Source organism: Pimephales promelas, chromosome 8 (assembly GCF_988280905.1).
Source record: "Pimephales promelas chromosome 8, fPimPro1.hap1.1, whole genome shotgun sequence".
Lineage (NCBI taxonomy): Eukaryota > Metazoa > Chordata > Actinopteri > Cypriniformes > Leuciscidae > Pimephales > Pimephales promelas.
The window spans coordinates 32,137,664-32,426,021 of record NC_142776.1 but is presented as its reverse complement, the minus strand read 5'-3'; the positions used below and the strand labels follow the sequence as shown (position 1 = coordinate 32,426,021).

At 36.7% G+C, this 288,358-nt stretch overlaps 15 protein-coding genes and 2 long non-coding RNA genes across 31 annotated transcripts; 6 read left to right on the top strand and 11 right to left on the bottom strand.

Moving 5' to 3' along the window:
* Positions 1–79: 79 nt before the first annotated feature.
* On the bottom strand, positions 80–11,641 carry stau1 (staufen double-stranded RNA binding protein 1). Of its 2 annotated transcripts, none has more exons than XM_039647296.2 (15): positions 11,462–11,641; positions 9,075–9,418; positions 8,815–8,936; positions 8,550–8,730; positions 7,279–7,429; positions 6,983–7,154; positions 6,033–6,128; positions 5,672–5,884; positions 4,693–4,836; positions 4,207–4,353; positions 3,375–3,450; positions 2,919–3,244; positions 2,709–2,831; positions 1,094–1,173; positions 80–981 (listed from the first exon to the last, which is right to left on the bottom strand). In XM_039647296.2, exons 2-15 carry the CDS (start codon positions 9,262–9,264, stop codon positions 894–896), a joined length of 2,109 nt encoding a protein of 702 aa, XP_039503230.2. In that variant the 5' UTR covers positions 9,265–9,418; positions 11,462–11,641; the 3' UTR covers positions 80–893. The 2 variants fall into 2 exon arrangements, with proteins under 2 accessions (XP_039503230.2, XP_039503232.2); XM_039647298.2 differs by having other exon boundaries at positions 2,919–3,241.
* Positions 11,642–11,906: 265 nt separating this feature from the next.
* Positions 11,907–27,625, bottom strand: pbrm1l (polybromo 1, like). 5 transcript variants are annotated; one of them, XM_039647295.2, is made up of 30 exons: positions 27,480–27,625; positions 26,648–26,793; positions 26,441–26,538; positions 25,237–25,384; positions 24,899–25,051; positions 24,699–24,815; positions 24,500–24,568; positions 23,811–23,909; positions 23,635–23,720; positions 23,462–23,553; positions 23,111–23,318; positions 22,884–23,025; positions 22,711–22,793; positions 22,326–22,605; positions 21,537–21,642; positions 20,780–21,443; positions 19,392–19,603; positions 19,058–19,252; positions 18,762–18,919; positions 18,137–18,379; positions 17,911–18,056; positions 17,655–17,812; positions 17,263–17,446; positions 16,891–17,098; positions 16,352–16,550; positions 15,711–15,881; positions 14,885–15,049; positions 14,262–14,329; positions 13,348–13,549; positions 11,907–12,683 (listed from the first exon to the last, which is right to left on the bottom strand). In XM_039647295.2, exons 2-30 carry the CDS (start codon positions 26,780–26,782, stop codon positions 12,520–12,522), a joined length of 4,953 nt encoding a protein of 1,650 aa, XP_039503229.2. In that variant the 5' UTR covers positions 26,783–26,793; positions 27,480–27,625; the 3' UTR covers positions 11,907–12,519. The 5 variants fall into 5 exon arrangements, with proteins under 5 accessions (XP_039503229.2, XP_088990522.1, XP_088990521.1 ...); XM_089134396.1 differs by having other exon boundaries at positions 15,795–15,881; XM_089134395.1 differs by having other exon boundaries at positions 27,275–27,595.
* A 769-nt stretch (positions 27,626–28,394) lies between these two features.
* Positions 28,395–53,587, top strand: camk1a (calcium/calmodulin dependent protein kinase Ia). 2 transcript variants are annotated; one of them, XM_039647217.2, is made up of 12 exons: positions 28,395–28,696; positions 30,793–30,903; positions 41,029–41,160; positions 43,347–43,421; positions 43,565–43,703; positions 45,245–45,371; positions 45,577–45,652; positions 46,148–46,260; positions 46,526–46,604; positions 46,712–46,799; positions 47,620–47,788; positions 49,486–53,587. In XM_039647217.2, exons 2-12 carry the CDS (start codon positions 30,818–30,820, stop codon positions 49,575–49,577), a joined length of 1,176 nt encoding a protein of 391 aa, XP_039503151.1. In that variant the 5' UTR covers positions 28,395–28,696; positions 30,793–30,817; the 3' UTR covers positions 49,578–53,587. The 2 variants fall into 2 exon arrangements, with proteins under 2 accessions (XP_039503151.1, XP_039503152.1); XM_039647218.2 differs by lacking the exon at positions 28,395–28,696 and adding an exon at positions 28,743–29,080.
* LOC120459783 (actin-associated protein FAM107A) lies at positions 39,104–62,299 on the bottom strand. Of its 2 annotated transcripts, XR_005617826.2 has the most exons (6): positions 62,127–62,298; positions 60,780–60,846; positions 60,283–60,487; positions 58,733–58,880; positions 56,988–57,157; positions 39,104–41,110 (listed from the first exon to the last, which is right to left on the bottom strand). XR_005617826.2 is itself a non-coding variant. In XM_039647221.2 (5 exons), the coding sequence occupies exons 1-5, from the start codon at positions 62,148–62,150 to the stop codon at positions 57,041–57,043; spliced, it is 552 nt and encodes a 183-aa protein (XP_039503155.1). In that variant the 5' UTR covers positions 62,151–62,299; the 3' UTR covers positions 53,633–57,040. The 2 variants fall into 2 exon arrangements, 1 of the variants encoding a protein (XP_039503155.1); XM_039647221.2 differs by lacking the exon at positions 39,104–41,110 and having other exon boundaries at positions 53,633–57,157; positions 60,789–60,846; positions 62,127–62,299.
* Positions 62,300–62,447: 148 nt separating this feature from the next.
* LOC120459782 (protein FAM3D) lies at positions 62,448–66,462 on the bottom strand. The gene is made up of 9 exons (XM_039647219.2): positions 66,253–66,462; positions 66,070–66,162; positions 65,923–65,961; positions 65,713–65,836; positions 64,905–64,963; positions 64,645–64,695; positions 64,466–64,550; positions 64,248–64,374; positions 62,448–62,815 (listed from the first exon to the last, which is right to left on the bottom strand). Exons 1-9 carry the CDS (start codon positions 66,314–66,316, stop codon positions 62,720–62,722), a joined length of 738 nt encoding a protein of 245 aa, XP_039503153.2. The 5' UTR covers positions 66,317–66,462; the 3' UTR covers positions 62,448–62,719.
* A 737-nt stretch (positions 66,463–67,199) lies between these two features.
* Positions 67,200–68,474, bottom strand: LOC148978121 (uncharacterized). The gene is made up of 4 exons (XM_089134400.1): positions 68,248–68,474; positions 68,059–68,162; positions 67,609–67,690; positions 67,200–67,523 (listed from the first exon to the last, which is right to left on the bottom strand). The coding sequence occupies exons 1-4, from the start codon at positions 68,410–68,412 to the stop codon at positions 67,509–67,511; spliced, it is 366 nt and encodes a 121-aa protein (XP_088990526.1). The 5' UTR covers positions 68,413–68,474; the 3' UTR covers positions 67,200–67,508.
* A 61-nt stretch (positions 68,475–68,535) lies between these two features.
* Positions 68,536–89,388, bottom strand: cfap20dc (CFAP20 domain containing). The gene is made up of 17 exons (XM_039647312.2): positions 89,046–89,388; positions 88,877–88,966; positions 88,222–88,315; positions 87,671–87,743; positions 87,271–87,385; positions 86,953–87,106; positions 84,262–84,405; positions 82,979–83,158; positions 82,702–82,815; positions 81,990–82,112; positions 78,520–78,833; positions 75,468–75,797; positions 73,566–73,748; positions 72,967–73,038; positions 71,301–71,362; positions 69,524–69,612; positions 68,536–69,025 (listed from the first exon to the last, which is right to left on the bottom strand). The coding sequence occupies exons 1-17, from the start codon at positions 89,064–89,066 to the stop codon at positions 68,913–68,915; spliced, it is 2,271 nt and encodes a 756-aa protein (XP_039503246.2). The 5' UTR covers positions 89,067–89,388; the 3' UTR covers positions 68,536–68,912.
* Positions 89,389–125,968: 36,580 nt separating this feature from the next.
* On the top strand, positions 125,969–225,760 carry ca16b (carbonic anhydrase XVI b). 2 transcript variants are annotated; one of them, XM_039647284.2, is made up of 30 exons: positions 125,969–126,562; positions 149,930–150,016; positions 176,940–177,119; positions 181,087–181,235; positions 187,868–187,963; positions 194,506–194,572; positions 195,701–195,858; positions 196,690–196,885; positions 202,731–202,915; positions 205,765–205,873; positions 206,647–206,696; positions 206,788–207,547; positions 208,918–209,056; positions 211,572–211,610; positions 212,523–212,614; positions 215,485–215,576; positions 216,513–216,609; positions 216,800–216,882; positions 216,964–217,098; positions 218,392–218,526; positions 218,608–218,768; positions 218,961–219,096; positions 219,995–220,141; positions 220,263–220,356; positions 221,363–221,439; positions 221,608–221,736; positions 222,186–222,332; positions 223,441–223,583; positions 224,673–224,808; positions 224,986–225,760. In XM_039647284.2, the coding sequence occupies exons 1-30, from the start codon at positions 126,475–126,477 to the stop codon at positions 225,124–225,126; spliced, it is 4,248 nt and encodes a 1,415-aa protein (XP_039503218.2). In that variant the 5' UTR covers positions 125,969–126,474; the 3' UTR covers positions 225,127–225,760. The 2 variants fall into 2 exon arrangements, with proteins under 2 accessions (XP_039503218.2, XP_039503219.2); XM_039647285.2 differs by lacking the exon at positions 211,572–211,610.
* LOC148978120 (uncharacterized) lies at positions 133,451–137,238 on the bottom strand. Its single transcript, XR_016169550.1, has 5 exons — positions 136,804–137,238; positions 135,561–135,630; positions 135,266–135,446; positions 134,756–134,922; positions 133,451–134,578 (listed from the first exon to the last, which is right to left on the bottom strand). It is a non-coding gene; the product is annotated as an uncharacterized LOC148978120 (long non-coding RNA).
* Positions 225,761–227,207: 1,447 nt separating the features above from the next.
* Positions 227,208–234,202, top strand: tardbpb (TAR DNA binding protein b). Of its 3 annotated transcripts, none has more exons than XR_005617831.2 (7): positions 227,208–227,479; positions 228,162–228,417; positions 229,516–229,694; positions 229,853–229,993; positions 231,073–231,243; positions 231,906–233,005; positions 233,789–234,202. XR_005617831.2 is itself a non-coding variant. In XM_039647301.2 (6 exons), exons 2-6 carry the CDS (start codon positions 228,123–228,125, stop codon positions 232,398–232,400), a joined length of 1,281 nt encoding a protein of 426 aa, XP_039503235.1. In that variant the 5' UTR covers positions 227,208–227,479; positions 227,962–228,122; the 3' UTR covers positions 232,401–233,710. The 3 variants fall into 3 exon arrangements, 1 of the variants encoding a protein (XP_039503235.1); XR_005617830.2 differs by having other exon boundaries at positions 227,962–228,417; XM_039647301.2 differs by lacking the exon at positions 233,789–234,202 and having other exon boundaries at positions 227,962–228,417; positions 231,906–233,710.
* cenps (centromere protein S) lies at positions 232,634–235,903 on the bottom strand. Its single transcript, XM_089134394.1, has 5 exons — positions 235,736–235,903; positions 235,531–235,654; positions 235,417–235,450; positions 235,262–235,328; positions 232,634–234,476 (listed from the first exon to the last, which is right to left on the bottom strand). The coding sequence occupies exons 1-5, from the start codon at positions 235,766–235,768 to the stop codon at positions 234,342–234,344; spliced, it is 393 nt and encodes a 130-aa protein (XP_088990520.1). The 5' UTR covers positions 235,769–235,903; the 3' UTR covers positions 232,634–234,341.
* A 1,597-nt stretch (positions 235,904–237,500) lies between these two features.
* Positions 237,501–238,560, bottom strand: rbp7b (retinol binding protein 7b, cellular). Its single transcript, XM_039647303.2, has 4 exons — positions 238,424–238,560; positions 238,111–238,289; positions 237,725–237,826; positions 237,501–237,624 (listed from the first exon to the last, which is right to left on the bottom strand). Exons 1-4 carry the CDS (start codon positions 238,494–238,496, stop codon positions 237,571–237,573), a joined length of 408 nt encoding a protein of 135 aa, XP_039503237.2. The 5' UTR covers positions 238,497–238,560; the 3' UTR covers positions 237,501–237,570.
* Positions 238,561–238,724: 164 nt separating this feature from the next.
* LOC120459760 (uncharacterized) lies at positions 238,725–241,734 on the top strand. 4 transcript variants are annotated; one of them, XM_089134391.1, is made up of 7 exons: positions 238,725–239,925; positions 240,067–240,180; positions 240,520–240,582; positions 240,736–240,815; positions 240,902–241,032; positions 241,112–241,178; positions 241,319–241,734. In XM_089134391.1, exons 2-7 carry the CDS (start codon positions 240,107–240,109, stop codon positions 241,399–241,401), a joined length of 498 nt encoding a protein of 165 aa, XP_088990517.1. In that variant the 5' UTR covers positions 238,725–239,925; positions 240,067–240,106; the 3' UTR covers positions 241,402–241,734. The 4 variants fall into 4 exon arrangements, with proteins under 4 accessions (XP_088990517.1, XP_088990518.1, XP_088990516.1 ...); XM_089134392.1 differs by having other exon boundaries at positions 238,725–240,180; positions 240,902–240,951; XM_089134390.1 differs by having other exon boundaries at positions 238,725–240,180.
* h6pd (hexose-6-phosphate dehydrogenase (glucose 1-dehydrogenase)) lies at positions 241,634–248,427 on the bottom strand. The gene is made up of 5 exons (XM_039647300.2): positions 248,313–248,427; positions 245,282–245,948; positions 244,923–245,040; positions 244,559–244,828; positions 241,634–244,298 (listed from the first exon to the last, which is right to left on the bottom strand). Exons 2-5 carry the CDS (start codon positions 245,927–245,929, stop codon positions 242,959–242,961), a joined length of 2,376 nt encoding a protein of 791 aa, XP_039503234.2. The 5' UTR covers positions 245,930–245,948; positions 248,313–248,427; the 3' UTR covers positions 241,634–242,958.
* Positions 248,428–255,646: 7,219 nt separating this feature from the next.
* epha2a (eph receptor A2 a) lies at positions 255,647–272,867 on the top strand. 2 transcript variants are annotated; one of them, XM_089134389.1, is made up of 17 exons: positions 255,647–255,827; positions 256,148–256,215; positions 260,894–261,557; positions 267,278–267,433; positions 268,221–268,553; positions 268,838–268,965; positions 269,198–269,375; positions 269,514–269,613; positions 269,826–269,881; positions 270,019–270,144; positions 270,381–270,566; positions 270,673–270,734; positions 270,813–271,022; positions 271,128–271,277; positions 271,547–271,740; positions 271,846–272,001; positions 272,107–272,867. In XM_089134389.1, the coding sequence occupies exons 1-17, from the start codon at positions 255,662–255,664 to the stop codon at positions 272,213–272,215; spliced, it is 3,042 nt and encodes a 1,013-aa protein (XP_088990515.1). In that variant the 5' UTR covers positions 255,647–255,661; the 3' UTR covers positions 272,216–272,867. The 2 variants fall into 2 exon arrangements, with proteins under 2 accessions (XP_088990515.1, XP_039503239.2); XM_039647305.2 differs by having other exon boundaries at positions 269,511–269,613.
* LOC120460899 (uncharacterized) lies at positions 256,925–258,871 on the bottom strand. The gene is made up of 4 exons (XR_016169549.1): positions 258,294–258,871; positions 258,057–258,128; positions 257,640–257,850; positions 256,925–257,446 (listed from the first exon to the last, which is right to left on the bottom strand). It is a non-coding gene; the product is annotated as an uncharacterized LOC120460899 (long non-coding RNA).
* Positions 272,868–274,132: 1,265 nt separating the features above from the next.
* Positions 274,133–287,893, top strand: rbm19 (RNA binding motif protein 19). Its single transcript, XM_039647313.2, has 24 exons — positions 274,133–274,274; positions 274,822–275,004; positions 275,139–275,273; positions 275,446–275,484; positions 275,585–275,840; positions 276,415–276,632; positions 277,102–277,161; positions 278,145–278,223; positions 278,310–278,381; positions 278,514–278,717; positions 278,797–278,927; positions 279,001–279,125; positions 279,220–279,316; positions 279,396–279,506; positions 280,360–280,560; positions 280,730–280,802; positions 282,778–282,935; positions 283,157–283,217; positions 283,299–283,378; positions 283,471–283,526; positions 284,398–284,517; positions 285,033–285,135; positions 285,286–285,406; positions 287,214–287,893. Exons 1-24 carry the CDS (start codon positions 274,239–274,241, stop codon positions 287,294–287,296), a joined length of 2,802 nt encoding a protein of 933 aa, XP_039503247.2. The 5' UTR covers positions 274,133–274,238; the 3' UTR covers positions 287,297–287,893.
* The last annotated feature ends 465 nt before the right edge of the window (positions 287,894–288,358 follow it).

Sequence of the window (288,358 nt, the reverse complement as noted above, 5' to 3'; positions counted from 1 at the left end):
TTTTTTAGGCCTTTAAACCTACATTTAAAAATTCCATGACCATGAGATCCCCAATTGTAGCATTAACAGAACACACACAGGTTTTTTGTGCAAGAGGCACATCATTTTTACTCATATTTGATGAGGAAAACAGGATGCAACTGGCAGAGAGTGGGTGGGGTCAACACTGATAGGAGAATGCATCAGCTTAACTGACATGACTGAACAATATCGTGCTTTATACATACATTCACTCATTCACACACACACAAAACAAAAAAACACCACCACACGCTCTACACTGAAGTCACAATAACATTTTCCCAGACCTACATGAAAATGTAGATGATTTTTTTTTAAAGTGTTATGGTCTTCATTGTAACTCAAAGCACTGAAGAAAAAACCGCCACAGCAGAAAACTGTTTGAAAGCTTCATCATATCCTTCGACGGGGTTTTAGACTGCACTTCACAACAGCGCTAATACAACCCAACTCCATGGGTTTCTATAATACAACGTTAAAAAAAAAAATAATAGAAAAATAAAAGCGAGAAAATAAAATTATGACACTAAATACATGACTTCCTTGGAACAATGAAGAAAAGCCAATCTAATGGTCAAACTTCACAATAACCATTTTACAATTTAACAACAAAAACAAAACCACCACTTCACTGGATATGATGAGGCGACTTTTCCAAAGCCTTAGCGTTTAAAAATGTATCACCGCATGTGCACATTAAACATCAACATCTCTCAATCTTATTCAACTGCAAGTTTTGAATACTTTAAATTAATTTAAATCCAAGATAAATGCTGAATTACTCAAAGGCTTTTTTGAACAGCCAATCAAAACTCTGCTTCTGACTTTTCTCTAGTGTTTCGCAAATAAAACGACTAATCAAATAGCCAATTCTACACTGTGCCATCCAGAGTCTTTCCGATGGTGCTTGAGTTAGCCGGTTTTAATAATGCACTGCCCTCTAGGTCCTGTTTGTTGCACCTGTGGAGGCGTAGATAGGTGAGAAAAGTTCAAATCACTCTGGAAGAGTGGAAGCATGCCAATATTAATACAACTAGTTCATGCAAAATGAATAAGACCATACAATACTGACCCTGACATTGGTCCATTAGCTGTGCGCTCATTGGACTGCTGGTCGAGTTCTGACAGGAGCTTCAGGATGTTCAAAGCAGCCTGTCCGGAGAGAAAGAGGCATTGCAGTAAGTAATGGACAAGTAGAGATAGATCTTCCACGGTAATCGTTAAAGTACAATACCATCATAAAAAGACTTGGAAAGAAGGATTTGATGCTAACCAAGGCTGCATTTATTTAATCAAAAATACGGTAAAAAATAGCAATATTGTGAAATATTACTGCGATTTTAAATGAATCCAGTTAAATTTAAATCCAGTTTTCAATGTCACATGATCCGTTAGAAGTAAATTTAATATGATAATTTGGTGCCAAAGTAGTATTTCTTATTATTATCAAAGTTAAAAACAGTTGTGCTGCTTAAAGGGATAGTTCACTTTGAAATTCATTTTTGATATGTTTTAGCTTACCTCATGGGCATCCAAGATGTAGGTGTCTTTGTTTCCACAGTATTTTCAATTTCGATATTTTTAGGTCAAACCGTTCTTGTCTGTCAGTCATATAATGGAGGTCTATGGTCACCACCTCAAAGAGCATGCGCAGAGAAGTCCAAATTAAACATGATTTAATGACTAATAAATGTAAGTACACATTGATGGCCTAAGACATGAAACGAGCGGTTTGTGTGAGAAAATGAACAGTATTTATATCGTTTTTACCTCTTGTAACCACAGTCACTTCCATTATGTGCCGGAAAGCCCAGGAAGTGATCTCTCGTGCGTGTATGTCACTCATTGTTTACACAGAGATTTCAGAAGTGTTATCCTTCACTGTGAAGATCTAAACATATTTAGATATACAGGAAATCGCAATGGAAGACGATTTCGATATTTAGATCGTGAGAGATCACTTCTGCCCTCGCCCTCAGATCACTTGGACGCAACTATGATTACAAGAGGTAAAAACGATATAAATACTGTTCGTTTTCTCACACAACCCGCTCGTTTCGTGTCTTAGGCCATCAATGTGTACTTACATTTACGAGTCATTAAATCATGTTTAATTTGGTCTTTGAGGTGGTGACCATAGACCTCCATTATATGACTGACAGACAAGAACGGTTTGACCAAAAAATATCAAAATTGAAAATACTGTGGAAACAAAGACAACTACATCTTGGATGCCCTTGAGGTAAGTTAAAACATACCAAAAATTCATTTTAAAGTGAACTATCCCTTTGTGGAAATCGTAATACACTTTTTTTGTTTCAGGACTCTTCAATGATTAGAAAGTACAAATTGTAAATAGAAATCTTTTTTTTTTTTTGCCATTTTTTTTACCATTTTATTTTATTTAAGATAAAATTAGCAGTGAAAAGGCGTGGACAGTTATTTTTGCGGCTGACCTTGTAGGAGTTTTTTACTTTCAGATGCAAAATTTATGGGAGCAGATTTAAATGAACCATGCAGCATGATTTATTAATGTTTGCTGCAGTAGTCAATTTACTTGTAATTGTGCAATTATTGAAAGCCCCTTGACCCATTTTAGGCTAACGTACCCTTAACTTACACTTTTGATCAGTGTAATGTCTTCTTGCTGAATGCATTAATAAAAGAAAAATTAAAAAATGCTTTACCATGTCATGGCAGGACTCCACATCCTTGCCAATGCCGTGGCTGATGAGAGGGGGCTGAGAGGAGCAGTTGATCAGAGACACAAACTCATTCTTGTTATTTTTGGGAAAGTCTTTATATTCAACCTGTGACAAAAAAAAAAATAAATTAAACATTGATTGGTTGAGCGACATCAATGGGGAGGATAAGTGTGTTATCATTATATTCAATACCTGTAATCCCTGTACAGTGGCCAGGTAGCTGAGCTGTTCGGATGGTCTAGTAAGGGGTCCGTGGGGTCTGTGCGCCAAGCTGTTTTTAGTCTTTAGTATACCCTCTGCGGTCGGGGACGTGCCAGCGTACAGCAGCTCGTTGGCAATCATGGCCGTTACCGTGGCCATGGCTGGGTTGGGGGCAGCTGTACGACTGTAGTCTTTTGCATGGGGTCCCTGGTTGGCACCCACCGCCTGTGCCACCTCAGGCACCATGGGTAAAATGCCAGCAGGAAGCTGCTGATGGCTGAGAAAAGGAATTCGGAAATCTTCTTCCTTGTTGACTGCTTTGAGAAATGCAAGTGTTAATCGCAAGCAATAATATTCACTAAAATGAACATTGATACAAGGACCATGTACAGTACATATGACCACATCTATATTGATGATAGCAGCTGAATATGACAAATGACATACCAAGACCAGCCTTGTCCACAGATCCCGGTTCAAAGAAGGTCACTTTTCGTCCATCTCCAGGTTTCTTAGCAGGTGCCTTTATAAAGATAAATGAAAAAAAAAAGTACTCTAACTTTTTACACTAACACTTTTAGTTGACACTCGTATGTTTCTCTTCATGCTCCATGGTGGAAAGAAAGCTATGGAGGGTTGGAACAAGATAAAAATGAGTAAATAATCATTTTCTGAATAAATTCAGGGGTTGTCAAACTTTTTGATGCCAAGGATCCCTAAATAGGATGATGACCCCTTTCCATATAGCAGCAATATTTTCCCTGTGTTCAAAAGTTTCAGCTGGGAGATAAAATTATTAGGCGTCATATTATAAAGGCAAACGTAAATTATTATTTTCCAAATTAAATACTTGGCTTTTATATTGTTGTTTAAATAAATATTTTTGTTCTTTTTTTATTCCAGAAAATGTATTATCTGGCAAATTTTTACCTTTTAGTTACTAATTTTTACACAAAATTAAATGCAGATTTTTCTTTTATTTACCCACCGTTAAGAACTACTTATGTGAATAAAATTTAAAAAGTAATGATTTCTGACCAGTATTTACAAAAAATGAAAAAACAACAACAACAACATTACATTAAATATGTTGCATTAATACACAAGTAGATATCTTAACTTTGAAAGCCTTAAAATTATATATCTATATTTTTTTTTACCCTCTCAAACTCTCCTTTCAGTCCCTTCCGGCACAGGACCACAGTTTGAAAACCCCTGAAACTACTTTCACCATGTTTTTGATGCAAAGTAAATGCTACTAATAAGCAGACACACTCACTTTCTCATCTGTTTTCAATGCCGGTTTGGGTGGTTGTGGCTGAGGCACTTTGAAGCCCAGAAGCTCCAGCATCTTCTCGGCTGCATTTCGTTTGGCCACTTTTTTACTAGGACCCATTCCCTCTGCATTCTGACCCGCAATTGACACCTGAGCAAGAGAAAAAAAAAAGTAAGTAATAACAAGGTTAGATCTGGAGCGACTTTATCAGCTCACAAGGTGCATGAAAGCAGACAACATAAATAGTACAAAAATGGAATCCAGCAACACTAGTGGTAAGGGGAACTTTAATAAACTCTCTAATAAACCAGGGTTTACAATGTATGGAGATGGTTTCCTAAAATGTTCATGCAGAATAACTCTGTATGAGAGAAAAAGCAGAAAGCGATACATGGGAACACCACTTTTCCGGGAACATTTCTGATAAGAGGCACTTTTGCAAATGTGTACTGAACTATTATAAAAATGCAGAGTCAGAGAACAGAATACCTGCATGACAAACTCCCGGCGTCGAGGCAGGCCTCTCTCCGTCACCAACGCGTACTCTGGCTCTTTTTCTTTCTTCGCTTGCTGGATTTGAGCCAGTCTGCTGATGGGGTTCATGCCCTGACCATACTCTGGACTGGTCTGCAGCTGAAAGCGGGAGCAAGATTCATTAAGAAAGAGATACAAATTGACACACTTGATCAATACATTTAGATTAATGAGAATATGATGAAAGGGTAATAATTTAATTTAAAAAAACAGCCAGTGTCTGCATTGGTATCGTCACTCGTTTCCTGATGAGAAAATATCAGTTAGGTTAGGGATATTTTCAAATTTTACCAAAATGGTATTTACTGGTAATTAAATAATCCTTTTCATAATCACAATTTGTACAAAAATATTAAGCAGCATAACTGTTTTCCACTTTGATATTAAGAAAAAATGTTATTGAGCACCAAATCAGCATATTAGAATGATTTCTTAAGGATCATTAGACACTGAAGACTGGAGTAATGATGCTGAAAGGAATAAATTACAAATATAATTTCTTTTAAATTGTAATATTTCAAAATATCCATCGAAATACACTTTTACTGTATATTTAAATGAACGTAGCCTTGGTGAGCATAAGAGACTTCTTTCAAAAACATTTTAAAAATCTTACCGACCCCAAACTTTTCAACAGTAGCATTAAAGAATATTTGTATGCAAATATTTATCCATTATGGCAGTTATTGGCCAAATAAATACTCTCTGAATTAAATATAATCGATAAAAAAGATTGTTAAGTTCCTAGGCTGATGTACTGGTCTATAACTAGAAAGAACACTCTAACTTGGTACTTTATTAATTACATTAATGTTCAACACTTCAATAGGCTAAACTATTACAAATCAATAACTTTAATATTCATTAGCAACGTTTTTTTAGTTTTTGAACAGAAAAGCACTCTAGCCATCAAATGAACCCAGTCCTCATCTACCTTAATAATTGACTTGCTTTTCTTTTTAATACGTAGTGGTATTTTGTCTGTGACAGGCAGTTGAGGCAGTCCACGAAGCTCCTCCAGCACAGCGATGGCAGCTAGCTTCTTGGCGATCTTCTTGCTTTTGCCATCCCCCTCCCCTGAATACTCGCCCACAGTAACCCTCACCATGAAGCTCTTCATGTGAGGAGGACCAGCCTCTTTTAGCACCTGTATACAGTGAGGAGAATTAAAGAAAAGTGAACAATCTGTGGTTTGGACATCAGAGAAATGCATAAGATTTTGCTCAATTATAATTTGCATGAAAGTATTTTTTGTACATTTGTAGCCTACGCTTATTATTAGGATCATGACATACCTCAAAATTCACAGGCAAGTTGCGCTTCAGTGCAATCTCGAACACTTGGCTGATCTCGGATTTGTTAAGGTTTTCTTGCACTGGTTCTTCTTTCATCTGCATGAGAGGGATTGTTATTTACAATAGATCAAATAGATCACAAAATTGTTGGATTGCACTACACAACTGTCTGGAATACCATTTAGTTGCTGGGGGTCACGTGCTACACAACATTTCAATAGGAAGAATGGCGACAGCTCTGTCTAGTCTACAAACTATGTTCCGCTACCAAACAAATGCCAGAAGCGATACAGGAAATACATGTAAGATCAAGCATGAGACAGGATTTCTTCTTGTTAAAATGATGCATGCAAGAAGCATGTGACCCAAGATGTCTGTGCACCAATTTACAATGAAAAAAAAGAAGAATATGAAGGAGAGAAGCCATGTATGCTGATGGTTTATGGCTCCTTGAATCTTGTTGCAGACAAGTCCAGACATTTAGCATGCTAAATATCCAACGCGTTCTCATCCTAGGGCGTCATATAGTGACACTTTTGAGAAATCTCGTCTAAATCCAATGCACATGGCGTCAATATAATATTGGTTATGGGTAGATTTAGTTCAGGGGTAGGTTTAGGGTTAGACCACTAGGAGGCGCCTTCTGGCCCATATATATATATATACGCTAAAGGGTCCAAGTGCGTTGGACGTAGACGAAATGTCAAAAGCGTCAGTCTATGACGCCTTGGCATGAGAACGAGCTGAAATATCTCACAGGCATCAGCGACGCGTCTTTTCCTCTTTGATCATACAAACTATATGACTGTCAAGATTTGCCTCTGATTTTGGGCATGTACGTCAGCGATTTCCACAAAACTGTCGGTGAGTGAATATCAGGGCTAAAAACCATGTAGTGTATACCCGGGATTACTGACAGCCAATTCATCATGTTATACAGATCAACTCACCTCAGACAGTTGCTGCATTATTGGCTCTTTCTGTAGGTATTTGATAGCTTTGGCCGCAGCATCATGTTTGGCTGCTTGACGCGTACGGCCCTTGCCATGGAACTGTTGTCCACCGATAGACAGCTCCATATGATACAGTACTGGCCCCACAGGAGGAAATGGGTAGTAATAACTGATCAAGAGAAGAAAAGGAAAATAGTATAATATTATGTTTTTCAGCCAGAACTATCTTAGCCAACTTTTCTATTTTACATCATTCACTAAGCAAAAGCAGAAGATTCAAATAGAGTGCATACTGCTGCATGGAGCGTGCATAAGGGCCCGGTGCTCTGATGTTGTAGTTGAATGCTGGTCTCATCCCATGGTAGGCATCTATAGGCTTATAGATGGGCTTCTTGCCCAACTTCATACAAAGTGCATTAAGCTCCACAGTGTGGGTTACGTTATCTGCATGAGAGAGATGCATATCAAACAGCTGCTTGCACTGCTAACATTCATGGGGTTCAACCTACATGGGGTTTAATCTATTACTATGAAAGCAACAATATTGTGAAATATTTTTACAATTTTAAAATGTCATTTCTGCTCTGATGGCAAGGCTGAATTACATTACATTAAAGGGGTGGTATAATGCCCTTTTCACAATATGTAAAATAAATCTCTGATGTCCCCAGTGTGTGCCAACTTTTAGCTCAAAATACCCCACAGATATTTAAAGTTGTCACTTTAAGAGAGTGAGCAAAAACGCACCGTTTTACGCGCTGGCCCTTTAAATGCAAATGAGCTGCAGCTCCCGACACAGTAGGCGGAGCTTCAAGAGAGTGTGTGTTTGAAGCTCCCATTACCTCACGCAGACGTATGCTAAAATGTCAGAAACTGTTCTGCCTTTTATGTTTTCACCGGAGTCAAAGATGGAGTGACAACATGTAGAATGCAACAGCACATCTCCGAATGGTTAGTTGATGAATTTATGCTGCTGATGTGGAGTTAACTATCTTCAATTAGCATATTCTGTTAGGATAATCTGTAAATCGCTCCTATAGGAACTGTTGTGAGATGCACACAGAGTGACTTTCTACTGTATGTGAAAAGATGGATGCTACAGTTTGATCTGACTCACAAATGTGCTCGACTTCAACGGCTCTTCCTCTTCTAAACATGGAGCGTGTTCCCAGGGGTGGGGTTTATGTAAATTTTAGGGTTAGTGATGTCACTAACCCAGGAGGAAGTTTGCGTAGTCCCTACCAGCCATTTGTCGTAGTCCTTAACCTTCAAATGGTCTTCGTTTCCTGTTTACACTTCTGAGCTTCGGGGTCTATACGACCACAACAATTGATTGAGTAATTGTACAAAAAAATATACATTTTTAATCATAAAAATTATATATCATTTTTTTTGTTTACTTCTCATCTATTCATTAATGATAGAATTTTTATATATATTGTGCACACAACTTAAACGAGTGAACGAGTTCTTAATTTGTGGCCGCTATATCTCCGACTGCATGTCATGTGCAGGGCTACATACTAGCCCTTTTGAGAAGATATAGAAGAAATATTGGACGTACAATCTAAGCCCTTGTAGATCCCATCTGGGTTCTTGCCAGGGTGGCGGGGGCTTCTGTGACTGGGTTTGGGGAGAGTAGTTTCGGCAAGGGCACATGACGCTGCTGAGTGCTGGGCTTTTTTGATACTGGTCCCCTCTGCATCCCAGTGCTGATCCCCCAGAGATAACCGCACTGAGAAAATCTGACCAACAGACACCATCAGAAAGTTCAGACAGGTGGGAAGAGATAGTTTTATGTGTGTATATAGTAAAGTGGCAAGTCTTACCTTGGAGTGGGCTGGTCCTTGTTCACTGAGAAGCTTGTATTCAGGTTGGATCTTATTGTAACGGGCTAACTCGTTTATCAAGCACATTGGGGTCTTCTCTTTAGGGTTTGCCATGTTAGATACTAAATCAATAAATCAAAAACATAACATTTTAAAACTCAACCAATCCAAGAAAATAATATTGTTATCAGGGCAAAACCTCATGGGGACTTTAACGATGCCTTTTGTTTAAAAAACGCACAAAGCACTTTCTCACCAACCTGTGGGGTTGCAGAAGGGTGTGGCGGATGCAGAAGGCAGGGCGGAGTTTCGTAACGGGTGACTGGCACTCTCTGAGGGTAAGGGAGCAGTGGCACACGGAATGCTGAACCCAGGTTGGGGCGGGGCTAGCTGTAAAGGGGCGGCACTGGGTGCAGTGTTGACAGGCGTCTGGAACTGAAGCTGTGACATTCTGATTGGCTGGTAGGAAGATGGGTTGATTGATTGACCAGGTATAGACTTTGCAGTCCGGTAGGAAGAGAACTTTATTTAGGAAGGGTTGTGTGTGAAAGAGAGAGACGAGATGAGTGGGTTTGTAGAAAGAAGGAAGACTGCAAAGCTCTACCTGCAGAGTGGAAAAATGAAAAATTAGTTACAGTATCATAGATATGTTATGCGTAATCAACCAAAAGATCAATCTACATTTGTATTTCTGAATAAATGAAATATTAGAACTAAAGCAAAAAAAGTAATGTTAATGACGTATTTGATAAGCTTAGATTTTAGGATTTGACAAAGTAAATGAAAAGCTGCATTTTTACGTACACACATCACAGCACAATACTGTCTTGGCAATGTACATCTATAGTAGTCGTGAAAAATCAGTGAACAAATCAGTGTTTTTAAACAATTTGTTAAGTGAATTAATCGTTCTTGTTCACTTCTAAGCAATGGCACTTCTGATGTAATACTGTTTTGTTTAAAAGTAATAAAAGACTCATTTTAATATTCCAGTGAGGCCATAACTGTTGTCAAGATTTTGAATGAATGGCGATTGGTAGGGCTGGGAAAAAAATCTATTTGATTTAAAAATCGAGTTGGTAGGTCAAATCGATTCATATTTTCAAAAAAATCGATTTTTTTTTCTCCCCAATATACATAATTTGTTGCAATCTTTGTTGCACACTGCACAGTGACTTTTCAGTTAGTGAATTTTGTTAATGTTGATGTACTTCAATTAAATACAATAAATATTTGCAGTGATTTTGTTTTAAATTAAGAAAAATCGAATCGAGACGAAAACGATTAAAAAAAAAAAATCACCCAGCTCTAGCGATTGGTGTTCCAACAGTGTAAACAGATTTAAACAGAGCAACACTATTTAAATAATCTACAAAAGTTTTAAAAGAGTCCAAATTGAGTTATTTAAGATGAATTATTATCAGAATTTTTTAAAGGATTTAAGGTTTTTTTAAGTTTATTGAACCTTTAGACAAAAAAAAAATATTTCAAAAAGTTTGCATGCATTTTATGTTTTATATCATATTTAATACATTAAGTCTTTATGGCTCATATAGTGAGAATATGAAACTCATAATCAGGGAGAAAACACCACAGAATTGTTTAGAGGAGCAAAAATATGACCAAAGAGTAAAATGAAACTCTAAGAGCCTATAGTTTAAATGCATTTTTATTGCAGAGATTTTTTTACAACAAAACTACTTACATAAAATGCATGTCACTCTATATCTTCCAATACCATGTCTTATTAAGAAAACATTTAGCCTAAACCCTTAGATTTTGGTGGGGAACCCTATAAAGCCAGGCAATACAATGATGATTCTCTGAAAAGCCTGTTATATCTTATTTGGTACTTACATTTTAACATGAAGTTGCTTTAAAAGTTATTCTGACATTTACTCCGTAAAAATCATTAAAGAACTGTCCACGTACTACGACATGAGTGTGGGCATGTTTAGACTTATACTAACAGCTTTTTACGTAATAAAATGATAAAACTTAAAAAGGCAAAATGCATGTGGTAAACTAGGCCTATAGAACAGTTTTTTTTTTCAGCAAAGTTTTGAGCATTGCATTTTACAGTAACTTCACGAGCTCTTATTGGCTGACAATTCCTGGAAGTCTACTCAATAACACGAACATAATACATCACCCATGCAAAAAATTGACATAAACAGTAACTTAGGGGTTAAAACATCCATTAACACTGTACAGTCAGGCAGTCACTGCTATTTCAAAAAAATAAAATTAGCACATCTTAAATATAATTAGAATGTACAATGTACTCTCCTGCTACGCTTCAGTATGCAAAGTCTACTGAATTTTAACATATTTGATTTTTTTTTATTTTTTTTTTTGTAAACTACCGCATTAAACTGGTGAAAATAAATATCAGCTGTCAAGACTCCTCCTACCCCTGCAAAGCAAATCGAAGCCAGCGATATCATATACACAAACAGCCACTACACACATTTATACCAAGCATGACATAGCCGAATCAGCCTTGTTTACATAACATTATATGTGGCTTTCAGTGAAAAGCAGCAATGACAATATGCGAGAAGATACATTGATATGTAATGCATGGCTCGAGCTAACACACTAGCAGCTCGCGCATCTCAACAGGCTCCTGCTGAAAAAAGCTCACCTCAGTTTATTTCTCCCCGGTTGTGATTTACTCCATGAGTTACGACGTTAAAGCGTAGTGTCAGTTCGGTTTCGTCTTATTTTAAGGGGTTCTGGACTGGTTTAGTATGAAAAAACGGGGAAGAGGTAGAGAGGGTGAGTGTAGACAGGGCAAACACTAAAGAGAATAGCCCGATATTTTCCGCCCCTGCCAGGAAATGACATCACGCCAGTTATTTGTGGGGTTAAAAATGAGTTGTTGTTTTTTTGAATAAATACTAATAAAAAAAAATTCTAATTTGAATTACCATTTGGCTATTTAATTCCTTGTATTTAAACATAATCTGTGTCTGTCGAGTTTTTGTGGTTTAGTGAGGCGGGCCTTATGTTATATGTGTTGGGTGGAGGGGCTGTAACTCAATCTTCTCACAAACATGTTTTGGACATGCTTGAAGTACATGTTATCCTTTTAAAATGCTGTTTATTGGTGAAATGTATCCACTTTTTTCATTTTTAATGCAACAGTGTTGAATTCGCATGGCAGAACAAAGCATTTCTCACAGGCTTTTTTTCATATATACACAATGAAAAAATAACAAATTACATTATCAGTAAAATAAAGAGGAACACAGCTTATTTTGCCTCAGTATAAAAAGAAAATATATTTATAAAATGCTACTGTGACCTTTCACAACTTTCGCCCATTTGAAGCCATTGTATAGTGGTCATAGCCAGAGAACTTTGAGAATTGGTGATGCAATTGTTTGAGGTGATGTATTCAGCAATATAAAAACACCATAAACTCAACCAGAATTCATCTAAAGTAACAGTCAAATCCATTTCAGTAGTTCTAAATGGTTTCATGATTGACTTCATTCCAGTGCATCATACGTACCGAAAGGTGGCTAAAAGCTTTATTTTTTCACACATATGCACACAACTAGGAGAGATACTTATTGCTGAAACATTTCTGACAGTACATCATACTTTATCACATCTTGAGCTATGATAGGAAAGATTTGGTAGGAGAATAGTCTTGCATAAATTAGAGTCCTGAGATTTAGGGTAGAACATAAATGTTTAAAGGTTGTATGCCTGCCGGATGTTGAGCGTGTCTTTCATCATCAGGTCTCGGAGTCTCCACAACGCGTCTGCCATTGTAGTGTGAGCACCCTTGCTTTTCAGCCAGTGAGTAGGGAGACGGCTCTCCTGCTCTCTGGTGAGCCGACAGTCTTTTCTTTGTGCTGAAGGAATGATGAAGTCATTTACAAAAGAGTTACAGACAATTTAAGTCTAACAGTCCAAGAAAAATATAATTTAAATGACCTAATTATGAATGGTTTTGGTGCAAGACACCAACATTATATGAGGAAAATACTACAAAAGTATGGCATAGGGAAAAGGGGAAAAAATTAAACCATTCATAAATAAATTTCTTTAACAATTCTTTTGCAAGGCACAATACATAATTTCCATTTTAACTTAATATACAATGCCAAAAAATTTAGTAGAACAAAAATGGAAAATATATTTTAATTTCAAATAACGATTGAAATGTAATTTATTCCTGTGATGGCAACGCTGAATTCTCAGCATCATTACTCCACTCTTCAGTGTTACATGATCCTTCAGAAATAATTTTAATATGCTGATTTGCTGCTCAAGAAATGCTTATTATTAATGCTGAAAACAGTTGTGCTGTTTAATATTTTCATGTAAACTTTTTCAGGATGATCTAGATGAATAAAACGTTCAAACAGCATTTTTGAAATAGGAAACCTTTATAACATTATGCATATTTATTATAATGTAATTACAATTATAATACATTTAATGCATCCTGGCTGAATAAAACTATTATTTAAAAACATAAAACAACTCTTGAATTTCTACACCAAGGATTTTTACCTTTAAGGCTCTGGTCCCACTTGCTAATGGTGGAGGATTCAGCACTGAGGCCCTCGATGTACTTCAGATAAGCCTCTGAATGCAGAAGACGCTGGGGTTTTGGAGGTGGGGCGACAAACATAGGTGGGGTTGGATGCTGGCCTGGTTGACCTTGACCTGGATATGGTGGTGGAGCTTGTTGCCCTGGCCCATATCCACCCATCTGAAAGGACAAAGAAAAAAAAAAAGACATAAGTCTAATTCGGATGGGACTACTTTTTCCAGGAGGTGGGTAGAGAAATGTTTCACAGACGTACTTAATGAATTTAATCCCTTCCGAATCTGCCAAGTCTATGTAGAAACTCAACGGTTCTCTGAGAAATATAATCCCGTTCAAAATGTCTGTGATTGCTGATGTTATATTACCCAATGTTTTTTTACCTTCCTGAGCAACATTTGCACAACAATCTTCAGCATGCTTTAATTTAGTTTCAATATTGATGGTATTCGACGAAAAAATAACATATACAATTAATCGTGGAAAATGCGAAGACTGCCCATTTTAATATCACTATCAAGTAAAAGCCTACCGGTACTTGTCCAGATTTCTCAGCTCATTTATTTATTATAAACAGCCACTGCTATAAACTCGATAAGTTTTTATAATTAAAATCATATAAAAAAATTAATTAAAAATACATGCGCAAAAAGATGCAGAGAAAAAAAACAAACACACACTTGCGCTTCTGTAATAAAAAAATAAGAATGGAGATGTTAGTCTCGCCTCAATCCGACGTTGAGTGATAACTTGTAACAATTAATAAATTGTAATTCAAACGTTGTTTAGAAAACTAGTCCCGTCCTAATATGGCTGGAGATTGCAAACTGATCTGCTTTAGTGTCACTAGTGAAAGCTGCATGAATATGTTCTTTACCTGCATGCCATAATGGTTTCCAGGACCAGGACTTCCAGCCATACCGTTCATTCCTGGGCCCATCACTCCTGAAAAGGAAACAGTCTTTAATATATAAACGCTGTATGACTGCACGTAACTTTACATTTTAACCTTGATGAATAAGGTTGTTTATAATTATTTATATTATATAATAAATAAAATAACACTGATTTCATTAGTTACATTTTCCCCAAACAAACGATGTTTCTAAAAAACAAAGATTCAGAGGGAAATGGAGGTGACAAATCTTGTGTAAAGAAAACGTGAGACATTGAGGAAGAAAAAAACATTAGCATGTTAGTGCTGTTGTGTGAATATTCTCACCCTATGAATTGGATAAAACTAAAATTAGATCATGCAGAAATACAGATATTATCTAGTAATACAAAGCATTTCTTCATTCACTGAAACAATGTATAAAAATGGGCTTCATTTCAAAACAAACAAGTTGCCTTGCTGTCTAGGTAGGCAGCTCACTAGTTTTTGAAACAAAGCCATGAGTTCAAACCAAGATAAACCCAGATTTCCTATTTTTCAATTTGGATTGGAGCTGGTCAGAAGATCTTCAGGTGGGATTTCTGACTAATCGGGGTGCTTCTTACCCGGATGGGGCATACCAGGGTACCCGGCCATGCCTGGAAGAAGGAAGTGCTGGGAAGGCAGCTGGGGCACCCCCATGGGATGAGGTGGTGTGCCACCCATGCCCATCATGCCGTCAGAAGGACCTTGCATAGGCATGTAGGGTGGGCCATAATTTCCCATCATGCCTTGGGTGAAGAGATAGCACAAAAAAAATCCATGCATTGATGACATGCAGCCGACTAAAACGTCATGCAACTACGAACCAAGTAACGTCAATGTCAAAGAAAGAAAGTGTCAATATTCAACCTCCGGTTTCACAGACAAGGCTTATAGTCCAGACTAAAATGCATGTTTGGGCCTTTTTACTGAAAGCAGCTTGCTCTGACACATCTTAACATATGTCAGTGCCATTGTTTTGTCTCAAGAAACACACTAGTAATGTTTTTTTATAAAGCATGTTTATAAAAGGTACTTAAATATTCTAATTGAACTATGGTCTAATACCGGCTTAATCTAAGCCCCGTTTGTGAAACCAGGCCTGAATTGTGGTTAATTCGGGCTTGTAAAAAAAGAGAGCTATATATGTTTACTGGTTAATAAAAAAAAGGTTGTCATGCAAAAGGAGAAAAGAACATTGCAAAACTCAAAAACAAACAAACAAGACATGACAAAAACAATGCAAGTTTGCATAATCAGAACTAATAGGGCACGTCGCTGGTATGGAGAAGATAGTGACATGATTGATGAGTTGTGGTAATAGATGGTTTAAATGGACGAGAATTGTTGGAGGGTGCCCGGACGCTGCATCTGTCTCTTTCAGCAAGGGTGGGGGAGATTTGGCGTTACCTGGCACAGGTGACATGGCCTGGTTTAGCATTCCCATAGCGCTTGGGGGAGGCACCACTCCCATCATTGTGCCGACTGGGGTACCTGCTCTTGGAGAAGACTGCTGCTGCTGATGTTGCTGCTGAAGGACCCTCTCCCGTTCCTGCTGCTCTACCAGTTTAGCTGCCCGTTCTGGAAAAACATTCATAACTGAATTACAGATTCTTCGGTATGTGTAATGTTGTGCATAAGATAAACGGTTGCCAAATATACATATAATCAGCAAAGCTGATTATATGTACTGTATATGGCATGTACATATAATGTACATGCATTTTGCATGGTTTAGCATAGCCGAAAACAAAAACACCCCAAGTTACCATAGCTAGAAACTCATTCATTATTTGAGGGAAAATTAAATATATAATAGCTATTTTTAAGAAAGAAAAATAATCGTATCATTTCAAATCTGAAAAGAAATGTCAGACATGGAAACAATCAAAAATCAAAGGCATCTCTTATATTACGATAGAATTGGTTGCATTCATTCCAATGTCTAGTTGTAAAAATTGCTAAGTATGACTGGATATTTACCTTAATAAAAATGAGTAACTATGGTAACAACGGACTAGTGCAACCTCTCAAAAAGTGTATTACTGTACCTTCATATTCCACCTTCTTAGTAGCTTCCAGGTTCCTCCATTCTGTGCCCACCAGTCGACTCAGCTCTCCAAAGGAGAAATCAGGGTGACGAGCCTTTATAATAGACCTAACTTCACTGCTAAACAAGATGTAGCCACTCATGTTGATCTTGCGCTTGGCTCCTTCCTTCTTGGACATACCCTTTATCTTTGGCGTGGACTGTGTATAGTAAACAGGGGTGTAAAGAAAATGACAGTTACTGTTATGGGGAAGTTACACAAAATGGGGAATAAAAGTTGAGCCTGATCGGCTGAAAAATGTCAATAAGGGATAAGAGTCAATAAATGACTACCAGCCAGGAAGAAGAAAAAAAAAAAACAGGCAGCAATCACAATATCTACAATATAAATGAGCACCGATTCAGGTTTAATTATTAACATGTTTAACTTGGTAAAGGCAATTTTGTAAAAAACATTTATATGATGCATCCATGATTGGAAATTGGTTAATATCATCAAACTGGTGTGCAAAGACTGATTTCTAGGGAGTATAAAACTACCTGTGGGGGTGTATAAGGCATATCCATGTCACTTGTTGCGGATGCCTGACTGGGTGGCATTGAGGGCGTCACTGCTGCTTCATCATCATCTTCATCCAGGTCGTCCATGTCTTCATCCAGATCCTCCATGTCTGCAAACTTAGCTTCTAGCTCCTCAATCTTTTTATCCAGCAGGGGAGATGGCACTTTCTGAGGCACGATGGGTTTCCTGAAAATGTATTTAAAGCAACCGTTAGTACATAAACAATGATTCAATCAATGATTTTTACTGAAAGCAATAAAGAACTCTTAAATAACCTATTCACATTCTATAAACACACTCTGGATGTGTGATACTTCCCACTGAAACAAAGGTAGGAAGGTAAAATGTACCTAAAGTAGAAGATCTCATCATCAACCACTTTGGCTGAGATGGAGAAACGTTTAAGTGCTTTAAACTTCTTCATCTGCTTTTCACTCTCAATGTAGCGACTCTCAAACAGGAGCACGTCTTCCTCTGGACACTCAGTTGGCCTGCAGGACAGGAAGTCCTTAAAAGAAGAGACCATACATTTCCCTGTGAAAAAAGACAAGTATTAAAAACTTGCGACAAGAATGGTTGGCGACAGCATGCGACAAGAATGGTTGGCGACATTTCTTTATCACAGCTTGAACACCCACAGTTTGGTGGGCTATGGGTTGTGGATGGACAACAATCTGATATATCTATATAAAACTAGGATTTCATTACAATTACAATACATTCATTCACTTGGTGCCCATACCCAAGATGCAGGTCATAGGACAGGACTCCTCCAGATTGCTGAGGAACACCTCACGTTTGTAGAACATCTTTGTTGGCTCATGTTCTGTTTCCTCAGGGTGGATGAAGATGGGTCCAAAGAAGAATGCTGCTCCATCCCTCAGCCACATCTTTTCAATCCTGTCCATGCCAACCATAACAATTCAGACTATTGCTGTAGACTTGCAGCTTTCTGGTTAAATGAGAACTTAGGGTAAAATAAGCATGATTTTGCCCACCTGCCAACTCTTGCTCGCACCAGTCCATGGGAACGTATGTAGACACAGTCGCCCAATTTAAGCCACATGTCATTGTAGTGGAGCTGTTCAAAGTACTGGCAACCCGGCTCCCCATTGGCCACTTCAACTGGAACATCTTCTCGCTCCTGTGGAGATTACGTTAAAAAAAATGTTACATGCTAAATCAATTTAAATAAAAACTGTACTCAAAATCAATCCTTCATACCTTCTCGATGAAGCCACCACTCTCTCCGTCAGGAAGAGCAGCCACTTTGTCTTTTGCACTGACAAACATGGACGCAACTCTGACTACAGGTAAAGGAACCTCCCGAGAGACTAGTTTGACAGAGTTTGACGGCATTGACCAGATCTTGATCTTCTTAAAGGTTTTGGTCCTGGCGGTGTAGCGGGATTCACAGACATAGACGTCTTCAGGTTTAAAGCCTTCTGGTTGCAACTTGAAATACTCCTAAAACAAAATCCATATTCAAGAGACTTAAACACACAATTCTTTAAGAGCCTGTGAGCCTCTTGTGGCTGTATTTTGTGAACCTCTTGGTCATATAGGCCTGGTTTCAAAGACATGGCTTAGATTAAGCAAGGATTTGGCCTTAGTTCAATTAGGACAAGTAACTTTTATATATCTATGCCTTACAAAAAAAAAACCCACATTACTTGTGTGTATCTTGAGAAGACAAAAGCACTGACATATTTTAAGAAATTTCAGCACAAGTTGCTTTCAGTTAAAATGCATTTTAGTCTGGGACTAGGCTTAATTCTTGTCAGTGAAACCGTGGGATAAAACGTATTAATCGATCCAAAACACATTTTGAATGTGGCTCGTTACTCACCTTTACAAATAACACAACGCATTTCCCCAAGATCTTGCTGAAAGGCACACGGCTGTAATAGTCGCTCTTAAATACCTCCTTTTCCAGGAACTTACGAGTAGCCAGGTGAAAAGTTTCTCCTGGACGATAAAACCAACAACCATACATCCACTGCTCACCTGCAGAAAACAAACACATCCAAATGTTAGTTTTGACATAATTTCACAGCAAATGGAGGCAATTCATCAGTAAAAAAAAAAAAGAAATAGAGAATTAGCAAGTAGCAGCAATTAAAGAAAAAGTGAGGATGTGCACACCAGCTTCATCCTTCCAGAGTTTCTCAATGCAGACAATGTGGGGCTGCAAATTTGCTTCTGAAGGCTGAACATAAACACAGTCTCCCACGCTGTAGGTGTTGTTCTCAAAACTGCAATCCTGACTGTATGAGCTTTGAGGACCTGACGGCCACTGGCTTCCTGCAGGACCCTCTACTTTGCCCTCTTCTGGAAGAGCTAAAAATCATAAAAGCAAAGTACACATTAGTACACTTCTATATTGGGAAGTCATTTTAGCAGCAAGACTTTAAAAGGTATCCTGGGGTGTTAGTGTTACATGCATAACTTTTAAAATGCTAGAAGCAATTTTGGAAACCTTTTTTGTCTTCCTCCTGTTTCAGCCGGTCTTCCTCAATTTCTTGGGGCAGTTTCTCTCGCTTCTCTTGATCTATGTCAGAATGCAGATGTTTGGATGTGTAGCTCAGTGCTGGGGTAAGCAAGAGTTCTCCATTCTTGCATAGCTCGTCCCGGATCTTCACAAAGAAATAATGCAACTCCACAGAATCCTCAAAGATCTCAGAATCGGTCCTGATAATAACACACAATAGCTGTAATGAATTCTCTGATTACCATTGTTCTATGTTCAATTCATGTTGACTCTACCATCAAACTTCACACTGTTAGACCAAAATGGAGCTTAAAGCAATTATTCGTGAAAATTTCTCATGTACTCATTCTCATGTCACTCCAAACACATGTTTTTTCCATGGAACATGGACAGAGAAATTTAACAGAATGTCCAGGCAACAGTTTTCCACATAATGAACTTTTCAAAAATTAAACAGCTCATAAAGATGGTCCAATATGACTTGTTGCTGAATTAAGGAGTAATGTTTGAGAAACATACGACGGAAGGGAAGATTTTCACCAAACACAAAGCTAGCTATCACATGGCTTTAAAAACTATTGGAAATTATTTTAGGCTGAATAGGCTGATTTTACCACTCCCTCTGAGTTAAACAGTTTTACCGTTTTTGAATGTATTCAGCCGATTTTTTGATATTTAGAAGGATATCAGTAACCAGACAGTTTCTGGTCTCATTGACTTCCATAGTATATATATTTTTTCTTACCATGTAAGTCAATGAGACCAGAAACTGTCTGGTTTGGTTACTGATATTCTTCTAAATATCAGAAAATCGTCTGAATACATTCGAAAATGGTAAAACCCAACTTTTTAACTCTGAGGGAGTAGTAAAATGAGCCTATTTCCAAAAAAAGTGGAGTATCCCTTTAAAGTCTAACCCCATTCCCTTTCAGTTTATAAAAAACAGCATACTTCCATAATTTTTACAGTTTTACCATTTTCGAATGCATTTAGCCGATTTTTTGATATTTAGAAGAATATCAGTAACCAGACAGTTTCTGGTCTCATTGACTTCCATAGCATATCTTTTTTCCTACTATGGAAGTCAATGAGAGCAGAAACTGTCTGGTTCCTGATATTCTTCTAAATATCAGAAAATCGTCTGAATACATCCGAAAATGGTAAAACCCAACTTTTTAACTCTGAGGAAGTTGTAAAATGAGCCTATTTCCAAAAAAAAAAGTGGAGTATCCCTTTAAAGTCCAACCCCATTCCCTTTCAGTTTATAAAAAACAGCATACTTCCATAATTCCACAGAAAGAAAGATATTCATACAATTTAAGTGTTTTTTTTAATGATGACAAGAAAATCTGATCTTCACACTCTTCACTGCTTACCTGTTGAGACGTCTTGCTTTCTCCAGTACCTCAAACACATGCTCCTGGAACACGTCCAATCTCCTGTAGCGGCCGCGATCCACATTATTACGAATAATCTCTAGACTGAGAGGTGGGTCCTCCGGGTTAGCGGGGTCAATGGCGGGAACTTCCGCCAAAGAGTCACTATAGCAGCGGCCCTCGTCATCCTGGTGCCCCATCATTGAAACGAAGAGGTTTCGGATGAGCTCACGCACAAGAGAAGCAACTGACAAACCACCCAGACCACCTTCATCTCCATCCTCTTCATCCTCAATTCGTCGACGGGCTTCCAGAAAGGCTCGATGGAGCAGCAGAGCATCACGGTATATTAGAGATTCAGGCTCATTGTAGGTGCAGGCGTTGTTGAACATAAGGATGAAATCTTCTGCCAGTGAGTCGATGTCTTGGTAGCGCCCCTGTACCATGTAGCTTCGTATACGCTCCATGTCAATGGGACGCTTAATGGCGGCATAATAGTCAGGAAGCTCAGAACGTGATGGCAGACGCAGGAAAACGGCGCTGAGACGACGACCGCGATTGTCTGTGAAATTGCGCACGGCTTCGTAGAGATCAGAAAGCTTCTGCTGGAGTGGTGTTGTCTGTGTACGAGCCTTTTTAGGGGAGGCTGCAACTCCACTACGGCCTAAAAAGAGAGAGGCATTTGTTAAATCTAAAATTTGTCACTCTATTAGTGTATTCGCATTTAAGTGTATTTTTGCCACAAAAAAAAACATACGAAGCTTGAGTTTGGGAGAGCCAACGTCATCTTCCTCCGGGGGAGGGCCAAGCTCTTTCTGTTTATCCTTAACAATCTTCTCCAAGATATTTGCATCATTATAAACCTGTGGGTAAAAAAACAAAAGTTTAAAAACTTCACATTATTTGGTCTATTACATTTTAGGACTTTATATGGGTTTGAACCCGCATGAATTAAGGACACAATATAATTTTTTGGATTAACTCTCCCTTTAACACCTCCGTAAGTCTGATTCTTATCACAGATGTACTTGCAAAAAATAAGAATGAACCCTTAATGCTGTTATGCCATACAAAAGTCTGAAGTAGTTATGATTTTTTTTTTTTTAAGTTTTAGAAAGAAGTCAAAAAGAAGGTACTGCTCATCTATTTCAAGGCTGCATTTATTTGATACAGTAAAAACGCAAAATTCTGAAATATTATAAGAATTTCAAACAATTTTCCTATATTTTAAAATATAATTTATACCAGTTACGGCAAAGCTGAATTTTCAGCTACATTACTATAGTCTTCAGGGTCACATAATCCTTCAGAAATCATTCTAATATGCGGATTTGGTAGTTAAGAAACATTTATTATCATCTGTGTTGAAAGCGGTTGATAGACAGCACTTATTTGAAATAGCTTTTTGGTAAGATTAAAAATGTCTTTACTGTCACTTTTGATCAATTTAATGCATTCTTGTTGTATAAAAGTATTAATTTTCCATTGTTTGTGTATTTTAACTTTGAAGTTGATTTAATGAAGTTTGAGTAGTCATAATGCCCACCTGAGATCCCTCCTCATTATAGTGGCGGGCATTTCGAAACATAAGCTTCATGTCATCCATAAGTGCATCCTCATTGTTATAACGCTCAGTGCGGATATTGTTCTCGATGGTGCGCATGTCCATTGGATCTTGGATGATCTGGTAGTAGTCTGGGTAGTCCTTCTTAGAGGGCTTCACCATGAAGAGGTCACAGAGGCGCCGTCCAGTGCCTGCCTCGCGTGCTTCGGTCACTGCAGAATACAGTGTCTTCATTCGGTTTTTCTTGGTGTTCTTCTTATGGCTGTTAGGATAAGATTATGGCAGCAAACAAAGAATTTTTCGTTAGTGATTGTGAGTCACATTGATGAAAATAAAGCAAGTGATGTCAACAACAAAAGAAATTCACCTTTTCCTTTTGCCACTTCCTACGTCAGAATTTGTAGTAGAGACATCTCCTTCATCATCATCTCGATGCTCTCTTTTCTTTTGCTACAACACAAATTCAAACCAAACTTTTAACCAATTCCACTTTTAGCTCATTAGGCTATGGAACAGAACTGTGCATCAAAGCAGACTGACCTGAATTATTTGCTGTAACCTCTGAGCACGTTTATATATGGTGGAGTTGGGCATGTTGTAGCGTTTAGCATTCTCAAGCATGAGTGTAAGGTCAGCCTCAATCTGCTCGACTCCATCATAATCTCCATTCTTCATTTTATCCCTTTACGGAATGTAAAACACGGAAAGAGTGTGTAAAGTAAACTTTATGATTAAAATACTCAGATATTCATGCGTGTTATCCACACCTGATCTGTTGTAGGGAGATGGGGTTTTTGATCTGATGGTAGTAGTCTGGGTATTCCCTTCTCACAGGCAGCTGGAGGAACGGTTCAGCGAGAAGCTTCCCCTGAACGCTTCGTGCTCCTCGCACTGACTGGTACAACTGGAGGATTGGGTCACCTGCACTCAGACCACAATCAGCCTCCGTTTCTCCAGTGTCAAAACGCACAGTGCCTGAGATATAAGGACAGACAAAGGTACTTCAAAGAACAATCATTCAAAAGCGGACCATGCCAATGTATTTTTGCATAAGCAGAGTTGGCAGGCTCTCTAAAATAGATTGCTATGGAGCAATCTAGGGGAACTATGGATGTAACCTGTGAGAATGGAGTCTTCATCACTTTCAGATCCAGCCTGAAGAGCCATAGTGATGGCAGACAGGCGGTCACCCTGAGCAGACCTCCGGTTTCTAGCAAAACACATACAAAACGTGTTACTAAAGCTAAAACATGCCTCTTCACGACAACAAGCTTACGCAAACGGGACACACCTGATACGGAGGCTGGATTTAGTGGGTTCAGCCTGTTCAATCTCAATCTTTCTCTGGGAAAATACCTTCTTAATTGTGTTTGCATCCTTTAGAAAGATAAAAATGAGTTCGTTATATAAAAATGAGCTCAATGTATGTGATGGATAGACAGCAAGGGTAGACACAAGAACACAAACCTTGAAAACTTGAGACCCTGGCTCATTGTAGGTTTTGGCATTTTTCGTCAAAAGATCAACATCCTTGGCCATGGCACTGATGGATTTATAATGTCCTGCCTACAACAGAACAAAACATTACTATTATAAAGATGCCAAGAGGTTATAATAATTATTAAACAAAGACTTTAAAATTTACATCATATTACACATTATTATTACATAGAGGGTCAGTCACTGACGCATCAACAACTAACGTCTCGAGACACGAGAGGAGGAGAACAAACCTGATAAATATGAAGTTGCAAAGGCAAGAACGTCTCGGATCAGGAGGTGAGGTGAACTAACAAAATCAGACTGCAATAGCCTGAACTTGAGACCCAACAACTAATCAATTACATATACAATATTTCAGTCGCTTATAATTTGGCTAATCAAGATTTTCGTAAGTACTAGATGTGTTGGGATATTTAACATGACATTTTAATTATATGAAATGAAATGACACAAAAAAAAAAGATTTGTTCATTTTGCTGAATGAGAATCAAAGATCCGATTCAGTAAAATGATCCGAACTTCCCGCCACTACTATTATATATTACATCAACAGCCTCTGACAGTAATGCCATGGTTGAAATGATTATACCAGCTCCAGATGTACACATTCCCATTGCTATTGTGAGAAAGAATGCTTTGAAAGCCTCAGATACCTGTATCCTCTGAGCCACAGTGCGTAGATCTATTGGATCTTTTATTACAGCATAGTAGTCTGGATAATGCTGGAATGGAAGTAATGTGCAAAAGAAGAAATGAATCAATGAAAGCAAACTACATGCAACACCAAAGATTTGATTAAAGTTATAAACTAGATTATCCTTATTAAGTTAATTATCCAAAGTTGGGTCTCACCAATTTGGAGGGAAGTTTTTGGAAGAGTTCACTAACAAGCCTCCCTGAGGAATCAGTGCATGACACAATGGCCTCCAAGAGCTGCTCCAGTATGGCTTTAAGATAGCTTGGTGGTCTCTGTTGAGGGGAAAGAGATGATATCAGTCTGGATGCGCACAGAAATAAAACTATAGCCATCCACAAACAGGAAACATCTTCACCTCCTCCTCCATGGAAACACTTGGGTTCTCCACATCATCCCCTTCCTCATCATCATCGCCCTCCTCTCCTTCCCCTCCTTGTAGCAGTTCATTCTTGGTGGACAGGAAGACATTCAAAAGCCTAGTGGAAGCTCTATACTCAGCACTGTCAGCCTGTTGTAAGAGACCCACAGGTATATTAGCATTTCTGAGTTGACGGTGGCTGTGATGCTGAAGAGTTTTGCTCGTGGAATGCATCCATGGCTAATCAGCAGTCTAAAATACTGGACAAACTGTGCTGATTCATGTGTCAGAAACGTCAATATTAAACACACTTAAATATCTAAATGCAAACCCACCGGATAGTACGCTTTGGCATTATTAATAAGCAGATGAAAGTCAGCTGAGAACTGCTCTACATCCTGGTATTCTTCTGCCCTGAGCTTCTGCTGGATCTTCATCATGTCTATGGGCTGACTCACCACTTCATAATAGTCAGGCTGATTCCTAAAATAAGAAAAATAGGAAGAGGTGCACGTTAGTGTCTATTGCATGCATTAAATCAGTATGATTTATTTCATCACATTGTAAAATTAATTTTTTTAAAGAATTAAACAGAATAAAGAAGTGTGATTACAATGTCAGCTTCTATGGTTATTTCATGGTGAGAGCCAGTTTAGTTGTTCAAAAAAAAATAAAAAAAAATAATGTTTAAGATTAAAAAACTAAATGAAATAAAAAACCTTAAGAATTAATTTGGATTTACTTGGTTAAAAATATTTTTAAAAGTACGAACAGAATAAAGCAAGTTCCTCGCAGGGGTAAAAATATTACAGTCCAGAAAAATATGTTTAATGAACACTTTCACCCTAAAAGTTTAATTGTTTTATTTTAATTTTCATTATATTAATTTTCCTGTTTAATTTTCACCCTAAAAGTACTATTTTGTGAAATGGATTGGGCCGGAGTTATTTTAATTTTAGTATCAATGACTTTATGATTTTTGCAATATCAATGATATTGCAAAAAACTGAAAAACTTTCAGTACTGTAACAAGATGCTGCATTCTTCAGAAAACGGTGGAAATATACATGGGAGCCCATTATTTGTTTAAAAAAGCTATTTTTTGGGCTTTTGACCACAAACTTAACATTCTACGGCATACCAATTTAAGAAATTAATTCATTCATTTTTAAAAAAATACCACTAACTCAATATTATATAAATGTGAAAATGCAAGATGAAAAAAAAAATATATTATTGCTTTTATTAACATTTCAAAATGAGTTATTTTTTGTTTTAATTATAAAGTTTTGGTAACTTTGTTATGTGGTTTTTGTAATTTGTTTTTAATAGGTCTGAGAAATGCTGCTTTGGCAACTAACTGAAAAAAATAAATAAATACTTATTTTACTTCAGTAACGAAAATGTCTGTTCTGATTTACGTTGTCTATAATAACCCTGAGTGGGATAAGATTCAGAACTAAAAAAAAATATAAAAATGAGGTGTGTCCAAACCTTTGACTGTCAGAGTACGCTCAAAGGCAAGGAATATACGTGTACCTCCTCTTTGGTGCACGAACAAAGAGCTCGCAGATCTGTCTGCCTTGGTCGTCTTTGTAATCTCTGACAGTGTTGTACAATTCATGGCACACAGCAATCTAAAGATGGGATACATTCAAAGTCACATAAAAAGACAAGATGCATAAGTGTGATTTAAAATGTGTGCCAAAGCAAGCAGCGTGAATACACTAAACCCCATGTTCTCACTTGATCGACAGAAGGAGCAGTGGAAGCTCTCCTCCTCTTCCATCCACCGACTGGGGTGGATGAGGTGGCATCATCGAAGTCTCCTCCGCTGGCACTGCTGGAGGGAGAGGTGGCTCGTCTTCTCTTGGAGCCCATTGAAACAGTACCTGTTTATAAACATGACTAATTAATATGCATTCCTGATGGAGACCTTCAAAACAAAAAATATATTTTGTGGAGAAGATTTCCATGTGTGCCAGGTAGTAGGCACCAATCGTTAGTATCTATCTATACAGTAAGACCAAAAACGTCCTGACATTTGAATGTCAGGATCTCTTTGCTCAAAGAGAATGGGAAATATTTTCATGATTTTTAAGATGGTATTATAAGCCACAACATAACTAACTGTAATTTTGTACCTCACCATGTACTGTTTTGCAATACAAGATGTTGTTTACAACGTCTATAGGAGCTACTAGTCATAAACAAACTACAGTTCGGCTTGCTTGAGGAAGGACAAAGAAAGGTTTGGGTATAAATTCATCACCCATATATGCATTCTTTCATACCAGCTTTGAAGCCAGCTTATAAAGGAAGCTATTATGCTCTAAACTATATGTATGCACAGTGTTGTGTGGAATAGCATACTTAGCCACGTGCTAATCTTCCGGTAAACAATCCCTAAACGCCAACAGCCAATCGACACTTCGTGTTTCAGTTAAACAAAAGAGCGGTCGCGAGGTGTGCTCTCGTACTCACTCACTTCTAAGCGCACTTCGGTTTCTTATATTTATCTCGCTGAAGTTAATAAATGTATTCGGCAATAAAAGGTTTTAGAAATACGCTGACCTACCCGTATTAAAATCGCTACTTTATTGGCGCAGTTAGGAATTATCCTTCAGTAGCAGTAGAGTAGCAACTGTTAGCTAGCAAGTAGGACAGCTAACAAAGTCCAGCCTCCTTCGTCATAAGAAACCGGAAGTGCTTTCAAGGAGCCCCTCCCCACTTCCTAAAAGATATTTTAAATATTGAATATTCTTTTTTACTCACTAAAAATGAAAACAAACGGCATGAGAGTCAAGACGAGCATTTCAGCAGATGTATAATGTTTTATTATATATTATTCTTTTATCCAGAATGTATTCTTTTTTTTTTTTTTTTACTTATTTATTTTTTTCCCAAAATTAAAAAAAGGCAAACTTAGCCAGGGCTTATCTATTTTAGAGACGACAAAGTTTGCACTGAATTGTGCAAAAGGATGAATAAAAATAATTATGGAGCTTAAAAAAGAAAAACCTTTTAAGAATAACTGATCTATATGAATTATAATAATGAAAGATAATAATTTTACAGTATAAAATATATTACTATTAAAAAAGACAAAAAAAGAAAAACAAAAAAAGGTTTATTGATATAATTTAAAAGTGTCATTTTTAATTGATTAATTACTTTCGATTAATCTGTAGAAATACTGTAACAAGATGTTGCATTCTTTGAAAAAAAAAAACGGTGGAAATACATGGGAACCCATTATTTGTTTGAAAACGTTATTTTTCGGGGTTTTGGCCACAAACCTAACATTCTACGGCACGCCAATTTTTTTTTTTTAATTAATTAATTCATTTAAAAAAGTCAATATTCTATTATTACACTCAACATTATATAAATGTGAAAATGCAAGATGAAAAAAAAATACAAGTAAAAATAAAAAGTGGAAAAATATAACACGTACATACATTGTATGTATGTGTATGTACATAGGCTACTTTGAACGATTTTGGGGGGAATATTTATTTATTTATTTATTTACTTAATGCATTGGCTGTAATTTCTTAATGTTAAGTCATTTACCATTGTGGTCCAACAATTTATAGGGTTCTGCGAATGGCACTCGGGAATAGTATCATGATGTCCGGATTGTATCATTATATTGAATCATTCAAATAAAATACGCCTCCTCCAGTCGCTATTTGACGTCAGGGTAGATCCCGCAACTATTGCATCGAAAGAGAATTGCGGATAGATAAAGAGGCAGAAGAGGACAATCCTTCCATAGGAGCAGTCGATCAGGTACTGCGTTTATTTTAAGTTTTCCTCGAAGTCAGCGGTTGATGTGCCTGAACTGATTTAAATGTAGAAGCATAGGCTAATCTTCTGCAATGCCACAAGCTTTAATGCATGATGTGGACAATGCAGATAGTGTTGCATTAGGTGTCTGTCTAAGATAACGTCGATTTAAAACAGAAAACGGATCTTTTTTTTTCTCATTCAATTCATGTATAGTTTCCTTGTCTGTTCATAGAAGATTATTAGTGCAGGTGGCATCAGACTCCTGCATGCGCATATGCGCAGTGTCTGAATACACACACATACACATACACGAACAATATGCATCCATTGGCACAGTGCATTGCTTGTTCAATGACTCGAGATGCGGAGCACTTTGAGACATTGGTAAGGGTTTTTGTGAATTATATGTTTTCAATTTATCTGTGGAACAGCGGTTTTTCTATGATCATAGTTGTTTTTTAGCCATATTTTGTTGTAGCTTATGTGTGTTCCTTTGCTTAAAGTAAGGTACTGATGTTTATATAATAGCATGCAATTACTATGATACGTTCAATCATCATGGGATTACGCTTAAGATGTTGAAACCATAAAAGTTATGCTATATGCACATTTGAGAGTTATGGGTTGCCAGATCTGCTCAGTTGTTTGTTATTTTGTCTGGTTTGCTTCTCTGACCTGGCAATTTCTATGAACAGGGTACGAAATAAAGGGGATATTATTTGATTTACTTTCTGTGAAAGAAGGTGTGTAACCTTCTTAGGCTTGAGACAACACCTTTACAACACCTTTATCTTTTTTAAGCTTATACGCCTTTTTTCTCAAAATTATTCAATGCCCCGAAATAGAATCCCTCACAATAGCACAAATCTGCTAAACAGGTGTTGTCTTAAGCACACCCGATGCAGCTAATCAAGGGCTTCATTAGTTGCACTAGGTGTGCTTGAGCTTGAACACGTGAAATATTTGAACTGGCTAGGTTTGTTGAGTGTCACATTTGACTGCATGTTATAAATATGGCTATAAGTCAAAAGAATGGTCCAAAAAGTTAAGAGGTATCATCGGCCTTCACAAACAAGGAACAGGATACAAAAAAAAAAAAAAAAAAAAATGCACTAATGGTGCTTTTCCACTACACAGTACCAGCTCAACCTGACTTGGCTCAGCTTGGCTCAGCTCGCCTTTGTTTGGTTTTCCACTGTGTAAAAGTTGTACCTGTTCCTGCTTTCAGGTACTTATTTTGTACCACCTCCGGCGAGGTTCTGAGCGAGCTAAGGCGATACTAAAATGTCACGTGAAAACAATACCTACTGCTGATTGGTCACCATTCACTGCGTCATCAAAACATACAATTAATATCATACATAGATATTTAAAATAATATAAATATCATTTAAAAGTGTAACTTTTAATAAATTATTTACTTTCAAAGACTCGGGGATACATTTAGCAACTGTAAGGCTGAGTGAGAGACGGTTGCCTTCAGTCAGTGTTCACAGTCACACACACACACACACACACACACTCCTGTATTCTGTAGCATAATTCGACTTAGCTTGCTAGAAATGTCAATAAGTGTGTGTCAGTAGTGGCTCCTCAGAGGAGCATTAATACTGTTGAATCACATTGATCCATTTCGACCCATCAATAGTTTCATGTAAAGGAAGTTCTTGAGGACTAAAAATAGGACTTGTGCAATTAGAATAGTTTAAAAGTTTCGATGAATATTTGAATATGGATTAATTTATATCAGTTATATTTTAATCATCTTTGGTTACAGAGTCACTATTTTCATCCTCTAAAATAATCTAAAAATAGCCAAATTGGTTATTAGCTTAAAGATGACAATGTGATCAAGCAGTCACTGCAAACACTTAATAAAATACCTTATTATGCAAGCACAAACTATTGGTTTGGCCCATCTTCCCCTGCATTGAGACAAGTAACAGGTACCATGTGACGACGCCAATCGCACATGATGCAGGCGTCAGTGATTTTGTTTTCTCTGTTCTGTGTGCCTGTGTCTTATACTGAACTTCTACATTTTCTTTTTCATTGACTTATTAATTGACCTCTACTTCTGTATTTTTTTTTTTTAGTTCCTGAGTGGAAATCTACTATACAATGCCTTTAGGAGAGGATGAAAATGGATGGAAAAAGAAGACAACTGATATCAAGGAGAATTACGATTTCAAGGAGGTCTTGGGGACGTGAGTGTTTAATAAATGAATTGCTCGATTTACCATGAAAGTGCCCAGAGCTTTGTTTGATTAATGCTTTATGCAATTGGCTTTTGCATTTGGCAGTTGAGTCAGTGTTATCTTGGCATTTTTAATACGCTATTATCGTTTTTATTCATATGTTGAGTTAGCTTTTTGTAGTAGTTTTGTTGATATTTTTATTTAGTTTTTTTTATTATTCATTTTTGGGTTTAGTTCAGTTTTAGTTTTTACTCATTTCCAGTTAGTAATTTTAGTCTTTAACTTATACATATTTTCAGTTAGTTGCCAAGGTAGCCTACGTAGCCCCTAAAAGGGAAAAAATATTTGTCAATACACTGTAAAAAAATATTTTCAAGATTTGTTATCACAACATTTTTTCTTTTGTCAAATCAACTTAAATAATTTATTTAGTTCAGATAACTTATTATTTTGAGTTTCTGATGATTAAATAAATCTCCTTCATTATATTAACTCAGTTTTTCCAGTTCAATCAACTTAAAGTTTTAAGGCAACCAGGTTACTTAATTTTTTAAGTTAAACCAAAAATTTTATATTTTTTATTTATAGATTTTATAACTACCTTATTATATCTATTATAAGGACATCATGATTACAGGAATATCACATCTTTAGTGTTTTATCACTATAGACCCATTTTGTGCCGACGTCACAGTTACGTCACGGCGCTAGCTGGAGGCTAAACAAACCAACACAGATTCGGCTACATAATAAGGAGCTTAAATTATTGTTACTATTATTAAATGTCATCTTGTTGTGTTGTTTGGTGCAAGAATTGATGAAAAATGAATATGCTGTATCTGGAATTTTTATTTCTAGAAAATATTCACATCTTTAAAATCGTGCCGTAATGTCACTCTTTACATTGTCGTCGTCTCTGCGCTGGCTCGGCAGAACTGCGGATCACACGAGTTTTGTACAGGACCATATAGGCATCTAAAGATTTATATACCCTCAGTTTGTCTTTACAATCGGTTTCTCTATAAGGTAGGTGTAGAAGTCAGGCCACTCAACCGAAGTAACTTAACGTTAATCCTGTCAGATCGTCCATGCATTGAGTGAGCGTGTAGGCGGCTACGGGTCGGCCACCTGGTTCCGTCCATTAAAAATAACTTTTGGAAATAACAATTGCGGTCTAAAATCGGATTTTCTCCAGTCATTGTTAAAAGACAAGCTAACAATACTTACTAACTAGTGTTAGTGAAGCGACCAGAGGGATCATTCTGCCTCCACTGTAGCTCCGCCCACAAAGAAACGTCACCGTGTTTACCATCTGAAAAGGGGTCTATCGGAGTCATTTCACCATTGTTGAATCACACCTGTAACTATGGTTTCAACAAGTATTCCTATATATCTAATCTTCTTCTGTAGCTCTTCCTCTGTAGATCTCTTCATTTGTTTTAGTCTGTTAAGAATAGCAATATGTCATGTTGGCATTACGAAAACAATATTCAGAATATATTGGCACTGAGTGTCATCAGAAACCATTTTCAGTTGGAGCAGTTGCCTCTTTTTCTCACTTTGCCGGTTGTGATTAATGACACCTCAGTGTGGCACTCAGCAGGGCTTTCATTTGCCGTCAATATTGGGAATTTGCGAAATTTATATTAATCCTGCAAAAAGCAACTACACAAATTTCAGTTTGTTTTGAAGTCATGTAGTGAGAGACCTTAAAACGCTTCTATTATTCATCTGAAGCCAGTTGTAGTAGAGCGTTCGTCGACCCTAAGTGCACTAACCCTTTTATGTCACAGTTATATTTAAACCTCAGAGTGCGTGGGTGTAGTGTGTACATTCACTGTCACGTTCGGTGCATCTCGGGCGACGTGGCTGAGGACGAGAGCCAGAGAGAGGGATAAACAGATGGACAGACTGATCTGGCATGCCGGATCTTAGTGACATTCGCAAAGCATGGACGGCGAATACTGGGTGGGAAGCACATCGCCAACCTCCAAGGCACTGCTGAGGGGAAAGTCACTAGTGTAGAGCTGTGATGAATTCCCAGACACATACACAAGCATATAATATTCATCAGGGGGTTGTTATGAGTGTCTCTCCCCTCCTGCGGCCAGAATGACTGCTATTTCAGATGGCATAACATAATCATTTGGGCATGCTTACTTCAGCTTGAGTTCACATGGCCAGCCTCATGTTAAATCCCCTTCTTTGGAGCTGTGCATGCTACACAATCACCAGAGATGAATTCTTAGCATCACTGTGTGGAGCAATTGTTAAGCTTGACCTGTTGTACCAATACCTCAGTCCTTAAAGTCAACATGAAATTCGTATTTGTTATGGAATATTGCAGTATTCACTATCCGTGCACACCATCATTGAATTTTTTTGGTAATTTCAGGTGCCCTCGTAATCTTTAATCAAAATCACTTCCCCTCCCTCTTGCAGCGAAAACTGAGACGAGCGATTTATGTATTTTTTGTCTGGAAAAAATCCTCTGATGACGCAAAAATCATCATTTTGTGTCATCAGAGGATTTTTTGGCTAGAGGCTAAAGACTACAGTCAGAAAGAGCTGTTCCGCATGTTTTCAAACCTTCCATAGAGGGTGGGATCTCACTCACAGAATGTATACATAAAGTCAGCCATCTTTTTTTGGAAGCTAAGCTAGCAGGCTCTTGTTCTGTGGAGAAAGCTGAGTAGTAACGGTTACTATCCTATTTTTCCCGGACATGTCCGGTCGTCGATGTCCGGGATTTAGCTTTTGCTTTCTGCAGTCGCCATTCGTTGTTTGCATGCACACCTTTTGTTTCAATCTACCTGAATTGATTCCGATTGGTGAATCTGAATGTAGTGTTTGCATGAACGCTAAACAAGTGATCGGTTGATCGATTTAAACATTGCTAAGAAAATTCCCGCTCCTCCGTTGAGAGATATGAGACCGGTAACTTACGTCTAACAGGTGTCGCTCATTTGTAATCACCCACCGGCCTCGCGCCGTTCTCCCGCGGCCCTCACTCATCCTTCGCCACAGTAAACATAATGAATGGCGACTGTTGAACGCAAAAGCCGAAACGCGGACATTTTGGGCGATCTCGAAACACATTTTCGGGCAGACTCATCACAGAGACTCACTAGACTAACCTAGACTTCCTGTTCTCTGTTACCGGTAGGCGTGGCCTCCATGGGCAGTGAAGCAGGTGCATTCTGGGAGTTGTTGTCTTTCATCCACATAAGCCAAAAATTCATTTTCTGGATTTTCTCAGTCTCGAAAGCTCCAAATCCAAAAATAATTTCACATTTCTTCTACATAAATGACCCATTTTAAATATACATTCATCTTTCCAGAGGTGAAGTATCCCTTTAAGAATGAAATGGCTAGAATTTCGCTTCCATGGTGCTGTTAAGTACGACTTGCAATCTGTGAGGTAAACTAAACACTATTGGCTATTTTAAAGGGGGTGGAGCCATTCAATATGTCCCACCTTAGCTTCCTGTTTGAGTGAAAATTAGCGAAAACACATTATACAAAGCTGCACGTTCCAAGGCACTTCAGTGGACCTTAAAGCGCATCCAGCCACAGCGAGTGTTTCGCACTGCGGGGAGGAGAAAAGTATCGAAAACTCATATAAGACTAATATTAACAATCTCGGGCAGCCAAAGAACAAGGTGTACAGTTGTAGAAACTTCAAATATGAGAGGAGAATCAGTCTGTGTTAGTCTCTCATTGAAATTTTAATGCTTTATTTAACACCACAACTCACATAATACATAGAATACTCTCCACTGGTGAAGTCACCACTGGTGAATAACCTGTATTTTATAAACCTTGTTTACTTGCATTGCCAGGTTATTACTTTGTATGTAAACCATTAAATCAGGTTATTTCAATAGTTATCAGCATTTTGGTGTGCATGTAAACGTGCTCAATGTCAATGAGCAATTTGAATTTTGTGCTGAGAGCCACAGGCCATGATGTTTTCTTTTGTCGGCAAACAACAAATTCTACAGAGAGCTGAATGAACTAAAGCGGACTGTGTAGTAGGCAAAATTGCTGCAGCTGGGACCTGTCTGCCCCGTCAGCAGAAATAAACAGAGAGAGAGAGATATATCATGGGAAAGTCCAAAAACTTAAGGAGATCTTTCTTGATGTATGTGACCAATAGAAATGCTGAAGCTGAATTTGTAAATGCTGTGGGAAATGTGCAGGCTAATCTGTAGAAAGGTCGCTCAAAAGGTTTCTGTCATTCTGTACTCTTAGACCACACACTGTACGGTCATTAATCAAAAGGTGTTCTTTTGTCTTTTCTGCGCTATTAATCTCGCATTAATGCAAGTATAGACTGCATTGCAAAATGCAACGGTTTCTCTACATAAGCAAACCTGTAACCCAGCTTTGTTTTCAAAGCGTGATGCGGTTTTGACTAGTTTGCCAGTAAGGCGTTGTTCAGAGGATTTAACCATAAATGTTGACAGAAAGCCTCTTTTCTAAAGTAGATTATGGAATTGGTTTATCCGTGAATTCTTTGAGTGGAGTCAATTGATTTATTCTGGGGAAATTGTATCTGCTTTGGCTTATCTAGCTGCTGACCTTGTATTTTAATAGAGGATGATTAAAAACATGGTGAACACTTTACAAATCGATACAAATGTAAATGTTAAACAGCGTTTGTTTAATTTGAACCAAACTGTAACCTATAGAATTTGCTACATTATAATAAGATACTTGAGAGTTAAGAAGAGTTGTGTTAAGAGTTATATCCAGTCTGCTTGTTTTCCATATTGTAATTTATACTGTTTATACAAATGTACATGACTGTTAACAACATAATGAAGAACGGGTGCTACTTTGGAGACTTTGTTATGACATGGTATGAATAAGTACGACATTGCGCTAACTAATATATCCAAATAACAGTTTGTTTATATTGTTTCTGTAAGAAGAAGGTATGTTTGTAAGACAAGAGGTTAGTATTTCAGGTTTGTGATTTTGTCTTTAGTTGTTGGTTTTTGAAAATATGGATATTTAGGAAACGGTTTATCTTTGTGCTCTTTTAAAGCTTACAGAATTGAAACATTTGACTTTGCTGTTTTGTTCTCAGCTGCTCACAGTGCTCATCTTATTTACAAAGTGGGCACATGAGGTCAAAGGGGACTGGTTGCTATGGTGACAGGATGAGATATTTTATTTTTAGATGAAAGTTTATGTCACAGAAGGAGGATGAATGGAAGCTGTTTTTGTCTGGAAGGTCCTTTTGTTGATGCCCAACCTTCCTAAACAAAATGAAGCTGATGTCTGGAAAGGATAATTTGTATTGACTATGCTTAGTTTATCAGGAAGCCAGTTTTATTTAGCATGTTTCATCAGGTTGGTATGATGTCAGATTTTTTTTTTTTTAAGTCAGTAGTTATAGACAAATCAAGGGAATCTAAAATGACAAAAAGCTCCCCAAACAAGCAAGTCTTTATAGGACATCCATAAAAAAATAGTTTAATTATTAATAAAGCAAGTTTTTCTTTTTTTAAAAAAATAAAATAAATTATCAATATTTGCTGAAGAAAAAAAAAATGAATTTAAGATAATTTGAAGGGTATTCAATAAATTTACTTAAACAAATTAAATTGAGAATTTACTGTGGAAGACCAAAGCATAATAGACACAAAATTGAGTTGTTTATGGGGTTTGAATAATAATGAGAGACATTAAACCTGTGTTCTGGCACTAAATCTTTGAATGATTGTATTATGGCTTTACAGATTATTTCCCAGGGGTGCGTTTCCCAAAAGCATCATTAGCCAACTATAGTCACAAGTTTCGTCATTATCAGTAGAGTTCAGTGAGTAAGTCTTTCCCAAAACCATAGTTGCAATGAACATAATAGAATTTTTTTCCCCAATGTCTTGGGATGGGTAGCTATTTTAGATCCCGGACGAGCCCCCATAAAGGTTATGAAACCAGGGATGGACTGGGGTGCAAGGGTATAACATTTAAATGTAGCCTATATTGGAAACCACGGCACTAGGACATAACAATAATGAAGCAGCAAAATTATTTAAAAATGTTATGTTTTAATTAGGATGTTTGTGTTTACATAATATATGTGGGTGCACTGTGTATAATTATTTTGTATATATATAAATACACACAAATGTATGTATATTTAAGAAAAAAATATTATGTATTATATACAATATTTATATTTATATATAATATACATTATATATAAATCTCTATATATGAAAATATATTTTTAAATATATACATGCATGTGTATCTATTTTTACATATAAAATAATTATACACAGCGCACCCACATATATTATGAAAACACAAACTTTTATTTTGGATGCGATTAATCGCGATTAATCGTTTGACAGCCCTAGTTTTAATAGTATGATTATCAAATACACGTAATGCAAAATGACTGTGCCCACACATTTCAGACAAATTTTATTCTCAAAATGCCCTTGCATTCTTTTTCTTCATTATACATGTTTCATACATACATATTACGAAAGTTTTAACAAACATATTAAGTAAAATGTATTATCTTTGGCTAATCTAATAATTGCCAATAAGAGCATTGTTGTACCATAATTAAACATTTGATAACGTAAACACTATGAATTGTGAATTATGAATATTCATGTATTATGAATACGAATGTTTATCATTTTCCTTTCAGTGTAGATGTTTTCTCAAAAGAAAGACTTTACACCCTGGGCATTTTTTTCAATCTATTTTAGCTGCTGTTGGGGAAATTATTGGCCTCATAACATATGTAAGGCATTCCATCAGCTACATCTCTCTGCGAAACAATTTTCTTATTTACAGACCCAAACACCCACACAGGCTGTCTTGTATCATTTCCTAATCTCCATTCTCTCTCCCATCTTCCTCCTCCTTTACCCACAGGAAGCCATGGGAGGCCTTAATTACACCATGTCTCACGGCAACAGCACAGCTCTCGCTCTCTTCATTTCCTCTCGCTCTCGCTTTCTTTTCTTCTTTCTTTCCTCCCGACCTCCTTTTGGGTCCCCCCCCCACGCACACACTCTCCCCTCACTCCACTTAAGGCACTTTGATAACTCTGTGATACGAGTCCAGTAGAAAGTTTGTTGACAGCTGCAGTGCTCTCTCTCAATAAACATCCCTGCTGTGACCATGACTCACTAGTGTGGCTTCCAGGTCATTGGAGTCCTCCATTTTATTTGTATTATCTCAACAACAACATATCATAAGGTCCTTTTAATTGAAATCCTCCTCAGGGTTATGCAATAAGACAGTCACGCATTTCAAAATATTTTTTCAAATACTGAAAATTGCACACGATGCATAATGACTGAGCCCACACATTCAGACAAATTTTACTGTCATTCTCAAAATGCATATTATTTTATTTTTTCCTGTTTGTTTTACACATATTTTAAGAGTTGTAAATTAATATTTGCTAATATTTTGGTAATTTTGGCTAATGCTTTCAAGTCAAGTCTCTCAGCACTAGGGTTGGGTATCGTTTGAATTTGAACGATTCTGATTCCGATTCCTTATTTCGATTCAGGTTCCTAACGATTCTCGATTCCGATTCTTTTAAGAGGCAGGGTCAAAAAAATTTAGCTAACCTTGCTAACCAACGGCCTTTCTGAAGGAAATACTCCTTCTGTAAAAATACTCCTTTTGTCACAAATTTTGTATTTTGCCGAGATTTCGTTATTTTTAGAAAAGTGAAGCCACACTTTGGATCGCCGACGTAAGGTACTCATGTTCGACTCGCGTGGTTATGCCAACACTTCCGGTAGACGCTTCTTCGTTGGTGTTGTTCAGCGGTTTCTTCTTCCGCTCGGCGGACTGTGAATATCAAAACTAGGAATCGAAATTTTAACTTTTGAACGATTCCGGGAAAAACGAAAAGTTAGTCTCGGTTCCAATCGATACTCGATTCTCGATACCCAACCCTACTCAGCACCATTGTAGCATTTTTAAACATTTTATGTAATGCAAACAGTGTATTTTAATGTAAACATTAATGTGTAAAACCATCCTTAGTTGCCAGGGCATCATTATGCGGTTGCTATCATGTTATAGGTGGTTTTCCAGGGTGTTCGATTTAGTTTTAGTTCATTATTATACTATTTAAGTATACTATTAGGCCTGGTTGAGTTAGTAGTGTGTTGAAACTACTTGCAGTTATGGTAAGGAGTGTGACATTTCTGTATCATGCATGAAGTGGTTGACCAATCATAACACACTAGTCCAGAAAAACAATCAGAGCGCATTGTGCTTTTCAGAAGGAGGAACTGGGAGACAGGAACTAAACAGAGTGTTACTGACAGCCTAGAAAGAGAGGTGCAGGAACAATGTAAAATATATGAAAAATAATGTGTTTTTTGAACAATCAAGCATGAAAACTTATTCTAGTTTACCCCAAAAACTAAATCAAGACTTAGAAAAAGTGGATAATATGGTCTTTTTAAGATCATGGTGCTGCAAAACTTAACTGCTAATCGTACTTATTTGTATTCATATTTAGGAGATGGTAATTTTGAACAGTTTGATGCATATCTAATAAAAATATAAATCAAATGTTTGAAATCACGATTAACATTTAACAGCTATATGAAATGTATCCTTGGAAGGGAGGAAGTGTAAGCTTCCTCTACTGTCATTTATTCTCGGACTTGTTTATTTCTCTTTTCCTTAGTGGCAAATTGTGTTTAATTGCTCCCTCTGTGATTAAGAAGGCAGTTTAGGGAGTGTGTGTTTGGGGCAGCTAGATTATACATGACAGTGCTTGTTTTACACACACAGGCTTTGTGTTTAAGGAAGAGTATGTGTTTCATCTGCATATAAGGCTAAAAACCTGAAAGGTTGCTTGAATAAGACAAAAACATACACAGATGCCTAAACACATGGAAACATTCCTTGGATGATTAAACAGCTTGTGCTGTTTGTCTTTTTCTGGCACAATCTGTGTCCCGGAGAGTGCAGACTTACAGCACACTGTTTTCATCTCTCTCTACCTGACGAGTATGACCTGATAAAGTATCAGCTATTCACAATATTTCTGTCGCACAAACAACACACAAAGAAAAAAATACATTCGGAAAAAGGTGTTAGCACTGTTTATGTCCCTTTTGTACAACAGCCAGGGTTGAGTTACCGCTGAAGTGTAAAAATGAACATCAATGATTTAGAAAGACATATGTGCATTAACTTTTAGAGCTGTTCAGAGTTACACTAGGCATACTGTTCAGAGTCAGTTCATTTTTTCCTATTCATTTTTTTTAGAGGAAGTGATCAAAAGTGACAGTAAAGGTTTATAAAGTTACAAAAAAAAATGTCTTTTTAAATACATTTCATCAAAGAATCATAAAATGTTTATCACTGATAAATATAAGAAATTTTTCTTGAGCTCCAAATCAGCATATAAGAATGATTTCTGAAGGATCATGTGACACTGAAGACTGGAGTAATGATGCTGAAAATTCAGCTTTGCCATCACAGGAATGAATAAATAATCTTGAAAATATATTAAAATAGAAAATAGTTATTTTAAATTGTCATAATATAAATGTTTTTACAGTTTTTTATCAGAAGAGACTTCCTTCACAAATATTTTTTAAAAATCGTAATGAACCAAAATTTTTTGAATGGGAGCGTATGCATTTTTTGCCATTTATTTTTAGTTTTTAATCCTAACTTTACAAAAAATTGTGGTTCTGGCAAAGATTTATATCATATATTGGTGGCAAACTAACTTAGAACACATTTTATCATTTACCATTTACAATATATATGTATATAATGAATATAGTTGATATACATGATACAATTACGATTATTATAAATATATAAATTTTTTAATTCTTAAATTTGATTATTATTGACTGATGTCGATCATCTTGAAATGGCCAAATATTGTCCGATTAGTCAGCCTGAGCTGCGTTCATCAAAAGCATTGGCAACCTAAGGAGATCATAGAGACCATTGGTGGATTTACTTTTGAGAAATGCAGCCCTGGCTGATATATTGGGTTACCGTTACTCTCTGTACTCTCAAGTCAATGTATAAAAAACACAAGGTTCCAATGGGGAAAGTTAAATGTCCAACAGCACTAACTCCATCTTTGCTTTTCTCCAGGGGGGCGTTCTCTGAGGTGTTCCTGGCTGAGGAGAAGAAGACCCAGCGACTCGTGGCCATTAAATGCATCCCTAAGAAAGCACTGGAAGGAAAGGAGAACAGCATTGAGAATGAGATTGCTGTGTTACACAGGTCAGAACTGACTCTCTCATGAAGTATTGCATAAAAAAAAGTCTAAATTGGTTTGTTTGGCAGGATGAGCAACTGGTATGCCAAACATCTAAACCAGCTGAAGACCAGATCATTTTTTCATAAGGGATGGCCAGGATTCGATCCGATTCGCAAATAAAATCTCTCAAACGATGCTGTAAACCAGTTGGTTACAATTCGTAGGTTACTTACATTTAAAATACACACAATAAAAACGTTATAATAATATTTTTTCATTGACAATTATGTTTCTACTCGTTTTTTTTTTACATAAATATTCAAATGATTGCATATTTTCAATTCAAAATAGCGAAATTACATTTAAAAAGTTGAGTAGTTTGCATCACTGTATGGGTCGTTAAAGATTTCCTTCGTAAAAAAAAGTTGACAAATATGAAATGTTTTACTATCTCATTCACCGTAAAAAAACTAAAAGTGTTGTGTTGAAATTCACACTCATCTTCAGTGAACATTAAGCCCTGATTGGCCTTCACTTGTCTCCACTTAAGAGATGTATGTCTATCCCTCAAAGCCTTGCTTTCATTCCTATAAAAAAATCAAAGATGGCGCTGCTGTGAATAATGTCTATAGCCAGGACAGATGCTGCCGAGATCTTGACTCTTTGTGAGGTAGCGTTAGAGATAAGTGGCAGTCAAGATGCTGAAAGGTCTCTTCCTTTTCCCCTTAAGAGCCAGATTGCTCTTTGAGAGAAGAAAAGCTCTTGTAAATGCTATATGTCCCATAAAAAATGTGCTATAGTTTGAGAAATCGTAGAAGTGTGCACCGGAAATGTCAAGAGTACTGGAGATAGTCCTATTTTTAGTGTCTCTGTTGCCAGGGCAACAGCACACACAGAAGCTGAGATGGTATGGAGGTTCCCTGCAGCAGTATGTGAAGTAGAGGGACCAAAGAGGAGGAATACGAATAGAAATCAGAGAGAGAGAGAGTCAAAAGAGTGGAAGTCAAATGGAGATGGAGCAGAATATTATACATGCCTGATTATAGTATGGCTAGTGTAGCTTTATCAAAAACACTGAGAAAATGATTTAAAAATAGGGGAGATGGAAGGAAAGCCATCATAGAGCATAAACAGATATTTATAGCATTAAACAATTTTTGTGTCTTTAGTCGTTTTACTGTCTGTCCGACGAATATGATAAGTCTAAATGCCAATTTTCTGCTCTTATTAGAGTTGTCAAAAAGAACCAACTTCGCTACCAATTCGGTACAGAAATTGTAAAATTGCTTTGAGCAGAATTGGAACACCTCTGATTGGCCATTTTGTTCACGCGTTCATTGGATATGTCTGTGATTGGCTTTAATGATCAACTCACAGGAGTATTTCATCATTTTAGAGCATACGGAAGTGTTTAAAAGTGTTTGTAAAAACTGGAGCGTTTGAAAGACGGCTGCTTTTAAACGCTTTCGTGTTTATTTAAAGGGATAGTTCACTTTGAAATGAATTTTTGATATGTTTTAGCTTACCTCAAGGGCATCCAAGATGTAGGTGTCTTTGTTTCCACAGTGTTTTCAATTTTGATATTTTTAGGTCAAACCGTTGTCGGTCAGTCATATAATGCAGGTATATGGTCACCACCTCTATAGAAGTCAAAATTAAACAAGATGTAATGACTCGTAAATGTAAGTACACATTGATGGTCTAAGACACAAAACGAGCGGTTTGTGTGAGAAAACGAACAGTATTTATATGGTTTTTATTACGAGTCATTAAATTGTGTTTAATTTGGACTTCTCTGTGCATGCTCTTTGATGTGGTGACCATAAACCTCCATTATGAACGGTTTGACCTAAAAATATCAAAATTGAAAATACTGCGGAAACAAAGACACCTACTTCTTGGATGCCCTTGAGGTAAGCTAAAACATATCAAAAATGAATTTCAAAGTGAACTATCCCTTTAAGAACTCGGCGAAGAGCCTCATTGGTGTATATTAAAGCATAATGTTAAAGATTTTAAAGCGCTGATCATTGTAGCCAATCACAGACATAGCCGATGAGTGCGTGAACACAATGGCCAATCAGAGGTGTTTACGATTCCGCTCAACACACAGCTCAGCATCACATTTTTAAAATTTTGGTTCCGACTTGGTAGTCCTTTTTGACAACTCTAGTTCTAATCATTGTTGTCTTTTCTTCTTTCTTTTCAGAATAAAACATGAGAATATTGTTTCACTGGAAGACATCTTCGAAAGTCAGTCACATTTGTATCTGGTTATGCAGCTGTGAGTCTAAAATCTCCCCACTCAAGCTCACACCAACCATAGTGACATTACTAAGATGTTGTCTGTTTAATTTGCAGTGTCTTGCAGCGTATGTCATTATAGCGGAGGTGCTAATTGTAGTTTGTTTGCGTGGGTCTTCCCAGTGTATCAGGGGGAGAGCTCTTTGACAGGATTGTTGAAAAGGGCTTCTACACTGAGAGAGATGCCAGCAAACTCATACGTCAGATTTTAGATGCAGTGAAGTATCTGCATGATATGGGCATTGTGCACAGAGACCTGAAGGTAATGCTTACATATTCTTTCCTTATAATCCACACTCTGCCTTTCTAAGCAGGCGCAATATGACAAATTATTCAGCATGCAATGTGTTTTCTGTTCTCTGTGAAAGCCAAATGCTGCCACAGAGGGACAAAATCACTGCCAATTAGAAAGTATTTAATGTTTAATATTCAGCTGTGTGGAGCAGAAGTTCAGAGCAATGAGATTTTAACAGTAGGCGATGCGTAGCAATATGACAGAAACAGGCTTTGTTCAGAATGGTATACTAGTGTATTGCTTACCACATTTTGTTTACTATGGTATATTAAACAGAGTACACATTATGCCAAAATAAAAGTTTTAAACTGTAATACGCCACATTTTTGTGTTCTGTTTACAGCTCTTAAATTATTTATTATTTTGTATTTTAAAAATAGATTTCTTAAACTTTTGGCAGTCAAGAAGATATGACAATATGTACACTACCATTACAAAGTTTGGGGTCGGTAAGATTTTTAAGGCAGCTCACCATGGCTGCATTTTTAAAGGAGTGGTTCACTTAAAAAAAAAAAACTTTTGCTGATAATTTACTCACCCACATGTCATCCAAGATGTCCATGTCATTCTTTCTTCAGTCGAAAAGAAATGAAGGTTTTTGATGAAAATATTCCAGGATTTTTCTCCATATAATGGACTTCAATGGGAACCAAATGGTTCAAGGTCCAAAAGACAGTTTCAATGCAAACTATTCAAAGGGCTTTAAACGATTTCATACGATGAATAAGGGTCTTATCAAGCGAAATGATTGCTAATTTAAAAAAATAAAAAAGTTTAAGTTTTATAAGCTCAAATGGGCGCCTTGCTCTGTTAGGGTTAGGTTTAGGGTGTGATGCGCGTTCGTGACTCTCCTATTCGAACTTGTTCATCAAAATGAACGAATCTTTTCCCGAGTCAACTCATTCATCTCGTTCGTTGAATGAACCAAATGACACGAAAAAAGATTAGTTCATTTTGATGAACAGGAGAGTCACGAACGCGCATCACAGAACAAAGCAAGGTGACCATTTGAGCTTAAAAAACGTAAACTTTGTTATTTTTTTTAAATGAGCGATCGTTTCGCTTGATAAGACCCTTATTCATCGTCTGGAATCATTTAAAGCCCTTTGAACATTTTGCAGTTTGCACTGAAACTGTCTTTTTGACCTTGAACCATTTGGTTCCCATTGAAGTCCATTAAATGGAGAAAAATCCTGGAATGTTTTCATCAAAAACCTTCATTTCTTTTCGACTGAAGAAAGAATGACATGGACATCTTGGATGACATGGGGGTGAGTAAATTATCAGCAAAAGTGAACTACTCCTTTAACGGACTTATAAAGGAATTATGCTTAGGGCACCTAAATGGCTAGCAGCGGCACTGTTTATATAGCACATTTAACATGGAATATGATTTATCACTTGTCTCATCTGATTAGGACACAGTGTTATGCATATGAAAATGGCTGTGCATTAAATGTAGTAAGATATGACTTGATTTAATGTGAATTTATTCTCTTTCTGTCCAGCCAGAGAATCTGTTGTACTACAGTATAGAGGAGGACTCCAATATTATGATCAGTGACTTTGGCCTGTCTAAGATCGAGGACTCTGGAAGTGTGATGTCAACTGCCTGTGGGACACCTGGATACGTAGGTATGAATGAGGGCTATATTTTCTGCCCTTACTGTCTCTAGTAAGGTAATGAGTCTGTTTTTAGAGGCTCTCAGTCATTTGAAATGCTGCACAATGTCAAGTGTTTTCATTTTTTAACTGCCTCTTTGATGCTGCCCTCATTCTGTACAGCGCTCAAAAGGAAAGTGAACCTCTCTCGCTCTTTCTCACTCACTTTTTCATTCAGCTCCAGAGGTCTTGGCACAAAAACCATACAGTAAAGCTGTAGACTGTTGGTCCATAGGAGTGATTTCTTATATTCTGTAAGCATTTCTTTATGTTTGTATTTTTTGAGTGTTTGTTTATTGTAAATTTTATAATTATTTATTGAATATGAATTGTTTGTATGGATGGTCAGTCATTTATTCACTGTTTGATTGATTGATTTACTTATTTGTTTATAGGTATTTATTTATGGTACATTCTTTAATTACAAACATATTTATTAATTTTAATTATTTGAATTTATTGTCAGTGCTCATTTATTCCATTTCAAAGACAGATATTTGTAATGAATCAACAAATTTGTTTGTTTATGGTCCATTTTTTAAATTTTTACAAATATGTTTATTTAATTTAATTTATTGAATTATTAGTATTGATTGTCAGTCTTTGTCATTTATTTATGTATTCATTCATACCATTTTGTTGTTCGATATGTTTAAAGAATCAACATAAATTAATATTTCAATCTAAATCAATATTTCATATTTATAGCCAAATCATAAGCTGGTCTTACAAAGCATTGTCTCTTGCAGCTTATGTGGCTACCCTCCATTTTACGATGAAAACGACGCCAAGCTGTTCGAGCAGATTCTCAAAGCAGAGTATGAGTTTGACTCTCCGTACTGGGACGACATCTCTGACTCAGGTAGTTCTATGTAATTGTAATCATAATCCACGATCATTACCTTGAGATGCGTTGATGTGAAAGAAAAGCTTAGATCCTGCACCTATAAAGCTCAACAGAAGGTTTTCAGAAATAGAAATACAATTTGTGATGCTACAATGTTGAGATACAGAGTCTACCAATAAGACAGACTTTCTTGAAACTGCTGTTGAGCTCTATTCTGCCCATTTATATTTTCTTAATGCTTGAATTTTGTTCTTACCACATATTTTCGATCAAATTCCAGCCAAGGATTTCATCAGTCACTTGATGGAGAAAGATTCATCTCAGAGATACACATGTGATCAGGCTTTACAGCATCCATGGTAGGATTACCTAAAAACAAGTGTTCTGCGTATTTTGACTATAATATCGGTATATCTTTTCACAAAAAATTGCTTTAGTAATCCATCCCCCATCTCTACTTTTGAAGGATTTCCGGAGACACAGCTCTTGATAGGAACATTCATGAGTCTGTCAGCGCCCAGATCAAGAAGAACTTTGCCAAGAGTAAATGGAAGGTGAGAATCCCACAACGTCATTCTTTTAAATTCTTCAATATTTTCAATTCCATCCCAACAGATCTGCCCATAGATCCATAGCCCATAGCTCAGTAGTTAGCTAGAAAAATTAACTCTAGGGAGGAGCATTTTGCTAAATATATGCAGTATATTACATTGCATTGCATATAATTATATTTTTACTTAAAGGGATACTCCACTTTTTTTTTGGAAATAGGCTCATTTTACAACTCCCCCAGAGTTAAAAAGTTGAGTTTTACCATTTTCGAATCCATTCAGACGATTTTCTGATTTTTAGAAGAATATCAGTAACCAGACAGTTTCTGGTCTCATTGACTTCCATATTTTTTCCTAGAAGTCAATGGGACCAGAAACTGTCTAGTTACTGATATTCTTCTAAATATCAGAAAATAGTCTGAATGGATTTGAAAACGGTAAAACCCAACTATTTAACTCTGGGGGAGTTGTAAAATGAGCCTATTTCAAAAAAAAAAAGTGGAGTATCCCTTTAAGTAAAAATATAATTATATGTATTGTAATATAATGCATATATTTAGCAAAATGCTCCTCCCTAGAGTTAATTTTTCTAGCTAACTACCAAGCTGACTAGCTAACTAACTAAATTTAATGTTACGTTAGTCACGTGACATTGCTTACAAACTGTTTAAGTAATGTCTTTTTGCGATTGAAACACTGATTACATAAGACATGATTCATTTCATGGGCTGCTACAAATCATGTTTAGTGAAGTTTTGTCCTCATTAATCTAATGAGGAAACATATTTTAGAGGCACATTATTGTTTGTTGTTGTCTCTGTAGCAAGCATTCAACGCGACAGCAGTGGTTCGACACATGCGGAGACTGCAGCTGAGCACCAGCCTAGAGGGGCCGAGCCAAATCACCAGCACCAGCCCTTACCACAGACACCTGCTCCTCCCCGCTAAAGAGCTCGACCAGGAGGAGGAGGAGGAGGAGGAAGAGGAGGGCAGTAAGTTTGAGATCAATGAAAGTGGCATACAATCCATCCCAAACAGGATGCAAGAATTAATGTGGCCCAATTTTAGTTCCCGCAGGGCATTAAAAAGTCTGAAAATCAGAGACTCCTGATTTTAAGTCTATAAAAAGTTTTTAATATTTATATTTTTTCTGCAAGGCATTCAATTTTAATACATGGTCTTAGATCTGCCGCAAGACGTTTATATGAGGTACTATGGGAATTAATTCATTCGGTTTTTAGCTACTTTTCCATCAGCCAGTTAAAATTTATGAGCTTTGGTGTGCTTTTTTCCGTTTTTAACTTTAAAACCGTGGGAAAATCAAAGCCATAAATCTAATATCTAATGTTGATATCTCAAAACATTAGCTTTCGGTAAGATTTTGTTTGGGCGCAGTAGCAAACGTTTCCACTAGTCCCCATTCATACATGGGACATTCGTACAAGCGTGGCTATTTTTAGACCATTTAACATTTTCTAATAATTTCCATGATTTATTTATGTGTGTGTGTTCACATAGCAAGTGCCGTGTTTGTGTGAGTGTGTGTGTGTGTTCACATAGCAAGTGCCTAAACCTTTATCAAGTTTTGTACCATTCCGATGAAGTAAAAAAAAATAATAATAAAAAAAAAAAAAACGTAACATTTTCCCTCAAAAATGACCAGACAGCACCAGAGGGTTTGTTAAATGTAAGTGTAAATGCAAATGTAGTGGACTCACACACATTTTTCGTTTCGAGCACACAGGCTTTTCGTCTGATTGTATTTTTAGGCATACTTAAACTTTTTTTTTTGTTTAATTTAATTTAGAAATGACATTTTCAGGTCTATGCTCAAAAAGTGGTTAACAGGTATAATTTAGTACCAAAAAATCCCCTAAAAATACAAAATATTAAATAAAAAAATGATTGAAGTAAAATGTAGTTAAAGTAGTTCAAATAGTTCAAATAAATAAAGCTAATAAAGCGAGCAGCACTAGAGGGTTAATAGTTTTAAAGTGGTGATGAACTGAGAAATCAAATTTTCTTTGAGCTTTTGACATCTAAGAGGTCATCATCATATTATAAGAATATCCTGTAAGTTTCAGAACTGAAAACGTCCTTGTTAGTCCAATAAAAGCTTTTATTGACACCAGGCTCAGCAAACGACTCGTTTTTAAAAGTGGGGAACTATGACGTCAAAGAGGATAAAACACCACCCCCACGGAAGAAGATCAACGCCTACTTCAACACGGCCGGTTTAGCCCCGCCCACCGATTCGCGCATTACACGCATAGCTAAATAACTTAAGTCTACCATTTACAACATTGGACGTTTTCAAAACAATTTCCCCCACGTGCACCGACCGGAACCGACGAGTGAGTTGAAACTCATTATAATATGCAAAACTGTTATCCACTCGCAGCAGTGGGCGTTTACTTCCAAGTCTTCAGTGCGAGACGCTCATAAAAACCAAGCGTTTTTCAGCTAGGCTCAAAACTAGGGTAGAAAATAGCCTATTAGTTATTCATTTTAATGTTTTTGAATGCAAAAACCAAGCGAACGTCATAAGTTGACTTCAGACAACAATATAATAAAATTTAAAAAGCCAGTTCATGACCCCTTTAATAGTTTACAATAACAACACTGGGCTAAATGCTATATACTATTATGATCCTACTGCTATTCATTTTCACATAACGTTTGTGTTTAGGTTCCCCCAGTGCAGATGGCCGTCGAGGCAGCGCCGACAGGGATAGTCTCAGAAGCTGTGCTTACTGCTGCCGGCCGACCAGCAGGATCTGAACTCTGAGCCCAGAGGAACACACACATGCACGTCTACGGCCCCAGTCTGACCCGGAACACTGAGCTTTCCTGGTAACATGCACTAGTGCTGCTGGTGGGACATGACATGAGGAGAGCGTGATTGTTCCAGACATTCACACTTGGGTGTTTCATTGACGGATATATGTAATTCTATTTTAACCATTATTTAATTTTATCTAATATTTCTGTACCCCAACCAAAGACAAAAATGTGTTTGAGTTGTATATTTTATGTAAGGTTTAATTATTTTATTTGATTTTTTTTTAAAGAAAACATTCAGGTCTGTACCCTGTAGCAATTTGGACTTTCTTGGAAAGCCTCTAGTTATACAATGTCTTAATAATTATTAATGTCTTAATAAGCCCCGCTTGCTCAGGCGATAAATTCACTAGGAAACAAGATTTAAGTCACTGAAGTCAAGATAAAGTCATCATTAGTACATTTTCATATGGAAGCTTGTTTCCACCAGAGAAAAAAATATACATAATGGTAATTGTGACGTTTTATCTCACAATTCAGACTGTCAATTCTGACATTTTTCATATCACAATAGTCGCAATTGAGAAACAAAGGTTAGAATTGTGCACTCTACAAAATGCTGTGTTGTTTTAACCCAACTTTGGGTCAAATATAGACAAACCCAGCCATTGGGTTAATTTTTTTTATTACATTTTTAACCCAACGTTTGGGTTTGTCCATATTTGACCCAAAGTTGGGTTAAAACATTTTTAGGGTGCGAGTTATAAAATCCAATTCTGAGAAAAAAAAGTCAACTCACAATTCTCACAGTTTTTCTTGGAATTCAGACTTTATAACTCTCAATTATCTTTTTTTTTTTTTAATTTTTATTCAGTGGTGGAAACAAGCTTCTAAACTTTCACGGCATAATCTATCGTGGTTTTGTTTTATGAAGTCTGTTGGGTAGATGTCCATGTTGTTGAATTTGTGATCTGGTTCAGACTTTAATGCAAATTGGTGGTAAAAAAACTGCATATTGGACAGTGGTTAATCGGGATGGGGTTAAGAGATTTGATCCACAGTAAAGCTTTTTTTTTTTACACCCAGATTAAATGCAGTATCAAACCTGGATAATCTACGTTTTCAATTAAGATTTCATTTCCAGTTTTCGACTTTAGGGGGCAAAAGTATTCTGTAGCTCCATTTCAAAACCTAGTGAGGATGCGTTAGATAAACACTCCTGGTCCAAACTTATGCTGCCTTTTAAGACACCTTATTTTGGACAAGAATCTTTGCGGAGAAGGCAATCTCATAATGCAGTGCAACAAGTTCAGTAAAATTATTTGATTAAATACCAAAAAGTATCAATAAAAATACCCATCAAACAGGCCAATAGGACATTCTGGCTAGATAACTTAAAGTTGTGATGAATTCTTCCAGTAACGTTGATAGAATATTTATTTGAAGTTAACTGGTCTTCAATAACATTATCAAAACATCAGCACAAAATTGTTATTTCATACGTCATTCATGGAACATTTTTAGTCTGTTTACTAAAAGTTACTATTTACAAATTTTTTTCAGATGGTTCAGAGAACATTCAAAAATAGTCCCATAATGTTCCCTGAACATTTTGAGAACATTCAAAATAAAGTTTTCATAACTTAATAGGTATATTAGCAAACCGTTCTTATATTTTGGTAGAGGGTAATCACTATTTAACCCAATATTTGGAAAAGCAATCTAGATTCAAGGCCTGTTCACACCACGGCCGATAACTAGCGATGAAGATATAGTTCTAAAAATCTTTTTAAATATAATAGCGATAATATGCTGTTATCGCTATGACGATAACGGCACATGGAGACAATATCGTTTGAAACACTTTCAGAATGATTTTGTCCAGCTGATGAATGATAAAAATCATAGGGCTGTCAAATGATTAATCGCATCCAAAATAAAAGTTTGTGTTTGCATAATATATGTGGGTGCACTGTGTATAATTATTTTGTATATATATATATATATATATACATACATAAACACACATGCATATTTAAGAAAAAAAATATTTTTATATAAAATATTTAAATTTAATATAAATTATATATAAATCTATATACAGTATATACATGAAAATATTTCTTAAATATATACAAGCATGTGTGAGTATTTATTTATATAAAATAATTATACAATATTTATATTTAATATAAATTATATATAAATCTATATACAGTATATACATGAAAATATTTCTTAAATATATACATGCATGTGTGTGTATTTATATATATAAAATAATTATACACAGTGATATACATAAATGGTGTAAACACAAACTTTTATTTTGGATGCAATTAATCACGAATCCCTAAAAAATAGCCAATCAGAATCCATCCTGCTTCAAAAATCTGCAGCTGATATAGTTATCTTTAGGACTTAATGCTATTTTAAAAGTTAGCTTAGCAACATGCTGGCGTCAAACTTCAATTAATCGTGAGTTGGTATTTTGTATGCGCTTCACATGAGAGACTCTGTTGCTTTGAATCAGTATGAGATTATATTTAAATTAGGATGCTGCCTTGGAAGGTTTTGGAACAGCTGTTGATTACTCTTTGTTGTGACACTGATTACGTTTGCAACCAAAATGATTTATCTGTCTATGGTTATCAGTTTTTCCAGTGCATGTTGTGTGAGCTGATCTTTTGTTCGGGTCGCTGGCCATAATCTGCACTGTTCTCGTGTGCAGAAGACGTCTAATGTTTGCATGACCTCGTAAAAATATGTTTACAAGAGCAATGATCAAAATATTATACATATTCGTATCTTTTCCACTATGCTAATTGCAAAATGAGACCGACTATTTGCGGTCATGTCATTTTGAAATCGGAGGGAACAAGATATTGTCACTTGACTAGATCTGTTTTTTTCTTTGTAATGTTTATGTCATGTTTAAAAACAAAAAATTTGATTTAACGTTATATTAAGAACTCAATACTTTCAAACTGGATTGAACAATGCAAGAACATTCACACCATGTTCATCAGTATACAGCATAATGCCAATTTGAGCATGAAGCCAACAATAGTAAAAAATAATAATAGAAAAATCAATCCCACTTTACGTGTCTTTAACTGCTGTGTATTAACATTTAAAAGAATGATTTTATACAATGCACTTATTGTGCACATACATGTTTTTACATTGTATTTTTTTTAAATGCCTGCATGTAATTACAGCTATAATTAATTTCTATAGATTTCTATCTATAATTAAACCTACCCATACCACCCAAACATACGCGTATCCCACCTCAATAGCGGGTTTTGCAATACAATATGAACACCATAAGTACATTGTACTTTTTTTTTGATGTAGGTACATAGTAATTAAAGACACCTAATGTAAAGTGGGACCAAACAAGGTATTTATTTAGCTAATCCCTGATATTACATATTATTTTCCTCTTAAACCTGCGAACAGAACTGCTAAAAACCCAAGTGCTATAAGTGATTTAATAAGTATAAAAATGCATCAGTCTAATGAGCAGTTCAGCAATCAGTTATAGTAATTATGGTAATTATGCAAACTGCCTCAGAAGGGCTGATTAAATATCATTTAGAAGTCGTCTATGAATTACTTTGGCTTTGAAAAGCACTAAAGAAAGCTACACCCTGAGTTTTTAGTGGATAATTCCTCCCTCCCTTGATCAATTATGACCTTTTTCTCCCATTATGTTTTCACATGAAAGTTCAGGAAGTGTAGAGTAGACACAAATACAGTATGTGTATTATACAGGAAGAAGATGTATACATATATTGTATATCTTTTTTGTAAAAGCTACAAATGTATGGATGCAATGCATCATGTGTTATCGATGGAGTTACGAAGAGCCAATGATTTGTACCCTCAACGATATACAGGTAGTAGCACGTTATGAATAAACACTCCTTGTCTATGCATTGTGTGTGTTCGGTAAAATCTTTGTGTACAATGCAAATAAAGTTCACATCAAAGTGCTATGCAAAGGCGGACTGTGGTTGGTACTTTCAGAAAATACACGCACACTGTAATATGCGTCAAAAATCTATTTATTTAAAGACTAAGAAAATGTACAAAACATATTTACAAAAAACTATGTTGTGTTGTTAGCCAAAACATAGGTTCAATATCACAAGCTATATGATGTCAGCATCATATGAGAGGAAAAGCAAACCCTCATGTTTTGTACTGGTCGTTTTAACACAGAGAGGATTATCTTTTTCCTGAAAATACCAGTTAAATCTAGGGTAGGCAGTGTTTTTCATGAACACTTGTTGTTGAAACTATGGAAGTAAAATAGTGCCAAATGTTTTTGAAATGAAAAAGCCTGCTGAATTGCATTACTTGGAAAAAAGTATGCACTGCATTACCCATGAGAAAGCTGATAACATGTAGGCACAGAGGGAAAGTAACAAGGAAAGTTATTCAAATAAACATAAACATAGCTTTTTGTGTCTTTATCATCTATTCCGCACATATACTGACCCGGATAATCATAACAAAAACTTAATGCATGCTCAATTGCTGTAAAATGAGTTTTTATGAATGAATGGCTTGCACTAACTGTTGCTGTCAACAACACGCGCTTGCACCTCCTGCTGGTGAGGAGGACTAACAAAAAATGGAGATTATGCCTAAGTAATAGGCCTATGTCACAAAAAAATTGAAGACCGGAAGTATGTCTTTTAGTAGGGATACGGCTCTTCCAGTTAGCTTTTTACAATGGTGGAGTCCGATCGATACCGCTGGACCAAATCTCTCCGCAACCTGCCTGAAGTCACATATGACGATGTGTTTGGATGGTAAATGAAAACTCTTAAGTGGGAAAGCGTGAAAGCTGAGGTATGGCTGTCTACGTCCTGATGCAGAGCAACCCGGTACACTACAACAACAGCCGCGGGTAGCTCTAGCCGTTCGCCAGTAAGGTAATAATTTCTATGGTAACAGCGAGTTGGACCAATCAGCAGACGTTGCTACTACGCTTAGGATTGTGAGTAGTGTATTTTTTTCATAGGATCGTGGATAAAACATGCTTTTCTTTAAATAAGGTTGATTTCATACTTATAGCTTCAACAGGAGCAAAAACCTTCGTGTCCTTCGTGTACCTCAGATGGTAGACATTAGGGCTGATAATCTAAATCATTATCGAGAAATACTGTTGACCGGAAGTTCTGTATCCCTACTCCGCGTTCCGGAAGCAGGAAGCGTGACATAGGCCTATCTACTGCTTTTTCTGCAGTTCCTAGATGTCAATGTTGACTTTACTGTGGAATTTGAACCACTAAAATGGTGGAAGCGAATTTGCAAAGTGAAATAAAATGAACAGAAAATTGCCTTTTGAATTTTATAGGTTGTATTTTTAAACAGTATTTTTGGAAGTGAAATATGAACGGTGAATATGGATTATTGAATTTTTAATCATGAAAATGTGTTTTAAATGTTTTAAATTACAGCTATTAATAATAGAAGCGGTCTAATAATTGGAAGTCTCAGGACCAAAAAATGTCCATCCAATCATTGCATTCGGTCCAAATCCAAATTCGGTGAAAATTTCCTGTTGAATTTTATAGGTTGTATTTTTATACAGTATTTTTGAAAGTGAAATATGAAATATGAAAGGTGAATATGGATTATTGAATTTTTAATCATGAAACTGTGTTTTAAATGTTTTGCATTGAAACATTCACAGCTTAATTTTCAACCATGCTGAATTTCAGCCCATAAAAATGCAAGCCCTAAAAATACAAGCATGGTCAATGCAACGCATAATTTTTTTCAAGTAGTGCAATTCAACAGGCTTTTTTGTTTCAGAAACTTTTGCCATCATTTTACTTCCATATGAAACTCTCTTCGCATCCTGACAGCTATCAATAACAGAAGCGGTCTTAATATTGGAAGTCTCAGGACCAAAAAATGTTCATCCAATCATTGCATTCGGTCCAAATGCAATGATACGATGTCCTACCTGACTATCAGAGTATGTATTTGCATATCTCCACACAACCTGCTCCATGCAGACTTGTGGACAGACCGCAAACAGCAGCCATCTTTTACAGTTCCTCCTGAACCAAAACAACGAGTTTATGCTGCGTTCACGTCATGCCATAACCGTAATTACAAAATGGCAACCCGTGACGTTACACAGTCCTTATTGCGTCCTTAGATTCGGATTTATGCGTTTATGATAGGAAGGTTGGGATCTTATGCTTTCAAAGCTAGCTTGCTATTGCTAGCGTCTATTTATATATATTTCCTACCCTAGATTTAATGTTATAGCATTGGACTAAAACTTATTTACTTTAATCACTTTATTCACAGAACTTTAAGAACTTTATTCACACAGGGTATACCATATTATATAACAATTTTTTTATATATATTTTTCGTACTTTTTCCCCAGCTTGTTCCCAGTCAAAAATGACTGGCTGAAAAAAAATTGCTTATAAATCTTTTGTTATGCTGTTATTGCCAAATATTGGATTCGATCTTTTTATCAATTGTTTTCACTTTCACTTTGCAAGGGTTTCTTTTTGGAACTGCTCAGATCAATGAGGCCTACAATCAATCAGTTTCAAAAAGAAATACAATACCTGTGCAAATTGAAAGAAAACAAGTAGACAAAAAGATTCAATACAATATTTGTTGAAAATATTACATTATGAGAGGTAAGCAATTTTAGAGGCCGGTCATTTTTGATCTGTAAATTAAATAAAAGACGTTCAAAACAGTAAAAAAGTCACTTGTACAAAAGGTATAAACAAATTTGCATTATACCATAAGAAAATAGTTTTTTCTTTTTCTTTTTTTGCAATTGAATCAAATTTTGTGTAACCTTTTCTTGTTTCATCAAATAGTAAGTCAAGAAAAAGAGATAATTCGTCATACTAGAAATGGAAAATCAAGTCTAACGCATTGTATTATGGGATACAGTGTCCTATATGCTCCGGTTGTATACTGCACATTTTGTTAAACTTAGTAGGAGATCCATGTGGAAAAAGTGGACGTGACTGCTGTCTGTTCACATACACATTGCATAGTGTTGGTAGGATTACATGATCCAAGGTTTGTTAGAAAAAGCATAAAAGTGTATCATCTATAAATATGGCAGACCAATAATTTCTACACACAAACACTAGATACAGTTCCAGTTGGAATTATTCTTTTCTTGTGTGTGCAAACGACAGCCGCTTAATCAGCAATTAATGTGCAATACATGAAATCCTATAGACCATTATAAGTAGTACCTAACATTTTGTAACACTGACAAATCATTAGCCATCAACAACAAAATCAACATTTTCAACTGTCTTGTCCTCAATATTGTTCTTTCACATTCTTTGATTTCATTCAAGCTTTCTAAACAGTGAAGAATTGTCAAATCATCACCTGGAGGTGCATCAACTCTCGTGTAGATCTATGATGTTGACGGTGATGTGTGATTACAGCTCTTTCTCCTCAGCACTTGCGATCGCTGTCCTCTTCAGACTCTCCTTGACCCTAATGAACTCAGGTGCGCCCTTTGACCTTTCCCTCTGCTCACCGGCCTCTCTCTCAAGCTTAAAAGAATGAAATCATCTCTATATGAGGTATTGGTATACAGTAATAGCCAAAAGTGATGTCCTGCCTTGGAAAATCTACGTACTTTATAAGGGACAATTTGCCCCAAAATGACAATTCTGTCATTAATTACTCATCCTCATGTCGTTCCAATCCAGTAAGACTTTATTTCATCTTCAGAACGCAAATGAAGATCTTTTTGATGAAATCTGAGAGCTTTCTGTCCCTCCATTGACATGTTGATGCTTCAAAAAGTTCATAAAGAGATTGTAAAACTAATCTATATGAATTTAGCAGTTTAGTCCAAATTTTTTGAAGAGACATGATTGCTTTATATGATTGAATAGAAGCATGTTGGCTTGACAAGCGAGAACCAATGAGGTTTATTCTCGTGTTACGCGGCATGATTGAGCTTCAGCAAGAACCAATGAGGTTTGTTCTCGCCCGTCAAGCCGGTTCAGTTCAGTTCAGCTTCTGTTTATGTTCACTGATCAATGTTTATATATGAATGAAATCCAAAATGAACTCTGTTAACTCTGTCTCGATTAGTTTTACAATCTCTTTATGATCTTTTTGAAGCTTCAAAATGGTAGTTGCGTAGCTGTCAATGGAGGGACAGAAAGATTTCAACAAAAAGATCTTCATTTGTGTTTCGAAGATGAAGGAAAGTCTTGCGGGTTTGGATCGACATGATGGTAAGTCATTAATGACAGAATTTTCATGTTTTGGGTGAACTAACCCTTTAGAATGTGTTAAAGAAGCATATTAAGTAAAAAAAACACATTTTATTTTTTTGGATGATAACACAATGAAACATGCCAAATTGTGTGGACATAATTTTTGGCCAGGCTGTCTCACAAAAACAATTATGAACACAAAAGAGAGAACCAACGAAATATTAATAACAACTCGGTGTATACTTTTTGCTGTGAGCTTTTTTGTTTCTCTATGCATTTGCATAGTAAAATAAAACATGTAGCTGTAGTTTGCCTATTTTGTTAGATAAATACCTTAACCAAGTTTAGTGTTTTGCTCTTACATAATATTTTAAAAATATATATTTTCCTCATATTTTGTTGGTTTAATTGAACAAGTCATTAAACACAAATATTCTCTTCAGACACTTTGGACACTTCTGTCTACAGGAGCAAGTTAAATGGTTATATCCATTATGATCTATAATACAACTTTTGCACCAAAGATCAGTCGCTGTGATTTTGCTTTGATCAACATTCCTGTCCAAAAACATCTTAACCCTTTCCCTACCCTTAATATATCCCTAAAATCAGAGAAAAATGATGGGTGAATAGGAATGGTGTGGAAGCCCCTTACCATTGTCGGAAGCCTAAACTTGATATTAACTTAAAAAAAAAAAAACTATCCTTCAAATCTGATTTGATCCGGTTGATTGAAAATGTTCTACTTGGTGAAATCACGTTAAGCCCAAAGATCAATATTTTCTGGACAAAATCAAGGCACTTTCTGTGTCATTTGAATAGCTTTCTAGCATTATATAATACTGTATATGAATACTCATATCAGTTTAGTTTGATGGGTGTTATTTCAGGGTTTACCTTCTCTAACCTCATCTGCCTCTTCAGTAATTCCTGCTCCAGGGGTGATTTTTCTTCTTCCTGTTTTCTCTCTTGTTTCAGAGCTTGAGCTCTATTCCTTTGTTCAAGAACTCTCTGTAACTCTGGCTTCTCCTCCATCACTGCTCCTCTGATAGATAGGATAAGCGTTACTAAATCTCATATATTACGGTTTTGTTATAGTGTTTTTATATATATATATATATATATATATATATTTCTTTATAATAATAGTTTATTCATTGTTATTGGCTGGAAAAGGGAATGATCAGGATGTTCAGGCTGAAGATCAAGTTCATCCTTAAAGTCACCATGAAGTCAAATTAGACAATTCTCGTTTTTAATGGAATATGGTGGTATTTATTTTAAGTGGTTTATCCATGCACATAACTTCTTTTTTTTAATTCATGTGCCCTGTAAAACTTTCATCTAAATAACTTTCCTTCCCTCTTGCAGTGACATCTCTTCTTTTCACTGACTGACTTGATCAGATCAGATAATCTGTCACTCACATGACATCACAGCAAAATCAAGTCCCGTCCAACATTTTTTCTCGTTCAAGAAGCAGTTTAACTCAGATATACGTCACAATAGGGAACAAAAGACCATCTCAATTTATAAAGGTTCAAATACAATAGCCTAATAATAATAATACTGCTTTTGCGCCATGTCGTAATTGCCTTGATTATATGACGACAACCCATGGTGTTAAACTCGGAGTCATTCAAGTCCTTAGACCAGGAATTATGTGTTTCTATGGCAACACTATCAAGGGTAAAACGATCTACAGTGGTCATGCGGTAACAGTTGGAGCTCTCAGAAGATAATTCTATGAGGAAAACACTGTTTACAATCTTGTAATTCTGGTAATTCTGGTCTTGAATGCATCTCAACTGATTAGCTATTGGTTAACATAGTCCACACAGCCTTAGTGACGTCATTCAAAAGGAAACCTTTTCAGAGATAAAGCCAGTTATGGCATCTTGATGCATCGTAATGAAATGTACTGATGAACCGTTGCTATAAGCAGTATGTTTTAAGGAATTAAATCATCAGTTGTTTTCACTTCAAATAGCCTACACACCAAATGTAGCGATCATTTTTCAGAAAATGAATAAGGAATTTTTATAAGTATCCATGCCATAGAGCCTCTACACAAACTACTTTAAAGTAAGCATTAAACAGAAGTTGAGATAGTCTTTCTTCCCTGAAGTATATCTGAGTGAACGTCTTCTTGAGACTTGATTTTGTCAATCGCGAACTGATTGAACGGTTATGGTTTGTTACTGCTGTGACAGGTTGCCCCGCCTTTGTCAATTTTGATTTCATGGTGACTTTAACTGCAAGCACAACTTTGACTTTACTGGCATCTATTGGACAGAACATTTACATGTGGGGACATAAGCTGCGGGCACATGTTTGAAGTGAGATTAGAAATTGGGTCAGGTGATAATTTAAGGCTGAAACTAAGCTTTTGTTCATGCCTCAAAATGTGAACATGCTTCCTGCTCAAAATCTGGGTCAGTTTGCACCTTTTGTGTGTAATGATCAGCTCTCGCTGGAGCTCCCGATGGCACTTGGACGCTTTGATGGGATTGTGGAGCTTTTTGGGCCTGATGAGCTCCTCATAGTAACCGCTGTCCGTTTGCTCAGGAAGCAACTTGCTCTGGTCTAAATCCTCTTCTCTGGCCCACGTCTGATCAGGATCTATCACTGATCCAAGATCAGAGACTAAATCTAATGGAGGGAGAGAATTAAAAGAGAGCCTTCTATTACAGAACAGCCAATATCATCCACCAGGTGAAAATCTTAAGCAGTGTAAAGAAAATCCACATAATTCAATGTTATTCAGTTGCTTACTTAATTTATCGAATTGGCTGTACAAGTCATTTCAACTCCTTTTTTGAAGGTTTCCTTTACTTAAAAGTTAAACTTGTTTAAATTGTTTTTATGAGTTAATATAAAAAACATGTTGACATGTAATCCATGTAATTGCAAAAAAATAATATTTAAAAAGAAAATAGAAAACCTGATTCACCAGGTCCAATAAGTGGCTGAGCACACGCAGAATTATGACTCTGATGATTATGATCTGCCTGTGGGAGGATATGGATATTATATTTAGTCATAATATTTAACCACAACACAAATTATAGAAGACAAATTTTTCATTTATTTTGCAGTTTATCTCTGCTATTCACAGTGATGAGCTGTATAGTGATCATTATACCATCTATACCATTTTACTGCGTGATTAACATATTTATATAGCGTGGTATTTCAAATAATACCATGGTATTACAATCATAGCAGTATCCAAAAACCATGCTATCACTATTACTATGTTAATAAGTCTATATTGCACTGTCTCATCCTTATTTATCCATCCAAACGATCGAAAATAATCACTAAAGCTGTTGATGAAGAGGACAATAGCCCTGTGTGTTGAAAGAAACTTGCACTAACACAAGGGAGGCATTGTGGGTATGAGTGTGTGTGTGTGAGTGTGAACACCATGCTGGGTTGATCATATTGGACTAAAATGGTTTTGGGACCAGCTGGCATTTAGCCACCTCATTACTGGGCCTGCCAAACAAACTCTCCATTTTCCCTTCATAATCTGCTGTCTAGAATGTGATCGTGTCAGGAAAGTCACGAGGAGTCCTTGGACTAAATAACCAAAGAAAAATACATCAGTTATTGTTAAAGTTACTTCAACCAAATATATGCCTGTTTTACACTGAAAAGTCACATGTAAGCTATGCAGATTAAGATGTCTGGAGCCGAGAAGAATGCAGGTTTAGTTGCTGTTACGGCTTACTAAAAGCCGTTTTAGTTCACTGACATGAATCTGAAAAAAAAAAAAAGATTTTTTATTTTGAAAAACTTTTCTTGGCAGTTAACTTACTGAAATAAGTTAAAATTACTAATTGGAAATAAATAAGAACTAAAACTGAACTAAAAGTTCAATTGAAATAAAAATAAATTGTAATATTAAAACTTTTATTTTCAGTTTTTTGAATTAAAAACATTAATACAACTATTACTATGAAACTATATTAATAATAATAAAACAACACTACCGTACATGCCTCGATTTCACAAATATTCTTAAGAACTGAAACTGAACTTATATACATGTATTGTAGTTTGGATTAAATGCCTCATGCTCAAACTTTGTGACTAGAAGCCACAAAAATAGGAAAAAAAATAACAAAACGGAACAAAACTAACATTCTCAACTTATACATTTCACAAATTTAAGTCTTAAACGTTGTCTATTGTCCATTTACAATCAACACATATAAGAGTTCTTTATCTTTCTTACACGCATTGCAATAGACCGGTTCTTCAAAATGGAATAAAATATCCTTACTTTCTTTCCATGGGTCACTCCCATGATTCCAAAGGTGCAGAGCACTCACTGCCTCAGGACTGTTCCAGAAACAACTTCTTTGGGATTCCACCTGCTATCTTCATGCAGAGCCGGAGGAGAGGCAGGAGAGAAATTACATCCCTCCAAGCAAACCCCTCTCTCTCTCACACACACACACACTTTAGCAATCCCAGACTGCATACAGTGCCCTAACTGGTACTGCAATCCAGCAGAGGGAGGGGGAGAGAAAAAGAGGGATTGTGTTAAAACTGATGTCACTTTCACGTTTTCCACTCATTGTTAATATCAACAGCAACAGTGTTACCTTCATATAAAAGAACCAATGTGAAGGAATCAGTATGAGAGAAGAATTAACTCTGTTCTTATCGCTCACATTTTTATTTGCTTTATAATATGATCATCATGACAGAATTTTGCTCTTGTTTGGAAAAGAGCAATGTGAACATCTGCAAAAGTTCTCCTTGTGCGTTTAATGGAAGGAGTAAACTATTCCTTGAGTTTTATTTGCTAAGGGAGGGAAGATGGCAAAACGAGTTGTTAATGTCCCAGTAAGGTTGGCTAAAGTGGCAGACTCATTCAGTCTCAGTTATTCTGGGTAAGCAGCCAATGACCTCCCCGGACTCAGGCCAGTCTCCGTACGCGTTCCTCCCCACATCATTTTGAATCAACTAAACGTAACAGAGAAAACAACGTTAAATGTTTTGCACAATAGCAGTGGATATTATTAACAATAAAACTAAAAATATAAAAAAAAACAAAAAACATTTTAATTTATGGAACACACACACACTGAATGGTAACTACTGTAATGGTATAACATAATACTATAGACGCTAAAGGAATTCTATGGAAATGAACAGTTCAGCCATGAATCTTTACTGGTATTCTGATTTGTTGTTTCATTGTAACTTCCGCAGCCAATCAGTTTCACGCATCCATTACTGTATAAGGTGACCACCTGGTTATTGCTCTGTTGCAGGACAGTATGCGATTTTGCGAGACAATGCAGGACACGTGTGTGAGGGATAAATTTACTACTATTATACTATGTAAATAGTTGGGAAGCCTATTTGCCATCACGTTTTCCTTTATTAGACTATTCAAACAATAAGTGCGTTTTCCCAGATTTAGTGCATCTCAAACTTGTATGTTTTTGTTGTCCTGGATGGTGTAGCTATATTTAATGACTTTTGATGAGGTCCACATGGTTCCTTTGCTTCATCCACGCAGTTGTCATCAGCAGAAAATTCCCTCTCTACAAATGCGTTGGTTGGTTATTTCCCTCTCTATCTACTGTACAACATGAAGACTGTGCAAATGGATTTTTAAAGGGATACTCCATTTTTTTTTGGGGAAATAGGCTCATTTTACAACTCCCCCAGACTTAGTTAACAGTTCGGTAACAGTTGGGTTTTATCGTTTTCTTTAATAGTATATATTTTTTCCTACTATGGAAATCAATGAGACTAGAAACTGTCTGGTTACTGATATTCGTCTAAATATCAGAAAATCGGCTGAATGGATTCGAAAATGGCAAAACCCAACTGTTTAACTCTGGGGGAGTTGTAAAATGAGCCTATTTCCAAAAAAAAAGTGGAGAATCCCTTTAAATGTCAATCGCATGTTTAGTACTATATTTCTTATTGTGGCATTGAAGGGAAGAAATAAAATAACACAGACAAAATTGAAATGTGGGACACTAATTATGTCTTGCGGGATGTGGGAAGAAGCTTACAATTTGGGGATTATGTTCACTCCATTACTATTTCCTTTTAAAACCACGGCGCATGCAAACAAATGGACTAACTCTTCTTATTATAGCCCTCCACCTCCCCAGCACCACCTGTCTAGATCTGTCCAGATATGGAGGGTCTCCCTCTCTCTAGCTGCAGCAGCATGTTTACATTTATTTTATTTACAGTATTTAACAGAAGCAAGCCGTACTTGATCTGCAGCTGAAGCAAATCTTGTCAGCCAAGGCCAAAAAACCTATGTATATTCCATTTACATTAATAAAATGTTTTCCTGAGACTATCCCGAGAGTTATCATGACAGAAATTAATAGCTCATTGCTCAGAAAAAATAACAAGACGTTCCAACCTTTTCAAAAGGTCTAGCTTCCTTTATTCCAAAGGTGCCGGCGAATACCCAGCTATCCCTGGGCTTCAGGGATGTGACCATGGTGCTGCCCAGTGCAGTGAATATCTCTCTAATTTCATCAGTCAGCCTGGAAGAGAGAAGTCAGACATGTATGAATTATTCAACTCAAAACCCAAGTTAATCATGTTGATGGTGTCTGAAGGCTGTCAGATTTTTACTGTGGTGTAGGGTCGATGTGTGAGGCCACAAGCACTATATTTCCTGGCTTTAGTGTCTTTAGATAGGCATGTAATTCCTCTGGATCTTGAAGGAAAAAAGAAGTGTTTCCGTATGTCAAGATATCTTTATTTGTTCAATTAAATTTAGATTTAATAGATTAAATCTATTAAAATCCTACCTTTAGATTTCACATTGAAGTAATCATTTCTTAAAACCTCACCGGATCCACCTAAGAAAAAAAAAAAAAAAGAGTCAATTATTCAAATTTAATTTTATGTCCATAATTATTATTAATTGTTTGTAAACATGTATAAAACATACATATAAAAATAGTAACGTATTTTTAAATATGAAACTTATTTCCATGTCATAATTCAAATGTTTTGAAATAAACAAGAAATCAATCAAATCCTGCATAATTATTTGTAGTAAACGAACCATTTGCTATCACAATGTTCAGTCCTGGTCCTGCATTATCCCTGATGCCACCCATAATGCTGCAGAGAAGAACATTTGTGCTATTTTAGCATCTATTAGCATTACAAAAATGAAAAATTGTGTCATTTACTCACTCTCAATGCATCTTAATGTAATGCATATTTGTCAGTAATGCATAAATTAAACAAGTAATGAACATTTCTTAATAGTACTTCTAAACTGAATGTGCTTTAAATACTCAATAGCTACTTTTATATAATGTACAATCAATAAATCCAATTTGCTATAATCTCATACATTTGTACTCTGGATCTTGCTTCTTAATTAGCTAGCCACAACCGTTTTATACTTTTTAAATGATTAAATTGACCTGTTTTCACAATGAACTAAGCAATTGATGAATTAGCATATTCACCAAACATATTTTAATATGAAAGCTGTACCACTGTAAGCTTTCAAACAAATGATGGACAAACAGCATGAACATTATTTAAAATATACCTACTGTTATACTTTTAGTCATATGGATGAGTAGGCTAAATGATGACAGAATTTTCAGTTTTGGGAGAACTATTATTTTAACTTTCTTTAAAGGGATATTTCACCCAAAAATGTACATTTTGTCATTAATTACTCACCCTCATGTTGCACCAAACATGTATGATTTTCTTCTGTTGGACACAAAAGAAGATACTTGAAGAATGTCTGGCTTACCAACATTCTTTAAAATATCTTCTGTTGAACTCATACATGTTTGGAACAACATGAGATAAACTATGAACATTGAACTATCTCTCACGGTACTTACACTGTATTGTTAAAGCAGATTTTTGCAGCCACTACATCGGCTACACCGCTGTAAAGGTGGAATGGGAAGTAGTTGACAGGGCAGTGTTTAAGTGGACAGCAATTTAAATGAGCCTTAAACAGACCTGCACAGAGAAATAAACAAGTTGTATGAAAAAATACAGTCAACAATGCAGCTGTCATCCACAAAAAACATACAAATGAATTTTACCTGGATTATCACAGTCTGTCACAAAACCATTCATTTCATCTGAAATATAAAGACCCTCATTTTAGACAAATTCAAATATAACAGAGTAATACAATTGAAATTGATTAACATGCAGGACACAAGCTGTCACCATATACAGTACATTACATGATCGTTTGGCAGCTTCTTGTTGTTTTGACCATTTGACGGTGAAGCACCATAGTAAGATGATCAGCATTGTTATGAGAACATAAACACAACCTGTAAACGAATATATCACAATTATACTCACAAATATACTCACAAACGATCACACAAATTAATCAGAAATGCCAAAAACGTTTTCTTTACCTTTAAGTCTCATTTTTTGGTAGCAGAGAATACTCTTGGGCTTCTCAAGGGCCCGATGCAACATTAAAATGATTTCAAACCACAAGAAATGTGTTATCTCTCTCTCTTATACTTCGGAGTTGTTCCCTGTTCGAAAGTTGACAGGGCTATAGATAGTCTAAATAAACCTGATTTGGGATGTACCGGGCGTGGTACATTTAAAAAAATCTAATTTCTCACCTAACCAGCTGTCAACTAGGCAGACGAGAAGTGTCATTGCATGCACTGATTTTACAATTGAGTACTGCTCTCTTGTGGACAAAACAGTAAATGCATACTCTTCAAACACACATGGAATATTAATGTATATAATTTTATTCCTGCTCAGTTAAAAAAAAAAAACATATTAATGGGGAGTCTCAGGTGAAAACATATAGATAAGATAAAGGATTCAATCATCAAAAATAATTCAAAATCAAGAACTGAGAAACACAGTTATGGAGCTCTGGGCCCAACATAATTTTGCTTTATCAACACTATCACCTTAACATACAGGTAAAGTCAAACACTGCCATTAGGAAATATCAATAATACCAGTATAGGAAAGCAGACTATTGTTCATTTGTTTAACACAGTTAAATTACACAGTAAGGCACTGGAGTGCAAACTCTACAGCAACATTATAGTTGATAAGACAGTTTACAGTTTACCACTTATTAAGATGTGCTTTGGTATTAGTGGCACTGTTCATAGTATCCAGTGGGAAGAACCCTGAGATTAAAGTGAGAAGGTGTTTTAACATCAAGCAAAGATCAGGCACACACACACACAATAAATAAAGCGTAACAACCATTGTAACAGACTTTGGTACAACGTCCCTCATTCACTGAGAAATTCAAGAAAATACTAAATACATGTTTCAAGGAGTGCATTTAAAAAGTACTACTGACCAATTTTTAAGCGATGGGCACCATGACCGTCAACTGCCACAGCTCTTTTCAGAAGTTATTTGCCTGAAATTAAATCACAGTAACTTTCATCTCTAATGTGCATCTTAACCTTTCCCCAGTTCTTTACTGTAGGGGATCTTGGCCTATTAATCCTTCCAAATGTAACCAGCTAAATTTAACTGGTTGGTGGACATATGCGTGCTGAAAAATGGTGAAAATATTTCAGGAACTCCTGGTGGTTTTTAAATGACCCATGTGATGCTTTTGGCCATAAGTCACAGTATTAAAATGGAAGAGAAACTTGAAGGATAGATTGTGTTATATGATTCAGTCCAACAGGTCCTGTGGAAAGAAAAGCTAGAGTAAGAATAACAAGTGATCAAGTATACATAGTTTTGAAAGCCATTATAAACTACTGTTAACTAACCTCATCTGAATCATCGTCCGCTTCTCTGGCTGCATTTTGCTCTTCTATTTCTCGCAGTTCTGAGTATCTATATGTTGCATTGCTAAAGAAAAACATATATATCAAAATATTATAAATGTGCATATAATATACTATATATACTCATATTTACAATATTTTGAGATATGTATGTACACACACACACACACACACACACACACACACATATATATATATATATATATATATATATATACATACACACACACACTTACATAGATAGATAGACAGACAGACTATATGTGTGTACAGAAGCCATATAAACCAGGTTCCACAAAATAAAGTTATAAGCTAATAAGTTTATTATTAACTTTTGTGTAAATTATTGAAAACTATTTTTTGGGTGAAAGGATTGAAAGGTTAGGTTGCACTGTCACAAAGCACACAGTGTTACATATCATTTCTCTATACCTCTTCAGACAGCAGTATTTTCGTATGATGAAGACAGCAGCTGCTATTGCAGCAACAGTAACGACCACAACAGACGCGATTACCCCTGAATGGAGTCTTATAACCTGAAAAATAAGACATCAGGGAGAGTAAATATGTGCTATGCGAACGGACAGGGAAGTGACTAGCGCAAGAAGGTCGATAACGAACCTGTTGAACATTTGGTGCTGCTGAGGTGGGTTTCTCCGAACTTTCTGCCAGTCTGGATTCGCGATATGACGGAAAAGCGAAGGCGAGCTCCCAAAAAACACTATATAAAATCAAATTTTGTAACATATTTGAGTAGTGTCTTAACTTTAAACACTTTCTCGCCATTATAACGTTAGATGTTTACTTCCTACTGATTCTACCTGTCAAATGACGTAAAGGAGCAACGGCCGTGTGATTGGTCGATCGTGAACGCGATCTACTTCCGTCAACATTAAAGGTTGCAGAACTTGTTGCAGACAGATATTGTCTTATTATTGTAGTGGCTTTGCTTCTATGTTAATTTTAATTAAACATTTAGATTAATTTAAAACCTTTGGATTAAATTAGAAAACAATGAATCTTCAATTTAAGTTAGTGTCGTCTAAAAATTCTATACATTTGAATAAAAAGTTGGAACTAACCTCTGAAATGGATTCAATCATATGGTTTATTAACTTTTCAGTTATGAGCTCAAACAAGCTTGAATATGAATTGATTACTAAAAATCTATATTACATTAGAAACAGGTACAAGAAATATACACTCATTAAATAAATTGTTGAGCAGTGCTTGAATTAAAACCATACAAAGTGGCAGTATTGATCAACATGTTGCTCATCTCGGGATCAGAGCAGTTCGTAATATTTCCCTGATTGTGGATCAAAGTAACAGTTGAGGCAGGAATCATACATTAAATTGAGAAACTCCTCCTCTCCACTGTTGTCGTGTAACATAGACCCTGTGGATAGCATGGAGAAAAAAGTTACGAATAGAAAGATAAGAAAATAAAGTCAGTGAAAGTTTGGAACTTGTTACAAAGGTTTGAGTCAAAAGTTCAATTACACAAAATAAAATAGATACTTATCTCTATATGTGTTTTCATATTTTTTATGTATGTTACCCTTTCCATTTCTCCATTTATTTTCAAAATTGTTTTACTTTTTACAGCCATTCAATGATTTCTCATAGGCAATTCAATAGCAGGTTCGCATTGTGACAATTTACCCCATATAGTGTATAAACTAGATGAAATCTCTTCTTCCTGAGCAGTAACGATTGCAATTTAATACCCTGCTGTTTTAGTATTGTTGAAGATATATCACTGTGGGTTTTAGATGAAGGAAATATCAATCATGAGCGTGAGCACAAATCTTCTGTGCAAGTGAAATTTAGATCATGATATATTTTAAGCAACAAAGCATATGCACCCAGGATGTGGACTTTTCTGGTGTCTTACCTCTGGTTGAGCCCTTGTGATCTCCTTTTTCATCGGCCATCTGTTGATTTGGATGAACTATCGGAGGGCTAAGGACATCCATCCATTCTCTATAAGAGGGTTAACCATATAACCATTCAAATATTAAAATAAAACAGCTCTTTAATGGGGCATGAGCATGTGTCCTAATATTAAAACTAAATTATATTATATGTACACACTATGATATATGATATATAGTTTTATTATATATTGAAGCTTTTGGAATCATTGTATGAAACTGTACCAAAGCCCATGTTTGAAACTCTTGCTCTGCCGCTAACAAGTTACATCTTATTGTGAATGAAAGACCCCCCTTCTGCATGTCTCTCGCTTTCATATTCTCTCATTTACATGACACTTTTTCAAGGCACCATGTGGTGTTGATGGACAGGCTCCCTGGTGGGACGGGAGGGAGGTGGATGATGACCTCCCAGTGAGCTCTGCAACAGCGGTGACAGCTAGGTGACACATGCAAGCCTCTGAGCACATGCATAACTCCTGGTAATTCATTGTCCCTGACAACCATGCTTAATTAATCACCGAGGCGTGGCAGTGTGGGCAGCATCCCTTGACAGGAAAAGTTTTGCGTCGGAAACTAGCCATAGTTATGCTGTGGGATTGTACAAAATATGTACATAAATAATAATATGACCTCCAATGTTTTTTTTTATAATCAGTTAATTTACATTTAAAGGTCCTACATTGAATTAGTTTCCTCATAAACCATGTTTTAATTATTACAGAATAGGTTTTCTTTGTTGATTTTTATCTTTAAAAATGTATTTATTAATATACTTATGACTTGTAAAAAAAAAAATTGTAGGTTTAACTTAAAAAATTGAAGTAACCTGGTTGCCTTAAAATTTTAAGTTCATTGAAATGGAAAAATTGAGTTAATACAATGAAAGAGATTGATTTAATCATCAGAAACTCAAAATAATATGTTATCTGTACCAGATAAATTATTTAAGTTGATTTGACAAAATATCAAATCATGAATTTTTTTTACAGTGTCTAATAATAATAATAATAATAATGTTTGTTATTATTTATAATAATTTTGTTTGTGAACTTCATGAAATATTATTAATGATAAAATATAAAATAAATATAATAATAACAATATTAATATTATTTTATAATTGTATTATAATAATAAAATTATTAATTAGTTATCCTAATCTATGTTTTCATTATTAAATAGGTCCTTTATTCTTTGATTTTTATCTGATATATCTTTATAGGTTTTAATAGTTAATAATGTATTATTATTATTATTGTTATTATTAAAATTTCTCAAGTGAGGAGTGAGGAGAATGAGGAGAATTTTGAGAAAAGTTGCAATGCTCTGTAATGTAGACACTCTGACAGTTTCATCATATACTGAATGGCAGCCAAATCGTTTGAAGACTGGCATCAAATTTTGTGGAGCACAACACATGCTTTCTTTTTTATGCTTTGATGTTCAAAAGTTATTTTAGTACCCTGGAACCACTGGATAAAATTGTCAATAAAAACATCAAAATGTTCAGTACCCAAAAGCTACCCTATTCCGATCACATTTCGTTAACACTTTTTAGAAGTCTGAATTGTTGAAAGTGCATGAGCCTGAGGGCTGACAAAAGTTCTCTTATGAATTTGCATGATAAAGTTCCTGAAATGACTCATTCACGACTGAGCTTCAACACTTAAGAGCTTAGAGTTAAACAGAAATTTACAGACGCAGTGAAACTAAAACCCCGTATTTTTCTCTTACCTGGGATTAGAGTGAAGAAGAGGGTTCATTTCTTTCTGATAGTGCTGGCCTTGATCCACTGGCTGTAAACCACAGAGAAAATAAGTAGTCTGGTTCAGGGGTAATTTCTTCCCACTATTAGCTCCAGTCTAGTTGGAAAATATAATATGTTCTGGATAACTGTATACCTTGCTGTAAAATAATGAATTAAGCCTCTATAGTTTGGTTCTCAACTGGTGGCTCCTAAATCAAAATCGGGTTGCAGGTCTGTTACTAATGTCGTTCCATGTGTTAGGCTGGAGAATTAATTTTTGATATGTTTTATCTTACCTCAAGGGCATCCAAGAAGTAGGTGTCTTTGTTTCCACAGTAATTTCAATTTGGATATTTTTAGGTCAAACCGTTCTTGTCTGTCAGTCATATAATGGAGGTTTATGGGGTCCACCTTGGGTTCACTTTGGGTTGCTTGTGCAGATAGAAGCGCCCTCACCCTCAGATCACTTAAACGTGACTGTGATTACAAGAGGTAAAAACGATATAAATACTGTTCGTTTTCTTACACAAACCGCTCGTTTCGTGTCTTAGGCCATCAATGTGTACTTACATTTACGAGTCATAAAATCCTGTTTAATTTGGACTTCTCTGTGCATGCTCTTTGAGGTGGTGACCATAGACCTCCATTATATGACTGACAGACAAGAACGGTTTGACCTAAAAATTTAAATTACTGTGGAAACAAAGACACCTACATCTTGGATGTCCTTGAGGTAAGCTAAAACATACCAAAAAATAATTTCAAAGTGAACTATCCCTTTAAATTGTCAGTTGTCCAATTCAGCATGTGTCACTTTAATAATGTTGCATATTGGTGGGTCTATGCAGAACTGATACATTTTGGTGTTTGGTTTTAAGAACATTTTCATTTACTTCTTCTGCCAGATAAATTATGTTACAATGTAAAATCTGGGTCCTGCAGCAAAATCAGTTGAGAAGCACTTGAGTATTGTGCAAGTTGTTCTAACCTGATGGTGGCAGTATTGCTATGTTTTCACAATCTCAAGGACTTTGCAGTTTCTCAATACCAGGCACACTAGGCATGATTAGCAGTTGCTGCATATCTTTCTAATCAACAGACGACAACCACATCAACAACTGATGGATAGGGTCTGATATTGCAATGCCATGAGAGTTTATTTCACTCTAATTAGTGGGTTTTTTTTTATATAAACTGTTTGATTGCCCTTCTTTATAGGAAACCAGTTTTTAATATTCACTCTGTTATTTGCCCGCCAGCTACAGTTCATCCATACAAATTACTCGGGATAACTGAGAGGCCTAATGATGAAGGAGGAATTTAGACCTTCCCAATCTGTCCTCTCTGTGTGTGTGTATTTGTGTGTACATGTTTTTCTATCCCAGAGGGGACTTAAACCTGAATGCACACAGACTCAAGGGGACTCGTGTCACTATGGGGACCTAAATTGAGGTCCCCATGGGTGCACATGCTTATAAATCATACAGATTTTATTTATTTTTTGCAAATGTAAAAATGCAGAATGTTTCCTGTAATGGGTAGGTTTAGGGGTAGGGTTAGTGTAAGGCGATAAAAAATACAATTTGTACAGTATAAAAAAACATTATATGGAGAGTTCTCACAAAGATAGTGTGTGTGTGTTTGTTAGCCCACCAATGGAATACACTGAGTCCAGGTTGAGGTGTCATCGCTGCTTCCACTCAGACTTATGTTGCAGTGGTGAACCTAAAAGAATAAAAGTGTTTATTTACTGGTATTGTGTTTTTAATATATGATTGAATCGCACAAGACCTGGAAATATGTTGTGTCATATCAGTCAAGTTAGAAGTATTGCAAACAGAAAGTATTTTTAGTATAATCAAGACTCCCGGTTGCCCATTTTATATATTTATACACACAACTGCAGAAAAATATGGAATTTGGGTCTTTTTTCCTCACCAAGAATGCATTTATTTGATCAAAAATAAAGTAAAACTCTTCAGTCTTTATTGTCACATGATTTTTCAGAAATCATTCTAAAATGCTGCTCAAGAAATGTTTCTTATTATCATCTATGTTGAAAATAGTTGTGCTGCTCAATATTTTTGATATATTTTTTCAGCATTCTTTGATGAACAGAAATTAGAATAGCTTGTATATTAAATTAAACATTTCTGGTAATATTTAAAATATTTACATTAAAATAAAAATAAAAATAGATAAAATAATTATATTGATAATATTGATTTTAGGTTGATATATGAATTTCCTACCTGTGATGCACTAAGGCCTGGGCTCCCCATGTCTCCATCTCCTTCTTCCTCCTGCTCTCTCTTCAAAATTGCCAATATCCGTAGCTCATCTTCCTCATCCTCATCCTCATCCTCTTGACCTTGACCTCTCCTCAGATCACACCTGCTAGAGCCCAAAGGTTGAACTCTCCAATCGACACTAACCTGTAAAGCCCAAAAATCTCATTACTTCATCAGTGCCACTTTGCAGTGAGACAAATCGTTACTGGGTATAGCTAATTAGCAAGCAATCAATCATAGCTCACAAGCTAATTGGCACCCCCATTAAGGCCAAGACATCAGCAGGGTGGCTGCCTGCTGCTTAGAAATCTACTTATATGAAGTCCTACCTGGATTTAGGAGCGACCTTCCAGAAACTTCAGCAGCATCAGTTATGTCCCATGTTTAAATGGGGGAAAGTAGTGTTATTGGGCAACGTAATGATCCTCAGTCATTCCCACATCAAACTCTATTTAAACCATTTAGTTAATCACCAATTTCAGACCTGCGGGGAGAGTCTGGTAGTTGTGCTCAATGCTTGAACCAGTTTTAGTTTCTGTTTAACAAACATGTTCCAACATCTAAGAGAGGAAAGAACACTAATGAGTTCTCTTTGATTTCCTAGATGTTTCTCCAAGCCTTCAATGAGATGAAATGGAGAGAAAATATAGATTTTGCTGAAATCTACACTCTAAAAAATGCTGGGTTGTTTTAACCCAACTTTGGGTCAAATATGGACTAACCCAGCCGTTGGGTTAATTTTTTACATTACATTTTTAACCCAACATTTCGGGTTTGTCCATATTTGACCCAAAATTGGGTTAAAACAACCCAGCATTTTTTAGAGTGTACTGCTTTTCGGGATTATCGAAAAAATCAGTTATTTTAATATTCTGATATTTTAAACACAACATTTTTGTCTATATAGCAGAAGTCAAAATGAACATTACACCTCATTGTATGGAATTTGGAAAAAATAGATTTTTAAAAAATAATATCTTCTTTTTTTAGTATTTGGTCCGCATACATCAAACAATAGAGGGGAGTAGATTATTCCTGCAAGTGTTTCAAAATGTGTGAGTAAATACAAAATATTCATTTTTGATTAGTTCCTTTACCTATATATATCTATAGGATCACATTAGTACATCAATATTGGTGAAGTCCCACTGATTAAGACTCCAAAGTTTTGACTCATGACTCCATTGTCTCATTTGTGTCTATTTCTATATAGGTCAAATGTCCGAGGCAAAGTATTTTTGTTGTAACATAACCCCTGAGCTAAGAAAGAGCGACCTCTGAGCAAAAACATTCCTCTGGGAGTTCAAAACCCTTAAAAAAATGCTAAAAAAAAAATCACAAAGACAAAAGAATATTATGTCCAATCCATTTGCATTACAAGGACACAACCCACTCCCCTCAATCTGAATGGATTGAAATGGATTCAAATTTCCAGTCACTGGGGAGGATAAGAACCACACCAGTTCTGAAATTACAATAAGAAACAGAGACCCTCATAAACAAGCCACTCTGCTGGAGTGCACTAATTCAGCTGAAGTATGTGCTTGATTTGATCCCCTCTAACCCTGAATGCTTGCTACGTTTAAGAAACATTTCATCCACATGAACACAGCCAATGTGATTTGTGTGGGTTCACTCCACAAAACCCAATTATTCTTGCAACTTTTTTCTGCAGAACACAAAATTAGATATTTTAAAGAATGTTAAGTCTAAACAACATTGGACGCCATTGACTTTTTCGACATTTTTCGAAATGTTTTTTTTGTGTACATAATGCTGATTTGATTTTATTAGACCACGCTGATTTTTTTTTGGAATGAAAAAAAAAACCCAAAAACAGTCAAGACAAGTAAACAGGCTCACCTTTGGGAGCCCAGAATTGTTCAGTGAGATCTCTCGCACAGACGCTCTGTTGATAGATATTCTGGTATCTCCATCAGGCAGTGGTCTGCCAGCCTCGGACCGATCCACTCTACTGGAGGTACTCGGTGAGAGACAGCGGGTTGGTGCTATTCGCATGGGTTCATGCTTCTTTGGTCCTTTAGAGACATGCCGGACTGTGGAGGTCTGAGTCTTAATTGGCTCATAAGAGAACTCTGGTAGGACTGTGTGTTTTTGTATTGAAGGAGGTGGTGGGGGAGCAGTAATGGAATGGACTGCACATCTATGGAGGAACTCTGCCTGCATTTCATCCTGTGAAAAGAAAAAAAGATTTGATTCTTATTATAATAAAGTATTATGAGTATAAAGAGTTATGCACTGAAGTTTGATACTTAAGGCTTAATTTAAAATAAAAATAAATTCCCTTAGCAATCATCACTAGTTATGAAATATCGAGATGACTAACGGGCACTCCGTTCAGTTATCTTCTTTCAGCCTCGAATATTAACATATGGAAGGAAAGGCATTAATAAATCAAATTTCTCAAACTACAAATATCAATTTTAACAACAAACTTGTGATGGAGTCATAAAGAGAATGATGAAATCTCGTGCAAGGATCTCAGAGCTACGAACGAACGCCAACGCTGTCACAGATGAAACGCATTAATAGCCACAACGCGAGACAGTCTGGCGCGGGCGGGGTAACATCACAGTTACCTGTAATTAATCAGGACGACACTGTACCCGGAAAGTTGTCTGTCTCTGCTCTGTTTTGGAACAGATAAGGTCTTTAAACTAGTGAGGCTTTGATCTACACTAATGGTCTTAAACAGCTAGCTTCACACTAATGATGACAACCTCACTAAAAGGGCACGGCCGGCCGAGCCATCAGATCAGCCTGAGTTTTTGTCTTCTTTCTTTACATCTTCATATCCCCTGGAGGGACCAGTTTAATATTTTAGCATTTATTAGGATAAAAAACTAAAAGTGTCATCTCCTCTCACCATGAGTAGTGCTGTAAACACGCATCAGTCTGGTGCGGCCCTATATCTATTTGCAGTGAATTTATTTAAAGCTAGGCAGGTTATACAAGAAAGTGAATGTTCTCAGGGTGTTTAGAGGTTATTAAGATGTGTTACAGATGAATTTCAATATGTTATTCCTTCATCTATCTTCTTTTGACAACTCTGTGGCATTAATGGAAGTCATTAGGCGAATATAATCACCTCTGCTTCCAGTGGAAATGATTTAATATCACACAGGTGCAAGTTATAGAGGTATAACATAAACATAATGTTCAGAATGTTCAAACAAGTCATTATTTATTTATTTTTTAAACTCCCATTAGTTATAAGTAGACAAATGCAGACACCTGCTTTTTGGAAGATGAAAAAAAGAAAAGAAATCAAGGGCGGGAACGGAAGGGGAAATAAACAACAAATAAATCTGTCAGTGATATCAATCAAAAATCTCTAATTAAGTGCTGCAGAACATATGTATGGCAAAGATGAGAATGATTTCCCAAGAGGAGACGAAACAGACTGCAGATAAATGAATGATGATCCTCTCACTGGACGCAGAACCCAGGAGCACCTTGGAGCTCAATGCTGTCTCGTCAGAAATTAACTGAACTGAAAGAAACTGATGGTTTTCTTTATTGACTTAACAGAGTGGCAAGGACCCTGGGGGGAACAATCAAGTTGTGTGTGTATCATTAACAGCTGATTCCACTAGATTGTGCGTCCTTGAGAGGAAACTTGGAAAGGAAAGAATGCAGACAACATTGTTGAGGAGTTGAGGAATTGTTTCTGATGTTGTGGTTGCATATGTCTACAGTACATGCATCCGTGGCATCTATCTACTGTATCTATCTCTGTCTGTCAGTCTATTTTGTATAATAATGAATTAAATGACATATCTCAACTTAATTTCAAATTTCAAGTGGTAATTTGACTCAACCAATCCGACAGAAACTATGCGGGTTTTTTTTCTTAGTGATTTCATAAGCCGAGTAGGACAAGACCAAAAGCTTACTTAACTTTTTAAATGTATTTTGTACACAATAAAGCTCTAATTATCAGTTGTGGAGCTCTGCTAGCCGCTCTTGTTAACCCAGTAGATTAAATACTCAAAATACTTGAGCAACTTTCTTAATGTTTTGAAATCTGTTAAAGGGTTGGTTCACCCAAAAATGAAAATTCTGTCAGTATTTACTCACCCTCATGTTGTTCCAACCCCGTAAGACCTTCGTTCATCTTCGGAACACAAATTAAGATATTTAAGATATTAAGATCGCTCCTGCATAGGCTTCTTGAGGGAATGACAATTGATGGCCACGAAAAGTCATTAAAGACATCGTTAAAATAGTCCAAGTGGCTCAATCTTAAGTTTATCAAACGACGACAACACTTTTTGTGCGCAAAAAACAACAAAAATAACGACTTTATTTCAACTATTCGTTTATTTTTCTCTCTCTGCCTTGAGTCAGGTTACTAGTTTAATAGCGTAAGCTTCTGTTATTGTACGTCACACGCATCACACACATGACCAGCGTCGGCCAATAGTGAGCCTTCGTGTGACGTAGCTCTGCGCTATCACACTACGTTAACTGACAACAGGCCCATAGAGAAGGAAGTAAATATTTGAAATAAGGCGTTATTTTTGTTTGTTTTGGTGCACAAATAGTATTCTCGTCGTTTGATAAACTTAAGATTGAGCCACTGTAGTCACTTGGACTATTTTAACGATGACTTTAATGACTTTTAGATGCCAGCAAGTGTTATTCCCTCAAGAAGCCTATGGACTAGTATGCAGGAGCGATCTTAATATCTTAAATATCTTCATTTGTGTTCCGAAGATGAACGAAGGTCTTACGGGGTTGGAACAACATGAGGGTGAGTAAATACTGACAGAATTTTCATTTTTGGGTGAACTAACCCTTTAATTGCATGTTGTTAAATCAATTATTTCCAAAGCCATAAATGTATTGCTGTCTCTGCATTTTAAATTGTGTGAGTTGTCTGTGTTCATACCTCTTCACTTTCACTACACACGAAATCATCCTCCAGACGTGCATCTTTGCGCTCTCCTTCAGTTACCAGCTTGTGACCTTTAAGGCCAAAGGTCGAATCCTCAACAGGGTTGCTGCTAGCCTGATTCCGTCTGGCTGAGTGAGGGCATGAAGAGAAAGTGAAGACTTCCTCTTCGTATTCCTCGTCACAGAGAGAGAGCTCGGTTTCTGTGTCACAAATGTCAGCGTCATCTGTAGTCAGCACACGGTCTGGAGGTGAAGCAGCACATGGAGGCTTGAAGGCTGACCCAGATGTATCCGCACTAGAAGCACAGTCTGCAGAAATATGAATTTACAGGTAACCACCATTTGTTGCAATTTTAAATGTGCTGTACTTGATATATGTGTTAGTATTTTGGTCCGAAATTCTGTCTGGCTTAGTCCGCCAGAATGGGCTTATAGCTTATAGTCGATAAAAACCTGGGAGACAGCCTCCATGCCCCGCTTATATACGCTAAGCCACGCCCATTCTGGCAGGCTAAGACGCTAAATTTTCTTAATTATTTAAGTAGAACTTATCTGTAAAAAAGCCAATTGAAAACAATGGTAATAACGTTGAGAAAACAATTACTACTTCCTCTTTTTTCCATTGACTTACTGTCTCTATAAAGATCAACAATGAAGATCTAATTACTAAACATAATGTTTCGTCTTTCATTTTTTATACTGGCACTCATGTTCCTCGCCTTGCGTTCATTTTAATGAGCATATGCAAATAAGAGCAGAACCAGAAACCTTGAAGATTGAGATTGAGATTCGCTTGCCAACTGTGTGTGAGTAGGAATTTATAGGATACGTCCAACCTCTTTCATTTGTGCTGTATTTTATAACTGCAGCATTATGCTTTAATGGTACCTTAAAATATACATAAATGGGGGAGATGCATTAAAATAATATTTGAAAGATGTGGATGGCAGGAATATACATGTGCGGTCCCAAGAGAATAAAGGGAAAATAGTATTAACTTTGCCAGTGTGTGTGTGTGGGTTCGGGAGAAGGGGAGAGGTTGGGGGTGGGATTTCTGGCTTTCCCACTGACACAAAAACAGCATCATTAGTAGATAGGGAGCAATGGTACAGTAAGATCATAATTCAGACGGGCGATGTGTGCCTGTGGGGTCTGCATGCCCTCATACTAAAGAGAAGACACCCAGAGAGCAGGGAGCAAAAGACACCGCAGAGACCAAGTGATGAATTTGCTGTGTGAGTCTACAGAGCTTTGATCTACTTCAGCAAAATGCACAGCAGCAAAAAGTCTGACTAAACCGCTGTGAAGTTGTGTGAACTGTGAACCTGAGTTGTACTTTCTCGTACCTAGAGACAAGGACAAATAAAGGGCATCGGAAAGCAGAACAAATTGTTCAGCGCTTTAAATTACTCAGGTTGATGACTATCATCATCCACGACAAATGCACAGGCCATACAGATGACACTACATTTCTCATAATTTTTTGTGAACTATTAGATGAAAACAATGTCATATTACAGCAAATAACTGTTTTTATTGCTCAGTGGTTGCTCTTTTGTAGCTGTTTCATTTAAAGAGGACCTATCATGCTTGATTTTCAAAGTCTTCATTTTGTCTACTAGAACAGGTTTTCATGCTTGATTTTTCAAAAAATATTATTTTTTACATATTTTACATTGTTGCAGCACCTCTCTTCTTAGTCTGGCAGTAATGCTCTGTTCAGTTCCGGTCTATGAAGCCACTCCTTCCAAAAAGATAGTGTTCTCTGATTGGTCAGCTGGAACATTGTGTTGCGGTTTGTCAACAACTTCGAGACTACAATCACCTCGTTCAGAAACAGTGTTACTGATATAGAAAATTACACCCTTTGGAGTGAATTTGTGCTTTGTAACTTTACAGACCTTTTTCATATTCAAACAGCAACATTACACGCTAAAAAGTAAAAAACTTATTTTTCCTAAGATTCCTAATGAGATATAGAAACAATTTGTTTCTGTATCTCATAAGGTATACAATTAATATAAAAATATAAAATTGTATAAAAATCACGTTTATATTGAAATCCGACTTCACCTGATATCTTTGCAAAGATTCTGAGCACAGTTTGAGACTATTGAGACACTTTTGAAGGTCTAGCAGAGACTTATGACTTATCACTAAGGTCTTTGATATTTCATCCATCTCCATCTTTGTCTCCATTTATTTTCATTGCTGTCTAAGAGAAACAATTTTGATACTGAGATTCAGCTCTAATGGGCTGTTTTGATTGGCCTGCGTTTTGTTCTGTTTGTTTTGCTCACATGCATGGATCATAATGACGTTGTCAGCTAAACGAGATGAAATACGAAAACGGCGACATAATGGCCATGTCAGATAAAGTGATGTAAAGGCTCTATTAAGCTCTTCACAGAGTATCATTTCATCTAATTAAAGCATGCACGCTCACAGAGCACCTCTCAAGAGTTGCCTTCGCTCTTACCATTCCAAGGGGTTTTGCATATTTCGATTCCTGGCACGTTTTTGAACAAGCTTATATTGTAATCACCTTTTCTAATTGCCCACGGTGCAAGCTTGCCTGAACCCCAGAGACTTCTTTCTGACCTACACAGTGTACTTAATGTCCCATTACCACTAATGAACTCTCTTTCCTCTGCTAAAGGGAAGTTAGAGTTAGGCCTACTCCGCAGGAAAGGATTGTTAATGTGGAACAACTGCTTGTGTTCTTAGTTCTGGCATCAAGGCGGCTTCCAGAATCACTAATTTGGTATGTTTAGTTTGCTAGGCCTTTGGTACTTCAAGACAAGTAGAGCTGAACTCTGAGAGATCAGGGTGGATGTACAAATCTAGTTTTAGAAACATTTTGTAGTTTCATTTACATTTAGATCTTAATTGTTCACAAACTATTCTAAAATTGGAGTTGTTTTCAAACTACATTTGTACATTATCTGTGCTTTAAAGCTAAGGTAGGCAATGTTTTTGATAAACACTTTTTGTTATACTGGTTGTAACTCTCTTCAAATCCTGATAGCAATTAAAAATAGAAGTGGTCACATCTGTTTTGAAGAAGGGCACTCAGGAGAGAGGGTCGGATCTATGCTTTCGAAGCTAGCTTGCTATTGCTAGCCTCTCTGAAATTGCCAACCCTACCTTTAGAAAATGTGAATGATGCCTTCCTGTGCACAAATTGCCATTAAAATGGGTGGGTGTCTGGGCATAACTATGAGTTATTAAGGGTGTTCTGGGTAGTTGTCAGGGTGTCACTAGTAAATTGCTATGGTTTTCTGGGTGGTGCTATGAGGATGTTTACAGGATTACAAGTCATTTCATCACCCATCAGGTGAAAATCATGTTAGATCACATAATAGTAGAGGACCTCTCCTAAACAAGCCACACAAATGAGGTATTATTTATGTTATGAGTTACTTCCGTTTAATTATCAGCACTATAATGAACATAATGACTCACCTTGTAGAATTGGATCGGTTAATTCATCTTCTACTGTTAGATCAGAGCCAAATGAGGATAATGCAATTTTTCCTTGAAGCTCAGGTCCCTTCGGCTTCAGGCTAATTTTGCCACCTTCTTTATCTTAGGGAGTACATATGAGATTAAAATAAAATCCAATGATTTTGTAGTAGCAGCAAACTTCAAAAGTCAACAAGGAATTATATTTAAGAGAACATATAGCATGAATCTTTGGGGGGAATCTGTCTGATTAACATTTTTAAAAATAAAAAAAAGTGCTCATTTTGATTGCCAAATGCAAAACATCAATGCTGAAAAACATTAAAAGTGCTCTTATAAAAAAAGAATCTTTAAAGTCCACAAAAACATATGAACTAAAGCTGAGTGACCTAACATCTTACAAAAAAAAAAAAAGAAAAAAGTTTGAGGTGAGTTTTTCAATTCACATTATTTTGATCAAATGTGGCATACTTATGTAAAACAGAAAGTAGTGTTACTGTAAATTTATTTTACAGTACTTTACTTTAAATTTCTAATAATATTTCACAGTATTACAGTTTTTACTGTATATTTGATCAAATAAATGCAGCCTGTAAGCATAAGAGACACATTTCAAACACATAAATAAATTAAAAAAATCGTCCCAACCCCAACTATTTGAATGGTGGTAGCTCCAACAGGCTCGGTATATAATATATGTTAATGAAATCACCTGTCTTGGATTTTTCTCTCCTTGCATTTTGGATTCTCTGTGGTATCCTAGATCCCATTCTCTCAACAGATGGCCTTTCAAGTGGAGGTCGTGGCTGTACATTTTCAATTCGGCCTATATTTGGAAACATAATATAATAGTACAAAAATGATTGCTTTCCCCAGACTACATCAGCTCATGTATCATTACTAGAATCTAATCTATGAACTAAAATATTCATTACTCCCACTTGGTCCTAGATGTTATGTGTCAAGAAAATAAATAAATATGTATTTGCCTGATGGTATGTTGAGGCTCAATTCAGACTTGGATCTTTCTTCTTTTCGATTCGCAGATGTGCTGCTCTTCCTGGCGGTGAGCGGAGGAGGTCCGATAACCTTTGAACCAAAAGCAATATGGGAGAAGTCCTGGGTTGTAGGACACCTTGTGATGGATGCCTTGATGCCACCTGTCTCTTCTAGTAAACAGACATGCACAAAACGCTTATCCTAGATGATATATATATATATAGCCCAGGCAAATTTCTAAGGCCTCTAAATACTTTATCCCTTTTTTTATCTTATAAAAATCAACCATAAAATCTGAATAATGGTTCTTGTCTATATCTATTTCTATTCAAAGGTGGATTGATTCAACCCAAGTCAACCCCTGAGTATTCTAACATCTGCCATTCAAGCAAAGTGATGATGTATTAAAATAGTTAATGTAATTCTGTTTGTATTTACTCTAACAATTTCTATATGACAATACGACTGCTTTCATATTCATAATCCTTGTAATTGTGAGGCCCTTGCCATCTGTTGGTTTGGAATTGGCATATTTTCAATTGTTATTTAGCGCAACGCTGCAAAAAAAAAAAAAAAAAAAAAGAAGAAGCAGTGTTAAGGTCATGGCAACCTGGCAGCAAAACACAGAATACTGCCATTTGTCATTTCAGCATAACAGCCAGCTCATGATCCAAAGCTGTAAGCCACAACTACACGGTTTCTTACACGGCCCACGGTGTTTTGATACATTGTTGCTTGTTCATAAAAGAGGGAAAAAATAATTAATGTAAAACTAGAGATTGCAGTCTTTTGTTGCAATATTTGTATATGTAGAAACAATTATATGATCTCATTACAGTCCAACACCTCTTGCCATGCGACCGCTTGTTATATTGTTATCTTGCTAGGGCATTATTTGATTATTTTTCTAGAATCTAAAGGTGATATGACAGCAGTCTGGCAGTGTGATGTGAGGCCAACAGATGTCTGGATAAATAAAAGCCCTAAGAACAGCAATGAAGGTCTCACTGGGCCGGCAGAGTGGACAGGTATGTGACTAAAGAGAGATGATTAGAGCTCTCTTGGCAAGAGGTGTCTCTTGTCAGCAAACTAACAGACAGCAAATAGCAGGAGAGTTCTGCAGAGGGGACTGACCTTCTGTTTAGCAAAGAACGGGAGAAAAGCACATCACTTTATGACTCAGTTGAGTTAAACGCTCAAAAAGAAATTGATAGAAACTAAGCTAAGAAGGGAAATCGCATTGAAAGATGAAGTATTTGCACTTGGAACTGACCAGTATCTGAATTCGTAGGTCCTCCCTTTAAATCAGTCTGTCCCAGTGTCTTCATGTTCACCAACTGGACAACGTGCTGAACTTCACTAGGAAACTGACAGTTCCTGGGAATCTCATCTTTTGGACCATTTCCTATTTCTAAACCTAAAGTTAGAGTGAAATACAAAAAGTAAATGCTTTTAGGCAATGAGAGAGATGTTTAATGTAAAAAATAAGGCTCATCATTTGGCACTTTCCATGAATTTTTTTTAAATCTTTTTCAAGGGACAGTGAAAAGGTGCTCAACTTTAAGACTTTCAACCATGGCAAACAATACATTATTTAAGCCATTTGAGGTATTTTCTGTGAGGTTTGCCGTTTTTGCAACACTGTTGTCAGTGAATATGAGTACATTTTTTTTATGAAAAATTAGTATAAATTAATATTTTTACATTATTAACATTGACTGTATAATTAATATTAAGCATTAATATAACATATAATAAATATAATTATTTAAATTATACAAAATGTATTTATTTATTTATAGCCTACTTTAGGTTATTATTTACTAGTGACTAATTAGTTTGCTTTTTTATTGCTAAACGTATTTCTCATAAATTCAAGAAAAAAATGCTTGTCAAATTTTTTTTAATTAACTTAATTAATGTTTTCCCTTTCTATAACTACAGGTTTGAATGGGTGTGCTCAACAAATGCAGTCAATAATGCAATCTTTGAGAAAATGGAATTATATATATATATATATATTTTATTTGCCATGCTGCAGAAACTGATCTTATTTTAAGTATCTTAAAATCTTTATGAAGTTTATGGATTTTTTTTATAGGAGGAAAGTCATGCAGCAACAGGTTTGCAAAAAAAATAAAAAAAATAAAATAGGACACAGCTAAACATTACATTTAACATTAGATTATGTGCTCTTTGTGCTCTAATCAAAGTAATGGATCACTTTCCCATTGAAACCCTCCCATTGAAAACAATTGAAAACCCTCCCATTGAAAACAATTGGAAAAATACACTAGGAATGGGGAAAAAATGCTTTGCTGGAGACACAGACCAAGACTGGTTGCCCACTGAAGCTAAGCAAGGTTGAGCCTGGTCAGTACCTGGATGGGAGACCTCCTGGGAAAGGCAGGTTTCTGCTGGAAGAGGTGTTAGTGAGGCCAACAGGGGGTGCTTACCCTGTGGTCTGTGTGGGTCCTAACCACTGATCTATAGATCAGTAGTCCTGACACCCCAGCATAGTGATGGGGACACTGTACTGTAACAAGCATGGTCCTTTGGATGCAACGTTAAACTAAGGTTCTGAGTCTCTGTGGTCATAAAAAAAATTGAAATAGAATAGGAGTTGAACCCCAGCATCCTGGCCAAACATTTGCCCATTGGCCTCTGTACATCATCATGGCCTTCTTATCATCCACACATACTGATTGGCTTCATCACTCTGTCTGCTCTCCACCAATAAGCGGTGGCTATTTATAAGCTGTACCTATTTATTCCTATAGGACCTATAGTATAGGTAGATGTGGATCATCTAAGAGTCTGCTGATGCATTAATGATTTCCTGTCTCTATGAAGCCCCTTCTTCCGAAAAGTGCAATGTGCACCAATTGGTTGGCTGTGCCAGTGTGTTATGATTGGTCAAACGCTTTGAGCATGTTTCGGAAATTTCACGTCCCTTACCATAACCGTGAGTTTCAACACACCACTAACTAACTCAACCAGGCCTCTGCACTTTTTTTGGATATGTCTTGGGCGGGAATTATTTGAATGAGGAATATTGTGATATGTACGTTTCCAGACGAAAACTGAAGACTACAATCAAGGTGTTTCAGGAAGTTCAGAAACAGTGCTTACTTCTGTTGTGAACTTTTTTTTCTTGTGTGGTGTGGGAAAGACCAGGAGACTCGGGTGTATCTTTTAAGCAGGATTCTGTAGCATTGCTAAAGGTATACAGGTTTTGGAACCTGCTCAGCATGAGACACGAGAACAGGACGGTGTAGGACTTCTTGTTCTGAGACAAGAACTCCAAGACAACTGGTCTCAGTAATAAAATAGCAGGTGTTCAAACTTGTTCAGCATGAGTCTTCACCCGGTGAGACACGAGAACAGGAAAGGCATGGTGTTCTCGTACTGAGACGGGACAGTCAGGAATATCCTGCTGGGAACCCCTACCGTTTGCAGAGATTTCCTGGTCTCAGCCTTTATAAACTTTCTCAATATAAAATACTATTGTATTGGAAATCTTAATTAAACATTTAAATTTACATATATTCATTTAGCTGACCCTTTTATCCAAAGCGACTTACAATTGCTATATATATCAGAGGTCGCACGCCTCTGGAGCAACTAGGGGTTAAGTGTCTTGCTCAGGGACACATTGTTGTCTCACAGTGGATTCAAACGCGGGTCTCTCACACCAAAGGCATGCGTCTTATCCACTGCGCCATCACCATCCCCTAAATAAATATTCTTAATGTAAGTGTAGGATTACAAAGTAAATTTGTAATCCTACACTTACGTTAAGAATCTCTCCCTTTGGAGTGATTTTGTGCTTTGTAACCTTTCCATGCACACACAGCGACATTACACATCAAAGAAAGTCGAAAATGTAAAATAAAAAGCATAATACGAACACTTTAAAAAGAGGGCTACAAAATGGTATCCATCAAGAAAAGCTTTCCCCAACCTCCATCTACGCAGTCTGCTGGTTCATTCTTCATCGTGAAGATGCGGCGAATCTTACAGCAGGCGGAGATGATGATGCCATCCAGAGACAGGAAGCGCTTCCCTTTGAATATCTCAGTGGTGAGGGAGTCCAGATCGATACACAGATTACACCACTGCACACAGACAGTAGTACCTTATCACACTAGCTCCAGAACAGGTCATTTTTTGGTCATGTTACAAAGTATCTCACTGCCTGAGCTAAGACAAAATGATCTGACTGCTCATTTGCAGACATTCGTGGAGAATGTAGCAGCGCATAATGATCATCAGGACTTACAGTATTTCGTTTGAGCCACGTTAAAGGTATTCTCGCATGCAACGGGGTTGCTGAGACCTCTTTATGAACGGTCGACAAGTAGAGTCTCCTCTTTAGGTGCTCTTCATCAGTCACTCTAGAAGACAGCATTGCAAAGTTAACTAAATAGCTTGCTCTGTGAAGCAGATGGAAAGTTCTTTAATCATTTTCTTGTGTGTGTTTGAATGAGAATGTGTAGGAGTTGTATCTGCATGCATGCGTGAAAGTGTGAATTATTTCAATCTCCATGGTTATAAACCCTGAATTTCAACTATATCACAGCAACATCAAGATTGTTTTCAGGAGCTTGAAGATAGATGTCGGATGAACCTGTTAACAATGACACTGAATTTTAAAATCATTTTTAAAAAGAAACACTTACAGAAACTCAGTGGAAAAGTCTTTTCCCAAAGGAATGTTGACCTGTAGAATCAGAAACTTCTGAATCAAACCAACTATATAGGAACAAGAAACAAGAGATTTTAAGATATGAAAGAGACATATAATTGGTGATTCAACAATAATCAATGACAATACGATAACACTAAATATTTTTGTTGCATTGAGAAAGCAATGTTGTGAAGAGGCTTAAGTACAGTAAAAAATCTAGGTTCAAATGTCACAAATAGAATTTGGCACTTTCAACAAAGGCTCAGTGAAAGAAAGTGCTTAACTTTCAAACTTTCAACCAAAATCAACCAATATATTATGTAAGCTTTTTGTATTTTCTGTGAGGTTTTTTTTTTTTTACGAATGTTTGAATACAGTTTTAATTTTAAAGATAAAACTAGCTTTTTAGACCTAAAAAATGATAGGCCTTACTAGAACACTTAAGTAACATTTAAAATTAATCTAGCCATTCGTAACAATAAATATAAAATGTGAAATGTAAGTGCACTGAATCTGATTTCTTCTGATTTTGACAGCACTTACGAGCCATCTTGCTATCCTTAGGTAACTGCATCTTGTGTGTTTGACTGCTGCCTTCAAGACTGTATACAAAGCCCTTCACTTCTTTATCAAACACCTGTTAACAAAGAGAAGATAAACTAATAAGACAGGTGCTTCAAATAATCCTCCTCAGTAGTATCACTGTATGTACCCATGATATCTCAACATATACAGTATAAAAACATAAAAGCAATGCATGGACTATTAAAGTTACAAGCGTTTGTGCAGGTTTCTCTGGAATGGTATTAGTTTAGTTCTTCTTTTTGCTGCTACTTGTGGTATTTTTCAGGTAGATGAGATTGTAAAATAATAGCCATCATCCAATTCAAGAGACTGTAAAGGGCAGATTCTGCAATGCAAACTGTGTCTCTATGAATGTGAGTCCCTCTTTACTCCACTGAATAAGGTTTTTATCTTTTTTTCCCAAGGTTTTTCTTTTTGTTTTATGTTTATTTTTGAAGGCCAGTTTCTTTATATGGACATGCCTTAGAGTCTTGGCTACATATAATTGCCTAGAGGGAAAAAAAGATACAGATCATTGAACACATGCCGACTTTGTGACAACATGCCATGAGGATCATCCCATTTTCTTCTTTTCATTATGGCAAAATCTGTCATTACTGAAAAACATACATACTTTAGTTATAGGAGGTTTCCTGCCATATAGTTTCCATTTTGCCACAGGATCTTTTCCTTGCGCACTGAAGATGTCAACCGTGAGACCACCCTACACACACACACACACAATGAAAAGCATTGAAAGGAATTGCAGAATAGAATTACAGTTCAGTGCCCACTCACAGTACCTGATAATCGTTTCTAAACATGCTGCCAAAAGATTGAATTGTGAAGGTTGCTTTATTATGTCCTCTTCGAGACAAACAAAAGATGACTCATAACCACTGCAGCACAATGACGACGGTTCTATAGAACTAATATCAGCTAACGTTAGCATTCGCCTTAATAGCCTAATGGTAACTATCAGACTAGCGCCCAAAACATTTAACCACATTCACCCAGCAGAACGAAAAACTCTGTTAAAAATTCTCGGTTCGTTCAGTCATTTAGGCTGTTAGAGCGCTTTAATAATAAAACACTTAAGCTAGTTAGCTGATTAGCTAATTCACAGGCAAGAGCAGGGGCAGGTCGTTTCCATGGCAACGGGACGCTATCACCGTGGCACTCTGAAATAGATAAACTAAGCATTTTATATTCCGATTCCTTATGCAAAACTGTAATGTGACTTAAATATTACCGAAATAGAATTGAAATAGAATTAAATAAATATAATTGCTAAGTGTAATAGTAATAATATAAATGTCATTGTTTTAGTATGAATTGTCCAGATTATTTATATTAGTTCATTACATGTTTAGCCCTTTTCTCGGCACTCAAAGTGCTTTACATAGAAGGGGTAAATCTAAATTATAGGCTATTAATTATCTTGATTCTACCTGAACAGCCAATGCCTCTCTTTATTCATGGAGAATGTATTGTAGACACAGAAAGTTGACTAGTGAAGTTTGAATGACAGTGCAATTGCATGTGTTAGAAATAACATCTTCCCCAAAGTCTTGCAACACCTTAGACCTACTGCTTTAAGTGCATTGTGAATCATTCATCATTGTTGAATGGTGAATGTCAAATGCATGCGTTTTTTGTAAGACAGAGATTAAACTTTCAGTATTTCACCCTGTGTGACTATGGAGACTGGCACCACAGAGAATTAGTATTCATTGTGCAATGTGCTAAAGAACGAAAGAAAGAAATATTATCTGTTAGGTTCCTATCCATGATAATTTAGAGAGAGAAGCGTTTGTGTGTGTGACAAAGGTTTAACTTTGAGCAGATGGTGGGTCTTTACATGCATTTCAATACTAATGATGCAGCAACTGCAAACTGCTCTCCAAATTGGATTTTGGACAGTTTTTAATAAGTCTATTACTAAGCAATGCAAATTAAGGCCATTGTCACTGAAGGTCAAATATGTAATTTGATGGCAGCTTGAAACATACCTGAATAGACACCCTACAATCAATAGGCTAACAACACTATTCAAAACCACAAATAGTGCCACTTCATTGTGAATGTAGCCTACAATCTGTTTGATTACCCAATTTTTTGTAATTCCCTGTGATAGATGGCCATTGAGCTGTCATTTCCTTTAAGAATAGCCTTATTTAGGTCTATGGATGAAAACATACATTTACATAATTTTTCTGGCTTAGTACATTTGCAGAGTTCCTAAGGTTATTTATGGAGTCCCTTTAAACTATGCACTTATAATTAATGTTGTTCCTGATGTAGTTCAGCATGTAAATGCGACATTGCTCACTGACTGTCAAAATTATGTAGCTGTTGTTGAGTGCGTTGAGTTGCGTATTCTGTTGTGCGTTTTGCATATTGATTAGAAAGCAATTTTTTTAATAATAATAAAAAAATCTCATAACTTAACTCCATAAAAATAACTTAGCCCTCTTGACAAATTCATGCCTTTAGCATTTAATTAAGCTATTTATAATAAGCAGTTACAAGAAAAACTGCTACTATGCAGAAATCGTTCATTATTATCATTGCTAATATCGGAATGTAAAGGCCAACGCCAACCCCCCGAGAGCACTGAAGCTTACATTTACTCAGTGTAAGGTTGATTTTAATACTCGGATAAAGCTGGAATGTTTCTATGGTTATCTGAAGGCCAAAATGTAACTTAAAAAAAAAATTATGGGTTGTAATCTAATATATTATTTTCAGTACAAAATGACCTTTTAAAAAATGAAGTATATTTGATTGAGTTAGCCTAGCACATTACTGATGAAAAATTGAGAATGTTCAAGTGGATAAGTGTTTAGTCTATAATGAAATTTTAAAATTCTACAATTTTGGATTAAGTGTTTCTCTCAAGGTTAAGGTTGCTGAATACCTAAATATACCTTTATTTTGACTAATATATTGTCTTTGCAGTGGAGAATGGCCTAAGCAATTAACTTATAAACCATATACTTGTAACCATTAATTCACTGTCATGGATATATGAAGATATCTTTGTGTGGAAAACAAAACAGCTTGACAACTTTTCCGTGTAACAGCTTTTTTTCCAAGTAAACCAATTATAGAGAAAATAATTGTGCTGTGAAATTATTTTAGAATGGCCGTCCCTTGGTGATATGCAGAAACTAAGTTTTTTCTTGGTGTTAAAAAAGTAAGGTTTTTTTTCACTCTCTGCAATACACATGTAAACAAGCTGCTAATAAACTGCAAATTATTCACAGACAGTAAGGCAATAGGAGAGTGGCTCAATGGGGAATCAAGTCCCTTTGAACAATTAATCACTCTCATTTTTCTGATTGAGGTGTAAATGTTCAATCTAATTAAATGATGAAAAAATACTTCTGGCAACTGTTCCTGATGACTTATACATGGAAATCTATAAATTTGAATATCTAAATCGAACCTATACAAATCTAAAATTGTATTCAGAGTTACTTGCTTTCCAATGGGCTATATGCATGGTCATGCACGTATAAATTCCGCATTTGACACAATTTGTTCTACAGTTTCCGGTTTGGGAGATTAACGCGGAGGAAAACCCGAAGAAAACGGGATTATGGCAGATCTTCAAAATTTACTGTCCTCCCGTCTTTGAAACGAAACTTTCATACGTTTAGATGTAATTTTATATATAGTTATGTTTATTTAATATAATTTTAAATAGAAGCATAGCCTAGCTATACACAACGAGGGGTGTCAGTTTTATCTGTTTTTGTGACTAACGTTTCTTTAGTATAACCATGGAGTATAAAATTCAATATTTATTCTCGGTATGGGCTCAATGCACGGCGGTATTTCCGGTGAAGGTGCAAGGATGCTCGATAACTTCCGCTCAAACCTTCACCGGAAATACCGCCGTGCATAGAGCCCATTTGCACTGTATGAACACATGAACATAGTTACGCCAGAAGGTGGCAGCAAATGACTGCGTTTTTGAGTGAATCATTATCCATTCTTTGGGTTGAAAAGGTAGGCAATAGTCTCGCCATTATTTTGTCCTCAGACTGCAACTCCTATCGCTTTCACCGGAAAAGTGTTTACTTCCGGTCTTGGCGGCCGTTTTTAGGAAACAGGCCTAATGCTGCATCCCAATTCGCCTAATTATACGACGCCCTTAAAGTATGTAAAAAGTAGCCTACTTTTGAGTGTGTCCAGTTAAAATCCTCCATTCAATCTAATACAATTTCTTACCATTTCGGAGAGAAATGTTGTTGCATGTTCATCTGTCAGTTATGGTTCTTTCCTGCCGAGCTTCTCCTCATGTGTTTGGAATTTGATAATGGATTTAAAAGTTAATGGCTAAACGTATCTTTGCCAAAGTTCACAATGTTTCTGCTGCAGATTCAATGTGGACAACATTGAATAAATAAATTTTTGTGCAGGTTACTAATCGCTCAAACCCCTTTAACCTTGGCCAGGTGGTATTTTAGCTGATATATAGGCTATTTATTTATTAGCATAGGGAGCATGACGCTTTAGATTCTAGAGAAGATGTGATGAGAAGCAGAAGTTACGTCATTAAAATCCATGATCCATTTTAGCCGAAGTGACAGGCTGTTTTGAATGTTTATATCTCCTAAATGCAAATTTTGTCGTTGTTTGGAACACACCTGCTTAATAATAACCTTAAGCATAACATATTCATACTAAAAGCTAAAATAAATAATTTTGATTTCAGGGGGCATTTAAAAACGACCAAATGCGTTTCTTGTTGAAATCCAATTGCGTTTTTTACGCATCTGTGTCCAATTGAGAAGATATAACGTAGGCCTATACTGTATACAGTTTTTACTTAGTATTAAACATAGTACTACGTACATAATTCATAGTGTGCTGACTGCATGTGTAGGCCTAAGTAGATAATCATTTGGGATGTAACTTTATATTGTTCATCCATGCATATCTAATAATAAAACCACCACATGTAAGGCATGGTCAAATTAGAGATTCTTGGGCAAAATTTCACTGGCTAAGTTGTCGACAATGCAGGGATGCATGACACCATACTCAGTGATCGCTTCCAAACCAAACAGCCTTATATAGTAAGCCTGGCGACTTTGTATGTTAGAAGATCAAAAAACTTGAATACAATGTATAGTCAGTAAGGGGTAATAATATTCGTGTTAGGTGTACCTTTACAGAGGTAAAGGTGAATGGCTGTGGCTTTATTGTGTTTCTACGAGTTCAGTTTGAAACTATGATATAAAAAAGTCAAGACTCCAGTAGTGCTAAACTAGTATTAATGAGACGTTCTTCTACATCACATCTCTTCTGATTCCTCAAGCATACATTGTTCTTCTTTATCAAAAATGACCTAGATATGTCTGGACGTGTTAAAATGGAAAAGATAATTAGGATAATCTTTAATATGTCATGTGATTTGCTCATATTGATTTTGCTTTGTTCTGATTTCAGATTAAAAGCAGAAGATAAAAAGCTCTAATATTAAGGCAGAAAATGCATTGTGGAATTCCATTAATTAGTAATATCATTATTCATGGTCCTCTTTATTAAATAAATATGAGCATGCGTGTTGGTAGGTCTACTGGTAAGGGAGCTGAGCGGATCTACTTTTCTGCAGATGTCAAGGGTTCAGTCGATGGAGTGAAACTCAGAGGCCAAAATACATTAGAAAGCAATCTGCCTTGACATGGAATGTTAGTGGCCCTGCCATGAATTGTGACGCATGTCATGGACATTGTTGCTCACTGAGTGAGTGTGTGATATTTCTTTGTTATGACAATACCATTCCAGCATGTCCAAAAGCATGAGCTGTGGAGAGGTCTTTTACACAGCCCAAGTTACTATATTGAATAGTATGAATAAATCCAAGCTAGCAAATTGGAACATGGCATTAATTTGACAGGGCATTTATGCAATTACTAAGGTGTTCGGAGCGGCTTTGTTTCTATGTGGTTTTGATAGGGTATTCTGGTTGCTAGGGCATTGCTAGTGGTTTCTAGGGTGTTTTGCAGAAAATGAAAGGAGATATAATGAATGTGTAATTTGTACACATTTAAAACTTCTTAAAATCTACTAAAATTAAACTAAAATTGCAGTTGAGTGTTTTACCTGGAAGTTATCGAGTGAATTTGCAGTGCTTCAACCAACCAGAGTTCGCTGAATTGCCTTTGTTAGCATGGTCTGGCAAGCACAGAAAATCAATAAACCGCTTCCACTTCAGTTTACAGTCATTTAGTATAGACATTATGTTTGTTTCTGTTCATTAGATGCATTCAAATCTCTTTAGGTTTGTGATGTTAACATAGCTGTGGGTGATAATGGTCTTGGTGCGTTTTACGCAAATATTGGAGAACTTAATGCACCTATTATCTTCCATTTTGTTTTAGATTCCCCCTTATTTATAAATTTTTTACAGGTCTGTCATTTAATTTTAAGTATTTTGTTTGGAACATTTCTATATTTGATGTTTCTATCATTATTTACGGCTGTAGCAGTTTGTTTATGCAGATTTATATCTAGATTTCTGTGGTTTGAGAAGGAGTGTAGATGAAAGCTGCCTGACAGATGTCAGAGTAATCCTGTATAGAAGATTATTTTTATACAAGCATACAATTCAGAATGATAAAGAAATTATTTGGAAGGAAAACACAGAAGGGAACTGTTTGGAACTGAGATTTCTCCTCATAGTAGCGTCCTAAAATAGCTTGCATCCTTCCGAATGGAAAACCAGAACTACAAGAATGTTTCTCCATTTCAGAGGAATTTGATGTATTATTGAACATGGTACATGAAATCCACAGTAGGCGCTACAAGACTGTTTGATTTGCTCACGCAACAGTTCTTGGAAACACAGAAACCGTGGCATTATTTTTGGGAGCGATTTATACATACGGGAAGCTAAGCGGCTTTTTAAGTTATTTCTAATTTCAGAATTGCAATAACAAACTTTTGCCATATGCCCAACTCCCACTCTAGACCAGTTTGGTTTGAACAACCTTTTTACGGTATTGAGAATCATGAGAACAATAACGAGATGATGTAATGATCTAAATAATTTTTTTTAACTCACAAACTTTTGACTGTTATCATTCATCTGTCAGGGAGAAAAATGCAAACACGTTGTTGCACAGAAAATGCAAATTTATTTTCCATTTTTAAGCGCCAGTCATGAGCATGAGTAAGTTTACCAATGCATATAAATGTTGCAAATTATTGTTCTCTACTAATAGCCGACTAAATATAGGATTCATTTTGTAAGTTCCTGAAATAGGACAGGAAAGGTCGCCGAAAAAACCAATACAGGGAAGAGGACATTAATCACAGATTTCTTAAGGAGAATTAAACTGACCTTTAGGCAGGCCAGGAACACACTGAAACTCTTGCTCACTCGCATGAAATATGCCGCAGTAACAAACACATCTCTCACTGTTCTCTCAGATGGGGCATAAATGGTTGAAATTACTCAAGGATGTTGTTATACAGTGTTTTAACAATATGATTGACCTTGAATTGCCAATGCATGTGGGAATAAACTAGAGAATCATAACCTTTTTTCACTGTTTCTTTTTTTGTTGTTTTTTTTTTTCGTTTTGCGGTGTTTTCATTAGCAAGAGACTATGGCTTAGCAGTCAGAACAGTGTTATTTCAGTACTAAACTAAATGTATTTATTACTGCTTTAGCTTTTATTTTTATATTTTCCATGTTAATTTTAGTCTTAGTATTTTGTTGTGCTATTGATTTGATTTACCTTTATTTCAGTTTTAGTATAGTTATTTCAATTAGTTGCCAAAGTAACATTTCAAGGTAAGTTTGTCATATAATATTTCTATATTGTTTTTTTTGTTGTTGCTGTATTTGCAGAATAGATCTGCTGTTGTTGCTGCTCCAGAGCAAGTATGGGACGTGCTACTGCCAACGCATACAGTACACAACACGCCGCTGTGAGCAAGTAAGACATGATTCTGCTGTACAATATAGTGTATTGCCCATCGCAGATCTATACAGGTGGAGCTATAGGGAAGGTGAAGGGTTTCTGAAAGCATGCTGCAACCGCTACAGAAAATGCTAACCAGTATTTGAAGGTTGAGTAGCGAGCTCATTGGCTACTGAATATGATACAGCAAGAACCAATCAGCTTTGCCCCATAGAGAATGATGTGATTGCAAGCAGATTGAGTCCCATCAGACCAATCAGCCTGCGCCATCTACAATTTCATGACAGAACTTTGCATTTTTATCCCATCTATATGGTCTGTGATGTCAGCCAAAATGGAAATTAGTTTCAGAATTGTACTATATATATTACTATATATTTTTTTGAAAGGTTTTTGTTTGTTTGTAAACTTTATTGTCCTTTTTTCAGGAAATTTGTCTTGTGCTAAAAGCTACATTAATACACCACATATATACAGCAAATGGACTCGGGACACAATACACATATAACAAATGCACACACAACAACTAAGACCTGCATTAATTTACTGCATCTTGCTATTTAGCATAGAGGAATAAAGGATTTTTTATAACGGTTACTCACAATGGTACTCTATACCATCTCCCTGATGGCATTATAGCTCCATTATACTCCAACTTCCATTATACATTGGAAATAAAACATGGCTGGTATCACCTACTATTGCTCTCAATGCAATAGTAGGTGAAAACAAACATTTTTGTTGAACCGATAATTAACCCTGATTAAATGTGCACAGTGTGAGCAGGAATATTTATTAAGACAGTACATTATTAAAGAAGAATTTTTATTTTAAAAGAAGAAAAGGTACCTATAACACAGATTTTTTTTCCTTCTTTAAAAAAAAAAAAAACCTAAGTGAAAGAAAAAGTGAACGAAATGTTTTGCAAGTTCTGTGAAATGGGATTTTCAGTTTGCTGGAGGCTTGTATCATATCTCTGCACTCGTCCACCTTAATTAAGCAGGCCGGCAAGCCCATCACTCTAATTCTCTTCCATTCTCTGCCTCGCTCTAACTCCTAGCTCCTAGTCCCCTCGCTCATCTGAAACAAGCTGCCGAATCTGTCTCTCTCACTCGCTTTCGCTCTTATATAGCGATGACTAATCCTTCTGTCTGGAGCCTCAGGCTTTGCGACTGCTCCCGCTCACATACTGACCTTTCGCCGTTCCCGTGGATTACTGTACACTTTTAGATTACTGTAAACAGAGGAGTAAGAGAGTGCCTATACTGCTCAAGGACCTTTGGCTTCGCAGTTAATGAGTTCCATTTGTGTTTCGCCAGTAAGTCGGTGATGGAATATGAAGAAGCAAACAAAACATTTGTGAGATGCAAAAACTTCTTTGGAGTTTAGAGTAGAGGTGTGTTTAATTATTTATCCCCCCCAAAAATAATGGGAAAGAGTACCCTGCGATTAACTCCACTTTTAGACTCGTAAACTTTCCCTCGGGGGAATCCCCGCCGCCATTTTGAAGTGCCTTCAGCTTCGTCAAGTGGACGAGGGAAGTATTTTGGACAGACCCTCAATTTTAACTGAGGGAGCAAGTCTACTCATAGATACTTCTTGCAGCTCCATAGACCACAATGCAACACAATTTTGACGTCACAACAGAAACTCTCAGTTCTCGCACTTCATTTACCCACAAGTGATCAAGGGTTTAATGCATTCCATTTAAACCCATTGCAAGGTACGCCATACGAGTGAACGAGATTAAGGGAAGGGCATAAAAAAGTGGACTTCTTTATGAGTGAGTCATTAAATGATTGTTTTTTAAATTTAATGCTTTGTTTTGATAGGGACAGATACAATAAACATAGATACAACTGGGACAACAGCCATCCAATGCATGCTAAAACTAATTTGCAACACTTCTCCCTTTAGGGCTTTTAGAAATACAATAACAACAACAGTAAACAAACAACAAAAAAAGGAGAATAGAGAGAGAAAAAAACATGTACAACTTTGTTCCTGAATTAACCAAGACTTAGTAGCTTTAAAAAAAAAAGAAATTAAAATATATATATATATATATATATATATATATATATATATATATATATATATATATATATATATATTGATCAGGTAATCAGCCAGTCTGAGCAAAATATGTTTTACAATTTTATTTATTTATTTGTTTATTTTACAATTTCCATAGAAGCTGCTCTGGTGAATCTGCTGCGCCCCTGCAATCTCTCAAAAAATGAAATGAGGGGCGGGCTGAGGGGCAAGACCCCTTTTAGGTGCAGACATTCTGATTAATTACTGACTGATTTGTCTGAGACCAAATAGCTAACCCGTATGACGTGTGATAATATCATTGAGTTTAAAAACACAATTTCTTATTATTTTGAAGCTAGATTTGCCTTTATCGTTTTACGTATATCTTTTTCACGTGACTTTAAAATTTAACTGAGTGTCATGGTATTTTGTCATGGTGTCAGGTGTTTTTTTAATGAAAAACATATAGACTTTTTAGTATTTATTGTTAAACAAGAGGCATCAAGCCAAGCTGACACTGTTTGTAGGTTTCTTGTAAACTTTTCCTCACCCTCCACGAAGGGTGGAGAAAGAGAAATGCACAAACATTCTATCAAAACATTTAATGTAATAAGATCTCTATAGATTTAAATTAATCCTTAATGAAAAGTAACACACCACCAACTCTACCTTTAACTCTATCTTTTCTGAAACTCATAAATCCCATATAAACTCATATGTTCATTTTTTTTTAAAAAACTTTAGCTGATAATTTACTCACCCCCATGTCATCCAAGATGTCCACGTCTTTCTTTCTTCAGTTGAAAAGAAATTTTTGATGAAAACGTTCCAGGATTTTCTCCATATAATGCACTCCATTGGGAACCAAATGGTTCAAGGTCCAAATGAGAGTTTCAGTGCAGCTTCAAAGGGCTTTAAACGACACCCGACGATGAATAAGGGTCTTATCTAGAACCCTTCAAGTCATGACTCGGAAAAAACTCGCATCACAGAACAGAGCAAGGCGAGCATTTGTGCTTATAAAACTTAAACTTTTTTATTTATTTTTTAAATGACCGCTCGTTTCACTAGGTAAGACCCATATTCATCGTCAGGTGTCGTTTAAAGCCCTATGAAGCTGCACTGAAACTCTCATTTGGACCTTGAACCGTTTGGTTCCCAATGAAGTCCATTATATGGAGAAAATCCTGTATTGTTTTCATCAAAAACCTTAATTTCTTTTCGACTGAACTGAAGAAAGAATGATGTGGACATCCTGGATGACATGTGGGTGAGTAAATTATCAGCAAAAATTTTTCTTTTTTTAAAGTGAACTACTCCTTTAAGCATAACAAATCAAGGTTAGACTCAGTTAACACAGTTCAAATTCCTTCACATTTCGGGATAAGACTTTTAATATTTAAATGTCCTCCCAAAATTCCTCTATAGGTTTTACTGTAGGATCCCATACAACTTTTGCATGAATGACAGTTTGAAAGAACACGTTTGACGTTGTTTAGAGAAAACACGTGCTTGATGTATGATTCATTCAACCGGTTTGTTCAGAAACACTTATTCGTACCAGGCATTTCCGAAGTAAGAAAGGGGAGAACTCGCGTTAAAAGCAGCCATTAGAGCGCGCCTCTCTCGTAGATCGTTTATCTGAGGCGCACGCATGATGGATACACAGTTCTCTTAGCCATGATGCATGTTTCTGACCTCTAAAGGATTACATTATCAATAAGACTTGGGCTATCTGCTGCTCGTTCAGCTGAAACACAAGCTGTGTGAAGTCCTAAATACATCTGTGCTGTACAGTAGGCTACACCTCTGTGTGTTTTCCAAACAGCCATGATTAGTCATGTGTGCTTTTGCCTTTCAGACAGAAAATATAAGATGAGCAAATGAATAGCAAAAGGAGTGCAAACATCATTTTGTCTCTGTGTGCTACTCTGACTAATGTTAAAACTCACTAATGAATACATCTCTTTATTCAGTATTCTCTTTCGTTCGGTTACAGTTATTATTTATCTATTATTTATTTATTTACTTGGATTGGTATTGAATCTTCGCCTACGCTGTTGTTTGAAGAAGTGGTGAGGTGTAATTACTGTTTATACACGAAGTAAATAAAAGCCAGCTTTAAATGCCATTTGAAGGCCACAGTTGATTGTTCGTGCAATTGCTGCAAAATTGAGCTGAAGCAAAACATTTAGGCAGAGAAAATGTGCTGATAGCTATTATGTGTTGTTCATTAATTGACAATGTGTTATGAGAATAACCAAAAGCCATTTATTTATATTCAATGCACTGCTGAAGCAAAAATGTTCTGTATTACAGACAGATGCGAAACAGTCATATTGGTTAGGGAATACACCATCAACAAAACAAAAACAAAAAAACAGCTTTTTAACAAAAAGTTTTTGCAAATGAACTTTTCACTTTATAGCATTTAAATGTCACGTTATTTTCTGAATGAGAATTGAAATATTAGATTGCACATGCTTACATTTACAGTTCAGGCACAACACACAGTGGGTGTCAAACGATTAAGCACGATTAATCACATCCAAAATAAAAGTTTGTGTTAACATAATATATGTGGGTCCACTGTGTATAATTATTTTATATATGTAAATACACACACATCCTTGTATATATTTAAGAAATATTTTCATGTATATACTGTATATAGATTTATATATAATTTATATTATATATAAATATTTTATGTAATATTTATTTAATATTTTTTTTCTTAAATATATATATATATATATATACAAAATAATTATACACAGTGCACCCACATACAGTATATTATGTAAACACAAACTTTTATTTTGGATGTGATTAATCGTTTGACACCCCTAATATATATAGATATAGATATAGATAGATAGGCTATATATAAATATATAGATGTAGATATATATAGATATATAAATATAGATAGCAGTATTTACTAATATTAATTATTATACTTTTTTTGTATATTTGTTATTTCTAAATAACCTTTACAAGAAGAACAAAGCATGTAATTTTATTTCAATGAAAGCCTATGAAGATTTTTTTGGAAGAATATTTTGTGAAGCAAACTGTGAGAATCGGCCACGGTGAGATCCTCGTGCCGTGTCGCTCTCTCATTGAGTTGTCTCATACACAGACATGCTCCTCTGTCTCCTCATATCTTGGCATGGTTGATATTTGTTCATCAGCATGCATAATTACCCATCACAATCTGTCATGCCAGATTTTGTGTGAAGGAGACTAATTAAGTGCAGATTGATAACGAGCCTTTGGTTTTTATTTAGCAGCCCAGTAAGAGGTGTAGGGTCAGCCGGGAATGTTCCCCAACCCGGAGTGGCACAACATCGTGATTTGTTGGATAAAAATATACCGAGATGTTTTTATTATGATAATGGTTTTTAAAATGTCCAGTTAGTGTGGTTGGTTACCAAAAATTATATTTTAATGTGATAAAAATTGGAATCACTTCCTCTGAGTCTGACGTACGTATTCTGCAATAATAACAAAACAAATAATTGTGATTCATTTGATTGAATGAATCTGCATATCATGTAATTTCATCAATAATTATCTATAATGAAAACTAAAAACAGAAAGGCCACAGCAGTGGAAATATCCTATTATGCATCGCTTTTGTTTTTCTGCTATTTTGATTTCAAATAATAGGCCTCATGATGGCTGTAATTGTGACCATTACAGATAATGACGGCCACATCCTCATTAATTTCTTTTATTTCAATAGAGGTACTCATATGTAGCACTACAACTTTGCAGCGTTTCTGCAATTCAAATAAATCATTAAGCTGAGACGACAGCGTCTGTCAAAAACCTGAATGCGTAAGAGCTCTCTCTGGGGCCAGACATGTTTTAATCATTGTGTGCTTTTTGTCCAGTTCTACCTTTAGATCAGACCATCAAACCTGCTTTCCCAATAACACTATAGGCTAATTAAAGCCCTCACTTGAAGTAGGCTTCTGACTTACAGCCTTGTGCCTTGATGGGCTTAGAGTTTACTGGAACATTGCAACAGCTTGTACCTCTCTTGTGAATTTGCCATTTGCATTCAGTGTGTTTATGATATGTGCATTGCTGTAACAGGAAAGAAACTGAGAATAATTTTCAGTAGTTTCCATTAATTAAGTGTGTCCTTCATGTTGGAGTGGTGGAGTCTGTTCTTAAAGGAACAGTTTACCCGAAAAAGAAAAATCTGCCATCATTTACTCACCCTCAGTGCTGGGTATAACTGATTGCAATCAGTTTCCAAAAATGAAGCACTTGTAATTAGATTGTATTACATTTTTTAAAAACTCAAATCATTCATAATGTATTGATTTTTCTTTTGTGTTTTAAAAGTTCCTTTCTTAAAAAAGCATATTGCTTACAGTATATTCAGAAATTGCTCACATAGAACAGTCTGTCAGTTTCTTTCAAACATTGTATACATTTACACATTATATAAAATAATTATAATGTCTTTATATATATATATATATATATATTATATATTTTTTTAATTATTTATTTTAATACAAAAATATATGATTTATTTAATTATGAGCCTTTCATTAAACTCTTCAGTTCCTTCAAGAACCTCAGACATAATGTAAAGTTTAACGTACATGTTGCTGATAACAATGGAATATATTTTCATTTTCTTTGTATTTTTGCATTAATATGGTACAATATTATCCTATTCAATTCAATGTGATAATCAAATAATCAAAAAGTAGTCAGATTATATTACCTAAAATGCTTAATGTAATGGATTTTTGTCATATATATCCCAATTTTTGAGATCAGTAATGGGCTAATTTATAAGTAGTACTCAGCATTTCCCTCATGTAATTTCAAAACCAATATCTTTTGTGCGTTTTTCAAGCATGATGTTTTATTTATTTATTTTAAGCCAATTTGGTTGATATTATGTGAAGAAAAGTCCAATATTTAGGCAATTATTCACTGCTTTTGTTATTTTGTATATGGGAAAAAACATTCTGCTAAACATTTTGTTTTCTGTTCCATTGAAGAAAGAAATTTATATACGAGTTTTTGGGTGGACTGTTCCTTAAACTTGTTTGTAATGAGGACACAGGGAATATTGATATGGAACGATTTGAATAATTGACAATTATATAGCAGAAAATATACTGTATTTGGTTGCTCATTGTTTCACACATTTTATCTAACTAAGGCTTTGTAGAAATTGTCTAGGACATATTAAAACTGTTTTTAGACTAACACCTTCATCAGTAAGTGGAATCAACCTGTTGACTGTTGTCTCACATTTTAATAGTTCCTCCTTTGTGTATTGTTAGTTCTGCGGGTTCAGAATAAACAATAAGCAAACTACATTATACACATATTAATTTTACAGTGATGTGACAGGCAAACTATAATGAACCTGAAAACCAATTTTATCCATGTGCCTGTGGATTCTGTTTTTTTTTCCCTCCGCTGTAAAAGCAGCAAATCAAATGCATACAAGGAAAGTATTATTCAAATATATTTAAATTAAGTCAGTGTATTCAAATGGCAACTACGGTGGGTAACACTGACTGCATTATGTTCCGAGGTATAGCTTACTATTCTTGTTCAAGTGAATGCTGAAAAAAATGAATACACATATTCAGCCATCCAACATGTTGTCTAGGAATGTTTTACATTCGATAGTGTTTGATTCCAGGAAATAACTGTTCGCTTTAGAATACAATGTGTAATCATGTAAATATCAGCTTTCAGTCAGTTTTATTTCATAGAACTGCAAAACACTGTCCTATCAGCGCAGCAGGGTTCTTTTAACCTTGTAAAGCATGACATTTAAAATAATTGTCAGAATTTCTTGTTTTAATGAAACAATGTATTGAGCCTTTGGACAAAATATTTGTAAAAAAAAAAATCTTAAAAGGTTTGTTGGGTATTATATGTTATACATCAGGCTTTTATGGCTATTTAGTATGATATAGGAGAATATGGAGCTCATTGAGGAGGAAAAAACACCTCAGTCTTATTCAGGGTCCCAAAAATTTGATGCAACTGCTGATATTTTTATGGAAAAAGAATTGCCATAAAATCTGATGACTTGTAACATAAATCAATGGCAGACTTGCATTATTCCATATGTTTCCAAAAATATGTATATCTCAACAAAATATATAACATTGTTCTAGTGGTTTTGGATATTTTAATCCCAAAATCTTACATATTGTGCCTTTAATACAAGAGTGTCGGGTGTGCTATTTTACCACTTGAAAATAAATTATATCAAAGCAACACTAAGTAATTTTTTTTTACCTTAAAATAAATCGTTTCAGTGCGCACTCAGAAAAAAAGGTGCAAAAGCTGTCACTGTGGTGGTACCTTTGCAGTCCTATATCTGCTATACCCACTCTATGTAAGATTTCCAGGCTTGCGTTTCCCGTACAACTACGTAGTTCGCTGATTCACTACCATAGTACGATGCATCGTTGGAGAAATCAACTAGCTAGTCACGACTGTTTCCCGAAACCCAAGTATCGTTCAACCACGATGGTTTCGCAAGTGGTGGAGTAAAAACTACTTTTAATGAAACTGTTTGAGATCCAATTAATGGTTAATATTATTTTTTTACGTATAAATTACAGACAGATTACGTATAAATTACAGATGTCATCTGGGGACTATTTCCAATTGTTCTCGGTTATTTTGCAATGTTACCACACTCAATATTTGGCTCGTTCTTACATAGTAGAGCATGTTCGCACATGCGAACGTTTATATGGTTTTATGAAAACCTTTATATGGTTTTATGTCTGTTTAAAAATATTACTTTCAGTCATATTTTATCAGTTCAGTCATATTTCCTAGCTTCATTAAAAAAACCTATAACATAAAAAAAGCCACAACGTGCAGCGGTGTTAGAATCTTGTATTTATTTTTATCAACAGCATAAAAATAAAATGCATATTAGTTTGAACCCTTAGTTATCCATGATTGACGAAAATTATCATGCGCTACAGTTGGCCCCAGTTTTTCCCGTACTATAGCCTATCTTTTGAGTGATACAAAGATCACAGACAACAAGGAACCCATTAGAACTGAAGGACAGTAGCGTAACCCTCTATTGCATGTCCTACATCGGTCACAGTCACCATCTGCATAAATCATTGATTACACTGATCCATGGATCGCTGGGACCTCTGGGAATTGAGCGTCAGTGGTACCGGGAAGGGAGTGAAAAAAAAAGGAAGAATGGAACAAACAAGATTAATAATAGCTTGATGCAAGAAAGTCCTTTGGGAGCAGACTGCTAAGTGTTGTTGACAAAATGCAGAGTTATAAGGCACAGATGAATAGTCTTCAGAAGCTGACACCATGGGGGAGTGCTACATTATTGTAGTAATAGAATAGCAGCTTGTGGAGTACCTGTCTTTTGAGTCCGGCTGAGGGTGGCCCGCACATGCAAATCGCATCCCACGAAGCCTCTGAAATATACACTCACCTAAGGTCATCGCAGTGCAGGGAGCCAATCAGTATGCAGCTTAAAAAGCGTATAGTTGCTAGAAGCGAGGCAGCTAATTTGAATATGTTGATTCTAAGGCAACAGGTGAACATTTGGATATACAACAAAAAACAAATGTAGATCAAGTCTCCTTGCTGTTGGGATTGGCAGGAATTTTTTGCTTGGCTTTTAAATTAACTCTTGCATTTTTGCCCTTGGGTGTGATTGAACCAACTGCACCATTTCCATTAAACACAACAGAAGTCTTGTCTCACCACCTGCAGACATTTATTCGAGAAAAACGCACATTAAGAATGAAGCGTGTCCACCACTCCCCCGGCCCGCCTCCTTAAGGCATGGCCTTAATTGGATTTCATGTACTATCCCTTCAGGCTCTAAAATGTCCCATCAGTCCATTTAAGATAGTGCACAATGTGTAGAATTCAGCAAAAGCACATTCAACTGGGCCGATTACATCAGTCAACAGCCAATAATAAATTTCTACACCCCAGTGAGGGGGGCTGTTCTAATTAAATCTGAATATGCAAGGGCGTAGAATTTAGTAGGGACGCTAGGGACATGTTCCTATCAATAATCCAGTGACTATAGTCTTAGAAGAAACGGTTCTATACACAGTAGTTGTTTCAAACATGTATGATTTTTTTTCTTCTGCTGAACACAAAGGAAGATATTTTGAAGAATATCTGTAACCAGACAGTTGATGTACCCCATTTACGTCCATTGTAGGAAAAACAATACTATGAACTGACATTCTTCAAAATATCTCACCCTGGAGTTGTTCTAATGCCGTATGCCCTTCTTTCTTTTGTAGAACAAAAAAAATGCCCCGCTCACGCTCGTCCATATAATAGCAGTTAATAGCGACCAGTGGGGGTGTAACAATATATCGTGCCACAATATCGCAATCAAAAATGCAACAATATGTATCGTGGATAGTGACAATATGTATCGTGGATAGTTCCTCCAAAATAAAAATAACTGTGTGAGAAAAAATTCAAGTTTTCAGAGTTTTAGTGTCAGTACTACATTAAACTACTTGTGGTGGATGTTGGTGAGCCCATAGATATCTATATAAAGGCTAGATGTCTTAAGGCAGAGTTTCTATCGTCATCACCGGCGGCCATCTTGTCACGGGTAAGCTGATGTAAAATGAGTGGTCAGCACGAACACAAATACTCTTATCTTGTTGAAATCTTGACGGATTTACAAACGGTTTGGTTTCTTACAAACGTTATTAACGTGGCTGTAATTATCTGGATGATTATTTATTTATACACTTATTATTCATAAGTATGCTGTGTCATAACTACATCTCTGACATTTATAACAAACCAAACCGTATGAAAATCGGTAGAAAATTGAGCAAGTTATGGTTATTTAAATAGTACATGTACCATTAACACAATGTTACGAGTGAGAGAGCTGCCTGTGACAAGATGGCCGCCAGGTGTAGACGTCGACCTCCATTGGCCAGCAGCATGGACGAGATATGGATATATATATATGGAGATATTGGAATATCGCAATAATATCGTATCGTGATATGTATCGAATCGTGACACAAGGGTATTGTTACACCCCTAGTGAACAGGATCAAGCTTTTTAAAAAAGACGCAAATGTATCACAGAATGATCCCATGCGACACGTGCCGTATATAAGTTTTCTGGGGTTATGACGATAGAGAAAAACAATATGAATTGAATGAAATTGTGTGAATGCGTGTGCATTCGTGTGACTCTAGTGCTGCAGTTCACTCTCGCCCAGAAAAGGCACACAAGTTGTGAGAAATCAAGATTAACAAAAACATAACATGGATAATGCAATACAAACAATTTAATAATACTAAACTACTCCATTGTGGATATGGATGATGCAACTGACCCCATGCATTCTGGGACTGTATGTCCATTGCCTGTTTTCAAACCCTTCATCTCTATGGCTTTCTGTGTTGATGTTGCTTGAAAGTGCTTTGTGACTTTGTTTAAGCAGAAACACAAGAACAGAATGTTTTTGACCTTCTGTTCCGGCTAGTTTCTTCACAACACCACAGCCAACACGGCAACATTTCTGTCCATTTGACCTCTGGCCTCCTCAGGCGCCCATTAGAGGAAATTGGTTCCTTAATGATTTCTGTACATCCTTTGCAGACAATGCTCAGTATAACCTTACATTTGGTGCCATGTATATTTGAAAATCAAAAGTCCAAATGGCCTTTTCTCCTATAAGGCAAGAGAAAAAAGTTCTTACTCGTCAAAACTCTCCAGAAGCCAGTGAAAGAGTAATACAAATAATAATCCAAATAAAACCATACATTCCTTACATCTATGCGAATATAGACCTGATATTTTTTTACTTGCATTGTCTTGTTCAAACCTGAAGTCAGATGGAAGACGGTAAGATGAACCGATCTCAACCTATAAACGGGTGAATTTAAGCTAATAGAGAAACATATCAGGAGTTAAACATGAGAAATAATAAAGAAATATTCTTAAATATCAGTTTAGCATTACCTCAAAATAAACAACCAAGAAGCGAAGAAAGAATCATGTATAGCCTATTTTTCTGTAAATGTGGTCTTGTTGCCAATGTCTTATTGCAGCCTTGCTGCTGCTGAGGTGTGATCGTTTTTATAAAGTGACATTTTGAACTGCAAATTCAGTCTCATGGGGTTCCAGGTTCTCATGAGAAGTGTTTGGTCTGTTATTTCCGTCTCTGTCTTATCACTTTTCAATATGTGATAAACAGGTCAGTGTGTTTACTGCTGCCAGATATAGCCTGGCTATATATGTCACTCATTCGCTTTATTTTGAGTGGTATGTGGCTCTCACTTGACCTATGATTTATATTCACAAAGTTTTGTCTTGTGAAACATTTAAATATCTCCTCACAATTTGTATGCACCTAAGGAGATAATGCTCTTAAATTCCAGGCCTAACACTCTTTGCCAGACTTGCATAAGATTATGATTAATTTCAGAAAATAACTGAGACTGGAATATGGAAGCAGACTGAACAAGATTAACAGACAATTGACAGTACATTCGGCTGGGTATAAAGCGTTTTGAAAGAACTAAAGTACTTGAACAAAGACGTAACTGCAGCTCAGTGTATGTGGAATTGCTTTATTTGAGAATAATCTTTAGATGACTGGCAGCTAGAGTGGTTTGAGAGTAGCTTGTGCCACGTATGACCGCTTCTTTCTGAGGATTAATGCAAAATCTGTGCCAAAAGATGTCCTTGCAGTTGTATCCAGGAAAGATAAGCACTGTATGCGGTGTGCGGTGTACTTTTAGTCACTTTAAATTTGTAAATCAGTAGAGTTAGAGTTGTTCATCTCAAAATGTTAATTCTGTTTCATCTCAAAATGGTGTTACTTTTTCCAAAACCATATGACTTTCCGCTCGACACACTAAAGGAGGAATACTGAAGTCTTTGCATGCCGGTCTTTTGCATACAATTACAATGAACGGAAATTGAAGCTTGCAAGCTTTAAAAGTACTACAAGTACCAACCAGACTGATGTAAATGCACACAATCAAAACTTTTAAATCAAACTGGCAAAGTACTACTAGGTTAACTTTGCTTATCAACACTGATAGTGACACTCCAACCGCATAAATAAGTAGCATGACTAACCCTTTCAGAGCAATATAGATTTTTCAGTAACAAGCAACGTTTTTCCAACTATTAGCAGTGTAGCGAACCAAACAGTGGACCGCGTTCACAGTAATGTTGTGTTTCCACAGTTTTTCATATTTTTATTTTCAAATATTACATTTATAATTATATTACCTTTTGAAAATAACTAATTAAACCTGCAGCGAGTGTTTTTCTAAGAAAGTGAAGGCAAATTTCAGATAATTTCTACTGTCTGTCACATCATTTCTACCATCATTTCTCATTACCATCTGTTTCTCACATTGAATGAAATGTATGAAGTTATATGAAACTTGTATTACTTTTACAGTGCTCCCTTTTTGAAGCTTGAAGCTTGAAGCTTGAAGCTTAGTCCTCAATCATTGTCATTGTGTGGGAAAACTCTTTTGTGTTTCACCGAAGAAAGTAAGTCATACAGTTTGGAAACAACATTAGAGTGAGTAAATTATGACCAAATTTTCATTTTTCAGTGCACTTCTTTACTTTTGTCCGTGTTACAATTTTGGGACAATTTAATTGACTACAACTAAGTTTTCAATATCTAGTTTTTTGCAATCTGATATATGAAAGCAGGTCATTAAATTCTAGTTTACAAAAAATATGTTATTTCTGGATTTCTATCAACAATACTGTAACTTGACGTTCCTTTCATGAGAACACGCTCATGAAAGACCTTGGTTTGGGAATGCAGCTCTCCGAGAACAAGATCAAGAGTCCTTATTTGTTTTCAGGGACTGTTTCACACTCTAATTACTTTGCTGATGACCCATATACTGCCTTTGGATTTCTTCACCAAAGCATTTGATCGGCTTTAACACAAAGCTCACACAGCTCATGGTCATTCTGGTAATGAGAGTGCTTTTTTTGTTTTTTTGCCAGATTTTTTCCCCAGCTGTACACGAGCAAAAATACATGTTAAATACTTTTATTGAAAACAGCCTTAAATAGAAAAGCATTTATTTTATTTTTTAAAGAAATCAATACTGTCCTGGCAGCATTTTTGTCAACCTGACCTTTCTTTTTAGATTATTCAGTTGAAACGGTTTTACAATGATAACAATATTTTCTGGTTTTCATTGACTCCAGTATATATGTATATGTGTTCAAAGATGTGTTTCCACAATTAGTAATGCAGCCTCATACAGTGTATACCCCATTTTGTATGATTTATGTATGATCTTTGATCTACTGTATGAGCACATAATTTCATAGCCTTTTCTAGTATATGACCTTCAAAGGTAATCTATAAAAAAGTACATCATTTTTGATAGACTTAATCCATCATTGGCTATCTTGGCACTGTGAAAAAAAGAAGGAAAAAAACACCCTCCTTTCAACTTAATGTAAGCGAATTGAGACTGGGGCTGTCAAGCTCGCAAGTGACAACAAAGGAACTATATAAGTATCATACAAAGCTATTGTATGGCTTTAGAAGATGCGGATTTTTTCACACAATGTGTATGGACTGTTTTATGGTATTTTTATTGCATTATTTGTCATTTTTGGAGCTTGACAGCCACAGCCCCCTTTTACTTGCATTACACAACCAGGAAATTCTTCAAGATGGAAGATGTGTAGATTTGCTGTGGCATGAACAAGCATCATTACTTTACAAAAGTAATGGTAAAATGTAAATAAAAAACTATAAGAACGAAGCATCATTTGCTGCTATAATGAGAATTAACTGCACTGTTCTAATTCAGTTATTTTTGAGAAAAGACCACACAACAGTGGATTTGTCATAACCATAACAGGATTAATAATAGGTAAAGATTTGCCAATGTTTGCACACTAATAATTTTTTCTGCAATTCTTGCAAAACTCTGCATGCATAGTGGTCAATTTCTCATTACTAAATGTAAAATAACTAACCTCTCATATTACCTTTGCCTTTGCGCTTTAATGGTATTTTTGGGAATAAACCAAAGTTGGTAAAAGGTGCTTTACTGCTTTTGCATTACTTTGCTTAATGTGCTGGATAAACGGCATAACTGTAATTTATCAGCACACCTGTTTTAATGAGCTCCCCATCCTGAACAGTTATTTTTACATCAAACAAAATGTTCTTTAACCCATTTCAAAATGGTAGTTATTTGTGAAGATTGGTAAAGTAATGTATACTCTGTGTGTTAATATGGCCACTGGGAAGCACAGCCTTTCATTAGACAATCCCAATTACAATTTCAGAATTAACAGATCTAGACATTATGTCATAACATTCTGCCTTCATGCATTTTACAGACCATTAAGAGCTGAGACATATGGTCTGAACTCCGTCATCATATATTAGCATCCAATGTGAAGAAAAGTGCACAACTAAAAAAGAAAAAGGCACAATGAGGCATTAAATAACAATATCGCAATGACATTTCCACTTGGTTGACATAAATGTGACAGAAGCGCTGGAAAACAATCTTTCAGTGCGGCTCCATATCTACGAAAGTTTCTTCTCATTCCGCCTTCAGTTTTTCTGTGTGACAATCTCATAATTGCCACACTGACTTAAGGCAGAGCAAACATCTCATCACTAAGTGCTCACTGTGAAAATCTGAATGGACAACAGAGCAAATACTCCCACATAAGCTGTCTTGCTGATGCTGAGGCTGAAGACAACAAGATGATGGACTTTCTCTTTGTTATTTTAAGAACTGTCTAATTACACGCTTAGATACTCATGCCATTTCTTTCTCTTTATCTTATTTTATTATTATAATGTACTCTAGGAGAGCTATCTGGCTTGCTTTTGCCCTGAATCCATGCGGTTGTTGTTTTTTTAATCTAACAATTCATGACTTGTTTGCAGATAGAGGGTTTTGTTTCTTCTGGATCAAAAACAGATATGTCACATTCATACGTCCTCAATTAACTTTGGTCTCAAGATAATCCATGCAATTAATTCCGCCTCGTGTAAGGGATGCCTCCGAGTCAAACTGTCGATAAAGCATAGAAATGTACCTGTACATTTGTAAGATGGTCTCATTTATTACACTTCCTTGGCCGTGTCTTATGTCCTCAAGCTCAGCTTTGGTCGTTCACAAGCTTAGCTGTGAAAACAAGACAGCAATTATGTTTTACCGCCTTTCTTATTCATATCCTTGAAAATTGGTTCTTTCTAATCCTAGAATGACCATTAAAATCCATCACTTAGAGCAGGATTATACTGTAGCTCCGTGGATATGTCTTACGGAATTTGAAATTTCAAGTATTATGGTTTCATACATAATGCTCATAAATTTCAAACAGGCAGGACTATTGATCACCTTTGTCCATGTGCAGTCCATTATCAGCGCTCAAACCCACATCCCTTGCTAACTTTTTTTTTATTTTGTTTTCTCAGAGTTGCCCTCTCTTCCAGTTCTTCCAGTTTTTCCAGTTTTACACTGTCAATGGAGGGACAGAAAGCTCTCAGATTTCATCAAAAATATCTTCAGTTGTGTACCAAAGATGAACTAAAGTCTTAAAGGATAACATAATTTTTTTTTTGGGTGAACTATCACTTTAATAACAAAATACAACAAAAAAACGGGGGGTGATAAAACCGCAGTTATGAAAGCATCTGATTCTGATCAATCCTGTCAAGCTAAGTCATATTCATTTATATAGCACTTTATACAATACATTGCATATTAAACATTAAAGAGAAAGTGTCAGAATCACTTTTTTGATTAGAATTACAACTTCACTCTCAACTATAAAGCAACTCTCCAATGTGCCAATGTTTTTACTCAAGTCTGACATTGACGGACTAAATAGAAGAAATGAACCACAGAAGATTTCAATGTCAAAGAAGGCTGAGGCTTTTGAAATTATTTCACAAAAAAATGCTTAAAGTGTATTGGTGCCTTTAGTGCAATTAATAGCAAAGTTTAAAGGTTGTTATGCAACAAAAGATCACTAGATTTGCCATAAAGCTTTTGCAGAACCCAGTTTAACTCTTACATTTCAGGTATGTGGTTTAAAAAGTGATTTATAAGGCAAACTGTACTTCGAGAGGGTTTTAGAAGTTCTGCTGACCTACACTTTCGGCAGCAATCAGTCTTGTCCACTTAAGGGAATTAGTTTTCAATTAACTCTTGCCACCTCACATGAACGACTCTGTGTAATTAAGAATGATGATGTAATCTTGGAAACCAATTTTACTCGCAAATAACTTTGAATGCCATCAATCAGTATCAGAACTGGAGAAGATGCCCAACGTTTCGACCATGGTAATAAACACGAATGGGGCTTTAGTTAGAAAAGTTCAAGTTAAAAGTTATGGTGAGAAATATAGACCAAATGACGATTTTATAATGATATCATAAATCTGATGAATTTTAGTGACTAAAAAGTGAACAGATCCATTGCCCATCAATCTATCATGTTTAAGACAAACCATAAACGTGTCCTGCCTCAGTCTCCTGTTCATGCAAAGAACTCTCTTATGTCTTACATCTTTCTTAAGCCTAAAGGTTAGTTGTTTCAAAATACAATGTATAAGATCATCCATAAATATTGATTTTATGCTAGTTAACGAATGCAAACGCAACAGTTTTCATGTCAAGTAAAAACTTTTTCTTTACCACAGTGATTACATTTTTGATAGCCTATTTCACAAGTCATTTAATATAGTGTATTTACATGTACATTATATGCAGCTTTTAACAATTCAATCAAATGTCTCAGACAACTTATACATGTTTTGGTGATTAAAATGTGCTTATGCAAGCAGAATTTCTGGCGCATTCAGAGTAAGCAAAGGTTCCAATTAAGGGATGTTCATAAATCATTACCAGCAAGCCATGTCAGCATATCACAAACTTCAGTGAAGACATCGAGCTTGTAGAATTAGATTAGCATGAGCTGGTGACTGCAGAGCAAGGACATGTAAAAAAGCTTTGAGGAGAGATTACAGAGGTCTATGGACCAGTATCCAGCTGACTTGCTCAGCTCCAGTAAAGCTTCCCATGAGTGCAGGCTTTCTTATAAAGAATTCAGGTCTAATGTGACACTTTTACCTCACACAAACAGGATTTTGAAAAGTGGGTCCCCATAAGAAATTACACCTGTGAGTACTGTAACGAAAGTATATGTAATTAGTTACTTTCCACCTCTGCATTTATTGCAATACAGACACAAATGCATTAGCAAGTCGCTCTGTAGGCATTATACACCAGTTCCCGAATCCCAACCAAGCCATTTATAAGTTATCATGACAGAATATGCTAATCAATTGAGTCCCTCCATCTTTGTCCGACTCCAGTTTCAACATAAAAGCCAGAACAGATTCTGACATTTTAGTGCGTGCCTGCAATCTGCTAAGGAGGTACAGGAGCTCTTGAAGCTCCACCCTCTGTGCCGGGAGCACCAGCTCATTTGCATTTAAAGGGGCACACACAAAACAACATGTTTTTGCTCACCCTCAAATCTGTGGGGTATTTTGAGCTAAAAATTCACATACACACTCTGGGGACATCAGAGACGTATTTTTTCACTTTTCACTTATTGCTTTTAGTGGTATGCTATTATACTCCATATAACTCCAAGTAAAAGCCAGAAACTAAGCTTTTTTTTTTTTTTTTTTTTTTGCACAGGCCTGTCTAAAGGGTTAATGGTTCCACCTGATTATCAACCTCTTCCCAACAGGGAAAACCACCAACAATCAAAAATGCATGATTATATGGTGTCATGGCTTTGCAATCAAAAAAATTTGGTTATAATGGAAGTCAATGGGGCAAAAAGACATAAATGAGGGAGAAAAAGTTAAAGTATGATGCTGCACAAAAACTAACAATGCATCAAAACCAATGTTGTTACTAATCTTTGACATGACCAAGACTGTGATAAAAGGTAAAATAAAAATCCAGTCCACAATCATATTTTATATTGAAAATAAGTCATTTTGTGTGTGTTTTTTCCCCAAATAAGTGACATCATTTACGAATTTGGCAATTAAAGAGTTAAAATCCAGAATTTTTTAAAGACATTTAGTAGTTTTGATCAGGACTGAGGTTGATTAATAGATTTATGCCACAAAAGTGAAAAAAATATTTATCTGATACATTTTTACAGCGGTTTAAAGTAGTGGCTGTTTTCAGCCACGAACATAGCAAAAGAGTAGTGAGTTTGCCCAGAGTGTACTGTTGAGTTTTTGAAAAAATTCACAGAATTTTCCCAAAATATGTGTCAAAATACGATTTGTCACCTAAAATCAAAAGTCATGGCCAAATTAAGACTCATAAATACCCCATAGTGGCAGAAAACAGCCACAACAGCACATAAGGGTTAAATGCTCATATTGCTTTTAGTGGTGTGATGGACACCTGTGCAAAAGAAGTAAAAGAAGCAGCCAGAAAAATTCAGTTTAACAATCCATTTAAATATTGAAATAGCTTTCTTGATTGTGTAGACCTCCCTCTTGATTTTGTTCAACTGGTTGGACATGAATAGAAGAAAGATGTGATTAACAAACCATGACATACAAAGATAAAGTGGCCCTCGTTCAAACAGAAAGCCAACTGTCACATGTAATTGAGAGTCTGGCAGAAATTAGATGATTAAAAGATGGGGGTTGAGAAGAAGTGCTCTTCTGTCATTATAAAACGAGAAGGAAATATATAGGGTTTCTTTTCTTTCTCACCCAGGTGCATCATTCTTCATATAAGTGGCTAAATTTTAGCATCTGCTTTACAACAAAAGTAAAATGTCAGAAATTGAACGGTGTACTTGCATTGCATCAGAAGAAAAGATCCTAAATTGCATCTTCTTAATGACAGGATAATGTTACAGTATGGTGTCCTAACAGCAATATTAAAACGCTAGATATAATAATAGTCAGCACTGATATTAAATCGCTGAATTTTTTCTGTTAAGCACTGGCTAGGTTTTGCAGCCGAGGAAATATGGCGTCAAAACCTGAAATGTGATCTTGTTTCAGTGATTTATCATCTGCCACACTCCTGCGTTAATACAATACACCACAATTCACTAATCAATTGATTCAGAACAGACAAACACCATCTATTATAATTATAAGCTTATTGAAGAACTGCCACGGCTAATGTTCAGAGATGAACAGTTTGTCTTAGAATGTGTTGGCCCACAAAAAATCCTATCAGAGCAGGTGGTGCTTTTTCTCAAAGTAAACACTCATAGAGTTTTATAATTAATAAAGTGAATGGTGGTAGAAAATGTGTGTTGCTGAGTGCCATAATGAGGCCAAAAGCTCAGTTCTGCTAATCAACTAAATGTTTAAAGTCCATCCATTTTCCAAACTGCTTGTCTTATACGGTATTGATGCTGATTTATGTTAGAAAGTAAGAAAAATCAAACAATAAAGAGCAAAGTTCTTCAATTCTGGCCATTTACAAATGCTGAATAATGTATATATTCCTCCAAGTGGCCAGAATTTGTATATATGGGGAATTATGTTAGTATAGTATTAGTTATTTTAGCCTGCAGGAATAAATCACATTGAATTTTCATAAACACAGTGTGGCAACTGTTAGACTGGAAAATAGGGAGGGAAATGGTTGTTAAGATGTGTTGCCCATCCTTAACCATAAAATTGTGTTGTTAGATGTTTTGGAAACATGGATGCTGATCACATGCTATAGTTAGAATAAAGAAATATATCAGCTATAGTGAAGAAGTATTTATAAAAATCAACGATGACTGTCCCTCAGGCTATTTTATTCTCATCTCTACTTGAGGTGCTAATTGTTTTTAGAGCCGTTTATTTTCATTTGGGAATACAAGTACAACATCCATTATTCATTTCCTCCAAGTGCAGTCATAAACAAATATAGATTGCACATTAACAATGCATAATGTCCTAGATTCGAAAAAATCATAAACATGGCTTCCCACAACTTTTTTTAGTTATCTTTGGAGGGAAAAGAACTGATGGTTTCATCTGACCTTGTTGGCAGGGTCATGGTGACAATGGCAACCTCCAAGCAGGTGTTTCAATCAGGTCTGCTTAATGCTGGCTGGGTAAAATAGAATGGTTTTGCAGATGCAATATCCAATTCGCTAAGGTACATCACATCATTGCAGACATCCAGTTCAGTTAATGAAAAGTGAATTATTCATTATTCATTTTTTTTACATTAATTATGTTATGCATCTGGTCAAGATACGACACATGGGGGTTTGACATTAACAAGTAATGCCTGTCATGATTTATATATAGATATTTAAACTAAAGACTACCACAATAGAGTCTTTTTTTGTAACATTTTGGCCTCATTTCAGTTGTAATTTCACTGAATCATTTTTCTCATTTCAGAATGCAAAAATGTACGCGTCATGGTGCGGTTCTACAGATCCAGAAAACTGAACCCATTGTGGACAGGGAAGAGTTGTGGCTAAGGTCCTGTAGTCATATATCAAAGGTTTGGTCATTCAGTCACATGCTATTAAACTGATTTATATTGGAGTTGTATCAAATGCTCTGAATCTTTTAAATGGGCCGTTTTTCATCAGAAAGTATGAGCCGCAGCTTTCAAAATGTGCAAATGTAAATGTTTTTTTAAAATACATTTATTCATGGCTCCATTTACATGCGTATTGATTTATTAATATGTGTATCACAGCATTTCGAGTTTATGAAATGAAATCAGCACAGCATTTTTGATTGCGCATTCGACAGACATTTCCTTTGATGATTCCGATGTTGTCTCAAACTGTATATCAGCCCCAGCGGGTCCATTTGGCACAGCTAACATATTGAAATCTCAATGCTGAGTGTCCGTTCAGAGGACAGTAAAGGGACTTTTCTGGAAGCTAACAACCTTCCGGCTTTTAGCTGCCTGCCGCCATCAGCATAATTAGGTTGAGCGGCAACGTTTGACCCCCCCTATTCGCATGTCCTTGGGAGAACTGATGGTTACAGATATTGACAAACAGAGAGATTGCTTTAGGGGTGGCGAAGGGTGAGAAAAGAGAGGAAAGGGTGTTCGGAAGAGATGACACTAACGGAGCTTATAGATTCTTTGATGTTCCACCATTCATGAAACCTCTGACCTTTTAAAGCCGGCGTGAGCAAAGCATTCAAGTCCATATAGTCCTAATTTTAGTTTCTCGCTTTATCACATTTGGATGCTGTGTACATTTATTGTACATTTATGCATGTGGCTTCAGTGATGTGATCTGCTGTAGCCTACCATGTAAATTTTTTAAATCGTGTATCTTTTTATTGATTAAGTAGCAGGATAGTGTTATGAAAAGCTTCAACGTTTAAGCAACGAAGCACAATATTTAAGCAATGAAGATGGACATAAAGCATTCTCTGTTGGGTGTCTAGTATCAAAATTTGTATTGATTCTTTTAGTCAAGTCATCTTTATTTTTATAGCACTTATTACAATAGAGGTTTACAGTGATGAACATTATACAAAGATCAATGATGCAAACCTTATCAAATTTGAGACATTCAAATCAGCTCTAAAAAAGACAGTTCAGTGTTTAATCATTTCAGTTCATTTTAGTAGCTATGTACAGTTCATCAGTTATGAAATGAGAGTGATTAAGCTATAAGCAGCTCCAATTATGAAATCAAGTGGAATCCGCTATAAAGCAGTGACTCAATTGAACTAGTCTGAATCATTGACATAAAGGTTTTCAGGTAATGTCACACTCTTAGAAAAAAGGTACAAAAGCTGTCACTGGGGCTGTACCTTTTCAATGGTACATATTAGCATCTAAAATGTACATATCAACACTTAAAATGTACATATTAGTACCTAAAATGTAAATATTAGCACCTAAAATGTACATATCAACACTTAAAATGTACATATTATCACCTAAAATGTACATATTAGCATCTGAAATGTACATATTAACACCTACAATGTACATATTAGCACCTAAAATGTACATATTGGTACCTAAAATGTACATATCAACACTTAAAATGTACATATTAGCACCTGAAATGTACATATTATCATCTGAAATGTACATATTAACACCAAAAATGTACATATTAACACCAAAAATGTACATATTAGTACCTAAAATGTACATATTAGCACCTAAAATGTACATATTAACACCAAAAATGTACATAACAACACTTAAAATGTACATAGTAGCACCTAAAATGTACATAATAGTACCTAAAATGTACATATTAGCACCTAAAATGTACATACCCTGAAATGTACATATTAGCATCTGAAATGTACATATTGACACCTAAAATGTACATATTAGAACCTAAAATGTACAAAAGTTTACCTTTTGAAAAGGTACAGCCCCAGTGACAGCTTTCATACCTTTTTTTCTGAGAGTGCAGCGTAAATGACTCACTTGTTCAATTGAATCGGGAAGGCGGTTCTCCATTCACATCTTGTGCGCAGGAACCATTATAATTTAAATTAATTGTTCTCCCAACATTTTGAGGATAAATTATTATAAATTAAGAAGTTTATTTTGCATCTGTAAGCTGGGTATTTGAGCAGTGGGCGGGACTATGGCACAACTTTTAATCCCATTCAAATCATTTCATTGGTCAACTCAATTATCCAGTCACCTGGCAACAAAAGTTCAGACTTCAGAAAAAGCATGAATGGATATAGAATCTATAAGAATGTGCTACTAGCACTATACTAAGGTTATGGTTAGGCTTTAGGGTATAATTTGTTGTGTGGACTGTGAATGACCTGACCAATAAATTATCTGTAAATGGTATGTGAACACATTCAATCAGGCTTTTTGTAAGATCACACACACAAAATAATAGCACGATACAAGTGAAATTTTCAGCCTAGAGTAATTTATAGCTTAGCCATTGTCATTTTTTTGAGTAGCTTGCCCAGCCCGGTTTGGTTGATGCTTTTATTCAAAGTGACATGCAGTGCATTTAAGGTAGACATTGTATTAGTTCATCCAATCACTGGAATTCAAGCCCATGACCTTGGAATTGCTAAAGCTATGTTGCATTGTCTGGATGACAAATGCTTTTTTTAGGTTAAAAAATAAATAAGTAATACCATGCCAACACAGCTTCTAAACTGACACAGTATATTACTGTTCGTTTTGCAAGCCATATTTCTTGGCCCTCATCCTTCCTTCCTTGGGTTAACCTCTCTCTATATCATATCACGACGAAGTCCGGGAGTCAGTACCTTCTAAATGTTTAACTCACAGTGCCTAGGGCTATTGGCACATTGAAGCAGAAATGTAAAACAGTCTTGGAACAGCAGTGGCACAGCAGATTTTTGCTGAAATTCAAATTCCCTAATCCCAAAATGGCCTAATTATGGGCTATGGCTTGTGAAAGCAGAGGAAAAGCTCCTATTCTTATCTCCTACTTATTTTGACAAGCCTCCTCAGGTTAGTGTCTGCGGTTGTGGATGCTGTTTTGATAAGTAGATTTTCCTGCGGATTGAATGCACTGGTGTGATGATGCAATATGTTAAATTGCATATATATGCAAATGGAGCATTTTCCGTTTAAGCTGTTATGTGTGCATGTCTCAGACCGGAAGAAATGCATATCTTGGCCGTGATACCTTAGGCTTCACAAATAGGCTGCGTTATTATGCAGCCGTCCAGAAGCAATAGACATTTTCATCCGCAACCGCGCTCTTTATGAAGTTCACAAATAATGTATGACAAACCGTGGTGACAAAGCATCCAATTTGCATAAATATCCCTCTCGGAGTTGAGGCAGTCTGATTGCCAAGATACATTCAGATAAGTCCTTAATAAGGGTTTCACGTTTGTTTTTGATTAGTATCAGCACTAAGGGAAAGGCAAGATAATAATTCATGGACAGAAAAAAAAAACAAAAAAAAAAAAACGAGCCGCCCCCCTTTTGGTTTCAGAATCATCCGAACATCATTAAGAATTTTCTAACATGCCTTTCTGTTAGGTTGACTTGAGCCATTCTCAATTGCATAATGACCTTAGTGTTGAATCGCTGTGCTGATCCTCATCGAATGCTCGTCTTCAAAGTCTTTTTTAAAGCTTTTTTCATATTTTAATTGCAAGCCACATTGATGTCAAGGTGAACAGACAATCACTTTTTCTCTTTTTATGGCCAAGCTCTCTTTGCTCTCTTTCTCGAAGCCATTTCCGCCGTGACGCAAAGAAATGTGGCTACAAGAAGTTTGCCATTAAATAAAATGCATGATGGGATGAAGTATCATTGGATTCAAATGGGCCCTTGATTTTTTTTTTTTACCACTTCCTTTTTGACTTGAGTCTTTAAAATTTTACGAATGCCACCAAATCCAGTCATGCACTTTCTGTATCCTTTTATATGTTTTTTACCCTCTGTGCCATAAACTATGTGCGCACGACCCCTTTGGGAAGAATTATTTGGCGTACATAACAGTGAGTTATGACTATGTCTGAGATTTACTATGTGCAGGGTTGCACTGATTCAATGAATTCCACATACTGTATAGTTGTTGCCTGAATAAATGCGACATAATTGATGCGCTCCACCATATATTATGCAGCAACTGTCAACATGTGAAATCAACTGAAAAAAATAATAAAGAGTTGCTATATATAAAGGGTCGGGGGTGAGTGTGCGTGAGCGAGAGAGCTGAGAAGTGAAAGAGAAAATGATTTCTTCCTCTTTTTTGCAGGGGTCACCAGAGAGCGCTCCAGAAGTACAGGCAGATGGCTCACACCCTACACGCTCAAAACACTGTGACAATCCCCAACAGCTCCTCTGAGAGAAGGGTAATTAAATACCGAATTTAATCAGATTCCTCAAATTAAAGTCCAGCTGGGCAGATCTCCCAAACTCCCCTGCTGTTCCCTGTCCCGTAGCCGTTTTTGTGGCTGGCTTAGGAGAAAACCAGAGTCTCACAAAAACACATGGGCTTTGAGCACTGCATGGTGAGAAAACCTCGGAGTGATAATTAGCGATAAAGTATTCGACTCACAGCTCTGACAGGGTGATGGAGAACCATTGGCCCATGAGAGCTTTCTCAGAACTCATCACAACAAGGATGACAAAATGAATTCATTCTCATGTGAAATGTTATGTATTACGGGATTAAAAAAAAAAATACATGGTAACACTTTAGAGTAAGGTTTCATCAGTGAACTACATTAGTTAAATTAATCTAAGAATGAACAATACATCTACAGCATTTATTTATTTAATAACATTTACTAATACAGACTGTCAGTTCATGTAAGTTAATACTTGAACTAATGTTAAAGAAGTAGTTCTCTTTTAAAAAAAACTTCCATCCACTTCGTCATCCAAGATGTCCATGTCTTTCTTTCTTCAGTCGAAAAGTAATTGAGGTTTTTGATGAAAACATTCCAGGATTTTTCTCCATATAATGCACTTTAATGGGAACCAAACGGTTCAAGTGCAAACTGCAAACTGTTCAAAGGGCTTTAAACGATTCAGACGATGAAAAAGGGTCTTATCAAGCGAAACGATCGCTCATTTAAAAATATATATATATTTTAAAAGTTTTATAAGCTAAAATGCTCACCTTCTCTGTTCAACGAACGCAACGAACGAATTGACTCGGAAAAAGATTTGTTCATTTTGATGAACGAGTTCGAACAGGAGAACAGGAGTTCATCACAGAACAGAGCAAGGATTCTGAACTGCTGAGTGAGTCATAAGCAATTCCATTCTCACTTCGTGTTACACACTTATTTAGCCTAACAAGTTTGTATAAATGCCAACCAAGGCAGTCTTCATTAACTGCCTGTACAATGACATCTACTTTGACCTGGCCTCAAACTTAGTTGTAGCTGAGGCCTGGAGTTTGGTTCGTGTGGTCCACATGTCGAGAAGACGCTGTTTTTTGCCCCGCGAATCCACTTTACATGCACTTTAAACGGACAAGGAAACTGATACGGTAAAACTGAGGAAGCCTTCAGAGCTGAAATTTAGTTATGGTAATAGCGTTTCGGTTCCAACAAGTGCTGTAAGCGGTAGATCAGTCGCAACAGATTGGGCCGTCTGACCAATCAGAGCAGCAGAGTAAGCTCTCGATTAGGAGGGGTTTAGAGAGACTGAATCTTCGAACAAACCACAGAAACCGAAAATTCTCGCACCAGCAAATTTTACCATTCGTATTTTTACATGTAATAATATTGTAGTGTTTATATAAATGATTTATCTGTGCACTTCATTATTTTTTTTAAATTCATGTACTCTTATAATCTTTAAAAAATATTACTAGAGGGCATGGCTATGAGTGCCACGTCAAAGTGATGACGTCACTTTGTAGGACAACTCGGAAGCTAGCGGCGCATGGGTTCCCTCGATCGAAAAGCTATGCATTTTTCCCATAGACTTTTGTAAAATCGCAAAAAATGAGATCTGTGTTCAACAAAGAGTTGTGTTTTGTCAATCAAGATAATCTTTACAAGTTAATCCAAAATGTATACATTTTGAAGCCTATATAAAGTTTAAAAAAACCACAAGCAGGTTATAACTGGTGTGTTTTATGTCACAGATCAACACGTGAAAATATTTAGTAGCTTTCACAGACCTTATCTCAAAAACCCATTCAAAAAACCCATAGACTTTAGGGCGAGGGAACCGCAAGTGCTAAAATGCTAACTCACTTCCGCATTTTGGCCTACAAAGTGACGTCATAACTTCGGCACTTTATTGGTCTCTGTCTCATTTCTGGCCCGCCTCTCAGAAACCTATCAGTGTCACTGCTATGCTGATAGCCAACAAATATGGTGTTTAGGCGTATTTTTGGTTGCGCTCCTCACGTTCTCTTTCCTATTCCTAAACAACCTCGTCTGCATGCCCACCGGCTCGAATTCCTGCATTTCGAAGGAGGAATGATGACTATTTCGCATCTGTGCAGTGCATGGGTGAACTTGACTATCAGCTGCCTCATCTTGGTTCATAAATATGGAGTGATTCCTTCCGGAAAATTTGGCTCGTTCTCATCGTCGGGTTCCTTAATTAAAAATTCTTCATGGGATGGCAGCGGTGGTGGTGAGTCCGGTGGAGAGAAATCCTCCACAACTGACTGTAAACTGGCATTCAAGTCTGCCTCCATTTTGTTAGCAACGCCCAACCTCCAACGATCCAATCAATTCCGGAAGGATGAAATCAAGCCACGCCCTATATTTTTTTCTAATTTCAGAAGCCATTTCACTAGGATACACGTCGCAATAAGGACAAAAGGACAATCTCAACTTCCGTTTCATGACAACTTTAACCGTTCTATTTCATCAGAAACGATCTTAAAACAGGGCTTTAAGTGTAAAATACCGAACTTGTCCTTTAAAGTAACCTTTCAATGTGTCTCCTGTGGTAACATATGAATAAATTGTTTTTATTTAGTCGAAATAATAAACATTAGGATATAGCAGTGCAAGAAAGGCCAGCTCGAGTAAAAATATCTTTGTAAGGTAACAACTGCACAGTGATTTATAAAAGATGATACATACAGTTTCTGTCATGAAAGGGGAGTCGCCAGCATCATGGATAATGCATGACAGCTTGGCTAACTTTCAGCACCTTGGAGAGCGGCCGTGTCTGAGGCCAGACTGTGAAGCAGGGATAGAAGAAGCTATGGCTTTTCTGACAGGATTACTGAATACAGCTGTACAATGTTTTAACTGAACTGTCGGACAGCAAGTGGGACAATTGAGGACCGGTGAAATCTGAGAAGCACTGAATATGCCATGTAAAGCTCCTGTCTACATTGCAGAGCAATTTCGACTCTCCCGTCTCCCAGTGAAGAGTGCATGGCTGAATGACAATGCAATGTCTATTGAGTTCGGCTGACTGTGATATAAAGCTATGACTCGAAATCCTTTGGTTCATGAAATTAGATGGAAATAAATATTGATATGTCAGTATGCAAATAAAGAGAAGCGGACAATTAAGCAATATCTCACAGTGCTGTTGCACTGAAATGGGATATGCCGGCCGTTGTTATTAACAACACACAGACTGAAAGCCGGTCTGGAACAGTAGATAGGAGTGGAGTGGAGCAACAAAGATTTCCCACTCAAAGGATCCTATAATCACTGCTCCAGCTCCAGTCTGAAATTTTCATTTTCAAAATGACTAACCAGAGAATATGAAACTCTTATAGATCTTCATACTTTTTTTGTACCCTTTTGTAACATTTTAAAGAAATACTCTGTTTGAATGACTAAACATATGAAGTGGTGTAACTAGCATAATGAACAATGGCAAAAATAAATAAATAAATAAATAAATAAATAAATAAATAAATAAATAAATAAATAAATAAATAAATAAATAAATAAATAAATAAATAAATAAATAAAATATCATGACTTTTGAGTAAAGGCATTTAGCAAGACGTTTTTAATTACTCAATTTGACCTGAAAAAAAGACCTTTTCATAAAAAGATCAACATATTTGATTACGATTTATTTATATATATATATATATATATATATATATACAGATTTTGCTTAACATTTACATTAAGCTCAGCAAAATCATTGAATCATTAATTCAGACAAAAAAGAAAAAGAAAAAAAAAGCGTCACGCCATCGACCCTACTAAATATGCATGCTTGGAACGCCGCTTTGACCAATCAGATTACAGGACCGGAACTAACTGTTTTAGAAAGACACACCGAGAAGAAGAACAGTCTTCTGCTTCAGCTTCCAGTAACCAATCCTCGTCTTTCTTCGGGAGTCGTACAGCACCACGTTAGGCGGTTAGGATCTAGAGGGCAGGGCTTTGATTTCTCAACTAATTCCTCTGGCAAAACACGAAACGCTCTTATGCACAACTTCCTGGATAGAGAAGCGGACCGCGCTGAATGTGATTGAAGCGAGTGACTTTGTAGATGCGCGCGCGAGAGAGAGAGCCGCCGTACAGCAAAGGAACTGAACGAGCACGAGCGTCTGAAAGTGCCTCCGGTTGGGATTAACTTGAGAATGTAAAGAGAATGTAAAGGACGCCACAGAGAGCAGAAGTGTGCGCGGATTGTGGGCTGTCCGAAATGTCCCACGAAACAGGCACAAGATTCGTCGCCGGTCATTAAAATCGCCTTGGTCACTCGTAATTATTTTGGTTTGTCAAGTTAGTGTGTTTCCTTCCTTGACGCTCAATTTGATCCGCCATTCCGTGTTGCTCTAATTGCGCATTTGGACATGTGGAGACTGCGAGGAACGTGCCGTTTAGGGATGTTGTGTTTGACTTTATCAGCGCTTCTCATCCAACCCATCAGCTGTCATCCCGGTAAGAGAGGCCTTTGTGTTTCTGCTTAATATTTCATAATCGGAACGGTGATTGTGGGAGATTTCTCTGCAAAAAGTTATGTTCAATGGGCAGGTGCATTCGTATCGATCACGCCAGAGATCATAAGGCATTAAGTGTGATTGTGTATGTGTAGGGCAAATATGTGCAGTGCAAAGCAAAAGGATCATAACTGTAGCTGCTATAATTCAGTTTTTAAAAGGTGCACATGTGATTGAAGGGCAGTGCTTTGTGACAGAAGTAACGTTAAAGGCTTTAAGTAATAGCCTATAGCTCGTCTGGTCTCACGGGCTTGATTGTTCCCAAGGTGATGTCATCCAGGCTATGATGAATGGTATCCAGAAACTCATAGAATTGACTTCTATCAATGAAATGTTTCATTTCCTTTTTTATTTTATTTTTAAATCATGCAATTTGTTTGCATTCTTTTTTTATTTAACTATTTTATTTTATTTATTCCATTATTTAGATTATTTGAATTAATTTAATCTTACATTATATTTTATTTCTGTCTTTTTATATCAGTAGCCTAATTCGCGTGCATGTCTTGTATTCTTGTGCATATGAAATTAATCTGATTTGTAGAAAAATGCATTAAAGTTTTTAGTAAGTTCATCCAGTTTGTGAACAGATGCATTGCAGATGTTTTTATTTTTACAACAGCATCTTTGTTTTTTATCAATTCATCATCACCTGCAAATCCTCTCATTTTATATTTAGTACCACTTAGATTGTTCGACTTGTTTGATGCCTTATATTAAGTCTTCTATTTGAGTCAGTTGAATATAAGCACAAGTTTGTAATCTTAGATGGTTTAAGCTGGTCTCTTAACCAGGCTAAGTTGTTTTTTTTAGCTGCCAGTCTGACCATGTGAAAAATACCAGCCAATAGACCATCCTGACCAGATGGGAAGACCAGCTTAGGCTGGTTTAAGCATGTAAATAATTGTTGCATTCAAACATATTTAGTGTAAACCTTTAGTTACAATGTTGTATCAATTGGTTTTCCTAACCAGGGCTGTAACCATCAAAGACATTGAAAGGGACTAATGAATATTTAGATTAGTACGTTGACCAATATTACATTTATTTGATGCCCATGAATATGTGCTTTCATTATATTCCATAGTTATCTCTGGATATATGATGTGAGAACATGATTTTAATTGCATTATCACCATATTACCATTGTACTGAATCATAATGAATCATGTCACCAATTACAGCAAAGAGATACGTTCTAAAGGCAATTCTTTTTGAAGTTCACAGATGCCAAATTTCCCTTTTAATCTGTTGCTCTTTGACACTTTTGACATCATGTGAGCTTAATGAGCATACTAGCAAAAGGCATCCTGAGCAATAAGTCTGACTGGGAATGTAACCTAACAAATTGAACAAACAGACCTTTTCACCATTGCCGTAACAGCACTGAAATATAAGCATGGAAATGTGTTGATTCTTTATTACTCTTATATAATAGCCTGTGTGGGTGAGCATATGAACGGAACATGGAGGACATCACAACTCAGTGTTTCTTTTTCCTGTTCCAGCCCTCATTAGCTTTTGTTATACAGAACCTCGCCTTTATACGCTGACAGATCCTGTCCTTGTACTTCTATTAGTGGTCTCATATCCTAATAGAAATTGAGATGGTCTGGTTAACTTGCACGTTTAGATAACGTCTAATGGTAACAGCCTGTTACATCAGTTTGCGTAATGTTTTATGAGAAGTTACATTTGACATCAAAATCAGAACAGATGTTTTATTCTCATTGAAGACAGGCTGGCCACTGGGTATCACAGCATTCAACGTTCAAACTTTCTGACCCGAGGCCGTTCCCCATTGTCTTCACCCAAGCTTCTCAGAAATGAAAGGGCACTTCATTATTTGTTTCAGGAAGGGTTGGGGCTTCCGATAAAATTATTTTTGTTTCTGAATTTGTGTGGCTCTGGTTTTGCTTGCATTGTGGAAACCAAACATGTATAGTAGCTTAAAACATACTATATAATGTCTTGATGAAAATGTAAAAAAAAAAGCAGAATATCATTAAAGGTTGTGTAGTAACTGATTATATTTAATCTGGATTAGGTTTTCAGGTTCCAAAAATTACTTAAAGATGTACTTAAAGGAGAACTTCGGTCAATTTTAACATTGAGCTCATTTTTTGTACATTTGGAGTGCTGTCAGTACAGACAAAAACGACAAAAATCGGTGTTGCCTACATCGTGTTATCGTCTTTTTAAAATTTGCACCCTGTTGACTTCAATGGGGCATGTTCTAAACCTGCTTTTTAGCCTCTTAACATCCTTGATTTGTCATTACGAGTGCACAGCCATGTGAGTCGCGTTATTAAGAGTGACCACGGTCAATCTGACTGCAATAGATGTGAAAGATATGAATAATAATGATGTTAATTCAGCCAGCTCACATACCTCTATTTACTTCCTGTTTTCGGTCGAAGCCCACAGTAGTCGATTGTCGATGTCACGCGCGTGATCATTAGTGAATATCATCTCATCTGATGATAACATGGTCTAGGCAACACTGATTTTTGTCATTTTTGTCTGTATTGACAGCACTCCAAATGGACAAAAAAATTAACTCAATGTTAAAATTGACTGGAGTTCTCATTTAATTTTATTATAATATGTTGTATAATGCTTACTTTTTTATTAAATGATTTCATATTTGTACAAAATCAGTAAATTATTAATAATTCTCCACAACTCTTCTTTTCTAAAAAAGCCTGCTTATATACAGGGTTTGGCCAATGAAAACTGAAACACTGGCCAATATAGTGTTGGAGGATTCATGCCTATATATGCATGGCCTGTTGGCCGATCTTCACTGATTTTACATTCCATCAGTAAGACCAGAGTGTGAAGGTTGAATTAGCAGAGAAATAGCACAGCTGTTCATAAAATATTGCAATCCACACAGCATAATAATGGGTGGTATATCAGAGCTCAAAAGAGGATAAATTGTTGGTGCACGTCTCACTGGCTCATCATCTGTGACCAGGACAGCAAGTCTCTGTGGTGTATCAAGAGCTATGGGTAAAATCGGCATATACCATGTAGGATGAACTTCATCCAACATGAGTTACTGTTGATGCAAGAGGAAGCTGTCTGTCCAGGTACTAAGCAATGTTGTATTCAAAAAACACCAAACTCGCTACAGAACTAAACACACTCTTCGACTCTCTGGTTTCCACCATAACGGTTCGTCGTCGGGAGCTGTTTGTGGTCGGGCTGCTTAAGTAAAACCTTTGGCCACTTGTGCCAATGCCAAATTGTTCAATGGTGCCAACTGTGCAAATCTTGGGCTGTGGACAATGTGAAACATGTATTGTTCTCTGATGAGTCAGCCTTGACTATCTTTTTCACATCCCATGGGAGTTACGGTGTGGAGAAGCCCCAAAAGAGGCTTAACACCCGACTGTTGCTGTCCAGAGTGAAGCACGGGGTGGATCAGTGATGGTTTGGGCTGCTATATCATGGCATTTCTCTACTGTGGTTGATTGGCGCATCCCTGTCAAGGAGGACCATGTGCACCTAATGGCCAAACATAGCCTTAAAGGATTAGTTCATTTAAAAAAAAACTTTTGCTGATAATTTATTCACCCCCATGTCATCCAAGATGTCCATGTCTTTCTTTCTTCAGTCGAAAAGAAATTAAGGTTTTTGATTAAAACATTCCAGGATTTTTGCATAAAATGGACTTCAGTGGGAACCAAACGGTTCAAGGTCCAAATGAGAGTTTCAGTGCAGTTTCAAAGGGCTTTAAACGACACCAGACGATGAATAAGGGTCTTATCTAACGAAACGATCGGTCATTTAAAAAATAAATAAAAAAGTTTACGTTTTATAAGCACAAATGCTCGCCTTGCTCTGTTCTGTGATGAGCGTTCATGACTCTCCTGTTCAAACTCGTTCATCAAAATGAACAAATCTCTTTTCGAGTCATGACTCAAAGGGTCCTAGATAAGACCCTTATTCATCGTCTGGTGTCGTTTAAAGCCCGTTGAAGCTGCACTGAAACTCTCATTTGGACCTTGAACCGTTTGGTTCCCAATGAAATCCATTATATGGAGAAAATCCTGGAATGTTTTAATCAAAAACCTTAATTTCTTTTCGACTGAAGAAAGAATGACATGGACATCTTGGATGACATGGGGGTGAATAAATTATCAGCAAAAGTGTTTTTTTAAAAGCGAACTACTCCTTTAAGGGGGTGCAGTGTATCAGCATGATAATGCACCAATACACATAAAAAAACTTGTAATAGAATGGTTTGATGGTTATGATGGAAGTTGAACAACACTCATGACCTGCACAGTCATCAAATTTAAATATTTTTGAGTCACTTTTGGGTGTTTTGGAGAAACAAGCCAGGAAACATTTTTCTCCACCAGCATCACATAGTGACCTGGCCACTGTTCTTCAAGAGGAATGGATCAATATCCTTCTGGCCTTCTGGCCATGACTGAAGAACTTGTATCTGTCATTCCCAAGATGAATTGCCCCCAAAAAGGAGGCCCTACACCATACATTATTGTGGTCTAAAACCAGGTGTTTCATTCTCCAACCCCTGTATGTTTGGGAATTCTTTAAGATTTGTGGAATTGTACATGCATACCAGCCACTATAGTCAAGTAACTGTAATTACATTGAAAATGAAGATGATTTGACCAATTATCATCATGATTTGATTCAATTTACAGAAATCACCATCTCTGTAGGCAGCCTAGGCTCTGAGATCTGCACACAAAAACATAGTTGAATGTTCTGGTGTGATTTTGTGAAAGATTCAATAGACACTAGTAAATCATTGTCATTTAAGAATGAGATCATGTGGGTATTTGAATTCGAGATTGTTATTTTATTTAATTTTTTTGCGATTAATCATGCAGCTCTAAATTCTTTTTGTATTTTTAAATGGATATGGTTTTACAAGATAAGGTAGTTCAAAATTAATTTAAAAAGTAGTCATTATATTATCTCAGATATGCACTGTAATAGATTATATTACTAACTAAAATTTTTGTCATGTAATTTTGCAGTTAATAACCTACTACAATTTGTCAGTATCTACCCAATTTTGAAGACATAGGTGTGTGTGTGTTGTTTATGCACAGTCAGTCGCATGTCGACAGTTCACGTCTGAGCAGGTTTCGTGTAAAATTGAATGCAAGCCTTGAGCTACATGCTCCTGGGCATTTGTTGATGTGTTAAACCTATATCAGATGTGAAGTGGTAACTTTGCGATCGTGTGCACCAGTGGGCACGTGCAAAAGGTCAAAGATCCCCGACCCCTGTGGGTAGTGTCTATCATCTCTTCTGGCTGACACCACAGGAAGCTTCTGCTCGACACCAGTATCCATCAAGGGCCTCTTGTCAAAAGACACTGGATTTGTAATGCTCTACCTTGCCCTTCAGTCTTTGTTGCTACACTCTCACTCTCTCTAATGAGGAGTCCTTTCCTATGTGATTGAAAGGCAGTCAGCGGAATAAAATCAGAAAAGAAGCCCTCTACTCCTCTGCCGTTCTTATCCACCCATCACCAAATCCCTGACCTGCATACAAAGAGTCTGTAAAGCATTTAATTGAAAGCAGAGAGAAAAAAATCAATACGCAGGAAGCATTAAAAATAATGGGAAGCAGTGATCCAGATCCATATTTCATATCCATAGATGGGTGTGACTTTTACATATGTCACTGGCTCACTTTAGCGTGCATTTTACAGTCTTTTTAAACTGGATTGGAGTTTTGAGTGTTTTAAAGTTTCAACAGATCACTTTTGTTGTAACACGCTTTTTAGACCCAGATATGGCTAATAAAACACTGGCGTCTCTCCCCACAGTTTAATTACTTTCCGTGGTTTGAATTCAATTATAAAGCCGTGATGATTTTACTAGACACCTTGAGATATGGATATGGTATGAGTCTGCATCTGTTGTCTTTTATTCTAGAATTCTGCGGTGTGTGTGCATCGTCAGCAGGGGAAAGATTCAGCAGGGACGTCTCCCCTCCTCCCATCTTAGTCCATTTTGCATAGTCATTTTTGACATTCATGTCTACACTGTAAAAAATTGTGCTGTAAAATAACAGTAAAGAGCTGGCAGCAGAGACGCCAGCAGTATACCGTTTTTTTTACGGTATTCATATGTAAAATGACTTTACGGTAGTAGTCTGTAAACCAGAAAAACTGTATGTTTCTGTATTTCTATAATTTACAGTAAAGAGCTGGCAGCAAAGATGCCAGCAGTATACAGATATTTTACAGTAGTAGTCTGTAAACCAGAAATACAGTATATTTCAGTAGTCACACTGTTAAATGATTTCTAATACAGTAAAAAAAAAATGCTGCACATTTCTGTGATTATTTGGAACTTACAATAATATTGTTTAGGTTATTACTTTAACTTCTAAACAGTTACTGTATACAGGCACAATAGATAATACAATAACTAAATGTATTTATTTATTCAATATTGATTGCCATGAACTTCATTATTCTCTATAGACAGATTCTTAAGATATGCATTATTGTGAATATTATGCAAAATAAGCAATACAAACATCAAAATCAAATACCTTTATTTCAAAGAGCAATGTCAATATTAACATGAATACAAAAAATGGGAAAAAAAATAAAATAAACCCTGTTGGACGACACCTGAGATGTCTAGTAGCAACAGAAACAGCCTACTGTCTGCTTTAGACTATTGGAATAAACTTAAAGACTATGGAACATTAAAGGAACACTCCACTTTTTTTGGAAACAGGCTCATTTTCCAACTCCCCCAGAGTTAAACAGTTGAGTTTTACCATTTTCTAATCCATTCAGTCTATCTCTGGGTCTGGCGGTTGCACTTTTTGCATAGCTTAGCATAGATCATTGAATCTGATTAGACTGTTAGCATCTCTCTATTAAAAAAAATGTCCAAAGAGTTTCAACAAATTTAAAAAGTGACTTTTCTGTAGTTACATTGTGCACTGAGAATTCTATGAATTCTCTAGGGCGATATGGCTATGAACTATAAACTCTTTCCAGCATAATAATCAAGGTGCTTTGCTGCCGCACCATGGGTTCAGTTGGCGCAATGATATTACGCAGCACCTGAAAATTGTCCCCAGCTGCCAACGTGACAGTAATATCATTGCGCCTGCTGCACCTATGGTATGCCAGCAAAGCCCCTTGATTATTACGCAGGAAAGAGAGTATTGTTCCTAGCCATGTCAGCCTAGAAAATCTAAACTTTTCATTTTCTGTCGGTCTTAGTACACGATGTAATTACAGAAGAGTTTGTTTTTTTTTTTTTTGAGAGAGAGATGCTAACGGTCTAATCAGATTAAATTATCTATGCTAAATTAAACTAAAAGTGCAACCGCCAGACCCAGAGATCGATGGATTCAAAAATGGTAGAACTCAACTTTTTAATTCTGGGGGAGTTGGAAAATGAGCCTATTTCCAAAAAAAAGTGGAGTGTTCCTTTAAGACCTTTTTGATTACATTAGTAAAACCATTCATCATGAAAGCATCTTTGACACATTTTTTCCCTCTTAAAATAGTACTGTGAGTTAAATTCAATTTTCCTCAAAAGTCAACTTAAAAGATTTACATATGTAATCTGCAATGTCTTATCTGCTGTCTGTAAACAGTATAACATTTTGAACATATGCAGAATATTGCAACATTTCTAAAACAATCTTAAGGACATTTTGAAATTGTAGATTAAGGCCATTTTGAAACTATTATAGTACAATAGAACATTTTGACAATATGCATCAAATGCATACATAAAAACATTTAGGGATGAAACTGTAAACTGTAGGTAGGCACCTGTGCCACTGTAAGCTAGACTTGCAGGTTACCTCTTCAAATAGTCCTGTGAGGTAGGCTTGTTTATACATCTTAGTACTTGTGGATCCAGGAGAGATGACCATCACTTTGGTAGCTGCTGATCCTCTCTGCAGCATTGCTCCAGTGTTGCCACTGTCAAACAACAACAAACAATCATTATCATAATAATACATAAACTATACAATCATGAATGTACAGTTCATATACACTCCAAGCTAATGTTTATAAAGTCATAATACCAGTTCTCTTGTGGCTTAATGTGGCAATGCCAGACTGTCAAAACAAAGAGAGTGGGATGAAAGAGCTCACCGATCTATATGAAGTTCCAATCAAAATCAAGAAGATTCTTCAGTAGCATGGTGACATGTGTATTGACTGCAGAAGACTTCTTCTGGACGATCACACCTTTCTTCTTAGAGACAACCTTGCCCCTTTTGGCCTTTGTCCCTCTCTCTGGATTTATACCAATGAAGCGCCTGAAATCAAAGTAGTCTAAGATCAGAGTGGGGTTGCAACAACATACTGTTTTGTGTACATTCAATGAAATATTTTGTCTTTCTTCATTGCACAAATAGAGTGGACTTGAATGACATATAGGAGTGACATCAAATGGAATTATGATAAAGCACATAGCACAACAAAATACCCTTTGTGTGTGTGTGTGTGTGTGTGTGTGTGTGTGTGTGTGGGTGTGTGTGAGAGCATGCGTGTTGTGGCGTGAAACGTACAGTACTAATACCATTTTATGCAAACAATACAAACACATTCATTTAATTGTATATATCCAAATAATAATGACAAGGAATGAAGGGGTTTTACCTCTGAATGAATTCCAGAGTACAAGCTGCCTCATCCTGATATTGAGGGTTGAATATATAGTAGATTGCAAACACAGCAGCAAGTCCCGTTGCGAATGTTGGTGTTATGCCCTCACAGATTACACGGCCCTCAAAGGTGATCATCCAACCTTTAATTGTGACTTGCCCTGTTGCACCTGAAACTTCAAGTCATAGCAACATGAGAATGCATGTTACCTTATATGTACATTTGTAAACTCAAGATGATTGACCACAATGATAATGTGTCTATCAATAAATCTAAATGAAATGCATACCAGGCAGTATCAGGCGAGGACTTGCAGGAAGACTGAGAGTTGTCTCAACGTCAGCTGCAGTGGCAGACATCTTTAGGGAACAAATACATTATGTTTACCATATTAAGATTTTTTAAGAAAAATTATGAAAAGGTCAATAATTAGTAAACACTAGGTGAAAATAACCTATAGGCAAATGAGATAGGCTTCTGAAGTGCCTACAGTCAAACTGCTAAATAGATGTGGTATTCAAAATTTAAAGGGTAACAATTTTAATTTTACAGGTCTGAGGGAGTTCTACTGTAAATGTCTAAATAGTATGAACCCTTTTGTGGTTCCAAAGGAAACTGCACATAATCTGATAACTTGCCTCAAGTGATGTCACTCAGTGTTCGAGTTGCATTGTGGATAATGTAGGCACTAGCTTTTGAAAAGGAAGAAGAATATTTGGAATAAATATATATATATTTCTGTTTCTGCTGTATTGATTTGATAATTTGCTTTTAAAACGTTCAACAGTGTCATAGTAGGGCACTATTGTGGCACAGTTATGGCAACAAATCTGACAGGGGAACATATTGTTACTGCTCGATTAACATTAGTCTTGATTACGGCTGACTGCTTTTTAGTGAACCTTTATCAGTCTTCACGGAGAAATGTTTAATCTTAACCGAGTTACAATGTTTAGATTGTGAAATAAAAGCCATTGATGCAAAACGGTTTGGCGAAGTAGGCTGTGTAAAACGCGCGCGACAGATAAATAAACAAAACGCATTCATTCCAGAAAGGCATTTTTTTTTTCACACCAATATTCCGTTTTAACAGAAAAATGCAAAGCCTTGAGGATTCAAGTGTTCAACCGAGGCTTCAACCGAACCGTTTGTAAAACACACTGCATTAAAAGTCGACACAAACAAAATAGAACTCACCGAAACCATTTCAAAGACGATGTTCCGGTTCGGTTAAAATAAATCCTTAATCGCCGGGCATCAATGCTAATTATTCCAGTATTCTAATGATATTTTCCTGCTGCCTCCTACTCCCTCCATCTGCCGATTGCCTCTCTTACCAGATAACAAGCGTTGCGTTCCTCGATCGGATGCAAACTTTCGGCTAATGTTACCAAAATGAAACACAAAACCACCAAAAAGTACAATTGTTTTTGACATTCAAATCTAACCCTCGCTGACAAATTACATGTTCAACTCCCTATCAGCATCAGTTTGATATTAAACATTGGCAATATGAATAAGATTTTAATTACCGTTTAATTTGTAGATGCAAGACCCGATGGATGTTGTTGATGAAGAACATTCGATGATGTGTTGCATCCACGTCATCTAAATTGTGCGTCCTCTTCTGGAAAAAATCCTATCCAAATGATGGTTCCTGAAGTCCCTCCAGGAGTTGATGGCAAATTATTTATGTATTTTATAAAGAAAATTCACCAAAACAAAATTAGTAGCCTCAATGTTGTAACAAACTTCTGACCGTGCTACAAATTCCCCATGTCACGCAGTTTCTAAAAAATACTGTAGTCTCCTGTAATTTAAAACATTAGCATACTGTTTAGGGCCTCTGTCCTGTTGCTCCAAATTATGCAGCCCACAATGCATTGCAAACTACAGTACTGAACTGTTTAACATGAAAACAGTAACTTAATGTTGAAAATTGGCTGTAAATATACAGCAATTGCTTACAGTGTATTTTATCACGACATGTAAACAACTCTTAAAGCTCTACATGATACAATTAACATATTTGTAGCAGATTATGCACAATAATCAAAGTAGATAATTAGTGTTATCATGTTATAGCGGCTTAGTTTGGGTTAAGTACGTTTTCATTTCTTTTTAAAGAAATGAATACATATTCTGAAAGGAAGCATTAAATTGATCAAAAGTGAGAGTAAAGCCATTTATAAATATAATGTTGTACATCTAATTCCAGTTAAAATAGATGCTGCTGTTTATAAATATCAAAAAATATCACTGTTTCCACAAAAATATTTAGCAGCTGTTTTTCAAAATTGATGATGATAATAATAATAAGCAGATAATAATTAACAAAACAGCATATTAGAATGCGTTATGAATGATTACGTGAAATTGAAGACTGGAGTAATGATGCTGAAAATTCAGCTTTGATTAAATGACATTTTAAAATATATTTCAATAGACAATAGTTATTTTAAATAGTAAGAGTAATACATAATATTATTGTTTTTACTGTATTTCTGATCAATTAAATGTATGCTTGGTGAGACTTCTTAGTTTTTATCCTGAGACTTCAAAAAACAAAAATAATTGCTTATTAAAGAACATTTAAAAATTACTTGGTGTGATTATTTGTTTTATATAACTCATAAATATTATAAAATCCATTTGGCTTTGAAGGAGGGTAACTAGTAACCAGAATGTCATACACTTGACTCTTAGAAGAAATGGTTCTATTTAGAACCAGAAATGGTTCCATCCCCCGCTTCATATATGGAACTCCAAAATGGTATATAGAACCATTTTTCTTTGGTAAAATGTTCTATTGGCCAAGTATGGAACCCCAGGGTTCTATATAGAACCCAGAGGAACCCTTTTTTTAAGAGTGTATAGAACCTTTTAGGGGTTCCAAAAACGTAGTGCTGAAAGAACCTTTTAAGGTTCTATATAGAACCTTTTCTTCTTAGAGTGTAGAGACTTTTACTCTGGCTAATAAGCGACCACCTAGAACCACCCATAACACACAAGTTGTGGTTACTTAATTTTTTGCAAAGCAATGGGTTTCCTTAAAATACGTAAGTAGACAGAACTCAGAAAAACGAGTTTGTTTTAAGTTAAGGAGACTGACATTAAGTAATTGCAATTTTAATTAAATTAAGTTAGTTCAACTTTAAATAAAGTGATTACAACACATTTTTTAATAACTTTAGCTTGTCAGAGTCACAATTCCAATTTTTTCAATTACACATGCAAGTTTATTTATTTAATAATTTAAAGGCTTAAAGGGTTTCCTCACTTTTTTAAGTTAACTCAACTGATCACTTTTTTTACAGTGTTATGGCAATCATAGGTTCCGCACTCACATTTTCTAATAATCAGAAACTTCCAGTGCATGAATCTAAGTGCGGTGATCTTTGTCTTGAAGATATTTCTTCTTAATGAGTGCAGTGGTTTTTGAAGATGTACTGGGTTTTCTCGTAAAGTGTCTTCCGTTTTCTGTTCTCCACCAAAATCTATTGTAATTAGTGCTTTAAAAGACAAGGAAATGTGCATTTGTGTAACCTGCTCCCTATTTGAGACCTAGTTTTCTTGACTTCTTCTCCAGCCGAGCGAGTAGACGCCCAGAGCAGATGAGATATTTACATTTTTATTGAGGTGCTGCACACAACTGGAGGCCAGGGCTCGGGTCAGAGATTCTTTAGCCACGAGCTCTCTGTGAGTCTTTTATCATATGTTTCCAATTGCCACATGCTGCGCTTTGGATCTCCTGTGTGTTTGATGAAGGGCTTTGACCCGCCGCATCCTTTTATCGATTCCCAGCCCGACTGTCCAATCACCCGCACCAATGACACCACGAACCATGTTAAAAAGGCTTAGGAATGAAAGACTGTGATTTGGTTCTGCTGGTCCATAGGCGCTTTTGATGATACTGTTGCGCATGAGCGGGCTACTTAGCTGGAAGGCGGTCTCAAATGTATCATTTTGTGTGAGTGGTACTTGTATAGAATCTAATTGCATGTACTGTATATTCAGCTCTGTGCAAACATGATAGAACTCGCCGCTATGCGTAATAGCTGTGTTTTGTAAGGACTGTGATTTTCAGAGATAACAATCTGATGGCAGTAATTGGATGTCAGTCCATGTAGCCTCTCGCCAATGATTCGGTTAATTACGCGTTATTTTAAGAGAGAGGTTATATTATTTTAATGTGATGATTGATTAGTGGCCTTAATAGCCTGACAGCTTCTGAAGCCTTGGAGTGGATCTTTTTCTCACTCTCTGTCACACATTCACTTTGTCCTTCTTTTTCCTTCTCGCTCACTCTCTTTCCTCCTGACCGTAATACTTTTAAGATATAAAAGTATGAGAGATTTATCTCGCCCCTCGACTTGTTGGAAGCCCAGCCAAAGTGCTCCGAGAAGTGGTAATTTCCTTTTCTCAGATGTATTACAGATAGTGCTGAGGTGGATGGACATGTGCACAAAACACTCACTTTGTTCCCAGTGTCCTCTCTGTTCGCATCCAAAAGAAAATCCCTTTTGTAGTTTATTTTCAAAGCCATGAAGTGTAAAAACTGATTGTGATTACATGATTGTGAGCCCATGAAGTCACAGTATGAAGTGGAGACATTATCAGGGCTCAACAATAAGGAACCGTGTATATATATTTCTGTGTTTGTGATATCGTAACATCATCTTAAGCCTGCTAATCAGAGATTGTTTGCCTGCCCTTTACAGTTAGTGCTTTACAGCAGGCAATCATGTGATTTAAGGGCTGCTTTTTTTGAATAGTCTTTAAATTTGATTAAGAGTCTTTAGAAAACATTATAAGATTACAGCTTCTCTAAGGGGAGTCTCAAGTAACATCACATCACATTGACATTTTGTTTGTCAAAACACAACCAACCACAATGAATAAGTTTAAAACAATAAAATAAACAGAATACTTCAACTTTTTTCTCAGAACAATATAAGTTTGGTGAATTTATTTTTCTTCATTTTTGTGTTTTAGAGAAAATTTTGCTATGGCTCAATGTTTTAGGATATGTAGCCACTAGACTTTTGTTTTGGTCATTGTAATAATGTGAAATTAGTCAACCCGGTCTCATCCCAAGACGTCATAAAACTGACGTTTTGGGACGTCTTTTGACCATAGGTCAATATTCGCCTTTTTAGGGCCCCCTTAAACGTCGGTAGATGAGGTTATGGGATCCTAACTCTACCCCATACCTAAACCTAACCCTAAACCTAACCCGTCACCTAACTGACGTTAAAGGTAAAGCGTCAGTTGTATGACGGCCCGGGATCGCCATCTACCGACGTTTAAGGGGGCCCTAAAAAGGCTGATATTGACGTATGGTCAAAATACGTCCCAAAACGTCAGTTATATGACTTTTTGGGATGAGACTGTGTTAAATTAGTCAAGAAAAACAAGTGTTTTAATGAATTAAAAACAAGTATATGTCTTTGCCCTGCCCTGTTTCACTGCAGTAAACCTACAATAATTTTTTTTATTTTTGAGTTAGGCCGTATTTAGTGAAAAATTTTTAGGTTTACGACATAATTTTGTCCTTGCATGTTTATGACATATATCTGTAAGTAACTTTTATGTGCGAGATGCGAGTTCTGCAGTGCAAGGTCTAAATAAGTCGTTCAGAGACATTTTTGGCTTTAAGGCCCCCGATTCTCAAAGATTAAAATGTGTTAAAAGTGTTAAAATAATTAAACTAAATAATTATAAATTAATTACAAGTTCATATTTTCCAGATGTTCCAATAGCTTTATGTTTTTTTGGTGTTTATGGTTTTTATTGCTGTATTATATTATTCATGTATAATAACTATAGAAATTTTATTAATTTCCAAAAAAATTTCACCCCTCCAATCCCCTCCAATATGCCTATTCCTTCGTTTGAGGTTACATTAAAACATTTGAGATATTCATAGAAAAACACTGACTTGCATATGTAAAAATTAAAAAAAAAAAAAAATTATTACTAAAGAAACAACACTTAAGACCAGTTTTTTTTTCAAGCAGGGGGTCAAATTTCCAAGAGGGCCACAAAGTAGCTTAAAATGATTTAAATAACATAAAACATAGGATAAATCGACTAAAACTTAAGGTGTAAGCTGGCTTTGTTTCTTATTTATTTATTTTTTTTCTAAATCAACTGTCTTATATTTATTAACACATAAAAGACAGTCAGTTTTTCTCACTGTCTTGGAAAACCTGGATTTAGTTTCGGTTAGAAACCTAGATGAAAATCAGTGGATGGAACCATTATGGTCCTGTGATTATGTGTGCCCTTGTAAAGGTTGTTACACTCTCACTCAATTGCTTGATAATTAATGGCGAAAATGTGTTTGCCCTTTCCTCAAACCTATAACATATGATTAATCCACCTAATGGATTTGCCCAAGCTTTTGATAGACTCAGTCAGCGGAGCGTTTAGCTACTATAGCTGGTAAGTCCTCAGTGTTAGCTTTGGCAGCTTTAGTGATGGCTACCGGTCTGAGAGACTTCGTCTATAGGGATCTTAATTACACCATAATTATCTTTCACACCGGGCAGATGTTAAGGCATTCTCTGCTCTTTATAGGCTCAATGGAATTTTACATTATGCAGTCTACTTTTCCATTTTCATTTTATTTATGAAGGATCACGTAAATCTCAAGTGGAACCCAACGGAGAAGTCTGTAAATCGGCGCTTTGTGGTGTCTGTTTAAACGTTGGCTTTTCTACACAGGAAGTCATACTGTATTGCTGTTTAAAATAGGTCAGTCTTCTACTAAACAATGAAACAATAGGCCATCACTTGTTCCATAAATACAGGATAAAGCCAGGATGTTGGTGGTTTGCGAACACAATGTGGGCTGGCTTGCTTTGACTCCAGACTTTCGTGGTGCTGGGTCCACCTTGTCCCCTGCCTTTTGCTTTAATACTATAGATAGGATCTTTTCTTCCTTTTGGGTATTGATTTATCCTCGATTGAGTGAATAAGGAAGGATAAAGGTTTAGTACTTATATCTGAGATTTTAAAGATTAAGTTACAATAGGCCATCTCTTTGAATGGTGAGGTAAAGGAAGCCATTCCCACCTTCTCAATTTTTTATTTTTTTTTTTTTACAATTTTCATCAACAGTCCCATAGACTTATAGCTAAAAATAACTGGAAGCGAATGACATCGGAAGCCAGACAAATTTACAAATGACTACACTTACACTTTTAGAGGAAACCACCAATTTTTGAAAACCTTAGCAGCAACCTAGCAACACTCCAATTGCATAGCAACTCGCTAGAAACCACATCTTTGTATTCTGGATTTTTTTTTTTGTGGAACACCCCATATTTCATCGGTTCCCAACAGGGGGATTGCGGCCCACAAGGAGGCCTCAATGAGCTCTGTGAGGGTTGCGTCATATTTTGAAAGCAATATTTTGAGCTATGAGCATTAAATATAAGTCCTTACCTTTTGTTCAGTTCAAAATTTACAAAATGTATATAAGAGCGATTTAACGGCAAAGTTCTTTTTAGTTTTTTGCTGAGGGTTAAAACGAAGTTCGGAATACTTGAGCAGCGATATATGTTAGCGAACATCCGAGCGACGGTTAGATTAATATGTAAATATGTGCTGAGTGAGTGCTTTCGTCTCAATAACAAAATAAATACACAGCAAAAATGAGAAAACAGCAAAATTGTTTTAAATAAAGCATTCGAAAAGCATCTGATCAATATGTTCATCTGTGTGTGTTCATGTTTTTACTCGCGGACGCCTGATCTTGACGAACTGCCACGGAAAAATGGTAGTGCAAAGATTTTTACCAGCTGTAGCGAACTTTGCCTGTTTCGAACTCCAAACGAAGTTCGTTTTGGCCTTATTTTCTTCGAAATTACAGTATGTCACATCAGTTTGTTCTTCGATTTGGCTTGAAGTATGTTGGGCTCTTTAGCATACTTGCTGTACTGTATATTCTTTGCTCAGAACTTTGATAATTGGACAGAATTTTAGAAACTGTGAAGCAACACCTAATAACAATATACTCTAGAAATAATATATAACACGTTTGCAATGACTTTGCATGTTCATTTTTCACTCTTATAAAAATATTCTTGTTTTTTTTATGTTAAAAATGTTATCTGGGGGAAAAAATCTCATTGACCGACACAGGGCTTCAGCCATATCTAGGAAATCAGAATAACTTGGGTTAAGACTCTTTTGAAATGGGGCTGTTATAAACCACCTAGCAATTAATTCAGAACACCTGCATACTGTAACCCATAATTTCCTGCTCAGAACTTTGGTAGCCAGTCAGTACATCTCAAAAACTACCTAGCAACATTCTAGCAACCACTTGTAATATTTTAGCTATGCAATAGAAACCACTCAGACAGCTATATTTGCAATGACTTTGCATAATTACTATATTTTGTTGCACTGATATTTTCACTATTTTGACACTTTTTTTGTGGCTGGCAGGAAAAAAAAACCCATAGACTTAAGCTGACAGAGGCTCTCCAGCTATATCTAGGGATCAGAATATCATGTAATCTTGGGAGCGGGCACTTTTGATTTGAAGACAATAAGCCAACGCCTAGCAATCATTCAGAACACCTGGCAGCCACTAGCAACACCTTAAAAAAATGTTCAGAACATCTTAGCATTTGCTAAGCAAATAGTGGAAAAGTTGTCGGGGATTGTGGCAAGTTTTTGCATGGGCAATCACTACTCACATTTTCTGATAAAATTTTGTTGCAACTTGCTCTGCCATACAAAGCTCTCAACCGCAGGTCGAAAATGGTTTAGTAATTAACATCTTCCTAATATAGCGATTTCACAGTTTGTAAGCTGGTTTCACACACAATGACACATAATCTCGGGTCAGCTCTTTAACCGGGCGGCTTTTTTTAGATGATCTCCACTGGGTCAACAACAGGCAGATGTAAACACTAACCGCAAAAATAGATTATATGAAGCCGGAGCGCGGAAGCAGAGGCCCGGTTAAATATAACTCAAGAGAGCTTCACGGTCGGCTCTCGATTCTCCCTTTGAAGAGCCGCTGTAATAAAAGTAGATTATATTTCTTTGTGGACACAAAGAAAAATCACTCACATGCCGAATCGTTAATCATCGGATTGTCTGCGCAGAACAAACCACCAAGCAAGGGTTATCGCTGCCGTTTATTTCTCCATGCACGTCAGGTGCTTTAGGTAGGAGGGAGGAGCCGTGCATCTATTATGCTTTTCTGACCTTTTCCGCTTCTAGGTCTGTGCGTGCCATGTTTGCCCTTTAAAGAATTGCTTTAGAACACAGTGTAAATGTCCACTGTGCCATTTAAGGATGTTTGTGCCACGGATTTAGAGCTTGATCAGTAAAGGTCGACAAAGAGAGGGATTGTTAAGGAAGTTGAGTAGTGCGGATGATGGACTCACCTACTGTGACCTGCGTGTTGAATTAGGATGTTGAAACGCGCCTCGCTTTCGTTTATTTACTCTTCGTGCATTTTATTTTCTTGTTTTACCTTTTTTTTAACCTCTTGAAAATGGTTCGCGCTTGATTGCTTCTAACTGAAAGTCCATTACACCTAAAAGAAAAATTATAGAGCCTACTTTGTGTACACATAAACTTATAAACAAATGCCACAACATATTTTTGTATTTTAGTATAAAACAGAGTTTGACCAGCATTGATAAACAAACACAGATGTCTCTGAGTTTGATGCTAATTCATATGAAAAACATTTTTTTTTTTTTGCTGGATGGGTGTTGTAAAGGTTGCATGTTTTGCTGTAGTTATTATTATAGTGGCTATTGAAAAATGCACAGCCTGATGGAAAAAAAAAGCTTACAATTAAATATCACTTAGCCATTGCAATACATTATGGTTGATGCGGGAACCGTGTCACGACAGCAACAGCATGTTAGCGTGTCTTTTATTTTAACCATGTTTGTTTGTCAAAAAAGGGCCATGGTGGGTGTTTCGGCTTAATTAAACCTCTGAGTTGTCATGTTAAAGTGTGACGGGCTATTTTCAGCACACCTAGTGGGAGTAAGGGTTGTTTATGTATTATGCTGAGAACTCCGCCGAGAAGCTTATGTGTGCATGGTAACAGTAGCATACGGTCCTTTAAATGTGGCTTGTGTAACAAATTACCAAAACTACCTGCAACGTTTAGTTCTGATTGGATATTTAAATGGGTTTTGTCTTCTATAAGGAGTTTTTTTGTTTGTTTCACAGATAAGAAATTCAGAACACCCCGGCAGGATTTTTTTTTGTTTAAATAAAAAGAAAGAAAGAAATACTTGTATGGTAACACTTTACAATACGGTTCATTAGTTAACATTAGTTAATGTGTTAACCAGAGCCGTTGAAAAACAAAGTGGCGACACTCTCATAAACAGCCATAGGAATTCTTCATTGTAGGCCTAAGACGAGAGTTCAAGAAATTTCCATGACGCATGCGTGAGAACTGAACTCAAGTAGAGTTGAAGAAGATCGCAATTCTCGCGCATGCGTCGTATAATGTATTAGTAAATGTTGAAATTAATATTAACTAAGAGTAATAAATGCTGAAGAAGTTTTGTTCATTCTGTTACCAATGAATGTTAACCAACGAACCTGATTGTAAAGTGTACCACTTCTATTCAGGATGGATGCATTCAGAAAATGCTACAAAATGCTGTTCTTTTAAACTTTATATTCATCAAAGAATCCTAAAAAAAAAGGTTTACACAGCAAAATTTTTAAGCAAAATTGTGTTTGAAATTGACAATAATGTTACTTGAGCACCAAACCAGCATGACTACTTTTTCCAGTAAGTAACCACTCAGAACAGCTGAGCTTGAGTCAGTAATAATGCGTTTCAATTTTTTAATAACATTTTGTGTTATTTGTAAAGTGTTTAAATTCATTTTCTGACTTCACCACCTACCACCCCTCGCTAAAAAAAAAAAACGATATTGGATAGTTAAACATAGATGTAACACTTAAGAGGACATCTCACATCTGCTAACACCTTTGTGTCCTTGCGTATACGCTTTTACCCAAGTGTAGGTTTCCCAGGTTACCCGTTATGTTGATGTTTGTGAGTTCAGAGGCAGCGTTTCCTCTTTAATGTCATGTTTAGCGGCACTGAACTGCATAAATGCACCTGGCATCCCAATCTGCCAGTACGCAGTTTGCCTGTCTCTTGTATCCCTCCTGCCTCATAACAACAAGACCACCAAAGGCGCACACACACACACACACCTCACCTTTACCAAGCCATCTTTCATCCACTTTATTTGCGATCTCTTTACCGCGTCAAACGCCATGACATACAAACATGTTCCCTCAGAGGACTGGTGTGCTGATGCGGCGCCTGCCTACTGTTTTAAAGGCCCATGGGAAAAGACTTCAAACAAGCCTTGCGTTAGACACTGAGGTATCGAGTCCATTATTTTAGGTCAGAACCTAATGTTTACCCTTTGTAACGAGTGATGAGAAAATCATTACAAGTTAGTGTTCCCTATTCATAACCTTTGAATGCTTTCTGATAGCTTTCACACATGCTAATTGTCTGCCATGCCAGTACAATGCTCTACGTAGTGTGTTGCTGTCCTTCAGGGATTAAACAATAAACAGACCCAGACAGGTCGCTAACCAATGAGAGCAGCTCTAATTGCTTACTAACCAATAAGAGTGGACGTAATTGCTGCAATGGAGGGAATCGACTTAGTGCAGCCACTAATTAATCTCCAAAGTAATGATGCAAGTGAGGGCAAGAGCCGAGCGAAGGATTGGAAAAATCTGTTTATGCAAGAGTAGCAGCACCAGGGTGTCTTCGCCCATGAGACCCAGTCACTTTAAGACACTTTGAAGTGAGATAAAATGAGGAATTGCACTTCAGTTCTGAGATCTGATGACTGCTTGACAAGGTGCTCTGTATAAGTTCTCACAACATGTGTGCACGTAATGTGTTGCATATACATCTGGGAATGGTTTGTTAAAGCTGCAGTTCAGATGAAATTGAAAAGTTGTCATTAATTTGCCATATTTAAATTTGGCAGGGAAAGATGTTTTTGTCTCAAAGCAAATATGCTATTTGAAATAAAAATGGAAAAATACTTTACCATTCAAATGTTTGGGGTCAGCAAGATTTGGGGTCTTTTTTTATGAGGAAGTGTAAGCTTTTATTCAGCAAAATATATTTTAACATAAAAAAATGCTGTCTATTCAAAAAATCCTTAAATGTATCCGTTTCCTTAAAAACTATTAAGTAGTTTTAAAATACTCAAATGTTTTAATTATTAAAAACCTTTTTCAACAGTGAAAATAAGAAACATTTCTTAAGCACCAAATAAGCATAATGACTTCTGAAGGTTTTAGTTTTCAACATTTTATAATATTATTTGTAAAATTCATAGTATTTGAAATAGTATTTCCTGCATTTTGGAGGGAAATGTGTATATTAGTTGAGCCATAGACACGCTTATAGCTATTTTCGAAAAATGCATCATTTACTATTTTATGTCAAATCTTTAGCCAAATTAGATTGAGAATTCACCAAAATGTATGGTTTGTATTGTTAATCCTGGAGAATTGGCACCAACTTTATTTCACCTGCCACATAACATTTTCTTTTATATTTACAAAAAAGTTGTCAAGCAAATTGACTAGATTACATCAACTAAAATTTTTTTTTTTAATCAAGTGAGGTATAAATAGCTCCTTAAGACAGTAACTGTACATTTATAATGCATTTTTAGGTTCACATTTATTTATTTTTATTCCGAGACCATTACTAGATGCACTTATAAATGCACTAATATAGTCTCTTCCTGACAAATGATCTGTCATATGGTTGAATAAAGCAGGAAAAGAAAATAAGCTCTTTATAATTCAGAGTTTCTTTAATTGTCTTAAAGAGACATAGGGTTCTCCCACCAGGAGGCTTTGAAACACACAGAGCAAGATAAGAAATATCTTTGCAAAGCCAAAGGAAGCATAAAGGGATTATATCAGAAATGGTATTAATTAAAACTAGAAAAAGTTCATCCAGAAAAACTATAAGTTGCTTGTGAAAGTTTGGACCAGAAAGTTAAAGAAGTTTAAAGTAGTTTGAAGTTTAAATTAGTTTAAAGTTTTAAATAGGTTAAAGTTTTAAAAAAAGAAAGATTAGTTTAGAAAGGAAGAAAGAAAGAAAGAATAGTTAGAACGAACTAACTATATTAGTTAGAACGTGAAAAAAGAAAGAAAGATTATTTAGAAAAAAGAAAACAAGATTAGTTAGAAAGAAAGATTAGTTCGAAATAAAGAAAGGTTAGTAAGAAAGAAAGATTAGTTATAAAGAAAAAAGTTAGAAAGAAAGATTAGTTACAAAGCAAGAAAGAAAAAAGAAAGGAGTGATTCATTAGAAAGAAAGAATAGTTTGAAATAATAGTTATAAAGAAAGAAAAGTTATAAAGAATGAAAGATTAGTTAGAAAGAAAAAAAGATTAGTTTGAAAAAAGAAAGATTAGTTAGAAAGAAAGATTAGAAAGAACAAAGAAAGAATAATTAGAAAGAAAGATTAGTTAGAGAAAGATTAATTAGTTAGATAGATAGATAGATAGTTTGAATGAAGAAAAGAAATAAAGATAATTTGAAAGTAAAAGATTAGTTAGAAAGAAAGAAAGATTAGTTAGAAAGAAAGAAAGATCAGTTAGAAAGAAAGAAAGATTAGATGGATAGAAAAAATAGTTAGAAAGAAAGATTAGTTAGAAAGAAATAAAAATAGATTAGTTAGAAAGAAAGATAGATTAGAAAGAAACAAAGAAAAAATAGTTAGAAAGAAAAGTTAGAAAGATTAGTTAGTTAGAAAGAAAGAAAGATTAGTTAGAAAGAAGGTTAGTTTGAAAGAAAGAAAAAGAATAAAGATAGATTATTTAGAAAGAAGGGAAGATTAGTTTGAAAGAAAGTTAGTTTGAATACCATGCCATTCCAGTCAATTAATATCCAATAATTTGAATGTAAGAATGTAGAATTAAGATAGTTAGACAGAATGTTAGTAAGAAGAAGAAGAAGAAGTTTAAATAGAATTACTGACCCTAACCTTTTGAACGGATGTAAATACTGTTAAAAAGTAAGACCAAACGTATTTGAGCACTTACTGCTTGACAAATGTTACAGAGTTAATGGGATTTTAAGTGTGAATTAAGTATCAAGGTAATTTTTCAGACCCCTGTAGAACAAAATTTGAGTCAAAAAACAAATTGTACTTCACCAAAGGACTGGAGAGTATAAGCACAAATGCATGCCTATTCTAACTCTTATTTTCTTAGTCATTCAATTCATGAACTTTCACTCGACAAGTGAGAGTAAAAGAACTTCAGCTGGTGTGGGTGTTTCTAATAAGAGGATCGAAGTGCCAGGTATTTCACAGGTTTGGAGGCCCCACTGAGTTCTCTTTGTTATTATTACTGGTAGTGTTACTTTTGGTTAATTTGTCAAGACACTGCCTGCAAGCAGTTCTAGTAAAGCCGGCTTTGAAGTTAAGAAGTCTTCCACTTGAATAGCCAGCATTGAATACACATCTGAGAGAAATATAGGCATAATGAGTTGAATTTTCTAAGGTGGACAATATCGCAGCATTGATAATGTTATGCATTGATTGCCGATGGAAAGTCATCACAGCATCATCTGGTTTTTCTCTGACAGCTTCACGTGTGGAAACAGAGCATCGTGGGAGCTCAGCCACTCGGAGAGAGCGGAGGGCGTCTGGGGAACCCTATTGGGCGTATTCAGGTGAGTCATTCTCTCCTTCGACCAATAAACAATTATTATGTGTGCGCAGCATCGGTAAGCAATAGCAACAATGTTTACTCAGCATAAGCCTGTGTGTCTGTGGGGAATCAACCCTATTGGGAAATTTAATGAGTATATTTCCCTTTGAAAAGCGGCAGGCGGGTTTGGTCTATTAGTTTTACATGTTTTACAGCAGAAAAAGACCACTTCGAGCCACTGGGCGAATCAATTGGAAATGCTTTGTCTCAGAGAGGGAATTTTTACATAATCTATATCAGATTCTGCGAGCAATTGCTGGATTCTTCTTATTATGTAGCTACTTGAAGAACTTTCATTGAGAGTTATGAAAATGACTCAATCAACGGCCTCTGGACATACGGTCAATAGTCGTGAACGTCAACTGCTCTAATCTCATTTTAAACTCTTCTTTTCTATTTCGTTTTTCTCTGCTCATATTTCCAGCTGATCTTTTGTCTTTTTATTTCTTATTTCTCTCGCTCCTCTGGGCGTCTGAACGGTTCGCTTCATCAGCTCTGACAGACCAGTGCCGGCTTGTTCTTTGGCAGCATTCTGACTTGTGTCTGTGCTCAGAGAGATGAGGAACATTTATGCCTGTAGTTTCAGCTGCCCTCTAGCATGGAATGATCTTTAAATGGTGCTCTTTCCTTTCTTTCCCGCTTGCTGGCAGCCATATATGTGTATTTACCATGTGAAGTCATGCAATAAGCCCTGCGTGGCTTTCTTCCTCAGTGTTTCTTCTCTAATAAACGATGCAGCGTTTTCCAAATGTCGTTTTCATGATCTAATGATCTGTTTCAAAGGATACGGTTTTCTGAGATACAGATTTTTTTGTGGGTTGCTTTTCAAATCTCTCTGTAGATCTATCTATCTATCTGTCTGTCCGTCCGTCCGTCCGTCCGTCCGTCTGTCTGTCTGTCTGTCTATCTATCTATCTATCTATCTATCTATCTATCTGTCTTAATTCTACATTCTTACATTCAAATTATTGGCTATTAATTGACACAAATGGCTGGTATGTCCTTGTATGTTAATGTTTTTTAAAAGTCAGAGATCTAACTCAAATATGTTCCACTATAGTATTCACATAATTAGTATGTCTTCTTTAATTTGTTTCAGTTTTTAGACCTACGTAATAGAGAAACATCTGAGACTAAATCGGTACTCGAACCCAACATAAGTCCTGAGTAGAGCCCGACCGATAAAGGATTTTGAAGGCCGATACCGATACAAATATTTTTGGGTTTTAAAATCCGATATATCGGCCGATATTTTATTTATTTATTTATTTTTTAAACTGGACATGATAGTCACAAATGTTGTCATGCTTATTTGAGTTAAGAGAACTGATGGGGATGATCTTTTAACTGTTATTCAAGCAATGTATGTCTCGTGACCAACTCAACGAGTGTTGCCAACAGGAACGGTGTAGAGTGCCCTCTGGTGGACAAACTATACAACTCCAACACTCATGACATGGTTCAAGCGTGTTTCGTCCGTTTTTATTTTATTTTTGAAATATTCATTTGTCGGCCATTATAACTGCCGATACCCATATTTTGGAAAATGCCTAATATCGGCCGATAATATCGGTCTGCCGATATATCGGTCTGGCTCTAATCATGACTCATGAGTTCAGTATTTACTAGAGCCCGACCGATAAAGGATTTTGAAGGCCGATACCAATACAGATATTTTTGGGTTTTAAAATCCGATATTCCGATATATCGGCCAATATTTTATTTATTTATTTATTTTTTAAACTGGACATGATAGTCACAAATTTTGTCATGCTTATTTGAGTTAAGAGAACTGATGGGGATGTTCTTTTAATTGTCATTCAAGCAATGTATGTCTCGTGACCAACTCAACGAGTGTTGCCAACAGGAACGGTGTAGAGTGCCCTCTGGTGGACAAACTATACAACTCCAACACTCATGACATGGTTCAAGCATGTTTCGTCCGTTTTTATTTTATTTTTGAAATATTCATTTATCGGCCATTATAACTGCCGATACCGATAGTTTGGAAAATGCCTAATATCGGCCGATAATATCGGTCTGCCGATATATCGGTCTGGCTCTAGTCCTGAGATCTTATAAGCTATAGAGTTTCCCTCTATAGGTTCGGTTTACCAGGAGTGAAGCAGACTTTGAAGTGTTAGACTTTCTGTAGTCCTTGCACAAGTTTCCATGAGTGTTTTGAACGGATGCTGTTGTTTCTCAGGTATAGCTGTGGTTTTGTTGCAATTTCAATGAAAGCATTAATAAGGCTAGTCAGAATGAAGGCTTTATGATTCAATTCACAGGCGATATCTGTCTGCTGCACTTGTTTGTGCATTTTTGCTTGTCTTTCGCACAAAATTTCCCCTCATACAAAGGTTTTATCTTCTCACCAGACACTTTAACTGTCATTTTTTTTCTCTTTTTGAATCAATTTCATTGTTTTGCAGCTTGTCCGTGTCAGAGCACTGTGTTGTGCATTCACTGTCAAGTAAAACCCATGCCAGTGTCACTAGGTGGTTTGACACCACTATAGTTGATTTAGGAACTGATCTGGAAGCTCCAAGATTTTTCTCTTTTCGAAAAGGTTGCATCCAATTTTTCATAAAGGAGTTTTATGAGGCATATAAAAAATTATATAACAGATGTTACTGAAGAAAACGTTTCATTTTATGGATCTCTGTCTTCAGTAACCAGTGTTGTTTTTTAACTTGATGAGGAGCTATTAAACAGCACTTACAAAACTGTACAAAGTACTATGATACTGTTGTGAACGGTACTTTGGTAAAGCCATGCTTTTTGGACATTCTTTGAAACTCTCTTGAGTATTATGTAAATACCATGCCTCATGAAAAGAGCGTTATTCAGTATTATGATGTACAGTACAATTGTATTTCCATCTGAACTCACTTTCCATGGTATCCTCTTACTATTTTTTTTGTAAGTAGTTGACCATAAAATATATTGTTATTTACACCGTTATATTTTACTACTAAAATATAAAATGTGATTACTTCATTACTGTAACATACTGTGTCATTAAAAAGCCTTAGTCCCTATCGAAAATGTGGGGTTCAAAATAAAAATTTAATTAAATTTTAAATTAAATAACATAATATAAAATATTAAGCAAAAACACAGGAATTCTTGAATAAGGATGTGGGTCGAGAGGCAGACAATCCGAAAGGTTAGTATAGCGAGGATCTGAAATACAGGAAATCTTGATACACAAAAACAACGGCTCGGGTATGCACTTGTAGAGAGGCAATACTTCACACAGGACGTTAAGTAAACGAGGCAGATAAAGGCTGAGCAATGATTAATAATACAGAACAGGTGATGGGAGTCACAGCGCAAATGATGCATACTAATAGGAGAGTATGCAACACACTAGTACTCAGGAGAGGTCTCTCAGGGTTGAGAGATGGTGGACTCAGGGAGACTGGTCACCACAACAGCAGACTCTCAGACTTCTGGACATGAATCTGTGCCTTATAATGTTTACTGAGAACCTGTTATTCCCTTTCAAGTCTTGTTTTTGTTTTTGGAGTCTACTAGTACTCGAATAGGTTTTCATGCTTGAATGTTAAAAAAAACACATTAGTTGTTCACATTTTTTACTTTGTTGCTTCTCTTCTCAGTCTGTCAGTAACAAACTGTTTAGTTCCTGTCTCTATGAAGCCCCTCCTTCCAATAAGCGTAATGTGTTGTGATTGGTCAAACTATTTGAGCATGTTTCAGATATTCACAATAAAGGCTGGATATCTCCGCGCTTCTGGCCAATGGAGGTTGACGTCTACGCCTGGCGGCCATCTTGTCACAGGCAGCTCCCTCGCTCGTTACATTGTTTTAATGGTGCATGTACTTTTTAAATAACCATAACTTGCTCAATTTTCTACTGATTTTCAAATGGTTTGGTTTGTTATAAACGTCAAAGATGTAGTTATGGCACTGCGTACTTATGAATAATAAGTGTATAAATAAATAATCATCCAGAATTATAGCCAGGTCATTAACTTTTGTAAGAAACCAAACCGTTTGTAAATCCGTCACGATTTTAATGAGATAAGAGTATTTGTGTTCGTGCTGACCACTCATCTTAGATCAGGAACCACAGAGCCCACCAGAAAGCTTGCCTGTGACAAGATGGCCGCCGGTGATGACGATAGAGACTCTGCCGTAAGACTTTTAGCCTTTATTGTGGATATCTATGCTTATCACAACTAGTTTAAACACACTATTTCTAACCCCTTTTTTTGTGTGTGTATGCAATTTTTATTTTATTTTGCTGGAATACTATAATGAGGAATATCGTGACGTTCCTTCCCAGAAGAAAACCTGAGTCTACTATAAAGGCGTTTCAGGGAGTTCAGAAACTGATATATAGAATAGCTCCCTTTGGAGTGACTTTGTGCTTTTTAACTTTGCAAACCTTTTTCTTGCTCAAACAGCAACATTACATGCTAAAAAAGTTGAAAATGTACAAAGCATAATAAGTCGTCTTTAACAGTTCCTGAATTGGAGCTGTTAACTTATACGTCATCTTTAGGACAATCCCACCAATAACAGCAAGCACAAAAAGCTGTGTACATGAAAGCAGTTCAGTAGCTTTTCTTAGCTATAAGGCTTTAGTGTTCTTTTAAAATTTGTGAAGCATTGCAAGTGATTTTGTTCTGCGTGTTTGTGCTTCTTTTGAGCAGAGCCAGAATGCACTCGAACCTTTCATGCTCTCAAAATAATTTCTATGCCAGAAGCATTCTGCAGGCTTCACCTCTTTACCTTTTCCCTCTTTTAAACTAGAGATGCACCAATTGATCGGCTGGTGACCGGAATTGGCAGATTTTCATGTAATCGTCTGACATACCTATGCTGATTTCATGCTGGTCAAAATGCACTCGGGCGGCGCATGATAAACATTGCACGACATCAGCATCACAAGCCCACATGTAGGAAAGCTTGTGAATTATGGCTGTTTCAAGCGTGAGCGGCACACATTTTTTTCGGTGTGCTTGTTTCAAAGCAGCTTTACCTAAAATGCATGTATTGCATCCACTTAAGTCTACAATTCAGAGTGATGATGAACAGTTATGCATTTCAGAAATGTACATATAAAAATGTATAGTATGCTAATGTATTAATTTAAGGGAACATTAGTCGAAAGATTAGTCGTTAGAAAATTTGTCGTTAGTGGCAGCACTAGTGCACAAAATAAATATGATTTCACACAAAAAGTGCCTAAAATGCACTGAATTTGCATGTCTAATGTGTTTTAACAAGAACTTGAGTTGGCTATGTCAGACATTTAAATGAAGACCCTTTATAGAAAATATATATAGGAAATTTACCCATTTTGTTTTTATTATTCATTTTGGGGAAAAAGGATATGGTGTTTTAGAAATAAAATATAGGAAATAAATATTTGTGTTATTGAAAATAAATTGGTTAGAAAAAATAAAATCAGGTAAAATTGGTATTGGCAGATCAAACTCAATGAAAATCAGAAATCGGAATCGACCTAGAAAATTTCGACCTATTTTTATAGCAAAAGCAAATCTTGACAGCAATCTTGGAACAATTACAGATTGCCCAAAAAGCATATCTAAAATCCATTTGAGGATTGACACATTTGCTTGTATGTGAAATAAGTTCATGCAATAAGTATGAAAAATAAAACAAGTGTTAAAAAATGTGTAGGGGACATTTATGCATGTTATGGATTGCTTTCTGCTTAGCAAAAGGATGGTCAAAAGGAGGCTAATTTTATTCTCTAGTTCACATTTTCTAGCTTGACATTATTCAGTTTGGAAACAGGATAAGTCAGTCTTTGTTGGTCATTTTCCCAATTTAGGCATGTAATGTGCAAATCAACATTGTTTATGTGCATGCCAATGACCTATAAAGTATCCCGCTAACTTTATCGGAGGGTGGATAAAATAACAGAACTCCACCTAACAATATATTGATCTCAAGAACCTAATAAAGAGCAGGTCTTACTTTTGCCTTCAGATCAGCTTTGAGTGAAATATTGCACAATTCTTTAAAGTAGAAAAGCCTCCAGTTCTGTGAGGGATGAAGAAAGTAGGAGTTTATTTCTCGCTTTGAGCTCCAGAACTGCATTCCAGGAGGTGATTCTCTACATAAAGCTCTACATTTTATGACATGAGACGGTGATTGGGTTCACATGAACACCAATAATGACCATTAAATAAAATCAGGCAAAACTCTTCATTCCCGTTTACATTAAATTTTCATGATTCTGATTATTTGCTATTTAAGAATGGTTATTTTTACTCCCATTCTTCACATACACCATTAAATGCACCGCACAAATGATGAACTTGCATACAGTAGGTGTTATGGCCACTGTTTTGATCCACTTACGTCAAACGCAAAACACATTTCTATGGACGTATTAGACATTTGGAACCGTAATGAACATAGCAGAATGGCTATAATTAATGTTTAAAATTGGGCGAAACTTTTTTTCATCCAGACATTAATAGCTGTATTAGCATCAGTGATACTGACCTTCATTCATTTAAAATATACTGTCTCTACATTAGTTTGGAGATTTACTGTGAAATTATTACATTATAAAAAATATATAAACCTATAAAAACGCAAGTGTTTTTTAATTGTGATTTATCGCGATTAATCACAGAATAAAAATGTGTGATTTAATCAAGTACACTTTTTTTAACAGCACTAATTATATAATGTGACACGCTACTTATATTTATTCAACCATTTCGGTTTAACTGCAGGCAGTTCAGACAGAGAGAAACTGATTTATTTGGTATATTTGACGCTTTTTCTCATAGCTCAGGAGTCTAGGATTTACTCCTACAGGTTGTGTCTTTATGTTGGCCTTGGATAAAGATAGTATCCATATAGCAGTGCTGTAATACATTTCATCTCTGTGAAACTTTTAATATAAAGTTTTTGTTGAGTTTTTTCATTAAGGTGCAGAAAATGTCTGAGACTTTATTTAGCTTTCCTTTTGCCCTTTTGCCACTGAGAAAATATAGAAAGGGCAGGAAGTGATATTAGTGTCTGCTTTTTTCTCTGATGTTTCTCCTGAAATCCCTTTGATGACTTTGAATATAATTAGATCATAAAAGAATTTGATGAAAATTGTTTACATTGAAAAAGATCTTTTTTGAAGACACAATAAAGGCTTTTTCCCACAGGAGAAACCTCTGAAAACAGGAATCTTAAGTAAACGTCTCTATTTGCTTACTATTTAGTCTCATTGCTGTCGAGGAGAAACAAATGAGGTAAAAGCGTGCTCATTTTCCTTCCCTGTCCGATGGTTTTAGCCGGATCTAAACTTGCATTCCCCACATACTCTCTATAAATCAACATCGTTTTTGTTTTAGATTTTGTTATAGGTTATATTATTATTATTTTTATTTTATTTTTACATAAAAATATACACTCTCAAGTTCCCTTGAAGGGTTCTGTCAGGCATTCATACATAGAACTTTTGATCATGCATCATTTCAATCCAATTCAGTAAACATACTTTATTACTAGAAAAACATGAAAGTGCAACCCCATTTTGTAACAATGCAATAAAATCAAGGATCTGTGATTTTGTTAACTCTCTATAACCTTTTTTTAACTGGCAAAATTACAAAGAAAAGATGTTCAATGTTTATACTGAACAACTTCAACTTTTGTAAATATAAACACATTTTGATTTTGATGGCTGCGACCCACTGCAATAAAGTTGGGACAGAGGCATGTTTACTACTGTGTTACATCACCTTTCCTTTTTATTACACTTTTAAATCTTTTGGGAATTGAGGATATACATTTTTGCAGTTACAAGAGAGCTGCTCAACAGTCCATGTCTTATTCTATTTTTCATGATATAGGCCATACATTTTCAATAGGACCAATCTGGACTGCAGGCAGGCACTCAAGCACATGCCTTCTGTGTGTAGAGTGTCCACAAAACCACTCTGGCATTGTCTTGCGTCCCAGGAAAGATGTCGTCTTGATGGCAGTAAATGTCTCTGAATGATCCCAGTATATACAAATATAGCAAATAATGACTAAAGAACATGTTAAACAAAATAAATGGTGTATGCTTAAGCTTAATTTCACAATAAGTGTGCAATTGATCACACTAAAGGTTACGATTAATAGTGATATAAATGTTTTAAAAGGACAATGTTTACTTTTTTATGTATTTTATTGTTCAAAATCAATATTTTAATTCATAAATATGTCCTCAATGGTGTACGAATATCTCTGCCAATTATCTGACTTATCCTCGTAAATGAAGATTTATTTTGTTTACTTTTATAAATAAGAATTTAGCATCTATCACTAGATAGATTTTTTTTTTTGTTTATTGAAAGTGTGGTTTATGTCATCTGAATGTGTGGAAAGCTTTTCAGAGAAGATAAGGCTTATTTTAGCACAATTCACAACCAGTGGTAGTTCAGAAAAGAAAAAAAAAAGTTTGGACTTCCGACCGTTTACCATCGTGTATTCTCAAAGATATTCAGTCAACTCTGTTTATTAATATGCGTGAGGGAGGGAGAGAGAGCAAGACAGTTTGAAGACGGTGAGAGTGTGTGCGTGCGACTGGGGCTTTCAGGTTGAACGGTGGCTACTGCAGTTGAATTTTCCTATTGGATGTTTGCGGTGCTTCGTGACTTAAGCGGTGAGAGCTGACGTAAGCAGGTCGGCAGAGCTACCACGCCCTCGGCAGTTTAAAAACCATCTTGTTTCGTCAAAACTACTGCGAGTCAAGAGTTGGAATTACGAGTTTTGAAAACGATCAGGACAGAGTATTTTAGCATCTATTTAGCATAGCTAGGCTAAAGTTAATCCTCAGGGGTCGACAAACGCGTCGGCGCATTTTGCTGGATCTTTTTCACATAGCAAAATATCATTATGAATATATGCCTACAGAGAGCGCACGTTATTGACATCAACTCGACAAAACTCATCAGATGCCGGTCGCGACGCCGGAGTTAAGACCACAGTTTTAGAATTGATATGGCCTTGTGTCCGCTGACAATTCACCATTCTCCACTTCAGGTGAAGGTGGGAGAAAAGTCCTCGACTTCAAATGACCGCTCTGTTGCAAAGCTACTTGCGTCACTCCAGTCGCTCTCCATTTCAGAGTCTGACAGCAGCTGTCTCTGCGGGTCTCAGGTGCACGCGCCCCCCGCTCAGCCCCGCCCTTGGAAAAAAATAAATAAATAAAATTTCCCCCAGAAATCAGACGGTCTGGGACACGACCAGAAAGAGTCCAGTAATGTAGGTAGTTTGTGTGCAGCGAAGGTCAAGATCAGGACATATTTTGATTAATTTTGTTCTTCTTTTTAGCATCTTTAAAATAGAGTCAAGAGTTAAACATGAAACCTTTTTTCTAAGAGTGTATGTGCGAGATTTCTAACACTTTTACCCCTTTGCTGATGCAGTTTGTCCATGCTTGACATATGCTGTTATAATTTTCTACTCTGTCCCATGTGACAACAAATAAAGTTGCTATTGTCGTGACAGATGCGCCTGCAATTCTGGCTGTGGCAATATGATCTTTTTTGGATCTCGGGAACCTTTACTGAAGTACCACGTGTTGCTTTATATAAATGACATATCAAAGTGCTAATTGTCAGGTCTGTTCAATAGCTGAGACATTACCGCTAATTGCCTGTCAACATAATGTAACCCACCTTTGCAGCTGCATTTGTAAATTACTTCATAATTAAACTCTTTTCATTCCATTTATAAATTCAGATAAATACATAAAGGTAGTTTTGAAATGTAATTAGATTTATTTCAGAAGCCAAAAAGACTCTATATGCACAGCTAGGTTTGGATTCAGCTGGGTAAGGAACTGACTACAGTTTGCAAGGTGAGATTTGATTATGGTTTATTTAAAGTGTGTGTGTGTGTGGAGGTATTTTTCAAAAGGGACAGATAATATGCCACACTGCAGGGTCTCCCCCAGGAGGTACGGGCACGCATCATTACTCATATTTTTCCTCTCATATTATTCCAGGATTTCATTTTCTTCTGCCAGTATTCTCACATTCTCTCTCTCTCTCCCCCCGCTGTCTGTCTCTTTCCCTCCTCTTTCGTCTTGCTATATCTGAGCAAATATCCACTTTGTGCTAAAAAGAGAGTATCTTTTGACAGCTCACTGTTGTCCCAGCATGCTATTATTACAGGTGCAGTTTGCAAATTTTGTTTACTTGAACAATTCAACATTTTAGAGTGAATTCGGTGTAATTTCAGTTCTATTTTTAACCTCATAATAGTTCATAGCGATGCAACGATCACGATTTTTCATGGCTGATTCAATTTTTTTTTACAACGGTTGCCTTTTACATTTTTTTTTAATCACATTTTTTGTTCCTTGTTTGCTCTTACTGGCCAAAATGAGCTTGAAACAAACAAAAAAATACTGTACACAAAGCACTGATGCACTTATACACACTCCTTTAATAGGTATTACGAAAATGCTTTTTTTTTTAAGACAGTCCCTTCAGAGATACATGCATATAAACCTCAACACTCAATTGAATATTTATATTTGTCAAGCTTCGCTAACAGTGTGCTTGCTGTGCCTGGTACAGCATTTTCTCTGCGTTCGTCGTCTTCAGCATGTCTCGTCTCTGGCCTGTGTTAATGTCCTGTTTACAGACTTCATAATATTTCTACACAAATGACTTTTTGGGATGTGATTGGGAAGTCAAAAACAGCAGCCAAAATAAAAAATAAAAATAAAAAAAAAAACGTATCAGAATGTGGGTTCTGAAACAGTATCAAGAGTCTGGTTCTTACTGTTGGCAGGTTGACATGTGCATCTCAACTTTAAGAAAATGTGTACTCTTTATGCAGGATTATGAGGATTTCAGTGGTCATTTCTAGTCAAAAGATGAAAAAATGTAGCACCATGACAGCCTGTTGTGGTTGAAAAAAAAAAAAAATCAGCTCTACATTCCCCAGCATAATTTTTCTGTGTCCCTGGCAACCTCCTGTGATTGATGGGTCAAGATGGCCAACCTAGATGGTAATGCAAGACGAGCCCTCATTTGCAATGATAAATCGCTAAGACAGGAACCAATTTGTGTGAGAAATCCAGCTCCTATATCATCCTCAAATCTTTTTGTGGCAAAGTGCCTGTCCTCGCTGGGAAAACAAGTTTTATTAAGAATTCAAATTAGATAGGATCTGTTTAACATAATGCAATATAGTGCAACAGAAGGAGATGCTTAGAATGATCTCACATGTTCTCTGGATACTCAGAGAAAGGAGCCTATAGAGCATCCAAAAGAGGATTTGTCTTCTGGGCTGTTCATATGTGGAGGAAGTGAAAGTTTGGAGAAATGATCCATTAGCAGAACTGATGCAGTGGTTTTGAAGACACTGTATCATCTATACAGCAAATAAATGAAAAAAAAATCTGAAATAAAAATATTATTAGCAAATATCCACTATATAATACAAGTATATATATATTATATGAAATACACACATAGAAATACAGGCAATAGATAGATAATAAAATAAGAACAATAAACAAATTGCAAACAATAGCACAAACAAATAGAATAGAACATGGCTTTAAGTTTTTCAGGTCATCTAACAGTAGTACTCAGGTAAGAAATATTAAAGACATGAAAGTAATCAAATGGAAAATAACACTGGTTGGTTTTCATTGTAAAAATGAATGTGTATAATTAAAGTTACACAATATATTCATTCAAGAGCAGCGAGTGATTTTCTCTTTGTCTTTGGCGGCAGGTTTATTAGGCTGCTGTCACTTTAAGAGCTTATGCACGGATCCAATATACTGTACTGTTACACAAAATGCATTTACTCTCAACTATTTACATTCCAAAACTGACTGTATTTACCTGAATAATCGACAAGCCTGGGATTTTGACATCATTTTGTATGTTTTTGACCGTTTCCAGGGATTGTTCACCTGAAAAGGAAAAGGATGGCTTAAGGGTGAGTAAATTATGGGGTAATTTTTAGATTTGGGTGAACTATCCTAAGTCAAGTCAAGTCACCTTTATTTATATAGCGCTTTTTATAATACATATTGTATCAAAGGAGCTTCACAGTGATAACATGAAAATAATACAACACTGGTACTGGTATTTTTGAATATTAAATGTCCCCAACTAAGCAAGCCAAAAGCCAAGGCAACAGTGGCAAGGAACCAAAACTCCATCAGGTGATAGAAAAGAGAAAAAAACCTTGTGAGAACCCAGACTCAGTCGGGGGTTAGTTCTCCTCTGGCCAACGAAGGAACAGTGTGATTCGGGCAGCATTACAAGTCAAATTGGATCGAAACTTTAAGAGTATTTGTCCATTTCCATCTGTTTGTAAGTCGAAGTAATCAAGCCGGTTTGGAGACGAGATGTTGAGGATCAGTGCTGATGGCTGTTGTGTCGATGAGGCCAGCACTTAAGGATGAGTCGGGATGGGTCCAGGTGCTGGTCCACCATAGAGGGTCCCTCGGGATAAACAGAGAAACTAATATTTGCGTAGACGCCATCCTTCTTATGATGTACCTAGTACATCAGGATTTATGGAACGTGTTCCCAGTTCCGGCTGATCTAAACAATGCAGCCTAATTTTGAATTTAGGAAGTCTATAGTGTGTTATGTGTATGCTAGGCCAAAGAGATGTGTTTTTAGTCTAGACTGCTTCCCGGACAATGTTAGGAAGATTGTTCCAGAGTTTTGGTGCTAAATAGGAAAAGGATTTACCGCCAGCAGTCGATTTTGATATTCTAGGTATTATCAACTGGCCGGAATTTCGAGATCGCAATAGACGTGAAGGACTATAATGCGTTAAGAGCTCGCTCAAACACTGGGGAGCTAAACCATTTAGTGCTTTGTAAGTAATCAGCAATATTTAAGTGCAATAAGCCATGAAAATTAAGTAAATTTGGTATTCGCAAGATGTTTGAAAGGTGGCTTTTAGAGAGCAGAGCACCACTTATATTGATCAGTATTGCGCATGCTTTTGTTGTGAAGCACGAAACCTGCAGGAATGACTCAAATTATCCAAAACAAGCACTATTCAACCGGAGCAAATGTGAATAAAAGATAATCAAATTGATATTGATACTGTGAAGCTGCTTTGATGCAATCTACCCAGCAAACAAATTTAGGTTCTAGGAACGTTAGTTTTTGGTTCCCAGAACGTTCCCGGAACTTTCCCTTATGGTTAGGGGAACGTTCTCCTTATGTTATAAAAATGGAACCTAAAAATAACCTACATGGAACATTCTTATAACGTTCTTGTTTGGTTCCCCCCCCAAAAAAACCTCATGGGACCATTCGGTAATGTTAGGGCAACGTTCTGTGTTTGCTGCTGGGATATATTGGGAAAAGCGCTATATAAATATACTTGACTTGACTTAAATAAAAGAGTTCAGGCCAGCACCTTGACTTCTTTTTGGTTATTTACAGAACCTAAGACTATCAAAGGGACAAGTGGATTTCTTAGTGGATATCTGTCTGGAAGTTCTGTCAAATCTGAGCAGAGTTTGGTTGATTCATTCATTCATTCATTGACAGCTTGAGTCATTTGTTTAGATCTCTTCTGGAACTGGTCTGAATTTGCTGTTTTGATATTGCTGGATATTGATATTGTTTGTAGCCACATAAGAAAGAGACAAACAAAAAAAAGCTCATATTGGCATTTCAATTTAGGCCTTTTTGTGGAATATAAGGTTACTCTTTCTGGCAACAGAGGGTTTTGTAACCGTGTCCTTGTCTGAGGAGGGGTTTGTTTGGTGAAGCTTTCCTCCCCACCCATAACATCGCCTCTGCATACAATGGAAGTGATCATATCTCTCCGTCTGAACAGGAGGAGAGGAAATGAACACATTGGTGGGTGGACTGTGAAACATGCAGCTACATGCTAGATAGTTATCTACCAGAAACTGCCATATAATTATTGACCTTTTAATTTTAAATTCATAGTTAAGTTTCTTGTTGTAGCTGTTGTTTCTTCCATGGGAATCGTTCTCACAGCGCCTGCGGCCACAGCCATATCCTCAGCTATTCATAATTCATGCTCGCCGCAATAATAGAAGAATACACAAGAATGTAATTTTATTATGGACGGCCTGAAAACTCACTGCTCCTGTTTACTTCCAAATACTTTTTTTATGCTTCGTGTAAAATTTATGTGACGTGAACATTTGCGCAAGATTTATAATATAATGAAAAGCTCTTGGGAATTGAAAAATCAGTCTAGAAATGCAAATGCTCCAAAACATTAAACATCTTGGCCCAAAAACCCAAAGTGTCTTTTTTTTTTTTAGTTTCCTATATAACGTTTCACAGGGTGTGGAACAACATCCAGTTCACTTGAACTCTTCGTAAAACTACTCAGAACAGGAAAGAACTTTTTTTACGCGGCAAAGTATCTTAAGATGGAAGTTGATAATACCGGAGGCGAACCTTGTTTAGTCTGGAACGCCATTCGCCAGCTAATTAGACACAAATAGACATTTGATTTATCATTTCCTTGATCCGTTTCACCACGTAAGTAGAACGCAGCTGAGATGCTTTAGAAGAATGGGTCAAAGATTAGTGTTCTAGAACATGCCATTCTTGATACAAAGGAAGATTTTAGACCCATTATGTTTAAAGATAGAGTGCGCCAAAGTTTGGGGTCGGTTTATGCTCACCGAGGCTGCATTTATTACAGAAAATATTATTTTAAAACAGAATTTATTCCTGTGAAGGCAAAGCTTATCAGCATCATCACTGCAGCCTAGTATGCTGATTTGGTGATCAAAGAAACATTTCTTATTATCGTCAATGTTGAAAAAATATTTTTTGGGGGAAACCTTGACACATTTTTCAGGGTTCTTAGAATTGAATGGTATTAAAAGTGAAATTCATGTTGTTAATGGCATTTTATTTTTGAGAGGATGTTTTATTTTATCTAACAGCTATCAAGAGTCATTTGGGGAGACTTAAGGTGTAGTTTGGGGTTTGCGTATGTGTTCTAGACTTATTATCGTCATCAAAATATGGTTAATCCTTGTACACATTCCAAAGGAAGTGGGCGGAAACTGTGAGAGGGTGTAATTCAGTCTGAAAGGTATCAATTAATAAGTTCAGTTTTATCTCACCCAGCAGTAGCAAAGCCTATTTTCCTGTTACATGTTTTTTTTTACTCTAATGAAGGTTACATAATGTCCAAAAAATGATTCAGTCATAAAAAAAACGGCTTTGAATGAAGCAGCCTTTCCAAGCTTCAAGTTAATATTGGATACTGATTATGTGACTAGACCAGGATAATGTTTGGCCTATATTGCTGATGTTTCTATGCAGTTAGTAGGGTGTTTTGAATGGTTGCTATGTGGATGCTTTCTCATCCAACTCATAAGTGTGATATTCTGGTCTCTAGATCTGGCTCAGGTCCCTCTTTCAGTGTTTACTAGGTGAAAATCGTAAAATCTGATTACTTAGAAAAGTAATTTTCCTTAACAAGCCACTTTCATTCATTCATTCATTCTATTGCCCTAAGATTGAATTAATTATAAGCCTCAAATGTGAAATGTAATTCAATGCGGGTGATACTCTGAAAGTGTTTTTCATTCCAAACAGATTCAAAGCTTTAACAATTTTGTGACTGAACAGCTCAGAGTAGTTAAAACTACAATCCTTTTTCAAACAATTATGGCAAGAAAAGAGGAATTATTGTGCGTTTTCTGGTATTTGTTTGGTATTGTTGAAAATGTTTTGAGATAAATGTGAGATAATGAAAGAAAATTGACTTGGTTGCAAAATGCATTATTAACTTTTAACAGCATAATTAACCTCTAAGATGCAAGATAAATGATATCATCGTGGGTAACACTTTATTTTACAGTGTCATTGATACACGTTACATTAGTTACTGTAGTAATAAGTACATTTTGCAATTAACCCTAAACCAAACCTTCATCCTAACCCTATAGTAAGTACTAGTTAATTACTATAGTAATTTTAATATTATAGTATTATATTAATTACATATAATGTATAATTACACTGTAATACTGACACATTCAAATATCCGGAATTGTGTTTAGAATAACTAAACTCTTTCTTTTCGAGTGGATCAAATTGATCAGTACATTTACATTGAATCATCAATGGGATACTTTACACCCTTTACTCTCGCTTGCATGGAACACAAACAGAGGTTTTAAACAATTGAGTTAGTCGCTGTTTTCCAGCCAGTTTAATCTCAAAGGATGCAAAAAGCAGCATAAATATGCAAAAAGCAGCAAAATATCATAAATTACTGTTTTTGAGTTATATTTCAAGACTTCCAAAGCACGTTATGACAAGTAGGCTTGTGTAAATAGGCTAAGCTGCTGAGTCGCTGAATTGAATCAGTCCAATTCATGAAGGAATCATATCATATGGCTTCAAAAGACTTTTGAGTCATAGTGCCTGTTTTATTGATAATTTTTAGAATACATAAAATTCTTTTTTGTGTTTTACATGCTTGAACTGTGTCTAAATAATGGTACCATAGTGTTTTTTTCATTTAAATAATCATTTAAGACCGAATGTTTATTGCTTCTCATTTCTCTTTGAATTAGGGACATTTAGCATATGTTTCCATGAATATTTATACAAGATCTAGTCATTCATTTGAATATTCATATCTATAATCTGCTCGCAAGAACACTTTCCGAATTCCTTTTTTCCTTTGACTAACATGTTTAATTCTTTTTGAAGCGTAACGATCATTTACGAGTCACTCCTGCAGTGAAGCTCATGGTACTGTAACAACAAGGCTCTTTCGACAAATAATGCAATAGCTCTGGGGAACGAATCATAATCTGCATGATTAGGATCTCATTGATTTGTAACTAAGTTAAAGGCATATTTGTCCAGATTTAGATCTGATCTAGGCTGTTTTTCGCATCACTTGAAGTTGTCAATGACCCTGGAAAAGTGGCAATAACCGCAGGCCTCCCGCCCAAACCCCAACCAGCTCCACTGTCACTATCAATCGCATCAGCGTCGCATGTTTGTTTCCTGTCGACCATGCGCGGTCCACGGACCACCGAGGGTTAGATTGAACACGACTGGTGAGCGGAGCCGTGCCAAAAAGTGTGACGGCTGCCAAAGTCTGCGCTACGTGTCCCATTTTCTCAGGGGGGACAAAACAGACATGACAAGGCAATCTCCACACAGTCAGCGTTCCCGTGGCAACAGCGGTTGGGTTATTTATCTGCAAGGTTAATGGGATTACGGCTGGTAACAAAGATAGTGGATTGAGACAAACATGTGCCCGTTGGACTGAAGGGAATGTGACAGAGTGGTAGCTGTTGAGCTAAATGACTCAGCTAGCCCAAACAGATGGCGCTCAATACATACACGAGTCATAAAACAGTTTTATGGCTGGCGTTCCTGGTTTTTCCCTCCAAAAGAGATCTGAATGTGGCACCGCATATTTGGAAGCATTTGCATCATCTTGCCTGTGCATGTTTTACTCAATTTCGATTTAGGATTCTTTGTTCTACTTCTGTTACGTAATGCTTTTTTTTTGCCAGAAATGTCCGTTTTTGTCTGATTTATACATAGAACATTGTTTAGTGCATCTGGGTATTTATTAGCAAAGTTGAGACTCTTTCAGTAAATAATTTATGAAATATAAAAAGAAATGACTTGGCAAAAGACATTAAGGCATCCATAATTTTACACTTGACTATAGTAAAAAATCAATATACCAACATATATTTTATATTTAAATTCCCTATTTACGTACTTTTAATACCCCGCACCTTTTGATATACTAAATTAATATACTAATACACACACATGAATATATATAAAAGTGATATGTCTATGTTTTTGGATCTGTATTATACTTAGTATGAAATTGAAATAAATGTATTTTTAATATATTGGGATAGGTTTTTTTTTTTTAAGGTTATAGGTATCAATTTACATTTAGCTAGGTTTATTATTAACAAAAGTTTACTAATGATATATTTTTTTGAAAATAATTCACAGTTTGACTTTGTCGTGGGCTGAAACTTATGTAAGCACTCCTCCAGACTAAGTTAACTTAGCTCTGTTGCTAGCTCTATTTGTCAGTGGATCACCAGCTTTCTGACACATAGGCAACAGCTAGTGATAATGAGACATTTAAATCCAACACCTGCACCATCAGCTCTTCCCCCTGTACATGAACGACTGCACTGGCAAAGACCCTTCTGAAGTTTGCGGACGACAATACTACCAGTGGCCTCATGCACAATGATGATATAGGCAGGAGGTGAACAGCTGGTTGTCTGATGCAGCCATAACAACCCATAGCTGAACACGCTCAAAACAGATTATTATAGAAGCCTATTATATACCACCCTAGCAACCGCATGGTAACATGCTAACAACTGCTCAGAATACATTAGCAATCTTATAGCAAACAACATTGTGGTGGTGAGTTGCAGGTTCAAGCATTTTTCTTCAATGTGTTGCTTGTATGCAAGAAATGTATTTCAAATCAATTAATCATACATTTTGGCTGGGTGTATTCACCGCTCTACAGTAATTTGAAAGTGATTGCAGTACCAGTTTTGGCTGTTAAATAGATGATGATTGATGACAATTGAATTTGCAACTTAGGGCCTTTTATTGCATCATTGCTATTTTTACACAAAATTTATTTTCGTAAATTTAGGCCTTAGGGCAACACAAAAAGCGTAATAATCATAGATGTGTTTTTTTTATGCCCGCTTCTGTCCTCAATAAAATAAGTTCCACATTGCCTCTTCACGTTTGAATCGCTAGTTGTTTCCAGTTAAAGTTTAATTGAAAAAAAGTCAGATGATGATATAGTTGTATCTCTGCATTGCCAGGCTTGAGATGGAAGGGAGTCTAAAATGCTGTATCGTTCTCATTATCATTATCTCGCTCCTCCTGTCTCTTTCTGGAAATCAGATCACGCAGAATTAATCCAATTAGTGTCTCTGTTAATTAGCCTGCTATTCCAAGACTGAGATATAAATTAGAGCTTTCAAATTGTTTGGTGAGATTGTTCTGAACACTAATTAAAATGCAGTGTGAATTATATGAATTGGCAGGACATAAAAGACGAGTTATTTCTTGGTGGAAAGAAAGAAGGAAGTTAGGAAAGCAGTCAGATTTAGCACACAGCTACATGATTGCAAGAAGTTCAAGTCACCCACTGAATCTGCAGCAGTCTTTTGTGTAGATGAGGCTGTTATAGGATTATTGATATTTCTGTTATGTACAGTAAGGCCATGAAGAGTGTAATGGCTGATAAATGGTAATATATCTGGAAAGGATGATGAGTCGTACTAGATGTAATTATCCAAGTCAATTCATTCTGCTATTATATTTATATATTGCTGCATAAAATAGTATTATAAAGGAAATCCATGCATTTGAAAGAGTAAAAGACGCCAACATGACTTTCTACATGAGGTGTATTGTATGGACTGGCCACACGTGTATACATCAGTGCTTATTTGATGCAAAATCACATTTAAATTCAGTCAAATCTTAAGCTGGTGGAGCACCAATAAGAGCGAAAGTACTGCATCTCTGAGGGATCTGTATGCAAATACAGAATATATGTAGTGCATGGCGCCTCACACGGCCTTGATGTTGGAGTATCAATAAAAAATTCAAAAGGGCTTTGAGGCATATAATATCATCTTATGTTCCATACTGATGCCCTTAAATGCTTTGAAATATACTCCAACAGAAATTCTCAGCTATCAGTGAATGGCAATGAAACCATAAGAGCATAATTCATTCATTTACTCTAAGAGTGAGGAAATAGCACCATAAAGCCTCTTATGTAGCTCTCAAATGTAATTCACACTTTGGAATTATATGGGTTTGGAACAGACTGACGGCAGAAGGTCTGGACGCCATTGCAGGTTTCATTGGCCAAGGACTGCCCAGAGGCCGTCTGACTGACATGTAAAGCAACCAATCACAGTTCATTTTGTTCCATATCATGCTTAGGGGCGTGGAAATGTAACATCAATGTTCCTACAATAACAAATCTGTGTGTAAAACTCTTTAATTTAAAGAGTCTACTCTTTAATCTAAAGAGTTTATTTTAAAGAGCCTATGCCGCAAACTTTACATGCTTCACATACTTTTGAATATCCAGTGTTTAGTTCCTGAAAAGCGCTCTTTGTCACAGCTGTAAAAACCCAGAAGTATGTGCATCTCCTAGTTCAGGCCGATGCGATACGCATCTCAATGCATAGCCAACGATACGATACATTAAAGAGCACCTATCATGGATATGTATTGTGGAATATAGCTCTAAGGGAATGAAAACATCCTGCAAAGGTTTATATCTAAAGTGCACCGTATATAAAGTTATCGTCATTCAAAAGTGAGAGTCGACTCTGAGTCTATGAAATGAATTTTTTTTTTAAATGAGTCATTCGCTGTTTCGTAGTGACGTAGATACGAAACATTAGCTCATTGGCCGCTCCCAACAACTGCGCGCGCAGACGGGAGTGTAAACTTGAAGTCTAGAACACATTCAAAAACTTCAGCTGAATAGCGTCATGTCGAGAAGACGCTGTGTTCTACATTGCAAAGACAGTTCAGCCACTTGTTTTTATTGCCTAGGGACGAGCATGTGAAGAATCAGTGGTTAGAGTTCATATAGCCCGAACAGAATAGCACGATTGTGTCCCCATCATTTTAATGACGAATCCTTCAAAAACATAAATGAATTCAAAATGTGGATTCGCAAGCCGGTTGTTCCCGAAGGAGGGCTCAGTATCCAGTGTATATGGATCAGGTTCGTCGTCCTCCGAATCACAATCTGTAAGTATTATTAATAATGTTTGCTGTTATGTTTTCTGTAGCATGCACAATATAGTTATATTGTGTTGTGTACACTCCGCGCAGCTTCTAAGCGTGGTAAAGTTAGTTTTGTTTTTGATATTCCCCAGAAATTCACTGAAAAATGACAATTACCTCCTAAACGACTTATTTAAAAAGTTATTTAAACCCCATTGCCGCTAAAAAGGCAAGGCTAACAATGTTTCACAAGCTTAATTTTCCGTATTTTCGCTCTATATAATAAGCACTGCCCTTCAAAAGCCGCCACAATGTGAGTTTCGCCTGGAAAGCTCGCTCTTGACGGAGACGCGAGTAAGGGACCGTGTGGAAAGAGCACTTTTTTTGACATGTTTGTTCAAACACTATATACAATTTTCAACACTTGACAAGCTATAACCCATTAATGGTGATGGGCGTTCTGTTTCCGACAATCTCTGCCTATGGTTTACCAATAACAACTTACCTGGGTCATTTGACCAATCGCCGCAGATTCGCGTCACTCAAAGGAGGTGTTTGGGAAAATGAATCGTTGAACGAATCATTTGGGAGTCGTTGAGCAAATCAGGTAAAAATAAATGCATATTATAAGACAAATAAAGTGTTTTTTATCCTTGCATGCACGTTAAACTGTTTTTTGGGAACTCCCAAAACAAAAATATGAAGATTTCATTTTCAAATGCTATGATAGGAGCTCTTTAAAGATAGATACATATAAGCAGCTACCGATGCGATGCAATACGATTCACTACTCTTACGATGCAGTGCCGTCCGATTCAAGACGATGCGATTCAGTTTAATATATTATTTGCATTCGGTGTGAACGCAGCAGTTTCAGTTTAATAAAATATTGGTCACAAATGATTGGTAAATTTCTAAATAGTAAAAGTATTGCGCATCTACTAATAATTATATATGAATACATAGTTTTTTACCGATGCAGATGTTAGAAACTATGCATCGCGATTCAAATGCCAACTTGTATCCAATGCACACTTTTTTAAATGCACTTTTATGCCAATGCACCAATGCGAATTGGTGAATCTTACCATCCCTAGTAAACACGACAGCTTTCTTCTTTCTTGAGGGGGTTTGGCACCACATCTTTGTTTCGGAACATTAAACAATGTAACACACATGTCTCCCTGACATCCTGTAGAATTCAACCAATCAGATAATGTCTTTGAAAATCCTGATGTGTTTCCAGTTAAGTGTACCATATGATTCAGACGTTCAGCCAGCGGTCTGTGGGCGTTACGTCAGAGGCTGAGACTCGGTTTGGAACAACAAAAGAGTAAATAATGGCATACTTCCTTAGAAGGAATAGTTCGAGCCAAAATTCGAATGTTCTGGCATTATTCACTCACCAAAAGAACAAAAGTGGATATTTTGAAGAATTTTTCAACTGTATTAATTTGTCCATTGAGTATAAAGACATGAGGGTGAGTAAATGATGACACAATTTTCATTTTCTTTGGTGATCTATTCCTGTATCTCCTCTGACATTTTTTCTCAATCTTTGAAGACGAGTTGATAGCTTTCGTCTTTTTGTCGGTGCAAATTTGTTGCGTTTGCAAGAGCAAGACACAGGAAGACACTACAAAACTGTCAGCTATCACCTTCCTTCAACACATCTCTTAGTGCGATGTGATGAAAGCTGTTGCATCTTGCAACTCGTGAGGCATGTTGTCTGTGCTGACCGGACGTCAGATATGTATATGGTCCTTACGGATGAACAAAGTGTGAAGACGCTGGATGACTTTTAAAAGAGTGTGATCCGTCGATCACCTTGGCAGGGTGAATGTAGTGTCACTGACACAATTGAAGATGCAGAGAAAGCCAATTGTTTAGTCTGTGACACAGAGAGATTAAATGGTTCAATGAAGATTTGTGGACTGTCAGTTAGATGGAAGGGAACGGCACGTGCAGGAAATACCGTAGGCCGTCTTGGTCTTTTCACAAAGGAACCCAGAAGACTAATTAATTAGAAGATCAGAGAGCGGAGGGAATTCGTCTCGGCTTTGCACAGGTGTTTTAAATCTATTTTAGAGAAGATGGTGTCCTGCATTGCTTGGGAGGGGGGTTAGGGAGGGGAGGTGTGTCAAAGAAGGCTGAATCTGGACAGGGAAATGAGTATTCCAGGTGACGTGTCTTTGTGTAGATATCCAACCCCTGCTGGGACAGAAACCGACAGCTGGTTTGGGGCACACCGTGCTAGCACTTAACAAATCAGAATAGAGGAGTCTGGCCCAAGGAGAAATCAATGGGGAGGTGGAAAGGGATAATCCAGCATTCATCTAAGATTCCTATTAGCACCAAGAAAACAGGTGGAAAATGCAAGTGGCAGACTGTGATCTGAGCTGCCTGCCTAAAAGCATAGACACTGAACCCTGAGGAGATACAATGGAAGCAAGATAACCCTCAGAATGCGTTTAACTGGCCTGTAACATAGGGGAAAAAACGGCATCAGATTTTTGCATCAATTTATTGTTTTGGACCTGAACAGCCATGTTCTCAGAATGCAAAAATATTCACAACTGAAAAACCAGTTGCTTCGCCGTCACTTGAAAATTTATGTCAATTAGCAGAACTCCAAGGAGAGTTCCTCACTGTAGCGGTGGGCCAAGAACTTTGGAATGACCTACTTGTCCCCTCATTAATTGGGTAAGAGGAGTAACCTTTCCTTGAAAGAGGAGAACCGTGACTTCTTCTGTCCCAATGGAAAGTGATCTGACCTTAATCTGTCAGATGGAAAAGAGAGCTCCGCCATTCTCTCGTGGTCTCAGTGTTCCTGTTCCAGAGACCTAGGTCTTGGGTTGAAATTGGTCAGGGCATTCTGTCTTCGATTGCTTAATCCACTAGCATCCAGCAATTTTGGGTGTTTTATTACATTACATTACATTACATTATATTAGATTAGATTAGTGTTGTCACGGTACCAAAATTTCAGTATTCGGTACCGATACCAGTTAAAATTCACGGTTCTCTGTACCAATTTCGGTACCAAAGCTTAGTTTAAATTTACATATATTTAAGTGTTTATCATGGTTACAAGTATGGAAACTGTACATTTGTATTATAAACACTTTAGAAAAAGATTAGATAAAATGACCTAAAATAAACAATATTATACACTAACACATTTTTAAAGTTGTTTGTAAAGTTTTAATCCATTATTTATTTAATGCACAATGAATTAAGTGAACAAACATTAACAATCAGGTGTTTGTAATAAATAACATTTTCAAACATTAATTAATGTTGTAAAAATATATTGTTCACTCAATGTGTTGATAACTAAGTAATGTTTATGAATGGTATCTTTGTAGCATTACCATAAAACATGTTTTATTTGACTTGATTGTCCTTTTATTTAATCTAAAACTGCATTCATATTTAATTTTAAAAAGGCTTTTTAAACCTGCTGAGTTATAAAGGCAAGAATACGCCTAGAACTGGCACTGACATTAAATGACAATACTAATAGCCTACCATAGTACTCTGGTGTCGGGTGGATACTACTGTGTTCATGTACTCGTAAAACTACCCCGAAAGCACTTTAGAGGCCGTTCACATGTCGCGCGTGTTTTTTAATTATATTTTTGCGCGTGCTTATTCTTTCCAAAGCGCTTGCTCTCACGCGGCGTCTGTCGTTGCTATGCAACGCCAACGAGTTTTTATTATGAGCGCGCTTGCCTTGCGCCTATATTTGAAATTGCGAATTTGCATGTAATCGGCCTCTTATGGCAACGTGACATTAGCCTAATCCAAAATATTTCCATATGTGGCTCTTTCCTCCTTTCGTTTCAACAAGTGGATTCAGAGAGAGAGAGCCATATCAGCGTTATGAAGAGGACGCAACTGTGCACGTTTCAGACATCGCGTCTAGAACAGAACTGGACGAACCTGGTATTCGGTACCTAGAAAAGCTGGTACCGTAACATTTTTTTTTTTTAGTACCGACTTGGTACCGAAGTACCGAGTTTTTTGACAACACTAGATTAGATCAAATAAGATTAAATTAATCTGTACAATGGTTACATTTGTATATCTGTACATTTAGGCAGGTCACAGCTATACACCAATAGGTGTTGACAAGTGACTCATTGAGTCATTCAGTCAATCGATGTGTTCAAAAGGACAGATTCATTCAGGAATGCAACAAGTGACTGTCAATGAGTGAGTCACCGGGATGTGTGAAACTAGCCGACTCGTCGCTTAAACGATACTGCTGCTGCTAGTCGACTTTGCACATTTATAATTTGCTTTATATTTTTACAATGGCTATCATCAACTTGCAATATTGGTGTCTAAAATGTAATGTACTCGTACTTCTCAATATTAACTTTTTGATTATGGTTTCTTTTTGTAGAAAAGCAGTAAAGTGGACAACTAGAGCTTTTTCTCAATGTGACAGCGTTTGGTTGGTTTGAAAGCGGATTTCCGTACTCTACTTTGCACCAACGACCCAAACTAAACTAAACTTTGTCAAACTGACTCGTGTCCACAGCAAAACCCTAGTGTGAAAGCGGACTCAGAATATCATCAGGATGTCATACGGTATATAGACAGGGAAAATAAGCATGACGGATCTCAGTTGGGAATCGACAGACTTTTAGAACAGAAGATTAGAGAGAACATTATTCGTGACACCACGATCAGACCCTCAAGCCCGAGGGCAAATCTGATGTGCTGCTGTCTTTGAAGCTATGACATAAAATACTTTGGTTATTTACATTTTTTTGACTGGATTTTTGATTTATCATCATGGATTGGCACGGGTTGGTGTGTACACGAGATAGCGTTGTGGTGGCAACCATGCACCTTTTATTTAGACCAATCCAGTAAAGCTTTTCACCTCTACTCCCACTTTCCATTATCTAGGCTGGTAAGAATCTCAGCAGTCCTGATGAGGAAATTATAGTGGTTTGTTAAATTTTGTACCTTATGTATTCAGGTTGCCATAGCAAAGTCAATTTAATCTGAATCTTCAGGCTCCACACTGGTCTTCAGAAATTATAATGACATATTGTCGTGTACATTTGTCCTTGCAGGAACCTGAAACACTGTGATTAAAATTAGGAGTTTTCCTTTACTTCCTTAAGATGGTTTGCTCTTGTTAAAGAGCAAGCCATGGTTTTTACTGCTCTTAAGCATCCCATCCATACATATAGCTGTTTACCACAACCCTCTAAATGTCACAGATTATTATTCATATGCTGTGTGGGAGACTTAATTTGAAGTGCAAAGCATTAACCATTAGGAGGCAATTTAAATACACCACTTTGACATGGACTCTGATGTGTCTGCCACCACTGGTAATGAAACCATTCATCAGTTTAACACTGCATGTTTGCAGAACATGCGTGTTCATATTTCTCTGTCTTGGGCCAGCACAGATGGCTGATGAGCAGAAAATGATAGCGCAACAATATTACGAGAAAAAGTTTGCATTGCATTTGTGTTTTGCTAATTCTGATTTACATTGCAAATGTGTACTTTTCGTCAACTGGTCGACAGATATGAGTCAATGTTTAGTCAACAGAGGAGTTTAATTCTGTTCTGATTCACGTCGTGATCCAGTCTATCTAAAAGGATTTTAAACAGCATTTTGCACATTCATTTTTACACAAAAAAATAAATGTTTTTTATTTTATTTTAAATGATTATTCATGCTATTTTTATTGATTGAGAAGCCTCATGCAGAGAGACTACATGAAATATTTGTGCTTTTAAAAACTAATTTGCCACACCACAGGACCTTTTAAAATGAACTAGTGGAGGAAAAATGTGATTTAAAAAGGTCAGAAAATGCACTTAAAATATTCAAAATCTCATAGACTGTAGACATGTTATGCGTCAACTATGCAATTATATTTTTGAATGATTAGATACATTTATGTTGAGGTTAAATAAATGGCACTAAGCAAGGGTAATTTGAATACTGATGGTGTGGGATTTGACTTGAGATTGCTTTTAAGTATCTGCCAATGAATAAATGCCATTAAAATGTATTGAAAAGTTTCTTGTTCATTGTTCCATATCCTTTCACAGGCACCTACGGACCATGGAGATGGGCCTCCCTTTATCCAGAATGTGGGGAAAGGAATCAGTCTCCAGTGAACATCCTAGATCAAGACACCCGAGTCTCTCAGGAGTGCCAGGAGCTCACCTTGAATGGCTTTGAAACCAAGTCATCAAACAGGACTACCATGAAGAACACAGGCAAAACAGGTTCATCAATGAATTCAATTTTTAACAATCCTCATTTGCTCATTTCAGAACTTTGACCACCTTTGCATTCTTAGCTTAAGCCCACTTACATTTTTTAAATGTTTCCAAATAATTGCTATGTAAGAAACATGTAGATTTTGAAAGGTTTCCATCATGACACAGTTGCATCAGGTTTTAGGGAGATAGTCATAGCCCAAGCAAATATCAGACATTCTGTACACTGTCTAACACCACCTTCAGTAAGTTCCTGTTATCACCCTGGATTGTGTTAAGATGCTTGTACATCTGATGTGGATGTGGAAATCTGAGCTGCATTAATTACAGCTATTTTTTGAAGAAAGTTTGAGGTTGCTTTAAAAAGTAAGTTTAAGTCTTTTATGCTCACTAAGGCTGCATTTATTTAATCAAATATGGAGTAAAACCACGCTTTCTGAATTAATAAATAACTGTTTTATATTTTGATATAAAGCTGAATTTTCAGCATCAATACTCCAGTATTTAGTGTCACATGATCCTTCAGAAATCATTGTAATATGTTGATTTGATGCTCATCTCTTATTATTATAATTTATGATGAATATAAAGTTCAAAAGAACAGCATTTGTTTGAAATAGATTTTCTTGTACCAATGTAAAAGTCTTTACGGTCAAATGAATAAAATTAATTTTGTTAAAATAAAAATAAAAAATCCCCAAACAGTGGTGTAATGTGGTGGTGTATCAATATTCACTAATATGACCAACATAAAAATAAAATAAAAAACCCTTTATTTAAATCTAATATATATATATATATATATATATATATATATATATATATATATATATATATATATATATATATATATTTGAAATATTATTATTTCTAATTGTTCTCAATTTTCCTAAGAATTCTTAGTGGCCATAAATATTCTAATTCATTCCCCCACACCTTATCTACCACCATTTACGTTTAGCATTTTTGCACTAGTTTGTAGGGAAATCAAATCACCCACTTTGGCCTACAAATCTAAAACTAACGAGGATCGTTGATGAAACAGCATAATTTTCAAATGATGCATTCTGCTGGTTTTAATTAGTAGGGATATTGAGAATGGCACACTCTAAGAGCGCTATATTTACTCTTGAGAAGGTTTTGGGGAATGCTCGCCAAGACCATCAACTCATTGTGGCATAATTACCATAGATCTACTGTTTACAGAGCACAGCATTAGATCCTTTAAAACCACAGAATCACAGGATTGAAATCACATTGGGGGTGTGGGGTGGGGTCCCCCTCGGATGAAAACACGTTTATTGCTTCTAGGGCCCCCTAAGGCTGGACCTAGAACCTTCACCATCTTTCGCCCTGCTAGCAACGTCCACGAGTCTATTTCACGAGTACTACAAGTCTTTAGCCCAGTGTGTGCATACAGGGATGTTTGTGTATTCACCAGAAGATCCTATCTCTCCACAAACATTCATCATATTCCACTGAATCAGTTTGTTTACTCACATCCCAGAACTTCGGTTTACTTAAGAATCAAACACAGATCTCCACACGAGAGCTTCTGTGACGTGAGATGTCTTCATGTAGATCCTTTAAGTTCATCCTAGTTTAATTTGATCACGCTTCTCGTTCTAACGGCGTATGTGGCAGAGCTGCAAAACTTTTCGTCCAGTTTTAAGGGATACTCCACTTTTTTTGGAAATAGGCTCATTTTACAACTCCCCCAGAGTTGAACAGTTGTGTTTTACCGTTTCCAAATCAATTCAGACGATTTTCTGATATTTAGAAGAATATCTGTAACCAGACCGTTTCTGGTCTCATTGACTACCATAGTATATATTTTTTCCTACTATGGAAGACAATGAGACCAGAAACTGTCTGGTTACTGATATTCTTCTAAATATCAAAACAATCATCTGAATTGATTCGAAAACGGTAAAACTCAACTGTATAACTCTGGGGGAGTTGTAAAATGAGCCTATTTCCAAAAAAAGTGGAGTATCCCTTTAACATGGTACGATTGGATTACGGGCCAGATTTACCGAACAGGGCAATTTAGCGTGAGAGCGCAATCCCATAAATGTGCTCATGGTGGTGGAAAGTTCTGCTCGTTATCTACTTACGACGTGCAAATTTAAGAACACAGACGCAGCCGGATAATTTCATAATGACAAACGCAATCTACCAAGAGCCGGTCAAATTAACGTCTGGTTTGGTTGATAAATAATGTAGGGGTCGACCGATTATCGGCTTGGCCAATTATCGGCGCAGATATTAACCATTTTTATGGTTATCGGTATCGCCATTTTCAAAACCGATTTGCCGATAAAATTATTTTATTTTGAAATGCGCTATATTTGGCTCTAACGCAGCCACCTCTGTTGGAACTCACCACTCTGTAGACTAGACTTATGTCCCCGCACATCTGATTTGTTGGTAGTCACGAGTCTGGCCAATCAGTGCGGCAAGCTGAAGGCACTGAAAGTTTTGCGATTATATATATCGGTTCAAAATATCGGTTATCGATCTATTTGATCTGTAATAATTGGTATTGGCATCGGCCCTGAAAATCACATATCGGTCGATCCCTAAAATAATGGAGCAAATACCAGTAAATTGACTAGTGCAAACCATTGGAAATCACCTTGCATGATTCATTTAAACACTCTCCTCCCATATTGTGTCTGAAAGGGAAACTCCTACAAATGCATATGCAATAAGGTCAGCCCCAAAAATAACTGTCCACACTTTTTCAGCATTCATTTTTCACTGCGTGTCTTTAGTGATCCACAAGCAACCTGGCCCTAAGTGTTTTATGAAAAAAAAAAAAAAAAAAAAAAAAAAACAATTAAGGAGCCTTTTACAGTGAAAAATGTGTTATGTTTTTGGAATTTTAATTTGAAATTGTAATTTTTGCTTTCTCCTATTCAAGTTTATAATGCAGAGACGATAATAAGATATTGTAATGTGATTCTAAGTTGAGCATTCAATAAGTTTACTGTCACGTGAATGTTTGGCAACACTTTAGATAAGGGAACACATTCACTATTAACCTTCAATAAACTTCTACTGCTGCTTATTGGTGATAAGTAGCTGATGTAGTGGTTATATTTAGGTATTGGGTAGGGTTACGGGATCTAGGATATGGTCATCCAGAAAAAGGCATTAATATACACCGGTATGCTTTAGAAGTACTACTAAATGGCCAACATGCTAGTAATATGCATGCTAAAAAGCAACTAGTTAATAGTGAATATGTATTCCCTAATCTACTGTGTTACCAAATGTTTTTATTCTGATCTGGCAATAAAAATTGTTAGTTAATGTTTTGATTTATCAACAAATAGGTTCAATAATGCGCAGGGTTTATTTACTGCAGATAGTGCTCCTATTTGATTCCATCAATTTACTGTCTCTACTTACACTTGAATGGATTCAAATGTCCAGAATGTTAAAAAACGTCTCCGAGTTTGACCAAGTTTATTAATTGGCATTGGAAAAACCAAGTGTATGAAGTAGTTATCCTGTTTCTGCAGAGTCTACCCAGCAGAAGCAATGGAAGATTTTTCAATTTGTTTACCAATCCAAGCTTTAAAGAGTCAAGAGGTCGACTTAATGCGGTATAATGTGACGGTCTGTGCCAGCAGAGCCCATGGAGCTCATTTTGATGTGTCCGCTCCAGCCTGCATAGTGCACACTCAGTTTCTTTTGCATCATTATTTGTTTTTAAAGGTCCTTTGTCAACATAAAAAAGAGAAAATTCCCCTAGAGCATTTTTACAGTCTGAAGAAAAGCAGGGTACTAAAATGTGTAGATGTATCGGAATGCATTATTTGTTGGTGATTTACACAGCTTAAAAAAACTGTGTATATATATTTGGTAGCCTTAGTTTTACATACTATGGCTCACTGAAATTGAAGTAAATATTTATTTTAAGAATATTTAACTCCCTCATCTGGTCTTGTTTTCTTCATCACAGTGTCTATAGTTCTGAGGAATGATTATTTTGTGAGAGGGGCCGGCCTACCTGGACGCTTCAAAGCAGAGAAGGTGGAGTTTCACTGGGGCAGCACCAATGGGTCGGCTGGTTCTGAACACAGTATCAATGGAAAGAAGTTTCCAGTAGAGGTGAGTAAGTCACATTATGTCTATAATTCAGAATTCATGAACTAGGGCTGGGTGATATGGGCCAAAAAATCATCACAATAAAATATTTCATATCAGTCGATATTGATAATTATCACGATAAATGTCAAATCTTTATTTCTTTCAAGTTTAAAGGCAGATTTTATTCTCGTGAGGGAAAGTTGTAGAAAGAAGCCTGTTTCCTCCACAGAATAAAAAATAAAAAAAGGTAATTGAGAATTTTTGTCTTTTTTTGACTTTTTGTCTCGCAGTTGTGAGTTTAGATTACATCTGAGAACAAATTTCAAATTACTGATTTAATACATTTAATGTATATTAATAATATAAAACAATTCAATATGAAGATCCCACATTTCTGCCACAATCCAATGGTTTTAGTTAGTGCTACTACAGTAAATCCAAAAGGAAAAAGCCTTCTGTATCGTTGTGGCTCAAAGTTTCTCCTGTTTTCTGCGCAAGTGATGTTGAGAATGTCAGTGCCGTTTCGTCTGGCTTTAAACTAGTTTAAATCACAAGGCATTTGATTTGTTGTAGAGCCAGACCGATATATCGGCAGGCCGGTATTATCGGCCGATATTAGGCATTTTCCAAACTATCGGTATCGGCAGTTATAATGGCCGATAAATGAATATTTCAAAAATAAAATAAAAACGGACGAAACACGCTTGAATCATGTCATGAGTGTTGGAGTTGTATAGTTTGTCCACCAGAGGGCACTCTACACCGTCCCTGTTGGCAACACTCGTTGAGTTGGTCATGAGACATAGATAGTTGACCTACTGTCCTTTTAACTTTTGACCATGTGACTGAAATATTTCTTTACTAGCACGTGACAGTTATAGCAATGAGACGTATCATCTCTCCTTGGCCTGTTATATTGAAAATGTATGTTTTACAATTTGCAGTATGACATTATCCGTTTGCTAAATTATGGCTCATTATAGACTAGCTAACCACAAAACTAGCTAATGCCACTATCATCAGTCTGTTCTGTTGTGACAATAAAAGAAACAAGTTTCTTTTTAAAATGCATTATCATATTATTTTAGTAAAAAAAAAAACTCATAAATAACTACAAATAACTAAAGGAAATATGTTAATGTTTTGTTGCGCGTTTCTGGAAAAAAAAATATCGGCCGATATATCGGATTTTAATACCAACAAATATTTGTATCGGTGTCGGCCTTAAAAATCGGTCAGGCTCTAATTTGTTGATTGCATGGAAGAACTCTGCATGAAATGGTACACTTCTCACTGTTTAAATTGGGATGGTCAACAAGTAAATGTATTGTGAATAGTCCTTAAACCACTCGCTTTAACATTTTAAAAATCTCGTTAGGAATGTATTTTTAGATGAGCAGGATAACTTTACTGAATGTGTTTCTTTTTTTAAAAAAAAAAGCTCAAGGATTCCACATTGATTTGAGTAGGTTGAAAGTGGTGCTCTAATCTGCACTAATTGAAGAGCCTCTCAATGAAACTGGGATCGATGTGGTTTATTGACTTGATGGTGGTACCGCTGCGTTTCACTAAAGAGCAAGGGTATCTGCTTCCTTCTCGTTCTCACCTCATCTTTAAAATGATTTGAGTTCTGTGGCCAGTTGCATAAACTGCTTAGACTAGTCTTAAAAGATAGTCATCTAAATTTTTGTTTGCTTGATTGGTCTAATTGGAATTAGAAAAGTAACAAGGATTACCTCTTGGTTAACTACTAGTAAGCAAACCTAGTTTTGAAGACGAAGCCCTAACAAAGTTTATGCAACTAGCCTAACTGACCAGTTGATCTTGGTGTGTAAATGTATCGAATATTACTATTCAGTTTTATTTAATTTTGTAACAATTATTGTAATAATTAGGGCTGTCAAAATGATTAATCGCGATTAATCGCATCCAAAATAAAAGTTTGTGTTTACATAATATATGTGGGTGCACTGTGTATAATTATTTTGTATATATAAATACACACACATGCATGTACATTTAAGAAAAAAATATTATTTATATATAAAATATTTATATTTATATATAATATAAATTATATATAAATCTATATACAGTATATACATGAAAATATTTCTTAAATCTATACAAGCATGTGTGTGTATTTATATATATATAAAATAATTATACACAGTGCACCCATATAAATTATGTAAACACAAACTTTTATTTTGGATGCGATTAATCGCGATTAATCGTTTGACAGCCCTAGTAATAATAAGACATTATATATGAACATATACATCAGTGGTTAAAAGTTTTTGAACAAAGGCTGCATTTATTTGATGAATCATACAGTAAAAACAGCAATATTGTGTGAAATATTATTAAAATTTTAAATAAATATATACAATGTATTCCTGTTGATGGCAAAGCTGAATTTTCAGCATGATTGCTCCAGTCTTCAGTGTCACGTGATTTTTCAGAAATAATTCTAATATGCTGATTTGCTGCTCTAGAAACATTTCTTATTACCTATCTTGAAAAAAGTTGCGCTATATCTATTTTTGTGGCATCCGTGATACACTAACCATTTAAAAGTTTGGGGTAAGTAAGATCTTTAGAAAAAGAAATTAATACTTTTATTCAACAAGAAGACATTCAATTGAGTCATTTAGTGACATTTTATAATGTTTTTAAAAAAATTTAATAAATGCCATTCTTTTAAACTTTCTATTCATCGAAGAATGCTGAAAAATTGGTATCAAAGTTTCCACAAAAAAGAATAATAATATTTCACAATATTACAGTTTAACGGTTTCAAATAAATTCAGCCTTGGTGAGCATTAGAGACTCCTTTCAAAAACATGAATTATTCCAAACTTTTAACCTCCAGTGTATTATTGTAGTACTAGTATTATTTTTTCATGAATGAATTGCGTGGATGTGAGAAAAGAACCCGAGTGCTAATCTCAGTCAACAATGTTGAAATGCCATAAATCTTTAATAAAGTATAATTCCTTTTGCATGCCTTACAGGGAACTGCTACTTGTTTTAAAACAACCTTCCTGTTGAAAAGCTGTCTCGTTTGCCTGGCAGATATTATTTTGCACATGATTAGTATTAGCTCTTGATTGTGTGAACCTTGTCCATTTGGCCTTATTCATCCACATTGAACTCTTCACAATGAAAAAAAAAAGCAATACTTCTTTTTCTCTTTTTTTTTGTGTGAAAATGGCATAGCCTGAGAACTGGACGCACCACTGCATTCAAGTTTAACACTGTTATGCAATCACACATTATACACTGCAACATGTTAAGTCGAGTGTATGCTGTTTGCTGGCCTTTTTTCTCCGCACATGGTTTCTGTCCCATTTTGATTCATTAACCAAACGTGTTTGTGCTGTGCTTTACTCTCGGTCACCATAAACTCTGTATTGGCTCTTGGAGGAAGCTAATTGGCTAATGAGGTTTAGTGATTAATGAGTAATATATTTCCCCCTGTGAAGACACAATAAATGGACACCATTAAAGTCTGTGATTTAAAAGAGGCCTGAAGGAGACTGATTGGTTTTCATTAAAGACTTTAACTTTGTACGTTCTTCTCTTTATTAGCGAATTAATTCATTGTCCACCCCTTCTGACATTGTCTGGCCTTAATTACTTTGTTTGGGGGTTAGTTTTCTGTTGCCTTACTTTTGCCTGCAATTCTTTCAACATGTATGTTGCTTCGCCAAGGACATACCTCTCTCCGCCACAGAGACAGCCCTTTATTTAATTTTTATTTCAATGTTCGAACAAGGTCAGAATGTGTTCAAAGTAGAAACGAATACTAAATTTTGAGCCAAACTCTACTGGCTTTTATCCAAGATCTAGCAGTATTTCTTATTTATCATTATAGTGTCTACACAACAACAATTTGGAAGATGGGAAGGCGAAATCATTTGTATTCATCAGTCTAAGTTTGTTGGAAATTAGCTGGCACAGAGGTCAGACGACCTGGGCTGGATCCACCTCTCTGGCAGCACTTTCTCATTAGACGAATCGACTTCCCTCCATACATCCCATTTTTACACAGAAATACAATTGATGTGTATCTGTACGCCGCTGGATAGCCTCTAAGCATTATCTAGTGATTTAAAACTCAAACACACTGAAGCCAGAGACTGGAGGTGCATCCAATTATCTCTCGACTTCTTCTGGTGACCTCTGGGCTCTATCTAGCGCAGTAAATTAAACTACGACAGCAATAGTGTTAATTTTATTTTTTGCCCTTTTTGCCACTTATATTAGTGTTGCTTGCCAAAGCAAGCATCACCATTAGTATTTGAATGAACTTTAAACCCGAAGAATTACACTTTAGCACACACTGGTTTCATTACAGATGTTTACCCGGTAAAGCCTGCATGAAATGATAGTCAGAAAAATATGTGTGTATATATGTCAATACATATATCAACCAGTCAAGGGCAGTGAATGATTTTCTCTGTCTTTTGTTGTTAGAGGACAGAGACAGCAATAGGTTTATTCGGCTACTGTCACTTTAAGAGCTGAATGTATCCAACATACTGTTACACACGTGTACACCGAAAACTTTAATTACTGTACCGCCATGCATCATTGTGCCCAAAGTGAGAAAAACATGCAATTTGGTGCAGATGCTGTTAAAGAGAAATAATGCATATAAATATCAGTTGTCACTCTATATCTCCCAAAATATGTCTTAAGATTATATTGAAATGCTTCATCAAAGCTCTGTAGTTTTAATTGCAGGGGCCAAAACATATAATGCAATGCAATACAATGATGATTGACAGATGTACAAATAAATGTTCCTCAAAAGTCCGATGTATAATATTTTAAAATGATTTTTCAAAAAATTGTATCTATGAATACTTAAGTAAACCTAAGTTGCTTCAGTCCAGAAAGTGTTAATCTTGACAATATAAAGGGCCCTATTTTAACCATCTGAAATGCAAAGTAACAAGCGCGAAGCGCAAGTATCTTTGTGGGGGGGTCTTTTACTAGTGGGATAAGTGGCTCTTGTGCCCGACTTTGGTCTGAAGTAGCTTCATTAATCATATGTGTGGTTTGGGCTTAACGTGAAATAAATCAATCAGAGCGTCAACCAACATTACCTTTAAGAGCAGGTGCGCATGTTGCATGATGGATTGTTGTTATAATTACGGGTTTACCAGGCGCGCGCCAAGAGCGTTCACAGCCGAGCAGATCGACGTTCTTGTCAGGGCAGTTAAAGACAGAGAAGTGACGTTGTATGGGGAAAGGAGAAACCCTCCCAACTCAGAGTCGGTTAAAGGAGTAGTTCACTTTTAAAAATAATTTACTTTTTTGCTGATAATTTACTCACCCCCATGTCATCCAAGATGTCCATATCATTCTTTCTTCAGTCAAAAAGAAATTAAGGTTTTTGATGAAAACATTCCAGGATTTTTCTCCATATTATGGACTTCAATGGGAACCAAATGGTTCAAGGTCCAAAAGACAGTTTCAAACTGTTCAAAGGGCTTTAAACGATTTCAGATGATGAATAAGGGTCTTATCAAGCGAAACGATCGCTCATTTAAAAAAAAAAATAACAAAGTTTAAGTTTTATAAGATCAAATGGTCGCCTTGCTCTGTTCTGTGATGCGCGTTCGTGACTCTCCTGTTCGAACTCGTTTATCAAAATGAACGAATCAACGATGTCATTTGGTTCATTCAACGAACGAAATGAACGAGTTGACTCAGGAAAAGATTTGTTCATTTTGATGAACGAGTTCGAATAGGAGAGTCACGAACGCACATCACAGAACAGAGCAAGGCGACCATTTGAGCTTATAAAACTTAAACTTTGAATGGCTAGCTGCGTTTTGTTATTTGCGTTTAGCGTTGTTTTCTCTTCTCAAGTCCGCAACCTTATCAAAAGAGGCTGCCACCCCATTAGTAGAAAGCCTGCTTTTTTTCCTCACATGCACCATTAAATGACCAGGGAAATGTGCTAAAGCAAAGTCTACAATACAAAATGTAGAAAAAACAACATCGACAGGCAAATAGAGAGGCTGCCAGGAAATAAGCTCAATTGGAACGTGATTGTCATAGCGAGGCTTAATCTTATTCCCTGCCTTTCAACGATCTCTTTCACGATTGCTCAGCTGCTGCAAGCTTTGACACGCCATTCATCCCGCTTCCCTCTCTCTCTCCCTCTCTCTCTTTGTACAATCGTCCCTGTTTTTTTCTGTAATAGTAGATTTAGCATTTTTTTGACACGCGGCACTTTGTGCGTTCGTTCAGAGACAATGTTTAAGGCAACAAAGACATGTTGTTTATTGCGACGCGCTGAGGGGATTTGGTTCTGAGGTTCGCTTTCTTCCTAAATCCGTCCTCGGAGAGAGAGAGCGTATAATCCTTAGTTTTCTCCGATGTCAAAATGTGGAGTGATGAGAGAAGTAGGATATGACAGATATTCCATTATTGTGTGTGCGTGTGAAGTGAAGATGATGAGAGGAATATCAATTCGCTAGGATTTGACAGCGTACTGTACCAATTTTGATACCACAATGCATTGTGTTTACTAAACAGGAAAGTCAAAGCAGAACATTAGAATGAGCTGTTTCATACCTTGTCGAATAAGAATTGCTGTTATAAAACCCTGTTCCATTCTTTTTGCCTTATAGATGCAGATTTATTTCTACAATTCAGATGACTTTGACAGTCTGAGCACTGCGATAAAGGAGAGACGAATCATCGCCGCCATGGCTGTCTTCTTTCAGGTGAAGATCTTCTTTGATTTATTTATTTTTCCCCGCAATTTTCCAATGTTTACCAGGCTGTATGGAGCTTTATAGCTCATGATACCTTCTCAAAGAGAGAAAGAGAGTAAAATTGGTTCGGGCCTATAGCCTCAGGACCTATTTCCACCGTTAGCAACAGGTAAAAGAAAGCACAGACATTCTCTGCTGCCCTCTAGCCATCTTTCTCTCTCTCTTTTCTCACAGTAAAGTCTAGCTTCATGATAGAATAAACTTGCTCCTTGCTTTAGCTTCTAAAAGAATAATGACAGTCTAAGGGGCAAGGCTTTGCAATAGGACATACATCAAATAATAGGACTAAGCTTCTTCAGAAGTGTAGCTGTGAGACTAGCACAACAGTGGCCTAGAAACCTTGTCTTTACAAAGGTCCATGCGGTCTTTCATCCATAATGTCAGCACTGTCTGTACTTTCTTCTGCGCTGGAAGCTCCTGTCACCAAGACAAATTCCTTGTGTGTGTTATTAGTGATGTATGTCTCGAGACGTGGTCTCGGTCTTGTCACGGCCTTGGCGGTCTTTGGTCTCGGTCTTGTCTTGGCCTCGGGTCTCTCAGTCTTAGGTCTCGCTGTCTCAGACCGACATAGAGGTTGAGGGATTTAGCAATACAATACTACAAAATCCACGACGATTGAAACACGCGTCCGAGTGAAGACCGAGTGCGAGCCACACGAGAAAACCGTATCCGAACACTTTGATCACTTGATTTAAAGCTACACTGTGTAACTCTTTTAGTTTATTCTTAGCTAAAAACACTTAGTTCTTTCAAAAATATATGTGCTCATTAATGTATATTTACTTCGTTCAAGTAATAAAGTATTCTTGTGAGTGTATAATATGCCATTGAAAATACATACAAGTAAGGGGTTCTAATGTCGGTCGCCACGTTGCCCCTCCATCTTGAATGTGCATTAGCCAAAGAGGGACTTACCCGTTAATTCAAGCTTTGCCTTTCGCTTTTACGTTTGAGTTAACACTCATGGGCGAGGTCGAACTGGAAGCCATGTTAATCTTGGACTACATTGGCCACCATAGGAGTTAAAACAAAATCGGAATTGAGAGGAACAGAAACTAATATTCACTGGATGGTCATATACCTTTTCACCGCTAGATGGGGTTAAAAATCACACAGTGTAGCTTTAAAAAAAAATATTAATATTTAGAAAAAAACACACAATCTTCATTCAGGAGATTTAGGGTACAACTGACATATGACTTTGAGCGCACCACCAACCGGATCCTACCGGATCCTACATTTAAGCTAATAATTTTGTTTTTAAAAATATAATTATGTATTTCAAAGTTGCAGAATGGATTCATTTGGAGACAATGTAAAACGTATTCTTACAAGTTAGTGCTTAGCTTCAACAACACTAGTCTGTTTTTTTCCCCTCCGGTCACGACTTGGTCTCTGTCTTGGTCTCGATACATTTACATTTTACATTTACATTACATTTATGCATTTGGCAGGCGCTTTTATCCAAAGCGACGTACATTGCATTGCAAGCTACACATTTACATTCTTATCAGTTCTTGCTTTCCCTGGGAATCGAACCCATGACCTTGGCGTTGTAAGCGCCAACTAGACCCTCTGGTCTTGGTAGTGTGTTGGTCTCGTTTTAGGCGGTCTTGACTACAAGTCTAGTGTGTTAACATACTTTGCAATAAAGCTCTTTCTAATTCTCATAAACCATTATATGGCAACCAAGAGGTCAACATTCGGCTCTGGTTAGCCATGTATTCTGATGAGAAGTATTTTATTAAAGTCCCCATGTGGTGAAAATCAAGCTTTTAATTTTGTTTATGTCTATGTGATGTTTTTAATATGGTTTGAGACAAACCATGTGCGAATTCATAAGTCTACAGCAATGCTGAGTATTCTCTCCTTAAAATTGCAGTGAAACAAAGACAGTCTCAAACAACGCGGATTGAAATCCCTGGTGTTTCTGATGTCACAAACTACTATGTAACCAATCATGTCAATGTGTGATCGTCAATGAGCTGGATCCCTGAGGCGGGGCTCATTTGCATATTCATAGAACCACGTATACTAAATGAGCCAAGGGTGTAGAGTTGCATTACAGCTATTTAAGGACTTGTTTAAATCAAGAAAAAAAAATTCTAAGAAAAAATAAAAAAAAGGTTATTTTGATAATCAAAGAGTAGTTTTAATGGATGCAATTATTGACTACAAGGGGATTTCGTTTTTTTTTATGAGTATATTAGTGAAATTATTGTGGTTTATTCTGCGGATTTTCCAGAAAAATCTGCATACTTTGTGTTTTCTGCACTGATTCCATCTGGACCTGCATAATGATGAGACATATAGTATCTGTTACGAACTGCTCCGAGACTGGGAGATGTAGATCCAAATGCAGCTTTAATATAAGAATAGTCGTACAGGCAGGGTCGAGAATCAGCAGACAGGACAATGGAGAATACACAATGGGAATCCAAGAAGCAGGCAGAGGTCAGGGCAGGCAGCAATAATCAAAATCCAAGAACAATCCAAAAGTCAAAAAACCAGAAAACAAACACAGAAAATGCTCAGAAATGCAGACAAACAGTACAACAAGACTTCGCAAACACTGAACGTGAACACAAGGTATATATAGACACACTAACAGGATGAGACACAGGTGAATGCAATCAGTGAATGAGGTACAGGTGAATGTGATCAGTGATGATGAGTCCGGGCAGTGAGTTCTGGGAAATGTAGTTTGTGTGAAACATAGTCTTATCTGGAGTGCCCTCTGGAGGCTCAAGAGGGCACTCCAGCTGCTAACCGTTACATAGCCCCCCCTTTAAGGAGCGGATTCCAGACGCTCCTCAAACTGTCCAGGAGGGAGGTGGAGCGGAGGCGGACCTGGGGGCGGGATGGAGGGCCAGGCCCGTGGAGCGGAAGAGGACCTGGAGACTGCGGCGGAGCTGGCTGTGGAGGCGACCAGGTCAGAGCAGGCTGTGCAGGCGGCCAGGACGGAGCAGGCTGTGCAGGCGGCCAGGGCGGAGCAGGTTGTAAGGGAGGCCAAGGCGGCGGAGACCCCTCGGGCGGCCAAGCCGGCGAAGACCCCTCGGGAGGCCACGGCGGCGAAGACCCCTCGGGAGGCCACGGCGGCGAAGACCCCTCAGGCGGCCACGGCGGCGAAGACCCCTCGGGCGGCCACGGTGGCGAAGACCCTTCGGGCGGCCACGGCGGTGATGCCCTCTCAGGACCAGGCACCGGCTCAGGAACAGACACTACAACAGAAATGTTCACAAGGACAGACACAGACACAGAAACAAACACTGGATCGGGAGCAGACACTGGATCGGCCATCTTGTCCGGAGACACTGGATCGGCCATCTTGTCCGGAGACACTGGATCTGCCATCTTGTCCGGAGACACTAGCTTGGAGGAGGCCATCTTGTCCGGAGACACTGGCTCGGAGGAGGCCATCTTGTCCGGAGACACTGGCTCGGAGGCGGCCATCTTGTCCGGAGACACTGGCTCGGAGGCGGCCATCTTGTCCGGAGACACTGGCTCGGAGGCGGCCATCTTGTCCGGAGACACTGGCTCGGAGGCGGCCATCTTGTCCGGAGACACTGGCTCGGAGGCGGCCATCTTGTCCGGAGACACTGGCTCGGAGGCGGCCATCTTGTCCGGAGACACTGGCTCGGAGGCGGTGACGTGAACAGAATCTGGATCAGCAGAAGTGATTTGAACAGTCTCTGAATCAGCCATCTTGTCTTTAGACACTGGCTTGGCAGAAATGACGTGAAGCATCTCTGGCTCGGCAGAAGTGACGTGGAGCGTCTCTGGCTCGGCAGAAGTGACGTGGAGCGTCTCTGGCTCGGCAGAAGTGACGTGAAGCGTCTCTGGCTCGGCAGAAGTGACGTGGAGCGTCTCTGGCTCGGCAGAAGTGACGTGGAGCGTCTCTGGCTCGGCAGAAGTGACGTGGAGCGTCTCTGGCTCGGCAGAAGTGACGTGGAGCGTCTCTGGCTCGGCAGAAGTGACGTGGAGCGTCTCTGGCTCGGCAGAAGTGACGTGGAGCGTCTCTGGCTCGGCAGAAGTGACGTGGAGCGTCTCTGGCTCGGCAGAAGTGACGTGAAGCGTCTCTGTCTCGGCAGGGCTGACATGGAACTCTGGCTGGGCTGTCTCGGCAGGACGAGACTCTGGCTGGGCTGTCTCGGCAGGACGAGACTCTGGCTGGGCTGTCTCGGCAGGACGAGACTCTGGCTGGGCTGTCTCGGCAGGACGAGACTCTGGCTGGGCTGTCTCGGCAGGACGAGACTCTGGCTGGGCTGTCTCGGCAGGACGAGACTCTGGCTGGGCTGTCTCGGCGGAACGAGACTCTGGCTGGGCTGTCTCGGCGGAACGAGACTCTGGCTGGGCTGTCTCGGCGGAACGAGACTCTGGCTGGGCTGTCTCGGCGGAACGAGACTCTGGCTGGAAGGTGAGCGCAGGCTCGGCAGGGCTGACGGTGAGCGCGGGCTCGGCATGAAGCTCTGGCATAACGTGAAGCTCTGGTTGAGTAGATACCACGGGTTCATGGAGCTCCTTCTCTACAACGCCCACAGTAAACAAGGAACCGCTTAGCAAAAGGGCCTGGTTAATATAGTCCTCTAATGTCCCGTGACGATTGTGTAAGGGCATGAGTGAACTGAGTGGTTCAGAGAGTCCTCCTCGGAAAAGATCATTAAACACTCTGTGCTCATTGAGGCGAAATGGGCCAGTTCAATGAACTCAGAAACATAGTCCTCAACGGACCGATTCTCCTGACGGAGACGCAAGATCTGGACGTCTGGGCTTCTTCTTGGCATGGCTGCTGGATCTCGGTGTGGCGAAGTCTTCTGTTACGAACTGCTCCGAGACTGGGAGATGTAGATCCAAATGCAGCTTTAATATAAGAATAGTCGTACAGGCAGGGTCGAGAATCAGCAGACAGGACAATGGAGAATACACAATGGGAATCCAAGAAGCAGGCAGAGGTCAGGGCAGGCAGCAATAATCAAAATCCAAGAACAATCCAAAAGTCAAAAAACCAGAAAACAAACACAGAAAATGCTCAGAAATGCAGACAAACAGTACAACAAGACTTCGCAAACACTGAACGTGAACACAAGGTATATATAGACACACTAACAGGATGAGACACAGGTGAATGCAATCAGTGAATGAGGTACAGGTGAATGTGATCAGTGATGATGAGTCCGGGCAGTGAGTTCTGGGAAATGTAGTTTGTGTGAAACATAGTCTTATCTGGAGTGCCCTCTGGAGGCTCAAGAGGGCACTCCAGCTGCTAACCGTTACAGTATCCATCTAGAAAAGTAGTCTTATTACTAAAAGGATGGTTTCTACAACTTTACAACTCAAAACACATTTTGTTTAAACTACCATTCAAGATTTTGGGGTTTGTAAGGTTTGTTTTTTTAATGGAAACCGTGATACATTGTTTTTCATGTTTATTTGATAAATTGATATTCATTTATTTGAAATAGAAATCTTTTGTAACATTATAAATGTCTTTACATGTCTTTATTGAACGGTAGTGTAGAAAAATTTAAGTGCTTTAATACAAATGCAAGCTTACAATTTGTTTGTTTGCTTTTACAAACCGAGGGACGAGTTGAAGGAAGTGACATCACAATTCAAAAACACATACAATGGAGATCTTACCAGCACACCGTGTCTCCTATATTGGTTTATTTGTACTTTTTCTTCTCTTTCAACTGTGACGAATATTCTTATCGAGGGTGAAAATGGCACAAATTTCACGGTTTTCCTAATGAGTCAAGCCAAGAAAGAAGAAGATTTGTGGTGCCATAGCCTTAGTATTCAGGGATGTCATATGAATATATAGAGAAAAACAGGCTTAGCAGGTCAGCGAGAGGATCCGTGAAAATAACATAAGCTTTTTTGCCACACAGCTCCACATTCATTCCCCCTTCATTCACTAACATGCTTCGCACACTCTCATACAGTATGTTTTCACACACCTTGACTAATGTGACAGACCTATTCTTCAGGCTGAAAGTAGAACGCAGGTGTGTCCTATGTTTATCCGTTGCCAAACGGTGAAAGAATAAGCTACGTCGATGGACTTAAACACCTTCGCCCACATGTGACAGCGTTATGGCTTACCGCTATTAGTGCTTAGACGGATGGTGTCATGTGGAGTGTGACATGTCCGTTCCTGGGGGTTTTATATAGTTAATCGATGTGGAGCTCCCGTATTGGTGGTTCCCTTGGGCTTTTTTATTCCCACCTAGTTCAACCAAATGAATCCTCAGAGAGCACAAGTGAGTATATTTCATCTCTGACCTGAATGAGCTTCTCCATCAACCTGAATAAAAGGTGCTTATGTCAGCATGCTCTAGTTTTTAATGTTGCATAAGCGGCGAACACAGGAAACTTGTGTTCGATAATAGTAGGATTTAAACGCACACCCCGTCTTTTTGCTGTTTCTTGCACAGAGAGGGAAACGGAATAATTGCTAATTTCATGTTGCGTTTGTCTCTTTCTCACAGGTGTCGAAGAAAGACAACATTGCAGCTGAGCCCATCATCTCGGGTCTTAAACGAGTGGTCCATCACGGTAAATGTAACCATATGAACAGCTTGCAGAGTGCACACCTATAATAAAATAATTGAGCACTTTAGCTTCAACAAAAAAACATGTTTTTTTCAATAACCTTTTTTTCGCTGTATATACAGTGCTTTTGTTGGTTGTATGGCTTTTTGGAGATTCAAAATGTTCATATCGTTGCATTATAGCTTCTTCATGAGCAACATATTGGTTCTAATAGAGGAAAATTGATTTTTTTTTTTTTAAAGGGATACTCCACTTGTTTTGGAAATAGGCTCATTTTACAACTCCCCCAGAGTTAAACAGTTGTGTTTTACCGTTTTCGAATCCATTCAGACGATTTTCTGATATTTAGAAGAATATCAGTTTCTGGTCTCATTGACTACCATAATATATATATTTTTCCTACTATGGAAGTCAATGAGACCAGAAACTATCTGGTTACTGATAGTCTTCTAAATATCAGAAAATCGGCTGAACGGATTCGAAAAGGGTAAAACTCAATTTCCAAAAAAAGTGGAGTATCCTTTTAAGGCTATTTGATCTTGGTGTTCACATTTAGAATGATCTTTTCAGGATCAAGGATACAGTTCAAGAGAAATGTGCTATGAAAACACTACCGTTGAAAACTTTGGGGTCGGTTTGTAAAAAGACGTGTCTTATGCTCATTTATTTGCTCAAAAATACAGTAAAACAGTAATATTGTGAAATTGTATTACAATTTAAAACAGCTGTTGTCTATTTAAAAATTGTATTTATTCCTGTGATGGCAAAACTGAATTTTCAGCATCATTACCCTTGTCTTCGGTGTCTGAACTAAAGAAAAGTATGAAAAAATGTAAAAAAAAAAATAATAAAAAATCTTACTGACGCCAACCGTTTAAATGGTAGTGTACCTGAAAATACTATAAAAACTCCCTCCCAGGTCCTATACACATATTCACATCTGTTTGTCAGAAACTTGGCCCACACAGTTACGATGGAAATAAAGAGAAAGCTGAACAGAAGAATTAACAAAATGTCCACTAAAACTTGTGTACACACCACATCATCTTTTTGCCTCATAGTACTTCAATTTGGGTCTCATGAGATTTCGTTCAGTCTTTGAGCGAGTATTCTGTGTCTTTTATTAAACAGAGAAGGAAACAAACCTTGGTTCTTTCATACTGAAGGATCTATTGCCATCATCCTTGGGAAGTTATTACCGCTACACTGGCTCGCTCACTACACCTCCCTGCAGTAAGGTCGTGGAGTGGATCATCTTCAGTCGGCCTGTTCACCTGTCCTACCACCAGGTTGGCGAACACACACACACATAATCATGCATACATGCACATCACATTCATTTGATCATGCATCACATCCAGCTGTGTGCACTATGCTTGAAATTGGCTTGTGTTTTTTTTCTCCTGTATCACATTTGTACCATCTGCAAGCATGCACACAAACACGAATATACAATATTACACTAGTAATGTGTCTCATCTGCTATTCGTTCAAATGTTTCTGGAAATGAGACTGTGCAGAAGATTTACTAAACAAATGTATGCATCCATCTATGCATGTATGTGTTGTCGATATAACACACATTACAGTGTATAAATGGAAATCTTCACCAGTAATAGTGCTTTTTCATTCTATTCTATTCTATCTATTCTATTCTATTCTATTCTATTCTATTCTATTCTATTCTATTCTATTGCAAAAAGTATCTGTGACCATACTTGTATTTACACTTGCCAATATTATTGTGTTATTTCTTTGTAATAATACAAAAATAGTAATATTATTAGTCATAATAATAATTATAATATTATTTATTTATTTTTATAAAGGTTTTTTTTTTTTTAACTTGGTTGAATGATAATATAACTGACAAAATCCAGCACTCCTCTCATCATTACTCCACCCACAAAATACACAAGCAAGCAATTCGATAGTGGATGATCTCCCTTGAAAAAGAGATTAGTAATCTCAATGGGATTTTCCTGGTTAAAATAAAGGTTAAATAAAAAAAAAATAAAAAAAAAATGTCTCTGTATCATAGCTGTAGCGAAGCAAAATAAAAAGTGAAGATGACTTTTGGATATTTTTTTCTTTCTCTTTCTGCCTTTCTCTTGATGTAGCTAGAGGCGTTCTACTCCATCTTCACCACAGAGCAGCAGGATCATGTGAAGTCCGTGGATTACCTGAGGAATAACCATCGGCCCACTCAAGATCTCGACAGCCGTCAAATATTCAAATCAGCTCTGATGGATGCTTGGATGCCCGACGTCATGACAGACAGCATGGCCAGCGCTGCAGACACAGAATCTTCACGAGGTATGATGCCTTTCTTCCCAAAATCGGCCTGTCAATCGGCCCAATCAAGGAGGAAGATTCTTGTATTTATTTTTTTCTATGTGGTAAGAGAATCCTATCATTAGGAAATGCAGTAGTGAATTCGCTTTATTTATAACAATGTCCATGATTCATTTCAGCAAAGTCTTTATAAATGTAACATCAGTACATTTCCAACGGGGACTGTGATTATTCAGTTCAGTTTTTTCTTCATAGACGTCATGTTTGGGTTCCTTCTCATTCATCTCATGCATAAAAGTGCAAAGCTAGTTGTTTTTAAGATATCCATTGCTCTTGAGACAGACTGAATAAATAGGATTTATTAATGCAGTGACTACAGCAGTGCAGCGCTCTGAGCCAAGCCCAGTAACTGGGGGACGGTGTACTGTGTGCGTTAATGATAGCGTTGTTTTCCTCTCCGGCTGAGGGAATTGATTGCTATTGGTTGTGATGAAGTCTGGAGTGATGCAACACAGCCGAAAGGCGGAATAATCGTCATTAATATTCCCTCTAAAAATAAACCCGTACAAATGAACACTGTGCGGCCAAAAAGCAATTCTGGTGTTTTTGAAGCAAGCACATTTGAAAAACCTTTGCAATAATACATCTTTTTATCATTTTTTTTTTTTTTACTTTCCTTTGTGGCACTTTCCTTACACTTTCGTTAATCATATACACTCACCTAAAGGATTATTAGCAACACCTGTTCAATTTCTCAATAATGCAATTATCTAATCAACCAATCACATGGCAGTTGCTTCAATGCATTTAGGGGTGTGGTCCTGGTCAAGACAATCTCCTGAACTCCTGAACTGAATGTTAAAATGGGAAAGGAAGGTGATTTAAGCAATTTTGAGAGTGGCATGGTTGTTGGTGCCAGACGGGTCAGTCTGAGTATTTCACAATCTGCTCAGTTACTGGGATTTTCACGCACAACCATTTCTAGGGTTTACAAAGAATGGTGTGAAAAGGGAAAGACATCCAGTATGCGGCAGTCCTGGGGGCGAAGATGCCTTGTTGATGCTAGAGGTCAGAGGAGAATGGGCCAACTGATTCAAGCTGATAGATGAGCAACTTTAACTGAAATAACCACTCGTTACAACCGAGGTATGCAGTATTTGTGAAGCCACAACACGCACAACCTTGAGGCGGATGGGCTACAACAGTAGAAGACCCCACCGGGTACCACTCATCTCCACTACAAATAGGAAAAAGAGGCTACAATTTGCAAGATCTCACCAAAATTGGACAGTTGAAGACTGGAAAAATGTTGCCTGGTCTAATGAGTCTCGATTTCTGTTGAGACATTCAGATGGTAGAGTCAGAATTTGGCGTTAAACAGAATGAGAACATGGATCCATCATGCCTTGTTACCACTGTGCAGGCTGGTGGTGGTGGTGTAATGGTGTGGGGGATTTTCTTAGCATTAGCACCTTGTTGAATCAATGTTATATATATATATATATATATATATATATATATACATATGCACACATATATAAGTATAAATAATAGTAAAAAATTGTATGAAAGCGACAATGGATGACACCTCAGATCTTCAAAAAAATAAGATGCCAATCATAAAGATTTTTTACAAAACTTGTTGAAAATGAATAAATGATTAATTCATTCTTAAACTATTTCAAATCCTATTATGTACCCTAATTGTGGAAAGTGCTATGTACTATGCATACCTGTGAAGCACACAGCGTTATTGTCCCTCAGCACATCCAGTGCTGACATCTTAACTTGTTTACTACATAACCCAAAAAACCGCCATGGGAATAGAGTCAATTTGAATCATCAAACTCAGCGTTATCTCTGCCGGACAGTAATGGCGGCAGTCATTAGCATGCTGATGATTGAACTGATGAAAATAATGGGCTCTCGCTGAGTCACCCGTGCTAACAGAGCTCTCGAGGCCGACTTCCACAGCAGATGCCCTTTCACTAATCACCCCCTCGTCCTCGTTTCATTTCTTGTGTTCTTGCGATCTGCCTCTCGTTTCACAGACATGTTTATCACAGGCTTGTTGACAGGTCGCTAATGCTGATATATACACATTAAGAGTAGAGGCTTTTGGCATAATGACCTTATCAAGCGCCACTTATGCGGTCCGCCCAACTTGACAAGAACACATCCCACCAAATGATTTGTGTGATAAGTGACGTCAATCGTGCAAATTACATCTGTTCGTCTTTTCAGTGGCTCTGTAGTCATAATTAAAAACATTTGTGCTTTTAAGTTTTACTTTTACTCATTGTGAGGGACCAAGCTGGCAGGCATGAGGAGTCAAAAAGTTTATTTTCAAAAATATATATGTTTTTATTTCCAAAACAAAAAACTATTAAAAAAAACAAAAAAAAAAACCCCAGAAAGTTCTGGGCCCATAAAAGAGGTAAACTAAACAGAACTTAGTTCTAAACAGAACAACTTCTTCTTCTTCTTCTTCTTCTTCTTCTTCTTCTTCTTCTTCTTCTTCTTCTTCTTCTTCTTCTTCTTCTTCTTCTTCTTTAAGAGTTTTATGGCAGTTGGCAAATCAGCTAAAAAGGTGCATTTACCGCCACCAACTGGACGGGAGTATGACTCAACCTCTCTAAACTGAGACATGGGGAAACTTATATAGACCATTTTGCAAGATGTAAACAACACTGGTCCAGAAACACTTCCTGTTTCAGTTTGTAATTGTTTTCTTTATTTCACATGTAAAGAAAACATCTTAAAGATGTTTGTTTAACTTTTTGATTCAGTTTTATATGTTTTGTTGGTTGTATTTTATCCCAGCTTTTATGTAGTGTTAAAAAACTGAAACAGGAAGTGCTTCTGGACCAGTGTTGTTTACATCTCGCAAAATGGTCTATAGTGGCTGATCAGGCCATTCTGACTCAAAAGGGGGTAGACAAACACATAGTATATAAACAAACCACAATAATTACAACACGTCAAACCAACACTACCGTATATGAACTAAGGACAAAGCAATCAAATAAATCATAAAGTATAAATAGTAAAGAAAAAGAACAAAAAACTCAAAAATGTAACACTCTGCCACCCCCATGAAATGGGAATACATGGTGCAGTCCAATTAGCCATTCCCCTACTTAAACAGCTGAGAGTCAGTCCCAAATCCTTTTGCCTGTCAGCCAGCCGAAGACCCCCAACAGCAACTCCCCAGGAACTGGTAACTCAAAAAGAAAAGGTATTAACTTCACAGAACGCAACTTAAAGACAATAAACCTGAAATTAGCTAAATTGACAAGGTTAACTAAATGTGTGCACCCAAACAGAAAACCAAGTTAAATAACTAATAAAACTGTTTTTAAAACTAAAGTATGTGTATGTGTCCAGTTATTTATTTTGTACAATATGTAATGTGCTCCAAACAAATGAAAGTTACCACCGTGAGTGGAAGTTTCCATGTGTGGCTGCTAGTGCCTCCATCACATCAAGTTAAAAAGGTATAAATTTAATAGGAAAAACTTAAAGTTAAATCCATGCAGCAGTTAATGCATACACTCTTGGTGACATTGAGCTCCTCAAGTGGTTCAGATCTGATCTAGCCTGGTTAAAACCGGACCATTCTCAGTTGTTACTGAGTTATGGTCTGGCAAAGCTTCATAGACAAATCATATATGTTTACGTTACGTTACGTTTAGCTACTTGCTCTACGTTTATTTAACATTAACAGCAAGACAATGTTGCTTTCCATTTAAATAAATCACACACAGCAAACAAATCCTTAACAAAAAAAAACTTTGCAATTTAAAACGGTGCCGGTGTGGTGAGATGTACATTCTCGGGCAGATTCGGCTTGTATTCGTTCATCCTCAGACGTGGTGCCGCGTGCTGTTACAAAAATATTTTTATAACATGATTTTGGCAGTTATAGAGTTCTAATGACTGTGTTCAACTATAGCCATCACACCCCTAGTTCCACGGCGGCATCCATCTTTGTAAATACACAAAATCTGCTTCACTGTCGCTGTGCTGTCGTCAATGCGTAAAGCTCACTCCAACGTTTCTGATTGGTCCCGTGATTTCGACAGATTAGAAATGGGCTTGAATGAGCTCTTTGCCAGACTAACTTTCCGAAGTTGTCTGGGTTTTCCCAGGCTAGATCTGACCTGCAAAATTTCGAATATTTTCTGATTGGTCGTGATTGTCACATCACACAGCAGATTCAGATTTTGTGAGGACAAATGACTAAATACCTGCTAGAAAGCCTGGTTAGGGAAGAGTTGATTAGGATTTTCTTTTTTGCTGCAAAACAAACTTAAAGTTCATGTTTGTAATGGCTGTGACATCAAAAAAAGCACCAACAATGAGGTCACTGTAATCAGGATTTTTTTTTCAGAAACATGGTGAGACATGTTTTAGTGTGCATGATAACGCTCTTAAAGGGATACTCCACTTTTTTTGGAAATAGGCTCATTTTACCACTCCCCCAGAGTTAAACAGTTGGGTTTTACCATTTTCGAATCTATTCAACCGATTTTCTGATATTTAGAAGAATATCGGTAACCAGACAGTTTCTGGTCTCATTGACTTCCATAGTATATTTTTTCCTAGTATGTAAGTCAATGAGACCAGAAACTGTCTGGTTACTGATATTCTTCTAAATATCAGAAAATCGTCTGAATGGATTTGAAAACGGTAAAACCCATCTTTTTTATCTCTGGGGAAGTGGTAAAATGAGCCTATTTCCAAAAAAAGTGGAGTATCCCTTTAACAACACTTTCTAACCTGGCACAATATACGATTACATCGACAATCATTTGTCTGTCCACACCAGATGCGACCTAATGACAGAATCAAAATCACAGCCAATCAGAAGAGCCTGTGGGCGGACCCTATCCAGTCGCAATGAAACTGCTAAATACATAATAAAATGACACAATTTTAACATTATTAAAAACAAACTGTGTTGGCAGTACGAATGTTCTTGTTTCCTTTATTTTCAAGATCTGAGGTGAGTTATCCATTGTCGCTTTCAGTACTGATATGTTGAAATGATATTCAAACACACATTAGACTTGTCTTCTATAATATGTATATTTTATTTTCATTTGAATGCTTTTCTTTGCAAATATTGTCGCTGTATGTGATTTATTTGATTAAATTCTTTACACGATATGCAGGTTAATGAACTGTTAATATCATACATGAGTACATGTAAAAGTAAACGCTTTTGTGTATTTAAATGTTTCTTGCGCACCAGAAGGATAATGTGACATTGAAGACTTGTCGCTGAAAAATCAGCTTTGCCATCACAGGAATAAATTACATTATATTAAAGTAGATAACAATTATTTTAAATTGTAATAACAACATTTCACAATATTACTGCATTTTTCATCAAATAATTCTGCCGTTGTAAGCATAACATGTCTTCCTTCAAAAACATGACCGATTTTTCCAACCCCAAACTTTTAAAAGGTAGTGTATTTTTACTGCAGTAATATTTCATCCGCATTTTAACTAGCATGTACTTCATCCACCACTGGGTATAGTAGTGCACGCGGCCACAGCCACGCAAGGCTGTTTGAAAAGCCTGGAGGCAGATTGAGATGAACTCATGTATTATTTTCCACTTTGAAGCAGTTTCTAGTGAGAACGCTTTGGTGACTCAGACAGCAATAAAAGATTTATTTTCACCTGGGGGCTGCAGTCTTGGACCTGCACGCTAGAGATCTGGCTCCGCTCCCGTAATTCCACCTGTTTATCTCCAATCACACATCCCTAATCAAATGAGAACAACTGTACCTTCTTCCTCCTTGTTTTTATCAGTCTTATCTCATCGCTCTGCTTCTCCTCTCTCTCAATCCAGTTTGCAGCAGCATCCCTGACAACATGAAGGTTCATCCACTGAACAGAACTGCACTTGTGTTGACCTGGGACAGACCGTCAGCTGTCTACCACCCGCCTATACTGGACTTCCTTGTCTCCTACAGCTGGGTTAAGGATGAAATGCCTTTTGAGAAGACCTTCACGCAGAGCAGTGAACACAGCACGGTAAGCTTCCCAACAATGAAAGGGCAAGCAGTTTGATCATTACAGAAGATCACATTCATTGTGGCAACCACCGCAAGCCTTTAGCTCAACCGGTTATCCAATCACTGTGTTGAGGTTACATTTGACTAAAGATGTAAGTGACACACACACACAACTAGACAGTCAACCTTTTTCTCCTTTTGGTCGATAGAGAGAAGAAGCCCTTGTTAAATAAAATGCATAAAGTCCATATTAATGTTATGCACTATTGTTCAAAAGTTGGTGGTCAGTAAGATCTTTTTTCATTGATCAATTAAATTGATTAGTAGTGACAGTAAAGACTTTTATTATGTTACAAAACATTTCTATTCCAAATAAATGCTGTTCTTTTGAACTTTCTATACATCAGATTTTTTTTAAATACATTTTTTTTAACTGTTTTGGGCATTGATGATTATAATAATAAGAAGAAATGCTTCTTGAGAACCAAATCTGTTTATTAGAATGATTTCTGAATAATCATGTGACACTGAAGACTGGCTGCTGAAAATTTTGCCATCACTGGAATAAATTACATTTTAAAATATATTAAAATAGGAAGCAGTTATTTTAAATAAATATCTTTAAATAATTTTTGTATCAAATATATACAGCCTTGGTGAGCATAGACTTTTTTTTTTCAAAAACATTTAAAAAATCGTGATATGATCATTATTAAAATGGTTATACATTTGATGTATTTTATTTACTGTATTTTACTGTGGGAAGTCTTTAGTTTTAGTTGAAATTAGCATCATATTTTGTTTGTTTCATGCATATATGTATTGGCTTCATAAATAAGTTATAATAATAATTGCAGTACCATTATGGACCCCTTTGGGGGATCATAGACCCCCCGCTGAAGATTCATGAGCTAGACAGGAAGCAATGTAATGGAACACCTCTGTCACTACATCTCCATGATCTCGAGATGGGTTGTAATGCCCAGACTTGTCGGCAGTTATCTACAACGAAAAAGATTAATAAGAGTTAAGACCAGGGTTATAGCAGTTAAATCAAAGTTTATATGTGAATAAAAGCCTAAATTCAGTCTGTTCATCATATAAAGCGATCATTTCTCTTCAGTAAATTTGGACTAAACGGCTTAATTCATATGGATTCGTTTTACAATCTCTTTATGGATTTTTTGAGGGACAGAAAGCTCTGATTTCATCAAAAAGATCTTCGTTTGTGTTCCAAAGATGAACAAAAGTCTTGGAACGACATGAGGATGAGAATTTTCTTTTTTGGGTGAACTATCCCTTTAATGTTTTAACTTGGTTAGCTATTTTAACTATATTAGTTGGGCTAGTATTAGTTTTTGCTGTGATCGGACCAGGCCAAAAAGAAAAAAATCCTTAGTGTTGAGCCCCGGGTCCATATTTTTGTTTTTTTTTAGTTAGTTAACAGCTTGTTAATAATAATGATAAAATGACAATTGTCTGTTAGTCAAAGAGTAGCCTAATCATGTACCAATTTGAACCGTTCTGCAGAAAGACTGGTTTTAGTATACACTTGTTACCAATTTAAGTGCTGGGGTACTTTTTGAGTCACTATATAGTAATATAGTGGTGCCAATATACAAAGAGGCATCATTTAGGCAATGGTCTCTTGCTACACATTCTCACTGAGGGATAAACCCCCCTGAACATCAAATCCTAGAATTGCCCCCGATTGGTGTGATGGGCCAGTTCAGTTAATTGGAAAAAATGTATATTTGTGTAATTTCACCCTTGATACAAAACATTGAAGCATGATGTCACTGCCTGTAAGGTCTTGCCTTCTGGTTCCCAGCATAATTCTGATGGATGGGCATGGGCTGCTCTCATCGATTTGATGGACTTGGACAGTATTTTGTCTTTTTTCCCTCAAGTCTAATGAATGACTTGCACCCATGTCTGTCAGTCACCTTATTTGAGCAGCCTCACACACACAGTTTGCATGACAACAAGACAGTGTCCAGCCAGTTGAAGGATTTTTTTTTCTGATGAGTGCTGTCAGTCTTTTTTAGCCTTGGTCAAATAAGATTTGGATTTAGGTAAGGGATATAACTGCCACGCTTAAAGTCCAATTACTTTCTCTCACTCTACATACCATGATGACTCCCTCATCTTTTTGCCTCAACATTTACATTTTTATTTCAATTTTGAGCCCAGCACAGCACAGGTTGTGCCAGCAAATCTAGAGCAACTGTGGGTATATGAAATTCAAATGAATATCTATCTATTTCCGGGAGACTGTGGATGTCTGAAAGATGGAGCAGGACATTGGAAGTGTCAATTTATACAAATAATAATGGCAAATGTTTAATTTACTTTGACATTTCGGTTTTGGAAAATAACATCCTGTCGTATATTTACTATGTGTTGTGTAATGAGGTTTTTGGATTTGTGTGTAGTCGTTGAAGAGACACTCTGGTTGTGTCCAACATTCATGCTTAAATTAGATTTCATTTCAATCAATATTGAAGTTTTGTGAGTTTTAATCTGTGTCTGTTGGTTTTGAGGCCATCTAAATAAGGTTGTAAAACTAAGTTGACTTTTAGCGGATATACACATATAGAATTTTGTTTTTGCAGCTTTTTGTTCAATTAAATGCTCTCAAAAGATGATTTATATATTAGAGACATGATACTTTTTTGATGAATAGAAAGTTTAAAAGTAACATTAACATTTAATGCATACAAATTGAATCCATTCATATCTGCACACATTACACATACTGCAAAGGTTGTATGAGTAGAAGGAGATTCTGAGCGATCCATTTTCTATCCAATAATCTATGAGTTGTGCTGTTCTTTAAATGTATGGTGTGTCGTATGTCTCCTGCAGAGGGCAGTCATCGCACTTGTGTCTCCAGATGTCCTGTATCTCTTCAGAGTGCAAGCTGTATGTCAAAGAGATCAGCGCAGTGATTTCAGCCAAACACTTTTATTCAAAGGTTTGTCTGATTTTATGTGGCTTTCTGATCAATTACTGCTGCTGACCAATCCTTAAAGTCGGCAAGAAATGTTTTGTTACATATATCCGAGTAAAACGGCTTCTCGAACTTGACAAAAATGTATGGAAGGACTTACTTTTGTCCAGCCATCGGGAATAGATAAGACAGTTATGGTTTTGCTATTGGTCGATCTCATGTGAGTGACAGGTTGCCCCGCCCTCTGGCCAGTAAACTTGTCGTCAGAGTAAAGAAGAGTTGTCACTACAAGACGTTATTTCTCTGATTTAAAGATTATGAATGGATTTTAAAAGAGTAAGGCTACGTCTACATTAACCCGAATACTTTTGAAAAAGGCATTTTCGTTTCAAAACGCTCTCCGTCCACACTAGCGTTTTCCAAAAGTTTCTTATGCACATTGAAACGTCGGAAACCGCTAAGTTCACCGTACTCCACAATCCTCATAAAAGCGCACTGAGATGATACAGATAATGATAATGAAGTTCTCATGCTTGTTCTGGCAGGATCATTTTCAAATGTATCCACTTGGGAAAGCGTTTTCAAAAAGCTCAGTTTTCACAGTGTGGACGGAAGGCCAAAACAGAAATCGATGTTTTTTTTTTTTAATGAAAATGTATTTATGTGGACAAGGCCTAATGATGTGCACAGATAAATAATTTATAATAAATACTGCAAACAAACAAACAAGAATTGTCCATTTTGATTTCATGGCAACTCTAATATTGATTGTCACACTGTGTGATTTATTCTTCAAGCAAACACCACAAGGATATTTGAGGGGACAAGGATTGTGAAAACCGGAATGGTGGGTAACTGGTTTAATCATTTCCAAATCTGTGTATTTGCTTGTCTACGCGCATTGTAATTTTTCGTTTCATCTTCTGTCCTGTTTGTAGCCCACGTTGTCCCCCGCCTCTTCGGCAGACATGGCCCCTATAAGCTCAGGCTCCTCTACCTGGACGTCCGCCGGCCTGCCCTTTTCATTTGTCTCCATGGCAACGGGAATGGGGCCTCCATCCAGCGGAGGACAAGCCACTGTCGCATCTGTGGTGACCAGCACTCTGTTGGCAGGACTGGGCTTCAGTGGCAGTGTGATTTCTTCCCTCCCAGGATCATTTTGGCCAACCCACTCTACAAACTCAGGCCCCACGCCCACTCAGCACACATCCACTCCCACTGCCGAAAGCACCCCGTCTGAGAGCAACGTCCTCGTCTCGGAGGACAGCACTGAAGCTAACAACAAACAGGAAGAAGACAGCGAAAGAGAGGAGAAGGAGGACAAAGAGGAAGAGGAGGAGGAAGATGAACAGGAAGAAGATGAGAAGAAAAAAAGGGGGAAGGATGCGGCAGTCAAGGACAAAAAGCAGGCCAAGACAGTGTCCCAAAAACCAACTGCCTCCATCCCAACTTCAAAACACAGGGAGCGGGATGGAGAGAGGGCGGATGCTAACACTGAGAACTCTACGTCGGCCCCTAGAATAGTGGAAGAGCAGGGACCCCGTTCCACTGAGAGGCCTTCTGGAGAGGGTTCATCATCAAAACCAACATGGCTGGAGGATAATGACACTGCAGACATGCAGCTTCCCTCAGGCTCGACAGAGGACACCAAACTCACCAATGAGGAGAAGGCGCACTGGCCATACTACATTCACACTGGTAGGTGAGCTGCAGCTCTGTGCAAAAGATAAAACGGTCACATGGTCAAAAATACAGTACCTTCACAATTAGTAAGTAGTGCCAAATCGTGTTCAAAAACTAAAAAGTACATTACCTTAATATATTCTATTAAGAGTATATGAATATGTATAAATATAGTGCGGTCAAATCGAATAATCACATCTAACATGAAAGTTTTTGTTTATATAATATGTGTGTGTATATTATTATATTTATATATAAATATGTTTGTGTGTGTGTGTCTGTGTATACATATACAGTATAATATATATATATATATATATATATATATATGATTATAAATATATGTGTATGTACAGTATATAAACAGACATATATAAAATAATAATACATTTACACATATTATGCAAGCAAAAACTTTTATGTTTGATGCGATTAATCATGATTATTAGATTTGACGGCACTAATATTTAACGAGTAAAATATTTATAAATATAAACATTTTAAATATGTATTATCTCCATGATATATTATTTTATGTGTTTGTATAATATGTATGTATTATTGTACATTATTAAAATGTGTACTCAAAATAAAAATAGCATATATAAATCTATATCTTTTTATTGAAATATATTAGATACATTTCCGTTAAAAAAAATCGGGATACAAGTTTAAAAACAAAAGTTTTATTCTGTAAAGGCACATTAAACTGACCAAAAGTTGTTACAAAAAATATATTTCAAATAAATCAAAATGAATCCTGAAGAGATGTACTGTGCTTTCCTCAAAAATATTAAGAGCCACAACTTTTTCCAACGTTAATAATCATAATAAATGTTTCTTGAGCCCCAAATTAGCATATTCAAATTATTTCTGAAGGATCGTGTGACATTGAAGACTGGAGTAATGATGCTGAAAATTCAGCTTTGCCAACACTTGTATTACTTCAAAATATTACTTTAAAATATATTAAAATAGAACATTTATTTTAAATTGTAATAATGTTTCACACTGTACTGTATTTTCGGTCAAATAAATGCAGTCTTTTTAATAATAAGACTTTTTTTTAAATAATTGCCGACTCCAAACTATGGAACAGCAGTGAATGTAAACATTATTATAAAATATATAAATATCATTTATTAAATATACATAAAAAAATAAATTAAATAAAAACTACAGACTATATATGGATTATTGATGTATATATAACAAATGCTAATTGATATTTGTAATAAACTTTGCAAAGACGATATGTTTTAAATATGCGTGAATTTAATTTTTTCAAGCATTTATACTAGAATAGACTCTTTCCATCTATTTTTTCAAAAAGATATATTTCTATATTTGTTACCTTGCTCTGGTCTCCTTTGACCACCATGCAGAGAGGAACAGCATCTCCACTGTCACCCGAGACCCGGTGTCATCCTCCAGCCGGGTGGAGTGGATCATCTCCCTGATGGTGGTCTCTGCCCTCACTCTGCTCTGTCTGATCATGCTGCTGGCTGTCCTGGTCTACTGGAGGTAAGATTGAATTAGCCATTGTCCAGCACATCGGTCTTAGGGTGCTTTCACACCTGGATCGATTGGAAAGGGGCGTTTCCCTTTTGGCCCGGTTCGTTTGGTCATATACTGTATGAACACAACAATCACACTCTGAATCGGAACAAAACAACCGAGCTGAGACCGCCTAGAAGAGGTGGTCTCGGCTCGATTCCATACGAACCCTGGAGCGGTTCGTTTTTAGTGAGAACACAACCGACCCACGAACCGGAATAAATCAACGTTCTCGTCACTTGTAGCTCCACTTTTGGCAAGGTTGTACATTTATGCAAGTTAATGCTGTCTGAGTTTTTCGCATTAATCCCTCTCTTTCATTTTATAGCTGATCTTCTTGTACACTTCGGTGTTCTTGTGTGTAGTGTCCAACATCTTCCGACCAAATATCTATAAGGCATTTCATCTCTTCGTAGCACCAAGTCAACCTGCGATTCATTTTGTGTTTGGCTACTGTTGTCATGGCGATGTCCCATTATGGATTGCGCGACCTGCACGCGTGAGGTAGTGACCTAATGGCATAAGGAAAGCCTGATTTGGACCGCTTTACAACAGTGTGGTGTGAACAGAGTGACGTATTAAATTGATTCGGAACAAAACATTCTGTTTTGAACAATCGATCGATCCAGGTGTGAAAGCACCCTTAGATCATCTTGGGCCTTTACTGCATGGGAAAAGATCAGTTCTCTTCATATGCGTTCCTTCTACATTTCATTTTTGTTTTATTTTTTCGGGCTATGGTTTCTTTTGTATGAATGCATCACCTAATTAATATTCATGACAACATGTTTTATGTAGAGTAGATTTGTGTGGTTACGGTTGTACCTGGTTTGTAAACAGTGTAAGGTCGCTCTGTCCCCTGAATCCACATTTCATCTAACTCTTCTCATCTAATCTACTGGCCTTTATAACCCTGGCTCAGCTCCCTGGAGAGTCCGTGCCCCATCTGCCCGCCCTCTCCCGGACAAGTCTCGGCCCCATGGTAACCGAATTTTTCAAAAAAAATAAATAAATAAAATACCACCATCCTCCTGTTCGGTCTTGTATCTGTATGTGAGCTAAGAGGTTGCAGGCCCCCTGGGGACCATGAGTCTTGTGCGGAGGGACCCAGCTGTGCTCCAATCTGTGATGCTGACTGGTTTGAGCATATCATTTAAAATGTGAGCACACAACAGTAACATTACATTAAAAGATACATATTAAAACGTTTTATATTTGAAATATATGATATCATGAATTTTATATATATGTTATATTATTATACTGCTTATGTTATTTTTGTTCAGTTTTCATTTTAGTTTTAGTCATTTTAGTACTTCCAGTTCAACCTATTTCAGTTATTTGCCAAGTTTGTTTTTCATGTTATATTTCTATTTGATTTTATTTCAGCTTCTAAAATAAATTGTAGTCTTGATACCTCGATTTAATCCTATTTATTTCAGTGTATTTTCAGTTTTAGTAAAAACAAGGTTTTAGCCGTTTTAGTACTAGTCCTATTTATTTCAGTTATTTGCCAAGGCAAGGCAAGTTTTGAAAGTTTTTCCATCCACTATTCATATTTTTATTTCGTTCAGCGAAAACTTTGAATGGTTTTAGTTTCAGTTAACTAAAACAACACTGACGTCACATGGCCTTAACAAGCACCACAAATGTCAAGAATTTCGGCCTGCAAGTTACTGTACCAAGTGCAAAGCAATTACGTCAGCCAACAAGTCAGGAAAAGATTGAAAGGAGTTTGATTTGATCATTTGAAGGGTTTATACGAGGTTGATCAGTGACAGTGAATGAAAGACTGTGTTTGCAAGATAATCTGTTAAGAGAGCAGACTAAAGACAAGTGACAAGACGCAACTGCTCCCCCGAGAATGGGACGGCAAACGTCTTTGTCAAGACATTATTGTCAAATTTCAAGAACGTCAAGAACAAAGCTACCAAGTGAACAAAAGCCATTCAAAAGATACTTCCATTCAAGTTGGAGCTCATGAAAGTTTACCAGAAAGTAGGATATTATTTGCTTAAAATGAAGTTATGATGTTGCCAAGGCGATAGGCTAATGAGTGGTTTATGTAGGCAGGGTTCCATCTGGATGGCTCAGAGGCTTTCAGTCTGCTCATACTCACAGATGCCCATTAAAGACCAAAGATGCTGCACTCATTTCTACACGTACTGTACGCATGCGATCGCCTATGAGTAAGAGCAATTCCAGACTCGCCGCAAAGATGGGGAATGATAAGAGGTTATATTTATCCTTTTACCATTTGCCTATTTTGCATTCTCAAGGATTAGACCGCAGGGTCCAAAACTTCACTGAAGGACCCCCTTCTACACCATTAGACTAACGCCTCAAAACACCCGGCCATAAAAAGGTCATTAGTGTGAGGTTCCTGTCCCCCCAGTCATCGTCTCTCCTCAATCCCCCTCCCTAATCGGAGCTCTACGAGCGTTCAACCCCTCATTTCTTTCTTTTTCTCTCACCTCTCAAGGATGACTAGCATCTGCTCATTGCTCTGCATAAAGTACAGGTAGGGGCATGCTTATACGAATGCTTTACTGGGATTTACATGAAGCAAGTTTTCAATAAGGGAGTGGGAGGGGTTATAGCATGTCTTTGTGCACTGAAAGTAAGAAAGATTTTTGCATGTGCAGAGTTTGACTGGATATTTGGTATCACTTTTATGATCTTAATGTGTATTATATGAGAACTAGACGTTTGTGTGTGTGTGTGTCTAGTGGCATTTTAATTATGGAAATGTGCCAATGATGATCTTTATTATGCATTATGAGTTGGTCTAAGTCGATACAAATCGGTCGAGCTGATTTATTCATCTGATATTTGGCCTATATTGTGACTCCTACATCAGCACTCGGAAATTTAACAGATTAATAGTGTTTATCGACTGTTTATCGACTTCTGTTTTCAAATTCAAATAGTAAAGTTATATTAATGTGATTTTGTGAAAATAATTATTTAATGTATTAATGTTAATAAAAATATTATAAATAGTCAATTTTGTTTAAACAATATATTAAAATCTAGAGAGAGACTTATTCAAGGATTTTCTGTTTTAGAGTGAATTTTAAGTTATTTTGTGAAAATAAATACTTAATGAATAATAATAACGATATAAATAATCAAATGTTTTTTGTGTAAGAATATTTGGATTAAGTTGTATTACGTCATATGTACAGTATATGTAGACAGAATGCTCTGTATACTCATTCTCTTTTTAGTAATGGACTGAGATCAGAGTTGTGACTCAAATTTCATTGAACTGAAACACGTCAGTTCAACAAAACAAGTCAAAACAAGATTGTACTGCATGTAAATTGTACTTAGATATTAAGTGAACCGTAATTATCAACAAGCAGGAGGCTTCCTCAGAATTAAGAAGCTTTTAAAATAATCATCCCGATTACCTGCTTTCTGTTCATAGGAGATTCTTCCAGACTGCACATTTCTATATTGACGACAGGAACTCGCCCAGAGTGATCCGCGATGACAGTTTTGCCATCATATCTACAGTGGGTGAGTCACCAAACAAACATAAATGTAAACATGAGGTTTCATAATGCGAGTACTTTTATTTAACGCCATTCATCATTATCCAGCAAAAAAAGTGGCTTCAGAATCCGTTGCATAGTCAGAATACAGAGTTCTTTAGTTTGGATTTCATCACATGTACCCTTTGTGGAGAACGCAATCCCAGAATAAGCGTCGGTTGCCTATTTTGGGAGCAAAGCACCTCACTAGGTAACGGCTATATTCTGGAATAGATCAATAAGACATCAGCAAACATAGCAGCAGAGTGAAATGACGCTTTATAAATATACCTGACCAGCTGACAAATGGTTATTACAGGAGGTTGTTTATCTTTATTAATTGATTTATTTATTTTTGTCTCACAATTCTGTAATTTTATGAGACAACGCTTCCCGCCATTGACTGAAATTTACGGCTTTCTGTGTTTTCACTGTTATAAGGGTTTGCGGCGTTCGCTTCACTTTAGTCCAGTATGGCTCCTCATAAACACACACACACACACACCATAGAAAAAACATTGCAGAGCCTACTCGGATGGAAACCGCTTCAGTGAGCTCAATTAGGCTATATTAACGGTAACGGCATTGTAACGGGGAAACAGTAATTCGTTATCCGTTAGTAACGCTGTTTATTTATAACCCCGTTATTCCCATCACTGGTAACCAGTAATTATTCAGTTGAGGTCAGGTCAGTGTTGATTCAAAGAGATCAAAAGCACTATTGCTTTTAATGATCAGAATTCCTATCTTTCCGTTTTCTCGGATGCATATTTTCTGTTCTGTGTGTTACTGTTTCTCAGTGAACGAATGGAAAGTCTGATTGCTCAATTTGGGTAGTGCATGATTTTCTAAAACTGCATGAACTGCTGTGAGTATTGCCATTCTTGTCTCGCTTGCTCTTTCTCAGTTACTTTCCTGTCTTCCCTTCTCCTCGTATGACGCAGTCCAGCTCTTGACTGACAGGTCTATATAACTGTAAGCCAAAAGAAGTAAAACGTAGCCATTAATGTTTATGAGAACTCCGTTTGAGGTGATAGTTTAATGTCTCTGTCGTAATAGAGAATTCATCAACAATCCCCGTTAAGTAGAAGTCTGTGTGCGCACGTCTCAGTGATTTAATAAGACCGATAGAGTCTCTTCTGTTAATGGTATAGACGCTGAATACAGAGTGGGGGTTGAGTTGATGTGTGTTTGATCATCCTTCACAATGGTGAAGCAGTAAATGCTTCAGGGGATTCTGGTCTGTTTTAAATACGGTCCCAGCTGTGAGCTTCCATGGGCAGTAATGAGCCATACCTCTGTATGACCATCTACGTGACAATAGACCAGCAGTCCAGACCATTTCTTTGATAGATAACTGATGAGCTTTATATGACACAGATGTGACCAAATAACAGCACTCAGGAAGTGAGGCCACAAAAAATTTTGCCTCAAAGTATTTTGTCATTTGGAACAAGGATGTTTTTGTCTTTATTTCTTTATTTTTCAGAGAGGTTAAAAGTGACATATTTAGACATTTTATAATAATTTTTAAATGACAAATCTTGAGGTCTTGAATTAATAATTGAACTTATTAATGAAAAAAAACCCCAGCATACATTAATATCTGTATTGTATGTGTTGCGAAGTGTGTGTCAGTTCCTTTAATCTGATGTTTTTAGGTATATTATTAAATATTTTGTGAAATGTGGTATTTCAGTGTTGTTATTGAAAATATGTACTACTGTGCAAAAGTTTGGGCTCACTAAGATTTATCCCAGCAAGGACACATTCAATTGATCAAAAGTGACAGTAAAGTCATTTATAATGTTACAAAAGATTTATATTACAAATTCATGCTGTTCTTTAGAACATTATATTCATCGGTGTCCTAAAAAATGTTTCCATAAAAAATATGAATGTATTTCTTGAGCAGCAAATCAGCATATTAGAATGAGTTTTGAAGGATCATGTGACATGTGAAGTAATACATTACTGACCCCAAACTTTTGAAGTATTTAAATTCTATTAATCTGATGTTTCAGTTATATTTTCAAAGATTTTACATAATACAATTGTGTATTTGGGTATAATTTAATTAAATATTATAATTTAATACCATTTTTTTTTGTTTATTTATTGTAAAACCCAAAATAATAAAATAATATTTTAGTAACATTTTAATAATACGCTTTTTAAAGGGGTCATGAACTGGCTTTTTAAATGTTATTATATTGTTGTCTGAGGTCAACTTATGACGTTCACTTGGTTTTTACATTCAAAAACATCAAAATGAATAAGTAATAGGCTTTTTTCTACCCTAGTTTTGAGCCTAGCTGAAAAAAGCTGGGTTTTTATGGGCGTCTTGCACTGAACACTTGGAAGTAAACGCCCACTGATGTGAGTGGATAACAGTTTTGCATATTATAATGAGTTTCACTCTCGATCCGGTTTGTCATCACAAGGTAGGCCTATGTTATTTAGCTATGCATGGAATGCGCGAATCAGTGGGTGGGGCTAAACCGGCCGCATTGAAGTAGGCGTCGATCTTCTGCGGGGGTGGTGTTTTATCCTCTTTGACGTCATAGTTCCCCACTTTTAAAAACGAGTCGTTTGCTGAGCCTGGTGTCAATTAAAAGCTTTTATTGGACTAACAAGGACGTCTTCAGTTCTGAAACTTACAGGATATTCTTATAATATGATGACCTCTTAGATGCCAAAAGCTCAAGGAAGATTTGATTTCTCAGTTCATCACCCCTTTAATCATAAATATTAATACAATAAGTATTTTGAATGCAGTTTTCATCCATTTATATGAAAATGTTTGTGTTTAAATTGTCAGCTGTGGTATGATGGTATGTATGGTTTGTGTTTCAGACGACCTGGAGGCTGTGCCAGTCCGGCAGTTCATCAAACACATCATGGAGCTGTACTCCAACAACCAGCATGGCTTTTCTCAGGAGTTCGATGTGAGTATGGCCTTTGTAGTTGGAGCATGTGAGAATGTGTGTATGTGCTCTGTACATGTACCGGTGTTCCCAGTAGCACAGAGGCACAGATGGCTGTGGGAAAAGGACTAATTAAAGAGGAGAGCCTCATTAAAATCACTCTTCTTGCTGGAGGAATCTATGCAGGAATGCAGGATGGCTTGAGTCTGGTTCATGCCCACAGCAAACATTTACAAGATCACAATCCGGTATGGACACATTCGCAAAACAAGAACTGGGCGTCTCTTAAGTAAAAAGATTTACTTAGTTACCAGTATCTGCGATACGGTAGGTATCGATTCGTTACAGAGGTGCTTTGTTTTACAGATATTGGAAAACGAAATCTGCACGGTAGATTAATATCTGCTTCATTACGGCTCACTGGGGAGCTAATTATTATGCTGCAGGATAAAATTTATTTCAAATTGCATTGATGTGACAATAATTAAATGATTTGGACAATTGGGGCAATTTATGTAAATTCTAATCAAAGTGTGGCTAATTACTGGAATAATTAACTAATTATTTTGTAAATGAGTCCAGTAATATGGTCAACAGAAAAAAAATTCTGATAGGACTGTACTCAGGTTGAAACGCAACAATCGTTCCCTTGTTTAAACCATCAAGTGGCATCCAGTTAATCATAGAAGAGATACATATTTTAATTTGAATCCAAGTTGGTGTAAAAGTAAAACCTTTTGACAGTCGAATTAAAAATTTTTTTTTAAATGGCTGCTCTTATTTCCATTTTAATTTGTCACATGGGAAATGGAAGATGAAAATGTGTGAGTTGCCGAGTTGTTTACTTACTACTTTTTTTTTAGATCCATGTATTCAATGCACACAGAAACGCTATTGTGGACCTAGCGGAGTCTGTAAGTAAGTTATAACTAATTTGAAATCATACCTTCCCCGCAGGAGGTTCAACACTCCACGTCTGAAATGAAGATTACAGCAGAGCATTCAAATCACCCAGACAACAAGCACAAAAACAGATACATCAACATTGTTGCCTGTGAGTTGTCGATTATTATGTGGCAAACGTGTCCTTCTTCAACAAACTGTGAATTCTTCTGTGAAGTGCTAGAGGTGCATGCTAAAAGATATTAATATCCATCTCTCAATCTTGCACGCATTGCTAGAATTTCTAAATAGATTACATATCTCAAACAGTGATACATCATTTATTGCTTTTTAATACCCAGATGATCACAGCAGAGTGAAGTTGCAGCAACTGTCTGGAAAAGACTCAAAGCACAGCGACTACATCAATGCCAACTATGTGGACGTACGCATTTTATTACTAAGTGCGTGTGTGTGTGCTTGTTGCTTTAATGTGTGTTTTATAATGAAATATTCTCCCTCTCAGGGTTATAACAGATCCAGGGCTTATATAGCCGCTCAGGGCCCTCTGAAGTCCACATTTGAGGACTTTTGGAGGATGATTTGGGAACAGAACACCACTGCGATTGTCATGATCACTAACTTGGTGGAGAAAGGCAGGGTGAGTAACTGATTCCACAGTTTATTTATGCCCCGTTTACACGAAGGGAAATTGTATCAATTCCAGCAGGAGTCCTCATCCTTTTGAAGTGGATTTAAAGAAAACAGAATTTTTCCAGTCTCAGCTGCAACTAAGTTTGAGAGCGAGTCAAAGTAGACATTGTGCACAGGCAGACAATGAAGACTATAGGTTGTCTAGGAATTTTTTTTTTTTTTTTTTTTTTTTTTTCTGAGACAATAACTCCTTTATCCAGCACTTTGAAGCTTTTGCAGACATTTAAATTCACAAACATCTATATCACACACAACATGAAAGGTTATATCTGAAAAAGCATAATAGTGGCACTTTAATATACATAAGTACAAACACTGTTTGAGACCTATGCTGGAGGGATATCGCCCTTTTATATAGTTTTTCTCATTTAAATTTTTTTTTTCCTGTTTTAATTGTTTAGATTCCGATTGTTTTGTCCTTTATTCACAGACACTACTCCATATCACATTTTGATTAACTCATTCTACTTTCGATTTATCAATCCAAAATTTGCCAAATCCCATGATATTTCATGTTAATAGACCCCTTTTGCGTTGACGTCACACAGTTACGTCGCGGCGCTAGCTGGAGGCAAATCAAAGTGAAAACTGGAGGCGGCCTTATTATGGCGGCTACATAATAAGGAGCTTAAATTATTGTTGCTATTATTAAATGTCATCTTGTTGTGTTGTTTGGTGCAAGAATTGATGAAAAATGAATATGCTGTATCTGGAATTTTTATTTCTAGAAAATATTCACATCATTGAAATCGCGCCGTAATGTCACACTTTACATTGTCGTCGTCTCGGCAGAACTGCGGATTGTACACACGAGTCTTGTACAGGACCATATAGGCATCTAAAGATTTATATACCCTCAGTCTGTCTTTACGATCGGTTTCTCTATAAGGTAGGTGTAGAAGTCGGGCCGGCCACCAAACCGAGGTAACGTATCTGGTTCCGTCCATTAAAAATAACTTTTGGAAATAAAAATCGCGGTCCTGGACACTGAGTGACCTTACACATTAAGATAAAATCAGATTTTCTCCAGTCATTGTTAAAAAAAGCTAACAATACTTACTAAGTGGCCAGAGGGATCGTTCTGCCTCCACCTAAGCTCCGCCCACAAAAAAACGTCACCGTGTTTACCAACTGAAAAGGGGTCTATACTATAAATTCCATTTTTATGATTCTGTCCACATTTTCCACATCGCGTTTTTGCTGTTAATGTAGACTTTGGTGTTTTAAAATGTTTTTACAGAGGAAATGTGATCAGTATTGGCCGTCAGAGAACTGCGAGGTTTATGGGAGCATAATGGTGACTCTGAAGAGTACTAAAGTACATGCTTACTACACACTCCGGCATTTCATCATACGTAACACTAAACTGAAAAAGGTACATTTGAGCATTCAGAGCATTTACAGAGCATTGTATTAGATCCTGCATTTTGACCTCTGAATTGTCTCTCTCTCTCAGGGTCAGAAGGGGAGGCAGAATGAGCGGCTGGTGGTCCAGTACCATTACACGCAGTGGCCAGACATGGGCGTACCTGAGTATACACTTCCAGTCCTCAAATTCATCTCTCGATCTACAATGGCACGCACACCGGGCACAGGCCCCGTTCTAGTACACTGCAGGTACTTTTCTATGGAAATATAAGCCCACTAGCATGTGAATTGCCAGTTTCAGTGATGTACTTTCCAGTTGTGCAGGGTTTCCCATTCCTACATCATTTTCAGCAGGGTGTTTGGAAGTGAGAGACTCTTTGCTTTGTATCAAAATGGTCTTTTTTACATTTTTATCAAACCATCTTTCTCTGTGTCCTGCAGTGCTGGAGTGGGCAGAACAGGCACATACATAGTCATAGACAGCATGCTGCAGCAGATAAAGGACAAAGGCACAGTCAACGTCCTGGGATACCTCAAGCACATTCGAGCTCAGCGCAACTACTTGGTCCAGACCGAGGTTATTACCTGATTGATTTAATACACAGACTCAAAATGCACACTTAAATCACTTTCGGAAGGGAATATTAGTGTAGTTTTTAACACATAATACAAAATGTGCAGTATATACTGTTCACTGTTACAAATTGTATGTAGGACTACTGTAGTGTGCAATTACAAACATGTCAAAATGCTCAGAATTTCATCACATGAGCTCATTATTTTTACATGTTGCATATCAGGGTGATAACTGTTAATTAAAACTGTTTTCCTGTTTTATAAAGCTGTATAAATTGTTAATTTATAGCTGCTGATTTAGGTTGTAGCACTTGAATAAATTACTGTAAATAATTCAATTAAAACTAAATTAAATAAAATATTTAACCAATTAAAAAATATAAAATATTGATAGGGAAAAAAACAATTAAAACTGAAATACACATAAATGAATCTGTAATAGTAATATTAAAAAAGCACAGACCAAAATTACTTTAAACTAGAATTAAAATTAAGAATGAAAATATAGAAAAAAAAGCAAATTCATAATATTGATTTAAAAAAAAATATTTTTTATTTTTTATTTATTAAACAAGTATTGCAACACTGCATATTAAGAATAAAAAAGGCTATTTTGCATTTTTTTTATTCAATATTGTGTTTGTCCAGTCAAATTACTTTGAATTTGTCGTACTAGAATTGTAAGGTCATGTCAAGTGCATTGCATTGTGGGATACAGTTTGCAGTGTTTTCTGATTGCATACTGCACGTTCTGGCATGTACTGTGGTATGCTGTCTGGATGTTACATACATACAGAAATGCATTCTGAACATAAACCCATATTTATTCATAAATATAGTGTTCAGATGTCATTCCTAATGCAAAATGGTTTGTTTTAATGACTGTGTGTGACCTACAGGAGCAGTTTATCTTTATCCATGATGCCATAATGGAAGCTGTGCTTAGTAAAGAGACTGAGGTTCCTGCTTGGCAACTCCATAATTATGTTAACAGCATTCTCACCCCGAACCCGATGGGACAAACGCGCATGGACAAACAGTTTAAGGTTTGCACTACATGACTCTGTTGTGTCTCTATGCAATTGTATAAAGATGTTTTTTTTTCTCAGAACTGTTAGATGACTAACCTGCTCCTCCTTGTGGACGCTCCTGTTAATGTTCCTCCAGTTGTTGACGCAATGCAATTCTCACCTCACGGAGTGTTTCAGTGGCCAGAAGGACTGCAACAAAGAGAAGAACCGCACCTCGACGGTCTTGCCAAGTGAGTCGCTAAACCTTCTAAACCCATATATCAAAATCAACGCTCCAGCTTCTTGGCAATATAGACTTTGCTGGATTCTCAAGAATATACAGTGTAGTAGCACAATTTACTTTAACAATAAATACTAATTAAAATGCCCCCCAAAAATGTGTTTGTGTGTATATATTATACTTATAAATGTACATTAAAATATGTGTTGTATCTCTATATTTTTACAGTGAATTTATAAGTTGTATTTAATGTTCATTTAACTTTAGTATTTAATTTCATTTATGAAATATATGCTCCAAAGATTTTTAACTATAATAACGAATGACTACGAATGTGAATTTTTAATACGAATTTTTAATAAACTATCTTAGATATATTTTCAGTTATCATTTGCATTTGTTTTAGGGATATTTGTTAAGCGTTTTTGTCATTTTTATAAGTTTTTGCTTGCTTTTAATTTATTTAGATTTTCATATATATATATATATATATATATATGAAGAGTTCAGATGCAAAAGCCTCTAAGTGCCATTTGAAATTTTCTTCTAGAATGATCATTTTTATCAAGCTGGTATATTTAAGTTCAGTGATTTCACTTAAATGACAATGATAATTACCTATTAATTTTTATTTAAGTGAAATTACTGAACTTAAATATACAAGTTTAATAAAAATCATCATTAAAGAAGAAAATTTCAAATGGCATTTAGAGGCTTTTGCATCTGAACTCTTCATATATATATATATGTGTGTGTATATATATATGTACAGTTCCAGAAAATTATTTTTAATCATTTAGTCACAACTACAAATATATATATATATATATATATGTATATATATGTGTGTGTGTGTGTATGTGTGTGTGTGTGTGTGTGTGTATTGGTTAACATAAAAATAGCAAGAAAGGTCATTAAGAATTGCAAAAAATAGTATTTTAAAACATATTAAATGAATGATACAATACAAGGTTTGGTTTGTTGTGAAGATTATAGGGAGTTGTTTTTCCCCACAGCGGAGCGGGCACGGGTGGCACTAGCTCCCCTCCCAGGAGTAAAGGGAACAGACTACATCAACGCCTCCTACATTATGGTAAAACAATAAGACTTTACTGGAACATTATACATTGTTTAGGATCATATTTAATAATGCATGGAACATAAATAATTTGCGTACCAGTGTTTTATCTCTTCATCTTGCTTGTCTTGTCATTTGCTGTGATTTTCTTGTAGAATGAAATCAATGTTTATCCTCTCACAGGGCTATTACAGGAGCAATGAGTTTGTCATTACCCAGCATCCTCTTCCCCACACGACCACAGACTTCTGGAGGATGATCTGGGATCATAACGCTCAAGTTATTGTGATGTTGCCAGACAACCTCGGCCTCGTGAGTTCAGCTTTAAAGAGCTACTGATGAACATGAGTTTTTAAGTGGATGCTTGCTGTGTTAAGTAACTTATGTTCTTTTTACACATTTTCAGTGAGTTCTGTTAATGCACTCTAAAACATTTCATACCAGCGGCAGCGGGTTATCGTAGCACTTCCACTTCAGTTCCAATTTAATGATTAACTTCTATAATACTGTTAACTTTTTCAAGAAACTATTTTTTAAAGGGCACCCTCAATCTAGTTATAAAAAATCATTTGTATTTGCTTTATTTAATATTTATTTATAAATTAATATGTGGTCAATTTATAAATATTTAATGTGGAAACAAGTTCATTTATGAATGACCTGAATCTGTTAGCCTTATAAAAATCTATATATGATATATGATATGATTTAATATGATATGATATGATATAATATGATATGCCCTGCTCTTCTTTTTATAGACTGAGGATGAATTCGTGTACTGGCCCAGCAGAGAGGAGCCCATGAACTGCGTAGCCTTTACTGTCACCCTCATTAACACCGACAGACTCTGTTTATCTAATGAGGAACAACTCGTCATCCACGACTTCATCCTGGAAGCCACACAGGTGTCTCACGCACTACACAAGCTCTTAAAAAGGAAATTTGCATGAAGTTAGTTTGCTTGATTAGACACTCTAAAAAATGCTGGGTTGTTTTAAGCCAATTTTGGGTCAAATACAGACAAACCCAGCCGTTGGGTTATATTTTTAAATTACATTTTTAACCCAATGTTTGAGTTTGTCCATATTTGACTCAAAATTGGGTTAAAACAACCCAGCATTTTTTAGAGTGGACGAACTTAAAGGAGTAGTTCACTTTAAAAAACTTTTGCTGATAATTTACTCGCCCCCATGTCATCCAAGATGTCCATGTCATTCTTTCTTCAGTCGAAAAGAAATTAAGGTTTTTGATGAAAACATTCCAGGATTTTTTTCCATATAATGGACTTCAATGGGAACCAAACAGTTCAAGGTCCAAAAGACAGTTTCAATGCAAACTGTAAAATGTTCAAAGGGCTTTAAACGATTCCAGATTATGAATAAGGGTCTTATCAATCGAAACAATCCCTCATTTAAAAAAAAAAAGTTTAAGTTTTATAAGCTCAAATGCTGTTCTGTGATGCGCGTTTGTGACTCTCCTGTTTGAACTCGTTCATCAAAATGAACTTTTTTCGTGTCATTTGGTTCATTCAAACAACGAAATGAACGAGTTGACTCGAGAAAAGATTCGTTCATTTTGATGAACGAGTTTGAATAGGAGAGTCACAAATGCGCATCACAGAACAGAGCAAGGCGACCATCTGAGCTTATAAAACTTAAACTTTATTTTTTTTTTTTTAATAAGCGATCGTTACGCTTGATAAGACCCTTATTCATCGTCTGGAATCGTTTAGAGCCCTTTGAACAGTTTGCACTGAAACTGTCTTTTGAACCTTGAACCGTTTGGTTCCCATTGAAGTCCATTTTATGGAGAAAAATCATGGAATGTTTTCATCAAAAACCTTAATTTCTTTTTGACTGAAGAAAGAAAGACATGCATATCTTGGATGACATGGGGGTGAGTAAATTATCAGCAAAAGTTTTTTTTTAAAGCGAACTACTCCTTTAACGTGGACGCATTAATTCCTGCATAAGTATAACATGCTTATATAACAGGTTTATCTTTGCTGTGCAGGACGACTATGTGCTAGAAGTCCGACATTTCCAATGTCCGAATTGGCCAGATCCTGATGCATCCATCAACAGCACATTTGAGCTTATAAACATCATCAAAGAAGAGGCCATGACGAGGGACGGTCCCACCATTGTGCATGATGAGTGAGTGCCCTGTGTGTGCATAAAACATGAGTAGTGGCGTAGAGGCGCTTTTCCACCGTCAGGCCAAACCATTCTCAACACTTAACCTTTTAATTCCGTGGCGATCCGGCCCAGCCGGCACGGATACAGTTTCATTTTCCACTGTGGGGCTGAAAACCGAGCTGGAATGTAATACAAATGCCTCAGTCGTTGCCAGAGGTGGACAAAGTACGTACTTACATTACTGAAGTATAGAGACTTCTGGTCAAATATTACTGGTATAAGTGAAAGTTGTAAAAATTTTTACTTGCTTTAAAAAGTACTTAAGTATCAAAGTAAATCATTCATTTTTATGTCATTGTTGTATGAATGCATGCTGTGCCATCATGGTAGTTTAAGCCAGTCAGTGATCCTCCATCCGACATGCATATGACTACCTTGGACTCATTTAAATACAAAGTCAAAAACATAGTATAAAAGAAATGTTTCTCCAGCTTGTTTAGCTAAAGCACATTTCTGAAAGGACTTCAGTTAACATTATTAGCCCAACTACGCATTTGTATGCAACTAACGTCATTGTCCAACCTTACCTATGCGTCAGAGGTGTATCCATGAGGCTATGGTTACTTTTTGGGCAAATCTAGGGGGGGTGTAAGGGTTACAGGGGGTTAAGTTTCCAGAAAATGTAATACTCAAGTACAATACAGTTAGTTACTCAAAAAGTGTACTCAAGTAGGCTACAGTACTCAGGCAAATTTACTTTGTTACTGTCCACCTGGGGTAACACAAGAGTTTACAGACGGTATGAGATGTAAACACCGACCACGTTATGAAGATCAGATCTTTGTAATACGAAGTAACTGTTTACTTCACTCCAATGGCGAGGCCAGAAACTGAACAGAAACTGGTTGCCAGGCAAGTAACCAATCCCGAGCGGATACATCACCACGGTTAGAATTCTGGCTGATACCGGTTTGTAACCGTACCTGCCGAACCAAGCTCAAGTCGTAATATAACTGTATCCATTTCTTGCCGTTCGGCCTGACAGTGGAAGAGCGGCTTATGTAACCAAAAGATCAAAAGCAAAGCCTCATGGATTGTGTTTTACAGGTTCGGGGCAGTTTCTGCCGGGATGTTCTGTGCTCTGACCACACTCTCCCAGCAGCTGGAGAACGAGAGTGCTGTGGATGTCTATCAAGTGGCCAAAATGATTAACCTAATGAGGCCTGGTGTCTTCACTGAAATTGTAAGTTAACAAAATGTAACCTCATCACAAAAGTCTACCTGAAGATAAATTCAATTTAGAGAGGTCATTGGGGTCTCGTGTGGAAGTTTGACGCAGTATGATTCGAGTTCCAAAACCATCTAAAAATGATATGGTCCTTCATTTCCTTTTTTTCTCTATTTCTTCTACTTATTTTAGGAGCACTATCACTACCTTTACAAGGCTATGCTCAGCCTGGTTAGCAGTAAAGACTTCAGACTTGGCTTCAGCTACATGGATGCTGGGACAGTGGTAACGGATGAATCCAACCCGGCTGAGAGCATGGAGTCCTTGGTGTGATGTTTCCAGAAAATGAAATGGAACAAAGTAGTTCCTTGAACTTTCCATGAGGCCTTTTTCCCCAGACTCTTGGTGAAATGAAAAGAAAAAAAAACAACAACAAAAAATAGCTTTTATATACTGATAAAAATAAATTCTTTTGATATTTATTTTTGCTGCTTTTTGTTATCCTGCTGAGCGCCACAAACTGCTCTCAAAAACACACGTGCACACAGACACACACACACCGTCTACTTTGCACTACACTGTCAGTGTTACAACTTGATGCCTAGCTGATTATTGATAATTGTGTTGAAACCGTTTCCGAGTATCACTTTATTCTTGACGATAAAGTCTTCAGACGTGAGGGTGATCAGCGACAGCAAATTAACACACACATCAGCCTCACACCCATGAAAACTGTACACAGAAAAGCTCCAACTTAATGCTCATCATGATGCGACTTTTAACCGTCAAGCATTGTGATTTGTTAGATTACTATGTTCTTTTTTTATTTATTAAGATATGCCATTTTATGTCTAACTTATATACATTATTTCAGTGTGGTATCATAACAGCAACTGTGAACATATATTGTTATCAGTAGCATTTCTATGGTTTTGTAATATATAAAGATATTGATCAAAAAATCTCATCTCGCTTCCTTCATTTCAGTTGTCATGTTTTCTATGGGCATGCTCAATACTTTCTCCAACAGGTATTTTCCTGAAAAAAGATGACTGTGATTGTTCTGTTTACACTGGTATTCAGGGACGGGTGGTTTAGATCGTACCAATCAGACCATTACTATTTTGTCTTTTTGAGCAGAGAAAAATCTAGATAATGTTAGTAAATTATGGAGTGCCACAAGGATCTGTGTTAGGCCCGCTGCTATTTTCAATTAGTGATTTCAATTAGTAATCAATTCTGATTAAAGAATTCCATTAAAGATTAGGACACTGAGAATTTTTTTGAGGAAGGGGTGAAATATTGAAGTAAAAGTACTCCACTTAAAAATACTTGATAAGTTTTTAAATATTAAATGCTTGTGTATAGTCAATGAAATGACACCAATAAAGATACTCAACTGATACACAGATGGATGTTATCGTTGAACAATAGAGGATCAACATTGTGATATATATATATATATATATATTTTTTTTTTTTATTTTTTTTTTAATTCCCATTAAAATTCTCATGTATAGTAAAAGGAACTCGGATGAAGATAATCACCTCATACATAGATGGAAGTTAGTGTTGCTTTGGCCATTAACCAGTATAGTTTAACACATACTACAACTCTTTAATGTTTTGCTTTTAACAATCACAAATGAAAAAAATAACGTTATATAAGGATTATTCCTACTATGCAGTTCATATTCATGTCCCCATTAAAAAAAATGGAGTTTTCCAGTTTTAAGCCAAACATAGGCCTAGTCTTTAAAAAAAATCAAGCTGATAATAACTCGCCTTAACATGAAAATTTGCATTTTGTAATAGTTGATGGCACCCATTAACTTCCGTAGTATGTTTTTTCCTAATATGTAAGTTAATAGGTGTCTTTAACTGTCTGGTTACCAACATTCTTTAAAATATCTTCTTTTGTGTTCAACAGAAGAAACAAACTCATACAGGTTTGGTATAACATAAGTGTGATTAAATGATGACTGCATTTTCATTTTAGGGTGAACTATTCCTTTAAGTAGAAAATTTAAAAACTTCAGGGAATACAAAAATATAAGACAGATCTAGACCAACACTATTGCACTGTAACTTCTATTCACACATCATTGTGCGTCAAGTAAATAACATGGATATTATACTCATTTCTACCACTAGGAGCACTATATCTCTGGGAACAGTCCACTAATACACAGGGAACGGGCACTTTTGCTTTAATCGGTAATGTGTTTTTGTTGCACAAATGACCGTCATCTCTGTGGCAGCTACATTGTTTAGAAATAACATTTGTTATTATTACATTGTATGCATATATATTCAAGCAAAGCAAACATGATGGCATACCAACAATGTTTATTTTCCCCTTCTCTCTACCCGTGCACATGTAAAATTGAGCTCGCCCACGTGTGACGTATTTCCTTCATGACTATGTGATGCCATCTTGCTACGAAAATAGTGTCGCATGAGTTGTATGATACGGAATATTATTGTCTTACTTTGATATACAAATACGGCGTTATTTTGTATTATTCGTATTAGACTAGAAACGAACACTGTTCAGAGTATCGTTCTCCGTGAGCGTTGTGTTTACTGGTTCATGCATTGATCCTAACAGTCACATTTCTTTTTCTGAACGAGGAGCGTGGTGGCGCTAACAAAGGAATATCTGGATCCGAGCAGTTGTTCATTGGTAGGGTTAATTGTATTCTTGTCATTATAATACGCACACGACTATGTATTTACACCGCATATCGACCTATTAGTTGTCGGTTGAGGGAGGCAGTATTTTACTGTTGCTTAGCAATAATGATTCGCGAGTTGTTCGCAAGCGCTATGTACTGAAGTCGCGCGCACGTCCGTCAGCTCACATTACAAGTAGCTGTAAGATTTTGATTCACCCAGATGACTCGATTCTTTTGAACCAGTTCACTATAAAGATTCATTCAGTGACACTTTTGCTATTTACATCGTAATGACAAATGTCCTCTCTGCGGCTTACAAGTGGAAACACTACTTAATTCCATATTAAAATTACTCTCTACAATTCTACCAAGAAAATGTTTAATACAGATCTGTCAATTTAACAATAATCCACATTTCAATTTTCAATAACAAACGTTGTCTCGTTCAGTTCCGTTTTGACTTTCACAATCAAAACACTGACTCTTTCAGGGAAGGGGCGTGGTCGTTCCGCGTGTCCAACCAATGATATTGATCCTTCACAGCCCGGACTTGATTGCTATTGGTTCACTATAGACAGTCAGTCTTTGAAGACAGGATAACAGTCGAAGATACCCCCACCAGAACAATTCGATCAAAACAATTCTTTCACGATGGAAGAATCGCCACAAATTACATTTACTTACCAACAGCTCGACTCAGGAGAGATGGCCGAGATGTACATTCGCGTCGCGGAGGAGGAGAACGAGGAGCCGATGGAGATCCCGTCGGAGGACGACGGCACGGTGCTGCTGTCCACGGTGGCCGCTCAGTTTCCAGGGGCTTGTGGCCTGCGCTTCCGGAGCCCGGTGTCTCAGTGTATGAGGGGGGTTCGCTTGGTGGAAGGAATCCTGCACGCCCCCGAGAACGGCTGGGGAAACCTGGTCTATGTGGTCAATTACCCCAAGGGTACGTTTTATGTTCACTTACAAGAGGCCTCGGAGGTACCTCATATAAATATGAGAGGTTTTGAGAAACATTCTAATAATGGTCAAATGGTCTTTATAACTTTCCCCCCTCGAAAGCAAAATAGCTCCTTCGTCATTGTGTGCATATTCGGGTTGATTTAGGCATGTGCTTGTATAATTTAAAGGGATAGTTCACCCAAAAATGAAAATTCTGTCAGTAATTACTCACCCTCATGTTGTTCCAACCCCATAAGACCTTCGTTCATCTTTGGAATACGAATTAAGATATTTTTGATGAAATCTGAGAGCTGGATCACTCATCCTTACTCCATACATACAAGTATTTAATATTTAAAAATTTATTTTAAGTGGAGTTGTTTTACTTCAGTATTTCACCCCTTCCTCAAACAAATTCTCAGTTTTATGTCCTAATATTTTATGTAATCATTTAATCGGAATTTTAATTTATTGAAAATAGCAGAGGGCCTAACACAGATCCTTGTGGCACTCCATAATTTACTATTTTTATCTAGATTTTTCTTTGTTCATAAAGTTATTAAAGATATCGTTAAAATAGTCCAAGTGACTACAGTGGCTCAATCTTAAGTTTATCAAGTGACAAGAATATTTTTTGTGTGCTAAAAAACAAACAAATAACTTTATTTCAACTATTCACTTCTTTCTCTTTGCACCTCTAGTCAGTTAAACTAGTGTAATTGCGTAGAGCTACATCACACATAGAGTCACTATTGGCCGATGCTGGTCATGTGTGTGATGCGTGTGGCGTACAACCGAGTAACACTAGTAACCCGAGTTAGGGGTTAATTCGTGTTCCGAAGATGAACGAAGGTTTTACGGGGTTGGAAAAACATGAGGGTACTGACAGAATTGTAATTTTTGGGTGAACTATCCCTTTAACACTAAGGTTATGTCATAACCATAGTTGAGCACATTTGGGTGTTGCAAACATGTTCTTCAGTATTTCTATTGTCTATTATTAGCTATAAAAATGCAGTGCATTTTGATTCAATGGGGTTATTTTAGTCGCATGAATGGTTTGGATATGTAAACATGTAACAAGTGAACTTTTCTACTCTAGAAACGGCTCTGCCAGATAATAAGAGGAAGATGGATGAGATTGATGCTTCTTCTGCAACAAAGATCAAGAGAGGAGATCAGAAGACTTCAGATCTGATTGTGTTGGGTCTGCCATGGAAAACTACAGAACAAGACTTAAAAGAATACTTCAGTACGTTTGGAGAAGTCATCATGGTGCAGGTAAAACTTACTGATATAAAAATATGATGTGATCTTCTTTGTACTGTCATATTTTGGTAAAAGCTATCCAGCTATTAAAAATAGAACTGTACTCGACTGTCATTCTTGAAGTCAGATTAGATCTGGTATGAATTCAGTTCTTGATTCTGTTACACTAGGTCAAGCGGGACGTAAAGACGGGAAATTCAAAGGGGTTTGGGTTTGTAAGGTTTGGTGACTGGGAGACTCAGGGTAAGGTGATGTCGCAGCGGCACATGATTGACGGCAGGTGGTGTGACTGCAAACTACCCAACTCTAAGGTTAGTGTCTTTTTTTTCCATTTTAAATTTTGGGGTTCATTTTTTTTTTAAATGTTTTTGAATATGGATCACCAAGTCTGTAAACAGTAATATTGTGAAATTAAATGTTCAAAAATTGTAATGTTTTCCTGTGATGGCAAAGCTGAATTTTCAGCATCATCACTCTAGCCTTCAGTGTCACATAAAATCATTTTGATTTGCTGCTCAAGAAATTTGAGTCTAATTATCATCAATATTTTTGTGGAAACCATGACACCTTTAAAATCCATTTTGTAACATTTATAATTGTCTTTACTTTGGCCAATTTACTTTACAGACTTTTGAATGATTAGAGCTGCACAATTTATCGTTTAAAGACTGCAATCAACAATTCACCTGTGTCTATTAAACCTTTGATGCATAACACTGGAACATTTAAGTCTGTTTTGGTGCTTCCGCTGAGCCAGAGGGAGCAGATGTTGAACTTGGCACTTCAAATAACACTTACTATATCAGTTGCATCTTTACACCACCAGGTGGTGACAAGTGACTGTTAAAAAAAGTGTCACTGAATCATTCATTAAACGGATTCGTTTTAAAACGCTGATTCAACAGGAAATGATTCATTCATTCAAACACTGCTTTTTGAATTGTTCAGATTAATTAAAGCTTTTTAGGGTGAAAAATGATCCAAAATACATTTTTGAACAAATACATAACCAGCCAGTGTTCAAAACTCTCTGCTTGCCTTAGCTCGATGCAAAGCGGTCACATCTCGCGTAAAGCTGAGAATTCCGCGAATGACTGCAATTGCAGATTTCGAACAGAAATGGCGACAAAGAGGAAAAAGTGCGGACTGCAGCTTTAAGCTTTTTAAATAGACTGCAGCAATTAACATTTTGTAAGAACCTCTTGTAAATTAGGTTTTGTTGTCTATTCAGAATCTTGATCTCTATTTTAAATTTATTCATTCAGAATTGTGCAGCTCTATTGTATATGATAAATTGCTGCTTTTCATCAATTAGCCATTTATAAATGAAGTGTCAGGAGGTATTCACCTTTTAGGGTGCTAAACAAATTTGTGTCTGAACATTTAACAGCAAGGTCCAGATGAACCAATGAGGAGCAGGAAAGTATTTGTGGGCCGTTGCACAGAGGACATGAGCGCTGACGAGCTCCGTCAGTTCTTCATGCAATATGGGGAGGTCACAGATGTCTTCATACCTAAACCATTCAGAGCGTTCGCTTTCGTCACCTTTGCAGATGACCAGGTAAGCTATGTTTTTTTTCCTCATTAATTTTAAAGTTCCCTGTTATGCTATTTGAAAGGTTCCTATTTCTGTTTTGGAGGTCTCATAATGTACATTGCAGGATCAGTGTCTGAAATGGTCATACAACCCAGTCTCTTGTGATTGGTGTGGAAACAAAACTCTCATTACCATATCTGAATTTCAGCTCTGGATCTTCCTTAGCACGTGCATACACGTTGACACAAACAGTAATGATGCAGTCGTTTTTACCGAATCAATTCGAACCCTAGTCCTCATCCTTAGGAAGTGCAAATGCAAAGTGGATTTGCTTTTGCAGAGTGGAAAACAGTGTCTTCTCAACATGTCTACAACACGAACCAAACTCCACTTTTAGGTGATGATAACGCAGATATAGGATAAAGACCTGTTCACAATAAACAAACCTAAACTATAACTATAAAATAAAAATAATGCAAGATACAGGCCACGTGGCTAGATTAATTTGCTCTTTGTCTGAATACGTTCATAGGAATGCGTTTCAGTTCAAGGTCTTGTTTGTGGAGATTTTTCTATTAGTATGAGAATTCACGTCTACTTTTTCAGCATTCAGGAGTTTGTTTAATATTTTATTCTGGATGGATGAATCACCCGTTATTTGGTCATATTTTTCATCTTTCCTCCAGGTTGCCGCTTCCCTGTGTGGAGAAGATCTGATCATCAAGGGCATCAGCGTGCACATCTCCAATGCTGAGCCAAAACACAACAACACTAGGCAGATGATGGAGCGGGCAGGGCGCTTTGGGAATGGGTTCGGAGGTCAGGGTTTTGGAGCCAACCGCAGTGGCATGGGTGGTAGTAGCTCCAGCAGCTTGGGAAATTTCAACAATTTCAATCTCAACCCAGCCATGATGGCTGCCGCCCAGGCCGCCCTGCAGAGCAGTTGGGGTATGATGGGAATGTTAGCACAGCAGAATCAGTCAGGTGCGTCTGGGACTAGCACGAGCGGCACTAGCGCCCCTCGGGACCAGCCCCAAGCATACAGCTCAGGGAACAGCAACTACAGCAGCTCGGCTGCTCTCGGCTGGGGCTCCGGCTCGAACTCCACCACAGGTGGTAGTGGGTTTAACTCCAGCTTTGGCTCTGGTATGGAGTCTAAGTCGTCAGGGTGGGGTATGTAAATTGGTTTGTGTTTGAAGTGTTGTATTTCTAGCGCGTTTGGTAAGTATTTTCCGAGAGACTTATCTTGTCACGTGTGTTTGGGAGCGGGGATGGGTGAAAAGGGAGACAGGGGGGCAAAAAAAGACGAATGTTTTTTACTTTGAATGGAATTTAAATTAGTTTAGAGTGAGATGTTAACCAAGGAGCTACGTTAATGTACCATCTTTGGAATTATGTTTTTTTCCCCCCCCAATGTTGTATTGTCTTGGTCGATGCAAACTAAGCATTTCAACTGGATTCTTGTAATGCATGCTGTTCAATCTGTGGATGTCTGAAAATGCATGAGAATTGCATAACCCTTAAAGTACATTTATCATTATTTAAAGACATTTGCATTGGAAAGAATCTGGTTGAAACCTGAACATATTGTAAATTGAGCTTTATGATTCAGTCCAGTTTTATGGAAACCCTTTAAAACAAGCCTTCATCAAAATCTCTTCTGCAGTTGACATCTGTGGGGTTTGCCAGGGAAGAGCGCCCTCTATGGCAGCACAGTGTGGCTGAGGTCATTATGTCACCTTCCTCCCCATGTCTATATGCTCTCATCGCACGGCTCGATGACACGGTGGGTGTCTCCTTTTTCTTAATCCACTTTTTAAGACAAGAAGTGCGCAAAAAGTGACGTTTTTAAACAACCCTTGAGTGCGATTGGTGATATGGCGAAGAGTGAGAAGGCTGCGAGTGAGCGAAGGAAGTGTGGAGCGCACGAACGAAAAGACTTGCGAGTGCGATGAACGAGCCGAAATGTGACTGCAGTGGGTGGGTTTGGTGAGCGAGTGAATGAGAGCTGCTGACACTTCCCAGCTTTCCCCTTAATTGAGCCCAAATTGACAGACATTTTGTTCGTGTAAATCAAAGATTTTTTTTTTTTTATTTAAATTTTTTTTTTTTGGTCTCCCTAGGTTCCCTTTTGCTTTTCTCCTTTAGTATACTGACATGTGCTTATATAGTTAGTGGAATGTTGTGATGATGATGATGATGACGATGCATACTTTGTCTTGCTTCTATAATCCCATCTGAATGCTGTATGGTGTGTGTGCTTTTTTTTTCCTTGTAACTTGACCTGTAAGTGTGAGCTTTGATATGGATGACATCTTCAGTGGACACTGAGGGGGGAAAACATGAGTGATGGTGTAAGTGCGACCTGTATGTTGAGTGCTGTGGATGTTTGTGGAGTTTTCCTCTAGATAACGTTGCTCAGTGTTTTCAAAGGCATTTTATATGACTTGTCAAATGAAGGGAGTGCTTCAATAAAACTAATTTGAATAGATTGCCATTTTCTCATACTGGTTTGTCACGTGATGTTTAAAAGCAAATACCACACAACTAATTGAATTCACACATTTAGGGGCCTGGAATATGGCTGGTCGCAACTGAACCCTAGGCGGGAAGTCCGTTTGGGGATGGAGGAAGATGATGGAGGATGCTGTGGTTCTGCATCTCTGGTTACGGCAATGGACACGGTAGACCGTAGCAGAATTTGATAGGTGCTTCCAGATGAGGTGTTAACTCAAAACACTTCAAGCATAATAACATTTCTATCTGAAAAGCTGAGATGGTATTAGGCTTGATTGTGTTTGGTTTTGAGAAAGCAGTTTGTTGTATTCTAATGCAGGCATAGGTTTTTCAGGTCCATGTTTTTTTTTTTAAATGTTTGAATTAAAATATTTTAGAGCATCTGTATTGTTTCACAGAGTTTCATATTCCCAAGAAAGTCGTGTTTATAGGAATCTTTATTACAATAAAACACAAATGAACTCCCTGAGTATAAAAAAATTATTGGTGTTAAGTATTTAATGTGATTTATGTACAAATATTTGCACAGCTGTTTTATTACATGCAAAAAACAAGTACTTTTGTGCAACTTAAAAAAAAATGTGAATTTCGTACATTTCTTTTGATCAGTCTTCAACCTCGTTCTCCTCCTCAGCTTCCATGTCTTTACTCTTCCTCTTGGCAGCGTTCTTCTTTCGTTTCTCCTTCAATTCTTGGTTGTTCAAAGCCAGTTCTTCACTTTTCTTCGTAATGTAGTTGTACTGTAAGGATAAAGCAAGTGCACAGTATTTTTCTCATTACTAGTAAATATTTTGTATTACATGAGCACTTGGCAGAATGTTCATAGTTATTTAGAGGTATCTTAAAATAAATATTTTTAGTTTGTTAAATTTAATCATGTATAAAGTTGACAATTACGTTGTACTTAGACAGTTACTGAGTAATATTAACTACATGTACATATAGTAAATACGTGTAACTATGACATCTTAAAATAAAGTGTTACCCTTTGCAATGTTAAATTAGATTTTCCTAAACAGTCACGAAATACCCACTTATATACCCAAGCATTATACATTATTTTAAATATCAAAATTTAGGCCTGGTTTCACAGACAGGGTTTAGACTACTGGGATGAGGCCATAATTCAATCATAACATAATTCTTTTAGAAATGTGTCTTAGAAAATAAACATTACTGGTGTGCATCTTGAGACAAAATAGCACTGACATATTTTTAGAAATTTCAGTGCACGTTGTTTTAGAAATTTCAGTGCACGTTGTTTCCAGTTGAAACGGCTCAGTAATGCATTTTAACCAGGGATTAGGCTTTAGACTTGTCTGTGAAATCAGGGGTACATGGCTTCCGAAGCTTGGCATAAAATATCTAGAGGTAAGCAACAGAACGAGAGAGTGAATAAATGCTTACAAGACCTTTGAAAATGTTTAACTTCCTTTTTTACAATGTCATTTTTCATTGTTGGGTGGGACCTGGCAAGTTGTTTGCACAAAACAGGTAATACGTTTCATATCTGAAATGATCCTACCAGTGCTGTGGTTCTTCTCGCTGTCAGCTTCACATCATCCATTGTAACTGTGTGTCTTTTAGCATGCCTGCAAACATTCAATATATGCCTCAGCGCAAATAAAATATCTTTATGTGATAAATATAAAGGAAAACCAACTTTTGCACCAAGTTTACCTTGCAAACGCTTCCAAGTCCTTGGCAAATATATCTGGAGAGGTTAGAAACATTCTTGAATAAATATCATGTTAAATCCTTCCGAAATATGAATGTCACAAGGCCCCATCTTACCACATTGTCTGAACGCAGTCTCTGCAATCGCTGCTATTGTCTGTTTGGTGATTTGTTTCTCGCAGTCTGCAGCGATGTGTTGACAGAGAGAGCCGACAGTGTAGTGAACGGCAGCTTTAAGCCTCTAAAGAACATAAATACCGTCAACATGACAAGATAAAACCTGAACACTTCTTTGCAATCAATGTGCATAATAAGTTATAACCTGTGTTTGTGCCTCGTCCTCGTCCATTTTCATTGGATAACTAAGCTGAAGCTCAACTTTATTTTTTTAGCCATTCACAATTAAAAATTGCGCGAATTATGAGTTCTTCTTCACGTTGTATAACCAGTTTATTATCGCCCTAACAGCGCCTCCTGCTGACGTGGAGTGAATGTCATCAAAGTCCATTTTATTGTCTCTGATGTCATACACGATTATTCACTTAAACACGAAAATTCTGTCATCATTTACTCACCCTCAAGTAAAATAAATCCATATGAATTTATTTCCAGAACTGTTCGGTTACCAACATTCATCTTCTAAATATCTTCAATTCATACATCTTTGAAACAAGTTGAGGGTGAGTAAATGATGACAGATTTTCATTTTCGGGTGAACTATGCCTTTAAAGGAGTAGTTCACTTTAAAAAAAAAACTTATGCTGATAATTTACTCACCCCCATGTCATCCAAGATATCCATGCCTTTCTTTCTTCAGTCGAAAAGAAATTAAGGTTTTTGATTTCAGACGATAAAATAAAGGTCTTATTAAGTGAAACGATCGCTCATTTAAATAAAATCGTTCGTGACTCTCCTGTTCGAACTCGTTTATCAAAACGAACAAATCTTTTTCGTGTCATTTGGTTCATTCAACGAACGAAATGAACAAATTGACTCGGATAAAGATTCGTTCATTTTGATGAACGAGTTCGAACAGGAGAGTCACAAGCGCACATCACCGGAACAGAGCAAGGCGACCATTTGAGCTTAAAACTTAAACTTTGTTAATAATTTTTTTAATGACTGATCGTTTCGCTTGATAAGACCCTTATTCATCGTCTGGAATCGTTTAAAGCCCTTTGAACAGTTTGCAGTTTGCACTGAAATTGTCTTTTGGACCTTGAACCGTTTGTTTACCACTGAAGTGCATTATATGGAGAAAAATCCTGGAAAGTTTTCATCAAAAACCTTAATTTCTTTTCGAATGAAGAAAGAAGGACATGGAAAATGGAAATCTTGGATGACATGGGGGTGAGTAAATTATCAGAAAGTTTTTTTTTTTTTTTTTAAGTGAACTACTTCAAGGCCCGGTTTCACACTTACCAAAAAAAAAAAAAAAAAAAAAAACATTAGGCTAACGTTACTGGTGTGCAATATTGGATAAATCTCTTGAGATAAAACAATGGCACAGACATATTTTAAGATATGTCAGTATAGGCTACAAGTTGCTTTCAGTTAAAACTGCTCAATTTCCATTTTAGTCTGGCACTTGGCTGCCTTTGTCTGTAAAACTGACCAAAAAAAAAAAAGTGTTTATTTTATGAATAGCTCTTTGATATCTGACTGTCACAAGGGGAAATTTGTTGCTTCCCTACAACTAAAGCATACTGTGTTAGGGTTGGTTGACGGAGTTGTACACCATTATAAGTAATGTATTAACAAAATAGGGGAACTGCGCCAACGTCAAATATTTTCTCAGAACTTTAAATCAATGTGAATATCAAAAGAAGACTACATACACTCAGCCTTAAGAGACACTCCTTAATATATTTTTATTGTTTTTATTTATTTATTTGATCTGAAAATGACATGTTCTTAACCAATATATATATATATATATATATATATATATATATATATATATATATTACTCACAAGAAAAGTGTCTCCCTCCTTCCATTGTGTCCATTCCTCTCAATGCACTTAGGTTTTCACTGTGGTTTACTTTTTCATTTCTTTTTGAAAATGTATGTTGACTCGATTGAGAATGGATTTTTGCAGTTTGTATGTTATTATTCTTCAATAAACATGACAACAATTTCACAATAACACAATAATTCACGCTGTTCTTTTGTAGGTTTGCTTGCAGATCTGGTCTTCACATGTAAGTTCCTTAAAGAAAGAGTATAAAAATTATTTTCATTTTTTTATGTGGTATTTGTAGTCATTTGATCTGAAAATCACATGCTATTGAATATTTTATTTGACTCACAAGGAAAAGCGTGTCTCCCTCCATCCAGTGTGTCCATCCTCTGTTCTTTTTCTCTCCTTTCTGGACACACACAAGTTTGTCGTTGTCCCAGTTGACTGTTGTCTGTAGAAAAAAAAAAACAAGCATTACTCAAAACGCTACCTATCTAGTGTGTGTGTGTGTGTGTGTCCTGGTAAACCACATTATCAGGACAAATTGGTTTGGTCCCCATAAGGAAAACAGCTTATAAATCATACTAAGTGATGTTTTTTTATTTCTGTGATGGGTTCAGGGGTCGGGTTAGTATAATGGGGTAGAATATAAAATTTATTTAAAATTATTATGCCTTTGGAGAGTCCCCACCAAGATAGCGAATCAGACGTGTGTGTGTGAGTTTTTGTTCTTACCTGGCATTTTCGGTTGTCCAGTCCTTTGGTGATTTCCTCAAACTCTTCTCCAATTTTGAACGAAGTAGAGTAGTTACGGAAAGTTGTTAAAGTTTTAACGGTAAAAGAATCTCCGTCTTGCTCAAAAATCTTCTGTGGCTTTAGCATCCCTGCTATCTTTCGGGTGGCAAAATCAATTCCTGCATTACATAGAGCATATTCTTAGTAAATATACTCACAATACCAGTTCCTCTTAATAAATATAAAATGTTGAAATAAATCAACAATTTACTTAAAAATATTAAAATCCTGAGAAATTAATGACATTACTCACCGAGAGCAACCATGTAACCTTCAAAGTTGGCATTGTCCACTATGTCCCAGGTTCCAGTATAGTTTGCAGGCATGCTTGATGTCGACCCTGAAGCGTTTCTGTGAGTTCTGGCTACTGTATGAACCTAGAAAGTGGAATTTAAGTGTACATGTGTGGAAATGAGAGAAGCAGATGTGCTGTGTCGTATTTCAGCAGGTCTGTGTAATATGGGGCAGGGGTGATGTGGCACAAAGGCTATTTTAGAGGCCTGGTCAATATTGCTGTTCTCTGAGGCGGAACTTAACTTTTACACACTGCTGCTTGCGTCCCGTGGGAATTCAAAGAGAACAATGTAATTCAAAAGACTCATGTTGCTTTGGCAGTGGACTGATCTGTAGGGAGTAAACAGTTTGGCAAAAATTTAGCAATGTCATAAAACTCCCTTATGGTTTGAGATGATTCATTTTGTTTTAGATTTGTATTAACAATGTGGCAATGGCTTTAAATAACTTCTGGTATACTGATTTATATATACAGCATATTTTTTCCCTCTGTTTTTCTACTCTATTGTCTTAGAAGAAAATATTCTAAACCTTAAGATTTCTGCTGCTGCTTCAACTTTTCGGTCACGGGATCATTCTATGAATTTAGGTTTTTCATTTATTTTTTTATTTTAACTAGATTTTATGAATGAAACAGCTTGTAAACATACTTTAGAAATAAAAATTGTAATATCCCATTAAACATGAAAGTATTATGCAATCATGTAAGACATTTCTCCTTATACTGTAGAACTTTTTCGGCATAAAGAGTTCTTTAAAATTGAACCAAGAAACCCATCGGATTCTATATTGAATCCCTCTGAAGCTTTTTTTAAGAGTGTATTTTCTAAAAAGCAACAGACAGTTGGAAATGACGGGTGTTTCTTTAACTCATCTCATCTTTTCTCGACCCGCTCTGCTTGAGAAGTCATTGACGTGGATTTAGTTCTCATTTGGGAATTGGGACTTGGAATTCATCTGTTTTAGAGTTAACGTTGAAATTCCAGTTACTCAATGTGAGTGTGGGCTGTGAAGGCTTAAAAAAAATGTAAACAACTTTTAAAGTCTTCTGTGATGAACAGACCAAAATGATTAATTTTAAATAATTATTTAATTATTATTTTATGGAAAAATCTTAATGAAACAGTCATTAAACATAAAAGTATCGGGCTATTATTATTTCTCTCTCTTTCATGATTATTTTAACGTCTTTGCGGTGTTGAACGATATAGATTTACTGTGGAACAATATTTTATTATAAGCCAATACGTTTTATATAATATTCAGATCACTTAAACAAAAATAACAACCTCTTCGTGACTGAAAGTCACAGAAAAAATATTCTAATCCATAATTTGACATCTCGAAATTACTATAACAAGCCTCAGCACTAGGCGGCGCCATTTTATACAACCCGATAGACAGAGGGTCTCTCTTCTTTCCGAGAGCTTCTAACCTGCGATGTTCTGACTGAACTTTCTGGTAAATCCTGTAATTCTTCTATCAATTTTCTGTCCTGACATTTATACCTGACTATAGTGTTTATCCTAAGAATGTTTCAGTAAGATACCTTTGAGTGTCTTAAATAATTTTCTCTAACGTTTGTTGTACGTCTTGCTAAAGAAAGTGTCGGCTAATCATCTGAGGGGATATAAACTGCACAATGCTTCACCACTTCTTAGTCCATACAGCTTTTCAGACCAGCAGGTGGCTTCCAAGAGAACAAAGGTTGAAATTGTAAGTTAACAAAACTAACTATCTATCTATCTATCTATCTATCTATCTATCTATCTATCTATCTATCTATCTATCTATCTATCTATCTATCTATCTATCTATCTATCTGTCTCTCTGTCTGTCTGTCTGTCTGTCTGTCTGTCTGTCGTCTGTCTACATAATTGGTAAGTAAATAAAATTGTAAATAAGCAGATGCTAAACACTATTTAATGTATTTTTCTGCTGCAAAGCTTCATTTGTGTGTGTGTGTGTGTGTGTGTGTGGGTGTGTGTGTGTGTGTGTGTGTGTAGGCATTCATGACATTAAACATTTTAAATGAAACTTGTTTTCCTCTGGCAGTCAGATTGTTCTTTTCGTCTTTGTGGTTCTTTTCCTGGCACCACAGTTTTATATTTTGTCAAGGTAAGCCCCCTTATTAAGTTTCACAGATTAAAAAAACGATCTCCTGTTGACACTTAGCATGTAAAATAAACATATTCATATGCGCATGCATGTCATATAGTTTATCATGTGAAATATCTAATATTCTGCTGTAATGGCCAAAATCTTTCACAGGCCAAAATCTTCTCGCTACTGTGAAAAGCCACTGTTGAACAATCTTATAGTCTTCATTGTGTTCTCTTTTATAGCAACAGGTAATCAGATTTTTATATTTATACTGTAAATGATTTATTTAGCATATTTGTTCTGCTCTCTAATTTTAAATCTCTTCTCATTTAAGGTTTGGCTGTAGCGCTTACACTCACAGACCCAGTTCCCAAGAGCATCAGGGTAGCTTTTCACTCTTTTGGGCTGTTCGCATTTATGCATGGACTCTGTACATTCATTTTTACCATGACTGCACCTCAGTGTGTAAGTGTGAAATATAGTAATATGATTTTATGTGCAAAAATAGTTTTACCTTAATATAGTCACAGTTTATTTTTCTCAGGTGAACACCACCACAGAATTGTATATATTTTCTTTGGTAGTGTCTTGGGCCTGCATACTCTCAACAGGTGAGATCATACAGTGTTTGGTCAGTTCCATTTCAAGAAGGACAATATATATATATATATATATATATATATATATATATATATATATATATATATATAAAGGACAAAATAACCATTGTTTTTCTTGTGTCTCTACCCAGTTTTCTTTCTGGTCAGAGGAGGTCTTTGCCTGATCCACAGACTGTTTCCTCATTGGCTGAGAGATACATCCCTGATCTACTGACACTCAATACAGGTGCATCTATTATTTACAGTGTCAATGGTTTTCAGACAGTTGTGGGGTGCAGGTTAGGAGGTATTCTATTTAATGACAATATTAGCATGCAGGGGAGGAGAAAAATGCATATACAAATTATTTATGTAATTTTTTATGAAAACTTAAACTGTTTACAGTCCACATTTGTGGGTTATATCTTAATCCAGATGTGTTAGAAGAGAAAAAAATAAAACACAGATGATTTCAAAAATATATTTTATTGTATGCATCAAAACCAGCACCAAATATTAAATGATTTATGTGATGCCATGTAATACAGATGAATACCATAACAAAATTTCCTTAAAATATAATGGAAAAGTAAGACTTTATTCAAAAATGTCAATGCAAAAATGTCAACCTGTCAGCGAGACACATACTTTGTTGTAATACACAGAGTGTATTTTTTTTTTTGAAAAATCAAAACACATTTTGTTTTGAAAACCAATTAATCTATTTAAAATGGTGTAAATACACAGAAGGACTTCAATGTATGATTTCAAAACCCAGTGCATTTATTTAAATGTTTTATTAACATTTTCACATTAGATCCCTGTGGAATGTAATGTTCTGCTTCACTACAAAATTTTAGCCAAAATCAACACCTATGAATCAGACAATGCTGATTCATTAACAAAAGTGTTTCCTAAAGCATGCGATTCTAACTATTCTTAGAATTCAAACCGCACTTAACAAAGGCATTCATGTGTATATACAAAGTTTTTAAGGCGTTATGACATTTGGACTGCTCTACACAAAATAAACCATTGTTTTCTGAGGTATGACAAAAATCTTTAACACTATACACTGTCAAAAATGTGGTTCTGGGATGCTTTTATAAAGCAAGCCAACAATGGAAACTCAATTCAGTCTAAAGATGAAACATTGACATTTGTTCCATCATGATTACACTGGATGTGCAATCTTATAGACATGTTAGGATTTCTTAACCTGAGGTCTGAGATGAATTTCACCATTTAATTGAACCCTTTGAATTGAGGAAGAAAAATATTCTAAATTCATCTGGTTGTTTACTCATGGTAACATGGTGTTTTCATCTCAAATTTAATCTGGTGATCTGATAAATAATTGTTTGAGCTAATGCAATTATGTAGTAAGCAAAGTAAAAAAGAAAAGTCAAATTACAGAGCATTTAAATTTGTTTTATCTGATCACTGATTGGTCACAAATGTGGAAAAAGTGCTTGATCTGGAATTACATTTTTCATACGCATCTTCTTAATTGCTTTCTCAACAGTCTGATCTTGTGGAATAAGGATTTGTAGCAATAAAAGATTAATTATTACTTTAAGCTAAAAGAGGTCCTGAGATTTAAAATTGTTAGTTGTTTATAATTCAATAATTTCATAACACAAATCAAATTGCAAAGTCAAAGCATTAAAATAACTCTCACACAATTCACACTTCATTGTGAAAATTAAACTTCAAATGATATTTTGCAATCATCCACAATACAGCATTCAATTTGAGCTATAAGCCCATTCATTGACCCATATGTCCTGGTCTATCCTAACAGTGCATCATAGTCAATGTACCATATAAGAGTCCCGCTCTTTGGCTGGACTTTGGTGATGGGATACTTAGATGATTCCCCCTTAATTCGGCTGAGTTGACTGACTAGTTCATGCTTGCTCTTCCCCATAATTAAAACACCTACCCTTCGAGCTCTATTGATTGCTGTGAATGTGAGACTCATCCTCTGATGAGGTTTATTGGGGCTCTCTGACAGAGTTACCAACCGTTCTTCGTCGCTTTCCAACTTGGTGTCCTGGAACAACGAGGCAGTGTGGCCGTCCTGGCCTACGCCGAGCAGGATGTAGTGGAAGCTGGAGGCATTGACATGTTTCTTTATTTCCTTCTCATATAATGCAGGACCACCATCCTCTTCCACGCATAACCGTTGGGTGAGATGCACTGGCATGGGGTGGATGTTGAAGTAGGGTATGCGGATATGCTGAAGCAGCAGATCGTGAATGGACCGGAAGTTGGAGCCAGATTCTGTATGTGGCACACATCGCTCGTCCACTTGCCATATGTGAGTGTTGCGCCACGGAAAGGTGTAGAGGTTCAGGGCAAGCGCACGGAGCAGCGCCACCGGGCTGGAGCCACCAGACAACGCCAGGTGAAACTGACCTCCTTCATGAATGGCCTCCTCAGCAGCCAGAAGAAGATCAGAAGCCAAGCGCTCCACCAGTTCCTGTGGCCAAGCAGATATCATTTCAGAACTACGGTACTTCCCTTGCATCACCTGGAAGTTGTCTTCGGCACCGGGGTTGATCACATTGACCAAAGCTTCATGGCTAAAGGCCACCTGATTGCCCAGCAGATGAAAGTTCAGCAGGTTCCCATTGGCCACGCCACCAGGATACACTCGTGGAAAGACCCGAGTCAAGCTTTCAAGGAGAGGCGTCCAAAACGCCCAGGAAGCAAGGAGTCCTTCAGCACTGATAAAGCTGTCCTTGCGTCCAAAGAAGACGTGTGAGATCAGCTCGCAATAAGCCTCTCTAGGTACAACTGGCGTCTGGATGTAATAATCACTGAGGGGTAACCCCAGCACTTTTACGTCTTTCTGTTCGTTGACCTCTTTCCAGTCACCGGTGTTCACCAGCTCGGGCTTGAACAGGTTCTTGCTCACGAGAATCGCAGGGTACTGGAGGTCTCCGTGACCCAGATAAAATATGATCTGTTTGGTATTGCACTGAACATTGTTGGAATCCTGGACGCAAAATACATCATTTTTGAAAACTACACGTGCATAAGCAACCCGTTTATCAAGTGCCTTGCCTGAGGTCATAAATATGGGGATGCCCTCGTATTGCGCATTGTCGACATGAATGACCACACCTGTAAAGACAATCACAGTTACCGTAAGCACTGCCAGATTGATTTTCCACAATCAATGACAACGTTTACATTCCAGGTCTTTCTTAAAAGGTCATGTAAACATGAACACTATTTTTTCAAACTTTTTTAATGTGGTCAAGTAAACACATAAGCAGCATGAGTGTGCATGTGTGTGAGATAACTAAAGTAACGGACATGTGCGGATAAACATGGGTATATTTGCATATTACATGCGGAAACTAAAAAGCTCTTCCACTCACCAGCGAATGTGGGGGTTAGGCTGAAGTAGTCCTTTGTTTTATTGAGCTCTTCCTGAACCTCTCCATTGTAAGCTTGGTACTGACCTACGACCGCATTACTGTTATCTATATGCTGCAGGGAAGCCAAGAAATGTAGCTTGTTTTGTAGAATCTCCTCGCTGTTGGAGGAGTTTGCTGGAAGATTCATCAGCAAAAGGGTCATGACCTCTGTGAGGTGGTTCTGGAGCACATCTCTGATGACGCCATATTGATCATAAAACTGAATACGCCCTGTAAATGAATGACAGATCAACAATCAATGCTAAAGAAGGAGAGAGGTTTCATCGATAACATGAACCATTAACAAGCAACTCAAAACCAGTACCTTTGGCATCTAGGGTTTCCTTCAATACAATTTCTATTCTTTCAATATGGTGCTTGTTCCAAATAGGGTCCAGAAGTTTCTTATTCTCTTTCCTGAATGGCAATATTTTAGAGACAACCTTTGCAACAGAAAAAAAACCATATATATTCTTTTTAAAGCTGTAATAGATCCAGTCACTCATGTGAAATGTTTTTCTTTTGTACTTTCTATTAATCAAAAAATCCTGACAAAATATGCATTGCCGTTTTAATCAATATTTATGTTTTATTAGATCATATAAAAGCAGGCTTGGTGATCATAAGAGACTTTTTTCAAAAACACAAAGAAACTTAATGTATGTTAATGAAATGATATGGTACCTGCTTCCCTAAATAGTGGTCAATCCTATACATCTCCTTTTCTTTCAGCTGGCCTGACAGTATTTTGTCAAGGGACTGAGCACTAAAAAAGTCGTGACCAAATGGCTTTTCCAGTACCACCCTCAGCCATGCGTCAGGAAGGGGGCGGCAGGTGTTGTTGATCTTCTCTGCAATGTCTGCATATGCAAAAGCTGGAACAGACAGGTAGAAGAGCCTCCCTGCTTCGACAATACCCTCCTGTCCTAAATGCTGTTTGATCAGCTGGCTGAGTTTTACATAGTCCTCAGATGTCTTCAGTTGGTGATACTGGGACAGACGCAAAAACTGCTCTTTGACCAAAGCACAGCGTTCAGCAGAGAGCTCCGGAGGGCAAGCCAGCTCCTTCAAGATCCCAAACAGCATCGGAGTTCCCTTCTCAGTCGGCGAAAGGCCCCCACCATAAAATGAGAAGGTGTGTCCTTTGCCTACCTGGTCAGCATAGAGCTGGAAAAATCCTTGCCACAGGTACTTCCTGGCCAAGTCACCTGTCCCACCCACAACCACCACAGTCACATGCCCAAGACTCTGCTTAGCCTCATGATTATCTGTGTGGCCTCTGTGCCAGCATATGATGGCCATTAGCAACAGCTCCCATCTTATTCTCAGCATTGTGATGTCAAGTGCCTACCTTTAAAAAAAAAAATAATAATAATAAAAAAGACTTTAGGATGTTTAATAAATCCAATGATTCAAATTCTGCAAATTTGATTAAACTTAATGATTTTTAATAACAAATAATAATTTATAAAGACAAGTTATAAGGTATAAAGACAAAAAAAAGATAACCAAACCATGTAAAATTGTCATTGGTAAAACCTTTAAAGGGTTAGTTCACCCAAAAATGAAAATCAAGTCATTAATTACTCACCCCCATGCTGTACCAACCCCATAAGACCCGGAACACAAATGAAGATATTTTGGATTAAATTTGAGAGGTGGATCACTCCTACATTGGCTCGTAAAGGATTGAAACTTGACGGCCCAGAAAGTCATTGAAGAAAATGTTTAAATATTCCATGTGACTACAATTGGCTCAACTATAAGTTTATCAAACGACGAGAATACTTTTTGTGCGGAAATAAACCAAAAATAACGACTTTATTTGACTCTTCCTTTTCTTTCCGATTTCCTCGCATGCGCGAGAATTGCGCAAGAAGTAAAAAAAAAAAATAAAGCAATTCTCACGCATGCGTCGTGGAAATCTCTTGAACTCTCGTCTCAGGCCCAGAAGGAAGAAAAGGAATAGTCGAATAAAGTCGTCGTTATTTTTGTTTTCTTACGGGGTTGTTACAGCATGGGGTTGAGTAATTAATAAAGGCACCGAATTGACTGCATTTAGAAGCTGGATTCTAAAGTTTGCTTCGTTATTTGGCATATTGACTGACTTAATTTCCTATCTATAACTCAGCATAAAGTGAACACCTTATGCAAACACTTTTGATGATTATGATATAAACTAGCTTGAATCCTCACATAAAACATATGAAGCTGTTAACATTGTAACTAGATCGTTACAATGGGGGGATTATAATAATATCAGCTAATATATATCTGGCCCAACATATCAAGCATCACGTTGCATAATCACTGATGTCTCAACACAACAACCGTTAAGATCAGTTATAACGAGTCATATCTGCAAGTCACTGTGCCTCTGAATGCACCACAGTACATGAACTTTATGTATTCAAGAAATGAACTCATGTACTCATCTTTCTTATTTTAAAATCACTCAACTCAAAATAGTGTTAATGGAAGTTCATTAGGTGTGTGGATCTTCTTCTGTAATAATGATGAAAAATACAGTATGAGGGCCAATGGTCTATGATAAAGCCCAGGTGTGTTGGAGGATTGTATAATCTACTGACATTACTGAACTGAATGGGAATAATACGTGAGAGCAAATGTAATCCCTCAGTGAGTTTTCACCCACAAAATCAAGGTTAAGCCAACAGAACAGACAACATTTACGGTAAAGAACCCGAATGAAAGGAAAGGTCACAGAATTTGGCCAAACAGAGAGGAACTGATATAAATGGTAACAATAAATTGAAACGTTGAAAATTATACTGCTGGACTCATCTTGACATATCTAACGGAAAACAAGTCAACCAGGATTAGTCTGATTACATGATAACTCATGATGAGCTTGTGTGAAGGCCAAAGATGACAGAGTACACACAGCCCTAATGTTCAGACAGAGCAAGCTCTGTTTGCGCATTTGGGTGTTGCAAATTGTCAAACATAGAGGCATCTATCCTTTTAATAAATACAAAATTCATTGGAACAATCTCTAAACTATCAAATAGGCATAACAGGATGCAAAAGTTCAATGAACAGCTGCTACACAGAACTGTTGTAATTCAGTTGAACATAAACCTGTCATGATATGCATAGGTCAATTCAAGCACATTACACTATTACATATTAATTATAACTCATTATTTACACAGTGACAAGAACATGGTTTTCCCATTAAAACAAGGTAATGTTCTGGAAGATACCCTCATTAAGGAAATGTATTTTATTAAGAGATATTACTAAAGACTAACCGGATAGAAAGTGATATTGACACTAAATAAGTATAATATGATTTGGACATCAAAACAATTTTAATCTATTAAAATGTATTATTCATATTATTTTAATACGTTTTAAACACAAATTAAACGTGATTATAGATCGATATATTATTTTATGTTTCTGATGACAAGTACGCTAATTATGTTTTTAAATATGGAACTATTTAACTAGTTTTTTATAAACTAGTGTACTAGCGGCGGACGTGTGTAAACTAACTATCATCACAAATTAAGTTACATGAACAGACTCCTGGCGGCACCTGCTATACTAGCTAACTAACTAACACAGGCTTAAGACATACAAATAAAAGGACAATATCTTAAATTTCAGTGTACATATGATATCTCCAGCCATAGTGGCACATGCATTAGGACAAAGATGGATTTGACAGGGAGAGACATGGACATACCTGGTTCATCAATGGACAAATGGTGACACTTTGCGCGGCGTGGACAGGCGGATAGTGACATACTACAAACAACTCGCGTTTCCAGTAGATGGTCACGTGACCGCGACGTTGGGTAATCCTGGGGTTTGAGTACGTAACATTCGAGCTTTTAAAAAAAGAAAATACTTATTCGCTCACCGATAACACGGGGACTTCGGACTTGTTAACCTTTGAATGCTTGTTTGATTACAAAAAGGATTCTAAACTATAAGTGTAAATATAATAACGTATATTCTGAGAGGGTAGAGTTAAAAATGAGTGTGTGCTGTCACTGTGAAACAAACAATTAAATCAATGGCATTCTTTGACAGCACTGGTTATCAGCTAATTTGACTGCATGCTACATGTTGTCAGCACATTTGGAACACATCCGTTTTGAGGCTGGGGAATTGTTTTTATTAATATTGTTTTATTATTATTATTTATCCGAAATTTAGCTCATCGAAAATCTATCCACTGTAGTGTAATGCAGGTCGGTGAGTTGCCCACAGGAGGGCGGTATTTGCTAGGTGCGTGGATGCTGAATGATTTTAAACGAGGGAGATAGCCGTTGTCAAATTGTTATAATTAAAACGTTTTTTTATACTGCTGTTAATGAATGCTACAGGTAATTAAGAGATCAAATGTTTTTTCAAAACCATCTCAAGCCTGAAGATAACTTGGCTTCTTACACTTGCTTCACAATATATTGAGTAACGAGTTTCAGTATGATCTTATCTTTGTGTGTTTCCGCTTTTGCACATTCCCTTTCAGTAGTGAGAGAAAGAGTTTTAGGCAAAGAGTATTCAAACTACCATTCTTCTCAGAAAACGTAAAGTCATCCCCTGATTCAGCTTGTGAAACTTTCTATACCCATTTCTTTTTGAGTGACGTAAATGAATCATCAGCCAAACGTATTATTCTATAATGACCTGCTATTTATAAATTCGTGTAAAAAAAATACAACAACACGTATTTTGTCGGAATAGACCGATATTTGTGGGAGAAATAAGCTGTTCTTAGGTAGACACATCTACTAGCAGAGGCTAATGAGGCTATGTTAACCAGTCAAACCTTGACCCCTTGATCCCTACCAGCTCGACACAGCAGCACATGAGTTTTGGCAGTTAGACGGGCTCTGGTTTAGGGTAGGGGTATTCAACCAATGACAGATGGGTGTGTTTAGAACAGATGGGTGTGTTTGAGTGAAAAGTTAAAAGGAATAATATGACTGCCTTCGTATTTCCATTTAAGTCTCTCAGTGCTATATGAGATTCTGGTAACGTTATATTCTCCCGCATCAAGATGTGGTAGGACGTAGGAGAAAATAACGATGATCAGTCAACAAACATTTTCGTTTATTGTATTAAAACGTTTTAGACGTTTCAGATATTTTAAATAGCTTTAGTATAAAGGTTAATTTTATCAGTTTTGCTTTGTCTGCAATATTTAATTTTGTGCTCAATTTTCTAACAATCTACTGCGGAAGTGATTGTGCATAGACCTTATTCAGAGCAGCGCCACTGCAGGTATGAATTTAAAGGAGTAGTTCACATTTTAAAAAAAACTTTTGCTGATAATTTACTCCCCCCCATGTCATCCAAGATGTCCATGTCTTTCTTTCTTCAGTCGAAAAGAAATTAAGGTTTTTGATGAAAACATTCCAGGATTTTTCTCCATATAATGGACTTCAATGGGAACCAACCGGTTCAAGGTCTAAAAGACACTTTCAGTGCAAACTGCAAACTGTTCAAAGGGATTTAAACGATTTCAGATGATGAATAAGGGTCTTGTGAAGTGAAACGATCACTCATTTAAATAAAAAGTAACAAAGTTTAAGTTTTATAAGCTCAAATGCTCGCCTTGCTCTGTTCTGTGACGTGTGACTCTCCTATTCAAACTCGTTCATCAAAATGAACGAATCTTTTCCAGAGTCAACTCATTCATTTAGTTCGCTGAATGAACCAAATGACACGAAAAAAGATTTGTTCATTTTTGGGGACTTGCATGCACTAAGCGTTAGCGCCACCTGTCTAGAGTTTTGCGCGATTGACTCAAAGGTCATCCTCAAACAAAGACATGGCTATGTCCTGAAGGTGATAGGCACTCCCTTTAGAGTGCAGGTTATTTCTCTGTCGAATCTGCCAGTATCCCAGTTTGGGTGTTGAGAGCTCACATAATGCGCTCCGCCTCTTTCAGATGCTCAGAGCAGCTTTTCGTTTCATTTGGATTGCGCACCAAGGGTCTCGCCTCCTCGACACTCCCTCTGTCCAGATGGATAGTGGACGTTATTGCTGCCACTTACGCGTCGAAAGGGCTGCAATTTAGGGCTCATTCCACTATAGACATGGCCTCGTCGTGGGCATGGTCCAGTGGAATTTCCATTCATGACATCTGTATGGTGGTGGGCTGGGCCATCCCGTCTACATTTGTGAGGTTTTTATAACATGGAAGTTCCTGCCTTGCAGGCTAGACTCCTGTGAGTCTAAGATGTGTATGTTCTGTCCGACTCCACATGCTTGGCGCAGGCTACTTTCAACTAATTAGCTCTCTTGGTTGAGTTGAAATAATATGTAATATGTAATATTTGTAGAACGGCCGCGTCACTCTTATCCACCTCAATTGAGTGCATAAAAGGATGGAATTTGCCAGGTGCATGAGAGATTTGCATGAGAGACACTGGGAACACACTAGTGTGGGCCTCCCAGCTAGATCACCAGTTGAGGTCAAAGTGAGATGTAAACTGTAAACAAGGTGACAGAAGTTCCTGTTTGTGTGACAAGTGTTTCTGGTGTAGCAAATTTGCGAGTGTGTGTCATGGAGAAAAAAACAGGGAGCTTGGCTGTTGCCATCTTAACGTGCAACCAATAGGGCTACGTGTGATTTGTGTGTGTGTGTGTGTGTGTGTGTGTTAAAGGGAGCTGGTGGTAGGAATGGCTATGGCACCAGGGGGCTTATTGTGTGTAAGATCTCCCACACTTCTTACAACCATCCATGTTCATCCCATCACCCCCTTCCCACTGCCACCCTGCCACTTGCCTTCCTTCCTTTAAATTCAAGTGCTTTGTTCCTCCTTAAGTCCTTTGTTCTTCCTCCGGCACAACATTCCAATCAAGCTGAGCACACAAACACATGCATATGAATGTGTGCCATCCTTCTTTATTGGGCCTCTTCCCTGACACACATTACATTTATCATCCTTCTGTCTAAGGACTGACTAATTTAAAGCTCTGCCTGCTACTTAAGCTCAATAATGCCAGATTAAGGAAGTGAATGAGCGCTGTTAGTTAGGTGGTGGATCAAAGAAAAGGCATTTGTCGAGAAGAGAAATTGTGTCATATATGCTGACGATGATTATTATAAACATCCTCAGTATATATATTTCACAATTACATTTCAGCATAATGTGTCTAGGAATTCTTGATGTTATTAATGCTAAGCTGTATAATTAACCAATGTTGAATGTAATTGATTTACTAGCATGCTGTCATTCGATCCCTCTGTGGTTTTATTTGACATATAAGTTCAAAACAATATATATATATATATATATATATATATATATATATATATATATTGTTTTGAACTTTATTGTTTTGAAAACAATATATATATATATATATATATATATATATATATATATATATATATATATATATATATATATATTGTTTTGAACTTATATGTCAAATAAAACCACAGAGGGATCGAATGACAGCATGCTAGTAAATCAATTACATTCAACATTGGTTAATTATACAGCTTAGCATTAATAACATCAAGAATTCCTAGACACATTATGCTGAAATGTAATTGTGAAATATATATACTGAGGATGTTTATAATAATCATCGTCAGCATATATGACACAATTTCTCTTCTCGACAAATGCCTTTATATATAAAGGCATTTGTATATATATATATATATATATATATACATATATATATATATATAAAAATTTGAAATTTTCTTCTTTAATGATGATTTTTATCAAACTTTTATATTCAAGTTCAGTGATTTCACTTAAATGGCAATGATAATTATCTATTAATTGTTATTTAAGTGAAATTACTGAACTTAAATATACAAGTTTGATAAAAATCATCATTAAAGAAGAAAATTTCAAATGGCATTTAGAGGCTTTTGCATCTGAACTCTTCATATTGACTTGGTTTGATACTGTTTAAACGTTTTGTGTGAAAAATTTGTTTTAATGTTTTTAAAGGAAGTCTGTCATGCTCAAAAAAGGTTGCATTTAATTTAAAATACAGTATTATTGTGAAATTTTATTGCATTTTAAAATAACATTGTCTATTTTAATATTATTTTACAATGTAATTTATTCCTTTGATTGAAAAGCTGGATTTTCAACATCATTATTCTAGTCTTCAATGTAGCATTATCCTTCAGAAATCTTTCTAATAGGCTGATAAAAATGTTTTATTACGTTTTTATCCTTGATTAATGTTATCCTTGCTTAATAAAAGTATTTAAGGTTGCACTTTATTTCAAGCTGTCAGTGTTATGCATTTAATTAATGTAATAATAATATTTAACTATGTACTTACTAAAGAGTTAGTTTGGTTTAGGGTTAATTGCATGTAATTATGGATAATTTAAAGTACAATGTAACAATGACACTGTAAAATAAAGTGATACCGGGCGTATTTAATTAATCTTCTCTTTTCTCAACTGTTCACTTCAACATCAACTGTTCTCAAAGTATAGCATAACATAAGTTCCACTTAAGTTCACAAAAATGTGCTAACACAAGTCACATTATCATGAAAAAAGTGTTTTTAAATTGTATAAATTGGTTGTACTTCAACAAAAACGTCTTAATAAATTTTAAAGTGTGGCTGAAGTGTCTAAATACTTTTTGGGGTCACTTTATACCCATTTATGACTCCTAATTTTGTTAACTCTGCATTAATAATGTGTTAACATCTCGCCATATGTTACTGGCACATATCCCGCGACAGCACTCCCTTCACCCCTCAGTTAAGGGATCAGTGTAGAATCGGGAGCGTTAACAAAGCTTTTGAGGAGCAGACAGTCCCGACGCAGACTACAATGGAGGGCCGCCTCTGTATTTGCGTTTTTTTGCCGAGAGGTGGTGGCGAGGTTGACGAGAGGGAGTCGAGGGGTGGAAGAGTTGAATGACCCTGCAGCAGTGGTCCCACTGAAGCTCTGTGACCCCCGGAGTAACGGGCCAACCTCCTGGCGTGAAGTGTTTTGTGTTTGTGGTTGTGTGGAACAGCGTGGAGAGGAGAAGGGGGGGTTTATGGGAGTGCAGCAGATAATTCAGGCCTCCTGCAACACACATGGCCCTTGAATGAAAAGGGACCTCTGCATTGTGAGGGCATCTCAATGGCTCAAGCTCCTTATTTGTTGAAGACAAATGTTCCTCTGAACATAAGTGTCTTGTGCTTAAACACTGAACAGAGAGAAGTCATTAATCATCCATTTTGTGTGGCCGAGCACTTGCTCCAAAAATTAAGAAATGTACTCGACATTCATAGAAGCTGGCGTGATGAACAAAGATTGATTAATAAATGTTGTGCACATATACACAAAAGAATATTATTTATAAGCAAGTCACACTCAGTTTGGTGTGTTGGTGGCCAACTGCTACCATTTGTAATCAGTCTGCAGTTGGAATGTGAGTTTATATGGATGTTAGATTTCATTTAGCTTTGTGGTGGTATATGTATTCTCTAATTAGAGACAGATAGCATTTTAATTTGCAGGGTTTTGTAATTTGGTTAGTTCTGTATTTAACCTGGGGCTTGACAGGTTTGGCAAACACCTCATATATGAGCACAACCCTATAAAGCCAGCTGACTTTGAGTATTACTTTCTCGAATGATGAATGAAGAGTCTGGTTGTTTCCTTGAATTTCATGCCTTTCTGGATTTTTCTTACAACACTGCTGTTTTCTATAGAGCTCCTTATGAAACTAATTTAATAACTGATGAATGTAGTTATTGAATTGAACTTAATAAACACTGAAATAACTTCAAATTAAAGACAATAATTTGTCTCATATGATGATTGTGCATGTTTTTCCTGTTTTTCAACAATCTTTATTGTATTAAGTGCTATAAATAAAAGGTGATTTGACTTGACAGGTTTAAGCTTAATTTTGCTCTGCTGGCATGGTTTGGAGATTTTTTTTTTTTTCATTTTGAACACTGACGAAGGCAAAAAGACGAAATATTTGTCAACTTTATCTCATATAATTTTTGCATTTATGTATCAGAGACACACATGCTTTGGAGAGGTTTAGCTGATATCTCAGGGTTTATGTCTTAAGTTTTAACGTTTATGTGAGTCTTGATTTTCTTCAGAGTTCTGCCACATAAATCCCTGGTTGAGTTTGTATAGAATTAAAGCTGAGGTCTCTCATTCATTGTCTGTCTAATGAATATTCATAGCTGCTCTCACAATGCAGGCAGCCTCCAAAACTCTTGAGAAGAAGTCAGCTTGTGTTTGACTGCAGGTCAAGGAACTCTGACAGACTGCGGCACAATGGAGACTTGACTGAAGCATTCCTCTACGTTGCCTGGCGAAGCTTTTGTTTGCCGTGTTTCGCCGTCTACATATTCACACTTCTTCAACTCATTAGTAGTTATTCATTCATTGAGGCAAATCCACTTGACCCCTTCTCTCACTTGTCATGGGAATAAAATATGATGATTGGTTTACTAAATATATTGAGTGTGCTTCAGTATGCACAGATCTGGCCCTATAGTACCACATCAATCTATATTTTTAATTTCAAATGCTTAAAAACATTTTCCTTTTCAACCTGTGCCTGAGCTTTTTAAAACATATAGGCTATAACTTTATAAAACTATCATCCTGACTATTGCAATTGGACAAGTGTCTTCTGGATAGATATATAAATTAAGTTAAGTTATAAATATTTAACTCGATAGATATATAAAATAATTTGTGAAGTATAAATAATTAACAAAAATGTTAGTCACTATAAATAACCATTACTATCATTTTAAACTTTAAGCCTATTGGAGTTTGTGGTGAACTGCATTAAAACACGAAACTATGCAGTCTGCAAACAAAATTAGATATAGGTTCAAAGGAGGCAAATACAAAAGGCCCTCTCTTTGAACTGATACCATACCCAATCGTCTAAAATTACTATTGTGAAAAAGAACGTGAGCAAACATCCGAAACTCATTGAACAGGTGTGGGAGCTGTCAATCAAAGCGCCCACGCACCCTAGGACACGCCCACTGGCGCCATATATGGAGTGCATTCCAAGGGGCGGAGTCACCTGACTTCCCAAGTTCTCATATCCATGAATGAAACCCTCACCACCAGTTCCTTCATGCCGGAGTCGTTGGAGTTTCACACGGACCAAAAAGTTTAATTTGAGAAACAAAATGGACTACCGACGCACTCAGTTTCACTTCTTATTTTTGTATTTATTTGTTAACAGCGTATTTATTAGGATTCAGTCAAAAGAACGTAAGTACAAACCGAGATTTTTAAAGACTTTTTGCTAAGAAAATTGCATATTTTTCTAATCTTTCACAGTTCTATTTGTTATTACTGTATGATGATACATTAAACATAGGCCTATATATGTAATTTGTGAACAAAAACATAATGGTTAGATTTTAATAAATATTTCGTTAAATTATTCAAATGAATATTTCGTATTAATAAATATACCCCTACAAAATGTATACAATTAAGATATTTGAGCCTGTAACGGATGATTTTAAAGTACTCTTTGACTTGACTTGACTTTCATTTAGCCTAATTAAATATTATATGCTCCTTAGATTTGCTGCTTGACATGAAGGCTTCCGGAAGTGAATTAGGTTGGTTAACCTGGCCGAATGAAGAAGGGGTAAGTCTTATCTATTTTTCTGTTCCCTGTACATAAACCATATCTGAGATTAAATCTATGAATAGACTCCATTCAGTTAGGTTCGTTGTACATACATGAGTCAGTGTCATTTCGTACTCTAAAACACCAATCAAAATGAGTCATATCCTCAGACCCATTAAAAAGCTTTTCCAGCTATTAAAGTTGATACCTGATAACGTGAGGCGTTTTACCCCCACCAACAGGCTTAAATAACATCCTAAACCATCTTATTGTTGTGTTTTGGAGAATGTTTGATTTTCATTTTATTTATCGAGAATATTAATGTAGCCTACCCAGATAGCAAATTGGCCTTGGGCCGGATCTGGCTTAATTTCGGCTGAGATTTTGGCCCACATACCGCATGGAATTACGGGCCAAGGTTGGCCCAAGTGCTGTTTGCCATAAGTCAACCAGATCAAAGCCGTGAGCAAACCAAAACTCGCCCAGAGCTTTGCAGTGTACCCAGATATTACCCAGAACTGGGCCAAAACAACGCCGTACTCCCCATATGTCAGCCAGACAAAAGCCAAACTGCCACCACCTTTAGGCCAGAACTCAGCCACATCTTATCCAGAAGCTGCAGAAAACAGCCATAACTGGGCCAATATTATACCAGAGTCCCCAAAACTGAACCAGAAATTATTCCTGTGTAAAACAAGGTATAATAAAAAAAATGACACTACAGAAATGCAAAGAACAATATTTTATTGAGAAGGGAAGACAATCTCAGCCAGATAAAAGGATAAACAACAAAATACAAGCCAATACTAGAGTAAGACAAAACAAAATATAACTATAATTCACATTACAAGAATAATAAAAAGACAGCAATAAATTAAAATGTAACAAAAATGTGTATGTGGCATTCTTAAATAATGAGATACAAAAATTAACAAAAATATGTTGGCCGAGAGATCTCAAAGTCCTGCAACAGAAGAAAACATGCAAACAAGAAAAACACCAGCAAGTCAAGACATCAGTTTCACAACACACATGCTGCAAATACAATGCAAACAATAAATAATAATAAAAATAAAACAATGAACACCATTGTCGAGTAGATATTTGTTGGCCGGACATTTGGAGAGCATTTATGTATTTGGTTGTGTTTTAGCACATGTGATAAAGATGTTCTTATTTTACAGGGTTTTTTTTCTGTTTGCATCCATTTTCTTCTGTTGCAGAATGTTGAGACCTCTCAGCCACCGTACTAAAAAGCAACAGAAACCAAGCAATACATTAAATTCATACAAACAGTAAAGCAAAAGTGTAAATGTGTCATGCATGCCACACCACCACTGCTATGACACATGCTATAGTATCCTTACACTAACAGTGAATATATGATGAAAAATACGAAATGAAATCTTACATCTTATTAAAAGTACTAAATGAAATCTTACATCTTATTAATCGGTCATCACTTGAGAGGCTTTTTCTCTGTGGTCTGGGTGTTTCATGATGCCATGGTGACTGTATTGCCTGTCTGTGAGACTGTAAAGTTAAATCCTGTTGCCTGCGATGTTCTGTGAGGTCTTGTGAACTTCTCTACTTGCCATGGCTGCAGTAGCCTCCTCATCGGGGTCATTTTCATCCATTAGTCGCCTGTTTCATCTTTAGGAAAGGTACATTTTTTTAATGATTACTAAATTTGATTAAGAAAGTGTGGTATGGTCATGTAAAGACTATTCAGTGACAAATTCCCTTTTTGCAATTCAAAAAGAAATGTGCATTATAATGTGTTAAACTGCACAAATATATAAGGACCTGTAAGAAAGGTCTATGTTAATGAATTAACGTTAAAAAATAGTCAATCTTACTTTATTTTCCGTTTTGGTGGCCTCAGAAAGATCAGCTGTTGTTCAGCAAGAAGCAGCTTCCGATGTTCTTCACTATGTTAATTTTCAATGAAAAACAGAATTCAAACATCAATTCTATTTCCTCTCCAACATAAAAACAAATAAAATCCAACCACACAAACCCCCCAAAAATCGTATCTAGTAATGCGCTATAGATTAAAATCCACGTGTTAAGATAGTGAAAAACTATAAACTTACCTTGATCATGTAGCTATTAAAACTTCAAAAGATAAAACCAACACAGCGTGAATGTCGAAGTTAGAACAACTAACTTAGTTATTTGAATTTCACCGCGACTGCGTTGAGTTGCTGAATAGCTGCTACGCAACTTCCGGATCCTCTGGTAGGCGGGATGGTGTCACTGGGTGCATTCTGGGAAAAGTAGTCTTTTTGCAAAGCGGATTTAACACTGTACATGTAAATCAACTACAATTTCCATGATGCATTGCAAACCAGATTGTATCAGCAGCCACAGACGTCGCATCGACTGCCGCGTGGTTTGCTCACACTGCTCTAAAAACACGCAAGTTTCCCGGAGATTTTTAAAAACAGAACCACGTTTTATTTAACCGATTTCAATGGTTTACGTGGAGAACATAAATGTTTATTCTCCAAATACTTACAATAGGCTATGTATAGGCTATTTTATGGAGATTATATAATTTTTTTATTGAGGAATTGTGAAAACTCAAAGCATGGGTGGTTTTTGCTTCAAAAAATCATAGTTTAACCATGGGTTTTTGTAGTACATCTGTAGGCTACCTAATAAATTCCCCAAAAAGTGAATTTTTGTGTGTGTGTGTGTGTGTGTGTGTGTGTGTGTGTGTGTGTGTGTGTGTGTGTGTGTGTGTGTGTGTGGCATATTGATTACCATTTGGATAACCACAAAGTAGCCTACTCTTTCAGTTCCATTCAATCTTTTGTCTATGCTGCAGACTGAACCATTTGTCTTCAGTCATTTTGCAAACATCTTTTTTTTTTCCATTCTGCAATCTGCACATTATCACCTCCTTAACCCCCCCCCCCCCCATTAGAATAATCTTGCCAATAGAATAATCAAGGCTTCTTTCCTTAAAACCTGCCTGTGTAAAAGAGAACTATTTGCATACATATCTATATGTATTTTTAACTAGGTCTATAACAAACTTATTTCATTTTATTATTTTTAACAAAATTAACCCTATTTATGAGGTTGCATTATAATTATGTCTAAAATATGAACCAATTTAACACCACATCTTACACGGCTATTTTACAGTACAGCACTTTCATGAGGTCTGTTATTTGCTCAGCCAACCAAAACCCAACCAGATCTCAGCCAAAAATGTCCTTATTCTGGCAGACCGAACTCAAGCCAAAGCTTAGCCAAACAGATACAATTTGATTTGTTTCTTTTGGTTAGCCAGACTCCAGCCAGAGCTTAGCCTAGTATTGTTTGACACAAGAGTGTGAAAAAAACAGTGCCAGAATTAAGCCAGAAGTGCCGAATATAAGCCAGACTCGGCCCAGACTTTGTTGCTATCTGGGTACTAGGCTACTAAGCGGGACACTTAAAGCCACACTTCATAACGTCATTGTATTAGAACAATGTAACAAGTAGCTTACATTTTTTTAGTAAAACTTTTCACAAAATTATTATAAAAAGAAAGTTTTGTTTAAAAAGTGATTGTAAAATGATTCAGAAATGTTATGAAGTGATATATATTACAGTATTTATTTGTATACGTGTGTTTATACCTGATCAAACGCTACATATACATAATATGTATATGTGTTTTGCACTAGAGTGTATCACCTAAATATAGGACTGAGGAGAAAGAAGTTTCGGTCAGAGGCTGTTGGGTGCACAATGTTTCTTCTTTGAAGCTTTGGTTTTATAAGAATTCGCCGTGAATTCCTCTTTAGCCACACAAAGACCTCTCCAGAGATGTATCGAGAGGGTTCCACCACTTCCTCTGACCAAGCATAGTCGCACGCTAAAGTGTTTAATTAGTCTTTTAGAGGATAGTCCTGTCATCTTCCTTCCCTAATGTCGTGAAGGCTTCCATCATCTCCATTCAGCTGCCGGATCCAAAAAAGCCCTTTGAGGTCATGCTTATTTTGCCAGCTATTTCAGTACGTTCTGAAGAGTCGAGTCGTAGGGGAGTTCTGGTGGAAAAGAGGAGAGCAGAGGCCTAATTTTTTGTCTCCCACACCCATCTAATGAGATACTTTTACAAAGGTGGGATTCCCACATTCAGTATAATCTTGTTTCAGTCTAACATTTAGGACACTGGAATATTTTAGCCAAGAAAAAAAAAAGATCACCATATTTCCCTAGTTGATTCATTACATTAAGAAGTGTGCGTAGTGTTTGTATTTAAATATGATGCAATATCTAGTTGAATATGCAGACAACAGCCTTTAAAGATGCATTTTAATTGTAATCCACAGGCACAAATAGATAAAGTGCAACAAAACATTTCAAAATGTATTTTGGATGTTTGCTTTACACTAAGTAAAATGTATGAAAAGCCAAGTTGTCCAACATCTCATCTCATCTCATTTTGTGTCTTGCTTTAAAACTTTAGAATTTTGTTCAATGTTTAAAAAACAACTACAAACAAGTTTATTCTGTTCTAGCATTGGTTAGTGAGTTTAAAGATCCCAACAAGCCTTATTTTACCAAAGGCATGGGCTCGGTGTGGGACTATCTGAAAATAAAAGTAAAATACTTCACATTCATTTTGTATGTCCATATAATGAGAAGATTGTAATACAATATGCCCTCTTTTCTTTCTTTTTTCCATTTTTCTTAGTGGGAGGTTGTCCAGACGGTGGTGAATGGCTCTCTCCTTTACACCTACAGCGTGTGCAACGTTGCCAGTGACACCGAACAGGACAACTGGCTTCGTACGACCTTTATCCAGCGTAGGCCCGACGTCTCCCGCGTGTCTGTGGAGCTGCGCTTTGTCGTCCGGGACTGCAACACGTTTGGCGGCTCGTCGCCTTCCTGTCGCGAGACTTTCGGCCTCTATCTAGCCGAAACCGACACAGATGTTGGCACAAATTTCCGCAAGGGCCAGTTTCGAAAGGTAGCCACTGTAGCGCCAGACGAGGTAACAGCTGATCGTGGAGGGGGCCGAGCTGATCTGCGGGTGAACGTCGAGACGCGGAGCATCAGCCCACTCTCCAGAAGGGGCTTTTACCTTGCTTTCCAGGATTTAGGGGGCTGTGTTGCTCTCTTGGGGCTGAGGGTGTTCTACACCACCTGCCCGGCCATGATGAGAAGCCTGGCCGCCTTCCCTGAGCAGGTGGCATCAGGAGCGCTGGCGGAGGTGGAGGGCACCTGTGTGAAGGACGCAGTGGTGGTTGGAGAAGCTGCTCCTCGAATGTACTGCACCGCTGAGGGAGAGTGGGTCGTTCCTGTGGGCCAGTGTCTCTGTCGAGCGGGATACCAAGCTGTTGGAGATTCTTGCATAGGTGAGTTTGTGATCTTGATGTTTATTGTTTAGTGGAGTTCTTTGCTTCAGCAATAAGTTGAACATTTTCTACTTATCTGATTGTGGTCGACCGAGATAGATTTTTACTTAAAGGCCAATGGAGGTTTCTCTAAAGCAGGACCATTATTCTAAAAGTGATCTTACAAAAATATTTGAATGCAGATTAACCCTTGTGCATCAATTAAAAAGTTACACATAGGTAAAAAGAGGACAAAAATGTCCATGTCAAAAAACTGTCATAAAAATGTGACGCTTTGGAGCACAGACTTAAGTTTGGTATCATTTTAAAGAAGACCCTTTGCAGATTATTGCTGAAGTAAAAAAATAATAAAGTAAATCCAAAACAAAGTTTATGAAAAAAAATAGTTTACATAAAATATATATTTTATAAATCAGGTTGAACTCAAAACTGCAATAAAATCAAAGCCATAAATCTAAATAGGTTGTGTTCCAAATTTGAGGATGATATCTCAAAAAATGAGCTTTCGGTAACAGTTTGTTTGGGCGTAGTAACATATTTTCCCCATTGGGTCCCAGCAAAACCCCACTGGAGCTCACAGTGATTGGATTTGTTATTTGCAGTTTTTCTCTCTCAATATTACAAACACACACATGCGCGCGCACACACATATTTTTTTATATTACACATACTAACCACACTCTGACATCCATACCAACACATCCAAGCAAATATTGTTGCATAATTTATCCAGTTGGCTCTGTAGTATGCCGAACCAGAAAACAGGAATAAAGCAATATTTGTTTTATAGGCCAAACTTTAAAAAAAAAAAATGGCACCATCTGATAAAAAATAGTAAAAAATTAAATTTTGAAGCCTTACCGTCAGAATGAAAGCCTCTTAACAAAGATTGCATAATTTTATAGTTAACTGAACCGGGGATTAAACATGTCAGTTTTAATGGGTTTCAACGGGGACATTTTTGTCCAAAAGGTGCTGAGAGGGAGTATTATTTGTACCTTATACAAAAAATATTTTTTTTTTAAGAAAATGACGGTGAAATATTAAAATTCCAATAAAAATACACACCTGTGCTAATTTTTTGCCGGCAAAGTGATAAAAAAAAAAAAAAAAAAAAACTGAAAAGGACAAAAATGTTCATAAGGATGCACAAGGGTTAAGGAAATTTACCAGTCAGAATCAAGAATTCCAGAGAGCTGGATAAAAATGGTGACATTCACTTAGAATTAGCAATGAGAACTTTTAAAAAGTTTTAAAAATCCTAGTCAATAAGTTGGCCTGTCACTATAATATTACTTTCAGACAATTTGGGAACAACTGCAAGTCTTTGTGGGTGGGCAGATGGTAAGTGTGTAAGTGTGGGTGTGTTCTGGGAAGCTTGAGAGATTTTTGTGGTTGCCACAGAGCTGTCTGAGAAGTTTTTGAGAGGCCAGAAATGTGACTTCAGCCAAATGGAATGCCAGCCGTCTCCACACCCTTTCACCTGCTGGTGTATTATTTTTACATGTGTGTTTAACTCTTCAGGAAGGAAGTGTGAAGATACCAGGCTACCATTGTAAAGGAGTGTAGTACATAGTTACAGTGGTATGATTTGCATTAACCATTAAACATTCTCGAATATCTCACATTTGAATAGAAAGGCTTGATAAATGGTGTGTTTGGGGGAAAGGCTTAGCCTTCAATAATGAGGTTAAGTATTAATGTTTTGCATTTCGAAAAATAAGATATCAAACTAAGCAAATAAATTGCTTTTCCTAGAACTAATTTTACTTTTATCAGCCAGTAACTTTCAAGGTGATTTTTTTTGTGCGTTAGTGTGTGTGTGTGAATGTATGGATTAATTTCCCCTCAAGTTTGTTTTGGATTTAAAAAAAGAAAAGGAAAAAAAGGTTTAGTTCCCAATTAGTTTCAAGGAATTCCCCCAAGGCCATATTACACTTTTCCCATACCCTCCAACAGCTGATATGACTCAATGGGCAGAGCTACCATTACCTGAGTTACTTTGTATGTCTAAGTGTTACCATGACAACAGCTCACCGCAGATTACAGAGAAGGTTTGGCATGCCCAAGATCTGTATAGGGTAGTCATCATATAATTAAAGGTTGGGTTGGACCTCTCCGGACACCTTTTGTATTTGTGGGAAAATGTGGTTTTGAGTAGATGCACTATTTATACTCTACTTTAAAATGTAAAACCAAAGACCATTGGTAAGATCACTGGTAGCAACAGCAGGGCATGTTTGTTAACCATACTGTAAAAAAGGAAACAGTTTGCATGAAATCTTTTCAAAAGATCCATATTAGCAAGCGCAATCTCAGGAAAGCATGTTTCGAAGACCTTGGCCTTTGGCAGCTCTACAGGAACCTGCACCTGAAACGGACGTTGAAGAACATCAAGGGAGTTCAGAATATCTAAAGGTCATTGGAAAAGGGCAGATTCCACACATTTCCTTTAATAATGTAGTTTCCAGGAGACGTGCTAAATGTTTTGACACCCTTAGAGGAAGTGTGATGAATGATGACCCTATGAAATAGCTCATGGGAGAGATGTAATGAAATCTGGTATCTTGTTGTCTTTGTGATGACATGCTTCAGGAACGAGGAGTACATGTCCAGACATCCCAACCTGTGATTCTTTCCATTCTGATTCTGACAGAGCCGTTCTGTCTTCTGTAAATGATTGTTTCACTCTATAATTTGTTCATCCACTCATCTCTTGAAAGACTGTTGTAGGTAACAACCTTTGCCCATGCCTCTTGATTCAACTTGGTTGCTTTTTTTGAGTGAAAAGATGCCTCAAAGCATTCAATGTAAAAGCATTCATCCTTTGAAACAATGGAGTTGCTGTTGTCTTTGTTTTCATGGGAGTTTTACGAGTGGTTTTCTATGTGACTGCTGTTCTGTTCAGCTTATCGCCACCTGCCAGTGTTTGCTAGGGACAATTGTGGTTGGTTGCCCGGCACAGATGGGGGAAGGGGTCCTATTTGAAAAGTTTCGGGGGAAACCCAAGTGCTCCAATGTTTTCATAGCTTGTGAATTTGATACGGGCCTACCAAAGATGTTAAGACTATAATGGCATGTCTTATATATGATGTAAGATAATAATGTTAATTGCATTTTGAGACACACTGATGATGGTTTAGGCTGAAATGCGTCTGTGTGGACATGGTAGCTAATAATGAAAAAGATAGGAGATGTAACTAGAGAGTGCGGTTTTTCATCTTTATTTGATAAACTTCTTTATAACTCACACCCATAAACGTTTTGGCAGTTGAGCGCGCATGTGCTTCTCAGCACTTATAATTATTTTTGAAAAATTAGCTCAAATTTAATAGATATTTAATATTTAATCCAGTTTAATTAGCAGTTGGGTGCCTTATTTCTAATTGTCTGAGATTTCATTGGCCAATAATGATACTAATAAATTAATAATAATACATTTGATTTAGAAAAGTGCCTTTCAAGGTACCCAAGGACACTGTACAAAATTGGTATAGTAAAGAACATACCAACAGTAAATAAACAGTACACTGTGAAGTACACCGTACATAAAATGCTATACTGATACCTAAAGAGCAGTGTAGCTGATATAATGACATCGTATTAACAAATTAATGACAGCAAATAGAAATGTGTGGTGTATAATTATTTTTTCAGTGTTCAAAAAAATATTTATTTCAAATTAATTTTTACGTCTGTAATTGAATTACTATTGTATTTTTTTTTTAAATAAATGTTATAAATTAATTAATAAAAAAAAAAATCAGTATTGGCCAATATTGCGCATTTAATTTTATTTAAATATTTTTAAAATATGTATTTAAAATGTTTACAAATTTATTGTATCTGAATAATTATTTTAATTTAATTCATTTAAATCAATTAAAAAATATCAGTATTGGCTAATATTGCATATTTAATTTTGCATTCTCGTTTTCCCTATCTTCACAAGTATATGAGCATAAATGCATTAGTTAATCATTAAAAACACCAATTTAATAACACTGTTAAGTGTAATTGTTAGCCAATCTCAAAATGAATATCCATTTTTCATACTGTGAATTTATAATGTTGTGGTGTTTAATTTCACTTTAAAAAACAATTTACAAAATGGCAATTAAAATATAATTTTAATTATTGGCCATATAACATGAAGATAATTATTTTTAATTAAACATAAAGGTAACATTTTCTTTGAATTTTGACTTGGAAATTGATTGACCTTTTAAACCTTTAGTTTTCTTTAAAAAGCCATCGCATTGCTCTGGCACGTTGTTGAGGACTACTATGTCGGCGAAACTGCTATTCTAACTGTTGACCTTTCCACCCAAAGGGCATTAACTATTCCCTTTGTGTATTGTCCATCAGCCAAAGACTTGGAGTCTTATCAGCCCTGCCAATCACTTGTGTCATGCATATTTTAGAGGTTGTGGGAACATAAACGTGGCACAAGTACGCAAAATGGCCTTTAGTCACTTTTCCACACTTTCCTCACTCACTGTTTCTGATGACGCCTTGACTGACCACCAGCACAGAATCTCCCTAAATAGTTTCTTAGTGAAACCGGTCAGTCTGACTCGTCATGAGTCACGCATTACAAAATGCTTATTTCACATGAAGTTCCCATGGAAACAGCTGACATATCGAATCAGATTTATTGCTCATGGCTTTGGTGAAATTTGGATTCATTGCCGATTTCACGTATGCCACTCTCAATAGACACAAACATGAATATTAGAGGAATAGAGTGGGAGTTTTCCTCTCTTGTTCAGTCTTCAAATAAAATGCACAAAGAAGGGCTGCTTTTCTTATGCAGACGCCCTCCTATAGACGTCCGCCCTTATACACAGGGCAAATACACAAAACCCAATGTAAAATCCCAGCGGGAGAACTTCTGTCAGCAATCCTCACGCACCCATTCACGCTCACACTCGCACACCTCCCACCGGTCGTCAATCTGAAACTCGGCCCTTTGTTTGAGGTGAGCACCGAGAGACGGGCCCCAGGGGGGACATACTCCCCTCAAAGGAAGCTCCTCGGATCTCTGGAATCTATATTCACGGTGATTTTGCGAGCCAGTGAGTTTCTCATGCCCATTAAAAGTACACCTATCCGAACCGGCCTCTTCTTAAGACTGTGCATGTGATTTTGAATCACTGCACTCGGTCTTCTTTTGTGGATGATTGTTATATCATCACCCCCACCCCACCCCCAGTCTCCATTCCTTGTTTCCGGAGTTTCTTTCCTTTGTGTTTGTTATAGCATGTCCTCATCCTTCAGCAGAGGAAGGAAAGGAGGAGAAGAGGAGACCAGAGGGCTTATATTGACGCTTGCAATTCCGACATCCTGTTTTGTCCAACGGACATCCACATGTGCTTCATGTCATTATTTAAAAAAAAACAAAAATCTCTTTCAATGGTTTGGAAGATGTCGACATTCCAGATGTAATCGTTCATGACAGGGCTGTACAAAAGTTTAGTGACCAGTTTGACTGGTTTTATTTAAAACGGTTTCCGGTTGCATTGTGGTGTGTGATCAGTTTGTTGTATCGTTGAATACTTGAATGCCCGGCGGCTGCACGTCTCTTGTTGTGTGCAGTTGCAATGGTGCAGAATAAAGACGGACCCTCCCTTTATGTGCACAATGGCCTTGTGATGTGAATCTATGTCCTTTTTATTACATGTCTCATGATCACCCGTGTCTTGTCTTCTTTTCTATAGCTTGTGAACCCGGTTACTACAAGAGCACAGATTCTAGTCAGCCATGTGAAGTGTGTCCAGATAACACCAAGCGCTCGGGTCGTGGAGCATTGCTGTGCCCCTGCCTGGAGGGCTTCTACCGGGCTCCAACAGACCTAAATTCTGCTCCATGCTCTTGTAAGTTTAAATATATGTTTTTTTTTTGACCTGGAAGTTTGATTTTAATAAAGTGAAAGTTCTCCCGAAAATGAAAATTAGCCCATGATTTACTCATCCTAGGTGTATATGTCATTCTTCTATCAGACGAATACAATCAGAGTTATATTAAAAAATGTCCTGGCTCTTCCAAGCTTTATAATGGCAGTGAATGGCCATTTCTGTTTTGAACTCCATAAAAGTGCATCTATCTATCATAGAAGTGCTCCACATGGCTCTGGGGGGGTCAATAAAAGGCCTTCTGAAGTGAAGTGATGCGTTCGTGTAAGAAAAATATCCATATTTAAAACTTTATAAAGTAAAATTACTAGCCAAATGAACATACAGTGTAATGCGTAAATGATGCGAGTAATGCGACATACTGCTGATATTTACACGACGCCATGACGAACTACGCTACTTCCAACGTCACAAGTTGCGCTTTAGGCGCAAGTTGACCGTTTGGCCAGAAGCTAGTATTTTACTTTTACTTTTGTTTACCCCTAAAAATAGCACTTTTATGACGGTTGGATGCTTTTTATAGAGTTCAAAGCAGAAACGGCCATTCACTGCCAAATATAAAGCTTTGGAAGAGCAAGGACGTTTTTTTCAAATAACTCCAATTGTATTTGTCTCCAAGAAGAATGTCAAATAAACCTAGGATCAAATTTTCATTTTTGGGGAAACTATCCCTTTAAGAAACTTTCTTGGTTGCTTTTTTTTTTTTAAATGTATCATCTAAACATTATATGATGTTTTGCTCTTTTAGCTCTGCCTAGCGCTCCCCAAGACTTGGATTACACACCTCTCCTGACAGCGGGGAGTTTGCAACTGACTTGGCGCACACCGGCAGACACGGGCGGCAGAAGTGACATCACATACAGTGTGGTGTGCGAGCGCTGTGAGAACGGTCTGTGTTCGCTGTGTGGTGGGAGGGTGAGATTTGAGCCTGCACAGACGGCCTTGAAAGACCCCGAAGTTATGATTAGCGAGCTGGAGCCTCATGTGAACTACACATTTACAGTCGAGGCCCAAAACGGCGTGTCCCAGTTCAGTCGAAAGAGAGCCACGGCTGCCATCACAACAGTGCTTCACTTCACAGGTTAGTTTGAAACGATATAAAGCTATTGAGTGACAAATACAGACATTTGCTTTTGAAATGTTGCTTCATGAAGCTGAATGTTGTACCAATGAGGTTTCTTCAATCAGTGCACTTCGACCAACAAAATGTCCTATTGCTTGTCACGGATGGACAAGATTAATAGATTAACATGGAGAAGAATTTATCATGCCTTACTTAAGACATTGTGCATCAAATGGCATTTACATGTAAATTGAGACATTGTTTTTAGCCAAAATACTGATGACTTGTGCCTTTTTATTCAGATGGCCCGAGGGTGCTGTACCTAAAAGTTGAAGATCGGACCACCAGCAGTCTCACGTTATCCTGGGTCGTGGACCACCATGTGCAGAATCACAACTCCCCCCGTTATGAGCTCATGTACCGCAAAAAGGTGACTGTGATATCTGATTTAGTTCACTTAAAAAAAAAAAAAATTGGTGTTAGATAGTATACAACCACACAGAACACCTTAGCATCAACATAGCAACGCTTTGGCATTGTGGAACCGTAGCATTTTCTTCAGAATGTTTTTTAAGAAATGTTTCTCTCTGTGGCCTTTCCATGTTTTCTTCCTTTACCATTTTAAAATAAACGTTTAATTTCCTCTCCTCATTGTTTTATAGGAGGATCCCGGAGAGTTTGATGTCACCACCTACACTGTTCTGGTTCTGGAGAAGAACTCAGTGCAGATTAATGACCTCTTACCTGGCACAAAGTATGTGTTCCGCGTTCACACCCTGACGGCAGAAGGCCATCCCAGCAGCCACAGCGCAGAGCTTGAATTTGAGACGCTGCCTCTCGGTAAGTGCGTGTGAATATGTGTGTGGGCATTTCGTTTTAGTCCTTACATGCAGAGTACGTAACCTTGATGGATTTGTGATAAGCTGTGGGTGGTGCGTGAATGTTTGTGAAACTTTGTTTTTCTCTATCCAACAGCAGAATCTCAGACACAGAGCAGTTCCATGGTTGTCATGGGAGCCATTGCTGGGGGCGGAGTCATGTTGCTGATTGTGGCGGTTATTTTGCTTCTGCACAAAAGGTTCGAGAAGTCGTCTCTGCTCTCACTTTTTCCAATCCATCTTTTTCCAGACCACAAAGCAGGATTTCCCAACTTCGCCTTTTCATTTCACCCTATGCCTGCCCACACTGTTTACATTCCAGCTTTGAAGTGCAATCAGTCTCATTTAGGATATCATCAAGATAGGAGCTTAAATTAACTCACTAATGTGACATTGAATGTTCTTTCATCAGGAGGCTGAATTCCCATGTCCGACGGAGGGTTGATGGAGATTACTTTTCATGTCCAGGTAAGACACGAGTATGCATACATGTATTTGGCATGCTTTGGTTTGTGCGTACAGTGCACATGATGCAAATTTCGTCACCACAATCATACAGTGGGTGTCATTTACACAAGGTTTACACCTACCGTCTCATTTTACAGAAAAACTCCTTCCTCTGAAGACCTACATTGACCCCCATACATATGAAGACCCTTGTGCGGCTGTCCTCAAGTTTGCCAGTGAGATTCACCCTAGTCACATTACCAAGCAGAAAGTCATTGGTGCAGGTCAGTTTATCTTTAGTATTATATAATGTTATTATATATATTCATATTTTGAACTAGCTTTTATTTTAAATTTCTTTAGTTTACATTAATTTTAGTGTCTGTTTGTCATTTTCTTGGTTTGTTTCTATAAATTTAGTATAATCATTTTAGTGTCCATTCTGTTTTCAAAAAAAAAAAAAAAAAAATTGTACTTCAATTTCTATTTTAATTAACTGTATTTCCATACTGCTCCATAGGAGAATTTGGGGAGGTGTACCGTGGTTCTCTGAAGGTACCAGGGCGCTGTGAGGTCGCAGTAGCAGTAAAGACACTGAAGCCAGGTTACACTGAGAAGCAGAGGCAGGACTTCCTTAGCGAAGCCAGCATCATGGGCCAGTTTTCCCATAAGAACATTATCCGTCTGGAGGGTGTTGTCACCAAATGTAAGTATCAAGTTCTAAAATCATGTTTCTGGGAACTTTCTTGTTCATTTGAAACCCCGTCCATGAACATATTTAACAGGATGTTCTCTTCTTCCTATCATTTCAGTCAAAGACGCCATGATTATCACAGAGTACATGGAGAATGGAGCTCTGGACCAGTATTTAAGGGTATGTCCTGGTAAACGATTGTTTACCATCGTTTACAAGGATGTTGCAGAGTCATTAATGTTTCTTTGCGCTCAACAGGATCACGATGGAGACTTTTCCTCATACCAGCTCGTGGGAATGCTCAATGGCATAGCCGCAGGGATGAAGTACCTCTCAGATATGAACTACGTCCATCGGGACCTCGCAGCTCGCAATGTCCTGGTCAACAGCAACTTGGAGTGTAAAGTTTCAGACTTCGGCCTGTCGCGAGTGCTGGAAGACTTTCCCGAGGGAACCTACACCACTACTGTAAGCAAAATACACAGAATCGTTAGAAAAATATATTATATAATATAATTCATTAAAACATAATTTTCATGGTTTTGACTCTACTCTTATTTTTTATTTTTTTAGGGAGGAAAAATTCCTATTCGCTGGACCGCACCAGAGGCAATAGCTTACAGGAAGTTCACTTCAGCCAGTGATGTGTGGAGTTTCGGAATTGTCATATGGGAAGTGATGTCATTTGGAGAAAGACCCTACTGGGATATGAGCAACCATGAGGTATGAGATATTTCTAATTATTTATTAATGCTAATTGCTCATACTTTAGGAGTTTGACATAAATTGGGTACCCAAACCATAACTAATAAACAGCAAATGTATTTTATGTGGGCTTTTATGAATTGAGGCAGGAAATTACCACCTAGTAATGTTCTAAAAACCAGTGAACACCTTAGAAATGTGTTTTAAGTGAAAAGCTTTCACTTAAAACACATTGATTGCCTCTGTGAGCATGAGCTTCACCATTTTCTTCATACTTTTGATCAAAGGTGATGAAATCCATAAACGAAGGCTTCAGGTTGCCGGCACCGATGTGCTGCCCGTCTGCGGTTAATCAGCTGATGCTGCAGTGCTGGACGCAGGACCGCTCCAAACGGCCACGCTTTGTTGATATCGTCAACTTGCTCGAGAAGCTGCTTCACAACCCAGAATCACTCTCGGCCATTGCCAGTATCGACCCACGGTAAGAAACGGTTTACAAAACACCAATGGTTTATGTTCTACTCCTGAAAACTATATAGGTTTATATTGTGCTGTTCAATAAATATGTGTTTTTTTTTGTCCACAGTGTGTCTATTCGTCTACCCAGCACTAGTGGTTGTGATGGCGCCTCCTTCAGGTCAGTGGATGAATGGCTGGAATCTATCAAGATGGCCCAGTACAGAGAAACCTTTGCCCTTGCTGGAATTAAAACTATGGAACAGGTGTTGCGCTTGAAAATTGAGTAAGTATGCCTACCGGCATCCATAAAAAAGATGAACCAATTATAAAAGCTTATGAATTATTTAAACTCGTTCTAACCCGTTCCTCCTTTTCTTTTTCAAAAAAGGGATATTAGTAGAATTGGAGTACGGCTGCCAGGTCATCAGAAGAGAATTGCCTACAGCATTCTGGGCCTGCAAGACCCGACGGGGACCCTGGATCTGTTTGCAGTGTGACAGTGCGGTTGACTGAAGCAGACCTGTTTGCAATCGGCAGTTTAGCTGGCCCAAAATGGACTGAACAAAGACCAGAATGCGCTCCTCCAATTGAATGATTTCTCCTTTTTTAAAAAAGCTTTTCATGTAACATTTTTATATGTGTCAGATGGACCCTTATTATGCACTTTGTGATTCTGTTTCTACTTAAGCCATATTGATTCGCTGTATAAGCACACAGTGGACATATGATGGTCTGTTTTGTGTATGATGGTCATAATGTGCACCATATTGTAACTACTGACTCAGGTCTGATGTTAAGGGGTACTATCAATGGTACAATGATGGTAACCTTAAATATTACTGTAGTGCTCATATATTGCCATAAAAGGCAACATATATCCACATATTTAACAAAGTTGCCAAATGTGAGGGGTTGAAGTCTGATTAAGGTTGTATAATTACAAATGTAAAAAGTTTAGTAGTTAATGTTCAATGCTAATAGATTTTTGGCAAATTGTTGACAAGCATCCTGCTGTTTGGAAAGCCAGCACCGGATGTTTACATGTCATTTCAGCTCTTTTTTTATTTAATATTTATTTTTTTAATTTATTGTTTGTGTTTGTTAAGAAAATATTGTACTGTATAGTATTAAAATATTTTATAAGTCTTATCCTAAGTCATTTCTTCAGCTTCATGCACCTCACACAAAATTCATGCCCTGAAATTACTTGTGCACAAACGTAACAAAGTCATTGTGGTTTAATTTATTTCTATACATATATAAAACACATTTAATTATCAACTTTACTGATCTAGTTTTCATTATTGGTGAGTTGGCTCTAAACCTCTACCCAAATGTGGTTTGGAAAGCCATTCACTGAAGCCGCAGACAAAGTGTCTCTAATAGACTTGACTCACTTCAGTTCTTTATTGAAGATAAATGTGTGTGAAGAGTAATCATGAATCATACTGATCTTGAATTAGATTCCTTTGTAGATCAAGAGGTCCAACCAGTGGTAGAATCTATATGCATGTATGCTGACTGACATGTGGTCTAGGGTGTGTTTAATAGAGAAGCTCTTAATTGTGCAGTGTGGGAGTTTATAGTTTATGATTGCATGCAAGTGTTCTTGTAAAGAGCACAATATACATACTTAACGGCATTGGTTTTAAATGGTATTTAACTAGGCCTATTATGAAATCCAAGATAACAGTCAATAGATTTGCATTTCAACTTTTTTATAATCTTTGTCAGTTATGAGAAAAAAGAGACATATGTCATGTATGTCAACAGACTTTTCATTGATCTAAGCTTTAGATTTTATGTTTTAAATGACATTGCCTGTAACTGCCTTAAGCACATTTTTCCCATGTTTAAAAGACGACACCTAATACAAAGTTACAATACAAATATGTAGTTTTATGTATGTTGTAATATGCCTTTCTTTTTAGTAAAGAAAATGGATTTGTGCTTCATAGCAAGATAAAAACTGTCTATGGCATACTGGATTAGTCTACAGAGAATAAAAAAATAAAATAAAAAAAGCGGATTATGAAACTGGGCTAGACTCAAAGTTATTTACCCAATAATGGTAATACCTCTAATGCCAGCTTAGTTACTAGCCTGAAATAGACTTTAATTATAGAGAAAATCAGGGGGGAAAGGTGAAGGGTTTCAACGTTTCATGTAAAAAAGATGTGTAGCCGAATAAAAAAATGTACATTTTAACATCACATTCTATGTTCCAGAGTTTGAGGTTATAACAGATGGTACATCTGTGCACAGCAGAGATGGTAACAATCCTTATGGCTCAAGCTCAAGGTTAAGTTCTTATTTACAATGATTTTAAATATAGTGTCAAGTGCATCCTATCATTCATGTTATGTCCAGGAGAGGGAGCTATACTCATCAAGTTTATTTGGTGACGCGTTTTAATTACGTCATACAGCAAGATGGCGTCCTAGTGAAGCGCACCATGCTTTATTGTTGATAAAACAAGAATTGCTATTTTACCTCAAACAATCACACTAGGATCGGAAAATGTCAAGGTTAATAGTCAAGAATCTCCCAAATGGGGTGAGTATTTGTTATTATATTAGAACATGTTGCAAGTTTGCTGTCAAAGATGCATGCGCCTACGAAAGTGGAACCCTAACTAACTTAAACACCCTTCTTTACTGTGTTCACTAACAAATAAGCTCAACTATGTTTTTTATTTGAGTTGGTGTCATGGAGATTTCATGGTACTGCTGCCTAGAGTATTGTGGTGCACTATTTGTATGCTATGGTGTAACGTTAGCCTATATTAAAGTATAATGGTATTACATTTGATAGCGTCAGTGTAACATGGCTTTGTAGAATAAATTGGGTAACACTTTATTTTATCTTGTTACACGTTACATGCAACTACTGTGGTAATATGCGTAACTATGCAACTAACACTTAACCAAACCTTCATCCTAACCCTGTAGTAATATAATGTCTTAATGTATAATCACATTGTAGCACGGACCTTAAAATAAGTTGTTTATAGGCTCTGTCAGGGAATGATACATTCATTGAGGCCTTATAAAGTATGTATGAAATATATGTGTTTTGAACCAACTTTATTCTGTGTCCCCAGATGAAGGAAGCTCGCTTCCGTAAGATGTTTGCGGATTTTGGGACGCTTACAGATTGTACGTTGAAATTCACCAAAGATGGCAAATTCCGCAAATTTGGATTCGTTGGTTTCAAGACGGAAGAAGATGCAGAAAAAGCTATGAAACATTTCGACAAGAGCTTTGTGGACACATCTAGAGTTACTGTAAGTGACAAGATCACGGAGGAGTCCCAGAGATATGGAAGGAAATCACTGATAGATTAAAATAGTAATGCAAATAGTGTATTTGAACATTGTATTTTATAATTTTCATCTTATTCATCATCTGCCTGATTAAGGTGGAATCCTGCACAGATTTTGGAGATCCAAACAAAGCCAGACCTTGGAGCAAACACACACGTCAACCATCAGCAAACAAAGTTACAGAAGAACAAGAATCATGTGAACAACTAGAACAAAAGGAAGATTCATTGGTAACTTCATTTGTCATTTTTCAGCGTCTGCGCTGAGCAAAATGGGACATTTATGACCCACTCACTTTATTGTTTGCAAACAGTTTCATTGAAATGCTCTCTCTTCTTTTCTTTTTTGGAACAATGTGTATTGAAATAAGTGCTATACAAATAAATCACTCTATCTCCACAGAAGCAGCAGAAGAAGCCTTTGAGTATTCTTCTTAGAGATGTAAGTTTGCTACTCCTAAAATCTATTCTTTATCACATTACACAAATCATACTCCAGTAAAAATGCAGACATCCTGTAAAATGTCATTTGAAATCCTTAGCTTCAAAAAGACAAGAGCTTCCAGGAGTTCTTGGCTGTACACCAGAAACGCACACAGGTGCCGACGTGGGCCAATGACACGGTGGAAGCGGCTTCTATTGAAGCTGAAAAAGAGAAGAAGAATAAGGAGAAGAAGAAGGAGCAGAAGCAGAAGAAAGCGCCTGTTAAGGATGATTACCTGAACTTTGACTCTGATGAATCAGAGCAATTGAGTGATGATGAGGATGCTGCTGATGTTGATGAAGAGGAAAAACAAGGTGAGATTTTTGTGCTGAATTTTAGATTCTTTTTTTTATGAGTACCACTATAGCAGTCAATACAATTTTTTTCTATGGGTTGCAAAGATTGTTTGGTGACACTTTACTTAAAGGGATACTCCACTTTTTTGGGAAATAGGCTCATTTTACAACTCCGCCAGAGTTAAACAGTTGAGTTTCACCGTTTTCAAATGCATTCAGCCGATTTTATGATATTTAGAAGAATATCAGAAACCAGACAGTTTTTCCATAGTAGGAAAAAATATATACTATGGAAGTCAATGGGACCAGAAACTGTCTGGTTACTGATATTCATCTAAATATCAGAAAATTGTCTGAATGGATTCGAAAACGGTAAAACTCAACTGTTTAACTCTGGGGGAGTGGTAAAAGGAGCATATTTCCAAAAAAGTGGAGTTTTATCCCTTAAAAGCCTTCATATATAAAGTAGTGCTGTCATGTTGATTAATCGTAGCTAACATAAAAGTAACATAAAAGTCCAATCTTTTCTTCATGTACTTGTACTGTATTTGTGTAGGTATGATTTTGCTCTCCAAATGTGTTTTCTTACCAGATACCGCTAAGGAAGCCTTAAAGAAAGATCTATCTGACATGGACTATCTTCGCTCCAAAATTGTGGAGAAATCAGACCTGGTGGATGAAAAAGAGATGGAAGAGAATGAAGAGGACAGTGCTAATGCTGCCGACGAGGAAGAGGATGAGGAAGAGGAAGAGGAAAAGTCCCCAGTCCAGCACACAGACAGTGGGAATACGCCAGCAGCCCTGAACATGGTCAGTGTGAAAAAACTGTTATGGGCTTTAATTAAAGGAGTGGTTCACTTTTGAAAAAACTTTTGCTGATAATTTACTCACCCCCATGTCATCCAAGATGTCCATGTCATTCTTTCTTTAGTCGAAAAGAAATTAAGGTTTTTGGTGAAAACATTCCAGGATTTTTCTCCATATAATGGACTTCAATGGGAACCAAACAGTTCAAGGTCCAAAAGACAAGAGGTTCAAGGTCCAGAAAGTCCAAACCATTTGGTTCCCACTGAAGTGCATTATATGGAGAAAAATCCTGGAATGTTTTCATCAAAAACCTTCATTTCTTTTCGACTGAAGAAAGACATGGACATCTTGGATGACATGGGGGTGAGTAAATTATCAGCAAATGTTTCTTTGAAAAGTGAACTACTCCTTTAGCATTGAATAGTTGGCTATTAAAGGCTCATTTGTTTTTTCTGTTCATACACTATTGTAGATTGAGTCGAGCACAGGGTTCACAGTCAAGCTACGAGGTGCTCCATTTAACGTCAAAGAGGTGAGAGATTGATTATTGGCCGATATTGAATATGTAGTTTGTTTTTGTTCAACAACTTTTGTTAATATTCAAGGACTAATTTACCAGGTCCCTTTATTATTATACTTAGTGTTCATGTTGCCATGTATTTACATATACATATACATACATATAATTACAGAGTAATCCTAATTAACCACAGGCACTTGGTGTGTTATTATTACTCTCTTACACTCTTTTTATTAGCATAGAAATTAGTTATATCAATGTGTAAGATTTACACTTTTTTGTGAATATTCCTCAGAATATAATTTTAAGTATAAATTTGGGGTCACTATTGCATTTAATTTTTTTTTTTTTTTAAGAATTCACTTTCTCCCCAAGCCTGTATGTATTTGATCAAAAATGTTTATATATTATAGAGTAATTTATTCCTGTGATGGCAAAGCTTCAGCATCATTACTAATCATTACAGTCTTCAGTGTCACATGATCCTTCAGAAATCATTCTAATATGCTGATTTGATGCTCAAGAAACATTTCTTATTAATAATATCATAGAAAAACAAAACAATTTCTTTAGAAAAAAAATCACACTGACTCCAAACGTTTGAAAGGTAAATTAAAGTAATATTTAATCCATCTTTCACACTGTACAGTATACATTTCTAATGCCTAACATCAAATATTATTTCTTTCTTTAAAAAACACAAAACAAAGTAGTGTGGATTTATAAAATATGCCATTTATCGGTTATTTGCAATACTGATACACCCATACTTGTTTTTTTAATATATAAAACTAACATATCCTGCTTTTTATAATCTAACTTGGAGAATAATTACTTTTTTTTTAAAGGTTATTGTTATTAATTAATGTCATTATTCATACAGAACACTGTTGTCACACATCTATCTTTTAATTGTTATTTTTGGACCTTACAACAGTCTTTTTTGCCTGATTTATTTTTTTGTCGTGTCTATCTGATTTACCACTTCACTCTAGCAACAAGTGAAAGAATTTATGGTGCCTCTGAAACCTGTTGCCATTCGATTTGCAAAAAACAAGGATGGGCGCAACTCAGGTAAGAGTTTCTGTTGTTTTCTGTCTGTTGATGGTCTAAAGATGTCACTCTGGTGCCATTTGATTGGTTGAATTTCCTGCCATAAGGTTACGTGTATGTGGACCTGCGCTCAGAAGCAGAGGTCGAGAGGGCCCTGCGCCTGAACAGAGACTACATGGGTAAGTCATTTTGACAAGTACACAATTATAAAAAAAATCCTTGTTGTGTGTTTTGTTTTGGGAGCACAACAAATTAAAAAACAACTACTGCAAATAACACATGTGCAATACATTACATGTGTGAACCCACAGGGGGGCGCTATATCGAAGTGTTCAGAACCAACAACTTTAAAAACAAAATGCCTGCGAAGGAAAGCAAAAAGGAGAGAAATTTTGCGCGTGAGCTCAGAGACGACGAGGAAGAGGAAGACGTGGCGGAATCGGGAAGACTTTTTATCAGGAACCTGCCCTACACGTGCACCGAAGAAGATCTGAAAGAAGTCTTCGTCAAACATGGTGAGTGTTAGAGATCTGCCACTTATCATTTCATGATCCTTGTTTAAAAGCCACTTACTTTTTCTTGTGTCCTCATCAGGTCCTATTTCTGAGGTGCACTTCCCCATAGACAGTCTGACTAAGAAGCCCAAGGGCTTTGCCTTTGTGACGTACATGATACCAGAGAACGCAGTCTCAGCCTTGACTCAACTCGATGGCCACGTATTCCAGGTACTGATCACTTTCATCTCATTTCTGTCTGCGTGGTTTTATTTGCTTTCTTACAACTGTTTGGACCCACTAGGGGCGGGTTCTGCATGTCATGGCTTCAAGGCTGAAGAAGGAAAATCCCGATCAGGGGCCCAACACTCCAGGCAGCTCCTCGTTTAAGAGAAGTAAAGATGCCAAAGACAAATCAGCCAGCGGCAGGTCAGAAATTGATAACCTATCTGGAGCTGAAAGTCTCTACTGGATAATTTCCTGTTGTGTTCACTGGTTTTTTGTATTTTTTTATTTTACACAGCTCTCATAACTGGAACACATTGTTTTTGGGCACGAGCGCCGTGGCCGATGCCATCGCTGAGAAATACAACACAACCAAGAGCAAAGTGTTAGATCACGTGAGTATTTTGGACCTGCAAATTGTCTTTTTCTTGAGAGGATTAACATGAGTAACACTGGATTTGTGTATGAATGCAGGAGTCTGATGGCAGTCTGGCTGTGAGGATGGCCCTCGGAGAGACGCAGATCGTTCAAGAGACCAGACAGTTTCTCCTGGAAAATGGAGTGTCCCTGGACTCATTCAGTCAGGTATAGGGTTGTGACGATAGTACGTGTATCGAGGATATCGCTGATGCCTTTGATGATATCATGATAATTGGCTAGTTTTCCCATTAATGAATTAAGTTATTATGATTAAAAGCTAGTGGTATTATCAAATTAAAATGAGTAAATATTCCCTTATTTCATAACGACACCACACTTGCTACATTGACACATCATGCGTGAATGAGGATTGAGGAATCCAATGAAAATTTTGTTAAAACAGATCGTTTTTCGTCAGCATTTTGTTTGGTTTCCATAGCTCATTAACTATATTTTCATGACACTAAAACAATTCAGTTACAAATTATTATTAATAAAATTATACAATTTTTACAAAAACTATAAAGGCCTAATAATAACATGAAGGCCTCTCATGTCTGAGAGAATTAATATGCATCTTTTCTTACTTTAATTTGAAGTATGCACCAACATAAAATACTACAATGAAAAATAATACACATTTTGTTGTTTTAAATTCTACCATTACATTTTAAAATATTAAATATTGAGGTAAAGGTAATCTAAATTTAAAAATATAGGTTTTAATAAATACAATATTTATATAATGAATGAAAACGCTTAACATCAGCTAATTACTGATGTTAATGATATATTGTGCATTCATATTTAAAACACATTGGCGTTACTAAGTCATCAATTTAAATAAGAATGTGAGAATGATTCATAAGTAGGCCTGCTTGGTTTCTGCAAAGAATTCCTATCATCCGAATTCTGATTTTGTAACAGAATTCCACAAAAAGCTAATAATGTCCAAATTCATATTTATGTTTTTCTGCATAAATCATGGTTATGTTAATGCATGTCTCCATCTATTTAGGCATCAGGTCAGCGCAGTAACTCTGTGTTCCTGGTAAAGAACTTGCTCTCAGGCGTGCAGGTCGGAGAGCTTGAGGCTTTGTTCTCGCCCCATGGATCTCTGGGAAGAGTTCTGCTGCCCCCATCTGGCCTCACTGCTATAGTGGAGTTCCTGGAGCCCACCGAAGCCAAACGGGCTTTCACAAAGCTTGCATACACAAAGGTCAGTGTGTGTGATTGGACATTTGAGCTGCTGTTTTCACTGGAAAAAACAACTTGTATATGTTTTTGTTTATATAATATTTATTTATCATGTATAATCATGTTTGCCTTTGGTTAGTTACAGCTTGAATTGGGGAAATGGTATGATGTCATATGCTTTATCTTCCCAGTTCCAGCATGTTCCCTTGTATTTGGAGTGGGCTCCTGTAGCGGTCTTTACAACTCCTCCAAAACCTAAACCAGGTATTTCTTTAATGCTGACATATCAGTTAATTGGTGCTTAAACCAGCAATTCATCTTTTTGTGTGAAGGATATACACTACCGGTCAAAAGTTTTAGATCGTTTAATGTTTTTATAAGTATATTTTTTAGAAGTCTCTTCTGCTCACCAAGGATGCATTTATTTAATTAAAAAAAAAAACACACAAAAAAAACTGTAATATTTTGAAATATTATGACAATTTAAAATGACTGTTTTCTATGTTAATATATTAAAATGTAATTTGTTCCTCTGAAAAAAGCTGAATTTTCAGCATCATTACTCCAGTCTTCAGTGTCACATGATCCTTCACAAATCATTCTAATATGCTGATTTTATGCTCAAAAAACATTCATTGTTACTTTCAATGTTGAAAACAGTTGTGCACATTTTTTTTCTTTTCTAACATTATAAATATCTTTACTGTAACTTTTGATCAATGTAACTCATCCTTGATGAATATTGATTTCTGATTTTTTCCCCCCAAAATAGAATACAAATTCTTACTGACCCCAACTTTTAAAGGGTAGTGTTTAATGTAACAAAAGCTTTCCATTTCAGATAAATGCTGTTCTTTTGAACTTTCTATTCATCAAAAATAAAAAACGTAAAAAAAAAAAAATGTTTTCCTCATTGATAATAACCTTACATGTTTCTTGAGCAACAAATCATCATATTATAATAATTTCTGAAGGATCATGAGACACTGAAGACTGGAGTAATGATGCTGAAAATTCAGCTTTGATCACAGGAATAAATTACACTTTATATACTATATATATTCACAAAGAAAACATTTAACATTAACATTTTTAAATTGTAGCAATATTTCACAATATTAATGTTTTTTTTTGTTTTTTTGTTTTTTTAATCATATAAGTGCAGCCTTGGGGAGCAGAAGAGACTTCTTTTAAAAACATTAAAAAACCTTACCGATCTACCGATTCACAAACAGTCCTGCATGGAATCTGCTTTGAATTCCAATGATCCAAATTCCAAATCATATTAAGCTCTGTACATTCCAAGTGAACTGGGACACCGTCCAACAAGCCCTTCCCTTGGCATGTTTGGAAATATTTTGGATATTTTGTGAGATATTTTGTGAGATATTTTGTGTTACTTATAGCTACCAAATGTTTTACATTTTAAATAAAGTTTAGGAATGTATTTATAAAAAAAAAATGCATTTTTAGCATTTTAAGTTGAACAATTGTATATTATTTATTTACACCACCGTTCAGAAATTTGGGGTCGGTAAGATTTTCTAAATATTTTTTGAAGTCTCTTATGTTGACCAAGGCTGCATTTGACCAAAAGTACAATGAAAAAATAAAAATAACTATTAGAATTAAATTAAAATAACCATGATCATTATTTAATATTTTAAAATGTAATTTATTCCTGTGATGTAAAGCTGAATTTTCAGCATCATTACTCCAGTCTTCAGTGTCACATGATCCTTCAGAAATCCTAATTTCTGATTATTGTCAATGCTGTAATCAGTTGAGCTACCTAATTAATGGATGGGTTTTTTTTCTGGTCCAAGTTCAAGTTCGTTTGCAGCATTTATTTAATTATAGAAACCATTTCTGAAATTATAAATGTATTTTACAATCACTTTTGATATATTTTATGCATACTTAATGAATGACTGTATACATTTAAAAAAAAAATGGTACTTAAAGCTGCAGTCTGTAGCTTTTTTGGGGTTAAATGATCCAGAATACATATTTGACAAAATGCATAATCAGCCAATGTTCAACACTCTCTGCTTACCTTAGCTCGATTTAAAGCGGGAAGCTTGTAATCATGTTTTTGACTCAAGTGGTACTGGTGGATTTCCTTCAGGACATCCAAATCAGTGTTTTGTCAGTCTGTATCTAGTAAACGCTTCACAGCTGCATTTCTGTAGTTTTTCTTGTTCCGTCTAAATATCCATCCTTCTCTTGCTCCACTCAGAGCCTCAAACCAAAAATGCAAATGCTGAGAAAAATGACTTGGCCAAAAAGGATGAGGAGGAAGAGGATGAGGAGGAAGAGGAGGAAGAGATTTTGCCTGGCTCGACTCTCTTCATCAAGAACCTCAACTTTAACACTTCAGAGGAAACATTACTAGAGGTGAACTCAAGAGCACAAGCACTTCAGCAGCAAACTGTAGTGGAAACATGAGAAGGTTTCTTGTTCTGGTCACAGGAGACTCATTTGAGATGCATGTTAGTAGCAGGTGTAAGCAGCAACATGTGTTGTGTGATCGGATCACCCCAAACGGATGTTGTTAATAACAGGTGTAAACACGGCCAGTTTCTCACCATATGGGTTTCATTGTGTTCTTTTGACAGACATTTTCTCAATGTGGTGCGGTGAAAAGCTGCACAATATCAAAGAAGAGAGATAAAGCAGGTTTGATTTCACAGACACGCATTTACCATTGATATTCATCTGTATATTTATACATCTATGTACTTTGTGTCTCTCTCTCAGGTAAAATGTTATCAATGGGTTATGGATTTGTTCAGTACAAAACTCCAAAGGCAGCACAGAAAGCCATGAGAAAGCTGCAGGTAAATGACCATCTGCTGCTCTGTCATTGCTGTATTTATGTACTCTTACTATGCACAAATACTCATCTGATGAAATATTCATGTTTTTGCAGCACTGCACAGTTGACGAGCACCAGCTTCAGATAAAAATATCAGAAAGAGAAGTCAAGTAAGTTGAGACATCTTTTGTGTCCCAAAGCTTCATGTTCTGTGTAGGACATGGTTTAGTTCATGAATTTAATTCATTAAGTGAACTAGCTCATTTTCATTTGAATCAGACTTCACTGGTCACACTTCGTTTGTTTGACCTGAAGCATGTAAAGATTTGCCACATTTTTTTTCTCTCTCATATTTAAGTCAGACTGCAAATTTACAATTTATAACTTAAAATATGATCATAATAAAAATAGGTAAAATATGAATACTTCAGCCAAACGCTGATGTTTAAGCAGCAGAGGCCTAATTGATGGAGATGGAAGTGATCAGGGCAGAAAATACTGGTGTTAAAGCTGTACATTATTAAAGCAGAATACTTTCACATACAGTATAAACTTTACGTGAATGAGTTCATGGATTTGCTGAAAATACATATTTTTGTTTTCAGAAAGTAATGCATAATAAGTGTCTAATTTTTACATTAATGTGTTTTGGGGGCAACTTATAGTACAGAAGATATTGTAATTCAAGTGATGAGAAACTTGTTAAAGTTTCATAGGAGTAACTCGTGATTTGTATAATTTGCCATATACCATAGTCTGTATTTTTTTTTTTAAATGTTTAAGATAAATGGTTTACTTTAGAAATTTCTACTCACAGTGTGCTTTTGTTGAAGCAATGCAGTTTGATGTTATAATGGTAAACAAAAGATTATATGCAGTCAGTGTTTTTTTTTTTAGATTGATTTTTGTAATATCATTGCTTTTAAATTCTGTAGTATGTGCTCTCTTAGTCAGTTTGACAAATAAAGTCAATAACAAGCATATTAAAGGGCAGTAGTCACATGCACGAGTGAAAGCTGTTTCCTTCTGTTGTTTTTGCAGGTCAGGTGTGGCGGAATCCAAGAGGAAAAAGCAAACCTCTAGGAAACAGAGGACGTCTAAGATCCTGGTGCGAAACATCCCCTTCCAGGCCACAGTGAAAGAACTGCGAGAACTCTTCTGGTAAGCCTTCTTTCACATTTAACAGATATTTTTTTTGCGTTTCATGTGTACAGGTTCTTTTATTGCACTAATTCAACTTAAAAGGTGAAACTAATATATTATATAGACATTAATTACATGCAAAGTGAGATATTTCAAGCCTTTTTTTGTAATAATTTAGGTGATTATGGATTACAGCAGTAGAATATTGTGAAAAGGTTTTCATATCTGTAAGCCATAATTATCAAATTATAACAAATAAAGACTTGAATATGTCTCGCTTTGCATGTAATGAGTCTATATATTATATTAGATTCACCTTTTACGTTTTAAAGAATTACTGAAATAAATGAACTCTTGTAGGATATTCTAATTTTTCGAGTTTCACCTGTATGTTATAGTAGAGAACAGGCCAAATTATTGAGTATTTTTCAAAAATGACTGTGAAAGTATCATGGTTTTGAACTTGGTACCCTTGTAATTATTGTGAAATAGTCCTCGTATTTGAAGTGCAGGTGTTGTTTCTTTCTTGTCAGTACGTTTGGAGAGCTGAAGACAGTCCGCCTGCCAAAGAAAGGGATCGGTGGAACCCACCGTGGTTTTGGCTTCATTGACTTCCTCACTAAACAGGATGCCAAGGTGGGTGCATCTGTCTCTGCGTCTTTCTGTTTCGTGCTTTTCACACTCAGACAGTCTCCTGTAAAACAGCTAATCAACAGTGATCCTGTTCATTGTGTCTAGTTACAGTACATCTAACACAAGCTTTGATTTGGTGCTGGTCTCTCACAGAAAGCGTTCACGGCGCTGTGCCACAGTACCCATCTGTACGGCAGGAGGCTGGTGTTGGAGTGGGCAGACGCAGAGGACACTGTGGACGACCTGCGACGAAAAACCGCACAGCACTTTCATGGTGACATTTTTGTTTTATGTGCAGAGTTATAGTTATTTAGCATTAACCTTTGCAAGCAGTTTTGATGAATAACTTACTAAAAGGCTACGTTCACTTTGTCAGTTTTTGGGAGTGACAGCTGCTTTCAATTACAAGAGTGAGTCTCAAAATGTTCAAACAGAAACTTACAGTAGCATCTCGAATACTGTCTGTATGAACATGCTGTGGGAGTCGAGCCTGTATTCTCTTTAAAGGAGTAGTTCACTTTTAAAAAAAACTTGCTGATAATTTACTCACCCCCATGTCATCCAAGATATCCATGTCATTCTTTCTTCAGTCGAAAAGAAATGAAGGTTTTTGATGAAAACATTCCAGGATTTTTCGCCATATAATGCACTTCAGTGGGAACCAAATGGTTCAAGTTCCAAATGACCGTTTCAGTGCAAACTGCAAACTGTTCAAAGGGCTTTAAACGATTCCAGACGATGAATAAGGGTCTTATCAAGCGAAACGATCTGTCACTTAAAAAAAAATATAACAAAGTTTAAGTTTTATAAGCTCAAATGGTCGCCTTGCTCTGTTCTGTGATGCGCGTTTGTGACTCTCCTGATGAACAAATCTTTTTTCGTGTCATTTGGTTCAGAATGATCCTGGAATATTTTCATCAAAAACCTTAATTTCTTAATTTTCGACTGAAGAAAGAAAGACATGGATATCTTGGATGACATGGGGGCGAGTAAATTATCAGCAACGTTTTTTTTTTTTTTAAAGAGAAATACTCCTTTAACAGTTAACATAGTCACAAAGTACTGTCATAGTGACCAAAGTAATGTCAAACATGGCAGTGTCCATAAAACTTAAAGGTCTGATCACTGTTGATAAGTCGAGTCCAGTCAAGCCCATTAACTGAAGATTTTATATCTGATGGAGAGCGGAGAATTTGAATCGCATCTAGAACTCAAAACTGACAGGAGCCGCTCCGGTGGAGAACAGTGAGTGTATCTATCTAACCTTCAGATGACACACAGCTCACATCTCCATCGCTGTTCATCACCGAAAGCTAAACCACTTATGAAAACCTGCGACACACTGTTGTACTGCGCAGAGCAGCTCTGACACACTGACATGACGAACAACTAGTTGTCCAGCACAGTTGTGTTCACAGCGTGGGTTTTTAGACAATGCAGTCACGAGTCCTGAAAATGTACCGGTGTGAGTTTGGTTATAGAATGCGGTTGTCACTCCTGTAAATAACTGAACTCTGTGTGAATGTAACCATATTAAGAACTCAAATACAGAACTGACAACCATATCCTACAACGTTTATTAATCTTAAAGGGATAGTCCACCCCAAAATCACCCATCACTCACTCACCGTCAAGTTGTTCCAAAACTTGAGTTTTTAAGATCAAAAGTTATATCTGTTAATTCTAGGTAATGCACTGTGAGCTAAAGTAATTTTTTTTCTATTAACAAAGGTGAATATATGCAATAGGAATACATTGCTCATTGTAAGTTCATGTTAGTTCATGCCTTAACAAATAAGGCCTTGTTATAAATTATCAATATTATATGTAACTTAATTCAAAAGATTTTTCCCCCTCAAATAGCTTGATTGTTGTTAACTAAATATAGTCAAACAAGTAATTTTCAATACTTTTTTCCAAACAGTAGTTTGACTGTTGCTTAACTCCTTGAAAACGGCAGCTTGCCAAAGCCCCTAATTTGAAGAAGTTTCCCAAACACTGGTTGCAATTCTAGTAATTTCCCTTCTTTAATTGAATTAAAACAAATCTGTGCTCAAATGTGTCCTCATCTTCTCTGTCAGATGCTCCTAAGAAGCGGAGGAAGGCGGAGGTGTTGGAGGGAATCTTGGAGCAGATGGAGGTCGGGGAGGAAGACGGGGAGTGAATAGCAGCCGTCAGTCACCTCCAGCATCAATAAGAGACTAAATCATCCAGTGGAACTCCATTTATCTCTATTATGACTGCGTCTTAAACAGCTGCTTCACGGTCTCTTCAGGAATTCTTCCTTTTGGCCCCAGATGCTCCCAATTAGCTTTTTATTATATGCTCATACATCATCCCTGTTATTGCTGTCAATGTATTAAACACAGCGTCTCCCCGCAGGCCAACTGCGGCTGAAGGTGAACTCGACGACGGAGTCCTTTTGAAAAAGATGCCCAAAGGCCACGTTTGCTTTAGCTGCTTTTAATCGTGACGAAGGGCCGAGATATTTCATTCTCTGCTGCAACATGGTTGACATTGAAAAATCACTGTTGTGATTGATCAGAATATCAGTAGCAGAAGATAAAAAATGGAAACGGTTCAATTTTTGCCACAAAATGTGTCTAGGTTTTACATTATGATGTAATTATTCAAAGAACATGTATTTTGCTCTGTTGTTTAACAGTGTTTCAGTCTTCAAGAAATTAGTGCTTTCATATTGTTGGGATCATACTGTTTATTCATGTGACGATAAATAAATAGTCTGGAAATGTTCCTATCATAGGTTAGTAATCACTTTGGAAACCTCACCATTTGTACAGTCAAGGTCAAAACATTCTTGGTCTACACTGAAGTTGTGTTACACATCATACTACAGATAACTTTCAAGAAAATGGCATTACAAGTATTATCTTAGTGATATATGCCGTTTGGATGTTGAATGGGACATCTGTCTATAAATTACAGGAACGTCTGTGTGTGTCTGAGACTCAAAATTTCGACCCCAAAAAAACGACAGTGGTACCCCTTTCGTTAGGGGTACCACTGTCGGTTTTTTTTGGGGGTCGAATTTTTGAGTTTCGATATCTCAGCTCTGGAAGGGGCTAGAGCCTCCATTTTTGCACTCAGGTTTAAGTCTCATGGCCCTCTATCAGAATCCAGAGTTTTGGGAAGATTGGAGAAACTTAATTTTTCGCCCAAAAAAAAAAAACGTAAGGGGAACCACTGTCGTTTTTTTTTCGGGCCG

What these genes read in the sequence shown, in the direction of transcription:
- stau1 (XM_039647296.2), bottom strand. Translation starts at nt 9,264, where the DNA reads ATGTCACAGCTTCAGTTCCAGACGCCTGTCAACACTGCACCCAGTGCC. An exon ending in TATGCACGCTCCATGCAGCA is followed by an intron (nt 7,155 to 7,278) that starts GTATGCACTCTA and finishes TCTCTTGATCAG; the next exon opens with TTATTACTACCCATTTCCTC. An exon ending in GCCGGGAGTTTGTCATGCAG is followed by an intron (nt 4,354 to 4,692) that starts GTATTCTGTTCT and finishes TCTCTTGCTCAG; the next exon opens with GTGTCAATTGCGGGTCAGAA.
- pbrm1l (XM_039647295.2), bottom strand. Translation starts at nt 26,782, where the DNA reads ATGGGCTCCAAGAGAAGACGAGCCACCTCTCCCTCCAGCAGTGCCAGC. An exon ending in AAAGCAAGACGTCTCAACAG is followed by an intron (nt 19,604 to 20,779) that starts GTAAGCAGTGAA and finishes TGTTATTATCAG; the next exon opens with GACCGATTCTGAGATCTTTG. An exon ending in GGCCATGTCACCTGTGCCAG is followed by an intron (nt 15,050 to 15,710) that starts GTAACGCCAAAT and finishes TCTTCACCCAAG; the next exon opens with GCATGATGGGAAATTATGGC.
- camk1a (XM_039647217.2), top strand. Translation starts at nt 30,818, where the DNA reads ATGCCTTTAGGAGAGGATGAAAATGGATGGAAAAAGAAGACAACTGAT. An exon ending in GAGATTGCTGTGTTACACAG is followed by an intron (nt 41,161 to 43,346) that starts GTCAGAACTGAC and finishes CTTTCTTTTCAG; the next exon opens with AATAAAACATGAGAATATTG. An exon ending in TTGTATCTGGTTATGCAGCT is followed by an intron (nt 43,422 to 43,564) that starts GTGAGTCTAAAA and finishes GGGTCTTCCCAG; the next exon opens with TGTATCAGGGGGAGAGCTCT.
- LOC120459783 (XM_039647221.2), bottom strand. Translation starts at nt 62,150, where the DNA reads ATGGGAGTGACCCATGGAAAGAAA. An exon ending in GAGTGACCCATGGAAAGAAA is followed by an intron (nt 60,847 to 62,126) that starts GTAAGGATATTT and finishes ATCCTCCCACAG; the next exon opens with GCAGATCATAATCATCAGAG. An exon ending in GGCAGATGAGGTTAGAGAAG is followed by an intron (nt 57,158 to 58,732) that starts GTAAACCCTGAA and finishes CATTCTTTTAAG; the next exon opens with CTTGAGAGAGAGGCCGGTGA.
- LOC120459782 (XM_039647219.2), bottom strand. Translation starts at nt 66,316, where the DNA reads ATGTTGCATCGGGCCCTTGAGAAGCCCAAGAGTATTCTCTGCTACCAA. An exon ending in CTTCAATGTGAAATCTAAAG is followed by an intron (nt 64,551 to 64,644) that starts GTAGGATTTTAA and finishes TTTTCCTTCAAG; the next exon opens with ATCCAGAGGAATTACATGCC. An exon ending in CACATCGACCCTACACCACA is followed by an intron (nt 64,375 to 64,465) that starts GTAAAAATCTGA and finishes TCTCTCTTCCAG; the next exon opens with GCTGACTGATGAAATTAGAG.
- LOC148978121 (XM_089134400.1), bottom strand. Translation starts at nt 68,412, where the DNA reads ATGGCGAGAAAGTGTTTAAAGTTAAGACACTACTCAAATATGTTACAA. An exon ending in CAGCACCAAATGTTCAACAG is followed by an intron (nt 68,163 to 68,247) that starts GTTCGTTATCGA and finishes CTTATTTTTCAG; the next exon opens with GTTATAAGACTCCATTCAGG. An exon ending in AAATACTGCTGTCTGAAGAG is followed by an intron (nt 67,691 to 68,058) that starts GTATAGAGAAAT and finishes GTTTTTCTTTAG; the next exon opens with CAATGCAACATATAGATACT.
- cfap20dc (XM_039647312.2), bottom strand. Translation starts at nt 89,066, where the DNA reads ATGTTTAGAAACGATTATCAG. An exon ending in CGTGGCTCAAACGAAATACT is followed by an intron (nt 87,107 to 87,270) that starts GTAAGTCCTGAT and finishes GTCTGTGTGCAG; the next exon opens with TGGTGTAATCTGTGTATCGA. An exon ending in GAGCCTCAACATACCATCAG is followed by an intron (nt 82,816 to 82,978) that starts GCAAATACATAT and finishes TTCCAAATATAG; the next exon opens with GCCGAATTGAAAATGTACAG.
- ca16b (XM_039647284.2), top strand. Translation starts at nt 126,475, where the DNA reads ATGTGGAGACTGCGAGGAACGTGCCGTTTAGGGATGTTGTGTTTGACT. An exon ending in GAAAGAAGTTTCCAGTAGAG is followed by an intron (nt 181,236 to 187,867) that starts GTGAGTAAGTCA and finishes TTTGCCTTATAG; the next exon opens with ATGCAGATTTATTTCTACAA. An exon ending in ACTTGGTGGAGAAAGGCAGG is followed by an intron (nt 217,099 to 218,391) that starts GTGAGTAACTGA and finishes ATGTTTTTACAG; the next exon opens with AGGAAATGTGATCAGTATTG.
- tardbpb (XM_039647301.2), top strand. Translation starts at nt 228,123, where the DNA reads ATGGAAGAATCGCCACAAATTACATTTACTTACCAACAGCTCGACTCA. An exon ending in GAGAAGTCATCATGGTGCAG is followed by an intron (nt 229,695 to 229,852) that starts GTAAAACTTACT and finishes CTGTTACACTAG; the next exon opens with GTCAAGCGGGACGTAAAGAC. An exon ending in GCAAACTACCCAACTCTAAG is followed by an intron (nt 229,994 to 231,072) that starts GTTAGTGTCTTT and finishes AACATTTAACAG; the next exon opens with CAAGGTCCAGATGAACCAAT.
- cenps (XM_089134394.1), bottom strand. Translation starts at nt 235,768, where the DNA reads ATGAAAATGGACGAGGACGAGGCACAAACACAG. An exon ending in GACTTGGAAGCGTTTGCAAG is followed by an intron (nt 235,329 to 235,416) that starts GTAAACTTGGTG and finishes GAATGTTTGCAG; the next exon opens with GCATGCTAAAAGACACACAG. An exon ending in CGAGAAGAACCACAGCACTG is followed by an intron (nt 234,477 to 235,261) that starts GTAGGATCATTT and finishes TTATCCTTACAG; the next exon opens with TACAACTACATTACGAAGAA.
- rbp7b (XM_039647303.2), bottom strand. Translation starts at nt 238,496, where the DNA reads ATGCCTGCAAACTATACTGGAACCTGGGACATAGTGGACAATGCCAAC. An exon ending in TGGACAACCGAAAATGCCAG is followed by an intron (nt 237,827 to 238,110) that starts GTAAGAACAAAA and finishes TTTTTTCTACAG; the next exon opens with ACAACAGTCAACTGGGACAA. An exon ending in AGGGAGACACGCTTTTCCTT is followed by an intron (nt 237,625 to 237,724) that starts GTGAGTCAAATA and finishes TCTTTCTTTAAG; the next exon opens with GAACTTACATGTGAAGACCA.
- LOC120459760 (XM_089134391.1), top strand. Translation starts at nt 240,107, where the DNA reads ATGCTTCACCACTTCTTAGTCCATACAGCTTTTCAGACCAGCAGGTGG. An exon ending in AGAGAACAAAGGTTGAAATT is followed by an intron (nt 240,181 to 240,519) that starts GTAAGTTAACAA and finishes TTCCTCTGGCAG; the next exon opens with TCAGATTGTTCTTTTCGTCT. An exon ending in GGCCTGCATACTCTCAACAG is followed by an intron (nt 241,179 to 241,318) that starts GTGAGATCATAC and finishes GTCTCTACCCAG; the next exon opens with TTTTCTTTCTGGTCAGAGGA.
- h6pd (XM_039647300.2), bottom strand. Translation starts at nt 245,929, where the DNA reads ATGCTGAGAATAAGATGGGAGCTGTTGCTAATGGCCATCATATGCTGG. An exon ending in ACCACTATTTAGGGAAGCAG is followed by an intron (nt 245,041 to 245,281) that starts GTACCATATCAT and finishes TCTGTTGCAAAG; the next exon opens with GTTGTCTCTAAAATATTGCC. An exon ending in GGAAACCCTAGATGCCAAAG is followed by an intron (nt 244,829 to 244,922) that starts GTACTGGTTTTG and finishes ATTCATTTACAG; the next exon opens with GGCGTATTCAGTTTTATGAT.
- epha2a (XM_039647305.2), top strand. Translation starts at nt 255,662, where the DNA reads ATGAAACCCTCACCACCAGTTCCTTCATGCCGGAGTCGTTGGAGTTTC. An exon ending in TGTTGGAGATTCTTGCATAG is followed by an intron (nt 261,558 to 267,277) that starts GTGAGTTTGTGA and finishes TCTTTTCTATAG; the next exon opens with CTTGTGAACCCGGTTACTAC. An exon ending in ATTTTGCTTCTGCACAAAAG is followed by an intron (nt 269,614 to 269,825) that starts GTTCGAGAAGTC and finishes TTCTTTCATCAG; the next exon opens with GAGGCTGAATTCCCATGTCC.
- rbm19 (XM_039647313.2), top strand. Translation starts at nt 274,239, where the DNA reads ATGTCAAGGTTAATAGTCAAGAATCTCCCAAATGGG. An exon ending in TGGACACATCTAGAGTTACT is followed by an intron (nt 275,005 to 275,138) that starts GTAAGTGACAAG and finishes TGCCTGATTAAG; the next exon opens with GTGGAATCCTGCACAGATTT. An exon ending in TGATGAAGAGGAAAAACAAG is followed by an intron (nt 275,841 to 276,414) that starts GTGAGATTTTTG and finishes TTTTCTTACCAG; the next exon opens with ATACCGCTAAGGAAGCCTTA.